This window comes from Pongo abelii, chromosome 2 (assembly GCF_028885655.2).
Source record: "Pongo abelii isolate AG06213 chromosome 2, NHGRI_mPonAbe1-v2.0_pri, whole genome shotgun sequence".
NCBI classification, from domain to species: Eukaryota; Metazoa; Chordata; class Mammalia; order Primates; family Hominidae; genus Pongo; species Pongo abelii.
This window is the reverse complement of record NC_085928.1, coordinates 208,560,001-208,788,213: the sequence shown is the minus strand read 5'-3', so window position 1 is coordinate 208,788,213 and position 228,213 is coordinate 208,560,001. Positions and strand designations below refer to the sequence as shown.

General features: G+C 49.3%; 4 protein-coding genes, 1 long non-coding RNA gene and 4 pseudogenes across 7 annotated transcripts in view; 4 read left to right on the top strand and 5 right to left on the bottom strand.

The window, feature by feature from the left end:
* Positions 1-41,066: 41,066 nt before the first annotated feature.
* LOC129058313 (mucin-1-like) lies at positions 41,067-46,617 on the bottom strand (annotated as a pseudogene).
* LOC100461128 (serine/threonine-protein phosphatase 4 regulatory subunit 2-like) lies at positions 43,507-45,908 on the bottom strand (annotated as a pseudogene).
* A 1,687-nt stretch (positions 46,618-48,304) lies between the features above and the next one.
* On the top strand, positions 48,305-82,428 carry LOC134759404 (succinate dehydrogenase [ubiquinone] flavoprotein subunit, mitochondrial-like; annotated as a pseudogene).
* Positions 82,429-100,926: 18,498 nt separating this feature from the next.
* LOC129058405 (mucin-2-like) lies at positions 100,927-110,436 on the bottom strand. The gene is made up of 2 exons (XM_063722442.1): positions 105,521-110,436; positions 100,927-103,005 (listed from the first exon to the last, which is right to left on the bottom strand). Exon 2 carries the CDS (start codon positions 102,019-102,021, stop codon positions 100,927-100,929), a length of 1,095 nt encoding a protein of 364 aa, XP_063578512.1. The 5' UTR covers positions 102,022-103,005; positions 105,521-110,436.
* Positions 103,373-105,221, bottom strand: LOC100449502 (serine/threonine-protein phosphatase 4 regulatory subunit 2-like; annotated as a pseudogene).
* LOC100457577 (succinate dehydrogenase [ubiquinone] flavoprotein subunit, mitochondrial-like) lies at positions 110,102-139,247 on the top strand. Its single transcript, XM_063722441.1, is given in 21 exon segments — positions 110,102-110,303; positions 110,411-110,673; positions 114,280-114,366; positions 115,095-115,256; positions 116,229-116,415; positions 116,689-116,855; positions 118,062-118,218; positions 118,306-118,564; positions 118,690-118,818; positions 119,844-120,005; positions 121,130-121,325; positions 122,419-122,455; positions 122,458-122,542; positions 122,544-122,587; positions 126,353-126,474; positions 129,805-129,916; positions 130,151-130,281; positions 132,188-132,301; positions 134,202-136,500; positions 136,716-136,983; positions 137,524-139,247. Coding segments are annotated over 19 exon segments (2,703 nt in total). The 3' UTR covers positions 134,289-136,500; positions 136,716-136,983; positions 137,524-139,247.
* Positions 139,248-161,659: 22,412 nt separating this feature from the next.
* LOC129058311 (uncharacterized) lies at positions 161,660-176,237 on the top strand. The gene is made up of 3 exons (XR_008523412.2): positions 161,660-161,769; positions 163,909-168,734; positions 172,674-176,237. It is a non-coding gene; the product is annotated as an uncharacterized LOC129058311 (long non-coding RNA).
* A 900-nt stretch (positions 176,238-177,137) lies between these two features.
* LOC100171448 (mucin 20, cell surface associated) lies at positions 177,138-193,117 on the top strand. 3 transcript variants are annotated; one of them, NM_001131139.1, is given in 6 exon segments: positions 179,212-179,317; positions 182,988-183,682; positions 183,854-184,652; positions 187,911-188,002; positions 191,323-192,094; positions 192,794-193,117. In NM_001131139.1, coding segments are annotated over 5 exon segments (1,731 nt in total). In that variant the 5' UTR covers positions 179,212-179,241; the 3' UTR covers positions 191,392-192,094; positions 192,794-193,117.
* A 12,345-nt stretch (positions 193,118-205,462) lies between these two features.
* Positions 205,463-228,213, bottom strand: part of LOC129058403 (mucin-4-like) — a 27,591-nt gene continuing 4,840 nt past the window's right edge. Inside the window, exons 4-19 of the mRNA XM_063722440.1 lie at positions 227,531-227,983; positions 226,246-226,830; positions 225,687-225,895; positions 225,110-225,200; positions 223,944-224,111; positions 223,340-223,441; positions 222,850-223,083; positions 220,077-220,214; positions 218,080-218,261; positions 214,734-214,893; positions 213,615-213,794; positions 213,064-213,137; positions 210,641-210,705; positions 210,321-210,544; positions 208,151-208,313; positions 205,463-206,476 (exon numbers count right to left, since the gene is read on the bottom strand). Of these exons, the coding sequence (XP_063578510.1) occupies positions 206,272-206,476; positions 208,151-208,313; positions 210,321-210,544; positions 210,641-210,705; positions 213,064-213,137; positions 213,615-213,794; positions 214,734-214,893; positions 218,080-218,261; positions 220,077-220,214; positions 222,850-223,083; positions 223,340-223,441; positions 223,944-224,111; positions 225,110-225,200; positions 225,687-225,895; positions 226,246-226,830; positions 227,531-227,983 (3,233 nt within the window). The 3' untranslated portion in view covers positions 205,463-206,271. The remainder of the gene's footprint in view (positions 206,477-208,150; positions 208,314-210,320; positions 210,545-210,640; positions 210,706-213,063; positions 213,138-213,614; positions 213,795-214,733; positions 214,894-218,079; positions 218,262-220,076; positions 220,215-222,849; positions 223,084-223,339; positions 223,442-223,943; positions 224,112-225,109; positions 225,201-225,686; positions 225,896-226,245; positions 226,831-227,530; positions 227,984-228,213) is intronic.

The following is a 228,213-nucleotide window of genomic DNA, read 5'->3' as shown; positions in this document are numbered from 1 at the left end:
ACCAGCATAAATTCCGTATTTCCCGTGTCATCTCCAACCAGTGTGTCTAAAACCAGCATAAATACCGTATTTCCTGTGTCATCTCCAACCAGTGTGTCTAAAACCAGCATAAATACCGTATTTCCCAAAACCTAACCATTAGTCACCCAGGTTTGAAAATTAATTGTCTTCAACTTCCTCTGTAAGTGGCACACTCAGCTCATCACACATTGTCTCCTTCCTACTCCCTGTCATCAAGTTCTGTTGATGTTTTCCTCTAAAATAAATCTCTCATTACTTTTCTGCCACTAGCACACAAATTCAACTCTTCTTGATCATACATTATTTTCCGCCCTGCTCTTCAGTGGAACAATGACCAGAAGCACCTTGTGGGATGAGGGGCTGGGTGCGGTGGCTCACCACTGTCATCCAGCATTTTGAGGGGCCGGGCGTAGTGGCTCTCAAAGTCATCCAGTACTTTGAGAGACCGAGGCAGGGGGATCACCTGAGATCAGGAATTCAAGACCAGCCTGGCTAACATGACAAAACCTCATCTCTACAAAAATATAAAAATTAGCCAAGCATAGTGGCACGTGCTTGTAATCCCAGCTACTCGGGAGCTGAATCATGAGAATCGCTTGAACCTGGAAGGCGGGGGCTGCAGTGAGCCGAGGTTGCTCCATTGCACTCCAGCCTGGGTGAAGAGCGAGACCCTGTCTCAAAAAAAAAAAAAAAAAAAAAAAAGCACCAGCACACAGTGGCATGAGGGGCAGGATTGTGGCCACCTCCACCTCCCCTCTTAGTGCTCACCAAGTCTCTGCAGCGGTGAGTGTGTCCTCATCTCCTGTCTTCTCCCTCAGCTACTTTGTCTGCAACTGCTCCTGTTGTGTTTGCCCGGCAGTCATCATCAGAGGACACACATCCCAAATGTCCTTCAGTCACTTTATTATTAAACTGCCAGCTCTTGCCTTGCCAGGGACTAAACCAGGAGATAAGATGATATTTATATGCTGTAAACACATGCTACATATTTAAAAATCTTCATATTTACAATTTAAACTGAGAGGAGAATGAAAAAGCCATGTGAAAGACTGCTGAAGTTGATAAAATGTTCAAATGTTTTTCAACTAGAGATAGGAAAATAGCTTACAGTACAAAACCTTTACTTTGTTCTAAGGCCCTTTGTTCGTTGTTACAAACTGGTGTTCACAGGAAGCCAAAGCTTGATTTCCAGTAAGTTCCCAAACTTCTGTTCTCAACATTTAACTTAGATTTTAGATGATCATATTCCAAAACTGGAAAGACTGTTGAAGAGGAAAACAAGGACCATTGATTCACAATGGCAGCCCAGCATTTATTTATTCATTCAATCATCTGTCAATCCCAAACATCTGTAGATGCTTCTGTGTTCCAGACACCATGCCAGAGCTGAGAGTACAAAGAATCACAGAATATTGTTTAAAGATGTTTACTGCAGCATAATTTATCAGAGTAAAAAGTTAATGGAAAATTAAAAAATTGATGCAACCATCAAAATTACAGTTATAAAAATTATGATAGTAAGCCACGCACGGTGGCTCATGCCTGTAATCCTAGAACTTTGGGAGGCCGAGGCGGGTGGATCACGAGGTCAAGAGATTGAGACCATCCTGGCCAACATGGTGAAACCTTGTCTCTACTAAAAATGCTAAAATTAGCTGGGTGTGGTGGGCGCCTGTAATCCCAGCTACTCGGGAGGTTGAGGCAGGAGAATCGCTTGAACCCGGGAGGCGGAGGTTGCAGTGAGCCAGGATCATGCCACTGCACTCCACCCTGGGCGACAGAGCGAGACTCTGTCTCAAACAAAAAAATAAATTGTGATAGTAACATGGGGAAAAAGTCTTGTAACACAACGTTATGTGAGAAAAAGTTAGAAAAAGTGTATGTCAAATATATATTTATTAGTCCATACTTACATAAATAAATGACCAAATAAATAAATTCTCACAGAAGAATTCTAAACAAAATACGTAAATTCTCCCAGGAGGTGGAGTTTAATTCCTTCTCCCACTGAGGGTGGACTGGAATTAGTGATTCACTTTTTTTAATAAAAGGATATAGAAAAAGGGAAATAGCAACTTTATAGTAGAGAGAGCTAAGATGACCTTAACCAAGTAATCAAGGTTGACATCTCCGAAGATGTCATGTACCTACTGATACAATGAAAGGGGTACATCTTCCCTGACATTCTTTCAGAAATCCATAACCTCAGTCTAATCATGAGAAAAACAACAAACAACATAAACACAGGAGCAAAATTCGAGGAACTTTCTACAAAACACTTGACCATTCTCAAAACTGCCAAGGCCATGAAAACAAGGAAAGAGAGATGCCGTCACAGAGGAGAGGAGACTAGGCAGATACGATGACTGAATGCCATGTGGGATCCTGGGTGGGATCCTGAAATGGAGAAAGGACATTAGTGAAAAAACTGGCAAAATCTGAATACAATTTGGAGTTTAGTTAAAAGTGACGTACCAATGTTGGTTCCTTAGTTTTGGGAAATGTCCAGTACTACAGTAATGTAAGACGGTAACATGAGGGAGAGCTGAAATCGGGTGAGGGCTATGTGACAAATTTGTACTGTCTTTGCAACTTTACTGCAGATCTAAAATTATTCCAGATTAAGAAGTTTACATATATAAAAAGCATATGTACATCATAATTACAGTTATGCAAAAATATGGTTAGAAAAAATACGTAAGGAAAACAAATACATAAAAATAAGTGTGGTTCTGTTAGAAGGGTGGGATTGTGGAGTATTTTTTCCTCTTATCTGCTTACTAAATTAGCTGTAAATGAGTCATTTTCCATAAATTAAAGAGTTAATTTTAGAGGTGTTTTGAGAAAAAAATTCTTTTCCTTGAAATACAGAGGGAATGTACAAAAGTATATCCGTATTGAAGGGTAGACAAGACAAAGGCTGCTTTAAAATACCCCTGAGACATCCTTCTGCACAAGATAAGCTGGCCCATGTTGACCCAGAAAATACCCCTTGCTCCTCACTTTCTGATCCCCTCAGCCTCACCCCAGTTCTGCTGCAAATGGGGGCCCCTGTCGGCCCCACTGCCCTGACAGCACACAGGGAGAAGGCACCAAAGAATTTCTATAAACCCTGAAAATCCAGGCTTCGAGACCTTGGTTTTCGTCCCTGATCATTTGTAGGGTTCTCAGCATTACCTTAGTCCTGGAGGAACTGTGGCTTCCAAGGTAGGCTCATACTCATCAGGGTCTCCGGGAAGGCTGGGGCAGGAGTGAGAGGAGGAGGCAGAGGGCTCATAGGACTCAGGAAAAGCCTTCTTGAAGGTCAAGTTTTAGAGTGGAAGGTTCAGGCAATGGCCACCTGAACACTTTTGCAGAAGGTTCCCAGACTGTAACTATTCCAAACACTACAAACAGCACTAATGGACTGGCCTGGAGCTCCCGCCATAAACACCTGTAAGCAGTCACTCCTTCAGTAGTGTGTACTGGCCCTGGCCACCCTTCTTCAAACCCAAGTACAAGTAAAGTCTTACAACTGAAAAGGCAGAGGTGACCGGCCAAACAGAAATATCTACCTAGCCTCCTAGCCTGCATTCTTTCCACAGTGTGCCCAGTCAACTCACGAGTCTCAGAGAACAGAGTAAACCCTCTCTTTACTCCTTAGATAGCATTTTTCCCCAGAAACACTTTATCAGAAACTTTTTTTTTTTTTTTTTTGAAACAGTCTCACTCTGTCACCCAGGCTGGAGTGCAGTGGGGCAATCTTGGCTCACTGCAGCCTCTGCCTGCCAGGTTCAAGCGATTCTTGTGCCTCACCTTCCTGAGTAGCTGGGACCACAGGTGCACGCCATCACACCCGGCTAATTTTTGTATTTTTAGTAGAGACAGGATTTCACCATGTTGGCCAGGATGGTCTCGAACTCCTGACCTCAAGTGATCCACCTGACTCAGCCTCCCAAAGTGCTGGGATTACAGGCGTTGAGCCACTGTGTCTGGCCAACAATTGTTTTTTTAAAACCTATCCCCAAGGGTTGGGCATATGGATCAAGCTGGATTGTCTGAATTCATTCCCTAGAATTTGGACCTTGAGGAAGTAAGACAATGAGCGAAAGATGGGCTGGCACTTGTTTGTTCCAGCATGGTGATGAGACTGCCACTCCCGCCTCCTGGACCCTGGGTGTGTGGCCTGGCCTGGGGAAGGTGCTGGGGGGTGTTGAGGCCTGGCCTGAGGGAGGTGCTTGGGGCTGTTGAGGCCTGGCCTGGCCTGGGGAAGGTGCTTGGGGGTGTTGAGGCCTGGCCTGGGGGAGGTGCTGGGGGGTGTTGAGGCCTGGCCTGGGGGAGGTGCTTGGGGCTGTTGAGGCCTGGCCTGGCCTAGGGAAGGTGCTTGGGGGTGTTGAGGCCTGGCCTGGGGGAGGTGCTGGGGGGTGTTGAGGCCTGGCCTGGGGGAGGTGCTTGGGGCTGTTGAGGCCTGGCCTGGAGGAGGTGCTTGGGGGTGTTGAGGCCTGGCCTGGCCTGGGGAAGGTGCCGGGGGGTGTTGAGGCCTGGCCTGGGGGAGGTGCTGGGGGGTGTTGAGGCCTGGCCTGGCCTGGGGGAGGTGCTTGCACAGGGTGACATCATTTCAGGGAGTAGTTGCCTCTGTCCCTGGCCAGTCTGCAGTCTCCAGCTTCATATCCTCCCGCTGGAGGGCAGAGACGACGGGGGTGTCCCTGTGTATGTTTAAGTGCAATGGCATTTTAAGAAAACTATTCGCAATTTTATGAAAATAAATTGCTGCTGTTTTATTAGCAGCCATAGTAAGCAAGGCCCTGGCTGGGTACTTGCTCCGTGAAGCTGTGTGCCTGTGACTGCCTTAGCAGCGCTGGCTGCTCCTGCTCTTGAATCTAACAAGCAGCTGGATAAAATGTTCACGTTTTCGCTCAAAACCAAACAAACAGAAAAACTCAATTAACTTTTTTGTGTGGGCTGAAGCACCTCTGTTTACCCGCCCCCCGCAGTGACCCGCATACTGTCCCCGGAATGGACGGACTCACAGGCTGTCACATCGCGCACGTCTTCCCCGGAGAAGGGATGTGAATCTTGGTGGGGTGGGAGGCACTACCTGGCCCAGCACAGGGTGCAGGTGGGTGACCCGGGAGACTCTCCCCGCTCCAGACCTGTCATCACGTTGCAGTCTCAGGCGGCACTCACAGGTTTGAGGGCTGCACATCTTTGGGGGCCTCCACTCAGCCTGGCACAGTGTGTGCCCAGCAAGTAGACGACCGCATCCTCGCCAGCACACATGTGCTAGAAACTTCTGTCAGGGAACGCCGCTCTTCACAGCCAAGGGTGGAAACTGCTGGATGCATTGCAGAGCTGACACCTTCCCTCTGGCCTGGCTCCGAGCCGTGCCTGGTGTGGTAGAGGGGTGGAGGCCACCCTCACCCGGCCCTGTGTGCTGCTCTGATGCGGCTGAGGGGGCCAGGGCCTGGGTGTGCCCTCAGCGTGTCCACTCCAGAGGGGAGCCTGCGCCCACATTTTGGCCCTGTGGGTAAAGGTGGCCTCCCCCTGAGCTTGTAGGGGTGTGGGACACTGCCCGATGCCGCCTGCCATGCTTTTACATAAAAAGCCGGGAAAAGGCACTGAGGAGCCACCTGACCCCACGGAATGCCATTTCCTGGGGTCGCTTGGCCAGAAGTCATTGACACAGCCCTGCCAGCCGGAAGCTGGGGCAGGGACGGGGTCCTGCCTTCTGGGACAGGCTCCATGTGTGCATGACCATGTCCCAGAGGTCTCTGCTCAGCCCTGGGGGGCGGGTGGGGCTGGGTTGGAGGGTGGATGGTGGGGGTGGGGCCAAGTTAGCCCAGAGGTCTGTGAGGTGAGAAGGGCTGGGGTCTCTCCTCCTCTCCCTCGAGCCCTGCCCCGCCTTGCTCTGAATCTCTCCCTCTCTCTGTCTCTGTCCGTCTCTTTCTCTCTTTACTCCCCACTCTGGTGTCTTTGGAGCCCTGGGTAAGGTGTGTGCTGAATCTGGTCTGGTTTGGGGTAGATGTTCTTTGATCTGTTACCACTCCTGGAGGGAAAGCCCCTGGCAACCCCCCCTCCCCCGTTCCTGCAGAGCCAGGCCCCCCAACCAGTCGGTGGACAGGATGCCCACCAGTTGCCCCCATCTGGCCCAGGGGGACCTTTCCCCTGCTCTCCAGGGACCACTGCAGGTGATGTGGCCCCTGAGGGGAGCATAAGGGTGCAGTGCCTGACTCAGGGGACACAGAAGCCCTGTCCATATGGCCTTTTACGCAGCACAGCACCCAGCCCTCGGCAGCCCAGAGCAGGAACCAACAGGGTAAGTGCCCAGGGGCCCCAAAGGTCAGAGATCCCCCCACAGCTGCCAGGGAGCACAGGGACCGCAGCACAGGGTCTTCTGCTCAGCACCGGGACCCAGCTCGCTGCAGCTAAAGAAACACATACGTCCAAGGGCTCCATGGCCAGGGCCGGGCACCTGGAACAGAGTGGTCCTGGGGCGGCCACATCCACTCCTTCCAGGTGAGTTCCCGGTGACTCTCGGCCTGCAGCCGGCCTTGCTGAATTCTCTTAGGCCACCCGGATGCCCCCTGCTACGCGTCCAGCTGTTGATCGCCCATTGACCTGTAGAAGACCTGGTCAGCCCCTCTGTCTTCTGTCACCCATGGAGGCGCCTGCAGGTGCTCAGCGCAGCCCGCCCGGCCCTGCACAGACCCGAGGCGGCACCAGGGGGCGCTGCCGGCCCGAGGACGCGGGCGCGGGGCGGAGGCTGCGGGGCAGGAGCCGCTGGGCGCGTTCAGGCAGCTGCCCGGGACCTCTGGCACCGACCGCAGCCCCCGGAGGCTCCCGGGGGGTTTCCGCCTGAGCCTAAACTGAAGACAGGGCCTGTTTTCAGTCATCGTGACCCGACAGACTCTGCCCGTTACTTCCCGCCCTGCCCGGCGCCCTAGTACCCAGAGCTGGTTGGGGACTCCAGGCCACCAAAGGCAGGGGCGGCGCGGGCGGTTGAAGGAAGATTGGGACACGGAGAAGAGGGACAAGGCCTGGGGCCCGAGGGGTCAGGACGCTCTGCCAGCCTCACCACCTGCAACACCCAGGCACGGACACACGCACACACTCCACACGTGTGAACACGCATGCATGGCTGCACACACGTGCACAGAGAGGCACAGCCCGCAGGAGCACAGATGCACGCACACAGGCACAGGCACGCGCCCTCACTCACTCTCACACACACCCCAGGTGCAGACACCCCCACCCAGAGGATGCAGCTTGGATGGAGAAACAGGCTGGGTCACAAAAGCCACGGGAGGCAGCCCCTGCTGTCGGGCGTCTTTTCTGGGGAAAGCTTTTCCGGAGCCTGATGGAGGAAGACAGAGGAAAGAGACCTGTGTTCCCAGATGCACTGGCCAGCCGCTTCCCGGGGACGGGGAGGCAGAAATACACAGTAAATGGTTGTTGCCTTTGGTCTGTGAACTGTGCTATGGAACACTGGAACTTACTCCTTCACCTGACTGCATGTTTGTGCCCCGTAACCAGCCTCACTTTCTGTCTGCCTCTCACCCACACGCCCTGCCCAGCCTCTGGGAACCACCAGCCAACTCTCTGCCTCTGTGACAGCCACTCTTTCAGTGCCCACAAATGAGTGAGAATGTGGTACATCCGCCTTTCTACCCCTGGCTTACTTCCCTTCACGTGTCAGCCTTCAACTCCATCCATGTTGTTGCCAACGACATGATTTCATTCGTGTGTGTGGCTGCGGAGTATTCCATCGCGTATGGATACCACGTGTTCTGTATCCATCCATACATTGATAGGCACCCAGGGTGATTCCATTTGGTTTTTGAAAATGTGTAGTTGGAGAATCCAATGCGCCCCTTCGGGTTTTCAAAATGTGGGCATCTTAAGTGCGGGAAAGGAAGTGGCTACCGCTCCCCAGGGCACCCGGTGGCATCTGCAGAGGGGAGGCAGCCCCAGCAGGCCTGCCGTGGTGAAATCAAATAGCCAGGAGGCCAGGGAGGCTCCTGCGGTGACAGCCCCGGGTCACAGGGTCAGAAGCAGCCCAGCGGGGCCAGGGTGTCTCGCGTCAGTTGGGGAACATTTTCAGCCATTACTTTAAATACTGATTTTGCCTATTCTTTCTCTCTTTCCCAGAACTCCAGTTACTCATGTGTGGTGTCTTCTCATTGTGTCTGCTGTCTCTTCCCATCTCACTGGGGCAGTAGGGCTGCCATAACCCAGCACCACAGACCAGGGGCTCCACAACCCTGGTGGCTGCAAGTTCAAGACCGACGTAGGGACAGGGTTAGTCTAGTGACGCCTCTCTTCCTGGCTTGCGGAGGGCCGCCTGCTCCCTGTGTGCACAAGGCCTTTTCTCTGTGCACACGCATGTGCACACACAAGCACACACACATGCGTGCACACACATGCACACGCACATGCATACACGTGCAAACACATGCACACACGCGCGTGCACACACGTACACACACCTGTGTGCACACACATGCACACATACGCATACACACGCACGCACACACGTGCACACACACGCACCCACGCACACGCGCACGCATACACGTGCACACATGCGCACACACATGCGTACGCGCACACACATGCACACACATGCATACACGCGCACGCACACACATGCACACACACGCACACACGCACACACGCGCACACAATCTGGTATCTCTTCCTCTTCTCAATAAGGACTCCAGTCCTATCAGATCAGGGCCCCACCCTGCTGGCTGCACTTCACCTTAATTACCTCCCTAATGTCTTCTCTCCAGACAGAGTCACCTCGGTGGGTGGGGCTTTGTGAGGGTTTGAATGTCCGTGTTCCCGGAAATTCATCTGTTGAAATCCTCACCCGCAAGGCGATGGTGTTAGCAGATGGGGCCTGTGGTAGGGGATGGGGTCCTGAAGGTGGACCGCTGATCATGGGATCAGTGTCCTCATAAAAGAGGCCCCAGAGCGGCCCTCCCCCATCCCCCATGTGAGGACGCAGTGACACTCCAGGGAAGCCGGTCCTCACCACACGGAATCTGCCGGTACCTTGATCTGAGACTCCCCAGCCTTCAAAGCTGTGAGAAATGCATTGTTGTTTCTAAGCCCCCAGCCTATGGCATTTTGTTGTGGCAGCCAGAACTAAGACAGGCTTCCACATGTGCATTCTGGGAGGAGGCGGTTCAGCCCCTCACACTTGCTCTTCTCTGTTTTCCTCCTTACGCTTCTATCCTTCATTCTGAGAATTTTCTTCTGACCTACTTTCTAGTTATTCATTATTGTTCAGTGATATCTAAACTATTTTTAAACCCACTTACTGAGTTCTGAAACGTGGCTTGTATTTTTTCCGGGCAATCATTTTTGGATTGCATTTACAAATAGGCATAGAGATAGAGACTGCAATGAGAAAATAGAGAACGCAATGAGAAAAGTTGGAGTTCTAGAAAGAAAGTGGAGGGAGAATAGGAAGAATACAATCAGCAAAAAAAAAAAAAAACAAATCTTTCCTTTTTGTGTAATTTTTATTTCTCCACGGAAGTTCTTGACCTTGTCTTTTTCTTCTCATGCACAATGCCTCCAGCGCTGTCTGCAGCCGGCGTCTGAGGGTGCTGTGTCTGCGTTCTCGTGTGGATGTGTTCATTCTCTGGGTCTCCAGCGCTGTCTGCAGCCGGCATCTGAGGGTGCTGTGTCTGCGTTCTCGTGTGGATGTTTTCATTTTCTGGGTCTCCAGTGCTTTCTGCAGCCAGCGTCTGAGGGTGCTGTGTCTGCGTTCTCGTGTGGATGTTTTCATTTGCAGTGTCTCCAGTGCTGTCTGCAGCCGGCGTCTGAGGTTGCTGTGTCTGCGTTCTCGTGTAGATGTGTTCATTCTCTGGGTCTCCAGCGCTCTCTGCAGCCGGCGTCTGAGGGCCCTGCGTCTGCGTTCTCCTGTGGATGTTTTCATTTGCAGTGTCTCCAGCGCTGTCTGCATCCATCATCTGAGGGCACTGTGTCTGCGTTCTCGTGTGGATGTGTTCATTCTCTGGGTCTCCAGTGCTTTCTGCAGCCGGCATCTGAGGGTGCTGTGTCTGCGTTCTCGTGTGGATGTTTTCATTTTCTGGGTCTCCAGTGCTTTCTGCAGCCGGCGTCTGAGGGTGCTGTGTCTGCGTTCTCGTGTGGATGTGTTCATTCTCTGGGTCTCCAGTGCTTTCTGCAGCCGGCGTCTGAGGTTGCTGTGTCTGCGTTCTCGTGTGGATGTTTTCATTTGCAGTGTCTCCAGTGCTCTCTGCAGCCGGCGTCTGAGGGCGCTGCGTCTGCGTTCTCGTGTGGATGTGTTCATTCTCTGGGTCTCCAGTGCTTTCTGCAGCCGGCATCTGAGGGCGCTGCGTCTGCATTCTCATGTAGACGTTTTCATTTGCTGGAGAATGCCCCACTCAGAGGAAAGGTGGGCCACCCCTGATGAGGAAACTGCTCCCTCCAGGCAGGAAGAGAATCCCCGCTCAGAAGAAAGATGGGCCACCCCGATGACGGCAGGTGGCTCCAAGTGTTTGGATGTGATGGTCCCCACTGGTTTGGGCCTAATCTCAAGCAGCTGCTAATGGTTCCATGATACTCTTCCCCCTAACACTTCACAGAGATGTCTGACTGATGTCCACTGCTCAGGCGCACCCCCGAGCTGGTGAGCATTCAGGTAGAGCACCCACCTCTACTTTCCTCACCCCTAAAATCAGAGACTGGTTCTCAGCTGGTGCAGCCACTTCCCCAGCGTGCCAGATGCAGGACTTTCCCTGCTAACAGTGGACAGTCCCAGCAAAGCAGACAGTTGGTCGCTCTGTATCTCTGAAGAACAGCTGGGCCTGTGTGTGTCATTCTCAGGCATCCGGCCCAGGCCTTCTCCTCCAGGAAGGTGGCTGCTCAGCTCCGGGCACTGCCAGGGGCCACGGGCCCCACACCCTTTCCAGGCTGCTCCGCAGCATCTGCCTTCATACTCACAGCCACCGTGGTGTGCGTCCCAGGGATTCTCAGAGTAGAATTCTGTGTCTCTCTCACCTCTGGAGGTGACCGTGCTCTGTAGGAAAATATCACAGCTCGCCGGCCTCAAAAGGCCACGACGTGGCTCCAAACTGCTCTAAGTATGTCAGTTACTTAGAACAATCAGAAAGGGGCAGAACAAGCTGGGTGTGGAGTCGGGGGTCAGGGGACAGACGGCATTTCTTGTCTTGCAGAGAGAATGCTAGCAATTTGCAAGTTTACTTGAAAAGGTTTGTGATTTTCCAACGCCCTGAGTAATTCCAGCCAAAATGCGTGGCTAGTCTCACACTAGATGCTTGCTGTAATTGTGTCTCTGTATTAAACTGACCGTTCTTTGGAGCTTCAGAATGGACCAGGAGGAAAAGGTAAATACCAACCTCGCTACAACCTCAGAGGCATCAATGCCCTCCTGCTACAGATGCATCTGTTCTCGCCTGGCTCCTGCCGGCTGCCCCGGGAGAGGCCACAAAACGCCCTCCATGGAGACAAGGCCTGAGAACCTTCGGGACTCCCACTACCACTCACTGTGTTGAAGAACTGCCCGGTCAGCACCCCGGGCCCTACACACACGGCTCTGTGGAGGACGAGGAAATGCCCTCAGGTGAGACTTCACCGTGAAAAATCTTCCGAGACACAACAATCTCCCTGAATTAAAACTACAGGCTCTAATTTATAAAAACTGTGTTTCAAAAGCCCCAAATGTTTACATTCTCCGATTCATCATTTCTTCTTCTAATTTATTTTAGGAAATAATGCAAAGTACTCACAAAAATCTATATAGAAAGATGTTCATTGCAGAATTCATTATAATAAAGAAAACCTGTAAATACTCTGCGTGCCCAGCGTCAGCATGATGGTAACGTGCATACGAGGGAATATTGTGCGGCTGCAGTTAGTTCTTATTACATTTCATAGGCATCTTAAATGCTTTGTGAACACTGGTGCATAGATTTTTTTGTTTGTTATAGATGGCAATGATTAGATGGGCAAAATAATAAAAAAATGGACATATAATTTTAAAAATACTGAGTGACAGAAAAAAATGAAAAAATGTTTAAAGAACTTTTTGGTTATGATATTATCACTAAAAGGCCCTGTCTCCTTGCTCCCTTCTTTGGGGACAGTTCTGGCCTTGCCTGGCCTGTGGGTGGGAATGAAATTGTGGTGCTTGCTCCAAGTGCTTTCAGCTGCTGCTGGGGTCCCAGGAGCCCAGCCTAGGTGTTCTTCCGTCCTCACCACCCCATGGCCTCCATGGAGCCCCACGGGCAGCCTCAGGAAGGAGGGCAGTATCATCAGAACAGAGTCCTCGTGGACCCCCAAGAGACCCTTGGACAGAATGCCCCGTCCCACCCACGTCCAGCTTCACTCAGCACCTAAACAGGAGCACGGCTGCAGGCAGGCTCCACGCACCCCATCCCCAGGGAAGCCGCAGCCCCTGTCCCACGCATCCCGGGCAGGCATCTGTAACTGAGGGCAGCGTGGTCGGGTGAGCAGCGAGGCACACCCGGCTGGGCGGGGAGGGGCGGCCCTGAGTGGTCTTCTTGCTCAGTGCTGGAGGGGCTCTGAGCTGAGGGTCCGAGGGTCCTGGAACTGCCATAGCAGATCCCCACAGCCTGGGCAGCTCGAAACAACAGGGGCTCATTCTCTCCTCGCTCAGCAGGGAGGGGTCTGAAATCAAGAAGTCCATGGGCCGTGCTCCCTCCAGAGGCTCCAGGGGAGGACCCTCCCACCTCCGCCAGCTTCTGTGGCTCCAGGCATCCCTGGGCCGTGGCTGCATTGCTGCACCTCTGCCTCGGTCTCCAGGAGGCCTCCTCCTCTGTCTGCATCTAACCTCCCTCTGCCTCTGTGTAAGGACACTTGCCATGCGTTTAGGGCCAACGGGTTAATCCAGAATGACCTCCTTACCTCAAGCTCTTTCACTTAATCACGGCTACAAAGACCTGCCTCCTATCTGAAGAGAGGTTCTGTGCACAGTTCCAGGGTCAGGAGGTGAACACCCGGTGGCCCAGCCTGAGACACCGCAGTGAGGACGTGCGAGGTTTCAGAATGGCTGTGCTGCCCTGTTAGGAGCTATACACGCAGAAAGGCAACTCCGCTGGCATCAGGGGTGCTGGATGCGTGCGGGGATCAGATGGCGTCGGATTTCCCAGGGAAGCTGGGGAGCAAGGGTCCTGCACCAAGGGAGGCAGGAGGCTGGAGACCAGCCCAGGCCCAGCCCAGGCCCTGTCCAGGAGGAGCCTGGCCAGGAGTCCCACCAAAGCCACTGGAGCCTCCAGTGACCCAGCCCTGGAGGGTCAACACTGTCCCTCAAATGGATTCCACTTCACACACAGGTCTCCCAGTCTGTGGGGGCTACAGGGCTGGTGCCTGGGGAGCCTGGACTGTCGGAAACCTTTGGGGTGGGAGGCTCCAGATGAGACTTCCTGGCCTGTGTTTATGTGGAGCCCAGGCTGCAGGTGCCACAGCCAGGCACAGGTTAGCGGTGAGTTGTGGGTGATGTAGGGCCTAGAAGCGCAAGTAATGGCCTGACCCCCATGTCCCGGCTATGCTGTGCAGTGGGAAAGACACGGGCTCGGGTGGCTGTTGGGGGTGGCCCGGCCTGCACCTGCTGGGTCCCCCCCGGCCACCAGGCTCACCCAAGGGCAGTTTGTGACTGCCTGTCTCATTCCTGCCGACTCTCAGGGGCCTAGGGTCCCATGTGGGGGGGTCTAGGAACCATGCTGGAGGACGTGCCTGTGCCAGGGCCACCAGGATGTCTATGGCAGGAGCTGGTGCTGGTGAACCCCACACCTTGAGCCCCAGAGCCAGGCTCCTCAGCCCAGGAAAGGGATCAGAGGTAGGAACACCACACCGCAAAGGCTGTCCCGTGCAGTCATGGCTCCACCACCCCTGCCCACACACGGAAGGCAGCCGCGGCTGGGAGAAGCCATCTTCACAGACATGCCATCCTTGAGGCTCTCACACATGTGCACAGATGCTCTGTCCTCTCCCACCCCCACCCCTGCCACCCCGGGCAGGCCAGGAAGTCCCATCTGGGGCCTCCCACCCCGAGGGTTGCCGTCAGTCCGTGTGCCCAGGCATCGGGGTCTGTAGCCTCCACAGACAGCGAGACCTGTGTGTGAAGCAGAATCCATCCTAGGCACAGTGCTGACCCTCCAAGGCTGGCTCACTGGAGGCTCCCCGGGTCCAGAGGCTTTGGTGGGACTCCTGGCCAGGCTCCTCCTGGGCTGGGCAGGTCTCTGGCCTCCTGCCTTCCTTGGTGGAGCACCCTTGCTCCCCAGCACCTCCCAGGTTCACACAGCTCCTCCCTGGGGCTGCGCACTGACCCAGGGGCAGGAGGTGGGCCATCCTCTCCATGGACTGAAGACCTTGTCCGAAGGGAAATCAGGGCCGGCCCAAGGCCTGGCTGGAAGAGCCGGTCTTGGTGGCAAAGGCGGCTTGTGAGGGCAGCCCATGCAAATGCTTCCTCGGCGCCCTGAGCCCCGGACCATGGCTGAGCCTGCTGTACTCTGGCTCCTCTCATGGAAAGATGACCTGGGTCTACCATGCTCAGTATCACCCAAAAATTCCTACAGAAGTCTCTTGGGACAAGAAAAGGCCTTCTTCCCTCCCTCTTCCTTTCCTCTTCTTTCTTTCATCAGGGAACAGCTTCCAGCTGCCTGCACTGTTTGGGCACCGTCATAAGAAGCCGTGACGGCCTTCACAGAGCTCCGGGGCTCACGGGTGTGGCTGACCTGCCACAAATGGGGCAACAGAGGAGAGGGAGGGTCGGGCACCGATGGCTCAGGAGGGAAGAGATCCCTTCTGTATGGGGAGACGGGGGCTTCCTGGAGGGGGCCGGAGCGAGGGGCTCACCAGGGTGAGACATCCAAGGGACCTGGCGGACCGGCCATGGGACAGTGTGGTCCCGCGTGGCTCCTGGATGCGCTGTGTGTTTGCTGAGCTGGAGGGGACAGGGAGCCTGCACGGGTTGGGAGACCCCCGAGCCCTGGGACCTGCGTGCTGATGGTCAAGGTTGCACAGGCGACGGCTGTGGTGACCACAGGGCAGGGAGAGGTGGTGGGGTAGTGAGGGGATGTCGGGGTGCATGGCACCAGACCCTCCCAGCTCTGGGACCTGCACGCTGATGATCAAGGTTGCAGAGCTAGCTGCTGCAGCAGCCACGGGGCAGCTGTGTCCTCCAGGGTGGCAGCTCACAACAGCCAACCCCAGCTGCCCCCGCACTAGCCCAGCACCTATGACACACTGGCGTGTGCTGAGTCAGTGACCAGGCTGTGCCAGTTGCCCAAATCAGGGCTGATCCCATCCCTCTTGCCATGTCTGGTCTGTAATGCTGAAATGAAAGGAGGATCAAAGGGCGTGTCCCTGGCGGATTTGCCTGTGTTGAGGGAAATGTCCCCTTAAACAGTGTCCGAGTGCGTCTCTGGCCGTCACCTGCCTGAGTGCTGCCTGCCCTGTTCCCAGGGACAATAAGCTCAGAGCAGCAAGGGAGGGGATGCAGAGGCCCCTGGAACAGGCTCACTGGAGCACCCAATAGACTGGCATTCCATAGCCTCCAGTGGCTGCCTGGCCTCAGCACACACAACCTCCTTAGGTGGAACTCACTCAGGAAACAGAAGGCCAGAGGTTAAAACTCACCAGACCATGCGCCAACATTTTCATGTGGACACCCCTGCATGTCTAGCAGGCCCGGCCGCTATGTCCTCACTGCCTGCGACTCTTCCCCTGCCTGTGAGGAGGAAAAGGGCTGAGACAGAGGCCCCTGCAGGCCAAGAGGGGCAGGCACTGGGTGGGACGATCTCATGGCAGGCGGAACCAGGAGGCCAGGAGGGGCAGGCGCTGGGTGGGACGATCTCATGGCAGGCGGAACCAGGAGGCCAGGAGCTCGGGCCCTGCCTAAGTGCACGTAGGTGGGTTCCTCAGGGGCAAATCTTACTGCCAGGAAAGGGTGGATTCTCCTGCATGGGAAGCCCACAGTCTCTTCAGCGGCTCCTGCCCGTGCCTTGCCACAACTGGCATCCACCACACAGTGCCAACCTCTGAGTCTTGGCAGTGTGGGAATGGTGTTGGGTTTGCAGGTGCACAAGAGTACTATGGGCTTCCCTAGCTTCCCTGGAAGCCCCAGCAGTTTGATGGTAAGTTTTCCAATCACTGATTTTATCCATGACTCAGCAGATCCCCAGGCCCTGGGAGTGGACAAGCCAGTGTCAGTCCTTGGCCGTGTTCATGGAAAGCAGCACCAGAGAAATGCGTGGGCAGAGCAGATGGCACAGAGGAGCCTCCCTCTGCTGGGAGCAAAGCAAGCACACAAGTTTTCACACACAAGGCACAGGCACTCACAGACACACGACACAGGCACCCACACACACAGGGCACAACAGTCCACACACAGAGCGTATGGGCACCCACACACAGGACATGGGCACCCACACAAACAGGGCACAACAGCCCACACACACAGGGTATGGGCACCCACACACAGGACATGGGCGCACCACACACAGGACATGGGCACCCACACACACAGGGCATGAGAGCCCACACACAGGACACGGGCACCCACACAGGGCACTAGAGCCCACACACAGGACATGGGCACCACAAACACAGGGCACAAGCATCTACACACAGGGCATGGGCACCCACACACCGGACACAAGGATACCCACACACAGGACACAGGTACCCACACACAGGACATGGGCACCCACACAGGGCACTAGAGCCCACACACAGGACATGGACACCCACACACAGGGTGCAAAAGCCCACACACAGGGCACCGGCCGGGTCCTGGCTCACACCTGGTGCACCTGGGAGCTGCCTCCTCAGCCATACACTGGAGCCACCCCTGGCTCTGGACAGCAGCAGATGCTCTGGCTCCCAGGGAGCCACAGTGGACTTAGCCGGTCTGATGTTGAAGACTTAGGGGCCAGGGCCACGGTGCTAACAGACGGCCTTGAACTTGAAGGCTGCCTGTTTCTGCACTCTTGCGCCAGTCTCTGTGCGTGAGTAGGCTGTAGGAGTGTGGGATCCCAGGCAAGTGCACTTGGCATTTGGACAGATGGTGGCAGGTCACCCACACAGCAGCTGCAGCCATGTGCACCCTGGCCACTTGACCAGAGCAGGCTGATCACCCGCACTGCCATGGTCTTGTAGAAAAACTCTTTTAAGAGTCTGGTTTTAGCCAATGTCTCCTGGTTGTTGGGAAGACACAGCAGCTAAACCTGCAGACTAAACCTGCAGGAGACCCTGCATGTGCTTCCTGAGGTGGGTTCAGGGCTCTGGTGTGGACACCTTCACAGGGGGCCCTTATGCTGCCGACCCCAGAGCCCTCTATGCTCCACTCACAGGTTCTCACCCAGAGGCCATTTCCCCCAGTGCCTGCAGAGGACCAGAATCTCCCCCGGTGCCTGCAGAGGACCAGAATCTCCCCCGGTGCCTGCAGAGGACCAGAATCTCCCCCGGTGCCTGCAGAGGACCAGAATCTCCCCCGGTGCCTGCAGAGGACCAGAATCTCCCCCGGTGCCTGCACAGAATCTCCCCCAGTGCCTGCAGAGGACCAGAATTCCCCAGTGCCTGCAGAGGATCAGAATCTCCCCTGGTGCCTGCAGAGGACCAGAATCTCCCCCGGTGCCTGCACAGAATCTCCCCCAGTGCCTGCAGAGGACCAGAATTTCCCAGTGCCTGCAGAGGACCAGAATCTCCCCCAGTGCTTGCAGAGGACCAGAATACCCCCAGTGCATGCAGAGGACCAGAATAGTGACAGTGCCTGCAGAGGACCAGAATTCCCCCAGTGCCTGCAGAGGACCAGAATCTCCCCCAGTGCCTGCAGAGGACCAGAATACCGACAGTGCCTGCAGAGGACCAGAATCTCCCCCAGTTCCTGCAGAGGACCAGAATACCCCCAGTGCCTGCAGAGGACCAGAATACTGACAGTGCCTGCAGAGGACCAGAATTCCCCCAGTGCCTGCAGAGGACCAGAATACCCCCAGTGCCTGCAGAGGACCAGAATACTGACAGTGCCTGCAGAGGACCAGAATTCTTGGTCTTATAGAGCAGGTGAGGATTTGTCCCAAACTGGTGTGACCTGGCCCTGGCTTCCCAAGAAGCTTTAGGCAGCACACGCATATGCATTGTGTTTTTACAGCTACATATTTACTTCAATGGTTACCAAAACCATCATGTCCACAAACGACCTCATAGATGAAGTGCTGGGGGTGGGGTAAAGCAAACCCATGAGTCGAAAACAAGTACTAGGACCTGACCCAGACAGTGCACAAATCACTCATGCCAGGGAAACACAGGCGTAGAGGCTGATCCCCAGAAAGAGGTGGTACAATCAAGCTTCTGAAACCCCGCGGTTGTCGGGATCAGAGGGTTGCACTGGGTCTCGCCTTCTTACCCCCTTTCAGGTCATTCAGGCGTCACTCACAAGCCTTCATCAAATGCACCCCATGAGCGTGGATGACTCCAGAGAAAACCTTCTGAGGGTTTCCAGAGACGCATTTTTGCTCCTTCAGAGTAACGGGAACAAGGGGTCACTCTGCTTCGTGATAAGGCAGTGACCCCACATGCGTGTGCAGTGAAACTGCTTTCTCTCCAGCCAGGATAAAAGAGGCTCACAGCCCTCCACCCAGCACCAGCAGCTGGTGACAGGGCCACGCGTTTGTCAGGACAGGACCCACGTGCACACACGGTTGTTCAAGCGCTCTCTGCCTTTCATGTCTAATTATAACAGAAAAACACAAATTCCGGGGGAACATTCTTCTGGTGTATTTTTCCCACCCGTTACACAGTTCTGGTTCAGGACCATGGCGATCTGGGCACAGGACTCCTCCATCCTCCACCTGCACCATGGCAAAGCCATCTCACGGTGAGCCTGCAACAGAGTGTGGCGGGGGACAGAGAGGAGGAAGCCCGTCCCCAGCTGTTTTCTGTGGAACTCTGGATATTTTGTGTTCTGTAGAGAATGAGGATGAAGCTGACAAAAAATCCAGAAAGGTTGCTGTGGCTGGGGCACTGCAGGCCATTCTCCTGGGGAGTTGGTCCCACTCTGACCATCTTCCCTGCTCCACAAGGGAATGGGGGGCCTCCGTGTAAGCAAACACCATCGGGCTGTGCGTGTGTGAGACAATGTGTGCCAAATGAAATCTCATCAACCCATCTGCCCTTCGACACCCGGGAGCTTGTCCAAGCAGAGAGAAAACATTCATCCAGAGTTTAGCAAATAATGCCATCAACTGAAACAGGTTTACTTCCACTGAGATGTCTTTAAAAGCAGAGTGATTTTAAAATAATGGTTGATTTTAAACTGCTTATTTAGGTGTCATGAGTGCATTTCAGTGGGAGTTTTTTTTGTTGTTTTTTAAGACAGAGTCTTGCACTGTCACCCAGGCTGGAGTGCAGGGATGTGATCTTGGCTCACTAAAACCTCCACCTCCCAGGTTCAAGCGATTCTTGTGCCTCAACCTCCCATGTAGCTGGGATTACAGGCATGCACCACCACATTCTGCTAATTTCTGTATTTTGGGCAGAGTTTTGCCATGTGGTCCAGGCTGGTCTCAAACTCTGGACCTCAAGTGATCCTCCTGCCTCAGCCTCCCAAAGTTCTGGGATTACAGGCGTGAGCCACTGCACCCGGCCGGGGCTGTTTTTATAACATGGTTGTGTTTTAAGAAAACTTTCATGGCTTGTGACAAATAGTATGTAACTCAGTAAGTTTTGTGAACAAAGCTATGTGAAAGGATGATAAAATCTTGGGACTCCAGTGCACTCTGCCAAAAGGAAAAACTTAAACTGGGAGCTGAATCCTGCAAGAAGTGGCCTTTCCTTTTGTTCCTAAGCAGAGGGCTATGGATAAAAGCATCTCCACCGGTAGCTGCTCTCCATAAAGTGCCAAGGTAATGAGCTCAAAAGGGACACATCACGGGCCAACCTCCTGCCTGCTCTCTTTCTCTTGCAACATGATTCCATAACGGGGCCACACCCTCCTTCTTTCCCCTCCAGCCCACTTTCCCCTTTACAATTCAGAGCCCTCAAAATCGTCTTTGGATAAAGGCAGGGACTGGATTCCATAACGGGGCCACACCCTCCCCCTTTCCCCTCCAACCCACTTTTCCTCTTTACAGTTCAGAGCCCTCAAAATTGTCTTTGAATAGAGGCAGGGACCACAGATTGTTCCTGTGGTTTTGTGTTCCTCTTCTCTGGAAATGTCCTTACCTTTGGCAAAATAAATTTCTAAACTAATGGAGCCCTGTCTCAGATGCTTTCTGGTTTCTGGCTATGTAACCAGGACTGAGATCAAAAACAGGACCCTGGCAGCTCCCTCTGTGGAGCTGTTACCTGACCCCTGTGGGGACCACTGTCCTGACCTGGATGCCAATTGGCACTGCCCAGTTCTGAATTCCATGCACGTGGCCCCGGCAGGAGGCACCGGTGCCCTCCTTCCTCCCAGCATCACGCCAGCGTCATGCCACATCACACCCACATCAAGCCAGCCTCCCACCAGCCTCCCGCCAGCCTCCCGCCAGCCTCCCACCAGCATCATGCCAGCATCACACCCGCATCACGCCAGCATCACACCCACATCACACCAGCCTCCCACCAGCATCACACCAGCATCATGCCAGCATCACACCAGCATCACACCAGTCTCCAGCCAGCATCATGCCAGCCTCCCGCCAGCCTCCCGCCAGCATCATGCCAGCATCACACCCGCATCACGCCAGCATCACACCAGCATCACACCGACATCACACCAGTCTCCCACCAGCATCACACCAGCATCACGCCAGCATCACACCAGCATCACACCCACATCACACCAGCCTCCCACCAGCATCACACCAGCATCACGCCAGCATCACACCAGCATCACACCAGCATCACACCAGCATCACGCCAGCCTGCTGCCAGCCTCCCGCCAGCATCATGCCAGCATCACACCAGCATCACGCCAGCATCACACCGACATCACACCAGTCTCCAGCCAGCATCATGCCAGCCTCCCGCCAGCATCACACCCGCATCACGCCAGCCTCACCCTGTTGTGGCTGCACCTGAAGCTTGTTTACTGTTGCTGCCTTGTTGGATTCTGTCCTGTGAACACACCATGGTTTATTCATCCATTCTGTTGTCAATGGGCATTTGGACCGTCTTCAGTTTGGGGCGATGAATACACCTGCTGTGAACATTCAGATGCTCGTCTTGGGTGAATTTACATACACATTTCTGTTGGGCATGTGCTATGGGCTGCATCGCTGGGTCACTGCCTCCCTGAGTCCCCTGTGTCCAGCTGCAGGACCCCCTCACATGCATCCCAGCTCCTGCTGCTCCACAGGCCATGATTTGATATTTCTGCCTTTCTCATCTTAGCCATGCTAGTGCAGAACAGAAGTTCCTAATTTTGGCATAAATCAAACTTATCTGTGTAAGTTTCTGGAGCCTCTATTTGTTCCACTGGTCCATGTTTCTTTCAAGAGTCCCACCTTGTGTTATTTACTGTAACTTTAAATGAAGGCACAATACCCAATAGTGAGAGTCCTCTGACTTTGCTCTTCCTCAAGATTGTATTAACTGTTATTGACTCTTCGTGTGTTTTTAATTTTTTTATTATACTTTAAGTATTATAAAATACTGGAGACCCGGGTGCTGGTGGTGTCAGAATCAGGTTTGAGTCTGAGGAGTGACGTGGGGCTGGCTGGCCTAGGCAGCATCACGGGTTTCTGCAGCCCAGCTGCACATCAGGCTGGTGACAGTCACTCAGCCTATTACTTCATGTGTCATCACAGCTTCACTGGAACACAGCACTTCAAGTGTGCAGATTTAGTGAGCTATAGTCTAAAGACAAATAGAGCCACTGAAATCCTAAATTTCAATCAGTCATCTCATTGTTACTTGTCTTATTGGTATTAATCCTTTGAAATTATGTGAGGTGGGACTTAAAGCTAATAACTAATTATGTTAATGCTAAAACTAAGACTTTTCTGGCCGAGTGCAGTGGCTCATGCCTGTAATCCCAGCACTTTGGGAGGCCGAGGCGGGCAGATCACCTGAGGTCAGGAGTTTGAGACCAGCCTGGCCAAAATGGTGAAACCCTATCTCTACTAAAATTGAAAAATTAGCTGGGCATGGTGGCAGGTGCCTGTAATCCCAGCTATTCAGGAGGCTGAGGCAGGAGAATCACTTGAACCAGGAGGCAGAGATTGCAGTGAGCCGAGATTGTGCCACGCACTCCAGCCTGGAAAACAGGAACAAAACTCTATCTCAAAAAATAAAACAAGATTTTTCTGAGAAAAAGTTGTAAAACCATATAGTAAATTCGAAATAGAAATATAAGCGTGAACTCATTTGTTATTCTTTTACAGTAGACACATTTCCTAGCTCTGCCCCAGTAGCAGTAGACACATCAAGCACCTAGAAAGTGGTCTCTAATACATGAAAACCATGAATTCATAGTGATGGTTTCAAAGCCAAAACCAACCAAACAAACACATGTAATTGGTCACTCTTGGAGGTACCCAGGGCACTAACTCCTAACACTGGGAATGGACACTTGAAAGAAGATCAGCGATTATCCTGCTTTGTTTCTACAAATTGCGATTCAGGGAAACCTTGTTGATTAGGAAAAGTTCTTTACAGAAGAATTCCTGCAAATAAGTGAGTAAAGAATGACAGTTTAAGAATTGTCCCAGCCTGGTCAACATAGTGAAACCCCATCTCTAAAGATCATAAAAATTAGCCAGGCATGATGGTGGGTGCCTGTAATCCCAGTTACTCGGGAGGCTGAGGCGGGAGAGTTGCTTGAAGCCGGGAGATGGAGGTTGCAGTGAGCCAAGAGTGCGCCACTGCATTCCAGCCTGGGCAACAAGAGTGAGACTCTGTCTCAGAAAAAAAAAATTGTCAAATTGCCACCCCTAATGCCGTGGTTCTCTAACCTGTGTATCAGGATCACCTGGAGGGACCCTACCCAAGACCTTCCGATTCAGTCCTGGGGAACCCTGCCCTAGATCTTCCGATTCAGTCCTGGGGGACCCCACCCCAGATTTCCGATTCAGTCCTGGGGGACCCCACCCCAGACCTTCCGATTCAGTCCTGGGGAACCCCGCCCTAGATCTTCCGATTCAGTCCTGGGGGACCCCACCCCAGATTTCCGATTCAGTCCTGGGGGACCCCACCCCAGACCTTCCGTTTCAGTCCTGGGGGGACCCCACCCCAGACCTTCCAATTCAGTCCTGGGGAACCCCGCCCTAGATCTTCTGATTCAGTCCTGGGGGACTCCACCCCAGATTTCCGATTCAGTCCTGGGGGACCCCACCCCAGACCTTCCGTTTCAGTCCTGGGGGGACCCCACCCAAGACCTTCTGATTCAGTCCTGGGGGGCCCCACCCCAGATCTTCCATTTCAGTCCTGGGGGTACCTTACCCCAGACCTCCTGATTCAGTCCTGGGGGGACCCTACCCTAGATCTTCTGATTCAGTCCTGGGGGGACGCTACCCCTGATCTTCCGATTCAGACCTGGGGGGACCCCACCCTAGATCTTCCAATTCAGTCCTGGGGGATCCTACCCCAGACCTTCCAATTCAGTCCTCGGGGGGCCCTACCCCAGATCTTCTGATTCAGTCCTGGGGGACCCTACCCCAGATCTTCTGATTTTGTCCTGGAGGGATCCTACCCCAGATCTTCCGATTCAGTCCTGGGGGACCCCACCCCAGATCTTTCGATTCAGTCCTGGGGGGATGCTACCCCCGATCTTTCGATTCAGTCCCGGGGGACCCCACCCCAGATCTTCTGATTCAGTCCTGGGGGGACCCTACCCCAGATCTTCCGATTCAGTCCTGGGGGGACTCTACCCCAGATCTTCCGATTCAGTCCGGGGGGACCCCACCCATGATCTTCTGATTCAGTCCTGGGGGGACCCTACCCCAGAACTTCTGATTCAGTCCTGGGGGGACCCTACCCCAGATCTTCCGATTCAGTCCTGGGGGACCCCACCCATGATCTTCCGATTCAGTCCTGGGGGGACCCCACCGCAGACCTTCCGATTCAGTCCTGAGGGGGACCCCACCCCAGATCTTCTGATTCAGTCCGGGGGGGAACCCACCCCCGATCTTCTGATTCAGTCCTGGGGGACCCCACCCATGATCTTCTGATTCAGTCCTGGGGGACCCCACCCCAGATCTTCCAATTCAGTCCTGGGGGGACCCTACCCCAGATCTTCAGATTCAGTCCTGGAGGGACCCTACCCCAGATCTTCCTATTCAGTCCTGGTTTGGCCTGAGAATTTGCATTTCTAACATGTCCAGGGACCACAGCTTGAAAACCTCCATGGCAGACATGTAATGGGATGACATGGTCCAATAAATGAAGGAAAAATAACAGGTGGCAACCTCAGGCAGCTTCATCCCAACCAGTAAGAAAGTAAATCCTTTTGTAAACTAAGAGGAAGTATTAATATGGGCGTTTGAGCAAACATTTAAGTGTTAGGACAAAGAATTAAAAACTAGCACAGGCACCCCTGAAGCATGATAAGATGGCAACAGAAGGGCTGATTTACTTTCCGAGAAATAACTGACAGGCAGTGTTGTGTGTGTGTCTACTACTTAGGAACCCAAAACAAACCTTCAGACCATTTTCATGAGTACTGAGACCAAGAAAACCACTGGACAGTAGGTGGTCTGGAAATGTAAATGTTTATGGTACTCCAGTAATAAGTCATGGAACAATGTTTCATATTGAAAATGTTTTTGTAAATGTGGGTTTCAAGGTTTCAAAGTGAACCCATATGTGTCAGGAGAAAGGACAAACCAAAGAAGTAAAATAATTGGGTCAGTATAAAAAGTAGAATATTGCCCAGAGAGAAGATGTGGATAATTCCTAACACGGATCAAAGGCACCAAAAAGGTGAGCTGTAAGATATTCAGACCAGCATCATCCCCTGCAGTAGACACAGACAACATCTTGGTAGGCAACTGGGTGAAAATTCAGAGACAACCCTAGGAACTATGAGGATGAAAAAAGTTAGCATTCATGGAATGAGGCACTGAAGAACCTGGAAAGCTGGAATAACCCCATGAAATAATGAGAATAACTGTAGTATCCTGAACTGGGGTACAGGACACAGGACTGGGTGGAAGGCGGCAGGAGACTACACGCACAGGAAAGACCCAGGGATCACAGTGGCCCAAAGCTGGGCACTTCCCAATTCTGGGGATAGTGCTACAGGCACTCCAGGCTCCACGGTAGAACTGTGTCCAGCACCAAGGCAGTGCTGTCTCGGGGGAGGCAGGGCTGCACCACTACTGGGGCAGGAAGGGGCCCAGCAGGGAGGCGTCCAGTGTTTCCAACTGCACGGGGTCGCGGGCGGCGCTGATGCAGAGCGTGGGGGCGCAGGTTAAACCTAAAGGAGGGAAGCTTTTCCGGGCAGAACAGACAAGGGAGAATGCTGCACACTGCCCTTCCCACCCGAATTGTGTTTTGCCTTTTTTTTTTTTTGAGACGGAGTTTTGCTCTTGTTTCCCAGGTCTGGAGTGCAACGGCCTGATCTCGGCTCACTGCAACCTCTGCCTCCCGGGTTCAAGCAATTCTCCTGCCTCAGCCTCTTAAGTAGCTGGGATTACAGGCATGTGCCACCACACCCGGCTAATTTTGTATTTTTAGTAGATATAGGGTTTCTCCATATTGGCCAGGTTGGTCTCGAACTCCCGACTTCAGGTGATCCACCGGCCTCGGCCTCCCAAAGTGCTGGGATTACAGGCGTGGGCCACCGCACCTGGCCTGCTTTTTTTTTTTTTTTTTTTTTTGCAGAGTCTGGCTGTCCACCGGGCTGGAGTTGCAATGATCTGGGCTCCCTGCAGCCTCGAGCTCCCAGGCTCAGGCGATCCTCCCGCCTCAGCCCACAGAGTAGATGGGACCACAGGAGGCCGCCACCACGCCCGACTACTTTTTGTAATTTTTGTAGGGATGGGGTCTAGCCACCCTGCCCAGGCTGGTCCGCACTGCCGGGCTCAAGAGCTCCGCCTGCCTCCGCCTCCCAAAGCGCAGGGATCACAGGTGTGAGCTACCGCGCCCCGCCCAGAGTTTCCGACTGTTAGCGTGAATCATATTCACGTCAAAACTTCTTTTTATACAAGAACTAAAAGGCAAACTAAATCCCTGCTCCATCACTGCCTGCCCCGGGTGGCGGCGCAGGACATTTTCTCCAAGCGCCTTCCCGCCCGCACGCAGGTGGCCTGCGCTGGAGGATCCGGGGCAACGCGCATTTCCTGCGCCCCCGGAAGTGGCGGCGACGCCAGGCCCTGCCCCCGGCAGAGGCGGAAGCGCAGTCGCCCTGAGAGATCTCCCGTCGCCGCAGGCGCCTCGGCCCAGCCGCGCGCCTTGGCCCTTGGCCGCCCATTGCTACCGCCCCGGCCCTGGGCGGCCCGGGGCCTGCTGCGGGCGGGGCGCTGCCCGACCAGAGCTTCCTGTGGAACGTCTTCCAGAGGGGCGGGCTGGCACCGCCCAGGCACCTCCGGCCTCCGCCGCAGCCGACCCCGACCCCTGCCCCGACCCACGCGGCCGCCCCCGACCCCTGCCCCGACCCACGCGGCCGCCCCCGACCCCTGCCCCGACCCACGCGGCCGCCCCCGTCCCCTGCTGGTTGCCCGGCGGCCTCCCCCATCACCTGCCGGGTCCCCAGAGGCCGCCCCCGTCCCCTGCGCCGACCTCCACCGCCTCCCCCGTCCCCTGTCCCGACCCCCGCGGCCTCCCCCGACCCCTGCCTCGACCCCCGCGGCGGCCCCTGACCCCTGCCCCGACGGACGCGGCCGCCCCCATCCTCTGCCCGGTCTCCTGTGGCCGCCCCTGCCTCCTGCCGGGTCCCTGTCCTGTGTCGGGCCCTTCCCAAGGTGCAGAGTGGGCCACTGCAGACCCGAGGTCGCGGCCACCGGCTTCTGGGCTAGGCTCTTTTCTCGCCTCAGGAGCCGTCAGGGGGAGGTTCTCCAGGGTGCTTGTTTGGGGAAAGCGGAAACAGACTGCCTGGACCGCTGTTAAAATGTCAGCAGCCAAGGAACAAGCAGCGACCCGGCGTCTGGTCGGGCCAGGTGACCTTTATGGCGGTGCCTTCTGTCCCTGGTCGCTTTTCCACTGAATGAAATGACTGAAACTGTAGTGACTCATGGCCAGGGAATGGCTTAGTTATCTGAGGGAATATTTTCTTGTTTCTGAGAAAGGGAAACTGGTGCAAATGCGAATTCAGACAGTCCAGGAGGGAAGGAAGGGAAGGATTGAGGTGGGAAAAGAGAAAGATGATTGTCCTCTTAGGGGAAGACCACACTTGGACGTCGGCTCCTGGGGCACTTCCTTGATTCCCCTGTACTCCTCAGTGGGATGGGAGAGGCGGAGGTTCCAGGAGGGAGCCTTCCAGAGTCAGTGCAGGGTCGACAGGAGACGTTTGTTTTGCTTTTCCTGAAGTTTCGATCGCCAGCTTATTTGGTCTTTTTGATGTTGTAGGGTTGATAAAGACAGGAGTGGAGTGATATCAGACACTGAGCTTCAGCAAGCTGTCTCCACGGTGAGTGGGCCAGTGGGACCTGGGCCTCGGGACCAAGAAGCCGCGAGTCTGCCCTGCTCACAGTGGATAACTTTCTTTCTGAAGTTGATTTTCCAAGGACAAAGGAATCATTAGGACAAATTACTATTACTATTACTATTACTATTACTATTACTGGTTCATGGTGGAGATGCTTCTGGTTTATTTTGTGGCTACCGCTGTTACTGCTTGGAGTGCCTCACCGAGCCAGCTAACAACTGCGTGCGTGAGCACAGGGAAAGGCTTCTTGAGAAATGAAAACTAGGTTGTAGGTTTAGGAGGGGAATAGGAAGGTTAGCTCTGTACAGCCGAAAGCCTTTTGGTAAGTTGGACGTCCTTGAATTTCCTCGGTGACTGCATCTTGGTGACTTCTCTGAATGGACCTTCGAGGGCACTGGGGGGTGATTGTTGGAGGGGTTGGGGAGCTCAGGCAGCACTTGTGTGGGAACGTGGCTGTTACAGGAACTGCAGAAACTGGGACTGGGTTCCTGGGGAAAGGACTGGGGGTGTTGGAGGCGCTGGCAGGGGAGTTATGGGGAGGTGTTCTTACCAGTGTGCGAATACTGGGTGTTCAGGCGGCGGGAAATCCGGGTCCTTGCATGTTGTGAGCTCCCTGGAGTTACGTTCTTGCCAGTTTCAGCTCAACTGATCCCCCTCCCCTGAGCTGTCATTGGATACATTTTACTTCATTGAACACCTGACTGCTGCTTTTTCTGTAATCCCTCAGGGGCAGTCATCTTTTCTGATGCTGTGTATAGTTTGCCTTTCCAGATCCGTGCCATTTAAGCTAGAAAAGGGGTCAGTTTTCAGATGTGAAAGTATTGAAAGGCTCCTCATTATTAGGGGGAAGTATCTGATGTTGCCAGAGACTGAACTGTGGCGCGGGGAGCACTACGGCTGCTAGACACTGCCTCACTGCGCTGCGGGTGGGGGGTGCTGGATTCAGCCTTACTGCCTAATGATTTGTGAGGATTTGTGTTTTCAGAGTAACATGTTTATCTTATATTATGACATCAGTTCCTAATATGTGACGTGTGGGCCACGGATGCCGGTGTATTATTTCACATGCATTTATATAGATTGTTTTCAGGAAATTCAGAAATTCTGTTATCTCTACACTAGTGATTGCGCTTTCTTGATTTTTCTCTTTTCATTATTCTTAAATCCTCCTTTTTTTATTTGAATCTCAGTTCATTTATGCTCGTGAAGTGCAAGACACGGCTACTAGAAAGAGATGTCAAAAGAACCCGGAATCCAGTAGGCTACAATTTGGCAAATCTTAGCTTAAAACTTCCTAAATGTTGACCACAGTGGATGCAAATGGCTCCGTGCATCATCTGTTAAATATGGTCAGATGTCCACCCAGGTGCAAGTGGTTTGTCACCAGGGTGATACGAGCCACACGGAGTGCCCTCCTCAGAGGCCATGTCTCAGAGACGTTTATTTTGAGTGGGTTTCCAGCGAGTGATGCAAGATTTATGATCCATTTTAACAGCCTGCTTTTTATGCATTTGCTGAAATTTTTAGATTTTAGGTTTAGTTTTAGGTTTTCTGTTAAACTTGCTGAACTAGGAGTGGTGGTCAAATACTGGACCTCATTAGCATGATAGCCTGCCCACCTTGGCAGGCTCCACTGGAGTGCTTTGGGGCCCGCCTGGATTCCAGTCCTGGCTCTACCAGTTTTGTGTCCTCGCCGTTACTGGGAGGGAGTATTGAGGAAATGCATGCGAGGTGCTTCCCGTGATTCCTGGCACAGAGCAAGTGCTCAGTAATTGTCAGCTGTGAATATTAGTAGTAGCTGATACACTACTACTGTTGTTGGCTAACAAGCCAGCTCAAAGCTTTGATGGTTTTCCATTACCTGACGACGGTGATGATGGTTTCCACTTACTGAACACTCACACGCTGGGCTAGGCACTTAACCCAAATCCAAGGTCAGCGTTATTGTTTGGGGATGGGGGAGACACCTCCTGCTCTGACTTGTGTGTTTGGGTTCCCGTATTTTCACCAGAGGGTGTTAGTCCTGCCCCAGTTCATCTTGTCCTCAAAGCATATATAGCTCTTTAACCATCAGCAAGTGTCAGTCAGAACATAATCTTGATTTCAGCTGCTACTAAATATCTACCAGGAGCCTGCTTGAGAGAGAGAACTGCCTAACAGGTGCCGAGTCCACCATTCCTGAGATACTTTGAAATCAGTGTCTGGCTTAACCCAAGCTGTGTATCGGGACCCTCTCACCGTGGTCCCAATGGAGTCACTTTTCTTAGGCGCCCCACTTTACCTTGGGCTGTGAGCCTCCTCTGCCTTTCATCTCTGCAGGATGAAGCCCCACCCACCCTTCAGGATGCAAAGCCCTCCTCTATAAAGTGCATGCGGGGCCAGATGCAGTGGCTCACATCTGACCTCCCAACACTTTGGGAGGCCGAGGCAGGGGGATTGCTTTAGCCCAGGAGTTTGAGACCGGCCTGGGCAACGTTGTGAGACCCTGTTCCTTGAATTGCCCTGGGAGATTTCCTCAGCTTGTGCTGGAGGCAAGTGGCCCCATGAAGCCCGTAGTCACCATTCACCCTGAGAGACACTGGCTTTGGGGCTCACACGCCTTCTGTGGGGCAGCCCCAGGAGATGGCCACCCTGGTTCTCCTGGAGCTGGAGCTGTGCGTGTTCTCAGCAACTGTGGTGGCTGTTCTGTTTTGTTTGCATCTTATAAACCTTTACCTGATTACATTTTCCTCTTCAATTTAGCTGCTAGAAAACTTAAAGTCAGATTGGTGGATCACCAGTAATGAGAGTTTAGAGTAGAGGTAAACTTTATGACATAGTCTTAGACTCTTTACTTTCTCCTCAGCCATCATGATTCACATTTACTTTATTTTGCTGTACTGTGAGTGTCTTTGTGTTTCCTGAATTCCTTCTGGGATAAGGCAGGTTGTTAGTAAGCACAGGTTTCTGGTCCATCTCATAGCCTCAGGCAGTGGGTGGTGCTGTCCGTGCTCCCTTTCTGGGTTACCTGTGGTAGGTCTGAAGTTGCAGGGCTGCGATTTGAAGCCTGATTTAGTACACCGTGTTTCTGTCGTGTTCTGTGGTGGTTTGCTCCTCACATGTGAGCATTCACCCTGTGGCCCTGTGTTTTTGCACCACACCTCTGCCTGGTGGCATCCTACTGGATGTCTCAGCCAAGCCACTCTGTTCTGAAGATGCCATTGTCCTCCACACCTTTGCTTTGGGCTCTGAGCTTCTTCTGCCTTTCATCTCTGAAGGATGAAGCTGCACCCACCCTTCAGGATGCCAGCCTTGGCAACATTGTGAGACCCTGTTTCTACAAAAACTAAACAAGTGTGGTGATGCCTGCCTGTAGTCCCAGCTACTTCAGAGGCTGAGATGGGAAGATCACTTGAGCCTGGGAGGTTGAGGCTGCATTGAGCTGAGATCAAGCCACTGCACTCCAGCCTGGGAGACAGAGCGAAACCCCATCTCAAAAAAAAAACAAAGAAAGTGGACGCGCGCTGCTCCTGCCATTGGATCATTGCAGCATTTTTCTTTTCTCTGATGTGCGCCTTTTTCCTCACCATGGGGGCTCATGTTTTCATAGTTTCCTCTCACTGGTAGATTATGAGCTGCATGAAGGAAGGTTCATAGTTGTGTTGTCTGTACAGGCACACAAAATTTGTCCTTGGATAGACACATATCAATCCGCTTCCTTCTCCTCTCTGAATTTCTTTATTTAAAAAAAAAAATTAGAGATGGAGTCTCACTGTCTTGCCCAGGCTGGTCTCAAACTCCTAGGCTCAAGCGATCCTCCCGCCTCTGCTAATATGAATTATTAGCCTATACTAATATGAATTCCTATACTAATATGATTCAAATTAGTTTGACTTCTATAATGTTCTCCCAGATTGGCTTCTGTTTTGATAGTAGAACTAAATTATTAGGCTATTTCAAGAAATTAATATATTACTGGTAGAAAACCTGAAGCTACAAAATGGCCTGGTTTGTCACTTCAGTTAAATTTGTGGTTGTGAGTGCTTGTATTTTAGGTGAAACCGCACTGAGATGGTATTTGTGGCCGGTACACTGATTCATTGATTAGACTTCTTTGCACAGGAGAGCTGCTAAAAATTACTGCGGTGAACAGGTATGAAGAAGAAGGCTGTTCTCTGCCCTTCTTTTTGCAATAAAATGTTACAAAGTATCTTGAGTTTGATCCCTTTTTGGGTGTTTGGATTTTTTTTAACATTCACATATTTCTTGGAATTATAAGAAATTAACTTTGTGCTTCTGAAGCGGGTTTGCCTTAATATAACACTGATGTATTTGTAAGGGGCATTTTTAAAGCTGTACTTTAAAAGTAATAATTCTTACATTTGTTTGAAGGTTTTTTGTTTGTTTGTTTTTGAAATGGAGGTTCACTCTGTCACCCAGGCTGGAGTGCAGTGGCATTGATCTTGGCTCACTGCAACCTCTGCATCTGGAGTTCAAGTGATTCTCCTGCCTCAGCCTCCAGAGTAGCTGGGACGACAGACACCTGCCACCATGCCCAGCTAATTTTTTGTATTTTTAGTAGAGACAGGGTTTCACCGTGTTTGCCAGGATGGTCTCAAAGTCCTGACATCGTGATCCGCCCACCTCGGCCTCCCAAAATGCTGGGATTAGAGGCATGAGCCAGGAGGCCAACATGGTGAAACCCTATCTCTACTAAAAATACAAAATTAACCGGGAATGGTGGTGTGCGCCTGTAATCCCAGCTACTCGGGAGGCTGACGCATGAGAATCACTTGAACCCGGGAGGCAGAGGTTGCAGTGAGCTGAGATAGCGCCACTGCACTCCAGCCTGGGCGACAGTGAGACTCCATCTCAAAAAAAAAAACAAAAACATAGAATAACTCTTGTTTAGGTGTTACAAAATCCAGGCCAGACAAATCTAAACTTTAATCTCACACCCAGTTCCTAGATTAGTCCCTTCTCCAGCTCAGGTTTGGCCTAAGCCTCAGGGTTCCTTACTTGGTGGGCATCACCCACTCCCTTCCCCACCTTTGTTCCTGTTTTTCCTCTGCTGGCTCCTCCGGGGTTGGGTGTGTTCGGAGGCGGAGACAGGCTAAAGGTCTTTGGCTTTTAGGTTCTGTTGATGGGTGAGTTCCAGATACTAGCTTTCTCTTGTGGGATATTTCATTTATTTATCGATTAAAAATATTTATTTAGAACACACCATTCATGTGCCAGACCCTGTTGCAGGCACTGGGGATAGGGTGATAAATGAGATCAACAAAAATACCTGCCCACATTAAGCTCCTGTTTTAGGGAAGACAAAAAAGAAAGAAAATACACGTGTCCTTAGTACATTAGAAGGTTCCAAGTACTGTAGAGAAAAATAAAGTAGGTTGGACTCGGTGGCTCACGCCTGTAATCCCAGCACTTTGGGAGGCTGAGGTGGGAGGATTACTTGAGCTCAGGAATTTGAGACCAGCCTGGGCAACATGGCAAATCCTGTCTCTACAAAAAAAAAAAAAAAAATTAGCTGGGTGTGGTGACATGCACCTATAGTCCCAGCCACTGGGGAGGCTGAGGAGGGAGAATTGCTTCAGCCCAGGTGGTGAAGGTTGCAGTAATCCGAGATCGTGCCATTGCACTCCAGCCTGGGTGACAGAGCCAGACCGTGTCTCAGAAAAAATGAAAGAACGTGAAAAAAAGAAAGCAGAGATGGGGCGAGCAGGGGAGAGGGCTGGTGCTGGGGTCACAGGGGAGGGGCTGGGGATGCACGGGAGGGGCTGGGGATGCAAGCTTTCCTGACTTCCCACAGTTCTCTGCCCCTCTCCTGTCTCATGGTGCAAGGGCCCCCTGGGGCTTGGGGTGGTTTTGCATCAAGCTAATATCTTGTTCTTCCCAACAGACGGAGGCCCATGGAGGCTTCTCTGTCCTCCACAGGGAACAGCATTGGCCTAAACCTGCAGACACCATTGCAAAGGGAATTCAGGCAAACCCGCTGGTGAAGAATGATTCCAGCGTGGGGACAGAGGCCGACATTTCTTGCATGGGTGATTTAATGTTGGGCCTCAATTTTTCACTCCCCCCGTAAGAGTATGACATAGCCACAACCTTGCCAGGGCCCGAGGGAGGGTGGATGGACTTATCCATCCCATAGGTGATGCTCGTGGCTGGGTGACTTGCTTCTGCCAACGAGGTTTTCACAGACACGGCACAAGCAGAAGCCTGGAATGTGTGGGCACTGCCAGGCCTACCCTCTGAGGCTCTTGATTTTCCCCATGAGATGTGCATGCCCCAGGGAACAGTGGCTCTGGCTGCATGATGAGAGGTGTGTGGAGCAGACATGGTTCCCATCCTCAGCCTGGAGTCAAGGTCAGACTAGATCAGCCTAAGCGCAGCCACGCCACGGGTGCAGGAGTGAAGAGCAAATGCTAACTGTCTATGGAATTGACTTTCAAAGGGGCATGTCATGTGCCTCATCCCAGCAACAGAGAAGGCATTGCTCTATCAGTCAGTTGGTAAATGATTATTGACAAACCATGGCTGGGAAGGTGGAGTGATTTGAGTAGATTTGGCCTCTATTCTCATGGCGCTTCCTTTCTAGAGGCGAAGGCAGATGATGGATGAATAACTATAAATGATTCTAATAGGTTGGTGCAGCAGTCATTAAAAGTAATGGCAAAAAAAAAAAAAAAGAAACGGGGAGGAGCCGGTGCTGCAGTTCATTAATAGTAATGGCAAAAGCCGCGATGACTTGTGCACCAACCTAACACAGTAACCACGGATGTGGAAAATGTGGCGATGGGCGAGTTCCGAGTGCTAGGAGAGCATCTAGCTTCCCGGAGTCAGGAGACGGGGGTTGGCAACCTAACCAAGGTGAAGCCCAAGTGAGGGGTGTGGGCCGGGAGCGATATTTCAGTGGAGACTCCAAGGATGAATGGTATTCAGAGAGTAAACCCCGATAGAGAGGGTGTGTGTCTGGCACAGAGAAGAGCCTGTGCAAAAGCTGGCGGGGCGAGAGGACACCGTGTGTTCATCCATCTGAGGGGCGACCAGCAGGCGGGAGCTCAGCGGGTTGAGAGGAGGATGCAGAGCCCAGGAAAGGCACCCCAGGCAGAGGGCACAGCAGGGCAAAGGCCTGGAGTCAGGCCTGAGTCTGTGTGTTTTTAGGAACGGACAGAGGCCTGTCCAGCAGGAAGGGAACAGCACAGGGGAGAGACCTTAGGCCAGAGCAGAGGGCAGGGCTGTGCTGGGCACTGTGGGCTGTGGATGGTGCTGGCATTTAAGAGGGGAGACCATAGACCAGGGCAGAGGGCAGGGCCGTGCTGGGCACTTTGGGCTGTGGATGGGAGCTGGCATTTATGCTCAGGTGATGGGAATATGTGAAAAGATTTTAAGGAGGGGAGTAAGAGTTGGGATGAATGTGTATTCTGGGAATCTCAACAAAGTAAATTCATAGTTGGAATTTTCATAAGACTTCTGCAAAGGCAGAGAGAAATAAGATCGTGACTACAGCTGTGTGATGATTTTATTTAAAAATATTACTAAGTTTTTAAACATGATTTCAAATGGTGTGTTTCTGTTTCACATTGGACATAAGTAGATTGCAAGGCTAATGGAAAGTAGAAAAGTTAACTCATGAACATAAAAGAGATATGGATTTGAAAACAAAACATTTATTCATTTACTTCCGCTGCAGATTTCTTGACTGCTGAATTTCATGAGAAGGGATTGTTCAGGGAGGGTCGTGGGTCTGAAGACCTGGAGAGGAGCTGGTGCTACTGCTGTTCAAATCTGAGGGTGGTGGAGATGGAGCCTTGGGGAGGAGCAGGTGCTGCCTTTTAAGTCTATGAGAGTCGTTGAGGTGGACGTCCAGGAAGGAGCCGGTGCTCCCACTGATGTCTTAGGTTGTGGAGCTGAAGACAATGAAGGGGCCAGTGTGGCTGTTCTGTGAGAGTCGTGGAGCTGGAGATCCAGGTGGGTGAGGTGTTCTAGCTCGGGGAGGAGCTGATGTCCTACCTTGAGGGCCCTGCAGCTGCAGACCCGGAGAGGAGCTGGTGTTCTAGATTGAGGGTCTTGCACCTGAAGACTTGAGGAGGAGCTGATGTTCTAGATTGAGGGTCGTGCAGCTGGAGAGCCGGAGAGGAGCTTATGTTCTAGTTTGAGGGTCTTGCAACTGCAGACCTGGAGAGGAGCTGACGTTCTAGTTTGAGGGTCGAGCAGCTGCAGACCTGGAGAGGAACTGATGTACTAGATTGAAGGTTTTGCAGCTGCATACCTGGAGAGGAGCTGATGTTCTAGATTGAGGGTCTTGCAGCTGGACACTTGAGGAGGAACTGATGTTGTTCGCTTTGAGGGTCTTTCAGTTGGACACTCAGGGAGGAGCTGATGTTCTACATTTAGGGTCACAGAACTGGAGACCTGGAGAGAAGGTGATGTTCTAGTTTTAGAGTCTTGCAGCTGCAGACCCAGAGAGGAGCTGATGTTCTAGTTTGAGGGTCTTGCAGCTGCAGAGCTGGAGAGGAGCCGATGTTCTAATTTGCGGGTCGTGCTGCTGCAGACCTGGAAGGGAGCTGATGTTCTAGATTCAGGGTCGTGCAGCTGAAGACTTGGGAAGGAGCTGATGTTCGCGTTGAGGGTCTTTCAGGTGGAGACTCAGGGAGGAGCTGATAATATTGATTGAGGGTCATGGAGCTGGAGACCTGGACAGGAGATGATGTTCTAGTTAGTGGATCTTCCAGCTGCAGACCCAGGGAGGAGCTGATGTTCTACTGTTAGGTTCTTGCAGCTGCAGACCCGGAGAGGAGCGGATGTTCTAGATTGAGAGTCATGTAGCTGAAGACTCAGAGAGGAGCTGATGTTGTAGTTTGAGGGTCATGCAGTTGAGGACTTGGGGAGGAGCTAATGTTCGCGTTGAGGGTCTTTCAGCTCTTAGACTCAGGGAGGAGCTGATAATCTTGATTGAGAGTGATGGAGCTGTAGAAGTGTACAGGAGCTGATGTTCTAGTTACTGGATCTTCCAGCTGCAGAGCCAGGGAGGAGCTGATGTTCTACTGTTAGGTTTTTGCAGCCGCAGACCCGGAGAGGAGCTGAGGATCTACGTTGAGGGTCATGCAGCTGAAGACTCAGGGAGGAGCTGATGTTGTACTTTGAGAGTCCAGCAGTTGAGGACTCGGGAGGAGCTCATGTAGTTCGCGTTGAGGGTCTTTCAGCTGGAGACTCAAGGAGGAGCTGATAATCTTGATTGAGGGTCATGGAGCTGGAGACCCGGACAGGAGCTGATGTTCTAGTCAGTGGATCTTCCAGCTGCAGACACAGGGAGGAGCTGATGTTCTACTGTTAGGTTCTTGCAGCTGCAGACCCGGAGAGGAGCTGATGTTCTAGATTGAGGTTCATGCAGCTGAAGACTCGTGGAGGAGCTGATGTTGTAGTTAGAGGTTCCTGCAGTTGAGGACTCAGGGAGGAGTTGATGTTGCTCGAGTTGATGGTCTTTCAGCTGGAGACTCGGAGGAGCTGATGATCTTGATTGATTGTGATGGAGCTGGAGAGCCAGACAGGAGCTGATATTCTAGTCAGTGGATCTTCCAGCTGCAGACCCCGGGAGGAGCTGAGGTTCTACTGTTAGGTTCTTGCAGCTGCAGACTCAGAGAGGAGCTGATGTTCTAGATTGAGGGTCATGCAGCTGAAGCCTCAGGGAGGGGCTGATGTTGTTGTTAGAGGTTCGTGCAGTTGAGGAGTCGGGGAGGAGATGATGTTGATCGCATTGAGGGTTTTTCTGCTCGAGACTCAGGGAGGAGTTGATAATCTTGATTGAGGGTCATCGAGTTGGAGACCTGGACAGGAGCTGACCTTCTGGTCAGTGGATCTTCCAGCTGCAGACCTAAGGAGGAGCTGATTTTCTACAGTTGGGTTCTTTCAACTGCAGACCTGGAGAGGAGCTAATGTTCTAGATTGAGGGTCATGCAGCTGAAGATTCGGGGAGGAGCTGATCTTGTAGTTAGAGGTTCATGCAGTTGTGGACTTGGGGAGGAACTGAAGTTGTATTTAGTGATTCGTGCATTTGACGACTCGGGAGGAGCTGATGTTGTTCCCTTAGAGGGTCTGTCAGCAGGAGACTCAGGGAGGAGCTGATAATCTTGATTGAGGGTCATGGAGCTGGAGACCCAGACAGGAGCTGATGTTCTAGTTGGTGGATCTTCCAGCTGCTCACCGAGGGAGGAGCTGATATTGTTCTATTAGGTTCTTGCAGCTGCAGACCCGGAAAGGAGCCGATATTCTAGATTGAGGGTCTTGCAGATGAATACTCGGGGAGGAGCTGATGTTGTAGTTAGATGTTCGTGCTGTTGTGGATTCAGGGAGGAAGTGATATTCTTCGCGTTGAGGGTCTTTCAGCTGGAGAGTCAGGGAGGAGCTGATAATATTCATTGAGGGTCATGGAGCTGGAGACCCGGACAGGAGCTGATGTTCTAGTCAGTGGATCTTCCAATTGCAGACCCAGGGAGGATCTGATGTTCTACTGTTAGGTTCTTGCAGCTGCATACCCGGAGAGGAGCTGATGTTCTAGATTGAGGGTCATGCAGCTGAAGACTCAGGGAGGAGCTGATGTTGTAGTTTGAGGGTCCTGCAGTTGAGGACTCGGGGAGGAGCTGATGTTGTTCGCGTTGAGGGTCTTTCAGCTGGAGACTCAGGGAGGAGCTGATGTTGTAGTTTGAGGGTCCTGCAGTTGAGGACTCGGGGAGGAGCTGATGTTGTTCGCGTTGAGGTTCTTTCAGCTGGAGACTCAGGGAGGAGCTGATATTCTTGATTGAGCGTCATGGAGCTGGAGAGCCGGACAGGAGCTGATGTTCTAGGTAGTGGATCTTCCAGCTGCAGACCTGGAGAGGAGCTGATATTGTAGATTGAGGGTCGTGCAGCTGAAGTCTCGGGGAGGAGCTGGTGTTGTAGTTAGAGGTCCGTGCAGTTGAGGACTCGGGGAGGAGCTGATGTTGTTGACGTTGAGGGTCTTTCAGCTGGAGACTCAGGGGGAGATGATAATCTTGATTGACCGACATGGAGCTGCAGACCTGGACAGGAGCTGATGTTCTAGTTAGTGGATCTTCCAGCTGCAGACCCAGAGAGGAGCTGATGGTCTAGTTTTAGGTTCTTGCAGCTGCAGACCCAGAGAGGAGCTGATGTTCTTGATTGATGGTCGTGCAGCTGAAGACAAGGAGGAGCTGATGTTGTAGTTTGAGTGTCATACAGTTGAGGACTTGGGGAGGAGCTGATGTTGTTGGTGTTGAGGGTCTTTCAGCTGGAGACTCAGAGAAGAGCTGATAATCTTGATTGAAGTTCATGGAGCTGGAGACCCGGACAGGAGCTGATGTTCTAGTCAGTGGATCTTCCAGCTGCAGACCCACGGTGGAGCTGATGTTCTACTGTTTGGTTCTTGCAGCTGCAGACCCGAAGAGGAGGTGATGTTCTAGATTGAGGGTCATGCAGCTTAAGACTTGAGGAGTTACTGATGTTGTAGTTTGAGGGTCATGCAGTTGAGGACTCGGGGAGGAGTTGATGTTGTTCACGTTGAGAGTCTTTCACCTAGAGACTCAGGGAGGAGCTGATATTCTTGATTGAGGGTCATGGAGCTGGAGAGCCGGACAGGAGCTGATGTTCTAGGTAGTGGATCTTCCAGCTGCAGACCTGGAGAGGAGCTGATATTGTAGGTTGAGGGTTATGCAACTGAAGACTCGGGGAGGAGCTGGTGTCCTACTGTTAGGTTCTTGCAGCTGCATACCCAGAGAGGAGCTGATGTTCTAGATTGAGGGTCGTGCAGCTGAAGACTCAGGGAGGAGCTGGTGTTGTAGTTAGAGGTTCGTGCAGTTGAGGACTCGGGGAGGAGCCGATGTTGTTGACGTTGAGGGTCTTTCAGATGGAGACTCAGGGGGAGATGATAATCTTGATTGACCAACATGGAGCTGCAGACCTGGACAGGAGCTGGTGTTCTAGTTAGTGGATCTTCCAGCTGTAGACCCAGAGAGGAGCTGATGGTCTAGTTTTAGGTTCTTGCAGCTGCAGACCCAGAGAGGAGCTGATGTTTTTGATTGATGGTCGTGCAGCTGAAGACAAGGAGGAGCTGATGTTGTAGTTTGAGTGTCGTACAGTTGAGGACTCGAGGAGGAGCTGATGTTGTTGGCGTTGAGGGTCTTTCAGCTGGAGACTCAGAGAGGAGCTGATAATCTTGATTGAAGTTCATGAAGCTGGAGACCCGGACAGGAGCTGATGTAGTCAGTGGGTCTTCCAGCTGCGGACCTAAGGAAGATCTGATGTTCTACTGTTAGGTTCTTTCAGCTGCCCACCCGCAGAGGAGCTGATGTTCTAGATTGAGGGTCATGCAGCTGAAGACTCGGGGAGGAGCTGATGTTGTATTTTGAGGGTCGTGCAGTTGAGGACTCAGGGAGGAGCCGATGTTGTTGGTGTTGAGGGTCTTTCAGCTGGAGACTCAGGGAGGAGCTGATAATCTTGATTGAGGGTCATGGAGCTGGAGAGCCGGACAGGAGCTGATGTTCTAGTCAGTGGATCTTCCAGCTGCAGACCCACGGTGGAGCTGATGTTCTACTGTTTGGTTCTTGCAGCTGCAGACCCGAAGAGGAGGTGATGTTCTAGATTGAGGGTCATGCAGCTTAAGACTCGAGGAGTTACTGATGTTGTAGTTTGAGGGTCGTGCAGTTGAGGACTCGGGGAGGAGTTGATGTTGTTCGTGTTGAGAGTCTTTCACCTAGAGACTCAGGGAGGAGCTGATATTCTTGATTGAGGGTCATGGAGCTGGAGAACCGGACAGGAGCTGATGTTCTAGGTAGTGGATCTTCCAGCTGCAGACCTGGAGAGGAGCTGATATTGTAGATTGAGGGTTATGCAGCTGAAGACTCAGGGAGGAGCTGATGTCCTACTGTTAGGTTCTTGCAGCTGCGTACCCGGAGAGGAGCTGATGTTCTAGATTGAGGGTCATCCAGCTGAAGACTCGGGGAGGAGCTGGTGTTGTAGTTAGAGGTTCATGCAGTTGAGGACTTGGGGAGGAGCTGATGTTGTTGGCCTTGAGGGTCTTTCAGATGGAGACTCAGGGGGAGATGATAATCTTGATTGACGGACATGGAGCTGGGGACCGGGACAGGAGCTGATGTTCTAGTTAGTGGATCTTCCAGCTTCAGACCCAGAGAGGAGGTGATGTTCTAGTTTTAGGTTCTTGCAGCTGCAGACCCCGTGAGGAGCTGATGTTCTAGATTGAGGATCATGCAACTGAAGACTCGGGGAGGATCTGATGTTTTAGTTTGAGGGTCATGCCGTTCAGGACTCGAGGAGGAGCTGATGTTGAGGGCTGTGCAGCTGGAGATCTGGAGGGGGCAGATGTTCCGGTTTGTGTGCTGGGGAGCTGATTTTCCAGTTTGATGGCCATGCACCTGGAGACCCAGGGAGGGACATGAAACTGGAACATCTCCCCGCAGTGCCTCCAGCTGCATGCCTTCCAAACTGGAACATCTGTTCCCACCCGGGTCTCCAGCTGCATGGCCCTTAAACTGCACCATCGGCTACCCCCGAGTCTCCAGCTGCAAGGCCCTCAAACTGGAACATCAGCTCCCCACCGTGTCTCCAGCTGCACGGCCCTCAAACTGGAACTTCAGCTCCCCACCGGGTATCCAGCTGCACGGCCCTCAAACTGGAACTTCAGCTCCCCACCGGGTATCCAGCTGCATGGCCCTCAGACTGGAACATCAGGTCCCCACCGGGTCTCCAGCTGCATGGCCCTCAAACTGGAACGGTTTGAACTCAGCGGGGAGCTGATGTTCCAGTTTGAGGGCCATGCAGCTGGAGACCCGGCAGGGAGCTGATGTTCCCATTTGAGGGCTGTGCAGCTGGAGACCCGGGGGGAAGCTGATGTTCCAGTTGTAGGGCCATGCTGCTGGAGACCCAGGGGTGGAGCTAATGTTCCAGTTTGAGGGCTGTGCAGTTGATGATCTGGCGGGGAGCTGATGTTCAAGTTTGAGGTCTGTGCAGCTGGAGACCCGCGGGGGAGCTGATGTTCCAGTTTGATGGCCGTGCAGCTGGAGACTCTGCTGGGAGCCGATGTTGCAATTTGAGGGCCATGCAGCTGGAGACCCAGTGGGGAGCTGATGTTCCAGTTTGAGGGCCGTGCAGCTGGTGACCTGGCGGGGAGCTGATGTTCCAGTTTGAGGGCTGTGCACCTGGAGACCTGGCAGGGAGCCGATGTTCCAGTTTCAGGCCTGTGCAGCTGGATACCCAGTGGGGAGTTGATGTTCCAGTTTGAGGGCCGTGCATCTGGGGACCCGGTGGGGAGATGGTGTTGCAGGTTGAGGGCTGTGGAGCTGGAGACCCGGGGGGGAGCTGATGTTCCAGGTTGAGGCGGTGCAGCTGGAGACCCAGGGGGGAACTGATTTTGCAGTTTGAGGGCCGTGCAGCTGGATACCCTGTGGGGAGCTGATGTTCCTGTTTGAGAGCCGTGCAGCTGGAGATCTGGTGGGGAGCTGATGTTCCAGTTTGAGGGCCGTGCAGCTGGATACCCGGTGGGGAGCCGATGTTCCAGTTTGAGGGCCGTGCAGCTGGAGACCCGGGGAAGTAGGTCATGTCCGAATTCGAGTGCCGTGCAGCTGGATACCTGGTGGGGAGCTGATGTTCCAGTTTGAGGGCCATGCTGTTGGATACCCGGTGGGGAGCTGATGTTCCAGTTTGAGGGCCGTGCAGCTGGAGACCCTGTGGGGAGCTGATGTTACTGTTTGAGAGCCGTGCAGCTGGAGATCTGGTGGGGAGCTGATGTTCCAGTTTGAGGGCCATGCAGCTGGAGACCTGGCGGGGAGCTGATGTTCTGGTTTCAGGGCTATGCAGCTGGAGACCTGGGGAAGGAGGTCATGTCTGAATTTGAGGGCCGTGCAGCTCGATACCTGGTGGGCAGCTGATGTTCCAGTTTGAGGGCCATGCAGCTGGAGACCTGGTGGGGAGCTGATGTTGCAATTTGAGGGCCGTGCAGCTGGAGACCCTGTGGGGAGCTGATGTTCCTGTTTGAGGGCCTGGGAGCTGATGTTCCAGTTTAAGGCCATCCAGCTGGAGACCCGGTGGGGAGCCGATGTTTCAGTTTGAGGGCCATGCATCTGGAGACCTGGTTGGGAGCTGATGTTGCAGGTTGAGGGCCGTGGAGCTGGAGACCTGGGCGGGGAGCTGATGTTCCAGTTTGAGGGCTGTGAAGCTGGAGACCCGGGGTGGAACTGATGTTGCAGTTTGAGGGCCATGCAGCTGGATACCTGGCTGGGAGCTGAAGTTGCAGTTTGAGGGCTGTGCACCTGGAGCCCCGGGGTGGAGCTGATATTCCAGTTTGAGGGCCATGCAGCTGGAGATTTGGTGGGGAGCTGATGTTCCAGTTTGAGGGCCATGCAGCTGGAGACCCGGCGGGGAGCTCATGTTCCAGTTTGCAGGCCGTGCAGCTGGAGACCCAGCGGGGAGCTGATGTTCCAGTTTGAGGGCCGTGCAGCTGGAGATCTGGTGGGGAGCTGATGTTCCAGTTTGAGGGCCCTGCATCTGGAGACCCGTGGGGATCTGATGTTCCAGTTTGAGCGTGGTGCAGCTGGCGACCCAGGTGGGAGCTGATGTTCTAGTTTTAGGGCCGTGCAGCTGGAGACCTGGGGAGGAGCTGACGTTCCCGTTCGAGGGCTGTGCAGGTGGAGACCTGGGAAGGAGCTGATGTTGTTCTAATTTGAGTGTGGTGCAGCTGGAGATCCAGGGATGAGATGGTCCTGCGGTTCAAATATGAGGGTCCCAGAGCTGGAATCTACGTGAGGAGCCAATGCTGCCTCTGATGTCTTAGGTTGTGGAGCTGGAAACTCGCGGAGGAGCTGGTATTGGTGTTTCTAGTTGAGAGTCGTGGTATTTCCAGGGTTTCACAAAGGCCAGATTTTATTTCAGTTACTTAGAAGAGAAGAAAATGTCTTCTGAAAGAGGTGAACTAATCATTACCAATAGAAAAAGTATCCACTGTATTCATCTCTTATTGAAACAGAAAAATATAACATTTCCCCCCTTAGAATAATGTATATATATATAACTTAAATTTCCATCGTATGTAGCCGAACAATAAAATCTGGAAACCAGCATGAAACCCCATTATTCACATGTTAAAATGCTGAAACTATGACCAAAATATGAAAACTGCTAGAGCTATCAGAAAGACACAAGACAAAAAGCTTCTTGCATATGTATAAATTAAATGTGATAATCTCAAAAAACTGTTCAAAATTATAATTACTTTCCAGTTTAAAAACTTCAATCCTAAATTAAAAAAAAAAAAAATCTATACACAAACCACTGATTTGCCCAGACCAAAAAAAGAAAGAAAGAAAGAAAAATCAGCGGTAAGGTAAGCAGGACCCAGAGGAGCTGATATTCACAGTTCTTACATGTACAACTCTTTCAGGAATTATCCATAAAGTGCTTTATTTTACAACCTGCTTTTCTTGTAAAACTGAAGGTCTACTTTTTTACATAAAAGTTTTATATGGTGTTAAAACCAGAACCGTATGTAAAATACTGCATCTAAATGTTTCTACATAATCTTGTTCCATTGGTTCATCGGTGATTTCCGCGGGTTCGTCATCATTTTCCATGGAAGATTCTGAAAGAATCTCTCCAGTTTCACTGGAATTGGATCCTGCTAATTCTTCTGTTTCACGGCAGTCAGAAGAACCACTACTTTCAGGGCCTTCGTTTTCATTACCTTCAGAATGTAGTAAATCTTTCCAAGCTTGAGACACATCACATTCCTCCATCTGATTATTTTCCTCAGAAGTCTCTTCATACACAGTTGAGGCATCATCAGATTCTTGTTCTTGATTTTTTCTTTCTGGGATCATTTCTCTTGATGTCATAAAAGACTCTAAAAATAAGCAAATGTTGTACTTAAATTTTATTTTCAAAATTCCTCCACAGTTAAGTTTCATGAGTTCGGATGTTCTATAGTTCAGATCACATCCCCTGAAATTCAGCGGCAGCTACATACAGGTGGGAGAGAAGCCCAGCGTCGGCATTACAAGGAGTTCCATGATGTACAATTCTTTCATGAAAACAACGAAAGCAAGAATTTGAGGATCTCCTTACTCCTCCCTTTTATGGATGGTCTCTCAATACCTTCTTCTTCCTCTTCATCCTCTTCTTCATCCTCTTCTGTACGCGCTGCTGGGTACAACGACTTTCTTCATGTTTATCCTGAGATGAAGATGATGCTTCTGTTTCTTCTATCATAACTGAAGAAACTTCGCTGCAAGTCCTTTGACTGGCTGTTTCTCTGACTTCATCTTTTTTGTCAAACCTGAGTCTTTTTACCTCATGCCCCTCAGCTTCCACAGCATCTTCATCTGGATGTTTATTTTTCAAAGGGCTCACTGAGGAGACTTCTGATTCAGATGTTGAAGAGTCACTGTGATTTTTCTCTTCATTTTGCTGCAAATGTGCCTCTTTGCTGTCTGTGCTCTCAGGCGACCCATTTGTTGTCACGGGGGCTGACAAAGAAACCTTTGGTCGATTAAGTGGCCTGGGTGTCCGAGGCCCATTTATATTAGACCTCTCAGTATAGCTTGGTGCATTTCCAGGAAACATAACACCATTCATTCGATTTATACTATTGGGATTTTTTTTTCTGAAGAAGGATAAACACAGCTAACAACCATCACGTTCTTTTCTACTCCTCTGAGAAATTTGTCTGTTCCTGTATAGTTTCTCCTTGGATCTGTTAACAATTCACATAGTCGCTGAATAGTAAAAGGGATACCGTTAAATCCAGTGACAATTTTCAGTATTCTTTCCTTTGTTTCATCAAAGGGAATATATTCCACATTAAGGTTGGGAGGACCTCTTGGCTCAGGAGCTGAAGTTCTGAAATCGTCCATCACTTTCTCCAGTTTGAAAATAAAATAGCCTTTCAATTGGGACCACTGAATCTGTTTCTCCAGTCTTGGCTACATGACAAGGAAACCGATCCAGGACAGGACAAACTTTCTTTTTCCCCCTCTTCTCAAAGTCTTCCAGCGCCTCCTGGAGCCTCTTGACCTCCATGGCTTCCCGGAGTCCCTCACAGCCTCCGCCTCCCTCCGCGGGTCTCTTGGGGACCGGAACGCCTCCCCCCACCCCCCCACGTCCTCCCACTCCCTCGCACACACTCCAGCTCGCAGGCCAAGTGGGGTGGGGGGGAACGAAGGGAGCCAGGGAAACGTGTGAGAGAGGGAGACCGACAGAGCGAGCACCTCCCCAAGCCGCTACCACCAACCCTCCAACATGGCGCCTGGCACGTCACCCTAAAAAGTTATTTCTTGGAGAAGTGACGGATGACAGAGATTAATCTGAGAGTTACTATTAATGGAGAAACTTAGAACTTACCATTTTTCCTGTGAGGTTTTGGTGCTGATACTGCTATTCTGTGAGTTCTGGCAATTGAGTCCATTCCCACAGCCTGGTGATGCAGCAGGTGTCACAGAAGGACCCTGTCCCAGCTGGTCCTGCTCCACTGCTATGATGGTGTGGCCTCTGATCTGTGACCGTGTCTTGAGGGGAGACCAGGCCCTTGATCACAAGCGTATCCATGGTGAGGTTCTGTGGATGGAAGCTCATGGATGTTCCTTCCTGATGTTCATCTGCCACCTTGCTATTTAATGCATCTTGTTTATAACTGTCTTCCAAATATTGGATAGAAATAAAGCATTTGTACAGTATGGGTAAGGTATAAAGAATATTGACACATTGGACACAGTGGACCTCCACCAGGTTTAGGGAGTAGAATCTGAAGACACATAACTTTGGATGCTCCCTGGAGGCCCTGCCTGAGTCCTAGTCCCTTCCCTTCTCCTACGGAGGGAATCACTTCCTGCTTTAGTCTTTATTATTCCCACACTTTCCTTCATAGTAAGTTTCTTTCACCATGATGTGTACATCCCTAAAAAATATGCCATTTAGTTTCGGAACTTTGTTTTGTTTTTGAGGCAGGGTCTTGCTCTGTTGCCTCGGCTGTAGTTTTGAACTTTGATGTGAGGAAATTCTCCTGCGTGGCTGCTCCTACACTGCAGAGCTCTGAGCATCTGCTCCATATCTAGTTTTGTCCTCCATTCCCTCCCTGAGACCCACCCACACTGACATGGTTCATTTTCATTGCTGCGTGATTTCCCGTCGTCTGAGGGGAACATGGGAAATGTCTTCATCTTCCTGTGGATGAGTGTTTGGCCAGGTGGGAGCCCTGAGGACTGTGTTTTGTTGGGAACGTTCTTGAGCATTTCTTTTGTACCCAAGTGCAAGTTTCTTCTGGTCAGTAGCTTTCAAATTTTAAAATTTCATCCCAGGTAAGAAATGTAATTTTCCTGATAACCCACAACACACACTCTTTCATATACAAGCATAACAGAAATACACTTCACAACCATTCTTAGCAGTGCCTGGTGTTCCTGCTTCTCTCCATTCTCCCCAACACTGGCATGGATTGGGTTGTGGGATTTTTGCCCGTCTGGTGGGTGTCACGTGATATGTCCCCCTGTTAGGCTGAGCCCCTCTTCATGTTTTCATTAGCCATTCCTCCACATTTCCTCTTCTGTGGAGGGCCGGTTCAGCTCTTTTGCCCAGTTTCTGTTAAGTTGTTTGAATTTTTGCACTTTTCCTTTATTATTCCTATTACTATGTTTTTGAGACAGAGTCTCACTCTGTCACCCAGGCTGGAGTGCAGTGGCGCAATCTCAGCTCACTGTAACCTCCATCTTCTGGGTTCAAATGATTCTCCTGCCTCAGCCTCCCAAGTGGCTGGGATTACAGGCACGCACCACCATGCCCAGCTAATTTTTATATTTTTACTAGAGATGGGGTTTCACCATGTTGTCCAGGCTGGTCTGAAATGCCTGATCTCAGGTGATTCTCCCACCTCAGCCTCCCAAAGTGCTGGGATTATAGGCATGAGCCACCATGCCCAGCCTGCCTTTTTCTTTTTCAAAAGGACTCTTTCTAGATTATACCTATTCATTCCGGTGACTATATGTGTGGCAAAGATGGGTTTGAATCCACCAGGATAAACGTGCCAGATCTCCTCTCCGATGGGAGAAGAGACAGAGAGGGATAGAAGGGTGCAGAGAATCAGAGCCAGGAGGAGGCCGAGTCAGGCGGGGGTTGCAGGCTGCTGTGAGGACTTGGCTCCTTCTCTGAGTCGGGTGGGATTAGCAGGGGATTTGAACAGAGGAACCGTGGGATCTCCCTTATGCATTTCTGCCATGGTTGGCTCAGCTGAACGCACCTCTTGAACAAGACTTGGCCTTGGACACCCAGAGGCCCTTGGTTGAGGGTTTACCTCTTGGCATGGCCACTGACACATCCATGTTTGGCTCCCACACGGCTGGGTGGCCCCAAGACCTGCTCTGCCTGGGCTTCTCATTGGTGGCATTTCTCAAGTTTGTCCCCTCTCAAGTCTGCCCCATCCGGAAAACCAAACACCTCTCTCTCCTACATGGAAACCCCCGTCAGCACCTCCTCCTGACTCACAGGGCATCCCGTCAACATCACAGTCCTGACCTTCCCACACAGACAAGCTCATGGGACCCCCTGATGGACCAGGACAGTGCCAGCACTAAGACGTGCCCTGAAACTCACAGGAAGAGCGGACCAAGAAGACGGGAACAGCACGGGGCACTGGGAGCTGCAAACGCCCACGATACTGTGAGAGATGGAGAAAGGTATGGCCATGGCTGACACAAAATGTTACTCAACATTTATTAAAGGCCTAAATGGAGAACATAATGCTATCAAACCCTTAGGTAAAAACACGGGAAAATTTGTATGGCCTGGGGTTAGACAAAAAGTTCTTAGACATGACACCAAAAGCATGATTCATAAAAGATTGACAAATTCAATTTAGTCATAAATTTAAAAGTATAATTCTATAAAGCAATATAAAAATCTAAAGAGAATAAAACAAAAACTATGGTCTAGAAAAAAACATTTGTGAATCACACATCTCACAACGTACTGGCACGCAGAATATATGAAGAACCATCAAAACTTAACCGTAAGAAAGTAAAAACCCCAGTATTAAAGAGAGGGCAAATATTTGAATGGAGGCCTCATCAAAGAAGGTATAAGGAGGGCATATTGCCCGAGAAAGAGGCTCAACATCATAGAGATGATGGGGAAATGCCAGTCAACAGTACCTCTGCAAATCTATTAAAATGGGTAAAAACAGACAAAAACCATGGGCCAACCCAGGTTCTAGTGATGATGCAGAGGAATTGGGACCCTCATAAGCTGCAGTGGGAATGGGAGGGGTCCCGCCATGCTGCAAAGTGGTCCGGGAGTTTCTTATGAAGTTAAGCACATCCTTACCACGTCATCCAGCAACCCTGCTCCTGAAATGTCCCCCAAGAGAAAACTTAAACGTGCACACACAAACCTGCACACAAGTGTTTAGGCCTCATTCCTCATTGCCAATAACTGGAAGAAAACAAAATGTCCATCGGCAGGAGCAAGAGAAGGCATAAACCAACGCGGATGCCTCCACGTAGGGGGCACCAACCAACAGTGGAAAGATGCACCCAAATGCCCCAGGTCTCCCAGGCCACATGCCCAGTGAAGGAAGCTAGTTTTGGTGGGCAGAGGCTGAAGGATGCCAACACATGACATCTTGGAGAAGACAGTGTACCATGTTGGGGAGCAGGGCAGTGGTTTCGAGGGGCTACGGGTGGAGGGGCGAATGGAGGAGCTCTCTGGGGTGATGGCGTGAGCACCTGCACCTCACTGTGGGCTGCTGTGGCTGAGGGGCTGCGCAGCAAACACTGGCTTCAGTACAGGCAGACTGAAGGAGGAAGGCTCCCACAACTCAAAGACAGAGGGTGTCACCTCCATGAAACAAAAACATATTAAAAAAAAGCTCTTAACATTAAGAAAAAAGCACAAAAAGTATTTCATAAGCACATTGACTTTGAGTTGACATGATCTACCTGGGAGCATGGAACTGAAACCACAGGCTTGGCAATCCCAGAGGGAGAGGGTGGAGGGTTTAGACCTCAGTTGAAGGGCTCAGTACCTGGCTATAGGAAATAACATTTAAAAAGCAGCAGGGTGGAAATAATTTCTGCTGATGAGGTTGCATTTCTCCAGATAGCCGGCAGAGTAAATGTAGTCTTGCTCTGTTGCCCAGGCTGGAGTGCAGTGGCGCCATCTCCACTCACTGTCAGCTCCGTGGGAGAATCTCTTGAACCCTAGAGGCAGAGGTTGCAGTGAGCTGAGATCGCGGCACTCCACTCCAGCCTGGGCAACAAGAGCGAAACTCCGTCTCAAACAAAACAAAATTAGATAACTAACCCAGGACTAAAACAGCGTAACTTTAAAAAAAAAAAAAAAAGTCTAGGAGGTATTATGTTCATTACCTGCAAGCCAATAGAGGCCACGTCTGGGGCATACATCTAAAAAAAAATCCTAAAGTTATGGTCACAAATATGTTGTGTACGGTGTTATTAAGAGCAAAAATGGGAAACAACCCAAATATCAATAAAATGGGACTGAACCCTGGCAAATTTACTAAAATAAGTCAAAATTGTTAAACATTATGCACAAGACGAAGATTTTAATAATTTAAAGTGAAAAGACAGGAAACATAATTACTAATGATTATCGGTTTATTTTTAATGCCACTTCATTCCACAAAAAGGTTTCAGATATCTTACAGAAAGACACACTAGAAATATTAAAATACTATCTGAACCAGAAGCAAAATCAGGGTAAGCTAGCAGAAAGGCATATAAGCCAAAGGGCTCTACCCAGCTTTCAAAGCTGACCACGGCCGTGCGCAGTGGCTCTGTCTGTAATCTCCGCACTTGGGGAGGCCGAGGAGGGAGGATCGCTTGAGGCCACAAGTTCGAGACCAGCCTGGGCAACAGAGCAAGACCCTGCCTCTACAAAGGCGTGGCGTGGTGCGCAGGCGCGGTGTCCCCCACTACCGCCCCCCTTTGACCCGGGAGTGGTGCGCGGGCCCGGTTTCCCCCCAGCTCTACCCCGGTGTGGTGCGCAGGCGCAGTCTGCGCGGGGACTGCGGGACTGCGCGGCGGCGACTACAGACGTTTCGGGGGTCCGGGGCCTGTGGCGGCTGCTAAGCGCTCCGCGCCTGGCGCTGGCCAAGGCGGTGAGTCCGTGCGGCGGACCGGGGCAGGGCAGGCGGGGGGCGAGGCGGCGGTATGAATGGGACGGTCCCCAGCGGGTCCGAGCGGAGCGGGCGCCGGGTCCCCGCGCTCCCTGCCCGGGGATCGGGAAGGGGCTGGGAGAGCTCGGGCCGGTGCGAGGGGGAGCCGCGGGGTGTACTCGGGGGCCTGGGGAGCTCGGTCCTTAGCAGGTAGTCCGCGTCCCGGTGAAGGTCACGACCCCGCGGGCTTGCTGGGCGTCCCCTCCGCCGCTTTGGTCCGGGCCTGGGGTCCGGCGACTTCGCGGGCTGAGGTAGCCCCTCGCCTCAGTGCCTGGCGGGTGGACTCGGGGAGGAGTCGTGTCTGCCGAAGGTCACCGGGTTGGAGCCCTGGCTGGGCCGGGAGTCTGAGGACCTCTGTGAGGGTTGTCCTGAGGGGCCGCCCGCATCCGGTGGGTGGGGCTGGCGAGGCGGGTGAAACCGCCCGGGTGGGTGCGAGGAGTGGCCGGGCTTGGCCGCGTGGGCGTCCGGTGGGAAGCGCGGCGCGCCCGACCTTGGGCTTGCAGTTCCCGTTTCCAGAAAGCGCAAATCTGTGCATGTCCACTTCGGGACCTTGTAAGCTAAGGGCCTCTACTTTGGGTCCTGTTTGGTGGCCCTTGTGCCACCAAAAACGTGCCAGTGTTTAAAAGCAGCTGTGCCAGTTTTTAAAAATGAGACGGAGAGCTCAGGGCACTGACCGAGTGAGGACTCCAGGACCTGTGCTTGCCTGTGCGCTGAGTACCTGGAGGGCCGGGCTCCGCTTAGGCCAGGACGATGGTCAGGGTTATACTTCCCTGAGCCCTTGCTCTCTGAGTTTGTCTGAATGTGCCCTCTACGATTGCATCTTCAGAATCGGCCTTCTGGGATTGTATTTAATCAAGCTAAATTGGATAGGTTTAGTTGTTTGGTTCTTTTAAATGAACTTACCCCCCCACCTCCTTAATTACAAAGTAATTTTAAATTGCAGAGTAAAAATCTCAATAGGAACCAAGGCATTCAGCAATATTGATTTGAATTATGCCTGTAATTGTGCAATTTTCTCCTTTTTGAAATAGTTATTAAAAATCTCTTTGAATTAAATGTGAGGATTAGTCATACAGCCATCCTGTCAACATCAGAAAGCGTGTAAACCGTTCTAATGTGTTGCTGTGGTTGGTGCTGACTGAGCAGAGACCCCCACCGTATCTTGGGCTCTTAGGAGCTGCTAGGAGGGCGTCCACAAGCAGGAAGTAAAGCCCATGGTCAGTGGGACTTTTTAGGGGAAATGGTAGCTTGTGATTGGAGAAAACTAGACAGAGCTAGTGCCTATGTCCTCAACCCAGATGGTGCCCAGTGTTCCTTCTGCAGACTAAGACCCCAGGCACCTCAGACAAGATGGCAAGATAGCAAAATGGAACCAAAATTTAGTCTTGGGTTTTGTAAGTCTTTTTATGTTGATGAAGGTAGTTTTTCCTACAGAAAGTCGTGCGTTTTTAGGTTCTTCGTTGGCTGCTTTGGTGATTGTGTAGGTTGTACATGCAGATTAGTTTCTTGCTGATGATTTGTAGGTGCATTTTATTTGATGAGGACCCCTTACTTTGCTAGATTTCGTATATTAATGTCGCTGCACTTCTTCATTTTCCCCCTCCACCTCCTAATTCTGTCATCTGAAATTCTGTATTGTTAAGCAAGGTCGAAGTATTCCTTTTAGTTATATGTTCCGCATTTTTTTTCTTAGAGGAAATGTTTGATAGTTTCTCCTAAAAAAATTAATAATTGGCACAAAAGACTAGTTTTGCGTCAAAACTAGTTTTGAGTTTTATCTAAAGACTGACATTGGCTTAAAGTTGGGCTTTCCAAATTCAGAAATCTGCCCCAGATTAGATTTAGATGTAGAGGGTTAGTGTCCTTTTCCCCAGAGGGATGGCGTGATAATTTGTTCAAGATTGTGTTATAGTAGCTGCTCCTTTTAAGCTAGCTCTGTGTGTGTGTGGTGAGGGGTGGGCCGTGTGTATTCCACATCAACATTCTAGAAAGAACAAATAAACATTTAGTGATCTCACTGTTTCTACTTACGTTTGGTATAATATACTGTTTTTATAGGTGCTATTACCTATGTTAATAGGGCACTTTACAAAATTTTCAAGAACGTTTGTATTAAAATTATTTCAAAGACTTCTTTCTTAAAATATGATTTTACCGTGTAAAAAATTATACTGAGGTAGAAGAATATTCGTTCTTTCTCATTTTCTGAAAAAAGAAAAAACTAAATTAGTTTATGTCAATAAAAACAGACTAGAAATTGGAGAAATGAAGAATAATTTTTTATCCCACATAATAAGTAATTTCTGAATTGCAAGTATTTCTAAATACTTGAAGACATCCCTCACATCCCCTCTTCTGACTGCTGAGTGTATAATTTCCTCAAGCTTTTTTTTCTTCTCTTTTGTTGTTTGGAGACATTGTCTCTCTCTGTCACCCAGGCTGGAGTACAGTGGCACAGTCTAGGCTCACTGCAACCTCCGCCTCCCGGGTTCAAGGAATTCTCCTGCCTCAGCTTCCCAAGTAGCTGGGATTACAGGTGCCCGCCACCATGCCCAGCTAATTTTTAGTACAGAGGGGGTTTCGCCATGTTGGCCAGACTGGTCTCGAACTCCTGACTTCCGGTGATCCGCCCACCTTGGCCTCCCAAAATGCTGGGATTACAGGCATGAGCCACCGCGCCCAGCCCCTAAAACTATTCCTTATGATATTTCTGAGACTATTCAGTGGTCTTCTAAAATGCCGCCAGCAGAATGGAAAACGTATCCCCTAAATGGCTGGCCAATCTTAGCATATGGGACAGTGTCACCTCTCTCACACAGAGCCACTAAAAACTAAACACTAAAACCAGTTTTCTTGAGTAAAGGTTTCTAAGATGGAAAATTTAAGCAGCGAGATATCTCAAGTTGTAGACATTGGCCAGGAAAAAGCCAGCAGCAGCCAGGCAGGGGAGTGTGTGCATCTGACATCCTCCTGTGTGATGAAGGGATGACACGTCTTCCCTCTGGGCTGTCAGCTTTTACTGTTCCAGGATACAGATGTCCTGATTCAGTGTCCAGTGCCTTTTGAACTGACCGCAAGCCCTCATGAACAATTGGAACTGTAATGTGGAAAGGGCTCTGATGGAGCCAGTTAAAATGCTTCATTATTTGCAAAATACCACATACAGTAATACGATCTAGATGTCTTTCCCCTTCTCCACTAAGTAGTATAAATTAAGACTTCACAGAGGAAGTGTGCCTTTTTCATTTCGTATCTGAGTCAGTGAGTATCCTGTTTGGAAACAAGCTTCATCCTGGTTTTCTAGAGTGCCAAGTCAGGGTGGAAAGGAGGACCTGGGGGCTCAGTCATTTCTTGCCCCTTGGGCTGCCCTTCAGAGTTAAGTAGAGGGTCCCAGCTGAGCTCTCTGGATGCACAGGAGCACCTGGATACATCAGAAGGTGAACAGTTTGCAAGGGGAAATTTGAATTACTGTTCCCCACAGCATTTGTTCCTTCAGGACACTAACCCTCTGGATCTGTGTCTTCTGTGTCTCCAGTGGCCAACAGTGTTGCAAACAGGAACTCGAGGTTTTCACTTCACTGTTGAAGGAACACGAGGGCATCTGCTAAAGTTTCAGATTCCGTAAGTTCATGCTTTTTGTTCCATTATAAATGATTTTTTTGGCTTGGGGGTAAGGATCTATACAGTTTGTTTTCATATGAGTCATAGACGTAAGAGAACAATTTCTCATAGGTATCCAATGCATGCTGAAATTATTTTCAGTGTAATACTACTTAATTGCAAGTCCAAATATAAACATAGATGTGAACATTTTTACTTGTATCTCTTATGTATCTATAAACTAGATTTAAATTTAGGTCAAGTAAAGCAATAAATTAAAATGAACAGTATGTGCTGTGGTAGATGATAAAATCCTACTGAAAATAGGACCGTGGGGCCCTTCCGGTGTGGGTTCCTTGGTATTGAGTGTGCCTGTTCTCTCTCTGTTGGAAAAGTGTAACTTGCTGCGAAGTTCTTTTCTCATAAGCTCACAATAGCGACTGAATAGTCCTTGGCACCTTCTTAGGCACAAGCATAGGCACGGCCCTGAAGTAGAGTTGTGGTCCTCAGTCTGATCCCATGGAATAGACCCTCTACCATTCATAGAATCTGATTGTCAGTCCCTTCTCCAGTTGCGAATGTGCCCACTTCTCCCCGCACTGTTCAGGGCTCAGCCCCAGGACAGGATGGAGGCCCTGTGTGCCCAGCAGTTGCTCATTTTGTCTTTGTCAAGCTCTTTCACTGTCACAAGAGTCTTCATGTTTGGCATGGTGGGACATGTGATTGACAGGTGCATTTTTCTTTTCCAGATTTCTGCTCAGTATCCAGTAGTGGATCATGAATTTGATGCAGTGGTGGTACGCGCTGGAGGGGCAGGCTTGTGAGCTGCATTTGGCCTTTCCGAGGCAGGGTTTAATACAGCATGTGTTACAAAGCTGTTTCCTACCAGGTCACACACTGTTGCAGCGCAGGTAAGAGAAAGGTGCCCCACTGTGCTCCCACTCCGTGCAGGTCCTGCACAGCCTCGCACTTTCTACCTGGGCAGCCTCCTGCCTCCTCCCCGTGCTCCAGCCACATGGCCTCTTGCTGTGCCTCACTCACTCAGCTCACCCTCTCAGGGGTCTCTCCCTGGAGCCTCTTCCCTGAGGACTTTGAAGGGTGGGAGCCTTGTTGTCACTCTTAATTCAGACTCCAGTCACACTTGGGTTTTCTCAGACCATCTCTCCTGCTACCCTCCCCACTCACCCTGCTGCCCCAACACCTTAAGGAAAGGAGATCATCTAAAAAGGAGGAATCAGAAGTTAGGCTGGGGAAGAAAAGGGCAAGGGTTTCATTTGTCCCTGTGCTGCTGTCTTCTGGGACTCTCTGAGGGGTAAGACGGCAATGGGCACACACAACCAAAGGAAGTAGGGGTACAGGGGAGTGCGACTCTGAGTATGGAGTTTATTACTTGGCAGGAAGCACTTGTAATCTTTAACACATGCCCATAAGTGCCGTTGGGAAGATTTATTAATAAAGTTATCTGGAAAGACTTGTGGAGTACTTTTTCTGTGCCAGATATGTTAGGTAATAAGCATATTACAGGTAGCCTTTCAGTCACTGCTCCAGTCAGCCCTTCCTGGAGTTCCCTCTGTCTCCACCACACAGATGAGGAGACTGAGGCTAAGGGATGGAATCACTGGGTGAGCTGGGAAGGGGTTGTGATCTGGAATCTGTCAGGCCTCGCTGCTCCTCTGCTGAGGTCAGCCCTCACTGGGAGTCACTGCGTGAGTAGTTGGCTTTCTCTGAGTCCCCCAGCGGGTGGATTTGGGCCTGGAAGACAAAGTTGGGGCTCCTGTTTGTGGCTTGTAAGGAGTGGTTGGTGTTTCCAGGTTGGAATCAATGCTGCTCTGGGGAACATGGAGGGGGACAACTGGAGGTGGCATTTCTATGACACCGTGAAGGGCTCCGACTGGCTGGGGGACCAGGATGCCATTCACTACATGACGGAGCAGGCCCCCACTGCCATGGTCGAGGTGATGGGCGGGAGGCTCTGGGTGCTCTCGTGGTCTGTTTCTAGTACAGGAGTCCTGGAAAAAATATAAGCAATTGAGGCACATGTGGCAGCCAAAAGAACAGTGATGAGAAAAGCTCACAAGAGAAGTCTTTGTCTGTCATGAACTATGCATTACATGTAACAAGAAAAACTTCTCTTCGATGAAGTGTTGACATATTCATAAAATAGGTTACTTTGGGTTTGCCGATTTGTATTAAAGTTGTTTAGTGTAGATTAGCTGTGAATATCTTGAGTCCTTTAAGGTAATAAGATTTTTGTTTGTTTTTATCTTTCAGAGCTAGAAAATTGTGCCATGCCGTTTAACAGCACTGAAGATGGGAAGATTTATCAGCATGCATTTGGTGGACAGAGCCTCAGGTTTGGAAAGGGCGGGGAGGCCCATCGGTGCTGCTGTGTGGCTGATCGGACTGGCCACCCAATATTGCACACCTTATATGGGAGGGTAAGGCCACCCCCGGTCCACCTGAGACAGGACATGTAGTGCTGGGGCTTATGGTGACAGCAGGGAATGGGTTAGCGTGCCCAGTGAGTCAGCTAGAGATTACGTAAAAAGCAACAGAGAATAGCGGTGTGCGGCACATGCAGCGACTGTTGATGTGACAGGACTAGACATGTGCCTTGAGCTGCCCCTAAGGCAATGTGTGACTTCTTGCATCTATTTTGGAAAGTTGAATTGATAATCTTATATACCAGGTTTTAACTTGGGATATGTGACACTCAGCATATAAGAACAGAGCAAGCAGGCCAGGCACAGTTGCCCACATCTGTAATTCCAGCACTTTAGGAGGCTAAGGGAGGAGGATCACTTGAGACCAGAAGTTTGAGGCCAGTCTGGAGAACATAGCAAGACCCTGTCTCTACAAAAAGTTTAAAGAGCAGCTGAACATGGTGGTACATGCTTGTAATCCCAGTTCCTCAGGAGGCTGAGGCAGGAGGATCACTTGAGACAGTGAGCTGTGTTCATAGCACTGCACTCCAGCCTGGGCAACAGGAGACCTGTCTCAAAAAAAGAAAAAGAACAAGTATTTTAAGGCTCTTTTACCACCTCTGAGTTCCTGAATGGATTGGTTTTGTTTGTTTGTTTTGTTTTGCTTTGTTTTTGAGACGGAGTCTCACTCTGTCACCCAGGCTGGAGTGCAGTGGCGCGATCTCTGCTCACTGCAACCTGTGCCTCCTGGGTTCAAGCGATTCTCCTGCCTCAGCCTCCAGAGTAGCTGGGACTACAGGTGCACGCCGCCACGCCTTGCTGATTTTTTGTATTTTAGTAGAGACAGGGTTTCCCATGTTGCCCAGGCTGGTCCTGAGCTCCTGAGCTCAGGCAGTCCACCCGCCTCAGCCTCCCGAAGTGCTGGGATTATAGGCGTGAGCCACCACACCCGGCCATGGATTGTTTTAATATTAACTTATCACTGGACAAAGACTCGAGGTGACAGTAGTTACTGGGTAATCAGGGTCCACTTTGGCATGACCAAATAATATTCTGAACAGTATTGATTCAGAGTAATCAGTATTCTGAACTTTGTTGTTTTCTGATGAATGGGGACGGATCATTAATTTGCAGGTTGTTAGAACACCAGTGACTTTTCTGTGGCTGAGTGCATCGATAAGTGTGTGGTGGGAGGGGACAGTGGCTCCATCCAGAGCAGGAGCTGTCACGTGGGGAGCTGGCCCAGGCTTACGAGAGCAACTTGCTCTGGCTGAGGGAACAGCAGGTCCAGGCGGGCAGGGTTGTCCGGTGCCTGTCTTTCTGCGGCACTGGAATCTGCTCGTCTGCAACCGTCCACTTTGGTAGCTGCCAGGCACGTGGGGCTGTTGCTAATGTGGCTGGTGTAGCTGAGGAACTGAACGTTTTGATTGATTTTAATTAATTAAGTGGTTATGTGTTGCCAGTAGCTGCCATCTGGGCTGTGACCCCATGGTCTGTGGACCTCACTCTGGCACCAGACTCTGAGTGGAGCTGCATGCAGCCACTGGACAGTGTGGAGTGCCTCTTCGGGTTGTGTAGAAGTAGGAAATGTGTCACCAAAATAGGAGCTGTTGCTGCTGCTTTCTCTAGCACACCTGCCTTGTTTGTACTGCTTGGTGTGGAATGCCTCTCAGGCTCTGACAGTGTCATTGACACTGTTGCTGATCTCCTTGGATTCACCTGGTCCATTTGGATCAAGTTCTTTCACCTGTTCGCATGAGCAGATACCACCTTAAAACCTTAAAGGTTGGCTTAACACTTCTTGCCCTTTTTTTTTCTTTCTTTTAGTCTCTGTGATGTGATACCAGCTGTTTTGTGGAGTATTTTGCCTTGGATCTCCTGATGGAGAACGGGGAGTGATGTGGTGTCATTGCACTGTGCATAGAGGACGGGTCCATCCATCGCATGAGAGCAAAGAACACTGTTGTTGCCACAGGGTAGGAATCTAATTTCTACTTTATTTCCTTTGTAAAAATGAATAAATTTCATTTAGAGTTTGTTTATTTTAAGGAAAATAGAGGCATTGTAGAATAACGGTTCAGACACAGGCCTTGATATAACCATGTGAGGGTGATGGCCTTTCCCAGCCGTCGTTCCTCACTTGTAAAGGGTGAGGACAGCAGCACCTGCCTCAGGGGGTGAGAAAGCATGGCCCTCGGTAGTCGGTAGTGGCTGCCATCAGGTTCACAGCTTACCTCTCCGGATTTTAGATGAGGAAACTGCGGCCCGAAGAGTCACATGGGGTTTTCTGGCAAAATCTCTCTTGTTTTATTGGGTTCTGTGTTTATACTGATTCCTGGGGATAGATAAGTCTGTCTTCTCCACATAATGAAAATAAGTAACTTTAATTTTATACACTGTCAGTTACTTTAACCACTTTAAAAGTTAAAAAGTGTCAGTACAGCCAAGAAAAAAAATCAGCAAAACTACAGGTTGGGAAAAAATATTTTCCAAACCATATCTCTAATGATATCTTAGTATCTAAAATAGCAAAAAAAAAAAAAACCTACTAAAAACAACCTACTAAACCCTACTAAGAAACAACCCTACTAAAAATGGGCAAAGGACTTGAATAGATATTTTTCCAGAGAAGACATGCAAATGGCCAGTTGATGTATGAAAAAATGCTCAACATCACTAAGCACCAGAGAAATGCATATTAAAACCCCAATGAGTATCATCTCATCTCGCTCCAGTTAGAATGGCTGTTACTAAGAGGACAAAAGATAGTAAGTGTTGGTGAGGATGTGGAGAAAAGGGAACCCTGTGTGCTGTTGGTGGGAATGTAAATTAATACAACTATTAGAGAAAACTCTGGAGGTTCCTCAAAATTCACAGGACTACCATGTGCTCCAGCAACCCCATTTCTGGGTGTATATCCAAAGGGCATGAAATCAGAAGCTCAAAGAGACACCTGGACCCCCATGTTCATTGCAGCGTTATTGACAATACCTGGGATATGGAAACAACCTAAATATTTGTTGGTGTTTAATGACAATGTGGTGTGTATACACAACTGAATATTATTCCGCTATGAAAACGAAGAAAATCCTGTCATGTGTGACAACGTGGATGAACCCACAGTCATTATGTTAAGTGAAACGAGCCGGGCACAGAAAGACAGATACTACATGTCACTCATATGTGGATCTAAAACAGTCACAACTCACAGAAACAGAGTAGGACAGTGGTTGCCAGGGGTTGGGGAAATGCAGACTGTGGCAATGCTGATTAAAGGCATAACTTCCCGTTACAAGGTGAAGTTTTGAAGGTCTAATATACAACATGGTGGCTAGAGTTAATAGTATACAGCAATGTTGGCCAGAGTTAACATTATACAGCATGGTGGCTAGAGTTAATATTATACAGTACGGTGGCTATCGTTAATATAACTTGAAATTTGCAAACAGAGTAGACCTTAGGCATCTGTATCTCCAAAAAAAGGATAATTGTATGAGGTGATACATGTGTATTAACTTGATTGTGTCATCAGTTCACAAAATAAATCATCACGTTGTACACCTTAAATATATATAGTTTTGTTTTTTGTTTAATTCATCAATCATACCTCAGTAAATCTGGGGGAAATATCCATAAAAATTTTAAAATTTTCATTATAAAAGTAGTATATGCTTATTGGGGAAACCTTCTGAACAGCACAAAGCTAAAATACAAATAGGGTCAGACACACAGTGGCTCATGCCTGTAATCCGAGCACTTTGGGAGGCTGAAGTGGGAGGATCACTTGAGGTCAGGAGTTCAAGACCAGCCTGGCCAACATGGTGAAACCCAATCTCTACTAAAAATACAAAAATTAATTGGGCGTGGTGGTGCACACCTGTAATCCCAGCTACTCGGGAGGCTGAGGCAGAAGAATCACTTGAACCTGGGAGCCGGAGGTTGCTGTTAGCCGAGATTGCGCCACTGTACTCCAGCCTGGGCAATAGGGTTAGACCCTATCTCAAAATAAATAAATAAAATAAAATACAAATGGAAGTCCCTTCTCTGATCCCAGGCTTCTATCCTACCTGTGTAGGGTAGCAGCACCACTGGCATGGCCCCCGGTGATGTGTGTGGGGTGTGCGTGAGTAGGGGGCTGTGTGCACACAGCTCTGAGAAGATGGTTCCCGGGGCTGCCTTGTTGATTCTATGATCTCGCTAGACAGGACGTCCGGACGTGGGCCGCTGTGTGCAGTCACTGCTCCCCGTGGACGTGGGACGCTGTGTGCGGTCACTGCTCCCCGTGGACGTGGGCCGCTGTGTGCGGTCACTGCTCCCCGTGGACGTGGGCCGCTGTGTGCGGTCACTGCTCCCCGTGGACGTGGGCCGCTGTGTGCGGTCACTGCTCCCCGTGGACGTGGGCCGCTGTGTGCGGTCACTGCTCCCCGTGGACGTGGGCCGCTGTGTGCGGTCACTGCTCCCCGTGGACGTGGGACGCTGTGTGCGGTCACTGCTCCCCGTGGACGTGGGACGCTGTGTGCGGTCACTGCTCCCCGTGGACGTGGGACGCTGTGTGCGGTCACTGCTCCCCGTGGACGTGGGACGCTGTGTGCGGTCACTGCTCCCCGTGGACGTGGGACGCTGTGTGCGGTCACTGCTCCCCGTGGACGTGGGACGCTGTGTGCGGTCACTGCTCCCCGTGGACGTGGGACGCTGTGTGCGGTCACTGCTCCCCGTGGACGTGGGACGCTGTGTGCGGTCACTGCTCCCCGTGGACGTGGGACGCTGTGTGCGGTCACTGCTCCCCGTGGACGTGGGACGCTGTGTGCGGTCACTGCTCCCCGTGGACGTGGGACGCTGTGTGCGGTCACTGCTCCCCGTGGACGTGGGACGCTGTGTGCGGTCACTGCTCCCCGTGGACGTGGGACGCTGTGTGCGGTCACTGCTCCCCGTGGACGTGGGCCGCTGTGTGCGGTCACTGCTCCCCGTGGACGTGGGCCGCTGTGTGCGGTCACTGCTCCCCGTGGACGTGGGCCGCTGTGTGCGGTCACTGCTCCCCGTGGACGTGGGCCGCTGTGTGCGGTCACTGCTCCCCGTGGACGTGGGACGCTGTGTGCGGTCACTGCTCCCCGTGGACGTGGGCCGCTGTGTGCGGTCACTGCTCCCCGTGGACGTGGGCCGCTGTGTGCGGTCACTGCTCCCCGTGGACGTGGGCCGCTGTGTGCGGTCACTGCTCCCCGTGGACGTGGGCCGCTGTGTGCGGTCACTGCTCCCCGTGGACGTGGGCCGCTGTGTGCGGTCACTGCTCCCCGTGGACGTGGGCCGCTGTGTGCGGTCACTGCTCCCCGTGGACGTGGGCCGCTGTGTGCGGTCACTGCTCCCCGTGGACGTGGGCCGCTGTGTGCGGTCACTGCTCCCCGTGGACGTGGGCCGCTGTGTGCGGTCACTGCTCCCCGTGGACGTGGGACGCTGTGTGCGGTCACTGCTCCCCGTGGACGTGGGACGCTGTGTGCGGTCACTGCTCCCTGTGGACGTGGGCCGCTGTGTGCGGTCACTGCTCTCTGTCGTTTCCAGAGGCTGCGGGCGCACCTGCTTCAGCTGCACATCTGTCCACACCAGCACCGGCGACGGCACGGCCATGATCACCAGGGCAGGCCTTCCTTGCCAGGACCTCGAGTTTGTTCAGTTCCACCCCACAGGTAGGGCAGGACGCCTTGCCCGGCAGGCGTTCGGCTCATGTGTGTCTTGTAAGTGTGTGGTGCCTACTCATTGCTCTTCCATAGTTTTATGTGATAACATGGTTTTGAAGATCAGCTTCCTTAGCTCTCAGGTCCTAACTTCAATGTCATTTCCTTAAGGAGACTTTTCCCACACTCCCCTTCTCCTGAGGCAGTTTGGGCCACCGTCTTATGCATTTCTCAAGAGCGCTAAACACTGTCTTGGTGATACTTATGCCAGCAGTAAAGCAGGGATTGAGGCCGGGCATGGTGGCACATGCCTGTAATCCCAGCACTTTGGGAGGCCGAGGCAGGTGGGTCACCTGAGGTCAGGAGTTCGAGACCAGCCTGCGCAACATGGTGAAACCTCATCTCTACTAAAAATACAAAAATCAGCTGGGTGTGGTGGCATGCTCCTGTAATCCCAGCTACTTGGGAGGCTGAGGCAGGAGGAATGCTTGAACCTGGGAGGCAGAGGTTGCAGTGAGCCGAGATCGCACCACTGCGCTCCAGCCTGGGCAACAGAGTAAGACTTTGTCTCAAAAAAAAAAAAAAAAAAGCAGGGTTTGTTCAGTGTCCCTCTTCGTGGTGAGGTCATCAGCTCCTCAGGCAGGCAGGTCTTCTCATTAACTGGGGTGCTTTATGCCCAGCACATGGTTGGGTCTTCATCAGGGTTTACTGAGTGAGCATTCTGAGAGCTGGGTGAATGCCGTGGAACTGAGAAGCAGCACAGGCAGATTATAGCTTTGTAGGAGAACATGGAGCTTCCGCGATAATGGGATGTGAAGTTAGGACACAGCTGTGACAGAACCCCATGTGATGTTGGGCGTTTGGCTCAGCCCACATGACCACTGAGGGAGCTTGTCATGGGGAAGATGAGCTCGTCTTGGGGACATCTGACGGTTGAGGTTACGAATGTGCAATTTGGAGACATTAACACAGAAATGACAGTTGAAGTCTTGATTTTGGGGGAGGTTCTTCAAAATGAGTCAGAGAGAGACACACACACATCTTCCTCTCGTTTGAGGTGACTCATCCTGGACTTTTCTGGGTTGCTTTTCTGACCTGTGGATGATGGAGACCCCTGAAGTGGTGCTAAAGAACCAGACCTGTGTCTTCTCTTTCTCTATCAGTGTCAGCTTTCAGATCCCTGGAAGGGATGAAAATAAGAAATGAATTTGTTGTGGGGTTTTTTTAAAATTTGTTTAGAGATGGGGTCTTGCTCTTTTGCCCAGGGTGGAGTGCAGTGGAGCAATCTTGACTCACTGCAGCCTTTGTCTCCCAGGCTCAAACGATCCTTCCAACTCAGCCTCCCAAACAGCTGGGACTACAGGCATGTGTTACCATCTCCAGCTAATTTTTGAGGGTTTTTTTGTTTTTGGTAGAGACGGGGTGTCACCATTTTAAGCCCAGGCTGGTCTCAAACGCCAGGGCTTAGGCGATCCTCCTGCCTCGGCCCCGCAGGGTGCTGGGATTATAGCCATGAGCCACTGCACCCGGCCTGTTGTATTTTTTTTATTACCATTTTTAATCAATAAAATGTCACTGAGCCCCTGAATTCCCTCTGTAATTTGCTTAGAGCTCCACTTCTCATGCTTTGTCTTCAATATGTGAGAAATAATCAACAGAAAAAGAGCATTGAAACTTAGAAAATCAAAAGGCAGGTGAGATGCAAGAATCACATTCTTGTTTTGAAAGCAAGATTGCCCTTTTTATATACTAATAAAAATTGTAGCTTTTGAAATACGTTTAGTTTAGGGTTTTTGATCCCCTTTGTTAAAATTCGAGAGCTTGGCACGCCCTGTTTCTCATCACACTGAGGAGTCACAGAGCTGCTGTTTGGAGCACAGACCGCCGGACTGCCCAGGTTTGGGTTTCAGCTCTGTCCTCAGCTGCATGACTGGATGTTACCAAGCATTAATTTGCTTGTCACTGAGAAAGGGGGTCGTACTACCCAGAGTTGTTGTAAGACTTAAATGAGTTTAATATGTGGAAAGCAGCTAGAACTGCCCATAGCAAGTGCAGTGTAAATATTAACTAAAATAATCATTATTACTGTCCTTGCCGCTGTTTGGGTAACTTAGATATGAATCTTCCTAGCTAGTATTCTTAACTAGTCACCCCAGTATCATAGTGCAAAAGAATGTTCAAAAATTAAAACAAAATTTGAGGCATCCAGCGTACACCGGGCTGTAATCAGAGTATTGGCCAGAGGTCTGTGGGCCGGCCTTTCTCCTCTCTGGGGACGCCACTCTGCCCCAGCCTGTGCTGCAGCTGTCAGCCTTGTCCGTGCTTTTTGTTATCCGGACTTTCTACTGTATCTTAACTGTTCTTTCTATTCAGTTTTGCATATACTGCCTTCTGCATATCTTTTTCCTCTCTGCCCCAAAAAATATCTTGAAAAAAATAATGCATTTGAAATAGAGACCTAGCAATTGTTAGGTTATAAATGTGTGTGGTTTTTTGCAGGTACATATGGTGCTGGTTGTCTCATTATGGAAGGATGTCATGGAGAGGGAGGCATTCTGATTAACAGTCAAGGTGAAAGGTTTATGGAGCGATACGCCCCCGTCGCCAAGGACCTGGCGTCTAGAGTTGTGGTGTGTCGGTCGATGACTGGAGATCCGCGAAGGAAGGTGGGTGTGATTTACCACCAGCATTGTCTGAGTGGGCACACGGGCCGGGGTTGCTTCTGTGAGTTTCAGCACCGCTCGCCCTCACCTTCGGGTGCAGGCACACGTGCACAGCCACCTCTCTCAGCTGCAGGCAGGTGTCTGTTAGTCTGTGATATTTTCCCAAAGACCTACATTTTGAAAATTTTAGCCAGTTTCTTTCTCAAATCTGTGGAACAGAGTTTCTCTTAGTGTGTGTGAGTATGTGATGGAGTATGGGAGAGAGAGACACACACCCAACCTGATGTCAGTGTGTGAGCCTTGGGTGTTGTGTCTGATACCCACAGATGTTTTTCGGCAGCTTTCAAAGTGTGCGGGTTATTTGGCTTTCAATAAAACAATTTACAGCTCTTTCATTGCCTGACCCTGTTCTTTAATGTAATGACACTTACTAAATATCTGCTGATATGGGCTTTAGAGGTTTTACATTTTTATATTTAAAAAAAAAAAGTCAGATGGTTTTTTGGAATATGGTGGCCCTCCGTATCCATCGGTTCCACATGTGTGGTTTCAGCCAACTATGTATTGAAAATAAAATTGCATCCTTGCAAATATGCAGACTTTTTTTCCTTGTCATTATTCCCTAAACAACACAGTGTAACAGCTGTTTATGTAGCATTTACATTGTATTAGGTACTATGAGTAATCCTGGAGTTGCTGTAAAACTTAAATGTAAAACTTTAAATGAGGATGATTTAAAGTATAGAGGAGGATGTGCATAGGTTATATGCAAATTCTATCCCATTTCATATTAGGGACTTGAGCATCCATGGATTTTGGTATCCGTGGGGGTCCTGGCACGGATACGCAGGGACGACTGTATTTGGCATAGAGGCCTTTCTAATGCTCTTACCAAAGACAGCCTCAGCAGGCTGTGATCCCTGAGACGAGTGTGAGTTCAGTGAGGGCAGAGTTTTTGTTCTGGTTCTCAGCTGTGTCCCAGCACCTAGGATTGTCCCTGGCACACAGTAGATGCTTTGGAAAGATTGATGAGAGGGTGACCATACATGAGGGGAAATTTTCCTCAGTATCAAAACATGTTGAAACTCATACGCTTCCAAGATGACGTATTCTCAGGTGTCCTGCCATTGCCGTTCTCTGCCTTATGTGATGGTGTCCTGTCTTACCAGAGGCTGTGGCCCTGAGAAAGATCACGTCTACCTGCAGCTGCACCACCTACCTCTAGAGCAGCCGGCCACGTGCCTGCCCGGCATTTCAGAGACAGCCATGATCTTCACTGGCGTGGACGTCACGAAGGAGCCAATCCCTGTCCTCCCCACCGTGCATTATAACGTGGGCGGCATTCCCACCAACTACAAGGGGCAGGTGATGGTGCTGACTCCTCTCCCACAGCTGGAAAGAAGGCTGGGATGACAGGGCCCACCTCGCAGTTGTCTCTTTAGATCTTAGAGGAAAAGACAGATGTTTTCTTCAAGAAAGTACTGTATTGTTTTCTAAATTGCACTTTAAATTTCTATTACTGGAGGATGGAAGGGGCTTAATAATTTATTTCTCCTTAGTAAAGTGTCATAGATACATCATTTGCAGTTTTTTCCATTTTATAATTACTTTCCTATATGATCTTGTGTTATTTCTAATGATCTTGCACATCGAGGGATCTTTATAATTCCTATTTCTAATGATCTTGTACCTCGAGGGATCTTTACAATTCATACCTTTGAGTGGTTTGCGGTTCACACAGAGCTTGTTAGTCACTTAGCCTCCTTGTTGGGTGAGGTGGGTGGAAGCCGCTACTTTCCCTGCGTAGATGAAGAGGTGAACAGGGGGTAGAAGAGTCTGGAACATCAGTCTCCCCTGCTGATGTTCCTCCACCTGCCGTGCTCCTGGGTCTGAGCCGGAGCACAGGTGGTGAGGGCCTCGGGAACATGGGACACGGGGGACAGTCGCAGATGCTGACATTGGAGGTCCTCTGACCTGCTTGTAACAGCAGGTGCTCAGTGGCAGAGGGGAAACTGGGGGATACATTTGGAAGTTTTCCTCTGAAGAAGAGTAGCTATGGTCCTTACTTCCTTCTTAGATATGGCCTTTACTTCCCTCTCTTTGTTTCTTGGATTTGGAGACTCACTCTGTCACTTAGGCTGGAGTGCAGTGGCGCAATATCGGCTCACTGCAACCTCCGCCTCCCAGGTTCAAGTGATTCTTCTGCCTCAGCCTCCCGAGTAGCTGGGATTACAGGCACCCGCCATCATGCCTGGCTAATATTTGTATTTTTATTGAGACGGGGTTTCACCATGTTAGCCAGACAGGTCTTGAACCCCTGAACTCAGGTGATCCACCCACCTCAGCCTCCCAAAGTGCTGGGATTACAGGCTTGAGCCACTGCATGCCCAGCCTACTTCCTTCTCTTTCTCTGATCTGCAGCCCAGACACCCTGTTGAGGGAGGTGGGCTTGTGGAGGAATGGCCACCTTGACATTTCACCTGAAATCTTCCTTTCCACAGGTCCTGAGGCATGCGAATGGCCAGGATCAGATTGTGACTGGCCTGTACACCTGTGGGGAGGCCGCCTGTGCCTTGGTACATGGTACCAACCCCCTCGGGGAAAACTCACTGTTGGACCTGGTTGTCTGGTCAGGCATGTGCCCTGAGTATCAAAGAGTCATGCAGGCCTGGTAAGTGTTTTCTTCAGGATCCAGACTATTTGAGAAGGCGCAGGAGGTTACAGTCTTCTTTCTTTTTTTTGAGACAGGGTCAGCCCAGGCTGGAGTGCAGTGGCACAGTCACAGCAGCCTCAACCTCCCGAACTCAAGCAGTCCTCAACACCTCAACCTTCAGAGTCCCAAGTAGCTGGGACTATAGATGTGCACCACCACACCTGACTAATTAAAACATTTTTTTTTTTGTAGCGACAGGGTCTCACAATATTGCCCAGGCTGGTCTTGAACTCCTAGACTCAAACAGTCCTTCTGCCTCAGCTTCCCAAAGTATTGGGATTACAGGCATGAGCCACTGCACCCAGCCAGGTTACAAAGCCTTGATTTGTTACTGGAGATTTGTTTAGTGATCATATAGAGGTAGTCTGGGTTTTTTCCCCTAGAAGTGATTAAACTGAGAAATCCAGAGATTATATGGTGGGAATGTTGAGACTAGATAGAGGCTGGTTGGGGATCTTAACAGTTAAGGTGACATTTTTGGGGTTACATTTTTTTTTTAAATTATTTTGCAGTCATTATTTTCTGCTTAGAAAAAACACTATTAGGAAGTTGTTATTTTTAGGGGAAGTTCATTACGTATTACTTGCCTGATAAAAATCACTTATTTGCAATGAAATATTTAAAACAGTTGGCTTGAATGAATATGTAACTTCTTGGTACTTAGAAAAATAATTTAGGCCATTCTAAAAACAAAGTACAACTAACCTCTATTAGAGGAGAAGGGCTGACTTAGAGTGAACAGGATTCCCACCCTCTGCGGACAGATTGGATTTCAGTTGCTGGTTTTCCTTTCATGGTAGCATCAAACAATGTGCAGGAAAAGAAATACCGTGTGTGGGAGTGTGAGTCTTATGTGCACTAAGAACAGGACAGTTAGCATCACTCCCACCTCCAGAGAGCTTCACGGTGGTTATCCAGCCTCGTGTGCTCAGAACAGTGTGAGGTGGATGAGGCACTGGTGGATGTTTGTGTGGCAAGGATGGTGGGACCCCAGGCTCACGTTCTTCCTGTTACCTTTCTCTTTCATTAACTCGTTGGCATCATTTCTGCTGTTTTTATAGAACAGGTGCTTTTTGCTTTTTGTGTGGACTCAAGTGAAATAAAAACTAGCACTGCCGTAACTTATAAACATGCGCCCTTTTATATCTGTAGTTAGAAAGGTACAGACAGTATTAAAAGGATAGCTTACTTCAGACACTGTGTCTCTGTGGATCTGACCACAGCTCAGGAGGCCAGCACACGCAGAGCTGGCGTCTTATCCCAAGCCGTTGCCGATCATCGGCGAAGGCGGAGTTCAGGTCCATCGTTCCTGACGCCACAGGTTGTGCTTGTCTCATTCCATAGCCCTGCACTTTGTAGCAGTGAGGACTGATACCACTTCTCTCAGAGCAATGTAGAAATTTTGAGCGTCTCTTTCTTTGAAAATGCAGAAAAGAACATTTTGTAAGAATACCCTATGCTGTACATCTGAGAAACCACTCACACATGCAGCATCTCACGCAGAATGCTGTGGAGTCAGACACAAAAGGCTGCACACCTGTGGTTCTGTTGATAGGACATTCTGGAAAAGGCACATCTAGGGAAGAAAAGGGATTGGTGGTTGCCAGAGGCTGTTTCCTGATTGTGCTGAGACTTAGAGACACAGCTCTGTGTGTGTCAAAATTGGAAAAACCCTACATTAAAAATGATGAGTTTATTTCACTGTATCTTCATGCTTTAATTTTTAAAAATGAAAAGGAAAGAAAAATGCTTGTAGCATCACTACTTCTCCCCCACCCCTCCCCCCAAAAAATACATATATATATATATATATATATATTTTTAGACATAGTCTGCCTCTGTCGCCCAGGCTGCAGTGCAGTGGTACAATCAGGCTCATGCCACCACATCTGGCTAATTTTTAAAAATGTTTTCTGGGGACAGGTTCTCCCTTTGTTGCCGAGGTTGGTCTTGAACTCCTGACCTCAAGTGATCCTCCTGTCTCAGCCTCCCAAAGTGGTTACATGCATCTATACATGTGTTAAAATTGGTAGAACTGAGGCTGGCTGCAGTGGCTCACGCCTATAATCCCACCACTTTGGGAGGTCGAAGCAGGCAGATTGCTTGAGCTCAGGAGTTCGAGACCAGCTTGGGCAAAGGTGGTGAAACCCCGTCGCTACCAAAAATACAAAAAGTAGCTGGGCATGGTGGCTCACACTTGGGTAGTCCCAGCTACTTGGGAAGCTGAGGTGGGAGGATTGCTGGAGCCTGGAAGGCGGAGGTTACAGTGAGCCGAGATCACACCACTGCACTCCAGCCTGGGCAACAGAGGGAGGAGACACTGTCTTGAAAAAAAGAAAAAATAAATTGTAGAACTGTTCACCGAAAGGAAAAAGTCAATTCTACTGAAAGATCAATTTTTAAAGCATTATAAACAAAAGGAAAAGCAACACCAGCAAGCCTAGAAGCATTTGAGCAGATCCTCAAGAGACCCACAGCCTGGTCCCATGGAGAGGCAGTGGGCGGGGCAGGGCCTGTTTGACTCCTGCATTTCATACCTCCTGTCTCCTGCATGTGTTACCTGTTGAAGAAAATATAATGTTATTAAAAAAAAAAAAAGAGTTTAAAACTTTTTTCATAACATCTTGGAAACACAAGAGTTGCAAATCTTGGCCGTACACAGTGGCCCACACATGTGATCCCAGCACTTTGGGAGGCCGAGGCAGGTGGCTCACCTGAGGTCAGGAGTTCAAGACCAGCCTGGCATGGTGAAACCGCATCTCTACTGAAAATACAAAAATTAGCCAGGTATGGTGGCATACTCCTTTAGTCCCAGCTACTCCAGAGGCTGAGGCAGGAGGGTTGCTTGAACCAGGAGGTGGAGGTTGCAGTGAGCCGAGATGGTGCCACTGCACTCCAGCCTGGGCTAAGAGCAAAATTCCATCTCAAAAAAAAAAAAAAAAATTTGCAAATCTTGAAGTATAAGTGAGAGCACATAAGAGTCCAAATCAGCAGGTGACTTTCAAGCACACAGCAGCCACTTTCCTCCCCCTGATGTGAAGGACAGTGGGGTGGCCGGTCCCTCGGGACCACCATCTGGAAGGTGTCTTTTTTTTCCCTTAGTGGAGTGACATTTATATACACTTAATGTATATAAATTTGTATATATTTAATTTTTTTTTTAAGACAGGCTCTCATTCTGTTGCCCAGGCTGGAGTGCAGTGGCGTGAGCTCGGCTCACTGCAACCTCCACCTTTCGGGTTCAAGCAGTTCTCATGCCAGATAATTTTTGTGTTTTTAGTAGAAATGAGGTTTTGCCACGTTGGCCAGGCTGCTCTTGAACTCCTGACCTCAAGTGATCCACCTACCTCAGCCTCCTAAAGTGCTGGGGTTACAGGCATGAGCCACCACACCCGGCCTACATTTAATTTTTTAATTTTAGAGATGATTTCTAGTTTATTCACTCTAAGATCACTTAATGGCTATCTACTGTGTGCCAACAGTTTTGCCTTTTATGTCTGTTCTTTAAAATTGGCCCCAACTCAACAGATGGCCTCAGATGTAGGGTGGGCTGGCAGTCTGTTAGCTCAGGAGACTTACACAGTTTCCAGGCTCCTTGATTGGCTGTGCTACATATTTATGTGTCGTTCTAAATCCATTTGGTTTTTTAAAACGGTTTTCAAAAGTTAAATTCTAGCTTTTTTTGTTGTTGTTGTTTTAGGAGATAAAGTCCCTCCAATTAAACCAAATGCTGGGGAAGAATCTGTCATGAATCTCGACAAATTGAGATTTGCTGATGGAAGAAGCATAAGAACATCGGAACTGTGACTCAGCATGCAGAAGGTAAGAGCCTGGACTCACTCTGGAGCGAGCAGGCTGGCTGCATACCTGGCCCTGCACTGGTTTTGTTTTTTTAAAAATAGATCTAGGGGGATGCAGGTGCAGTTTTGTGTGGATGTACTGTGAGGTGGTGGAGTCTGGGCTTTTCATGTACCCGTCACCCAAGTCGTGTGTGTCATACTCAGCAGGTAATCACTCATCCCCACCCCTCCCGCATTTTGGAGCCCCCAGTCTCTGTTAGTCCACTCCATGTGTACTCACCATTCAGTGCCCACTTCCAAGTGAGAATGTGTGGCACTTGACCTTCTGAGTCACTTCACTTAGGATAGTGACCTCCCTGTTCCAGCTGTGTGGCTGCAGAAGATATGATTATGTTCTTTTTTTATGGCTGAGTAGTATTTCATGGTATATAGGTACCACATTTTCTTCATCTGGTCGTCCGTTGATGGGCACTTAGGTTGATTCCATGATTTTGCTATTGTGACTAGTGCTGCGATAAACATACGAGGCTGCACCAGTATCTGGAGGTGAACAGCAGTGGGACCTACTCCTCACTGTATCAAGAACAGGAAAGAGACCAGAAGTGCACTTGTTTTCCACATAGAAGGTCAGCAGGCTAGGGAAGAATTAGTGACTGCTTAGCATCCAGGACAGCCTTCTTTGGTTCACTCGTGTGTGCTTGGGCGTGACCTCCGTGCCCTGACCGTCGCTGCCTGTCATGGATGAGTCACAGCGTGGACCACCAGAGAAGCTCAGTCCCCAGCAGGGCCGCTTTCTCTTAGAGGTTTCCTGGAGTTCAACACAGCACTGGTGCTTACATCTCAGGCCCAGATACTGATCATGTCATCACGCCTGGCTTCCAGCAACTCGGAAATGTCTTTAAGCTGGACCTGTTGCTGCCCCTAAACATACTCAGAAGAGAGGGAGAGTAGGCGGTGGGTGGAAAGTGATGTGTGCGGCCTGTGCTGCTGGGGGTCCATCCAGTAAGACCATCCGTGATGATGGAAATGTTGAGTGTTTGCTGTCCAGTATGGCAGCCATTAGCCACGGAGGCTGTGGAGAACCTGATATATAGTCAGTCTAAGAAACTGAATTCCTCTAATAACAAGGATTCTTGTCCAAGAATGAGATCTCTTGTCTACTATTTGCAAGAATTTCTGTGTATTTTCTAAAAAGAAGTCCACTGCTTTAGTCCTATTCTGAAAGGCATTTGGTGTTAGACACAAGAGAACAGGTTCCCTGCTGACATTTTCAGAGGCCTGTGCCCTTCAGTCTTCAGGTGAGGCTGGGCTTGAGGGAGGCTTTGTGGAACGGTGAGAAGAACAGCGTGACTAAGGCACAGAAGGCTGAGTGATGCCCTGCAGTGGTTTTGTAGGGTGGGAGGGCAGCTGGGAAAGAAGGAACCAGTGCATTAGAGAATGGGAACATGCCTTCGGATATAGAAATGGCAAATCTGAGATGGTTTGAAGTGAGAATACTAGAAGTGTTCCCACCAAACAAGGTGTGTCTTGGTGCCTGCTGTATCCCAGACTCCGTGAGGTGCTAGAGTCAGCACTGAACAAACAGAGCTTCCTATGCCTGTGGAAATGCATTTCCTTGGGGGAAGGGATTTTTCTGCTGACTCTGGCTATTAATAGTAACAATCAAAAAATGAAGTAAATTGTTGGGAACAGGACCCCAACACTGGCCATAACCTGGCCCCAAAACTGGCCATAAACAAAATCTCTGCAGCATGTGACATGCTCGTGGTGGCCATGACACCCACGCCGGAAGGCTGAGGGTTTACTGGAATGAGGGCAAGGAACACCTGGCCCACCCAGGGGGGAGAAACCTCTTAAGGCGTTCTTAAACCACAAACAATAGCATGAGCGATCTGTGCCTTAAGGACATGCTCCTGCTGCAGATAACTAGCCAGACCCATCCCTTTATTTCCCATAAGCAATACTTTTAGTAAGTCTTATCACTGGCTTGCTGTCAATAAATAAGTGGGTAAATCTCTGTTTGAGGCTCTCGGCTCTGAAGGCTGTGAGACCCTGATTTCCCACTCCACACTCTATATTTCTGTGTGTGTGTCTTTAATTCCTCTAGTGCCGCTGGGTTAGGGTTTCCACGACCCAGCTGGTCTTGGCAGTAAATATTGAAAAGGAATAGATACAGTTGCCATTATTTACAGATATAATTTCCAAAAAACTTCCAGAGAAGAAACTGAAAAACTAACAGAAACAAAACAAGAATGTAGTAAGGTGTCTGGATAAGAGATTTGTATGTAAAAATCAGTGGCTTTGCAATGTGCCAGCAGTAATCTGCTCAGACATCAGTAAATATGTCATTCACATTTCAAACAAAAAACTAAAAATGCCTTGAAATAATGTAACCAGAAATACAAAAAAAGGATATGAAAACGTGGCTGCTAAAGGACATGAAAGAATGTAATACTGGATTCTGAGGTGCAATTTTTTTCATTTGTTCTTCCTGAAAAACCATTAGGTTGATGTGCATTACAGTGTTACGATTGTGTATGAGTCTAAGGAAAATCAGATGAAATGTCCAAATTAAACCATGAACATGCATTGGTAGAGGAAGAGACAATTAGGGTCAGTGGAGCAAAGCACAGTTAGAGGGAGAAACGAGGAGGAGGAGGGATCACGGAGGTGGTGCCTGTCTGTCCCACAGGAAGCAAAAGCTGATGCCCAGTTCCTAGCATACCTACAGTAAACTTCAGGTCCACTGCATAGCACATTTCTAGTCATGGTAAAACTATGAAGGAACTCAGTGTACAAGGAGCTTCTACAAAATAGGCAGAAGACAGTACCCAGATGGGCCAAGGGCCCCAGCCACCCACACCCTCCCTCTCCTTGAAGACCTTCGGTTCCAACCCCACCATCAGCAGGGCTCTGCTCAGTTCCTCCTTGTGTGTGTCACCACAGGGCTGCTGGCTCGTGTCACGTTGACCACCAGACCCCACGTCAGGAGTCCCGCTAGGGGTGTGGGGAGGCAGTGCTGCGTGGTTGGCTGTGGAGCCGTATGGAACATGGTGCCTCACAGGCAGTTGGCTTGGAGTCCTGGACCCTGGCTGTATCCCGCTAGAAAGGATGTGTGTAAGTCTAAGATATGTATGTAATAGAAACATTTGTTTATTCAGAAGCTTTAGTCAAAACTTCATTTTTAAGTTCAGAGTAATAAACTCATAGTCTGCATTTCCTAATTTTTCTGTTTAATTTACATAAATAAAATGAAATGCAAAACAACAGGTTTAAAAGTTAAGCAGTTCTTGGTACGGCTGCTTCTATGGATTAAAAGTTTACAAATAATATTTTGTGCCACAGTCAATGCAAAATCATGCTGCCATGTTCCGTGTGGGAAGCGTGTTGCAAGAAGGTTGTGGGAAAATCAGCAAGCTCTACGGAGACCTGAAGCACCTGCGGATGTTTGACCAGGGTGAGCAGACAGCGGGTTGTGTGCACACTGTTGGGCCCTGCCTTCTGCAGGGTGGGCTGGTGTCTGTCCCGTCAGTGCTGACTTAGTTCCATGCTTGCTGTCTGGATGGGTCCTGGCCCTCAGCTCTAAAGCCACAACCAGTGACTCCATGGAGTAGCAGGCCCAGGCTGACAGCTCAGAGGGCCCATGTGACTGGGTCCCTGCCTGCCCCTGATGGAACTTTTTGTGTCCCCAGGAATGGTCTGGAACACGGACCTGGTGGAGACCCTGGAGCTGCAGAACCTGATGCTGTGTGCACTGCAGACCATCAATGGATTAGAGGCGCGGAAGGAGTCACGGGGCGCGCACGCCAGGGAAGAATACAAGGTGCGCCTTCTCGTCACGCCCACCTGCACCTGCCTTTTCCTCCCGCCTGGTGGGACTCAGCCCCACCCCTGCATTTTCTCTGCATTTTATTTCGTTTCCCAGAAAGTAAATCCAAAACATGCCTTTTTCCCCCTGGTAACTTTGATCCCTGGGTTCTTGCCATCTTCTGGATCACTGTGACCTTTTCCTTGCTTGTGGTCAGCATCCACTGATGCCAGCAGTGGCATCTCCAAGCCAATGTGCTTTACTGTTAGAAGGCCAAGGTTAGAAGTGCAGCCAGAGTGGCATGACCAGGAAATAAATGCCAGTTTATTAAATAATCAGTAAGTCACCGTTTCAGACCTGCCCTGTGGAGGAAATGCCAGTTTACTAAATAAGGAGTAAACCACTGTTTCAAACCTGTCTTGTGGTTTGGAAGAGGTATTATAGAGCCTGCCCTGTGGTTTGATTATAGAGCCTGCCCTGTGGTCACTTGTTCTTCAGGTGAACTGATTTTTGTGCAGAGCACACGTGTTGGATTCTGCCTGGTAAGAGTTTTTCACATATGATAGCAAAAAACCACGGAAAGGGAAGCTTACGGTGCAAATGCAAGTTCAGGACAAACCACATCGGCAAAAGGAGAAAGGCTCCACAAGGCAGGCACACAGGCTGGTTCAGGACGGTGTGTGGGTGGCTAATGTCAGCCTTTCCAGTCAGCTGAACACGGTGAATGGGAAAATCATTTTTATTCACCATGAAATTTTACTGATTTACCCTCCACTAGAATATGCTGATGGCTGTGATCACTGCTCAGAACTTGCTCATCTCATTATACATATTAAGAGTCTTTCCTGCAAAGTATATGAATCCGTGTTTGCCAGAATACAGAATAATAATAAATTTGTTATTTTTATTTTTATTTTTTTGAGATGGAGTCTCACTGTCCCCCAGGCTGGAGTGCAGCAGTGCCATCTCAGCTCACTGCAACCTCTGCCTCCCGGGTTCAAGTGATTCTCCTGCCTCAGCCTCCCAAGTAGCTGGGATTACAGACGCATGCCATCATGCCTGGCTAATTTTGTATTTTCAGTAGAGACAGGGTTTCACCATGTTGGCCGGGCTGGTCTCGAACTCCTGATCTCAAGTGAACCACCCACATTGGCCTCCCAAAGTGCTAGGATTACAGGCATGAGCCACTGTCCCTGACCAGGAGCATAAATTTAGTTGGTGATGAGTTTTAATTAGAATAGAAGCCAGGTGCAGTGGCTCCCACCTGTAATCCCAGCATTTGGGAGGCTGAGGCAGGCAGGTCACTTGAGCCCCAGAATTCTAGACCAGCCTGGGCAACATGGCGAAACCTGTCTCTACGAAAATTAAAAAATTAGCCAGGCGTGGTGGTACACGCCTGAAGTACCAGCTGCCCAGGAGGCTGAGGCAGGATGATTCAGCCCGGGAAGTCAAGGCTCTGGTGAGCTGTGATCATACCATTGCACTCCAGCCAAGGTGACATAGCGAGACCCTGTCTCAAAAGAAAAACAAAATTTTTAAATAAAAACAGGCTGAAAGAAAGGATTGAGGTAGTCTCCTAGTGCATGGAGCAAAAAGACGAAGTATTTGATGAACTCCTAGGTACATAAAGGATGTCTAAGGGAACATGCGGATGTGGATTACTCTGGACTCACTGCTGGCTGCACACCCCTGGCCAGCCATGTGGCCTCTGTTGGTTCTGAACGTGTTGATGGTGCCAACCTCCTGGGCTGAAGTGGAAATGGAATGAGTTCTAGGGCATCTGTCTCTTAGATCATTTTAATGTTTGCTGTGTTTTTTTCTGTATTGCTCTGTTAGAGCAATAAGAAATGTGATTGTGTTTCTGGCCTCAGGTGTGGATTAATGAGTATGATCACTCCAAGCCCATCCAGGGGCAACAGAAGAAGCCCTTTGAGGAGCACTGGAGGAAGCACACCCTGTCGTATGTGGACCTCAGCACTGGGAAGGTCAGTGTGGAGCTCGTTCTCACCACAGCCCAGCACCCACACGGCCCTGCCCAGGTCTGTGGGCTGGCCTTGCTGATGGTGAATGGGGAGGAGCAGGCCAGATTTAAATCAACTCCTGACAGATTTGAGGCACCACTGAAAAAGGCACTCTGACAGCAGTCAGGCTTCGGGCTGGAAACAGAATCCAGTGCCTGCAGGTGGTTCAGAGGAGCCTTAAGGAAGGGTTGCTCCATGGTGTGGGCCAGATGGAAGTCACTGGGCAGGAGCAGGTGTCCAAGGCCTGGTGGCAGGGGAAGAGATGATGATTGTGGACCTGGCGAGAAAGTCAGCATCTGTGGGGTGGGGACACAGCCACTACCAGAAACCAGTCCCAAGCCAAGGGAGCCCAGAAGAGACCCCTCCCCTCTCCTCCCATGGGCTGGGCCAACTGGAAGCATCTGCAGGGGAGCTGAGGGGATGTGGTGCAGCCCTTAGCATCCCTTGGGCACTGAGCAAGCAGAGAAGGGCAGAAATGGAGGAGGGGAACCCCGTCTCTACTAAAAATACAAAAAAATCAGCCAGGTGTAGTGGTGGGCGCCTGTAGTCCCCGCTACTCTGGAGGGTGAAGCAGGAGAATGGCGTGAACCCAGGAGGCGGAGCTTGCAGTGAGCCGAGATTGCGCCACCACACTCCAGCCTGGGCGACTGAGCGAGACTCCATCTCTAAAAAAAGAAATTGAGGAGGGGTTGGGGTAAGCAGCATCCTGGAAACAGCCAGCTGAGGGTTTGGTAGGGGAGTTGCAGCCTTGTTCCACACAGGCACAGTTCACCCATGTGGCATTTCCGCTGGGCATTGAGATTCAGAAATAATGAAGATAGAAAGCTTTTACCCTTAAGCTTTTCGTAACTTGAAAGAGATAGTCGTATAATCATTTAGCTGTGTCTGTGGAAGTTACCTTTGGACCCTCACTATCATCTAGTGTGTCTGTGATTCAGGCAGTAGGTCATTTTCAGGATTTATCATGAAGGCCATTGCCTGATAGTATAAAGAAGTCACACTTCACTCGCTCAGCACAAGTCTGTTTTTCATGTTTCCGGGTTTGGATTTTTTGTTTTGTTTTTGTTTTTGTGATATAAGAGTCTCATCTCTGTTGCCCAGGCTGAAATGTGGTGGCTCGATCTCATCTCACTGCAGCCTCAACCTCCCCCCGGCTCAGGTGATCCTCCCACCTCAGCCTCCCGGGCACATGCCACCATGCCTGGCTAATTTTTGTATGTTTTGTAGAGATGGGGTCTTGCCACGTTGCCCAGGCTAGTCTTGAACTCCTGAGCTGAAGTGATCCACGTGTCTTGGCCTCCCCAACAGGCATGAACCAACACGCCCAGCCGTTTCAGTGATTTTTCAGGAAATACATACTCATTTTAGAAAGTACAAAGAGATTGAAATAAGAGCTCACTAACCAGAGATGACCCATTATGGTTTAAATTTCTTTGTATATGTGCCTACCTTTTCCTGTGTGTGCATATTTAATACACGGCTTGAGTATTCCTTCTCTGAAACCGTTGGGACCAGAAGTGTTTTGGAGTTCAGGCTTGTTCAGACTTTGGAATATTTGCATTATACTTACTGTCTGAGCATCCCTAATCGGAAGATCTGACTCCATAGCACATTTCTTTTGAATGTCATGTTGGTGTTCAGAAAGTTTTAGATTTGGGAGAATTTCAGATGTTTGGATTAGGAATGTTCAACCTATATAAGTATTTACTTTGAGGTAGAGAAACTGGAAGTAGATGGTTTAAACATCAAGTGTCTTCCTATAGACAAGGGTTCTCCCACTTTTCATGATGGGAGCATTTTTGCAAAGCACTGAGAGTCCGGTACGGTGTCATTTTCATTGCTCTGTTCCACTCTACAGATCTGCCATCATTTACTGTCTGCTCTTGTGCATGTAGATCATTTTTGAATTTGTTATTGGAAAATACTGCAGCAAATACCTTAAAGTTCACATGCTGTAAATCTACTTTTATAGTTAAAATTTTTCGAAAGGAACACAAGAGATGGCTTTTTGTACATTTTTGTGCTTAACTTACCACTGACTATTCTTTTCAAGGTCACCCTGGAATATAGACCCATAATCAACAAAACTTTGAAGGAGGCTGACTGTGCCGCCATCCCCTCAGCCATTTGCTCCTACTGATGAGACAAGATGCAGTGATGACAGAATCAGCTTTTGTAATTATGTATAAAAGCTCCTGCATGTGTCCAAGTCATAACTGTCTTCATACGCTTCTGCACTCCGGGGAAGAAGGAGTACATTGAAGGGAGATTGGCACCCAGTGGCCAGGAGCTTGCCAGGAACCCAGTGGCCAGGGAGCGTGGCACTTAGCTTTGTCCCTTGCTTCATTCTTGTGACATGATAAAACTGGGCACAGCTCTTAAATAGAAATGAACAAACTTTATTTCCAAATCCATTTAAAATATTTTACTGTTGTGACTTTAGTCATATTTGTTGACCTAAAAATCAAATGTAATTATCTTTGTATTCTGTGACATCAAAATCCAGATATTTTGTTGTAGGTTTTTTTTTGGTTTTTTTTTTTGAGACAGGATTGGTTCAGTGGTGCAGTCTCAGCTCACTGCAGTGTCAAAACTCCTGGGCAGCTCAGGTGATCTTCCCGACTCAGCCTTCTGAGTAGTTAGGGCTACAGGTGTGTACCACCATGCCCAGCTCATTTATTTTGTAATTGTAGGGACAGGGTCTCACTGTGTTGCCTAGGCTGGTCTCAAACTGCTGGGCTCAAGTGATCGTCCCTCCTTGGCTTCCCGAATTGCTAGAATTATAGGTGTGAACCACCATGTCTGGCCTTATTGTAGTTTATTTGTAAGTTCAAATTAATGTTGGTGCTTTTCCTCCTTTTTTGTTGGCAGATGGTTTACTAGGTGAGTGTGTCCTCAATTATTTAAATCGGGGTCCCCAATCCCCAGGCCGCAGATTGTTACCAGTCCATGGCCTGTTAGGAACCAGGCCACACAGTAGGAGGTGAGCAGCCGGCCAGTGAGCATTACTGTGTGAGCTCCACCCCCTGCCAGTATTACTGTGTGAGCTCCACCCCCTGCCAGATCATTACTGTGTGAGCTCCGCCCCCTGACAGAGTATTACTGTGTGAGCTCCACCCCCTGCCAGAGCATTACTGTGTGAGCTCCACCCCCTGCCAGAGCATTACTGTGTGAGCTCCGCCCCCTGACAGAGTATTACTGTGTGAGCTCCACCCCCTGCCAGAGCATTACTGTGTGAGCTCCACCCCCTGCCAGAGCATTACTGTGTGAGCTCCACCCCCTGCCAGAGCATTACTGTGTGAGCTCCACCCCCTGCCAGAGCATTACTGTGTGAGCTCCGCCCCCTGACAGAGTATTACTGTGTGAGCTCCGCCCGCATCACATCATTACTGTCTGAGCTCTGCCTCCTGTCAGCATTACTGTGTGAGCTCCGCCCCCTGCCAGAGCATTACCGTGTGAGCTCCACCCCCTGCCAGAGCATTACTGTGTGAGCTCCACCCCCTGCCAGAGCATTACTGTGTGAGCTCCGCCCCCTGACAGAGTATTACTGTGTGAGCTCCACCCCCTGCCAGAGCATTACTGTGTGAGCTCCACCCCCTGCCAGAGCATTACTGTGTGAGCTCCACCCCCTGCCAGAGCATTACTGTGTGAGCTCCACCCCCTGCCAGAGCATTACTGTGTGAGCTCCACCCCCTGCCAGAGCATTACTGTGTGAGCTCCACCCCCTGCCAGAGCATTACTGTGTGAGCCCCGCCCCCATCACATCATTACTGTCTGAGCTCTGCCTCCTGTCAGCATTACTGTGTGAGCTCCGCCCCCTGCCAGAGCATTACTGTGTGAACTCCACCTCGTGTCAGAACATTACTGTGAGCCCCGCCCCCATCACATCCTTACTGTCTGAGCTCCGCCTCCTGTCAGAGCATTACTGTGTGAGCTCCGCCTCCTGTCAGAGCATTACTGTGTGAGCTCCACCTCCTGTCAGATCAGTGGTGGCATTAGATTCTCAGGAGTGGAACCCTATTGTGAACTGTGCATGCGAAGGATCTAGGTTATGCCCCACTTAGAAGAATCTAATGCTGATGATCTGAGGTGGAACCGTTTCATCTCCAAACCATCCCCACACTTGTCAGTGGAAAAAGTGTCTTCCATGAAACCAGTCCCTCGTGCCAAAAATGTTAGGGATCGCCAGTTTAAATAACCAAATGCTAAAAGAACTGGCATAGAGGTAAATGGGCTGCTGCTTTATTTTTAGGCTGTTGTTTTTAGAGAGCAATGACAGTAATTTCCAAGTTTGTCATTAGAAAATAATATTAGGTTGGAGCAAAAGTAATTGCGGTTTTTGTATTGCTTTCAATGGTAAAAGCCAGAATTACTTTTGCACCAACTTAATATGATAAATTTGTTCCTTAAAGTGTATTTTTGGTAAGAAAAACCTGGTTTTCCTTCTATTATTTTTTTTGTTTCTTGGTAGAGACAGAGTCTTGCCATGCTGCCCAGGCTGGAGTGCGGTGGTGTGATCTCGGCTCACTTCAACCTCCACCTCCCGGGCTCCAGCAATCCTCCCACCTCAGCCTCCCTAGGAGCTGAGACTACAGGTGTGAGCCGCCATGCCTGGCTAATGTTTAGAGACAGGGTTTCACCATCTTGCCCAGGCTGGTCTCAAACTCCTGGGCTCAAGGAGTCCTCCTGCCTCAGCCTCCCAGAGTATTGGGATTATAGGTGTGGGCCACTGCCAGAAAAACTTTTCTTAAGGCAGGGTTTACATTATATTTAGATTTTTTTTTAATGATGTCTTTTTTGGCAGTGCACAGAGAGAGAACAACACATCACACACAGGGAACAGTTGTGCTCATGTGATGGGGGCCTCAGCACTAGGAAGGAGTGGACTATTGGCACACGCAGCAGCTTGAATAAATCTGAAAGTCACCACACTGCATAAGAGAAGCCAAATAAAGTAGATGCTGTGTACAGAAGGTGTTGAGAATGCCTTCTACGTGACGGAAAGCAGATCCGTGGTTCCCTGCAGACCGGCAGGAGCAGATTCCAAAGGCATGGGAAGAAGCTTGCAGGTAGAATGTGTTCATTACCTTCTGCGCATTACACCACAAAAAAGCTGGTAATAAAAATGCTAACCAAAAAAAAAGATGAAACTAGGATAAAATTTCTCAACTGTGTGATGGGTAAACATGCGGGTTTGCTGTCATGCTTTGTTTATGAAGCTGTGGGTTACAAGGAATCTCATACGTCACTGTGGAATGCAGAACGTTGCAGCCTCATGGAAGAGGATTTGGCAGCGTCTAACAAAACTACCTGGCATTTGCCCTTTGACTCAGCAATTCTAGAATCTGCCTTAAAAAAAACTCTGGCAAAGAAGTGAAAGGACTTTACACACAGAGTTCTTTTCACAGCCCGAATGTGTTTGCAACAAAGTTCTTCACTGTGGCCTTTGTAAAACTGGAAACATCAAAATGTCCATCAGTAGGGGATTAGGAACATTAATTCGTGCAGTGGGGAACTCAGTACCAGAAGGAGGAATGAGGAAGGCCTATGGATAAGGGGCAGAGTACATATCATATAATGCAAATATATATTTGCTTTTTCTTAAAACAGTATAAGGATAAAAATCTAAAGTGGTTGCTGTGGAGGACAGGGGTCAGTGGTGGAAGTGAGACCAAAACAGACTCTGAAGTAATATCTGGACTTTGAAATTGTAAGTGTTTTACATATTACCAAACTAAGTTTTTAAGATAGTCCCTAAAATTGAAAGAATAGTATCTGAAATAAATGAATCTGAATTCTTTGGATTGCATTCTACAGGTGCCAACCCTGAGACCAAAATTTGCAAGGTGGCCCTGAGCAGCAGCTGAAGGGAAGCGGGAGGTGAGACAGGAAAGAGGCGGAGGCATGGGGCATCCAGGAACCGGGTCCCACGTGGGCAGCTGGGCCTGTGCTCACTGTGGGAGCTGGTGTGTTCCTTCAACAGCCCATGCTCCACAGGTTCAAGATGGTCAATTCTGGGAACCCCCAGCCTGCTCCAGGATCTGCTCCTGCCACCAGGGAAGCCCCTAGGCAGCGCGCCAGGTGCTGGTGGTGTCAGAATGGAGTTTGAGTCTGAGGAGTGACGTGGGGCTGGCTGGGCTAGGCAGCATCACGGGTTTCTGCAGCCCAACTGCACATCAGGCTGGTGACGCTCACGCAGCCTATTACTTCATGTGTCATCAGAGCATCGCTAGAACACAGCACTTCAAGTGTGCAGATTTAGTGATCCACAGTCTAAAGACAAATAGAGCCACTAAATCCTAAATTTTAATCCATCATCTCCTTGTTACTTGTCTTATTGGTATTAATCCTTTGAAATTATGTGAGGTGGGAGTTAAAGCTAATAACTGTATTAATGCTAAAATGATTTTTCTGGCCACATGCGGTGGCTCACACCTGTAATCCCAGCACTTTGGGAGGCCGAGGTAGGCAGATCACATGAGGTCAAGAGTTTGAGACCAGCCTGGCCAACATGGTGAAACCCCATCTCTTCTAAAATTGAAAAATTAGCTGGGCATGGTGGCAGGTGCCTGTAATCCCAGCTATTCAGGAGGCTGAGGCAGGAGAATCGCTTGAATCAGGAGGCGGAGATTGCAGTGAGCCGAGATTGTGCCATGGCACTCCAGCCTGGAAAACAGGAACAAAACTCTATCTCAAAAAATAAAACAAGATTTTTCTGAGAAAAAGTTGTAAAACCATATACTAAATTTGAAATAGAAATATAAGTGTGAACTCATTTGTTATTCTTTTACAGTAGACACATTTCCTAGCTCTGCCCCAGTAGCAGTAGACACATCAAGCACCTAGAAAGTGGTCTCTAATACATGAAAACCATGAATTCATAGTGATGGTTTCAAAGCCAAAACCAACCAAACAAACACGTGTAATTGGTCACTCTTGGAGGTACCCAGGGCACTAACTCCTAACACTGGGAATGGACACTTGAAGGAAGATCAGCGATTATCCTGCCTTCTCTCTACAAATGGCAATTCAGGGAAACCTTGTTGATTAGGGAAAGTTCTTTACATAAGAATTCCTGGAAATAAGTGAGTAAAGAATGACAGTTTAAGAATTGTCCCAGCCTGGCCAACATAGTGAAACGCCGTCTCTAAAGATCATAAAAATTAGCCAGGCATGATGGTGGGTGCCTGTAATCCCAGTTACTCAGGAGGCTCAGGCAGGAGGGTCGCTTGAACCCGGGAGACGAGGTTGCAGTGGGCTAGGCCCTTTTTCTCGCCTCAGGAGCCGTCAGGGGGAGGTTCTCCAGGGTGCTTGTTTGGGGAAAGCAGAAACAGACTGCCTGGACCGCTGTTAAAATGTCAGCAGCCAAGGAAGAAGCAGTGACCTGGCATCTGGTCGGGCCAGGTGACCTTTATGGCGGTGCCTTCTGTCCCTGGTCGCTTTTCCACTGAATGAATGGCCGAAACTGTAGTGACTCATGGCCAGGGAATGGCTTAGTTATCTGAGGGAATCTTTTCTTGTTTCTGAGAAAGGGAAACTGGTGCAAATGCGAATTCAGACAGTCCAGGAGGGAAGGAAGGGAAGGATTGAGGTGGGAAAAGAGAGAAAGATGATTGTCCTCTTAGGGGAAGACCACACTTGGACGTCGGCTCCTGGGGCACTTCCTTGATTCCCCTGTACTCCTCAGTGGGATGGGAGAGGTGGAGGTTCCAGGAGGGAGCCTTCCAGAGTCAGTGCAGGGTTGACAGGAGACGTTCGTTTTGCTTTTCCTGAAGTTTTGATCGCCAGCTTATTTGGTCTTCTTGATGTTGTAGGGTTGATAAAGACAGGAGTGGAGTGATATCAGACACCGAGCTTCAGCAAGCTGTCTCCACGGTGAGTGGGCCAGTGGGACCTGGGCCTCGGGACCAAGAAGCCACTAGTCTGCCCTGCTCACAGTGGATAACTTTCTTTCTGAAGTTGATTTTCCAAGGACAAAGGAATCATTAGGACAAATTACTATTACTGGTTCATGGTGGAGATGCTTCTGGTTTATTTTGTGGCTACCGCTGTTACTGCTTGGAGTGCCTCACCGAGCCAGCTAACAACTGCGTGCGTGAGCACAGGGAAAGGCTTCTTGAGAAATGAAAACTAGGTTGTAGGTTTAGGAGGGGAATAGGAAGGTTAGCTCTGTACAGCCAAAAGCCTTTTGGTAAGTTGGAGGTCCTTGAATTTCCTCGGTGACTGCATCTTGGTGACTTCTCTGAATGGACCTTCGAGGGCACTGGGGGGTGATTGTTGGAGGGGTTGGGGAGCTCAGGCAGCACTTGTGTGGGAACGTGGCTGTTACAGGAACTGCAGAAACTGGGACTGGGTTCCTGGGGAAAGGATTGGGGGTTTTGGAGGCGCTGGCAGGGGAGTTATGGGGAGGTGTTCTTACCAGTGTGCAAATACTTGGCGTTCAGGCGGCGGGAAATCCGGGTCCTTGCATGTTGTGAGCTCCCTGGAGTTACGTTCTTGCCAGTTTCAGCTCAACTGATCCCCCTCCCCTGAGCTGTCATTGGATACATTTTACTTCATTGAACACCTGACTGCTGCTTTTTCTGTAATCCCTCAGGGGCAGTCATCTTTTCTGATGCTGTGTATAGTTTGCCTTTCCAGATCCATGCCATTTAAGCTAGAAAAGGGGTCAGTTTTGAGATGTTGTGAAAATGTTGAAAGCCTCCTCGTTATTAGTGGGAAGTATCTGATGTTGTCAGAGACTGAACTGTGGCGCGGGGAGCACTACGGCTGCTAGACACTGCCTCACTGCGCTGTGGGTGGGGGGTGCTGGATTCAGCCTTACTGCCTAATGATTTGTGAGGATTTGTGTTTTCAGAGTAACATCTTTACCTTATATTATGACATCAGTTCCTAATATGTGACGTGTGGGCCACAGATGCCGGTGTATTATTTCCCATGCATTTATATAGATTGTTTTCAGGGAATTCAGAAATTCTGTTATCTCTACACTAGTGATTGTGCTTTCTTCATTTTTCTCTTTTCATTATTCTTGAATCCTCCTTTTTTTTTTTTTTGCATCTCAGTTCACTTATGCTTGGGAAGTGCAAGACACAGCTACTAGAAAGAGATGTCAAGAGAACCTGGAATCCAGTAGGCTACAATTTGGCAAATCTTAGCTTAAAACTTCCTAAATGTTGACCACAGTGGATGCAAATGGCTCCGTGCATCATCTGTTAAATATGGTCAGATGTCCACCCAGGTGCAAGTGGTTTGTCACCAGGGTGATACGAACCACACAGAGTGCCCTCCTCAGAGGCCATGTCTCAGAGACGTTTATTTTGAGTGGGTTTCCAGCGAGTGATGCAAGATTTATGATCCATTTTAACAGCCTGCTTTTTATGCATTTGCTGAAATTTTTAGATTTTAGGTTTAGTTTTAGGTTTTCTGTTAAACTTGCTGGACTAGGAGTGGTGGTCAAACACTGGACCTCATTAGCATGATAGCCTGCCCACCTTGGCAGGCTCCACTGGAGTGCTTTGGGGCCCACCTGGATTCCAGTCCTGGCTCTACCAGTTTTGTGTCCTCGCCGTTACTGGGAGGGAGTATTGAGGAAATGCATGCGAGGTGCTTCCCGTGATTCCTGGCACAGAGCAAGTGCTCAGTAATTGTCAGCTGTGAGTATTAGTAGTAGCTGATACACTACTACTGTTGTTGGCTAACAAGCCAGCTCAAAGCTTTGATGGTTTTCCATTACCTGATGACGGTGATGAGGGTTTCCACTTACTGAACGCTCACACGCTGGGCTAGGCACTTAACCCAAATCCAAGGTCAGCGTTATTGTTTGGGGGTGGGGGAGACACCTCCCGCTCTGACTTGTGTGTTTGGGTTCCCGTATTTTCACCAGAGGGCGTTAGTCCTGCCCCAGTTCATCTGGTCCTCAAAGCATATATAGCTCTTTAACCATCAGCAAGTGTCAGTCAGAACATAATCTTGATTTCAGCTGCTACTAAATATCTACCAGGAGCCTGCTTGAGAGAGAGAACTGCCTGACAGGTGCCGAGTCTACCATTCCTGAGATATTTTGAAATCAGTGTCTGGCTTAACCCAAGCTGTGTATCGGGACCCTCTGACCGTGGTCCCAATGGAGTCATTTTGTTAGGCACCCCCCTTCACCTTGGGCTCTGAGCCTCCTCTGCCTTTCATCTCTGCAGGATGAAGCCCCACCCACCCTTCAGGATGCATGTGGCCCCTCCTCTATATAGTGCATGTGGGGCCAGATGAAGTGGCTCACATCTGACCTCCCAACACTTTGGGAGGCTGAGGCAGGGGTATCGCTTGAGCCCAGGAGTTTCAGACCAGCCTGGGCAACATTGTGAGACCCTGTTCCTTAAATTGCCCTGGGAGATTTCCTCAGCTTGTGGTGGAGGCATATGGTCCCATGAAGACTGTAGTCACCGTTCACCCTGAGAGATGCTGGCTTTGGGGCTCACACACCTGCTGTGGGGCAGCCCCAGGAGATGGCCACCCTGTTTCTCCTGGAGCTGGAGCTGCGTGTGTTCTCAGCAACTGTGGTGGCTGTTCTGTTTGCATCTTATAAACCTTTACCTGATTACATTTTCCTCTTCAATTTAGCTGCTAGAAAACTTAAAGTCAGATTGGTGGATCACCAGTAATGAGAATTTAGAGTAGAGGTAAACTTTATGACATAGTCTTAGACTCTTCACTTTCTCCTCAGCCATCATGATTCACATTTACTTTATTTTGCTGTACTGTGAGTGTCTTTGTGTTTCCTGAATTCCTTCTGGGATAAGGCAGGTTGTTAGTAAGCACAGGTTTCTGGTCTATCTCATAGCCTCAGGCAGTGGGAGGTGCTGTCCGTGCTCCCTTTCTGGGTTACCTGTGGTAGGTCTGAAGTTGCAGGGCTGTGATTTGAAGCCTGATTTAGTACACCGTGTTTCTGTCGTGTTCTGTGGTGGTTTGCTCCTCACATGTGAGCATTCACCCTGTGGCCCTGTGTTTTTGCACCACACCTCTGCCTGGTGGCATCCTAGTGGATGTCTCAGCCAAGCCACTCTGTTCTGAAGATGCCATTGTCCTCCACCCCTTTGCTTTGGGCTCTGAGCTTCTTCTGCCTTTCATCTCTGAAGGATGAAGCTGCACCCACCCTTCAGGATGCCAGCCTTGGCAACATTGTGAGATCCTGTTTCTACAAAAACTAAACAAGTGTGGTGATGCCTGCCTGTAGTCCCAGCTACTTCGGAGGCTGAGATGGGAAGATCACTTGAGCCTGGGAGGTTGAGGCTGCATTGAGCTGAGATCAAGCCACTGCACTCCAGCCTGGGAGACAGAGGGAAACCATATCTCAAAAACAAAGAAAGTGGATGTGCGCTGCTCCTGCCATTGGATCATCGCAGCAATTTTCTTTTCTCTGATGTGCACTTTTTCCTCACCATGGGGGTTCATGTTTTCATACTTTCCTCTCACTGGTAGATTGTGAGCTGTGTGAAGGAAGGTTCATAGTTGTGTTGTCTGTACAGGCACACAAAATTTGTCCTTGGATAGACACATATCAATCTGCTTCCTTCTCCTCTCTAAATTTCTTTATTTAAAAAAATAAAATTAGAGATCGAGTCTCACTGTCTTGCCCAGCCTGGTCTCAAACTCCTAGGCTCAAGCGATCCTCCCGCCTCTGCTAATATGAATTATTAGCCTATACTAATATGAATTCCTATACTAATATGATTCAAATTAGTTTGACTTCTATAATGTTCTCCCAGATTGGCTTCTGTTTTGATAGTAGAACTAAATTATTAGGCTATTTCAAGAAATTAATATATTACTGATAGAAATACTGAAGCTACAAAATGGCCTGGTTTGTCACTTCAGTTAAATTTGTGCTTCTGAGTGCTTGTATTCTAGGTGAATCCGCACTGAGATAGTATTTGTGGCCTGTACGCTGATTCATTCATTAGATTTCTTTGCAAAGGAGAGTTGCAAAAATTACTGCAGTGAACAGGTATGAAGAAGAAGACTGTTCTCTGCCCTTCTTTTTGCAATAAAATGTTACAAAGTATCTTGAGTTTGATCCTTTTTTGGGTATTTGGATTTTTTTTAACATTCACATATTTCTTGGAATTATAAGAAATTAACTTTGCGCTTCTGAAGCAGGTTTGCCTTAATATAACACTGATGTATTTGTAAGGGGCATTTTTAAAGCTGTACTTTAAAAAAATAATAATTGTTACATTCGTTTGAAGGTTTTTTGTTTGTTTGTTTGTTTTTGAGATGGAGGCTCACTCTGTCACCCAGGCTGGAGTGCAGTGGCATTGATCTTGGCTCACTGTAACCTCTGCATCTGGAGTTCAAGCGATTCTCCTGCCTCAGCCTCCTGAGTAGCCGGGACTATAGGCACCTGCCACATGCCCAGCTAATTTTTTGTATTTTTAGTAGAGACGGGGTTTCACCGTGTTTGCCAGGATGGTCTCAAAGTCCTGACCTCGTGATCCGCCCACCTCGGCCTCCCAAAGTGCTGGGATTACAGGTGTGAGCCATGAGGCCAACATGGTGAAACCCTATCTCTACTAAAAATACAAAATTAACCGGGAATGGTGGTGTGCGCCTGTAATCCCAGCTACTCGGGAGGCTGACGCATGAGAATCACTTGAACCCGGGAGGCAGAGGTTGCAGTGAGCTGAGATAGCACCACTGCACTCCAGCCTGGGGGACAGTGAGACTCCATCTCAAAAAAAAAAAAAAAAATAGAATAACTCTTGTTTAGGTGTTACAAAATCCAGGCCAGACAAATCTAAACTTTAATCTCACACCCAGTTCCTAGATTAGTCCCTTCTCCAGCTCAGGTTAGGCCTAAGCCTCAGGGTTCCTTACTTGGTGGGCATCACCCACTCCCTTCCCCACCTTTGTTCCTGTTTTTCCTCTGCTGGCTCCTCCGGGGTTGGGTGTGTTCAGAGGCGGAGACAGGCTAAAGGTCTTTGGCTTTTAGGTTCTGTTGATGGGTGAGTTCCAGATACTAGCTTTCTCTTGTGGGATATTTCATTTATTTATCGATTAAAAATATTTATTTAGAACACACCATTCATGTGCCAGACCCTGTTCCAGGCACTGGGGATAGGGTGATAAATGAGATCAACAAAAATACCTGCCCATGTTAAGCTCCTGTTCTAGGGAAGACAGAAAAGAAAGAAAATACACGTGTCCTTAGTACATTAGAAGGTTCCAAGTACTGTAGAGAAAAATAAAGTAGGTTGGACTCGGTGGCTCACGCCTGTAATCCCAGCACTTTGGGAGGCTGAGGTGGGAGGATTACTTGATCTCGGGAATTTGAGACCAGCCTGGGCAACATGGCAAATCCTGTCTCTACAAAAAAAAAAAAAAAAAAAATTAGCTGGGTGTGGTGGCATGCACCTATAGTCCCAGCCACTGGGGAGGCTGAGGAGGGAGAATTGCTTCAGCCCAGGTGGTGAAGGTTGCAGTAATCCGAGATCGTGCCATTGCACTCCAGCCTGGGTGACAGAGCCAGACCCTGTCTCAAAAAAAAGAAAGAACATGAAAAAAAGAAAGCAGAGATGGGGCAAGCAGGGGAGAGGGCTGGTGCTGGGGTCACAGGGGAGGGGCTGGGGATGCACGGGAGGGGCTGGGGATGCAAGCTTTCCTGACTTCCCACAGTTCTCCGCCCCTCTCCTGTCTCATGGTGCAAGGGCTCCCTGGGGCTTGGGGTGGTTTTGCATCAAGCTAATATCTTGTTCTTCCCAACAGACAGAGGCCCATGGAGGCTTCTCTGTCCTCCACGGGGAACAGCATTGGCCTAAACCTGCAGACACCATTGCAAAGGGAATTCAGGCAAACCCGCTGGTGAAGAATGATTCCAGCGTGGGGACAGAGGCTGACATTTCTTGCGTGGGTGATTTAATGTTGGGCCTCAATTTTTCACTCCCGCCGTAAGAGTATGACATAGCCACAACCTTGCCAGGGCCCGAGGGAGGGTGGATGGACTTATCCATCCCATAGGTGATGCTCGTGGCTGGGTGACTTGCTTCTGCCAACGAGATTTTCACAGATACGGCACAAGGAGAATCCTGGAATGTGTGGGCACTGCCAGGCCTGCCCTCTAAGGCTCTTGATTTTCCCCATGAGATGCGCGTGCCGCAGGGAATGGCGGCTCTGGCTCCATGATGAGAGGTGTGTGGAGCAGGCATGGTTCCCATCCTCAGCCTGGAGTTAAGGCCAGACTAGATCAGCCTAAGGCCAGACTAGATCAGCCTAAGGCCAGCCACGCCACAGGTGCAGGAGTGAAGAGCAAATGCTAACTGTCTATGGAATTGACTTTCAAAGGGGCGTGTCATGTGCCTCATCCCAGCAACAGGGAAGGCATTGCTCTATCAGTCAGTTGGTAAATGATTATTGACAAACCATGTGCTGGGAAGGTGGAGAGATTTGAGTAGATTTGGCCTCGATTCTCATGACGCTTCCTTTCTAGAGGGGAGGGCAGATGATGGATGGATAAATGTAAATGATTCTAATAGGGAGGTGCAGCAGTCATTAAAAGTAATGGCAAAAAAAAAAAAAAAGAAACGGGGAGGAGCCAGTGCTGCAGTTCATTAATAGTAATGGCAAAAACCGCGATGACTTGTGCACCAAGCTAACACAGTAACCACGGGTGTGCAAAATGTGGCGATGGGCGAGTTCCGAGTGCTAGGAGAGCATCTAGCTTCCCGGAGTCAGGAGACGGGGGTTGGCAACCTAACCAAGGTGAAGTCCAAGTGAGGGGTGTGGGCCGGGAGCGATATTTCAGTGGAGACTCCAAGGATGAATGATATTCAGAGAGTAAACCCCGATAGAGAGGGTGTGTGTCTGTCACAGAGAAGAGCCTGTGCAAAAGCTGGCGGGGCGAGAGGACACCGTGTGTTTATCCACCTGAGGGGCGACCAGCAGGCAGGAGCTCAGCGGGTTGAGAGGAGGATGCAGAGCCTGGGAAGGGCACCCTAGGCAGAGGGCACAGCAGGGCAAAGGCCTGGAGTCAGGCCTGAGTCTGTGTGTTTTGTGGAATGGACAGAGGCCTGTCCAGCAGGAAGGGAACAGCACAGGGGAGAGACCTTAGGCCAGAGCAGAGGGCAGGGCTGTGCTGGGCACTGTGGGCTGTGGATGGTGCTGGCATTTAAGAGGGGAGACCATAGACCAGGGCAGAGGGCAGGGCCGTGCTGGGCACTTTGGGCTGTGGATGGGAGCTGGCATTTATGCTCAGGTGATGGGAATATGTGAAAAGATTTTAAGGAGGGGAGTAAGAGTTGGGATGAATGTGTATTCTGGGAATCTCAACAAAGTAAATTCATAGTTGGAATTTTCATAAGACTTCTGCAAAGGCAGAGAGAAATAAGATCGTGACTACAGCTGTGTGATGATTTTATTTAAAAATATTACTAAGTTTTTAAACGTGATTTCAAATGGTGTGTTTCTGTTTCATATTGGACATAAGTAGATTGCAAGGCTAATGGAAAGTAGAAAAGTTAACTCATGAACATAAAAGAGATATGGATTTGAAAACAAAACATTTATTCATTTACTTCTGCTGCATATTTCTTGACTGCTGAATTTCATGAGAAGGGATTGTTCAGGGAGGGTCGTGGGTCTGAAGACCTGGAGAGGAGCTGGTGCTACCGCTGTTCAAATCTGAGGGTGGTGGAGATGGAGCCTTGGGGAGGAGCAGGTGCTGCCTTTTAAGTCTATGAGAGTCGTTGAGCTGGACGTCCAGGAAGGAGCCGGTGCTCCCACTGATGTCTTAGGTTGTGGAGCTGAAGACAACGAAGGAGCCAGTGTGGCTGTTCTGTGAGAGTCGTGGAGCTGGAGATCCAGGTGGGTGAGGTGTTCTAGCTCGGGGAGGAGCTGATGTTCTACCTTGAGGGCCCTGCAGCTGCAGACCCGGAGAGGAGCTGATGTTCTAGGTTGAGGGTCCTGCAGCTGGAGAGCTGGAGAGGAGCTGATGTTCTAGTTTGAGGGTCTTGCAACTGCAGACCTGGAGAAGAGCTGATGTTCTAGTTTGAGGGTCGAGCAGTTGAAGACCTGGAGAGGAACTGATGTGCTAGTTTGAAGGTTTTGCAGCTGCATACCTGGAGATTAGCTGATGTTCTTGTTTGAGGATCGTGCAGCTGCAGACCTGGAATGGAGCTGATGTTCTAGATTGAGGGTCTTGCAGCTGAAGACTTCAGGAGGATCTGATGTTGTTCGCGTTGAGGGTCTTTCAGTTGGACACCGAGGGAGGAGCTGATGTTCTAGATTTAGGGTCACGGAACTGGAGACTTGGAGAGAAGGTGATGTTCTAGTTTGAGAGTCTTGCAGCTGCAGACCCGGAGGGGAGCTGATGTTCTAGTTTGAGCGTCTTGCAGCTGCGGTCCGGGAGAGGAGCTGATGTTCTAATTTGAGGGTCATGCTGCTGCAAACCTGGAAGGGAGCTGATGTTCTACATTGAGGGTCGTGCAGCTGAAGACTTGGGAAGGAGCTGATGTTTGCGTTGAGGGTCTTTCAGCTGGAGACTCAGGGAGGATCTGATAATCTTTATTGAGGGTCATGGAGCTGGAGACCCGGAGAGGAGCTGATGTTCTAGTCAGTGGATCTTCCAGCTGCAGACCCAGGGAGAAGCTGATGTTCTACTGTTAGGTTCTTGCAGCTGCAAACCCAGAAAGGAGCTGATGTTCTAGATTGAGGGTCATGCAGCTAAAGATTCGGGGAGGAGCTGTTGTTGTTGTCAGAGGTTCGTGCCGTTAAGGACTCGGAGAGCAGCTGATGTTGTTCGTGTTGAGGGTCGTTCAGCAGGAGACTCAGGGAGCAGCTGATAATCTTGATTGAGGGTCATGGAGCTGGAGACCCGGACAGGAGCTGATGTTCTAGTCAGTGGATCTTCCAGCTGCAGACCCAGAGAGGAGCTGATGTTGTGCTGTTAGGTTCTTGCAGCTGCAGACGCGGAGAGGAGCTGATATTCTAGATTGAGGGTCATGTAGCTGAAGACTCGGGGAGGAGCTGATATTGTACTTAGAGGTTCATTCAGTTGAGGACTCGGGGAGGAGCTGAAGTGGTTCTCATTGAGGTTCTTTCAGGGAGAGACTCAGGGAGAAGCTGATAATCTTGATTGAGGGTCATGGAGCTGGAGAGCCGGAGAGGAGCTGATGTTGTAGTCAGTGGATCTTCCAGCTGCAGACCCAGGGAGGAGCTGATGTTCTACTGTTAGGTTCTTGTAGCTGCAGACCCAGAGAGGAGCTGATGTTCCAGATTGAGGGTCATGCAGCTGAAGATTTGGGGAGGAGCTGATGTTGTAGTTAGAGGTTCGTGCAGTTGAGGATTCGGGGAGGAGCTGCTGTTGTTTGCTTAGAGGGTCTTTCAGGTGGAGACTCAGGGAGGAGCTGATAATCTTCATTGTGGGTCATGGAGTTGGAAACCCGGACAGGAGCTGATGTTCTAGTTGGTGGATCTTCCAGCTGCAGACCCAGGGAGGAGCTGATGTTCTAGTTTTATGTTCTTGCAGCTGCAGACCCGCAGAGGAGCTGATGTTGTAGATTGAGGGTCGTGCAGCTGAAGACCCGGGGAGGAGCTAATGTTTTGGATTGAGTGTCGTGCAGCTGCAGACCCGGAGAGGAGCTGATATTCTAGTTTGAGTGTCTTACAGCTGCAGACCCGGTGAGGAGCTGATGTTGTAGTTTGAGGATCTTGCAACTGCAGACCCGGAGAGGAGCTGATGTTCTGTTTTGTGGATCTTGCAGTTGCAGACCCATAGAGGAGCTGATGTTCTAGTTTAAGGATCTTTTAGCTGCAGACCTGGAGAGGAGCTGATGTTGTAGTTTGAAGGTTGTGCAGCTGGAGACCTGGAGAGGAGCTGATGTTCTAGCTTGAGGGTCATGCAGCTGCACACCTGGAGAGGAGCTGATGTTCTAGATTGAGGGTCGTGCAGCTGCACACCTGGAGAGGAGCTGATGTTCTAGATTGAGGGTCGTGCAGCTGCACACCTGGAGAGGAGCTGATGTTCTAGATTGAGGGGCATGCAGCTGAAGACTCGGGAAGGAGCTGACGTTCCAGTTTGAGGGTCATGCAGCTGAAGACCCGAAAAGGAGCTGATGTTCTAATTTGAGGGTCATCCAGCTGAAGACTGGGGGAGGAGCTGATGTTGTTGGTTGAGAGTCATGTAACTGAGGACTCGGGGAGGAGCTGATGATGTTCGCGTTGAGCGTCTTTCAGCTGGAGACTCAGGGAGGAGCTGATAATCTTGATTCAGGGTCATGGAGCTGGAGACGCAGAGAGGAGCTGATGTTCTAGTCAGTGGATCTTCCAGCTGCAGACCCAGAGAGGAGCTGATGTTCTAGTTTTAGGTTCTTACAGCTGCAGACCTGGAGAGGAGCTGATGTTCTAGATTGAGGGTCATGCAGCTGAAGACTTGGGTAGGAGGTGATGTTGTAGTTTGAGGGTCGTGCAGTTGAGGACTCGGGGAGGAGCTGATGTTGTTGGCGTTGACGTCTTTCAGCTGGAGACTGAGGGAGGAGCTGATAATCTTGATTGAGGGTCATGGAGCTGGAGAGCTGGACAGGAGCTGATGTTCTAGGTAGTGGATCTTCCAGCTGCAGACCCGGAGAGGAGGTGATATTGTAGATTGAGGGTCATGCAGCTGAAGACTTGGGGAGGAGCTAATATTCTAATGTTAGGTTCTTGCAGCTGCATACCCAGAGAGTAGCTGATGTTCTAGACTGAGGGTCAGGCAGCTGAGGACTCGGGGAGGAGATGATGTTGTAGTTTGAGGGTGGTGAGCTGGAGACTCAGGGAGGATCTGATAATGTTGATTGAGGGTCATGGAGCTAGAGACCCAGATAGGAGCTGATGTTCTAGTTAGTGGATCTTCCAGCTTCAGAACCAGAGAGGAGCTAATGTTCTAGTTTTATGTTCTTGCAGCTGCAGACCCAGAGAGGAGCTGATGTTCTAGAATGAGGGTCATGCAACTGAAGACTCAGCGAGGAGCTGATATTGTAGTTTGAGAGTCATGCAGTTGACGACTCAGGGAGGAGCTGATGTTGTTGGCATTGAGGGTCTTTCAGCTGGACACTCAGAGAGAACCAGTAATCTTGATTGTGGGTCATGGAGCTGGAGACCCGGACAGGAGCTGATGTTCTAGGTAGTGTATCTTCCAGCTGCAGACCCGGAGAGGATCTGATGTTCTAGATTTTGGGTCATGCAGCTGAAGACTCGGGGAGAAGCTGATGTTGTAGTTGGAGTGCCATGCACTTGAGGAATTCGGGAGGACCTGATGTTGTTCACATTGAGGGTCTTTCAACTGGAGACTCAGGGAGGAGCTGATAATCTTGATTTAGGGTCATAAAGCTGGAGACCAGGACAGGAACTGATATTCTAGTCAGTGGATCTTCCAGCTGCAGACCCAGAGAGGTGCTGATGTTCTAGTTTTAGGTTCTTGCAGCTGCAGACCCGGAGAGGAGCTGATGTTCTAGATTGAGGGTCATGCAGCTGAAGACTCGTGGAGGAGCTGATGTTCTAGTATGAGGATCTTGCACTTGGAGACCTGGAGAGGAGCTGATGTTCTAGATTGAGGGTCTTGCAGCTGCAGATCTGGAATGCAGCTGATGATCTAGATTGAGGGTCGTGCAGCTGAAGACTTGGTGAGGAGCTGATGTTGTTCTCGTTGAGGGTCTTTCAGTTGGAGACTCAGGGAGGAGCTCATGTTCTAGATTTAGGGTCACGGAACTGGAGACCTGGAGAGGAGGTGATGTTTTAGTTTGAGTGTCTTGCAGCTGCAGACCTGGAGAGGAGCTGAAGTTCTAGTTTGAGGGTCTTGCAGCTGCAGACCTGGAGAGGAACTGATGTTCTAGTTTCAGGGTCTTGCAGCTGCAGACCTGGAGAGGAGCTGATGTTCTAGTTTGAAGGTCGTGCAGCTGCAGGCCTGAAGAGGAGCTGATGTTCTAGATTGAGGGTCATGCAGCTGCAGACCTGGAGACAGCTGATGTTCTACATTGAGCGTCATGCAACTGAAGACTTGGGGAGTAGCTGAGGTTCTAGTTTGAGGGTCATGCAGCTGAATACCTGGTTAGGAACTGATGTTCTAGATTGAGGGTCATCCAGCTGAAGACTCGGGTAGGAGCTGATGTTGTGGTTTGAGGGTCACTTAGTTGAGGACTCGGGGAGGAGCTGATGTTGTTCGCATTTAGCGTCTTTCAGCTGGAGACTCAGGGAGGAGCTGATAATCTTGATTGAGGGTCATGGAGCTGGAGACCTGGACAGGAGCTGATGATCTAGTTAGTGGATCTTCCATCTGCAGACCCAGAGAGGAGCTGATGTTCTAGTTTTAGGTTCTTGCAGCTGCAGACCCGGAGAGGAGCTGATGTTGTAGATTGAGAGTTATGCAGCTGAAGACTCGGGGAAGAGCTGATTTTGTAGTTAGAGGGTCATACAGTTGAGGTCTCGGGGAGGAGCTGATGTTGTTTACGTTGAGGGTCTTCCAGCTGGAGACTCAGGGAGGAGCTGATAATCTTGATTGTGGGTCTTCGAGCTGGAGACCCGGACAGGAGCTGATGTTCTAGTTAGTGGATCTTGCAGCTGCAGACCTGGAGAGGAGATGATGTTCTAGATTGAGGGTTTTGCAGCTGAAGACTCATGGAGGAGCTGATGTTGTAGTTTGAGGGTCATGCAGTTGAGAACTTTGGGAGGAGCTGATGTTGTTCGCATTGAGGTCTTTCAGCGGGAGACTCAGGGAGGAGCTGATAATCTTGATTGAGAGTCATGGAGCTGGAGAGCAGGAAAGGAGGTTATGTTCTAGTTTTTCGATCTTCCAGCTGCAGACCCAGAGAGGAGCTGATGTCCTAGTTTTAGGTTCTTGCAGCTGAAGACCCATAGAGGAGCAGATGTTCTAGGTTGAGGGTCATGCAGCTGAAGACTCAGGGAGGAGCTGATGTTGTAGTTTGAGGGTCATGCACTTGAGGACTCGGGGAGGAGCTGATGTTTGTTTGCATTGAAGGTCTTTCAGGTGGATACTCAGGGAGGAGCTGATAATCTTCTTTGAGGGTCATGGAGCTGGAGACCCAGACAGGAGTTGATGTTCTAGTCAGTGTATCTTCTAGCTGCAGACCCAGAGAGGAGCTGATTTTCTAGTTTTAGGTCCTTACAGCTGCAGACCCAGAGAGGAGCTGATGTTCTAGATTGAGGGTCATGCAGCTGAAGATCGGGGAGTAGCTGATGTTGCAGTTTGAGGGTCGTGCAGTTGCGGACTCGAGTAGGAGGTGATGTTGTTCGCGTTGAAGGTCTTTGAGCTGGAGACTCACGGAGGAGCTGGTAATCTTGATTGAGGGTCATGGAGCTGGAGAGCAGGACAGGAGCTTATGTTCTAGTTAGTGGATCTTCCAGCTGCAGACCCAGAGAGGGGCTGATGTTCTAGTTTTAGGTTCTTGCAGCTGGAGACCCGGAGAGGAGCTGATGTTCTAGATTGAGGGTCATGCAGCTGAAGACTCGGAGAGGAACTGATGTTTTAGTTTGAGAGTCGTGCAGTTGTAAACTCGGGGCGGAGCTGATGTTGTCGTTTGAGGGTCATGCAGTTGAGAACTCGGGGAGGGGCTGATTTTGTTCGAGTTAAAGGTCTTTTAGCTGGAGACTCAGGGAGGGGCTGGTAATCTTGATTGAGGGTCATGGATCTGGAGACCCAGACAGGAGCTGATCTTCTAGTTAGTGGATCTTCCAGTTGTAGATCCAGAGAGGAGCTGATTTTCTTCTGTTTGGTTCTTTCAGCTGCCAACCCGGAGAGGAGCTGATGTTCTAAATTGAGGATCATGTAGCTGAAGGCTCGTGGAGGAGCTGATGTTTTAGTTTGAGGGTCGTGTAGTTGAGGACTCAGGGAGGAGCTGATATTGTTGGCTCTGAGGGTGTTTCAGCTGGAGGAGCTGATAATGTTGATTGAGGGTCATGGAGCTGGAGACCCAGACAAGAGCTGATGTTCTAGTTAGTGGATCTTCCAGATGCAGACCCAGGGAGGAACTGATGTTTTAATTTTCCATTCTTGCAGCTGCAGACCGGCAGAGGAGCTGATGTTCTAGATTGAGCGTCATGCAGCTGAAGACTCGGGGAGGAGCTGATGTTGTAGTCTGAGGGTCGTGCAGTTGAGGACTCAGGGAGGAGCTGATATTGTTTGTGTTGAGGGTCTTTCAGCTGGAGACTCAGGGAGGAGCTGATAATCTTGATTGAGGGTGATGGAGCTGGATACCTGGGCAGAAGCTGATGTTCTAGTTAGTGGATCTTCCAGATGCATACCCAGGGAGAAGCTGATGTTTTAGTTTTCCGTTCTTGCAGCTGTAGACCCGCAGAGGAGCTGATGTTCTAGATTGAGGGTCATGCAGCTGAAGACTTGGGGAGGATCTGATGTTTTAGTTTGAGAGTCGTGCAGATGAAGGCTCGGAGAGGAGCTGATGTTGTAGTTTGAGGGTCATGCAGTTGAGGACTCAGGCCCGAGCTGATGTTGTTTGCGTTGAAGGTCTTTCAGCTAGAGAGTCACGGAGGAGCTGATAATCATGATTGAGCATCATGGAGCTGGAGACCCGGACAGGAGCTGATGTTCTAGTTAGTGGATCTTCCAGCTGCAGACCCAGGGAGGAGCTGATGTTCTAGTTTTAGATTCTTGCAGCTGCAGACCTGGAGAGAAGCTGATGTTCTAAATTGTGGGTCATGCAGCTGAAGACTCGGGGAGGAGCTTATGTTGTAGTTTGGGGGTCGTGTAGTTGAGGACTCAGGGAGGAGCTGATATTGTTGGCGTTGAGGTTCTTTCAGCTGGAGACTCAGGGAGGAGCTGATGTTCTAGATTTATGGTCATGGAACTGGAGACCTGGAGGGAAGCTGATGTTGTAGTTTGATGGTCTTGCAGCTGCAGACCCGGAGAGAAGCTGATGTAGCCTCAGGGTCTTGCAGCTGCAGACCCAGAGAAGAACTGATGTTCTAGATTGAGGGTCGCACAGCTGAAGACTTGGGGAGAAGCTGATGTTCTAACTTGTGGGTTGTGCAGCTGAGGACTCGAGGAGGAGCTGATGTTGAGGGCTGTGTGGCTGGAGATCTGGCGGGGAGCTGTTGTTCCGGTTTGAGGGCTGGGGAGCTGATGTTCCAGTGTGATGGCCGTGCACCTGGAGACCCAGGGAGGAAGATGAAACTGGAACATCTGCTCCCCACAGTGCCTCCAGCTGCATGGCTCCGAAACTGGAACATCGCTTCCCACCCGGGTCTCCAGCTGCATGGCCGTGAAACTGCAACATCGGCAACCCCCAAGTCTCCAGCTGCAAGGCCCTCAAACTGGAACATCAGCTCCCCACCGGGTCTCCAGCTTCACGGCCCTCAAACTGGAACTTCAGCTCCCCACTGGGTATCCAGCTGCACGGCCCTCAGACTGGAACATCAGCTCCCCACTGGGTCTCCAGCTGCACAGCCCTCAAACTGGAACAGTTTGAATCTGGCGGCGAGCTGATGTTCCAGTTTGAGGGCCGTGCAGCTGGAGACCCGGTGGGGAGCTGAAATTCCAGTTTGAGGGCCGTGAAGCTGGAGACCCGGTGGGGAGCAGATGTTCCAGTTTGAGGGCTGTGCAGCTGGAGACCCAGGGGGAAGCTGATGTTCCAGTTGTAGGGCCGTGCTGCTGGAGACCCAGGGGTGGAGCTGATGTTCCAGTTTGAGGGCCGTGCAATTGATGACCCGGCGAGGAGCTGATGTTCAAGTTTGAGGTCTGTGCATCTGGAGACCCGCGGGGGAGCTGATGTTCCAGTTTGATGGCCGTGCAGCTGGAGACTCTGCTGGGAGCTGATGTTGCAATTTGAGGGCCATGCAGCTGGAGACGCGGTGGGGAGATGATGTTCCAGTTTGAGGGCCGTGCAGCTGGATACCCGGTGGGGATTTGATGTTCCAGTTTGAGGGCCGAGCATCTGGAGACCCGGTGGGGAGCCAGTGTTGCAGGTTGAGGGCCGTGGAGCTGGAGACCCGGGGCAGAAGCTGATGTTCCAGCTTGAGGTGGTGCAGCTGGAGACCCAGGGGGGAACTGATGTTGCAGTTTGAGGGCCGTGCAGCTGGATACCCTGTGGGGAGCTGATGTTCCTGTTTGAGAGCCGTGCAGCTGGAGACCCTGTGGGGAGCTGATGTTCCTGTTTGAGAGCCGTGCAGCTGGAGATCTGGCGGGGAGCTGATGTTCTAGTTTGAGGGCCGTGAAGCTGGATACCTGGGGTGGAGCTGATGTTCCAGTTTGAGGGCTGTGCATCTGGAGACCCGGTGGGGAGCCAGTGTTGCAAGTTGAGGGCCGTGGAGCTGAAGACCCGGTGGGGTGAGCTGATGTTCCAGGTTGAGGGCCGTGCTGCTGGAGACCCAGCAGGGAGCTGATGTTGCAGTTTGAGGTGGTGCAGCTGGAGACCCGGGGGGGAACTGATGTTGCAATTTGAGGGCCGTGCAGCTGAAGACCCTGTGGGGAGCTGATGTTCCAGTTTAAGACCATGCAGCTGGAGACCCGGTGGGGAGCTGATGTTCCAGTTTGAGGGCCATGCATCTGGAGACCTCGTGGGGAGCCGATGTTTCAGTTTGAGGGCTGTGCCTCTGGATACCCGGAGGGGAGCTGATGTTGCAGGTTGAGGGCCTTGGAGCTGGAGACCTGGGAGGGGAGCTCATGTTACAGTTTGAGGGCCGTGAAGCTGGAGACCCGGTGGGGTACTGATGTTGCAGTTTGAGGGCCATGCAGCTGGATACCTGGCAGGAGCTGATGTTGCAGTTTGAGGGCTGTGCACCTGGAGCCCGGGGGTGGAGCTGATATTCCAGTTTGAGGGCTGTGCAGCTTGAGACCTGATGAGAGCTGATGTTCCAGTTTGCAGGCTGTGCATCTGGAGACCTGGCAGGGAGCTGATGTTCCAGTTTGAGGGCCGTGCATCTGGAGACCTGGTGGGGAGCTGATGTTGCAGGTTGAGGGCCGTGGAGCTGCAGACCTGGGCGGGGGGCTAATGTTCCAGTTTGAGGGCCATGAAGCTGGAGACCCGGGGTGGAACTGATGTTGCAGTTTGAGGGCCATGCAGCTGGATATCTGGCTGGGAGCTGATGTTGCAGTTTGAGGGCTGTGCACCTGGAGCCCCAGGGTGGAGCTGATATTCCAGTTTGAGGGCCGTGTAACTGGAAATCTGGTGGGGAACTGATGTTCCAGTTTAAGGGCCCTGCATCTGGAGACCTGTGGGGATCTGATGTTCTAGTTTTAGGGCCATGCAGCTGGAGACCCGGGGAGGAGCTGATGTTCCCGTTTGAGGTCTCCGCAGGTGGAGAGATGTTGTTCTAATTTGAGTGTGGTCCAGCTGGAGATCCAGGGATGAGATGTTCCTGCGGCTCAAATATGAGGGTCCCGGAGCTGGAATCTACATGAGGAGCCAATGCTGCCTCTGATGTCTTAGGTTGTGGAGCTGGAAACTCGCGGAGGAGCTGGTATTGGTGTTTCTAGTTGAGGGTCGTGGTATTTCCAGGGTTTCACAAAGGCCAGATTTTATTTCAGTTACTTAGAAGAGAAAGAAAATGTCTTCTGAAAGAGGTGAACTCAATCATTACCAATAGAAAAGGTATCCACTGTATTCATCTCTTATTAAAACAGGAAAATATAACATTTCCCCCCTTAGAATAATGTATATATATGTAACTTAAAGTTCTATCGTATGTAGCCGAACAATAAAATCTGGAAACCCCATTATTCTGGAATAATGGAATAATAACAACAAAATCTGGAAACAATAAAATCTGGAAACCCCATTATTCACATGTCAAAATGTTGAAACTATGACCAAAATATGAATACTGCTAGAGCTATCAGAAAGACACAAGACAAAAAGCTTCTTGCATATGTATAAAGCATATGTGATAATCTCAAAAAACTGTTCAAAATTATAATTACTTTCCAGTTTAAAAACTTCAATCCTAAATTTAAAAAAAAAAAATCTATACACAAACCACTGATTTGCCCAGACCAAAAAAAGAAAGAAAGAAGGAAAAATCAGTGGTAAGGTAAGCAGGACACAGAGGAGCTGATATTCACAGTTCTTACATGTACAACTCTTTCAGGAATTTTCCATAAAGTACTTTATTTTACAACCTGCTTGTCTTGTAAAATGGAAGGTCTACTTTTGTACATAAAAGTTTTATACGGTATTAAAACCAGAACTGTATGTAAAATACTGCATCTAAATGTTTCTACATAATCTTGTTCCATTGGTTCATCGGTGACTTCCGCGGGTTCGTCATCATTTTCCATGGATGATTCTGAAAGAATCTCTCCAGTTTTACTGGAATTGGATCCTGCTAATTCTTCTGTTTCACGGCAGTCAGAAGAACCACTACTTTCAGGGCCTTCATTTTCATTACCTTCAGAATGTAGTAAATTTTTCTCAGCTTGAGACACATTAGATTCCTCCATCTGATTATTTTCCTCAGAAGTCTCTTCATTCATAGTTGAGGCATCATCAGATTCTTTTTCTTGATTGTTTCTTTCTGGAATCATTTCTCTTGATGTCATAAAAGACTCTAAAAATAAGCAAATGTTGTACTTAAATTTTATTTTCAAAATTCCTCCACAGTTAAGTTTCATGAGTTCGGATGTTCTATAGTTCAGATCACATCCCCTGAAATTCAGCGGCAGCTACATACAGGTGGGAGAGAAGCCCAGCGTCGGCATTACAAGGAGTTCCATGATGTACAATTCTTTCACGAAAACAATGAAAGCAAGAATTTGAGGATCTCCTTACTCCTCCCTTTTACGGATGGTCTCTCAATACCTTCTTCTTCCTCTTCATCCTCTTCTTCATCCTCTTCTGTACGTGCTGCTGGGTACAACAGCTTTCTTTATCTTTATCCTGAGATGAAGATGATGCTTCTGTTTCTTCTACCATAACTGAAGAAATTTCGCTGCAAATTGTTTGACTGGCTGTTTCTCTGACTTCATCTTTTTTGTCAAACCTGAGTCTTTTTACCTCATGCCCCTCAGCTTCCACAGCATCTTCATCTGGATGTTTATTTTTCAAAGGGCTCACTGAGGAGACTTCTGATTCAGATGTCAAAGAGTCACTGTGATTTTTCTCTTCATTTTGCTGCATATGTGCCTCTTTGCTGTCTGTGCTCTCAGGCAACCCATTTGTTGTCATGGGGGCTGACAAAGAAACCTTTGGTCGATTAAGTGGCCTGGGTGTCCGAGGCCCATTTATATTAGACCTCTCAGTATAGCTTGGTGCATTTCCAGGAAACATAACACCATTCCTTCGATTTAAACTATTGGAATTGTTTTTCTCTGAAGAAGGATAAACACAGCTAACAACCATCAGGTTCTTTTCTACTCCTCTGAGAAATTTGTCTGTTCCTGTATAGTTTCTCCTTGGATCTGTTAACAATTCACATAGTCGCTGAATAGTAAAAGGGATACCATTAAATCCAGTGACAATTTTCAGTATTCTTTCCTTTGTTTCATCAAAGGGAATATATTCCACATTAGGGTTGGGAGGACCTCTTGGCTCAGGAGCTGAAGTTCTGAAATCATCCATCACTTTCTCCAGTTTGAAAATAAAATAGCCTTTAAATTGGGACCACTGAATCTGTTTCTCCAGTCTTGGCTACATGACAAAGAAACTTATCCAGGACAGGACAAACTTTCTTTTTCCCCCTCTTCTCAAAGTCTTCCAGCGCCTCCTGGAGCCTCTTGACCTCCATGGCTTCCTGGAGTCCTTCACAGTCTCTGCCTCCCTCCGCGGGTCTCTTGGGGACTGGAACGCCTCCCCCCACCCCCCCCCACGTCCTCCCACTCCCTCGCACACACTCCAGCTCGCAGGCCAAGTGGGGTGGGGGGGAACGAAGGGAGCCAGGGAAACGTGTGAGAGAGGGAGACCGACAGAGCGAGCACCTCCCCAAGCCGCTACCACCAACCCTCCAACATGGCGCCTGGCACGTCACCCTAAAAAGTTATTTCTTGGAGAAGTGATGGATGACAGAGATTAATCTGAGAGTTACTATTAATGGAGAAACTTAGAACTTACCATTTTTCCTGTGAGGTTTTGGTGCTGATACTGCTATTCTGTGAGTTCTGGCAATTGAGTCCGTTCCCACAGCCTGGTGATGCAGCAGGTGTCACAGAAGGACCCTGTCCCAGCTGGTCCTGCTCCACTGCTATGATGGTGTGGCCTCTGATCTGTGACCGTGTCTTGAGGGGAGACCAGGCCCTTGATCACAAGCGTATCCATGGTGAGGTTCCGTGGATGGAAGCTCATGGATGTTCCTTCCTGATGTTCATCTGCCACCTTGCTATTTAATGCATCTTGTTTATAATTGTCTTCCAAATATTGAATAGAAATAAAGCATTTGTACAGTATGGGTAAGGTATAAAGAATATTGACACATTGGACACAGTGGACCTCCACCAGGTTTAGGGAGCAGAATCTCAAGAGACATAACTTTGGATGCTCCCTGGAGGCCCTGCCTGAGTCCCAGTCCCTTCCCTTCTCCTACGGAGGGAATCGCTTCCTGCTTTAGTCTTTATTATTCCTACACTTTCCCTGATAGTACGTTTCTTTCACCGTACGTTTACATCCCTGAAAAATATTCCATTTCATTTTGGAACTGTGTTTTGTTTTTGAGGCAGGGTCTTCCTCTGTTGCCTTGGCTGTAGTTTTGAACTTTGATGTGAGGAAATTCTCCTGCGTGGCTGCTCCTACACTGCAGAGCTCTGAGCATCTGCTCTATATCTATTTTTGTCCTCCATTCCCTCCCTGAGACCCACCCACACTGACATGGTTCATTTTCATTGCTGCGTGATCGCCCGTCTGAGGGGAACATGGGAAATGTCTTCATCTCCCTGTGGATGAGTGTTTGGCCAGGTGGGAGCCCTGAGGACTGTGTTTTGTTGGGAACATTCTTGAGTGTTTCTTTTGTACACAAGTGCAAGTTTCTTCTGGTCAGTAGCTTTCAAGTTTTAAAATTTCATCCCAGGTAAGAAATGTAAGTTTCCTCATAACCCACAACACACACTCTTTCATATAGAAGCATAACAGAAATATACTTCACAACCGTTCTCAGCAGTGCCTGGTGTTCCTGCTTCTCTCCATTCTCCCCAACACTGGCATGGATTGGGTTGTGGGATTTTTGCCCGTCTGGTGGGTGTCACGTGATATGTCCCCCTGTTAGGCTGAGCCCCTCTTCATGTTTTCATTAGCCATTCCTCCACATTTCCTCTTCTGTGGAGGGCCGGTTCAGCTCTTTTGCCCAGTTTCTGTTAAGTTGTTTGAATTTTTGCACTTTTCCTTTATTATTCCCATTACTATGTTTTTGAGACAGAGTCTCACTCTGTCACCCAGGCTGGAGTGCAGTGGCGCAATCTCAGCTCACTGCAACCTCCATCTTCTGGGTTCAAATGATTCTCCTGCCTCAGCCTCCCAAGTGGCTGGGATTACAGGCATGCACCACCATGCCCAGCTAATTTTTATACTTTTACTAGAGATGGGGTTTCACCATGTTGTCCAGGCTGGTCTGAAACTCCTAACCTGAGATGATTCTCCCACTTCAGCCTCCCAAAGTGCTGGGATTATAGGCATGAGCCACCATGCCCGGCGTGCCTTTTTCTTTTTCAAAAGGACTCTTTCTAGATTATACCTATTCATTCCGGTGACTATATGTGTGGCAAAGATGGGTTTGAATCCACCAGGATAAACGTGCCGGGTCTCCTCTCTGATGGGAGAAGAGACAGAGAGGGATAGAAGGGTGCAGAGAATCAGAGCCAGGAGGAGGCCGAGTCAGGCGGGGGTTGCAGGCTGCTGTGAGGACTTGGCTCCTTCTCTGAGTCGGGTGGGATTAGCAGGGGATTTGAACAGAGGAACCGTGGGATCTCCCTTATGCATTTCTGCCATGGTTGGCTCAGCTGAATGCACCTCTTGAACAAGACTTGGCCTTGGACACCCAGAGGCCCTTGGTTGAGGGTTTACCTCCTGGCATGGCCACTGACACATCCACGTTTGGCTCCCGCACGGCTCGGCGGCCCCAAGACCTGCTCTGCCTGGGCTTCTCATTGGTGGCATTTCTCAAGTTTGTCCCCTCTCAAGTCTGCCCCATCCGGAAAACCAAACACCTCTCTCTCCTACATGGAAACCCCCGTCAGCACCTCGTCCTGACTCACAGGGCATCCCGTCAACATCACAGTCCTGACCTTCCCACACAGACAAGCTCATGGGACCCCGTGATGGACCAGGACAGCGCCAGCACTAAGACGTGCCCTGAAACTCACAGGAAGAGCGGACCAAGAAGATGGGAACAGCACGGGGCACTGCGAGCTGCAAACGCCCACGATACTGTGAGAGATGGAGAAAGGTACGGCCATAGCTGACACAAAATGTTACTCAACATTTATTAAAGGCCTAAATGGAGAACATAACGCTATCAAACCCCTAGGTAAAAACACGGGAAAATTTGTATGGCCTGGGGTTAAACGAAAAGTTCTTAGACATGACACCAAAAGCATGATTCATAAAAGATTGACAAATTCAATTTAGTCATAAATTTAAAATTATAATTCTATAAAGCAATATAAAAATCTAAAGAGAATGAAACACAAACTATGGTCTAGAAGAAAACATTTGTGAATCACACATCTCACAACGTATTGGCACGCAGAATATATGAAGAACCATCAAAACTTAACTATAAGAAATTAAAAACCCCAGTATTAAAGAGAGGGCAAATATTTGAATGGAGGCCTCATCAAAGAAGGTATAAGGAAGGCATATTGCCTGAGAAAGAGGCTCAACATCATAGAGACGCTGGGGAAATGCCAGTCAACAGTACCTCTGCAAATCTATTAAAATAGGTAAAAACAGACAAAAACCATAGGCCAACCCAGGTTCTAGTGATGATGCAGAGGAATTGGGACCCTCATAAGCTGCAGTGGGAATGGGAGGGGTCCCGCCATGCTGGAAAGTGGTCCGGGAGTTTCTATGAAGTTAAGCACATCCTTACCACGTCATCCAGCAACCCCGCTCCTGAAATGTCCCCCAAGAGAAAACTTAAACGTGCACACACAAACCTGCACACAAGTGTTTAGGCTTCATTCCTCATTGCCAATAACTGGAAGAAAACACAATGTCCATCGGCAGGAGCAGGAGAAGGGGTGAACCAACGCGGATGCCTCCACGTAGGGGGCACCAACCAGTAGTGGAAAGATGCACCCAAATGCCCCAGGTCTCCCAGGCCACATGCCCGGTGAAGGAAGCTAGTTTCGGTGGGCACAGGCCGAAGAATGCCAATACATGACATCTTGGAGAAGACAGTGTACCATGTTGGGGAGCAGGGCAGTGTTTTCGAGGGGCTACGGGTGGAGGGGCGAATGGAGGAGCTCTCTGGGGCGATGGCGTGAGCACCTGCACCTCAATGTGGGCTGCTGCAGCTGAGGGGCTACACAGCAAACACTGGCTTCAGTACATGCAGACTGAAGGAGGAAGGCTCCCACAACTCAAAGACAGAGGGTGTCACCTCCATGAAACAAAAACATATTTTAAAAAAACTCTTAAAATTAAGAAAAAACAGAAAAAGTATTTCGTAAGCACATTGACTTTGAGTTGACATAATCTACCTGGGAGCATGGAACTGAAACCACAGGCTTGGCAATCCCGGAGGGAGAGGGTGGAGGGTTTAGACCTCAGTTGAATGGCTCAGTACCTGGCTATAGGAAATAACATTTAAAAAGCAGCAGGCTGGAAATAATTTCTGCTGATGAGGTTGCATTTCTCCAGAGAGCCGGCAGAGTAAATTAAAGCAATATAGCCTTGCTCTGTTGCCCAGGCTGCAGTGCAGTGGCGCCATCTCCACTCACTGTCAGCTCCGCGGGAGAATCTCTTGAACCCTGGAGGCAGAGGTTGCAGTGAGCCGAGATCCCGCCATTCCACTCCAGCCTGGGCAACAAGAGCGAAACTCCGTCTCAAACCAAACAAAATTAGATAACTAACCCAGGACTAAAACAGCGTAACTTAAAAAAAAAAAGTCTAGGAGGTATTATGTTCATTCCCTGCAAGCCAATAGAGGCCATGTCTGGGGCATACATTTAAAAAAATGATCCTCAAGATAAAGTTATGGTCACAAATATGTTGTGTACGGTGTTATTAAGAGCAAAAATGGGAAACAACCCAAATATCAATAAAATGGGACTCAACCCTTGCAAATTTACTAAAATAACTGAAAATTGTTAAACATGCAGAAGACGAAGATTTTAATAATTTAAAGTGAAAAGACAGGAAACATAATTACTAATGATTATCGGTTTATTTTTCATGCCACTTCATTCCACAAACATATTTCAGATACCTTAGAAAAAGACACACTAGAAATATTAAAATACTATCTGAACCAGAAGCAAAATCAGGGTAAGCTAGCAGAAAGGCATATAAGCCAAAGGGCTCTACCCAGCTTTCAAAGCTGACCACGGCCCTGCGCAGTGACTATGTCGGTAATCTCCGCACTTGGGGAGGCCGAGGAGGGAGGATCACTTCAGGCCAGAAGTTCGAGACCAGCCTGGGCAACAGCAAGATCCCGCCTCTACAAAAAATTTAAAAATCAGCCAGAAGCCAGAGGCTGGGGACATGGCTGATGATCTCTCCCCCCTCCCTCGGAGGCCGGAAACCGACGGTCTCTCCCGCTCACTAGAGGCCGGAGGCCCCGGGCCGCTCCCGCCCACCTCAGCGGATGAGCGCCGCCCCTTGGATCCCATTTCCTGTGGTCTGGACGTTCAGGCCCTCTCGGTCTGGGAGATCCCGGAGAACCACCCACGGGGCTTTAAAAAATGTTGGTGCCCAACACCTCCCCGAAATAGGGCCCGCCCCATCTCGGTCGGGGAGCGCGGGACCTCCGTGTCCACCCAGCGGCAACGTCCGCGGGTCCGCTTTGCGCAGGCGCGGCGCCCCCGCCCCTTAGACCCTGGCCCGGCGTGGCGTGGTGCGCAGGCGCGGTGTCCCCCAATACCGCCCCCCCCTCCCTGACCCGGGCGTGGTGCGCGGGTCGAGTCCCCCCCGCGCCACAAGCTCTAACCCCGTGTGGTGCGCAGGCGCAGTCTGCGCAGGGACTGCGGGACTGCGCGGCGGCGACTACCGACATATCGGGGGTTCGGGGCCTGTCGCGCCTGCTAAGCGCTTGGCGCCTGGCGCTGGCCAAGGCGGTGAGTCCCTGCGGCGGACCGGGGCGGGGCAGGGCAGGTGGGGGGCGAGGCGGCGGTAGGAGAGGGACGGTCCCCAGCGGGTCCGAGCGGAGCGGGCGCCGGGTCCCCGCGCCCCCTGCCCGGGGATCGGGAAGGGGCTGGGAGAGCTCGGGCCGGTGCGAGGAGGAGCCGCGGGGTGTACTCGGGGGCCTGGGGAGCTCGGTCCTTAGCAGGTAGTCCGCGTCCCGGTGAAGGTCACGACCCCGCGGGCTTGCTGGGCGTCTCCTCCGCCGCTTTGGTCCGGGCCTGGGGTCCGGCGGCTTCGCGGGCTGAGGTAGCCCCTCGCCTCAGTGCCTGGCGGGTGGACTCGGGGAGGAGTCGTGTCTGCCGAAGGTCACCGGGGTGGAGCCCTGGCTGGGCCGGGAGTCTGAGGACCTCTGTGAGGGTTGTCCTGAGGGGCCGCCCGCAGCCCGTGGGTGGGGCTGGCGGGGCGGGTGAAACCGCCCGGGTGGGTGCGAGGAGTGGCCGGGCTTGGCCGCGTGGGCGTCCGGTGGGAAGCGCTGCGCGCCCGAGCTTGGGCTTGTAGTTCCCGTTTCCAGAAAGCGCAAATCTGTGCATGTCCACTTCGGGACCTTGTAAGCTAAGGGCCTCTACTTTGGGTCCTGTTTGGTGGCCCTTGTGCCACCAAAAACGTGCCAGTGTTTAAAAGCAGCTGTGCCAGTTTTTAAAAATGAGACGGAGAGCTCAGGGCACTGACCGAGTGAGGACTCCAGGACCTGTGCTTGCCTGTGCGCTGAGTACCTGGAGGGCCGGGCTCCGCTTAGTCCAGGACGATGGTCAGAGTTATACTTCCCTGAGCCCTTGCTCTCTGAGTTTGTCTGAATGTGCCCTCTACGATTGCATCTTCAGAATCGGCCTTCTGGGATTGTATTTAATCAAGCTAAATTGGATAGGTTTAGTTTGGTTCTTTTAAATGAACTTACCCACCCACCTCCTTAATTACAAAGTAATTTTAAATTGCAGAGTAAAAATCTCAATAGGAACCAAGGCATTCAGCAATATTGATTTGAATTATGCCTGTAATTGTGCAATTTTCTCCTTTTTGAAATAGTTATTAAAAACCTTTTTGAATTAAATGTGAGGATTAGTCATACAGCCATCCTGTCAACATCAGAAAGCGTGTAAACCGTTCTAGTGTGTTGCTGTGGTTGGTGCTGACTGAGCAGAGACCCCCACCGCATCTTGGGCTCTTAGGAGCTGCTAGGAGGGCGTCCACAAGCAGGAAGTAAAGCCCATGGTCAGTGGGACTTTTTAGGGGAAATGGTAGCTTGTGATTGGAGAAGAGCTAGATAGAGCTAGTTTCTCTGTCCTCAGCCTAGATGGTGCCCAGTGTTCCTTCTGCAGACTAAGACCCCAGGCACCTCAGACAAGATGGCAAGATAGCAAAACGGAACCAAAATTTAGTCTTGGGTTTTGTAAAAGTCTTTTTTACAAAAAAAATCTTGATGAAGGTAGTTTTTCCTACAGAAAGTCGTGCGTTTTTAGGTTCTTCGTTGGCTGCCTTTGTGATTGTGTAGGTTGTACATGCAGATTAGTTTCTTGCTGATGATTTGTAGGTGCATTTTATTCGATGAGGACCCCTTACTTTGCTAGATTTCGTATATTAATGTCGCTGCACTTCTTCCTTTTCCCCCTCCACCTCCTAATTCAGTCATCTGAAATTCTGTATTGTTAAGCAAGGTCGAAGTATTCCTTTTAGTTATATGTTCCCCATTTTATTTCTTAGAGGAAATGTTTGATAGTTTCTCCTAAAGAAATTAATAATTGGCACAAAAGACTAGTTTTGTGTCAAAACTAGTTTTGAGTTTTATCTAAAGACTGACATTGGCTTAAAGTTGGGCTTTCCAAATTCAGAAATCTGCCCCAGATTAGATTTAGATGCAGAGGGTTAGTGTCCTTTTCCCCAGAGGGATGGCGTGATAATTTGTTCAAGATTGTGTTATAGTAGCTGTCCCTTTTAAGCTAGCTCTGTGTGTGTGGTGAGGGGTGGGCCGTGTGTATTCCACATCAACATCCTAGAAAGAACAAATAAACATTTAGTGATCTCACTGTTTCTACTTACGTTTGGTATAATATGCTGTTTTTATAGGTGCTATTACCTATGTTAATAGGGCACTTTACAAAATTTTCAAGAACGTTTGTATTAAAATTATTTCAAAGACTTCTTTCTTAAAATATGATCTTACCGTGTAAAAAATTATACTGAGGTAGAAGAATATTCATTCTTTCTCGTTTTCTGAAAAAAGAAAAAACTAAATTAGCTTATGTCAATAAAAACAGAGACTAGAAATTGGAGAAATGAATAATTTTTTATCCCACATAATAAGTAATTTCTGAATTGCAAGTATTTCTAAATACTTGAAGACATCCCTCACGTCCCCTCTTCCGATTGCTGAGTGTATAATTTCCTAAAGCTTTTTTTTTCTTTTCTTTTGTTTTTTGGAGACATTGTCTTGCTCTGTCGCCCAGGCTGGAGTACGGTGGCACAGTCTAGGCTTACTGCAACCTCTGCCTCCTGGGTTCAAGGAATTCTCCTGCCTTAGCTTCCCAAGTAGCTGGGATTACAGGTGCCCGCCACCACGCCCAGCTAATTTTTTGTAGAGAGGGGGTTTCGCCATGTTGGCCAGACTGGTCTCGAACTCCTGACTTCCGGTGATCCGCCCACCTTGGCCTCCCAAAAATGCTGGGATTACAGGCATGAGCCACCGCGCCCAGCCCCTAAAACTATTCTTTATGATATTTCTGAGACTACTTAGTGGTCTTCTAAAATGCCGCCAGCAGAATGGAAAACGTATCCCCTAAATGGCTGGCCAATCTTAGCATATGGGACAGTGTCACCTCTCTCACACAGAGCCACTAAAAACTAAACACTAAAACCAGTTTTCATGAGTAAAGGTTTCTAAGATGGAAAATTTAAGCAGCGAGATATCTCAAGTTGTAGATGTTGGCCAGGAAAAAGCCAGCAGCAGCCAGGCAGGGGAGAGTGTGCATCTGACATCCTCCTGTGTGATGAAGGGATGACACGTCTTCCCTCTGGGCTGTCAGCTTTTACTGTTCCAGGATACAGATGTCCTGATTCAGTGTCCAGTGCCTTTTGAACTGACCGCAAGCCCTCATGGACGATTGGAAGTGTAATGTGGAAAGGGCTCTGATGGAGCCAGTTAAAATGCTTCATTATTTGCAAAATACCACATACAGTAAAACGATCTAGATGTCTTTCCCCTTCTCCACTAAGTTGCATAAATTAAGACTTCACAGAGGAAGTGTGCCTTTTTCATTTCGTATCTGAGTCAGTGAGTATCCTGTTTGGAAACAAGCTTCATCCTGGTTTTCTAGAGTGCCAAGTCAGGGTGGAAAGGAGGACCTGGGGGCTCAGTCATTCCTTGCCCCTTGGGCTGCCCTTCAGGGTTAAGTAGCGGGTCCCAGCTGAGCTCTCTGGATGCACAGGAGCACCTGGATACATCAGAAGGGGAACAGTTTGCAAGGGGAAATTTGAATTACTGTTCCCCACAGCATTTGTTCCTTCAGGACACTAACCCTCTGGATCTGTGTCTTCTGTGTCTCCAGTGGCCAACAGTGTTGCAAACAGGAACCTGAGGTTTTCACTTCACTGTTGAAGGAACACGAGGGCATCTGCTAAAGTTTTCAGATTCCGTAAGTTCATGCTTTTTGTTCCATTATAAATGATTTTTTTGGCTTGGGGGTAAGGATCTATACAGTTTGTTTTCATATAAGTCATAGACATAAGAGAACAATTTCTCATAGGTATCCAATGCATGCTGAAATTATTTTCAGTGTAATACTACTTAATTGCAAGTCCAAATATAAACATAGATGTGAACATTTTTACTTGTATCTCTTATGTATCTATAAACTAGATTTAAATTTAGGTGAAGTAAAGCAATAAATTAAAATGAACAGTATGTGCTATGATAGATGATAAAATCCTACTGAAAATAGGACTGTGGGGCCCTTCCGGTGTGGGTTCCTTGGTATTGAGTGTGCCTGTTCTCTCTCTGTTGGAAAACCGAAACTTGCTGCGAAGTTCTTTTCTCATAAGCTCACGATAGCGACTGAATACTCTTTGGCACCTTCTCAGGCATAAGCATAGGCACGGCCGTGAAGTAGAGTTGTGGTCCTCAGTCTGATCCCATGGAATAGACCCTCTACCATTCATAGAATCTGATTGTCAGTCCCTTCTCCAGGTGCGAATGTGCCCACTTCTCCCTGCACTGTTCAGGGCTCAGCCCCAGGACAGGATGGAGGCCCTGTGTGCCCAGCAGTTGCTCGTTTTATCTTTGTCAAGCTCTTTCACTGTCACAAGAGTCTTCATGTTTGTCATAGTGGAACATGTGATTGACAGGTGAATTTTTCTTTTCCAGATTTCTGCTCAGTATCCAGTAGTGGATCATGAATTTGATGCAGTGGTGGTACGCGCTGGAGGGGCAGGCTTGCGAGCTGCATTTGGCCTTTCCGAGGCAGGGTTTAATACGGCATGTGTTACAAAGCTGTTTCCTACCAGGTCACACACTGTTGCAGCGCAGGTAAGAGAAAGGTGCCCCACTGTGCTCCCACTCCGTGCAGGTCCTGCACAGCCTCACACTTTCTACCTGGGCAGCCTCCTGCCTCCTCCCCGTGCTCCAGCCACATGGCCTCTTGCTGTGCCTCACTCACTCAGCTCACCCTCTCAGGGGTCTCTCCCTGAAGCCTCTTCCTTGAGGACTTTGAAGGGCGGGAGCCTTGTTGTCACTTAATTCAGACTCCAGTCACACTTGGGTTTTCTCTGACCATCTCGCCTGCTACCCTCCCCACCCACCCCTGCCTCCCCACCCACCCCTGCCTCCCCAACACCTTCTCAGATCATCTTACCAGCTACCCTCCCCACCCACCCCTGCCGCCCCAACTCCTTAAAGAAAGGAGATCATCTAAAAAGGAGGAATCAGAAGTTAGGCTGGGGAAGAAAAGGGCAAGGGTTTCATTTGTCCCTGTGCTGCTGTCTTCTGGGACTCTCTGAGGGGTAAGACGGCAATGGGCACACACAACCAAAGGAAGTAGGGGTACAGGGGAGTGCGACTCTGAGTATGGAGTTTATTACTTGGCAGGAAGCACTTGTAATCTTTAACACATGCCCGTAAGTGCCGTTGGGAAGATTTGTTAATGAAATTATCCAGAAAGATTTGTGGAGTACCTTTTCTGTGCCAGATATGTTAGGTAATAAGCATATTACAGGTAGCCTCTCACTCACTGCTCCAGTCAGCCCTTCCTGGAGTTCCCTCTGTCTCCACCACACAGATGAGGAGACTGAGGCTAAGGGATGGAATCACTGGGTGAGCTGGGAAGGGGTTGTGATCTGGAATCTGTCAGGCCTCGCTGCTCCTCTGCTGAGGTCCATCCTCACTGGGAGTCACTGCGTGAGTAGTTGGCTTTCTCTGAGTCCCCCAGCGGGTGGATTTGGGCCTGGAAGACAAAGTTGGGGCTCCTGTTTGTGGCTTGTAAGGAGTGGTTGGTGTTTCCAGGTTGGAATCAATGCTGCTCTGGGGAACATGGAGGGGGACAACTGGAGGTGGCATTTCTACGACACCGTGAAGGGCTCCGACTGGCTGGGGGACCAGGATGCCATCCACTACATGACGGAGCAGGCCCCCACTGCCATGGTCGAGGTGATGTGCGGGAGGCTGTGGGTGCTCTCGTGGTCTGTTTCTAGTACAAGAGTCCTGGAAAAAATGTAAGCAATTGAGGCACATGTGGCAGCCAAAAGAACAGTGATGAGAAAAGCTCACAAGAGAAGTCTTTGTCTGTCATGAACTATGCATTACATGTAACAAGAAAAACTTCTCTTTGATGAAGTGTTGACGTATTCATAAAATAGGTTACTTTGGGTTTGCAGATTTGTATTAAAGTTGTTTAGTGTAGATTAGCTGTGAATATCTTGAGTCCTTTAAGGTAATAAGATTTTTGTTTGTTTTTATCTTTCAGAGCTAGAAAATTGTGCCATGCCGTTTAACAGCACTGAAGATGGGAAGATTTATCAGCATGCATTTGGTGGACAGAGCCTCAGGTTTGGAAAGGGCGGGCAGGCCCATCGGTGCTGCTGTGTGGCTGATCGGACCGGCCACTCAATATTGCACACCTTATATGGGAGGGTATGGCCGCCCCCGGTCCACCTGAGACAGGACATGTAGTGCTGGGGCTTATGGTGACAGCAGGGAATGGGTTAGGGTGCTCAGTGAGTCAGCCAGAGATTATGTAGAAAGCAACAGAGAACAGCGGTGTGCGGCACATGCAGCGACTGTTGATGTGACAGGACCAGACATGTGCCTTGAGGAGCTGCCCCTAAGACAATGTGTGACTTCTTGCATCTATTTTGGAAAGTTGAATTGGTAATCTTATATACCGTGTTTTAACTTGGGATATGTGACACTCAGCATATAAGAACAGAGCAGGCAGGCCAGGCACAGTGGCCCACGTCTGTAATCCCAGCACTTTAGGAGGCCAAGGCAGGAGGATCACTTGAGGCCAGAATTTTGAGGCCAGTCTGGAGAACATAGCAAGACCCTGTCTCTACAAAAAGTTTAAAAAGTAGCTGAGCATGGTGGTACGTGCTTGTAATCCCAGTTCCTCAGGAGGCTGAGTCAGGAGGATCACTTGAGACAGTGAGCTGTGTTCATAGCACTGCACTCCAGCCTGGGCAACAGGAGACCTGTCTCAAAAAAAGAAAAAGAGCAAGTATTTTAAGGCTCTTTTACCACCTCTGAGTTCCTGAATGGATTGGTTTTGTTTGTTTGTTTTGTTTTGCTTTGTTTTTGAGACGGAGTCTCACTCTGTCACCCAGGCTGGAGTGCAGTGGCGCGATCTCTGCTCACTGCAACCTGTGCCTCCCGGGTTCAAGCGATTCTCCTGCCTCAGCCTCCAGAGTAGCTGGGACTACAGGTGCACGCTGCCACGCCTTGCGATTTTTTGTATTTTAGTAGAGACAGGGTTTCCCATGTTGCCCTGGCTGGTCCCGAGCTCCTGAGCTCAGGCAGTCCACCCACCTCGGCCTCCCGAAGTGCTGGGATTATAGGTGTGAGCCACCACACCCGGCCATGGATTGTTTTAATATTAACTTATCACTGGACAAAGTCTTGAGGTGACAATAGTTCCTGGGTAATCAGGGTCCACTTTGGCATGACCAAATAATATTCTGAACAGTATTGATTCAGAGTAATCAATATTCCGAACTTTGTTGTTTTCTGATGAATGGGGACGGATCATTAATTTGCAGGTTGTTAGAACACCAGTGACTTCTCTGTGGCTGAGTGCATCGACAAGTGTGTGGTGGGAGGAGACAGTGGCTCCGTCTGGAGCAGGAGCTGTCACGTGGGGAGCTGGCCCAGGCTTACGAGAGCAACTTGCGCTGGCTGAGGGAACAGCAGGTCCAGGCGGGCAGCGCTGTCCGATGCCTACCTTTCTGCGGCGCTGGAATCTGCTCGTCTGCAACCGTCCACTTTGGTAGCTGCCAGCCACGTGGGGCTGTTGCTAATGTGGCTGGTGTCGCTGAAGAGCTAAATGTTTTGATTGATTTTAATTAATTAAGTGGTTATGTGTTGCCAGCAGCTCCCATCTGGGCTGTGACCCCATGGTCTGTGGACCTCACTCTGGCACCAGACTCTGAGTGGAGCTGCATGTGGCCACCGGACAGTGTGGAGTGCCTCTTTGGGTTGTGTAGAAGTAGGAAATGTGTCACCAAAATAGGAGCTGTTGCTGCTGCTTTCTCTAGCACACCTGCCTTGTTTGTATTGCTCGGCGTGGAATGCCTCTCAGGCTCCGACAGCGTCATTGACACTCTTGCTGATCTCCTTGGATTCACCTGGTTCATTTGAATCAAGTTCTTTCACCTGTTCGCATGAGCAGATACCACCTTAAAACCTTAAAGGATGGCGTAACACTTCTTGCCCTTTTTTTTTCTTTCTTTTAGTCTCTGTGATGTGATACCAGCTGTTTTGTGGAGTATTTTGTCTTGGATCTCCTGATGGAGAACGGGGAGTGCCGTGGTGTCATCGCACTGTGCATAGAGGACGGCTCCATCCATCGCATGAGAGCAAAGAACACTGTTGTTGCCACAGGGTAGGAATCTAATTTCTACTTTATTTGCTTTGTAAAAATGAATAAATTTCATTTAGAGTTTGTTTATTTTAAGGAAAATAGAGGCATTGTAGAATAACGGTTCAGACACAGGCCTTGATATAACCGTGTGAGGGTGATGGCCTTTCCCAGCCGTGGTTCCTCACCTGTAAAGGGTGAGGACAGCAGCACCTGCCTGGGGGTGAGAACGCATGGCCCTCAGTAGTCGGTAGTGGCTGCCATCAGGTTCACAGCTTACCTCTCCCGATTTTAGATGAGGAAACTGCGGCCCGAAGAGTCACATGGGGTTTTCTGGCAAAATCTCTCTTGTTTTAGTGGGTTCTGTGTTTATACTGATTCCTGGGATAGATAAGTCTGTCTTCTCCACATAATGAAAATAAATAACTTTAATTTTATACACTGTCAGTTACTTTAACCACTTTAAGTAAGTGGTTAAGTTGTAAGACTTAAATGAGTTTAATATGTGGAAAGTAGCTAGAACTGCCCATAGCAAGTGTAGTGTAAATATTAACTAAAATAATCATTATTACTGTCCTTGCCACTGTTTGGGTAACTTAGATATGAATTCTCCAAGCTAGTATTCTTAACTAGTCACTCCAGTATCATAGTGCAGAAGAATGTTCAAAAATTAAAACAAAATTTGAGGCATCCAACGTACACCAGGCTGTAATCAGAGTATTGGCCAGAGGTCTGTGGGCCGGCCTTTCTGCCCTCTGGGGACGCCACTCTGCCCCAGCCTGTGCTGCAGCTGTCAGCCTTGTCAGTGCTTTTTGTTATCCAGACTTTCTACTGTATCTTAACTGTTCTTTCTATTCAGTTTTGCGTATACTGCCTTCTGCATATCTTTTTCATCTCTCCCCCAAAAAATATCTTGAAAAAAAAATAATGCATTTGAAATAGAGACCTAGCAATTGTTAGGTTATAAACGTGTGTGGTTTTTGCAGGCACATATGGTGCTGGTTGTCTCATTACGGAAGGATGTCGTGGAGAGGGAGGCATTTTCATTAACAGTCAAGGCGAAAGGTTTATGGAGCGATACGCCCCCGTCGCGAAGGACCTGGCACCTCGAGATGTGGTGTGTCCGTCAATGACTGGAGATCTGCGAAGGACGGTGCGCGTGATTTGCTACCAGCATTGTCTGAGCGGGCACTCAGGCCGGGGTTGCTTCTGTGAGTTTCAGCACCGCTAACCCTCACCTTCGGGTGCAGGCACACGTGCACAGCCACCTCTCTCAGCTGTGGGCAGGCGTCTGTTAGTCTGTGATATTTTCCTAAAGACCTACATTTTGAAAATTGTAGCCAGTTTCTGTCTCAAATCTGTGGAACAGAGTTTCTCTTAGTGTGTGTATGTGACGGAGTATGAGAGAGAGAGACACACACCCAACCTGATGTCGGTGTGTGAGCCTTGGGTGTTGTGTCTGATACCCACAGATGTTTTTCGGCAGCTTTCAAAGTGTGTGGGTTATTTGGCTTTCAGTAAGACAATTTGCAGCTCTTTCATTGCCTGACTCTGTTCTTTAATGTAATGACACTTGCTAAATATCTGCTGGTATGGCCTTTAGAGGTTTTACATTTTTATATTAAAAAAAAAAAAAAAGAGAAGTCAGATGGTTTTTTGGAATATGGTGGCCCTGCGTATCCATCGGTTCCACATGTGTGGTTTCAGCCAACTATGTATTGAAAATAAAATTGCATCGTTACAAATATGCAGACTTTTTTTCCTTGTCATTGTTCCCTAAACAACACAGTGTAACAGCTATTTATGTAGCATTTACATTGTTTTAGGTACTATGAGTAATCCTGGAGTTGCTGTAAAACTTAAATGTAAAACTTTAAATGAGGATGATTTAAAATATGGAGGAGAATGTGCATAGGTTATATGCAAATACTCTCCCATTTTATATTAGGGACTTGAGCAACCACGGATTTTGGTATCCGTGGGGGTCCTGGACGCAACCTGCCACTGATACACAGGGACGACTGTATTTGGCATAGAGGCCTTTCTAATGCTCTTACCAAGGACAGCCGCAGCAGGCTGTGATCCCTGAGACGAGTGTGAGTTCAGTGAGGGCAGAGTTTTTGTTCTGGTTCTCAGCTGTGTCCCAGCACCTAGGATTGTCCCTGGCACACAGTAGATGCTTAGAAAAGATTTGAGGAGAGAGTGACCATACATGAGGGGACATTTTCCTCAGTATCAAAACATGTTGAAACTCACACGCTTCCAAGATGACGTATTCTCAGGTCTCCTGCCGTTGCCGTTCTCTGCCTTATGTGATGGTGTCCTGTCTTACCAGAGGCTGTGGCCCTGAGAAAGATCATGTCTACCTGCAGCTGCACCACCTACCTCCAGAGCAGCCGGCCACGTGCCTGCCCGGCTTTTCAGAGACAGCCATGATCTTCACTGGCGTGGACGTCACGAAGGAGCCGATCCATGTCCTCCCAACCGTGCATTATAACATGGGCGGCATTCCCACCAGCTACAAGGGGCAGGTGATGGTGCTGGCTCCTCTCCCACAGCTGGAAAGAAGGCTGGGATGACAGGGCCCACCTCGCAGTTGTCTCTTTAGATCTTAGAGGAAAAGACAGATGTTTTCTTCAAGAAAGTACTGTATTGTTTTCTAGATCGCACTTTAAATTTCTATTACTGGAGAATGGAGGGGGCTTAATAATTTATTTCTCCTTAGTAAATTGTCATAGATACATCATTTGCAGCTTTTTCCATTTTATAATTACTTTCTTATATGATCTTCTGTTATTTCTAATGATCTTGTACATCGAGGGATCTTTATAATTCACTCCTTTGAGTGGTTTGCGGTGCACACAGAGCTTGTCAGTCACTTAGCCTCCTTGTTGGGTGAGGTGGGTGGAAGCTGCTACTTTCCCTGCGTAGATGAAGAGGTGAACGGGGTAGAAGAGTCTGGAACATCAGTCTCCCCTGCTGGTGTTCCTCCACCTGCTGTGCTCCTGGGTCTGAGCCGGAGCACAGGTGGTGAGGGCCTCGGGAACATGGGACACGGGGGACAGTCGCAGATGCTGACATTGGAGGTCCTCTGACCTGCTTGTAACAGCAGGTGCTCAGGGGCAGAGGGGAAACTGGGGGATACATTCGGAAGTTTTCCTCTGAAGAAGAGTAGCTGTGGTCCTTACTTCCTTCTTAGATATGGTCTTTACTTCCCCCTCTTTGTTTCTTGGACGTGGAGACTCGCTCTGTCGCTTAGGCTGGAGTGCAATGGCACAGTCTCGGCTCACTGCAACCTCCGCCTCCCAGGTTCAAGTGATTCTTCTGCCTCAGCCTCCCGAGTAGCTGGGATTACAGGCACCCTCCATCATGCCTGGCTAATTTTTGTATTTTCAGTTGAGACGGGGTTTCACCATGTTAGACAGACAGGTCTTGAACCCCTGAACTCAGGTGATCCACCCACCTCAGCCTCCCAAAGTGCTGGGATTACAGGCGTGAGCCACTGCATGCCCAGCCTACTTCCCTCTCTTTCTCTGACCTGCAGCACAGACACCCCGTTGAGGGAGGTGGGCTTGTGGAGGAATGGGCACCTTGACATTTCATCTGAAATCTTCCTTTCCACAGGTCCTGAGGCACGCGAATGGCCAGGATCAGATTGTGCCGGCCTGTACACCTGTGGGGAGGCTGCCTGTGCCTCGGTACATGGTGCCAACCGCCTCGGGGCAAACTCGCTGTTGGACCTGGTTGTCTGGTCAGGCATGTGCCCTGAGTATGAAAGAGTCATGCAGATCTAGTAAGTGTTCTCTTCAGGAGCCAGACTATTTGAGAAGGTGCAGGAGGTTAGTCTTTTTTCTTTTTTTTTGAGACAGGGTCAGCCCAGGCTGGAGTGCAGTGGCACAGTCGTCATAGCCTCAACCTCCCAAGCTCAAGCAGTCATCAACACCTCAACCTTCAGAGTCCCGAGTAGCTGAGACTACAGATGTGCACCACCATACCTGGCTAATTTAAAAATTTTTTTTTTGTAGAGACAGGGTCTCACAATATTGCCCAGGCTGGTCTTGAACTCCTAGACTCAAACAGTTCTTCTGCCTCAGCTTCCCAAAGTATTGGGATTACAGGCATGAGCCACTGCACCCAGCCAGGTTACAAAGCCTTGATTTGTTACTGGAAATTTGCTTAGTGATCATATAGAGGTAGTCTGGGTTTTTTCCCCTTGAAGTGATTAAACTGAGAAATCCAGAGATTATATGGTGGTAATGTTGAGACTAGATAGAGGGTGGTTGGGGATCTTAAGAATTAAGGTGACATTTTTGAGGTTACTTTTTTTTAAAAATTATTTTGCAGTCATTTTCTGCTTCGAAAAAGCACTATTAGGAAGTTGTTATTTTTAGGGGAAGTTCATTACATATTACTTGCCTGATAAAAATCACTTATTTGCAATGAAATATTTAAAATAGTTGGCATGAATGAATATGTAACTTCTTGGTACTTAGAAAAATAATTTAGGCCATTCTAAAAACAAAGTACAACTAACCTCTATTAGAGGAGAAGGGCTGACTTAGAGTGAACAGGATTCCCACCCTCTACGGTCAGATTGGATTTCACTTGCTGGTTTTCTTTTCATGATAGCGTCAAACAATGTGCAGGAAAAGAAATACCGTGTGTGGGAGTGTGAGTCTTACGTGCACTAAGAACAGGACAGTTAGCATCACTCCCACCTCCAGAGAGCTTCACGGTGGTTATCCAGCCTCGTGTGCTCAGAACAGTGTGAGGTGGATGAGGCACTGGTGGATGTTTGTGTGGCGAGGACGGTGGGACCCCAGGCCCACGTTCTTCCCGTTACCTTTCTCTGGTGTTAACTGTTTAGCATCATTTCTGCCGTTTTTATAGAACAGGTGCTTTTTGCTTTTTGTATGGACTCAAGTGAAATAAAAACTAGCACTGCTGTAACTTTTAAACATGCGCCCTTTTATATCTGTAGTTAGAAAGGTACAGATAGTATTAAAAGGTAGCTTATTTCAGACACTGTGTCTCTGTGGATCTGACCACAGCTCCGGAGGCCAGCACACGCAGAGCTGGCGTCTTATCCCAAGCCGTTGCCGATCATCGGCGAAGGCGGAGTTCAGGTCCATCGTTCCTGACGCCACAGGTTGTGCTTGTCTCATTCCATAGCCCTGTACTTTGTAGCAGTGAGGACCGATACCACTTCTCTCAGAGCAATGTAGAAATTTTGAGCTTCTCTTTCTTTGAAAATGCAGAAAAGAACATTTTGTAAGAATACCCTATACTTTACGTCTGAGAAACTGCTCACACATGCAGCATCTCACGCAGAATGCTGTGGAGTCAGACTCAAAAGGCTGCACACCTGTGGTTCTGTTGATACAACATTCTGGAAAAGGCACATCTAGGGAAGAAAAGGGATTGGTGGTTGCCAGAGGCTGTTTCCTGATTGTGCTGAGACTTACAGACACAGCTCTGTGTGTGTCAAAATTTGAAAAACGCTACATTAAAAATGATGAGTTTTATTTTACTGTATCTTTATCCTTTAATTTTTAAAAATGAAAAGGAAAGAAAAACGCTTGTAGCATCACTACTTCTCCCCCACCACCCCCAAAAACATACATATATATATATATATATATATATATATACATATATCTGTATTTTTAGATATAGTCTGCCTCTGTCGCCCGGGCTGGAGTGCAGTGGTACTATCAGGTGCACGCCACCACATCTGGCTAATTTTTAAAATTGTTTTCTAGGGACAGGGTCTCCCTGTGTTGCCCAGGTTGGTCTTGAACTCCTGACTTCAAGTGATCCTCCCGTCTCAGCCTCCCAAAGTGGTTACATGCATCTATACGTGTGTTAAAATTGGTAGAACTGAGGCTGGGTGCAGTGGCTCACGCCTATAATCCCACCACTTTGGGAGGCCTAGGCAGGCAGATTGCTTGAGCTCAGGAGTTCGAGACCAGCTTGGGCAAAGGTGGTGAAACCCCGTCTCTACCAAAAATACAAAAAGCAGCTGGGCATGGTGGCTCACACTTGGGTAGTCCCGGCTACTTGGGAGGCTGAGGTGGGAGGATTGCTGGAGCCTGGAAGGCGGAGATTGCAGTGAGCCGAGATCACACCACTGCACTCCAGCCTGGACAACAGAGGTAGGAGACACTCTCTCAAAAAAAAGAAAAAATAAATTGTAGAACTGCCCACCAAAAGAAAAAAGTCAATTCTACTGAAAGATCAATTTTTAAAGCATTATAAACAAAAGGAAGAGAAATACCAGCAAGCCTAGAAGCATTTGAGCAGACCCTCAAGAGACCCACAGCCTGGTCCCGTGGAGAGGCAGTGGGTGGGGTGGGGCCTGTTTGACTCCTGCATTTCATGCCTCCTGTCTCCTGCATGTGTTACCTGTTGAAGAAAATATATGTAAAATGTTATATATCTAAAAAAAAACTTTAAAGCCTTTTTAAGACATCTTGGAAACATAAGAGTTGCAAATCTTGGCCGTGTGCGGTGGCTGACACATGTGATCCCAGCACTTTGGGAGGCCGAGGCAGGTGGCTCACCTGAGGTCAGGAGTTCGAGACCAGCCTGTCCAACATGGTGAAACCCCATCTCTACTGAAAATACAAAAATTAGCCAGGTATGGTGGCATACTGCTGTAGTCCCAGCTACTCCAGAGGTTGAGGCCGGAGGGTTGCTTTAACCAGGAAGTGGAGGTTGCAGTGAGCCGAGATGGTGCCACTGCACTCCAGCCTGGGCTACAGAGCAGAATTCCATCTTAAAAAAAAAAAAAAAAATTTCAAATCTTGAACGTTAGGTGAGAACACATAAGAGTCCAAATCAGCAGTGACTTTCAAGCACACAGCAGCCACCTTCCTCCCCCTGATGCAAAGGACAGTGGGGTGGCCAGCCCCTTGGGACCACCATCTGGAAGGTGTCTTTTTTCCCCTTAGTGGAGTGACATTTATATACACTTAATGTATATAAATTTGTATACATTTATTTATTTATTTTTTTTGTAAGACAGGGTCTCGCTCTGTTGCCCAGGCTGGAGTGCAGTGGCATGATCTCGGCTCACTGCAACCTCCGCCTTTTGGGTTCAAGCAGTTCTCATGCCAGATAATTTTTGTGTTTTTAGTAGAAATGAGGGTTTGCCACGTTGGCCAGGCTGCTCTTGAGCTGCTGACCTCAAGTGATCCACCTACCTCGGCCTCCTAAAGTGCTGGGATTACAGGCGTGAGCCACCGCACCTGGCCTACATTTTAAATTTTTAATTTTAGAGATGATTTCTAGTTTATTCACTCTAAGATCACTTAATGGCTATCTACTGTGTGCCAACAGCTTTGTCTTTTATGTCTGTTCTTTAAAATTGGCCCCAACTCAACAGATGGCCTCAGATGTAGGGTGGGCTGGCAGTGTGTTAGCTCGGAGACTTACACAGTTTCCAGGCTCCTTGAGTGGCTGTGCTACATATTTGTGTGTCATTCTAAATCCATTTGGTTTTTTAACACGGTTTTCAAAGGTTAAATTCTAGCTTTTTTTGTTGTTGTTGTTTTAGGAGATAAAGTCCCTCCAATTAAACCAAATGCTGGGGAAGAATCTGTCACGAATCTTGAGAAATTGAGATTTGCTGATGGAAGAAGCATAAGAACATGGGAACTGTGACTCAGCATGCAGAAGGTAAGAGCCTGGACTCGCTCTGGAGTGAGCAGGCTGGCTGCATACCTGGCCCTGCACTGGTTTTGTTTTTTTAAAAATAGATCTAGGGGGATGCAGGTGCAGTTTTGTGTGGATGTACTGTGAGGTGGTGGAGTCTGGGCTTTTCATGTACCCGTCACCCAAGTCGTGTGTGTTGTACTCCGCAGGTAATCGCTCATCCCCACCCCTCCCACTTTTTGGAGCCCCCAGTCTCTGTTAGTCCATTCCGTTTGTCCATGTGTACTCACCATTCAGCGCCCACTTCCAAGTGAGAATGTGTGGCACTTGACCTTCTGAGTCACTTCACTTAGGATAGTGACCGCCCGTTGCATCTGTGTGGCTGCAGAAGACATGATTATGTTCTTTTTTTATAGCTGAGTAGTATTTCATGGTATATAGGTACCACATTTTCTTCATCTGGTCGTCCGTTGATGGGCACTTAGGTTGATTCCATGATTTTGCTATTGTGACTAGTGCTGCGATAAACATACGAGGCTGCACCAGTATCTGGAGGTGAACAGCAGTGGGACCTACTCCTCACTGTATCAAGAACAGGAAAGAGACCAGAAGTGCACTTGTTTTCCACATAGAAGGTCAGCAGGCTAGGGCAGAATTAGTGACTGCTTAGCATCCAGGACAGCCTTCTGTGGTTCACTCGTGTGTGCTTGGGCGTGACCTCCATGCCCTGACCGTCGCTGCCTGTCATGGATGAGTCACAGCGTGGACTGCCAGAGAAGCTCAGTCCCCAGCAGGGCCGCTTTCTCTTAGAGGTTTCCTGGAGTTCAACACAGCACTGGTGCTTACATCTCAGGCCCAGATACTGATCATGTCATCACGCCTGGCTTCCAGCAACTCGGAAATGTCTTTAAGCTGGACCTGTTGCTGCCCCTAAACATACTCAGAAGAGAGGGAGAGTGGGAGGCAGGTGGAAAGTGATCTGTGTGGCCTGTGCTGCTGGGGGTCCGTCCAGTAAGACCGTCTGTGATAATGGAAATGTTCAGTGTTTGCTGTCCAGTATGGCAGCCATTAGCCATGGGGGCTGTGGAGAACCTGATATATAGTCAGTCTAAGAAACTGAATTCCTCTAATAACAAGGATTCTTGTCCAAGAATGAGATCTCTTCTCTACTATTTGCATGAATTTCTGTGTATTTTCCAAAAAGAAGTCCATTGCTTTAGTCCTATTCTGAAAGGCATTTGGTGTTAGACACGAGAGAACAGGTTCCCTGCTGACATTTTCAGAGGCCTGTGCCCTTCAGTCTTCAGGTGAGGCTGGGCTTGAGGGAGGCTTTGTGGAACGGTGAGAAGAACAGCGTGACTAAGGCACAGAAGGCTGAGTGATGCCCTGCAGTGGTTTTGTAGGGTTGGAGGGCAGCTGGGAAAGAAGAAACCAGTGCATTAGAGAATGGGAACACGACTTCGGATATAGAAATGGCAAATCTGAGATGGTTTGCAGTGAGAATACTAGAAGTGTCCCCACCAAACAAGGTGTGTCTTGGTGCCTGCTGTATCCCAGACTCCGTGAGGTGCTGGAGTCAGCACTGAACAAACAGAGCTTCCTATGCCTGTGGAAATGCGTTTCGTTGGGGGAAGGGATTTTTCTGCTGACTCTGGCTATTAATAGTAACAATCAAAAAAAGAAATGAGGTAAATTGTTAGGAACAGGCCTCCAAATGTGGCCAAAAGCTGGCCCCAAAACTGGCCATAAACAAAATCTCTGCAGCATGTGACATGCTCGTGGTGGCCATGACACCCACGCCGGAAGGCTGAGGGTTTACTGGAATGAGGGCAAGGAACACCTGGCCCACCCAGGGGGGAGAAACCTCTTAAGGCGTTCTTAAACCACAAACAATAGCATGAGCGATCTGTGCCTTAAGGACATGCTCCTGCTGCAGATAACTAGCCAGACCCATCCCTTTATTTCCTGTAAGCAATACTTTTAGTAAGTCTTATCACTGGCTTGCTGTCAATAAATAAGTGGGTAAATCTCTGTTCGAGGCTCTCGGCTCTGAAGGCTGTGAGACCCCTGATTTTCCACTCCACACTCTATATTTCTGTGTGTGTGTCTTTAATTCCTCTAGTGCCGCTGGGTTAGGGTTTCCACGACCCAGCTGGTCTTGGCAGTAAATATTGAAAAGGAATAGATACAGTTGCCATTATTTACAGATATAATTTCCAAAAAACTTCCAGAGAAGAAACTGAAAAACTAACAAAACAAGAATGTAGTAAGGTGTCTGGATAAGAGATTTGTATGTAAAAATCAGTAGATTTGCAATGTGCCAGCAGTAATCTGCTCAGACATCAGTAAATATTTCATTCACATTTTGAACAAAAAATTAAAAATTCCTTGAAATAATGTGACCAGAAATACGAAAAAACGATATGAAAACGTGGCTGCTAAAGGACATGAAAGAATGTAATACTAGATTCTGAGATGCAATTTTTTTCATTTGTTCTTCCTGAAAAACCATTAGGGTGATGTGCATTACAGTGTCACGATTGTGTATGAGTCTAAGGAAAATCAGATGAAATGTCCAAATTAAACCATAAAGGTGCATTGGTAGAGGAAGAGACAATTAGGGTCAGTGGAGCAAAGCACAGTTAGAGGGAGAAACAAGGAGGAGGAGGGATCACGGAGGTGGTGCCTGTCTGTCCGACTGGAAGCAAAAGCTGATGCCCAGTTCCTAGCATACCTACAGTAAACTTCAGTTCCACTGCATAGCACGTTTCTAGTCATGGTAAAACTATGAAGGAACTCAGTGTACAAGGAGCTTCTACAAAATAGGCAGAAGATACTAGCCAGATGGGCCAAGGGCCCCAGCCACCAACGCCCTCCCTCTCCTTGAAGACCTTCGGTTCCAACCCCACCATCAGCAGGGCTCTGTTCAGCTCCTCCTTGTGTGTGTCACCACAGGGCTGCTGGCTCGTGTCACGTTGACCACCAGACCCCACATCAGGAGTCCCGCCAGGGGTGTGGGGAGGCTGTGCTGCCTGGTTGGCTGTGGAGCCGTATGGAACATGGTGCCTCACAGGCAGTCTGCTTGGAGTCCTGGACCCTGGCTGTATCCCGCTGGAAAGGCTGTGTGTGGGTCTAAGATATGTATGTAATAGAAACATTTGTTTATTCAGAAGCTTTAGTCAAAACTTCATTTTTAAGTTCAGAGTAATAAACTCACAGTCTAAATTTCCTAATTTTCCTGTTTAATTTACATAAATAAAATGAAATGCAAAACAACAGGTCTGAAAGTTAAGCAGTTCTTGGTACAGCTGCTTCTATGGCTTAAAAGTTTACAAATAATATTTTGTGCCACAGTCAATGCAAAATCATGCTGCTGTGTTCCGTGTGGGAAGCGTGTTGCAAGAAGGTTGTGGGAAAATCAGCAAGCTCTACAGAGACCTGAAGCACCTGCAGATGTTTGACTGGGGTGAGCAGACAGCGGGCTGTGTGCACACTGTTGGGCCCTGCCTTCTGCAGGGTGGGCTGGTGTCTGTCCTGTCAGTGCTGACTTAGTTCCATGCTTGCTGTCTGGATGGGTCCTGGCCCTCAGCTCTAAAGCCACAACCAGTGACTCCATGGAGTAGCAGGCCCAGGCTGACAGCTCGGAGGGCCCATGTGACTGGGTCCCTGCCTGCCCCGATGGAACTTTTTGTGTCCCCAGGAATGGTCTGGAACACAGACCTGGTGGAGAACCTGGAGCTGCAGAACCTGATGCTGTGTGCACTGCAGACCATCAATGGAGCAGAGGCGCAGAAGGAGTCACGGGGCGCGCACGCCAGGGAAGAATACAAGGTGCGCCTTCTCTCCATGCCCACCAGCACCTGCCTTTTCCTCCCGCCTGGTGAGACTCAGCCCCACCCCTGCATTTTCTCTGCATTTTATTTCATTTCCCCAAAAGTAAATCCAAAACATGCCTTTTTCCCCCGGGTAACTTTGATCTCTGGGTTCTCACCATTTTCTGGACCACTGTGACCTTTTCCTTGCTTTGGGTCGGCATCCACTGATGCCAGCAGTGGCATCTCCAAGCCAATGTGCTTTGCTGTTAGAAGGCCAAGGTTAGAAGTGCAGCCAGAGTGGCATGACCAGGAAATAAATGCCAGTTTATTAAATAATGAGTAAGCCACCGTTTCAGACCTGCCCTGTGGAGGAAATGCCAGTTTATTAATGAGTAAGTCACTGTTTCAGACCTGCCCTGTGGAGGAAATGCCAGTTTACTAAATAACGAGTAAGCCACTGTTTCAAACCTGTCCTGTGGTTTGGAAAAGGTATTATAGAGCCTGCCCTGTGGTTTGATTATGGAGCCTGCCCTGTGGTCACTTGTTCTTCAGATGAACTGATTTTTATGTAGAGCACACGTGTTGGATTCTGCCTGGTAAGAGTTTTTCACATATGATAGCAAAAAACCATGGAAAGGGAAGCTTGCAGTGCAAATGCAGGTTCAGGATAAACCACATCAGCAAAAGGACAAAGGCTCCACAAGGCAGGCACACAGGCTGGTTCAGGACCCTGTGTGGGCGGCTGGTGGCAGCCTTTCCAGTCAGCTGAACACAGTGAATGGGAAAATCATTTTTATTCACCATGAAATTTTACTGATTTACCCTCCACTAGAATATGCTGATGGCTGTGATCACTGCTCAGAACTTGCTCGTCTCCTCATACTTATTAAAAGTCTTTCCTGCAAAGTATATGAATTCGTGTTTGCCAGGATACAGAATAATAATAAATTTATTATTTTTAATATCTTGAGATGGAGTCTCACTCTCTCCCAGGCTAGAGTGCAGTGGTGCGATCTCAGCTCACTGCACCCTCTGCCTCCCAGGTTCAAGTGATTCTCCTGTCTCAGCCTCCCAAGCAGCTGGGATTACAGGCATGTGCCACCATTCCCGGCTAATTTTGTATTTTCAGTAGAGACAGGGTTTCACCATGTTGGCCGGGCTGGTCTCGAACTCCTGACCTCAAGTGAACCACCCACCTCGGCCTCCCAAAGTGCTAGGATTACAGGCATCAGCCACTGTGCCCGGCCAGTGCATAAATTTAGTTGGTGACAGCGAGTTTTAATTAGAATAGAAGCCAGGTGCAGTGATTCCCACCTGTAATCCCAGCATTTGGGAGGCTGAGGCAGGCAGATCACTTGAGCCCAGAGTTCTAGACCAGCCTGGGCAACATGGCGAAACCTGTCTCTACAAAAATTAAAAAATTAGCCAGGTGTGGTGGTACACGCCTGAAGTACCAGCTGCTCAGGAGGCTGAGGCAGGATAATTGATTGAGCCCGGGAAGTCAAGGCTCTGGCGAACTGTGATCACACCATTGCACTCCAGCCCAGGTGACATAGCGAGACCCTGTCTCCAAAGAAAAAAAATATTTTTGATTAAAACAGGCTGAAAGAAAAGATTGAGGTAGTCTCCCAGCGCTTGGAGCAAAAAGACAAAGTATTTGATAAACTCTAAGGTACATAAAGGATGTCTAAGGGAACATGCAGACATGGATTACTCTGGACTCACTGCTGGCTGCAGACCCCTGGCCAGCCATGTGGCCTCTGTGGGTTCTGAACGTGTTGATGGTGTCAGCCTCCTGGGCTGAAGTGGAAATGGAATGAGTTCTAGGGCATCTGTCTCTTAGATCATTTTAATGTTTGCTGTGTTTTTTCTGTATTGCTCTGTTAGAGTAATAAGAAATGTGATTGTGTTTCTGGCCTCAGGTGTGGATTAATGAGTACGATCACTCCAAGCCCATCCAGGGGCAACAGAAGAAGCCCTTTGAGGAGCACTGGAGGAAGCACACCCTGTCCTATGTGGACTTCAGCACTGGGAAGGTCAGTGTGGAGCTCGTTCTCACCACAGCCCGGCACCCACACGGCCCCACCCAGGTCTGTGGGCTGGCCTTGCTGATGGTGAACGGGGAGGAGCAGGCCAGATTTAAATCAACTCCTGACAGATTTGAGGCACCACTGAAAAAGGCACTCTGACAGCAGTCAGGCTTCGGGCTGGAAACAGAATCCAGTGCCTGCAGGTGATTCAGAGGAGCCTTAAGGAAGGGTTGCTCCATGGTGTGGGCCAGATGGAAGTCACTGGGCAGGAGCAGGTGTCCAAGGCCTGGTGGCAGGGGAAGAGATGATGATTGTGGACCTGGCGAGAAAGTCAGCATCTGTGGGGTGGGGACACAGCCACTACCAGAAACCAGTCCCAAGCCAAGGGAGCCCAGAAGAGACCCTTCCCCTCTCCTCCCATGGGCTGGGCCAACTGGAAGCATCTGCAGGGGAGCTGAGGGGATGTGGTGCAGCCCTTAGCATCCCCTGGGCACTGAGCAAGTAGAGAAGGGCAGAAATGGAGGCGGGGTTGGGGTGAGCAGCGTCCTGGGAAGAGCCAGCTGAGGGTGTGGTAGGGGGGTTGCAGCCTTGTTCCACACAAGCACAGTTCACCCGTGTGGCATTTCCGCTGCGCATTAAGATTCAGAAATAATGAAGATAGAAAGCTTTTACCCTTAAGCTTTTCTTAGCTTGTAAGAGAGAGTCGTATAATCACTTAGCTGTGTCTGTGGAAGTTACCTTTGGACTCTCACTATCATCTAGTTTGTCTGTGATTCAGGCAGTAGGTCATTTTCAGGATTTATCATGAAGACCATTTCCTGGTAGTGTATAGAAATCACACTTCACTCGCTTAGCACAAGTCTATTTTTAATGTTTCCAGGTTCGGGTTTTTTGTTTTGTTTTTGTTTTTCTGAGATAGAGTCTCATCTCTGTTGCCCAGGCTGAAATGTGGTGGCTCGATCTCGTCTCACTGCAGCCTCAACCTCCCCCCCGGCTCAGGTGATCCTCCCACCTCAGCCTCCCGGGCACATGCCACCATGCCACCATGCCTGGCTAATTTTTGTATGTTTTGTAGAGATGGGGTTTTGCCACGTTGCCCAGGCTAGTCTTGAACTGCTGAGCTCAAGTGATCCACGTGTCTTGGCCTCCCCAACAGGCATGAACCAACACGCCCAGCCAGTTTCAGTGATTTTTCAAGAAATACATACTCATTTTAGAAAGTACAAAGAGATTGAAATAAGAGCTCACTAACCAGAGATGACCCATTATGGTTTAAATTTCTTTGTGTATGGGCCTACTTTTTCCTGTGTGTGCATATTTAATATACAGCTTGAGTATTCCTTCTCTGAAACCCTTGGGACCAGAAGTGTTTTGGATTTCAGGCTTGTTCAGACTTTGGAATGTTTGCATTATACTTACTGTCTGAGCATCCCTAATCGGAAGATCTGACTCCCTAGCACATTTGTTTTGAATGTCATGCTGGTTGGTGCTCAGAAAATTTCATATTTGGGAGAATTTCAGATGTTTGGATTAGGGATGTTCAACCTATATAAATACTTACTTTGAAGTAGAAAAACTGGAAGTAGATGGTTTAAACATCAAGTGTGTTGGTATAGACAAGGGTTCTCCCACTTTTCGTGATGGGAGCATTTTTGTAAAGCACTGAGAATCTGGTACAGTGTCATTTTCATTGCTCCGTTCCACTCTACGGATCTGCCGTCATTTACAGTCCCCTGTTGTGCATGTAGATCATTTTTGAATTTGTTACTGTTAAATACTGTGGCAAATACCTTAAAGTTCACATGCCGTAAATCTACTTTTATAGTAAAAAATTTTCAAAAGGAACACAAGAGATGGCTTTTTGTACATTTTTGTGCTTACCTTACCCCTGACTCTTCTTTTCAAGGTCACCCTGGAATATAGACCCGTAATTGACAAAACTTTGAATGAGGCTGACTGTGCCGCCGTCCCCCCAGCCATTCGCTCCTGCTGATGAGACAAGATGCGGTGATGACAGAATCAGCTTTTGTAATTATGTATAATAGCTCATGTATGTGTCCATGTCATGCTTCTGCACTCCGGGGAAGAAGGAGTACATTGAGGGGAGATTGGCACCCAGTGGCCGGGAGCTTGCCAGGAACCCAGTGGCCAGGGAGCGTGGCACTTACTTTTGTCCCTTGCTTCATTCTTGTGACACGATAAAACTGGGCACAGCTCTTAAATAAAATATAAATGAACAAACTTTCTTTTATTTCCAAATCCATTTAAAATATTTTACTGTTGTGACTTGTCATATTTGTTGACCTAAAAATCAAATGTAATTATCTTTGTATTCTGTCACATCAAAATCCAGATATTTTGTTGCAGTTTCTTTTTTTTTTTGAGACAGGATCGGTGCAGTGGTGCAGTCTCAGCTCACTGCAGCCTCAAACTCCTGGGCAGCTCAAGTGATCTTCCCAACTCAGCCTTCTGAGTAGTTGGGGATACAGGTGTGTGGCACCATGCCCAGCTCATTTGTTTTTTAATTGTAGGGACAGGGTCTCACTGTGTTGCCTAGGCTGGTCTCAAACTCCTGGGCTCAAGTGATCGTCCCTCCTCGGCCTCCCGAAGTGCCGGAATTATAGGTGTGAACCACCATGCCTGGCCTTGTAGTTTATTTCTAAGTTCAAATTAATGTTGGTGCCTTTCCTCCTTTTTGTTGGCAGATGGTTTACTAGGTGAGTGTGTCCTCGATTATTTAAATCAGGGGTCCCCAATCCCCAGGCCACAGATTGTTACCAGTCCATGGCCTGTTAGGAACCAGGCCACACAGTAGGAGGTGAGCAGCCGGCCAGTGAGCATTACTGTGTGAGCTCCACCCCCTGTCAGAGCATTACTGTGTGAGCTCCGCCCCCTGCCAGATCATTACTGTGTGAGCTCCGCCCCCTGCCAGAGCATTACTGTGTGAGCTCCGCCCCCTGCCAGATCATTACTGTGTGAGCTCTGCTCCCTTCCAGAGCATTACTGTGTGCAAGCTCCGCCTCCTGTCATCATTACTGTGTGAGCCCCGCCCCCATGAGATCATTACTGAGCTCCGCCCCCTTCCAGAGCATTACTGTGTGAGGTCCGCCTCTGCCAGAGCATTACTGTGTGAGCTCTGTCCCCTGCCAGAGCATTACTGTGTGAGCTCCTCCCCCTGCCAGAGCTTTACTGTGTGAGCTCCACCCCCTGCCATAGCATTACTGTGTGAGCTCTACCCCCTGCCAGAGCATTACTGTGTGAGCTCCGCCTCTGCCAGAGCTTTACTGTGAGCTCTGTCCCCTGCCAGAACATTAGTGTGTGAGCTCAGCTCCCTGTCATCATTACTGTGTGAGCTCCGCCCCCTGTCAGATCATTACTGTGTGAGCTCCGCCCCCGTTACGTCATTACTGTCTGAGCTCCGCCTCCTGTCAGAGCATTACTGTGTGAGCTCCGCTCCCTGTCAGAGCATTACTGTGTGAGCTCCGCCCCCATCACATCCTTACTGTCTGAGCTCCGCCTCCTGTCAGAGCATTACTGTGTGAGCTCCGCTCCCTGTCAGATCATTACTGTGTGAGCTCCGCCCCCTGTCAGATCAGTGGTGGCATTAAATTCTCAGGAGTGGAACCCTATTGTGAACTGTGCATGCGAAGGATCTAGGTTATGCCCCACTTAGGAGAATCTAATGCTGATGATCTGAGGTGGAACTGTTTCATCTCCAAACCATCCCCACACTTGTCAGTGGAAAAAGTGTCTTCCATGAAACCAGTCCATCGTGCCAAAAATGTTAGGGATCGCCAGTTTAAATAACCAAATGCTAAAAGAACTGGTATAGAAGTAAATGGGCTGCTGCTTTATTTTTAGGCTGTTGTTTTTAGAGAACAATGACAGTTATTTCCAAGTTTGTCATTAGAAAATAATATTAGGTTGGAGCAAAAGTAATTGCGGTTTTTGCTATTGCTTTCAATGGTAAAAGCCACAATTACTTTTGCACCAACTTAATATGATACATTTGTAAGTGTATTTTTGATAAGAAAAACTTTTTGTTTTTCCTTCTATTAATTTTTTGGTTTTTTCTTGGTAGAGACAGAGTCTTGCCGTGCTGTCCAGGCTGGAGTGCAGTGGTGTGATCTCGGCTCACTGCAACCTCCACCTCCCGGGCTCCAGCAATCTTCCCACCTCAGCCTCCCTAGGAGCTGAGACTACAGGTGTGAGCCACCATGCCTGGCTAATTTTTAGAGACAGGGTTTCACCATCTTGCCCAGGCTGGTCTCAAACTCCTGGGCTCAAGGAGTCCTCCTGCCTCAGCCTCCCAGAGTATTGGGATTATAGGTGTGAGCCACTGCCAGAAAAACGTTTCCTAAGACAAGGCAGGTCTTACATTATATTTAAATTTTTTTTTTAATGATGTCTTTTTTGGCAGTGCACAGCCGGAGAACAACACATCACACACAGGGAACAGTTGTGCTCATGTGATGGGGGCCTCAGCACTAGGAAGGAGTGGACTATTGGCGCATGTAGCAGCTTGAATAAATCTGAAAGTCACTACACTGCGTAAGAGAAGCCAAATAAAAAAGTTCATGCTGTGTACAGAGGGTGTTGAGAATGCCTCCTACATGACAGAAAGCAGATTCGTGGTTCCCTGCAGACCGGCAGGAGCAGATTCCAAAGGCACAGGAAGAAGCTTGCAGGTAGAATGTGTTCATTACCTTCTGTGCATTACACCACAAAAAAGCTGGTAATAAAAATGCTAACCAAAAAAAAAGGTGAAATTGGATAAAATTTCTCAACTGTGTGATGGGTAAATGTGCGGGTTTGCTGTCATGCTTTGTTGATGAAGCTGTGGGTTACAGGGACTCTGATACGTCACTGTGGAATGCAGAACGTTGCAGCCTCATGGAAGAGGATTTGGCAGCGTCTAACAAAACTACCTGACATTTGCCCTTTGACTCAGCAATTCTAGAATCTGCCTCAAAAATAACTCTGGCAAAGAAATGAAAGGACTTTATGCACAGAGTTCTTTTCACAGCCTGAATGTGTTTGCAACCAAGTTCTTCACTGTGGCATTTGTAAAACTGGAAACAATCAAAATGTCCATCAGTAGGGGATTAGGAACATGAATTCGTGCAGTGGGGAACTCAGTACCAGAAGGAGGAATGAGGAAGGCCATTGATAAGGGGCAGAGTACATATCATATAATGCAAATATATATTTGCTTTTTCTTAAAACAGTATAAGGATAAAAATCTAAAGTGGTTGCTGTGGAGGAGAGGGGTCAGTGTTGGAAGTGAGACCAAAACGGACTCTGAAGTAATATCTGGACTTTGAAATTGTAAGTGTTTTACATATTACCAAACTAAGTTTTTAAGATAGTCCCTAAAATTGAAAGAATAGTATCTGAAATGAATGAATCTAAATTCCTTGGATTGCATTCTACAGGCGCCAACCCTGAGACCAAAATTTGCAAGGTGGCCCTGAGCAGCAGCTGAAGGGAAGCGGGAGGTGAGACAGGAAAGAGGCGGAGGCATGGGGCATCCAGGAGCCGGGTCCCACGTGGGCAGCTGGGCCTGTGCTCACTGTGGGAGCTGGTGTGTTCCTTCAACAGCCCATGCTGCACAGGTTCAGGATGGTCAATTCCGGGAACCCCTGGCCTGCTCCAGGATGTGCTTCTGCCACCAGAGAAGCCCCTAGGCAGTGTCCCAGGTGCTGGTGGTGTCAGAATCGAGTTTGAGTCTGAGGAGTGACATGGGGCTGGCTGGGCTAGGCAGCATCACGGGTTTCTGCAGCCCAACTGCACATCAGGCTGGTGACAGTCATGTGTTGTCAGAGCATCGCTACAACACAGCACTTCAAGTGTGCAGATTTAGTGAGCCATAGTCTAAAGACAAATAGAGCCACTAAATCCTAAATTTCAATCAATCATCTTGTTACTTGTCTTATTGGTATTAATCCTTTGAAATTATGTGGGGTGGGAGTTAAAGCTAATAACTAATTATGTTAATGCTAAAACTAAGATTTTTCTGGCCAGGTATGGTGGCTCATGCCTGCAATCCCAGCACTTTGGGAGGCCGAGGCAGGCAGATCACCTGAGGCCAGGAGTTTGAGACCAGCCTGGCCAACATGGTGAAACCCCATCTCTACTAAAATTCAAAAATTAGCTGGGCATGGTGGCAGGTGCCTGTAATCCCAGCTATTCAGGAGGCTGAAGCAGGAGAATCACTTGAAACAGGAGGTGGAGATTGCAGTGAGCTGAGATTGTGCCATGGCACTCCAGCCTGGGCAACAAGAACAAAACTCTATCTCAAAAAATAAAACAAGATTTTTCTGAGAAAAAGGTGTAAAACCATATACTAAATTTGAAATAGAAATATAAGCATGAACTCATTTGTTGTTCTTTTATCGTATACACATTTTCTGCCTCTGCCCCAGTAGCAGTAGACACATCAAGCACCTAGAAAGTGGTCTCTAATACATGAAAACCATGAATTCATAGTGATGGTTTCAAAGCCCAAACCAACCAACCAAACACATGTAATTGGTCACTCTTGGAGGTACCCAGGGCACTAATTCCTAACACTGGGAATGGACACTTGAAGGAAGATCAGCGATTATCCTGCCTTGTTTCTACAAATTGCGATTCAGGGAAACCTTGTTGATTAGGAAAAGTTCTTTACAGAAGAATTCCTGCAAATAAGTGAGTAAAGAATGACAGTTTAAGAATTGTCCCAGCCTGGCCAACATAGTGAAACCCCATCTCTAAAAATACAGAAAATTAGCCAGGCATGATGGTGGGTGCCTGTAATCCCAGTTACTTGGGAGGCTGAGGCAGGAGAGTTGCTTGAACCTGGGAGACGGAAGTTGCAGTGAGCCGAGAGTGTGCCACTGCACTCCAGCCTGGGCAACAAGAGTGAAACTCTGTCTCCGAACAAAAAAAAAAAAAAAAAAGAATTGTCAAATTGCCACCCCTAATGCCATGGTTCTCTAAGCTGTGTAACAGGATCACCTGGAGGGACCCTACCCCAGATCTTCCGATTCAGTCCTGGGGAACCCTGCCCTAGATCTTCCAATTCAGTCCTGGGGGGACCCTACCCCAGATCTTCCGATTCAGTCCTGGGGAACCCTGCCCTAGATCTTCCAATTCAGTCCTGGGGGGACCCTACCCCAGACCTTCCGATTCAGTCCTGGGGGACCCCACCCCAGACCTTCCGATTCAGTCCTGGGGGGACCCTACTGCAGACCTTCTGATTCAGTCCTGGGGGCACCCCACCCCAGATCTTCCGATTCAGTCCTGGGGGACCCCACCCCAGATCTTCCGATTCAGTCCTGGGGGGACCCTACCCCACATCTTCCAATGCAGTCCTGGTTCGGTCTGAGAATTTGCATTTCTAACATGTCCAGGGACCACAGTTTGAAAACGTCCATGGCAGACATGTAATGGGATGATATGGTCCAATAAATGAAGGAAAAATAACAGGTGGCAACCTCAGGCAGCTTCATCCCAACCAGTAAGAAAGTAAATCCTTTTGTAAACTAAGAGGAAGTATTAATATGGGCGTTTGAGCAAACATTTAAGTGTTAGGACAAAGAATTAAAAACTAGCACAGGCACCCCTGAAGCATGTTAGGATGGCAACAGAAGGGCTGATTTAGTTTCCGAGAAATAACTGACAGGCAGTGGTGTGTGTGTGTGTCTACTACTTAGGAACCCAAAACAAACCTTCAGACCGTTTTCATGAGTACTGAGACCAAGAAAACCACTGGGCAGTGGGTGGTCTGGAAATGTAAATGTTGATGGTACTCCACTAATGAGTCATGGAATGGTGTTTCATATTGAAAATGTTTTTGTAAATGTGGGTTTCAAGGTTTCAAAGTGAACCCGTATGTGTTAGGAGAAAGGACACACCGAAGAAGTAAAATAATTGGGTCAATATTAAAAGAAAATAGAATATTGCCCAGAGAGAAGATTTGGATAATTCCTAACGTGGATCAAAGGCACCAAAAAGGTGAGCTGTGAGTATGATATTCAGACCTGCACCGTCCCCTGTAGTAGACACAGTGGCCGCTGTGTCTAAGATATTCAGATCTGCACCATCCCGAGCAGTAGCCACAGTGGCAAGTAGCCTCCTCACTGGACAGTGCAGCTATGGAATGATGCCATCACCGGAAAGTTCCATCAGCCAGCACTGATGCAGACCTTTGCAAATGCCCCCTCACACTGAACCTCACCTATTTGATAGATTGTCCACTACTCAGTGAAAAACGTGTTAAAAGCGGTATTTGGTAGAAGAGCAAAAAGGGGAAAAAAATTAAAAGTAGTAGGTCATTGTCCTCCAAACTGAATTCTGGCAGAAGAATGTTGGAAGGAAGATGGGAGCCACTGGAGAAAGTATCCTTGTCCCAAGACAGGAGGGGGTGCCAGGCATGGTTGGCTCTGTCCCTGGAATTCTATGGCCGGAATCTGGAAAAAGGAAAAGTGACTGGAAAAGGAAAGATCTGTGTGCAGATGTCACGATGCAGCCGTCAGTGATGCTGAGAAAATAAGTGAACAAAGTGGCTTGGGAGGGATGCTGTTGGATACATGTGCAGATACAATGTGCACTTGCTATGCTTGTTCACACAAAGGACAGGATGGTCATCTGTTCATTGAACAACTACTTGTCGAGGGCCTGTATGTGCCAAAGACATCAGATGCACAAGAGGGTGCACTATGGAAAGCCTCAGGAACACAAGTGCCCAGAAACATTTAGAAAAATTCTAAGGAAAACAGAAAAGGCATTTTCAGATTAGCTCAGAGAAATGAGACCGAAGGAAAGACTGACCCAGTATTTGGATACATTATATGATTAACCATAACACAGGGAGGAAAGTGTTATCTTTCAATTAATTTCTCAACTTCTGGAAAGCTTAGAATAGACCTGACTAGGAGGAAATTGAATCTGAGGCAGGTGAGGAGATAGTGGTGCCTCAATGCTTCCAGTGATTGGGTCAGCAGAACAAGGGATGGGAGATGATCTCTCTTTTTGTTGGCAGATGGTGGTCTCCACTGTAGCTTTGTCCGCTGGTGACGGGACTCAGGCAGCATCCCCCATCATTGGCAATACCCCCACCTCTGAGAATGTGGAGAGGACTTGTGAAGACAATGTTGTCCCCAGCAGCACAGCCCAGGTGCTGACAGGATTCAGAGTTAGAGCTTTCTTAGAGGTCAGGGTTGCAGAAGAGGCAGGGACTGCAGCTGCATAGTTTGTATAGGTATCAGGCCAGTATCTCTTGTTCTAGACTCATCCATTTGTACATTCATATGAGTATACATGCAGGGTGTTTTTTCTTTTTTTTCTTTCTTTCTTTTTTTTTTTTTTTTTTTTGAGATGGAGTCTTGCTGTGTCACCCAGGCTGGAGTGCAGTGGCATAATCTTGGCTGACTGCAAGCTCCGCATTCTGGGTTCAAGAGATTCTCCTCCCTCAGCCTTCCGAGTAGCTGGGATTACAGGTGCCTGCCACCGCACTTGGCTAATTTTTGTATTTTTAGTAGAGACGGGGTTTCACCATGTTGGCCAGGCTGGTCTCGAACTCCTGACCTCAGTGATCCACTTGCCTTGGCCTCCCAAAGTGCTGGGATTACAGGCATCAGCCACTGCACCCAGCCATATGTCTCCATCTTTTTATTTCTTGCAATGTATTGTTAAAGAAGTCAGGTGGTATGTGTACACAAATAACGTATACTTGTTGAATATTTCTTATTTACTCATACCCTCTCTTGTTCCAAAAGGATTTTAAATGACTTATAATTTTAATATAATCTGGGGGAGATGGGCAGATTCAGCTCTGGGAAGCCAGCAGAATGGCTTTTAGGTCCTCCTTGGATTCAGAAAATACTTCCTGAAAGATATTTGAGCTAAATCTTACAGGACTAGAGGTTAGCCAGATGAAAAGAAATCAAGAGAGGAGAGAGGAGCTCCCACAAAGGACTGACCCAGGGCAATGAGAACAGGGGGAAAGAGCTTGGAGGTACAGAGGCAGACCTTGGTGTTTCCCAGGGTGTGGGATGTTGGGGGTAGTAAGGCTGGAGCGGGTAGAGGAAAGGGCTAGGGTGACACCACAGGGTATTAGGTGGAACTGAGGGAAACAGAAATAGGGGCAGAGAAAAGGGAATGAGAACGGGAAAGAGGGAGGTGGGAAATGGGAGAGGGAGTTTCCAAACAGCAACAACAACAGAAACAAGTGTATTGGGTTGTGGAGCGTTTGTCCTGCAGAGAGCTGGGTCTGCCCTGGTCCCTTTTGGGGATTATGGATCAGTGGGTGGAGCCGCGCGGCCACATCCACCATTCACTTGCACCTGAGTGACAACCGAGCTACAGTCATGAATATGTTTCTTTCTTTTTAAAGAAGAACAGTAAATTGACTTTATTCCTTATAAAGGTGATACTGGAGAATGTGACATAGATTTGCTGGCACATGGGTTTCCTATGAGCAAACCCCAGAATTGGACACACGTATCCAGTGCTACATTGGAACCATCCCAAAAAACCAAGGCTTGCATTGCATATCTGTCTGCTGTCTGCTGAATGAGCCCTGTCTGTGTGCCCGAGGACAGTGGCTTCCTTGCCAAGTGCTGTCCCTGTCGCAGGAGATGAAGGAGCCCTGTCTATGTGCCCAAGGACAGTGTCTTCCTTGCCAAGGTCTGTCCCTGTTGCAGGAGATGAAGGAGCCCTGTGTGCCTGAGGACAGTGGCTTCCTTGCCAAGGGCTGTCCCTGTTGCTGGAGATGAAGGAGCCCTGTCTATGTGCCCAAGGACAGTGGCTTCCTTGCCAAGGGCTGTCCCTGTTGCTGGAGATGAAGGAGCCCTGTCTATGTGCCCAAGGACAGTGGCTTCCTTGCCAAGGTCTGTCCCTGTCGCAGGAGATGAAGGAGCCCTGTGTGCCTGAGGACAGTGGCTTCCTTGCCAAGGGCTGTCCCTGTTGCAGGAGATGAAGGAGCCCTGTCTATGTGCCCAAGGACAGTGGTTTCCTTGCCAAGGGCTGTCCCTGTAGCAGGGGAAAGCCTTTCAGGACCCCTTCTTAGAGAAATAAGTCTCAAAGTGAATGAATTTACCTCCTCACATACTCACCAAGCAGCCTGCAGAGGATACAGCTTTCCATGTGGCTCAGGGAACAGTTGATATCAACAGTCTCTCAATTTGTTTATTATTATTATTATTATTAAAGTTTTGGGATACATGTGCAGGACGTGCAGGTTTGTTACATAGGTATATATGTGCCATGGTGGTTTGCTGCACCCATAAACCTGTCATCTACATTGGGTATTTCTCCTAATGCTATCCCTCCCCTTGCCCCCAACCTCCCAACAGGCACTGGTGTGTGATGTTCTCCTCCCTGTGTCCATATGTTCTCATTGTTCAACTCCCACTTATGAGTGAGAACATGCAGTGTTTGGTTTTCTGTTCCTGTGTTAGTTTGCTGAGAATGATGGTTTCCAGTGTCATCTATGTCCCTGCAAAGGACATGAACTCATCCTTTTTTATGGCTGCATAGTATTCCGTGGTGTCTATGTGCCACATTTTCTTTAACCAGTTTATGATTGATGGGCATTTGGGTTGGTTCCAAGTCTTTGCTATTGTGAATAGTGCCGCAATAAACATACATGTGCTTGGGGCTGGGCATGGTGGCTCAAACCTGTAATCCCAGCACTTCGGGAGGCTGAGGCGGGTGGATCATGAGGTCAGGAGATCAAGACCATCCTGGTCAACATGGTGAAACCCCATCTCTAGTAAAATGCAAAAAATTAGCCGGGCATGGTGGTGTGTGCCTGCAGTTCCAGCTACTCGGGAGGCTGAGGCAGGAGAATCACTTGAAACTGGGAGGTGGAGGTTGCAGTGAGCCGAGACCGCACCACTGCACTCCAGCCTGGTAACAGAGCAAGACTCCGTCTCAAAAATAAATAATACATAAACATACGTGTGCATCTGTCTTTATAGTAGAATGATTTATAATCCTTTGGGTATATACCCAGTAATGGGATTGCTGGGTCAAATGGTATTTCTAGTTCTAGATCCTTGAGGAATGGCCACACTGTCTTCCACAATGGTTGAACTAATTTGCACTCCCACAAACAGTGTAAAAACATTCCTATTTCTCTACATCCTCTCCAGCATCTGTTGTTTCCTGACTTTTTAATGATCACCATTCTAACTGGTGTGAGATGGTATCTCGTTGTGGTTTTGATTTGCATTTCTGTAATGATCAGTGATGATGTGCTTTTTTTCATGTGTCTTTTGGCTGCATAAATGTCTTCTTTTGAAAAGTGTCTGTTCATATCCTTCGCCCACTTTCTGATGGAGTTGTTTTCTTCTTGTAAATTTACTTAAGTTCCTTGTAAATTCTGGATATTAGCCCTTTGTTGGATGGATAGATTGCAAAAATTTTCTTCCATTCTGTAGGTTGCCTGTTCACTCTGGCTAGTCATATGCAGAAAACTGAAACTAGACCCCTTCCTGACATCTTATATAAAAATTAACTCAAGATGGATTAAAGATTTAAACGTAAGACCCAAAACCAGAAAAATCCTAGAAGAAAACCTAGGCAATACCATCCAGGACATAAGCATGGGCAAAGACTTCATGACTAAAACACCAAAAGCAATGGTAGCAAAAGCCAAAATTGACAAAAGGGATCTAATTAAACTAAAGAGCTTCTGCACAGCATGACTGTATTTCAATGCATGTTTACCACCAAGCTCTTAATGCTCCACCACTGTCCTGTGTCATTAGGATCCCAGCCCTGCAGCCATTCCTCTAGTTGGGCCTGGGTTGGCTCTGGGATGCTGCGGGGGGCTGGTGGGCGGCAGAGGGGCCAGTGGGGACCTGGGAGAGGGGTGGAGACCCCTCCCACTACACATCCCACTGCCTGGTCATCTGGTCCCCCACCAGCCTGCCCGCTGCTCCTACCTCCCATGGTGGGTTGGGGGCTGGGGACTGGGGCAGGGTGCCCCAAATATCTCTCGGTGGCGATCGCTCAGTCCCTGCAGTCCATCCAGCTCCTGCATTGTCCGTCCTACCAATAACCTCTCACTTGCTATTCTCAGCCCCTTCCTGCATTGTCTCCCTGTGAGACCTACTAGAACCCCCACCTTTCACACCGCTGACCTACTGGAGGAAAATGCACAGAGGCACAGATGAGGCCACACACAAGTCCTGATCTCTAACCCCAGCCGGTCTCAGGCCTTGCCGAGGCAACTCTGCTTCCCCAGACACTCTCACTTTCCCATTCTTTTTTTTTTTTTTCTTTTGAGATGGAGTCTCTCTTTGCCACCCAGGCTGGAGTGCAGTGGCACGATCTCAGCTCACTGCACCCTCCACCTCCTGGGTTCAAGCGATTCTCCTGCCTCAGCCTCCCAAGTAGCTGGGATTACAGGTGCACACCACCATGCCTGGCTAATTTTTGTATTTTTAGTAGAGATGGGATTTCACCATGTTGGCCAGGCTAGTCTCAAATGCCCAACCTCAGGTGATCCACCTGCCTCGGGCTCCCAAAGTGCTGGGATTACAGGCGTGAGCCATTGCACCTGCCCTCACTTTCCCATTCTTAACACCTACCATTTCAGACCTGTCCGCTTTTCCCCACACTTCTAACTATCACAACACATCACAGCCAGCAGGCAGGGCTGCCCCTATTTCACAGGAGACATAGAAGCCATCAGATGGGACCTCCTTCAAAGTCCTGCCACCAAACCTCAGCATGGACCTGGACCCACGTGTATCCTCTTTTCCTTTGGGATTGAATTAGAGAGGTGCCACTCTAAACCCGCTCCTGGGTGGGTGTCTTGGCTCTATCAGTTATGCCTCTATTCTGTATGTTTAACCTCGCCCTCGTAGGGGCATAAAACAGCATTTAAACAGGATCAATCTTTCCATTTTAAAACTCCATACACTCCCTTAATTTCACCTCCTCCTCCACCTACTGCCCCATGTCTCTTCCTCTTCGTGGCTAAACTTCTCAAAAAAGTGGATGCACTTTCAGTCAACTCCTAAACACTCCTCACGCTCACTCGACCTTTGCCCCTGCCTTCCTCCTCCCACTTCATTGGAACTGCTTCTGCCAAAGAGGATCTGAGACATCCTGACTGGTAACCCCAATGGACTCTACTCAATATGCAACATCCTTCACTTCTTAGCAGAGTTTGAAACAGCCTGACTCTCCTCTCCTGGCAACATTCTTTTCCTTGGTTTGGGGATGCTGTACTGTTCTGGTTCTGCCCCTCCCTCTGAGCACCCCCTCCTCTGTTCAGCCCTTTATGTCGGCATTCCTTGTGTTTGTCCTGGCCCATTTTCTCCTCTCATTCTACATCCTCTCCCCGGGGATTTTAGCTTCTCTCATGACTCGGGTTACCAGCTCCATAGTGATGACTACCAAATTCTGTACCTCATTTCCGGAGGCTCCTGACAGACTTGCTTGCTCAATACATTACTGGACATATTCATGAGACTGACTCACACAGGCATCTCGAACCCAAGGTGTCCCACATAATTCTCTTCCTGTCCATGCCTGTTCCTCTTCCACTGCCTCATATGTCGGTGACTGTCCACCTTCTCTCTCTCTCCCCCTCTCCATTTGGCTCATAGGAAAAGTGTCACCAAGGGCTGGAAGTGCAGATTTCTAATTATCCCCTAAATTTGAACATTTTTCCCCTCTAAAGGGTATGGCCATTACCCTATTACAGATCAACATCTTCTATCACTCAAATGATGGCAATAATCTAATTGGGTTCATTTTATCCCCTATCTTACCAGTGACAACTCATTGTCTACACAGCAGGTAGAAGGAATTTGTTTTCAGAATTGCCATCTGACCTATTTAAGACGCTCAGATATTCCCTGAGGGTCCTTGGCATGGCCATAAAGGCCCTACGCATTCTGGCTGCATCCTCCTTTCCAGCATCCTCTCTCATGTCTCCTCTCCTCAATTCCACCCTCAGGAGGTACTAGAAGTCCTCACTTCTTTGACTACAAGGCACTGTCTTACTCCCAAGACCAGTGAATCCGAAGGTGGCCCGCCAGCTGAGGGACTAGATTCCAGACTGAATAGAACAACTTTTCCTGTCTTTCCACATGAAGTGCGGTTGTTTTTCTTCTTACAGATTTCCTTAATGACAACAAAAAAGGGAGTAATCCTACCTACTGTAAAAGTCATGACTCTTGATTGCAGCTGACAGAAACTCACGACAGCCTGGTTTAGATAAAGGGGGAGAGAAGGAATGGAAGAATCTTGGCGTTGGGAATGTCGCACGTAATTGAAGGAAGAACAAGAAAACTATAGGAAAGAACCCTGAGGTGGTGATGTAGTCATGGGCCAAGTGTCCTGGAACCCTGGGGTGGTGATGTAGTCGTGGGCCAAGTGTCCTGGAACCCTGGGGTGGTGATGTAGTCGTGGGCCAAGTGTCCTGGGCTTTGGGTGAAGAAAGAGTCCCCTAGATAAGTTATTAGGTGGGTGCAAAGGTAATCGTGGTTTTTCCCATTATTTTAATTGCAAAAACAGCAATTACCTTTGCACCAACCTGATGGAATCCCCCCTGCCGTGCTTCTCTCTGTGAAAAACCTCAAGCCGAAGTCAGCATAACATCCACAGGACTCTATGTTTGCAAAAGCAAACTTAGCTATATTACATGCATAAGCACATTTTTTTCAGTAAGTCAACCTTAGCTTACTGTAACTTTTTAACTTTATAAACAGTATTTTAACTTTTTAAACTTTTTTGTTGAAAACCAAGACACAAAAACACAGGTTAGCCTAGATCCACACAGGGTCAGGGTCATCAGTATCACTGATACTCTTCCACCTCCACATTTTGTCTCTCTGGAAGGTCTTCAGGGGCAGGCAATAACACACATAGAGCTGTCATCGCCTGTGGTAACAATGTCTTCTACAGTACTTCCCACTTAATTCTTTTATAGATAGAAGGAGTACACTCTAAAACATTGATCAGTAGTATAGTAAATACATAAACCAGTAACACATTTATTATTATCAAGTATTATGTGCTATACAGAATGGTGTGTGCTATGCTTTCCAGTAACACATTTATTATCATTATCAAGTATTGTGTACTGTACAGAATGGTGTGTGCTGTGCTTTTATGCAAGTAGCAGCACAGTAGCTTTACACAAGCATCACTAGACACATGAGTAGCATTGCACTTGGCAACAGGAATTTTTCAGGCCCATTATTATAATCTTATGGGACCCCATCCTATACGCAGTTTGTCATTGACCAAAATGTCCTTATGCAATGCATGACTGTATTTGCAAAGGACTAGTATCTAGAATACATTTAAAAGTCTTAAAATAGTAACAAAACAAAGAATGCAATTAGAACATGAGCAAAAGATACAAAGCAACATTTCACTGGAAAAGATATACAGATTGCAAATAAGCACATGAAAAAATGTTTGATACCATTAGGGAAACACCCCTTTAAACCAGGAGATATCACCACTTGTTAGAATCAACAAAATAAGGCGGGGCGCGGTGGCTCACGCCTGTAATCCCAACACTTTGGGAGGCTGGGGCAGGCAGATCACATGAGATCAGAAGTTCAAGACCAACCTGGCCAACATGGCAAAACCCTGTCTCTGCTGAAAACACAAAAGTTAGCCAGGTGTGGTGGCACAAGCCTGTAGTCCTAGCACCTTGGGAGGCTCAGGCAAGATAATTGCTTAAACCCAGGAGACAGAGGTTGCAGTGAGCTGAGATCATGCCACTGCACTCCAGCCTGGGTGACAGAGCAAGATTATGTCTCAAAAAAAAAAAAAAAAAAAAGAATCACCAAAATAAAAAATAGTAACAATACTATTGTCAAGGATGCAAAGGAACGGTACCACTCAATCACTGCTGTGAGAATTTAAAGTGGTGCAGCCAGTCTGGGAAACAGCTTGGCAGTTTTTTTTATGACTGAACGTTCAACTACTATATGATGCAGTAATTTCATTTTTGCACATTTATCCCAGAGAAATGAAAACATATATTCACACAAAACCTGTATATGAATGCTAATAAAAGTCAATTGGCCAGGCATGGTGGCTCATGCTTGTAATCCCAGCACTTTGGGAGGCTGAGGCAGTGGATCACCTGAGGTCAGGAGTTTGAGACCAGCCTGGCCAACACTGTGAAAACTCGTCTCTACTAAAAATACAGCAATTAGCTGGGTGTAATAGTAGGCACCTGTAATCCCAGCTACTGGGGAGGCTGAAGCAGGAGAACCTCTTGAACCCGGGAGGCAGAGGTTGCAGTGAGCTGAGATCGTACCACTGCACTCCAGCCTGGGCAATAGAGCGAGACTCTGTCTCAAAAAATAAAATAAATAAAAAGATTAGATAATCTGCAAAGTTCCTGCGAGCTCTGTCACTTTGTCACTCTGGTTTTTCAGATTCTTCCCGTGGAGATTGGAGTTTCCAGGATGTGAAAATTACCTCTGTTTGGGTGAGCTATTCCAAGCAGCTGGGATACCTGTGTCACTCCTGCTGTCTGCCAGTGACTGCCCAGGTGTCCGCTGGTTCCTCCCCAGGAGTAGGGAGGAACCAGATGGGCTGGCTGGGATGGGTGGATATTTAAAGACCAGGCCTTGGACGCTGCAGCACTTCTATCTCTGCTTGAGGCCTGCTGCCATGTTGCTGGTCCTCCTCCTCCTGCCATGACTGAGCCCCAGGGTGAAGACAGGTGAGGAGCTAGGCTGGCATCTGTGCTGCAGGTCAGAGAGACCCCAGTCTCTGCTCTCTCATTCGTTCAATCAATTAATCTGTTTTGTCTCTGGCATGACCCACCTCCTGTGACCTAGCATTCATTAATTCATTAATCAAATAATTCGTGTATTCAGATGCTTATTAAGTGCCGACTATATGCTTGATGTGGCTTCTTTGTGAATCCAGTTTTATATCTGGATAAGATGTCTTTGGATGATTAGCTTGGGAGGGTCTAGTATCCAGAGGATGCTCCCTCGGATAGAGGCAGCGTGGGCACTGTGGGTGGCTGGGGTGGATGGGACGGGAGGGAAGGTAGGTGTGATAAACCCAGATCCAGATAATAGGCAGACTCACTGGGCAATTTCCAGGCACCAGTCTACTGGGTTTATTAAAACATCCCTGGAAATACAACAGGGTGAATACAGTTGCATTTACTAGAACTTCTCTCTCTGTCTCTTTTTTTTTTTTTTTTCAGACAGAGTCTGCTCTGTCCCCCGCCAGGCTGGAGTGCAGTGGTACGATCTCGGCTCGCTGCAACCTCCACCTTCTGGGTTCAAGCGATTCTCCTGCCTCAGCCTCCTGAGTAGCTGGGATTATAGGCATGCACCACCATGCCTGGCTAATTTTTGGCATTTTAAATAGAGACAGGGTTTCACCATGTTAGCCAGGCTAGTCTTGAACTTCTGACTTCAGGTGATCTGCCCGCCTCTGCCTCCCAAAGTGTTGGGATTACAGACGTGAGCCACCATGCCCGGCCCTAGAACTTCTCTTGGGAGAAAACTAGATGTCATTGGTAGGAACAGAGTCAGCTGTTGCTTAATGATGGAGATACATTCTGAGAAATGCATCATCAGATGATTTCCTTGTTGTATGAATATCATAGAGTTCACACAACAATGCAATCGAGAGTTTACATAAACCTAGATGGTATATATACTTATATGTTTGTTTTCCACCTGGAAAACCACATGTCCCAGCCAATGTCCCATTGCTGAACATCAGTCATTTCCCCTGCTTGATCCTTAAGGCCAATATCGAGCACCATATATCGGGTTTCTGCATATGCCCTATTATAATCTTACGGGGCCACCGTCATATATATGGTCCATCATTGGTCTAAACATCATGATGTGACACAAGGCTTTACTTCTTGGCCAGGCGCGGTGGCTCACGCCTGTAATCCCAGCATTTTGAGAGGCTGAGATGGGTGGATCACTTGAGGTCGGGAGTTCAAGACCAGCCTGGCTAACATGGTGAAATTCCATCGCCATTAAAATACAAAAATTAGCCAGGCGCGCTGGTGGGTGCCTGTAATCCCAGCTACTTGGGAGGCTGAGGCAGGAGAATCACTTGAACCTGGGAGAAAGAAGTTGCAGTGAGCCAAGACCGTGCCACTGCACTCCAGCCTGGGTGACAGAGGGAGACTCTGTCTGGGGGGCAGGGAGGTGGGAAAGACTGTACTTCTTGTGGGGGTGGGAGCCACGAGGGGGATGCTAAGTAACAATGGACACTTTTATTCAATTGCTTTGTAAAAACGACTTTTCCGTAAGGGCAGGACTTCAGTTTTGCTGAGTGGGGTTTGCAGGCTTTGGGCTGTGGAGGACTGCAAGAGGCTGCCCAGTGTACCCCTCCCTCACCTTCCCTGAAAGCCCTCACCTTCTGGTCTACAAAATTCTTAAACACATTTAAAGAGTGTTACTCTGGAGGGGCACCAACCATTAGCCTTGGGTTCTTCACGCAGCCCTGTATGGGCTGTTCCAGGTGTCCCAGCTTGGACTTCTGTTAGCCTCTGGGTCTGAAGACAGTGGGATGATCCTAAAGGAGTCCCTGGAGGTATCCCCTCACCAGGAAACCATCTGCTGATGGACTTACCGTCCCTGCCCTAACACCATGGCTGTCTCCTCCTGCCTGTGGTACAGTGTCTACCACACAGCATGATGACGTTCTGCTCTTGGCTCAGGACCTGCAGGATGTTTTTCTGGGGGACGGAGTGGGGCAGTGGAATGTCACTGCAGGATCCACCATGGCAGCCGGCTAGAGAGTCACTCAGTGGAATAAAATGATCCACCATGGCAGCCGGCTAGAGAGTCACTCAATAGAATAAAATGATCCACCATGGCAGCCGGCTAGAGAGTCACTCACTGGAATAAAATGATCCACCATGGCAGCCAGCTAGAGAGTCACTCAATAGAATAAAATGATCCACCATGGCAGCCGGCTAGAGAGTCACTCAGTGGAATAAAATGATCCACCATGGCAGCCAGCTAGAGAGTCACTCAATAGAATAAAATGATGCACCATGGCAGCCGGCTAGAGAGTCACTCAGTGGAATAAAATGATCCACCGTGGCGGCCGGCTAGAGAGTCACTCAATAGAATAAAATGATCCACCATGGCGGCCGGCTAGAGAGTCACTCAGTGGAATAAAATGATCCACCATGGCAGCCGGCTAGAGAGTCACTCAATAGAATAAAATGATCCACCATGGCGGCCGGCTAGAGAGTCACTCAGTGGAATAAAATGATCCACCGTGGCAGCCGGCTAGAGAGTCACTCAGTGGAATAAAATGATCCACCGTGGCAGCCGGCTAGAGAGTCACTCAGTGGAATAAAATGATCCACCGTGGCAGTCGGCTAGAGAGTCACTCAGTGGAATAAAATGATCCACCATGGCAGCCAGCTAGAGAGTCACTCAATAGAATAAAATGATCCACCGTGGCAGCCGGCTAGAGAGTCACTCAGTGGAATAAAATGATCCACCGTGGCCGTCGGCTAGAGAGTCACTCAGTGGAATAAAATGATCCACCATGGCCGTCGGCTAGAGAGTCGCTCAGTGGAATAAAATGATCCACCGTGGCAGTCGGCTAGAGAGTCACTCAATAGAATAAAATGATCCACCATGGCAGCCGGCTAGAGAGTCACTCAGTGGAATAAAATGATCCACCGTGGCCGTCGGCTAGAGAGTCACTCAGTGGAATAAAATGATCCACCATGGCAGCCGGCTAGAGAGTCACTCAGTGGAATAAAATGATCCACCGTGGCAGCTGGCTAGAGAGTCACTCAGTGGAATAAAATGATCCACCGTGGCAGCCGGCTAGAGAGTCACTCAATAGAATAAAATGATCCACCATGGCAGCCAGCTAGAGAGTCACTCAATAGAATAAAATGATCCACTGTGGCCGTCGGCTAGAGAGTCACTCAGTGGAATAAAATGATCCACCATGGCCGTCGGCTAGAGAGTCACTCAGTGGAATAAAATGATCCACCATGGCAGCCGGCTAGAGAGTCACTCAGTGGAATAAAATGATCCACCGTGGCAGCCGGCTAGAGAGTCACTCAGTGGAATAAAATGATCCACCGTGGCAGCCGGCTAGAGAGTCACTCAGTGGAATAAAATGATCCACCGTGGCAGCCGGCTAGAGAGTCACTCAATAGAATAAAATGATCCACCGTGGCAGTCGGCTAGAGAGTCACTCAGTGGAATAAAATGATCCACCATGGCCGTCGGCTAGAGAGTCACTCAGTGGAATAAAATGATCCACCATGGCAGCCGGCTAGAGAGTCACTCAGTGGAATAAAATGATCCACCGTGGCAGCCGGCTAGAGAGTCACTCAGTGGAATAAAATGATCCACCGTGGCAGTCGGCTAGAGAGTCACTCAATAGAATAAAATGATCCACCGTGGCAGTCGGCTAGAGAGTCACTCAGTGGAATAAAATGATCCACCGTGGCAGCCGGCTAGAGAGTCACTCAATAGAATAAAATGATCCACCGTGGCAGTCGGCTAGAGAGTCACTCAGTGGAATAAAATGATCCACCGTGGCAGTCGGCTAGAGAGTCACTCAATAGAATAAAATGATCCACCGTGGCAGCCGGCTAGAGAGTCACTCAGTGGAATAAAATGATCCACCGTGGCAGTCGGCTAGAGAGTCACTCAATAGAATAAAATGATCCACCGTGGCAGTCGGCTAGAGAGTCACTCAGTGGAATAAAATGATCCACCGTGGCAGCCGGCTAGAGAGTCACTCAGTGGAATAAAATGATCCACCGTGGCAGCCGGCTAGAGAGTCACTCAGTGGAATAAAATGATCCACCGTGGCAGCCGGCTAGAGAGTCACTCAGTGGAATAAAATGATCCACCGTGGCAGCCGGCTAGAGAGTCACTCAATAGAATAAAATGATCCACCGTGGCAGTCGGCTAGAGAGTCACTCAATAGAATAAAATGATCCACCGTGGCAGTCGGCTAGAGAGTCACTCAATAGAATAAAATGATCCACCGTGGCCGTCGGCTAGAGAGTCACTCAGTGGAATAAAATGATCCACCGTGGCAGTCGGCTAGAGAGTCACTCAATAGAATAAAATGATCCACCGTGGCAGTCGGCTAGAGAGTCACTCAATAGAATAAAATGATCCACCATGGCAGCCGGCTAGAGAGTCACTCAGTGGAATAAAATGATCCACCGTGGCAGCCGGCTAGAGAGTCACTCAGTGGAATAAAATGATCCACCGTGGCGGCCGGCTAGAGAGTCACTCAGTGGAATAAAATGATCCACCGTGGCGGCCGGCTAGAGAGTCACTCAGTGGAATAAAATGATCCACCGTGGCGGCCGGCTAGAGAGTCACTCAGTGGAATAAAATGATCCACCGTGGCAGCCGGCTAGAGAGTCACTCAGTGGAATAAAATGAATGAATTGATGAGCCATGAGTGAGTGAATTGGTGCTTGGTCACCGTGGGAATGAACTTCTTTTCCCTTAATGTGCTATTATTGTTTTTCTTTTTTCTTTGTTTATTTCTTTTTTGTGAGATGGAGTTTTGCCCAGGCTGGAGTGCAGTGGTGCAATCTCAGCTCACTGCAACCTCCGCCTCCCGGGTTCAAGTGATTCTCCTGCCTCAGCCTCTGAGTAGCTGGAATTACAGGTGCCTGCCACCATGCCTGGCTAATTTTTGTATTTTTAGTAGAGACGGGGTTTCATCACATTGGCCAGGCTGGTCTCGAACTTCTGACCTTGTGATCCACCCACCTTGGCCTCCCAAAGTGCTGGGATTACAGGAGTGAGCCACCGTGTCCGACCTTATTTTTTCTTTTAATTATTTTTAAATTTAATTTTTTTTGAGACAGTCTCACTTTTGTGCCCAGGCTGGAGTCCAGTGGTGCAATCCCGGCTCACTGCAACCTCCACTTCCTGGGTTCAAGCAATTCTCCTGCCTCAGCCTCCTGAGTAGTTGGGATTACAGGTGCCCACCACCACACCCAGCTAATTTTTGTGTTTTTTTCTGTAGAGATGGGGTTTCACCATGTTGGCCATGCTGGTCTCAAACTCCTGAGCTTAAGCAATCCTCCCACCTCAGCCTCCCAGAGTGCTGGGATTACAGGTATTAGCCACCACACCCAGCCGTGGTATCATTTTTTGATGGTCCAGTCAGGACTGTTAATGACTAGAATTGTCTCCTGGCCCCTGGACACTGTGGAGGTTCAAGTATAAGCCTAAGTTCAATTCAGATCTTTCTTATTCTATTAAATAAAAATTATTTGGCATTATTATTATCAGAAATACAGATGCATTTCCTGCCTTCAAGAAGCAGACAGGGAAGACAGAACCCCCTTACAGAAAGAAAGCTGTAACGGTGATGCAGACAGGGAGGAATGCAATGATGCAATGAGAGAAGTTAAAATCAATAGCTTCTAAGGTAAGAATAAGAAATCTCAGCTGGGAGGATGTAGGAAAGCCTCTCAGAATGGATCTAATTTATTTTAAAAACTATTTATGGCCAGGCACGGTGGCTCACACCTGTAATCCCAGCACTTTGGGAGGCCAAGGTAGGCAGATCACGAGGTCAGGAGTTTGAGACTAGCTCTGACCAACATGGCAAAACCCCGTCTCTACTAAAAATACAAAAATTAGCCGGGTGTGGTGGTGTGCACCTGTAATCCCAGCTACTCAGGAGGCTGAGGCAGAAGAATTGCTTGAACCCAAGAGATGGAGGTTGCAGTGAGCCAAGGTCACACCACTGCACTCCAGCCTGGTGGACAAAAGGAGACTCCATCTCAAAAAAAAAAAAAAAAAAAAAAAAAAAAAAAAAAAACCCAAAACTGTTTATTATGGAAAAATTCAAACACATGCAAAAGTGGAGAGAATAGGATGATGAACCCAAGGTACCAGCTGGCCAGCTTCAAAATTATCAACATTTTACTCAAGCTCTTATCCCTCATATTTAAAAAAATATAACCACAATGCCTTATCAGAGCCAAAACAAATATGGCCACACACCTGTAATCCCAACACATTGGGAGACTGAGGTGGGCAGATCACCTGAGGCCAGAAGTTCAAGACCAGCCTGGCCAACATGGTGAAACCCTGTGTCTACTAAAAATACAAAAATTATCTAGGCATGGTGGCGGATGCCTGTAATCCCAGCTACTCGGGAGGCTGAGGCAGGAGAATCACTTGAACCAGGGAGGTGGAGGTTGCAGTGAGCCAAGACTGCACCACTGCACTCCAGCCTGGGCAACAGAGCAAGACTCTGTCTCTAAAAAAACAAATTAATTAATTAATTAAAAACTACTTACTATCGTTTAATACCTATCAGTGTTCATATTTCCCACACTTGTCAAAAATATCTTGTTTTTCAGCAGCAAAGCTGAAGAGAAAAAGAAAAAAAGGTCAGGTGCGGTGGCTGATGCCTGTGGTCTCAGCACTTTGGGAGGCCAAGATGGGAGGATCGCTGGAGCTCAGGAGTTTGAGGCCAGCCTGGGTATAATAGCGAGACTCAGTCTCTACAAAAAAAAATTTTGTTTAAAAATTAGCAAGGTGTGTTGATGTCCACCTATAGTCCCAGCTGTTCAGAAGGCTGAAGTGAGAAAATTGCTTGAGCCCCAGAGGTTGTGGCTGCAGTGAGCTGTGACCGTACGACTGCATTCCAGTCTGCTGCACTGAGTGAGACCATGTCTCAAAAAAAAAAAAAAAAAGAAAGAAAGAAAAATGCCTTTTTACAGCTGGTTTATTCAAGTCAAGATCCAAAAAAGGTACGCACACATGTTTAACTAGCGTATTTCTTAAATGTCTTTAAATCTATACCTAGATCAGTGCCATTTTTTGATGTCATTTAGTTGTTGAACGAAGCAGATACTGTGTCCTGCGGCATATCCTACCTTCTGGGTTTGGCTGATTGAATCTTTGTGGATGTCCCTCTGCCTCTGCCTTTCCTGAAATCTGGTAGTTGAGATGAGATCAGGACTGGAGATTTCTTTGGCAGGAAGAATCCATAGGTGGGTACTTCTATCACACCTCTGAGACACAAAGTGCCCAGCTGTCCCACTTTTACTGGTGTTAAACTTCACCCACCAGATAGTGCACCCATGATAAAATTCTGTCCACTAATGATTTGTGCTGAGATCCACTTTTCATTAGGGGTTGCCAAGTAGTGCTTTTCTATTGTTCTTTGTGCACTTGTTAGCCGAAGTTTCTCTATCGTGAAGATATTTCCCTTGTCAACTATTTGGCTTGGATGGAAAGGCTGGATCAATGTTTGATTCTTTATTTATCATTTTCGTAATAATGAGCTAGCTCCTTGGCACCCCGGGGGAAGTTGTCTTCAAATGCTGCCTTGAAGCATAGAATATTTTATTCTAATGGATATGAGAGGGAAGGGCCTTCCAAGCTGAGGGAACAGCTTGAGCAAAGGCTCAGAGGCAGGAGAATGCAGGGTGTTTAGAGAACAGCAGAGCTCGGTAGCACGTGGAACAAGAGGCTTTTTGAGTGAGAGCCCTGAGCACGATATGGTGGGAAAAGGGGAGAGGTCAGGATTGCTGGTTTGACTCCCAGCCATGGGCAAAGGATTCTCCCCTTGTCTATACAATGAAGACATCTCTCTAGATCAGTGGCTTTCCAATGTTTCTGGCCCCAGTTCACTTTAATAAATACATTTTATACTCTGACCCAGTAAGTGCCTCCATCTAAAAACCAACAGAAATTTCAAAAAGAACTCAATTGACTTTTATATACAATGTATGTGGGTCTATTCTATTCTATTTCATTCAGTGTCATCCTGTTGAAATAAATGTTGGTTATGACCACCGAATTGACCTCAGTCTCACAAATTGTCAGCAACCTTAGTCTGGGTGGCTTCTGGAGCTCTATTTCCACTCCAGCCCTTTCTGGTTGATCCCTGGTCTTGGTGACAACCTGACACAGGACCAGGCTCTGGAGAAGAGGGACAACATGAGAAGAGAAGCTGATCACTTGCAGGAGGCTCCTGAGCTGAACATGAGGCAAAAGCCAGGCCACACTCAGAGACTGCAGCCCCAGCCAGGCCACCCTCACCTTCAGAGTCTTGACCCCCCAGACCACACTACCAGACACGTCCTAGCCCTGTTTCCACAACAGACTGGCTCAGCCACACCCAGGCCCACAGGGCTCAGAGGCCTGCTCCCTGTTGATCTTGTCAACTTTGAAAGGCCTTCAAGTTTATCCCTAAACAAAGCCCTCCAGTTTAGCCCTAAAGAGCCAGGCGTTAACCTAACAGGAAGCAATTTGGAAGGTCAAAGTCAAGTAGACAGAGAACAGTGTTGAGAGTCCTGGGGTGGCAACACCTGGGTCCTCTTATCATCTGAGTCACAGACTCACCAGGTAACTGGGCCAACATCCCTCCTGCCCATGCCTTGCTTGCCCCACTCTTAAAGAAGATGCATCCCCTTATCTTGGAGGGAATGACAATGACTAGATCACAACTGAGCTGAGCAATTTGGGGAAATTTGGGCAGGGGGTAGAGTTGGCAGAACTGGTTTGTAACTAGGGCTCCGGAAGACCTTCCTCTAACTGTGGGGAGTGGGGGAGGGGTTTCTCCCTCTTAGGCACTCTCTTCTCTGCTGTTTTCTCTATTTCTCTCTTCTTTGCTGTCCCTCCCATTACTGTCCTCATCTTATCTCCCCCTTTTCTCTCCTTCTCTCTCTCTCTGTCTTTTTAATAATAGCTTTATTGAGAGATAATTTACATGATGTGAAATTTACCCTTTTGTACAATTCACCATGTGTACATTTCAGTGTTTTTTAGTGTATTCACAGGATTGCAAAACCATCACTGCTGTCTTATTTTATTTTTTTGGTACTTTTTGGTAGAGACAGGGTTTCGCCACGTTGGCCAGGCTAGTCTCAAACTCCTGACCTCAAATGATCTGCCCGCCTCGGCCTCCCAAAGTGCTGGGATTACAGGTGTGAGCCACTGCACCCGGCCACCTCTGTCTAATTTCAGAACATGTTTGTTAGGCCCCAAATAAACTCTGTACCCATCAGCAGTCACTGCCTAGTCCCCACATCTCACCAGCCCCTGGCAACCGCTAATATACTTTCTGTCTTGATGGATTTGTCTATTCTAAACATTTCATATAAATGGAATCATACAATACACGGCCTTTTGTGAGTGGCTTCTTTCACTTAGCATGTTTTCGAGTTTCATTGTTGTTGTGGCATGCATCTGTACTTCATTCCTTTTTATGGCTGAGTAATATTCCATTATATGGATATACCAGATTTAGTTTTATCCATTCATCAGTTGAAGGGCATTTGAATTGTTTCTACTATTTGGCTATTATGAATAACACTGCTAGGAATATTCATTGATAGGTTTTCATGTGAACATGTGTTTTTAATTCTCCTAACTACAGGCTCAGAAGTAGGGTTTCTGGGTCACATGGCAACTCTATGTTTAACATTCTGAGAAACTGTCAAATTGTTTTTCTTTTTTCTTTTTTCTTTTTTTATTCTTTTCTGCTGCCACCTCATCTCCCCAAATTTTCAAAGTGGCCGCACCATTTTGCAATTCCACCAGCAGTGTATGAGGGTTCCAATTTCTCCGCATCCTCAGCAACACTTCAACACTTGCTTTTTTTTTTTTTTTTCTTTTTGAGATGGAGTCTCGCTCTGTCACCAGGCTGGAGTGCAGTGGCGTGATCTCAGTTCACTGCGACCTCTGCCTCCTGGGATCAAGAGATTCTAGTGCCTCAGCCTCCCGAGTAGCTGGGACTACAGGTGCCTGCCACCACACCCAGCTAATTTTTGTATTTTTAGTAGAGACGGGGTTTCACTATGCTGGCCAGGATGGTCTCAAACTCCTGAACTCGTGATCCACCCTTCTCAGTGTTCCACAGTGCTGTGATTACAGGTGTGAGCCACTGCACCCAGCCAACACTTGCTATTTTATTTTTTATCTTAGCCATCCTAATGGATGTGGGATGGTATCTCATTGTGGTTTGGATTTGCATTTCCTTATGATTAACGATGTTGGGTATCTTTCATGCTCACTGGCCACTTGTATATCTTCTTTGGAGAAATGTTTATTTAAGTCCTTTGTCCAGTTTTAAATTTGATTGACTTATTTTTATTTATTTATTTTTTTTGGAGACAGAGTCTTGCTCTGTTGCCCAGGCTGGAGTGCAGTTGTGCAATCTTGGCTCACTGCAACCTCCACCTCCTGGGTTCAAGCAATTCTCCTGCCTCAGCCTCCTGAGTAGCTGGGACCATAGGTGCATGTTACCGTTCCCAGCTAATTTTTGTATTTTTAGTAGAGACAGCAGTTTCACCATGTTTGCCAGGCTGGTCTTGAACTCCTGGCCTCAAGTGATCTGCCTTCCTTGGTCTCCCAAAGTGCTGGGATTACAGGCATGAGCCACCACACCCAGCCAGTTTCAGCTCTTACATTTAGGTCTGTGGTCCACTTTGAGTTAATATTTGTATATGGTGTGAGGTAGGAGTCCAAATGCATTCTTTTGCATGTGCTTATCCAGTTGTCCAAGCACCATTTGTTAAATCTATCTTTTCTTTTCTTTTTCTTTTTCTTTTCTTTTTTTTTGAGACAGGGTCTTGCTCTGTCACCCAGGCTGAAGTGCACTGGTGTGATCATGGCTCATTTCAGCTTCCTGCTTCTGGGCTCAAGTGATCTCCTATCTCAGCCTCCTGGGTAGCTGGGACTACAGGCATGCACCACCATACCTGGCTAATTTTAATCTTTTTTTTTTTAATGTTCCTTTTTCTCCAGGCAGCTTCTCCCAACCCCAGCAACTTTGCTATCTTAGAACGGATCACCAGTGAAAGACGGGAAGTTGCTACTGTGATGAATTCTGCCATGTGGTACCAGACTGCTGCCCAGACCACAGTGTCCTCTGCAACCCTGGTAACTCACATACAGGCCTGATTCCACCTACAGCAAAGCTGGATGCTATGGTTGGCAGAGGCAAGCCCCTTGCCTGCACTTCAGGCCAAAGCCAGGATGTGGCCTAGATGGTTCCTAAGGTCCCTGACAGTCCTGAGATCTTGCATCTTGTCTATTTCAGGTCAAAGGTGCCTACATGTTCCTTCTAGCTTTGTTTCCCTGATGTTCCTTGCCACCTGCTACTCCTCTCTGAGCTACTTTTCCAGGTTCCACAGGGAGAGGTTCAGCTGTCCATGGTAGACATGAGGGCAGAGAATGAGATGGTTGGGTTCCACTTACCTTTCTATCATCTTGCAGTATGGATGTCTCTTGACTGGTACCATGTAGACTTTTGAGGGCAGATAGGAGTCTGCAGAGAGATACTGGGGACATTGAGCAGCGGCAATGGGGTTGGGAGGCAGAAATGAGGACAGGAACATTTACCTTGTGTTTCTCTCAGCTTCTCAGATGACCAAGATGGTGCTGCCGATGGTGCTGAGGATGGAGAACCCACCAAGCCCCACTAGGAGCCACCTAGACTGGATGCAGAGCACAGTGAGCTCCCTGCAGGTTCTCTGAGAAGGGGTGGATGGCAGCCTGCTCCTTGCCTTTGTGGCCTCCAGACCCCAAAGTCAGGGAACCAAAGGGAGAAAGGGGCCATAGCTAGGGCAGAGCTCCACTGCAATGATTGTTTCAGGGGTAGGAGCCAGGATTGCTGTCTGTGGACACTGAAATTTGAATCTCATATAGTTTTCATGTGTCACAAAACTTTATTCTTCTTTTGTTCTTCTCCTACCATCTAAAAATGTAGAAAACATTCTTAGCTATGAGTTGCACAAAAACAGGCAGTGGCCAGATTTGGTCCATAGACCATAGTTTGCTGACTTCTGCCCTAAATCATCCTCCATTTCTTTCCTTCTGTGCCCTTGTTACTGACAAAGCCACTTCCCCTAAAATGGGGTCTTTCCCTGTTTGGTGCCATGAAGCCAATATGCAAAACCAAAAGTGAGCCTCAAGCAGTGCAGGCTTTATTTGTTGGCCACGGAATTGAGAAGTGAGAGCTTGGCTCACAAATCAACTTTTCTGCTCATGAGACCCAGGTAGTCACAGATACAGGGCATCTTTAGTGAAGGGGCTGAGCATTAAAAGCAAGGGGAGGAGTGGCCAGGTGCAATGGCTCACTCTCATAAACCCAGAACTTTGGGAGGCCAAAATGAGAGGATTGCTGAGACCAGGAGTTTGAGACCATCCTGGTCAATGTAGTGATACCCCCCTATCTCTACAAAAATAAAAATGAAAAGAGCAAGGGGAGGAATCATGTGTTTTCTGGGTCTGGGTGGAGAACTTTTCAAAACCAGAGTGCCACCTTCCTATTTGTTTTTTTATGTTTTTTTTTCCCATCATTGTCATGTTGGTTGTTGACTGTTACAGTGCTAGTGGGACTGTCATTTAACATGGAAATTAGATTATAATGAAGTTAGAGGTCAAGTGAGCTGCCATCTTGGACTTGATCAGTCTTAGCTGGTTTGATCACCAGGGAGAAGTTTGGACTTCAGGCATCCTGCTTCCTAAAGATAAACAGTGTTAAGGCAGGGTAGATATTCACAGAGGTCATGTGGGTATTACACTGGATGACATCTTGGCTTCAGCCCTGATCTCTTCAGAGCCCTCAGCACAGTACTGGAGGAGAGTCCTTGGGCTGCATCATGGCGTATTGTGGCTTTGGGGAGAAAGAAAAGCAGATAGTGCAATGGAAAGAGCGTGGACTTGAGAGTCAGACTTGACTTCAACTCCTAGCTCTACCACTCACCACCTAGGTGACCTCAAGCCACTTTCTCAGCCTTTCTCAGACTCTGTTTCCTCATGCATATCCTAGAGCTTGTCTTATAGGGCTATAGTGAATTAATTGAATTAAGTATAGTGAGAATTAAGCCAGGTCTGGAGGGGCCTGGCTCCTGGTGAGTGAGTTAATTGAGATGAGGTATGGAGGGACCTGGCTTCTGGTGAGTGAGTTAATTGAGATGAGGTATGGAGGGACCTGGCTCCTGGTGAGTGAGTTAATTGAGATCCGGTATGGAGGGACCTGACTCCTGCTGAGTGAGTTAGTTGAGATGAGGTATGGAGGGACCTGGCTTCTGGTGAGTGAGTTAATTGAGATCCCGTATGGAGGGACCTGGCTCCTGGTGAGTGAGTTAATTGAGATCCGGTATGGAGGGACCTGACTCCTGCTGAGTGAGTTAATTGAGACCCCGTATGGAGGGACCTGGCTCCTGGTGAGTGAGTTAATTGAGATGAGGTATGGAGGGACCTGGCTTCTGGTGAGTGAGTTAACTGAGAGGAGGTATGGAGGGACCTGCTCCTGGTGAGTGAGTTAATTGAGATGAGGTATGGAGGGACCTGGCTCCTGGTGAATGAGTTAACTGAGATGAGGTATGGAGGGACCTGGCTCCTGGTGAGTGAATTAATTGAGATCAGATATGGAGGGACCTAGCTCCCGGTGAGTGAGATAATTGAGATGAGGTAGGGAGAGACCTGGCTCCTGGTGAGTGAGTTAATTGAGATCCGGTATGAAGGGACCTGGCTCCTGGTGAGTGAGTTAATTGAGATGAGGTGTGGAGGGACCTGGCTCCTGGCGAGTCGCCAGGAGGCAGCTGCTATCTGGGAACACAGGTACAGGTGGGAACAGTCCTTCACTTCCTGTTCACTTAGGTTCAGCGACTTCTCCAAACCAGCCTCCCAGGAATGCTGTTCTCTATGGCCGTGAGGGGAATCAAGAAGAGAGCCTGACTCCTCTCCTGAGGCCCCTTCCACACCCTGAGCCAGCAGGATCCACGGAGCAGAGGTCATCTGCCCGCAACTTGGCCCACTGAGGCTGGCATGGCTGGGCCCAGGATGCTTGTCTCTCAGCTCCCATCCTGTGTACTTCCACATTGGTTTAACCAGAGCAAAACTGACATCTACAATTGTCATGAACATATTTAAATGTGCATAGAATCAGCCATACAAATTATGAACATATGTTTGGCTCATGGTATTATTCATTGTTTTGTGATGGTAACAATGACTATAGCAAACATTTCTTGAAAGTAGAAAATAAGAACCCAGCACCCCTTTAGCTAAGTAATGTGCCCTCTGTCCTCAATATTCCTTCTTGGGCTCCACATTACTGCCCTTAAATCTGGAAATATTCTGGTCTGAGCCCTGTAGTCCAGGCCTCATGTTCAGGCTTTCTGTCCCCAGTGATGAAAGGAGAGGCGGCAGACCTTTCTCTGATGAGCTCAGATGGGCCTCCCAGAGTCTCCTGGGATGCACAGGATTTCAAAGATCCAGGAGGAGCTGCCAGGGGCTGTGGGGTCTGATGAACCTCTCACCTTCCCTCCCACATCTGCCGTTTTCCTGTTTCTGTGAATGCTTTCCCTGGACTCCAGACCTCAGGGTCATCTATTGCTTCTCTCTGCAAGGTGCCAAGTCTCTCTAGTTTTTTGTTTGTTTGTTTTGTTATTGAGATGGAGTCTCACTCTATTGCCCAGGCTGGAGTGTAGTGGCACGATCTCAGCTCACTGCAACCTCCGACTCCCTGGTTCAAGCAATTCTCCTGCCTCAGCCTCTGAAGTAGCTGGGATTACAGGTGCCTGCCACCATGCCTGTCTATTTTTTTTTACTGATTTTTAGTAGAGATAGGGTTTCACCATGTTAGCCAGTCTGGTCTTGTTCTCCTGACCTCATGATCCGCCCGCCTTGGCCTCCCAAAGTGCTGGGATTACAGGAGTGAGCCACTGTGCCTGGCCATCTCTCTAGTTTTACTCTGTCATATCATTCATATCCATCCCCTTTCTAGTCCCACTGCTGAAGTCCTAGGTCACAGCCTTCTAACTGGTCCTCCTGCCCTAACTCCTCCCTGACTTGTCCTCCTGCCCTAACTCCTCCCTGACTGATCCTCCAGCCTTAACTCTTCCCTGACTGGCCTCCATCCAAGCAGAGCTTGAGGATTGCTGGTTCCCTGCTCAAACCCACCACTGGTTGCTGGTTCTCTGCTCAAACCCACCACTGGCACTGGCTTCCCATCATCTACAGAATAAAGGCTAAATGCCTATGCTTGGCACAGAAAGTCATCAACAGGCCCCAGGGCACATTTCTAGTGTTATCTTCTGCTAATGCCCTGCACCCACTCCTATGCTGCAGCTAAATGGAACAAGCCGTTATCCCCTTGGGAACACTGGCTTCTCAGTAAATGATTATAGCCCAGAAGCCCTGTCATCACAGAACCCAGCTATTGGCTAATTGGTCAGCTTTAGCTTCATTTCTCTGAACAATTTATTTCAAAACATAATCCCAAGGAACAAGGTTAGGAAAAGGGGAGGGGAGACAGGGACAGAGGGAGAGCCCGTGCAAAGATGTGTTATCCATTCAGCCCCTGCTGTGGCTGGCTGGTTGCGCGATCCTGTAAGATCTTCTAAGAAGCTTTATGAGATGTAGTGAGAACCATCTGTCCTGGGGTGAGTCTGTCTGTCGCCTCTCATTCCTCATGGGTTACGAGTTGCTCCACAGGATTCTGGATGTATACAGATGTTCCTCATCTTAGGAAGGGGTTACATCCCAATAAACATGTGGTAAGTCAAAAATACTGTAAGTCAGAAACACATTTAATACCCTGATAAGCCCATCATAAAGTCAAAAACTTTTAAGTCAAATCACTGTAAGCCGGGACCATCTGTATACCCAAGACATATACAAGAATGTTCATAGCAGCTTTATTCAAAATAGTGAAAAACAAAACAATCCAAATGCTCAGCAATTGGAAAATGGACAAATAAATTGTGGTATATTTATACAATGGAATAATATGCAACAACAAAAAAGGATGAAGCATAATACTACACACAGCATGAGTGAGTCTCACAGACACAGTGTTAACAGAGAATCCAGACACAAAAGAGCCTGTATATGCATGATTCCATTTATGTGAAGTTCAAAGACATGCAGAGCTAATCTATGGTGATAGAGATAAGAATGGTGGTTACACTGAAATGGGAGGATCGCTCGAACCCAGGAGGCAGAGGCTGCAATGAACCATGATGGCACCACTGCACTCCAGCTTTGGAGACAGAGCGAGACCCTGTCTCTAAAAAAAAAGAAAAAAAGATTGTTCCATTCTGTGGTCGCAAATGGGGGCTTGACTGGAAGGAAACACAAGGGCACCTGAGGTGCTGAGCACGTTCTGTATCTTGACCTGAGTGTTGGATACATCCTGGGGACACATACATACATAAAAATTCATCAGGGTATACACTACTTAAGCTGGACATAGTTTACAGTATGTAGGTTACACCATAAAAAAGAAGTGAATGAACCAAAGAATACTGGGCTCCCTGGCATTTCCTCTTCTGCAACCCAAGGAAATAAGCTTCGGTGTGGAGAGGGCCTGTCCTCAGGGCCTGGCAAATGCAGGCGATTCTTACCATGTCTCCTTCAGTAAGCCCGCCTGGCAAGTTCTCATCCACATAATCTGTGCATGCTCAACATTTGAAATGAGTGGGGACCCATTCAGACCCCAAGTGTTTGTGTTAAAGATCATTTTAAAGTGAAAACTGGCCAGGCACGATGGCTTACACCTGTAATCCAAGCACTTTGGGAGGCTGAGGTGGGTGGATCACATGAGGTCAGAAATTCGAGACCAACCTGGCCAATATGGTGAAACCCTGTTGACTCAGGATGACTCAGATCAGAGCAGGTGACCGGGGGTGACTCAGGATGGAGCAGGTGATAGAGGCTAGGAGGGGGTTGTTTACTGAAACTAGGGGCAAGGAGATGAAGAAAACGAGGAAGTTAAACTTTAAAATGAAGAGCTGAACATACTGATACATTGATTCTTTGGAGAGGATCTCAGAACTCATTGTACTTAACAATTTACAGGCTAAAACCTTTGAAGAGGAATTTATTATATCCTACAAACCTGGGAGGCAGAGGTTGCAGTGAGCCAAGTTCGGTCCATTGCACTCCAGCCTGGGCAACAAGAATGAAACTCTGTCTCAAAAAAACAAAAGTTGGCTAGGGCCAGGTATGGTGGCTCACACCTGTAATCCCAGCACTTTGGGAGGCTAAAGCAGGCGGATCACCTGAGGTCAGAAGTACAGGACCATCCTGGCTAATATGGTGAAACCCCATTTCTACTAAAAATACAAAAAAAAAACCACACAAAAAAATTAGCCAAGCATGGTGGTGTGCGCCTGTTATCCCAGCTGCTCAGGAAGCTGAGGCAGCAGAATCGCCTGATCCCAGAGGCAGAGGTTGCAGTGAACTGGGATTGTGCCACTACACTCCAGCCTAGGCGACAGAGCAAGACTCTGTCTCAAAAATAAATACATAAATAAAGTTTTAGAGCAGGAATGAAAGGAAGTAAAGTACACTCGGAAGAGCTGTGTTGGCAACTGGAGAGATCTGAGTGCCTCATCTGACCCTTGACTTGGGATTAATACATTTTGGCATGAGATGTGAGCAGTGACTCAAAGTTACTCAGAAAAAAATCTCTCCCCCGCTATTTAGTACTGCAGCTGGCACCTGCCCTTCCCAGACACTGCAGCTGGCACCTGCCCTCCCCACGCCAGTGCTCAGGATTCTTTCTCCCTGTTTTTCTTTTTTTCCATAGTTTTCACCTTTCTATAATTCACTTATTTATTATGTTTATTGTTTTGTGAAAGGAAAATAAATCTTGGGCCCCCAAAATCACTAAACTAAAGGGGAAAGTCAAGCTGGGAATGGCTTAGGGTCAAACTGCCCCCATTCTATTCAAAATCACCCCCTGCTCACTGAGATAGATGCATATCTGATTGCCTTCTTTGGAAAGGCCCATCAGAAACTCAAAAGAATGCTACCTTTGTCTCTCACCCACCTGTGCCCTGGAAGCTTCTCCTGGCTTCAAGTTGTCCCACCTTTGCTTGGCATTGCCCTGCCTTTTCCAGACTGAACAAATGTTCATCTTACATATGTTGATTGATGTCTCATGTCTCCCTAAAACATATGAAATCAAGCTGTGCTCTGACCACCTTGGCACATGTCGTCAGGACATCCTGAGGCTGTGTCACGGACGCGCATCTTCAACCTTGGAAAAAAAAACTTTCTAAAATTAACTGAGACCTGTCTCAGATTTGGGGGGTTCACATGTTGGTAACCATGGAGGGATTCTGAGTGGAGATGCCCCTGACCTTTGACAGAGCTATTGGTGCTTGGTAGCAGAACGAGCTAACCTTATGGCTCAAACCAACAGGACAATTTGCTGAGGTCTGGGAGTACCCGCTCCAGAGAGTCCCTGATCTCTCACAACTTGGTCATGATCTAAAGTTTATTTGATGTACAACTCCCCCTCCCCTTCTTTTGGAGTTTTATTTGCTTCCAAGATTTCCTGGATCCGTGATGATGGAAGGCTGACAACTCTTTTATGGATTTTGAGCTTGCTCCCAGTAGGGAAGACAAGTTCAAGTTTTTTTCCTGCTTCAAGGATGGTGGAGAGCAGTCTTCAGCCTGAGACCCATCCCTAGGTAAGTAGCTGAATTGAGATTTTGTCTGGGCTAAAGGTTAACAACCAGCTGGTCTGAATTTCTTCTTCCCATTTGAGCAGTCTGTGGTCACATCATTTGGCTTTTTTTGTTGTTATTTGTTCTGGTCTTTCTCTCATCAGGTTTGACCAACTGCCTGACTTAGTCAAATCCAAGTGAGAATTCCAAATTATGGGTAACAAAACCTCTCTAATTTGGCTAAAATTCCTTGCAGCTGCAAAAAAGGAAAAAAAACTAAAGCCAAAAACCCAACAAATCATGTGCTTGGTTTCTGCGTTTGCTTTCTGTCTTAAAAAACGAACAACAACAAAAAAAGAAATGCTCTTTCACTTACTTTTCTTCCTCCCTATACCTCCTGCCCCCTTTGCCATCTGCAGTACTAAAAAATCTAGAGAAGGCTTCTACTGACTTGAGCCCCTTTGAAGGATTCAGAACAAAGGGGCCATTCACCCCTTCTGGGGTGCTCTGTTTTCTTTGTGGAGTTTCAAGAGTGATGGGCGGATTCTTCCTAGATCTAAAGTTCTGTCTTCCTGTATGGCATGACCTGACCACTTTGGCTTTGGGGGAACCAGAGATGACCCTACACTGTGAGAGGATTTGACCTTGGCGTGTGTAATGGCAGATGAGAACTACAAAGAAGGGGTGGCTGAGCACAGTTTACAGGGAATGGTCTTGGCTGGGTTTTTTTTTTTTCTCTTCTAGGAAGCTGTGATTTAAGGATCCTAATTCTAGTTCAGAGATGCATCCTAAAGGGTCTTCTCTATTGCTTTTTCTCCCAAAATGAATCTCAATTTGGGTTGTCTGTGTGTATTTGCATGAGTAACTGAACTGTTGTTGTCATAGGTAAATGAGAGATTGAGTTTTCTCAGCTCCAAAGAGAAAGGGCGTTTGCTCCTCCCAGCTGAGTACTCCATAGGGTTCCTGGTGCCTCTACTTGCCAGAGTTTATGTAAAGTGGAAGTAATATGGACTTTGTGCACATTTACATTAAAAAAAAAAGAGCCCTAAGGTTGACCTGCAAACAATAGAGTTCCTGAGTTCTCTTTTTTCTCTATTTTCTTCTCTGCCTGCTTTAAATTTGCTGTTATTTTTCTATTAAGATAAAAAATGCTGTTTGGATCTGACAGTTTTTCTGTTGGTAAACTGGTGAATTTGTATTTATTTCATGGCTACGTTTCTTTTTTTCTTTTCTTTCTCTCTCTTTTTTTTTTTTTGACAGAGTTTCACTCTTGTTGCCCAGGCTGGAGTACAATGGCATGATCTTGGGTCACCACAATCTCCACCTCCCTGGTTCAAGCAATTCTCTTGCCTCAGCCTCCCAAGTAGTTGGGATTACAGGCATGCACCACCATGCCTGGCTAATTTTTTGTATTTTTAGTAGAGATGGGGTTTCTCCATGTTGGTCAGGCTGGTCTCAAACTCCTGACCTCAGGTGATCTGGCCACCTTTTCCTCCCAAGGTGCTGGGATTACAGGCATGAGTCACCATGCCCAGCTTTCATGGCTAAATTTCTGAAGTAAAAGCTATAGGATCTTTGTGTGTGTATATATATTTAAAAGGCCTTTATAATTTCTATAATTTTATGTTTAATTGGCAATTAAATCTGTTTTAATTTCCCTCCAGCACACCAGATTTTTCTCTCCATACGTTATGATGTAAATTTTGCTATTCGATTTTCACCTCAGTTTCCTTAAAATGCAAATTCAAGGCTATTTAGCTGACAACTGCTTAGAGTAGTAAAACAGGTTATCAAGAATTTGAAGGTGTGGCTGGGCGCGGTGGCTCACATCTGTAATCCTAGCTCTTTGGGAGGCTGAGCCGCAAAGATCTCTTGAGGTCAGGAGTTCAAAACCATCCTGGCCAACATGGTGAAACCCCATCTCTACTAAAAATACAAAAAAAATTAGCCAGGTGTGGTGGCAGGTGCCTGTAATCCCAGCTACTCAGGAAGCTGAGGCAGGAGAATCGCTTGAAGCAAGGAGACAGAGGTTGCAGTGAGTCGAGATCAAGCCATTGCACTCCAGCCTGGGCAACAGAGTGAGACTCTGTCTCAAAAAAAAAAAAAAAAAAGTAAAAAAGAATTTGAAGGTGTAAGAAAAAAAGCTCTTTATGAATCTATAAGGTGAACTTCTTTCAGCATACCTAATACATCTATGTATTTATGTGTTGTGTACACATGTACACAATGTTTCGCTACTGAAAATATATAAAAGAGCTCTAATTACTTGGCTTAAGAAAATAAAAGCACTTGGCTGGGTGCAGTGGCTCATGCCTGTACTCCCAGCACTTTGGGAGGCTGAGGCGGGTAGATCACCTGAGGTCAGGACCAGCCTGGCCAAAATGGCGAAACCCTGACTCTAATAAAAATACAAAAATTAGCCAGGCGTGGTGGCATGTGCCTGTAGTCCCAGCTAATCAGGAGGCTGAGACAGAAGAATTGCTTGAACCTGGGAGGTGAAGGTTGCAGTGAGCTGAGATCATGCCACTGCACTCCAGCCTGGGTGACAGAATGAGAATCCATCTCAAAAAAAAAAAAAAAGAAAAAGAAAATAAAAGTGCTTGAATGAAATACGTTATCAGGAAAAAAGAAAAGACTAGTCAAAGTCAAATGCTTGTTCAAGTTTATATAACTTAAGTAAAATCTTTAATAAGTAAGCTAGCTTTAAAATTATTGGTAAAGTAATATTAGAAATATCTTAAGAATTGCCAGCATACATTTTTGATTGCATTTATTAATCAAGCAATTTTATACTTATCCCTGCCAAATAATACAAAGTGTCAAAATTTGGCACAGAGGTTACAAAACTATGAACACAGCCCAAGACAGGATGATCTTTGCTTATGTAATTTTTAATAATTAGGATGTTGATATGGGTTTAATGAAAACAGCTACATTGTAAATTTGGTAAGATTACCATAACTTCTAATCTTGTGGTTTTAGGCAGTCTAGTCCACAGGGAGTAAGGTTTGTTTTGGGAAAGTACTGTTATCCACTTTGTTTCAAAGCTAAACTATAAACTAAGTTCCTCCTAAAGTTAGTTTGGCCTGTGCCCAGGAATTAACAAGGACAGCTTGGAGGTTAGAAGCAAGATGGAGTTGGTTAGGTCAGATCTTTCTCACTGTCTCAGTTATGATTTTGCAATGGCAGTTCCATAACTTTAAATGATGACTATTGCAGCTTTCATAAATAATCTAGGTAAACAACTAAAATAAAATAATTAGGCAAAGTAATGGGACAAATACTTGTAGACAAACTCATCATAATTTGGAATCTAAAGTTATATTAAACTAAATAATAGATATTTCATTATTTGAGTATTTTCCAATAAAAATATGTTGTAGAAAAACATTCTAAGAAAATGTGTATCCTTTTTAAAAAAGTGAACAATATTTGTCTAATTCAAGGTTTATTTAAAGGTTATGTATAAAACAAGTAAAAGGAACCAGGAAATAAAAGAGTAGTAAAGAAAGTTATAAAAATAAAGAGGTTTTTTTCTCTTTAGTAAGAAAGTTAAAGAGACAGAATTTTATATGAGAAAGAATCTTGTATGGTAAACATAGTCCTAAAATAAAATGACTGGTTGTTTAAGAAAGAGAGATGTTCAGGACAGGCCAGAAAATCCAAGCATATCATGAACAGTCTGTGTAAGTCACAACAAGAGGATTTTTTTTAAAAAACCAAACCAAAAAACTTTTATATGATTAAGTTGTCTATAATTAAAGGGAAATTATAATGGTCTTTCTAGAGATTGGGCTTGATGTAGAAAAAAAACACTTATACACTAAATAATTGGTTAAAACAATGAAATTTTCTTAAGGGATTTATTTACTCTTAATAAATTATAAGAGACTCTATTTTTTTAACCCAAAGTTCAACTTTTATTGCATCTCACCATTTTTTATTTTCTCTCCTCTTTGAAAGGGTGCAAAATATTAATGCTCTCCTTCAACTCATTTTCAGCTCATGTAAGTTTTTTTCCTCAAGTTCTGTTTGTTGTGGCCTGATGCTAACAATATTCTCTTAAAGGTCTAAAGGAAATGTTTTCTTCCATCATAATATTCTGTGCAGTGCAGAAGGTCTTTTCTTTTGCCTTTGGTAACTGGCCCAAGAGATTTTATGGTTTATTGAAATAATTGCCATTATTATTAAATTTTGGTTTGCTTAGGAAAAAAACTGAGATTGAAAGAATTTTCTTAAATTAAGGTTATTACATCCATGTATCTTTCTGTATGTGCTTTTCAAGTCCTTGCGACATGAAGTTACAGAGCTTTGACTCCTGGATCTAAAAAGGGCACCAAGTCCTGCTAAATCTTAAACACTGACAGTAATTAAAGCCTCATCTTCAGGCCCAGTAGAAAATCTTAAACACTGACAGTAATTCAAGCCTCATCTTCAGGCCCAGTAGAAGATGCCAATCAAAATGAACTGCATCCTGAGACACAGAATTAAAGCTGTTAACTCCTCAAGGCCCAGGGACTAGCATGGGCATGTGAGATTGTAAGGGCCAATTTTCAGAGATAAAATAAGTTGAGTTTCCCTGTAAATTAATCATTAATGTCAAAGGCACGCTGATGCAAGACCAGCATATGGGCCCCTGTGTCAGATTAAGAAGGTTTTCTTGAAGCAGTAACTGGCTCCTCAATAAAGATTATAAAAGGCTTATGGAAGTTGTATGTTATGGTCAATATTACAATTTTATAGATTGTTTATAAAATTTTGAAAAACAAATTTAATTAGCTTCCTGCTGTTTTTTTAAATGAGGGTTTATTGTTTGAAAAATTAAGTCTCCTTTCCCAAACAATGAAGGCTTTTGCCTTTTTTGAAATCCTTGAGCTATCACTGTGGTCAAATGAGTGACTTATTTTACAATGACCCGTGATATCAAGTGTTTTAAACCTTTGATATCTGACAAACTTTCCAAAATCAAATTATAAATTATGTATTTTTCTGTCCTAAACATTTAAGATACTAGGTTCCCTAAAGTTCAAAAATGACATAATTTGGCTTATTTGGTATAAAAATTATACAGAAAGCATTGTCAAGTATGAAATTGTGTTTGGTTTTCTTTGAACTCTATTTGTATAAATATGTTATTGGTATGTGTTCTAAAATTACCAGAAACTCCTATAATTCTGATATGACTTAGTGTACATTATCGGTAATAATTGTTATGTTACATTATTTTGTGCCACAGAGCTAACAAATTTCCTTGTCCATTGTGTCTTTGACTATGGCTGCCTTAAACTTTTTGTTATCCACAGACAATTGTCTTGTTTTGGTCCTCTTTAGAAGGTGGTTTTATAGCTGGGTGCAGTGGCTCACACCTGTAATTTCAGCACTTTGGGAGGCCGAGATGGGTGGATCATAAGGTCAGGAGTTCAAGACCAGCCTGGCCAAGATGGTGAAACCCTGTTTCTACTAAAACTACAAAAATTAGCTAGGCATGGTGGCAGGTGCCTGTAATCCCAGCTACTCGGTAGGCTGAGGCAGGAGAATCACTTGAACCTGGGTGGCAGAGGTTGCAGTGCACTGAGATCACACCACTGCACTCCAGCCTATGTGACAAAGTGAGACTCTGTCTCAAAAAAAAAAAAAAAAGAAGGTGGTTTTGTAATCAGCTATAAAACTCTAAAAGGTGCTCTCAAATGCAGGTTTCTGATAACTTTGGAGATTGTGACATCAGAATAGAGGAAAAACTTTGGGACTCATGGAGAGCTGAGATGTTCATGAATATCAAGCAGAACATGAATTAACTGCATGGACTGAACTTATAGAAGACTGAAGTAATCATCTTTTTGACTTTTTGCTTAAAACGTTGTTGATCCTTTGTTTTATTTTTTCAGAGTGAGGGAAACTTGTCTTTTGAGCTATTGACAGCTTTTAATAAGTTATTAGACTCCTATGAACAAAATTTGGAGCATATTTGTTTCTCTCTGCCTGATTTCTCCAGAATTTGGAAACTATTTGTGAGTATTCTTAACTTATCACAATATAGTTATTTGCATAAGTGCAATAATAATCTGTTTTTATTTGTAACAGGACACAATTGGAGAAACTGGTTATTCTACCATGGCTTTGACTGGAATGGTGTGCTTTCCTTTAAGGAATTAAACTTGCTTTATGAAGCCAGTAAAAGCCACATGCCCTGTCTACACAGTCCCTGAACAGGGTTCCTGATCTGTGGTAAGTAAAGAATGTCACTTTCTGACAGGCCCAGGAGCCCCAAGTTTTATCTTGGAACCTCAAGAGGAGAGGAATTCATGCAACTCATAGGTATTAGATGGTACAAATCCATGGCAGGGCTCGGCTTTAAACAAGTCTTTTCTGAGATTCCTTCTATGGAACAAAGTTCCATCAAAGCCAATTTAAAAGCCTGTGTAAAAAAATAATTATTCTTGCTGCACTGTATACAAATAATCAAGCCAAGTATAATGAAGGAAATCAGTCCTACCATGATTTGTCTTTAGTAAAAATGAGAAACTGGAGAGAGAAAAACTATGTTTTAAAAACTATAGTACACCTGTTGTTAGATTCTAATCTTGCCTAATGTTTTTCCATTTTTATTATTTTCTATAGTTTGGACCAAATTCTAATTTCTTTTGGCTACAAGCCTTCAAAATAATGTTTTCAATTTTTTTCCCTTTCTTTTTTCCCAGTTTTCCTAATTTGGAATCACTGAAAGCTAAGCTGCGCTTTTTGAAACCCTGTGAACTGAAGCTAGACAACTTAAACTTCAGAAGAAAATAACAGCAGCCTATTTACATGTATAAGCTACTTTCATACCTGCCTACTGACGTATGGATTTCAGAGTAATGTGGCCTATATCGATTTTCTAGGATCGTTATTTTGTTTGTTGTTTTCCTCTCTTCCTCCCCCTATTTTCTCTTCATAGGACATGGGTATTCTCAACCTGCTAATAATGAGCTACCTATCTAGGGTAGCTATCAGGACCTACCTATCTAGGAATAAACTATCCTAGCCATGATAGACCCGATGATACCTGAGACCAGAGACTCGTTTTCTTCTAAATTGCTTTCTCCAAAAGATGTTTGAAAATAAAAGGGGAAATGTGAAAGGAAACTATCTTGGGACCCCCAAAATCACTCAGCTAAAGGAAAAGTCAAGCTGGCAATGGCTTAAGGCAAACCTGCCTCCTGTTCTATTCAAAATCACCCCGTGCTCACTGAGATAGATGCATATCTAATTGTCTCCTTCGGAGAGGCTCATCAGAAACTCAAAAGAATGCAACCATTTGTCTCTCACCTACCTGTGACCTGGAAGCCCCCTCCCTGCTTGAGTTCTCCCACCTTTCCAGAGCGAACCAATGTTCATCTTACATATGTTGATTGATGTCTCATGTCTCCCTAAAATGTGTAAAACCAAACTATGCTCTGACTGCCTTAGCACATGTCACCAGGACCTTCTGAGGCTGTGTCATGGACGCGAGTCCTCAACCTTCGCAAAATAAACTTTCTAAATGAACTGAGACCTGTCTCAGATATTCGGGGTTCACAGTTTGCTGTCTCTCTTCACTAGGAGAGTTGTTCTGTGAAGGCCGGGATCTCTTTTACTGAGTGATGTATTCCAAGTGCCTGCAGCGATGTCTGGCATATAGAAGGAATTCCATACATGTGTTAAATTAATGAACTAGCCTCCTATGCTCATTCAAGGTGAGAGCTGAGTTTGGCTAAAATATGGCCCAGGAACTTTCTGCATAAGACTGTTATGGCCCCCAGGGCTAACAGTCATCTGCCCAGGCTTGTAAATTTCCCAAATACTGAGGAAAATGGTCAAAAATTCAGCAAACCCAGGGAAGCTTTCAGCCAGGCTTCCTTTCCAGAGATTCCTCACTTCCTCATCTGCAATGGGCTGGGGTGGATTCACCTGCTGCTGGAATGAGGAAGCCCTTATCCCTGCGGGGGCGGGGCTGGAGGAGGGCTGGGGTGGCTGAGAGGAGCTACATTGTTGCTTAGTCTCTTCTCCATCTTCCCTTGGGCTAAGGCTCACAGTGGATCACAGCTACTAGATGGGTCTAAGAGAATACAACCCCTGCTGTGACCCAGGCCTCCTCTCCCTAACTGACTTCTCCCAGCGGGGGGGGGGGGGTCCTTGTCTCATTTGATAAGCAAAGGGCTGAGGCTGAGTGGAGGATGGAAGGGACTCAGCCTACAGATCAATGGTGTCCAAGATCCCCACCCCAAGTGCTGGGTTTTGTCCCCTATGGACCCCCCTCAGCCTCTTCTGGGGAGTCTTCCTCCTCCCATTCCCTCCCATTCCCTCCCATTCCCTCCCATTCCCTCCCATCCCCTCCCATTCCCTCCCATTCCCTCCTTCTTCCCAGCAGCACAGCCCAGAGCAGAGTAAATTTCTGGAAGACAATGTCACACACCCAACGCAGAACCAGACCACGAGGCCAAAAGGACCTTGTAGATCACGTTGACAGAGGCCCAGAGAGGGCAGATGACTTGTACGTTCACACAGCTCCTGGGTCAGTGTTAAGAGTAAATTTCTGGAAGACAATGTCACACGCCCAATGCAGAACCAGACCACAGGGCCAAAAGGACCTTGTAGATCATGTTGATGGAGGCCCAGAGAAGGCAGATAACTTGTAAATTCACACAGCTCCTGGGTCAGTGTTAAGGAGAGAGCTGGAAATGGAACCTGGACCTTCCAATTTTCTTTCTCTTTTTTTTTCAGACAGAGTCTTGCTCTGTCACCCAGGCTGGAGTGCAGTGGAGCAATCTCAGCTCACTGCAACCTTCACCTCCCAGGTTCAAGCAATTCTCCTGCCTCAGCCTCCCGAGTAGCTGGGATTACAGGCGTGCACCACCACACCCGGCTAGATTTTTTATTTTTAGTAGAGATGGGGTTTCGCCATGTTGGTCAGGCTGGTATTGAACTCCTGGCCTCAAGTGATCCACCCACTTTGGCCTCCCAAAGTGCTGGGATTATAAGCGTGAGCCACCATGCCTGACTAGTTTTTGTATTTTTAGTAGAGATGGGGTTTTGCCATGTTGGTTAGGCTGGCGTCGAACTCCTGGCCTCCAGTGATCTGCCCACCTTGGCCTCTCAAAGCACTGGGGTTACTGGCATGAGCCACTGCACCCAGCCTGGTTTTAAAGTTCTTTCCAGTTCTGAGATGTTGTGATTCCCTGATGCAGATCCAGCAGGCTTTCTTCTACCCAAGAGCTGCCTTCATCAGCGCTCCTGCCCTGAAATTCCCAAGCTACCTTGTCTGGTCACTGGCCAGTGGCCATAACAGTTCACGTCCGTGACACATGGAGGGAGTAAGATTCTTCTCTAGGGCGTTTGGAAATATATTCGGTAACTGCATGTCCCTTCTCATGGCTGAATCTCTAGCTTGGCTGAGTCATCACCCTCATGCGTCCTCTCTTCCTAGGCCCCAAGACTCAGATAAGCGCCCTCACCTTTTCTCTCTTCCCAGCTAGTCTCTTCCCCAGCCCCGTGCCTTCAGCCTGGCCAGTGTTCCTGGCTTTGACTGGGATGCAGAATCACAGGATGATGAAGATGGAAGGTTGTTAGCATTAGAGTTGTCCCACACTGGGGAGCCGTCTCTTCTCCCCAGCGCTTGAGGATCAGAATGGATGTCAGGGTTCTCGCTCATTTACTGAGCACCTAAGATGTATATATTTTTGATGAGCATCAGCTGTGCAGCAGGCAATGTGTAAAAGCTTTACTATCACATGTGAACCTCACGACAACAGCCCAGGGAGGTACGGTTTATCCATTTACAGAGCAGGAAGTGAAAGTTCAGACTGGCTCTGAAATTTGCCCTCGGTGATAGAGCTAATCATGCCCAGGACCAGGAATGAAACCCGGGTCTGACTCGAAGCCCAAGCTCCAGGCATGGGAGGCGGTGGTGGTGAAACGTGACCTCCTGTGGCTTTCCCAGCACAAGACTGAGGGGTCAAGTTCACTGTGGAAGTGATTTGGCCAGGTGCAGTGGCTCATGCCTGTCATCCCAGCACTTTGGGAGGCTGAGGCAGGCGGATCACCTGAGGTCAGGAGTTCGAGACCAGCCTGGCCAACATGGTGAAACCCTGTCTCTACTAAAAATGCAAAAATTAGCCGGGCATGGTTGTGCACATCTGTAATCCCAGCTACTCCGGAGGCTGAGGCAGGAGAATTGCTTGATCGGGAGGAAGAGGTTTCATTGAGCTGAGATCTCACTACTGTACATTCTAGCCTGTGTGACAGAGCGAGACTCCATCTCAAAAAAAAAAAAAAAAAAAAAAGCTAGTGATTCCATATCTTCAAATCAAATTTCAGTGGAGTGTTTACCGGGCAAGGAAGGCAGGGGGGTCAGCTTGCTGACAGCCTCAACCTGCCAGCCCTCAGCCAGCACATTTGTGATCACCTGGTCACACACCTGGGCAGGAGGCTGCCCCTCCTCCCTGTTTGAGGAAGCAGGAAAAGGTACCCGTGAGAGACAGCCAGCAGTTCTGTGGAGCGGCGGTGGCTGGCTAGGATGGGCTCTCTCTGGGGTCTGGCTCTGCCCCTTTTCTTCTTCTGCTGGGAGATTGGGGTCTCTGGGAGCTCTGCAGGTAAGGAGGCCAGAGGGGCCTGGTGGGCCTCTCCCCTAGTGGGGCTCTGGGAGTGAATTTCAGTATGAGCCGCCATTCATGGGCAAGGGCAGGCTCTCTTGGATTGATTATAATGAACCACAGTGCTACCTGTGAAGTGCTATTATTGTTGATAAAGAGTGTGCAAATGACAGTGTGAGTGAGTGTAAGAGTGCATGGCGCTGCAGTACACACTAATCAACCATGACGGTGTGTGTGAGTGTAAGAGTGCATGGCGCTGCAGTACACACTAATCAACCATGACCGTGTGTGTGAGTGTGAGTGTGCCTGGCACCGCAGTATACACTAATCAGCCATGACGCTGCCATCGTAAGGGGTGGCTGAGAGTTTGTCTTTATGAATGTGGGAGAGTAAGTGGGGCATGGAGCGGGGGTGCAGGGAGGTGCCAGCTGGTGATCATTGTGCAGAAAGCTGAAGAATGTGGCTTAACAAGATTCTGACTCCTCCAAGTTTATTACCTAGCATGGATTTCCTTTAAAATACAGATTTTGTGTGAAAAGTCCAATTGCCACAAACTGCTTGGGAAGGGTGGATACTGAGAGGCAGGGCTTTTGTGAAACACGGGAATGAACCCTGACCTGTTGCCAACAGGAGTTGTGCCAAACTCATCACATACATTAAAAAATAAAAAAGAATTTATTTTATTTATTTATTTTTTTAGAGCAGTTCTAGGTTCGCTCTAAACCTCCAGTGGAGAGGTTGGGTGTGGTGGCTCACACCTGTAATCCCAGCACTTTGGGAGGCCGAGGTGGGTGGATCACCTGAGGTCAGGAGTTCGAGACCAGCCTGACCAACATGGAGAAACCCCATCTCTACTAAAAATACAAAATTAGCCAGGTGTGGTAGCAGGTGCCTGTAATCTCAGCTACTCGGGAGGCTGAGGCAGGAGAATTGCTTGAACCTGGGAGGTGGAGGTTGCAGTGAGCTGACATTGCACCACTGCACTGCAGCCTGGGCAACAAAAGTGAAACTCTGTTTCAAAAAAAAAAAAAACTGGAGTGGAGAGTATAGAATTCCCATCCCCACCACTCACAGCCTCCCCCATCATCAACATCCCCACCAGAGTGGCACATTTGTTAGGACTGAGGAATCTACTTTGACACATCATTATCATACATTATATTTTTAATCCTCACAATGGCCCCACAAGATCGGCCCTGTTCTTACCACCCCCCACCTCCACTGCTTTAAGGACAGGGCCACTGTGCTTCTGGGGATCCAGTAACAACTCCTCGGAGCCAGGATCTGACTCCACACAGGCCTGAGCACTGCACCCCGCGGCCTCCTGCCTGTGCTCACCGTGGCCTGGTTTGCGCTGCACGTGTCCCGTGAGCTCCACTTTGCAGGTGCGGAAATGCAGGCTTGGAGCTGAGAGACTTGGCCAGGGTCACAGGGCAGAGAGCAGATTCTCCACCTCAGGGTCCCAAGTCCACACGCTTTCCTCTCCACCAGATTTGAAGATTGTACCAGGAGAGCCGCAGTGTTCCAGAGCTACCGAGGGACTGGGTCGGGCTTTGCTGTATTTGAGAAGACCCCCCTGGACCCGAGAGGCTGTGGGCTTGGGGAGCATGAGGAGGTTTCACAGCAGAAAGGACACTCCGGGGCTACCGGACAAGCCGGAAAATGTGCCAGGGGAAGTCAGGCTCCAAGGGCACCACTCTGGGCTTCCAGCTGTGTGGGCTGGACCAAGAAGGCTCAGAGAAATGATCTCAGGCCTTGAAGTGGGGAGAAGAAACTGTATTATGAAGGCAGATGAACAGTTCCTGCAAAAGTGAGATTTGTGTGTGCAGCTGGGCCGCACCGGACCAGGGATGAGAGTGGGTGCCTGGGACTCGCCTACACTGCCTGGGGGTGCAGCCCGCACTCCTCACTACAGTCAAATCGACTGTGCGTGCCTTCCAGTGGCTTGGGAGAGGACTCCAGGGGGAGGGATGCTTACCTTGTGGGCTTTGGAATATAAGCCCTTTCACCTTCTCCGCTGGTCCTCACCACCTTGGCAAGGCAGGTATTGTAACCCTGTTTTCTCAGGTAAGGACATGGAGGCTGGGAGGGGTCTAGAGACTGGCCTGGCTAGTAGGAGGCTGAGTCAGGATTTGAACCAGCAGATCATCTGGCCCCAGAGCCGGTAGTGGGCGGCACAGCGGGAGCTGCAACCGAGGCTCTTGACTCCTGCCTCATCATTCCCTGAGGTCCACAGGACAACCAGCCGGGGACCTGGGACCCCATCTTGATGCCCTGGGGAGAGGTGCTAGGCCTCTTTTGGGTCTATGGGCTACTTTTGGGCCAGTGGAGCCCGGTAAAGACCATCTCAAACCATGTGCCAGGGGAGGTCAGACTCCAAGAGCGCCACCTTCGGGCTTCCAGCTGTGTGGGCTGGACCAAGAAGGCTCAGAGAATTAGGAGGTTCATATCTGATCCTTTTCCTTCCAAGACTGGGATTACCAGATAAAACACAGGGCATCCAGTTACATTTGAATTTCAGGTAACAATTTTTTTTAAGTGTAAGTATGTAGCCAATATTGCATGAGAAATACTCATGCTAAAAAGTTATTCGTCATTTATCTGAAATGCAAGTTCAAATTTAACCAAGTACCCTGTATTTTTATTTGCTAAATCTAGAAACCCTCTCCAAGAGGTTCCTTGCCCTACTCACAGGGAGAGCCCGATCTCCCTCTAGACAGGGGAGGCCCCCTTTTTCAGGCCGGAAAAGATCTTGTAGTAAACTACTCAAGAGGCTGAGGCAGGAGGATCGCCTGAGCCCAGGAATTCAAGACCTGCCTGGGCAACAGAGCAAGACCCTGTCTCTGGGGAAAATATCGTACCGTAGCCTCCCTCAGGGACTCCCGTTCCTCCCACCTCAGGTCCAGTCAAGGGAACAGGCCTCTGCTCTAGGCAGAAGTGCCAGCAGCCGCTGTCTGAAAAGCTAGGTTTTGCCTGAGCTGGCTCCCTGTGTCCTGTGGAAAATGCCTGGCCACGGTTTCTATGGTTCCCAGGCTCCAACCCTGCAGTCCTCAGCCCTCATCAGCAGGGGCCTCGGCAGGGTGGGGAGTGCCCTCTTTCCCTTGCCGGAGCCCCAAGGACTCTGCCAGCTCCCTCGTTTTGGCAGCAGCACTGCCCACCCTGTCTCAGGAGGTTCCTTCCCCTCAATCCACCCAGCTACCCTGAAAGGCAAATCATAGGCCTTTCTCATCTTTTAAGTGTTTTTACTTCCATAGGGAAGCATGTGTTGGATGAGAAAAGTATCCAGGGAAGGAGACACAGGTTCAGAAAGCTCTGCGAGTCCTGGATGCTGGTCTGCCTTCTTGGCTCACCCTGGAAGGTGGACGCTGGCCCCATACATCCCCTCTTAAAGATGCAGGCCAACAGCCAGCAGATCCCGGGGCTTGCTGGCCCCAAGTGAGTTGTCAGGGCTTCAGAGGACGCCAGTCACGGCAACCCCAGCTCCGTGGCTGCCACACCGGCCTGGGCTTCCCAGGACTGCCTCCTTCTTGTTCCCTTATGTAGATGAAAAATGAGGTAATGGCACTCCCCCTCCCCACCCTCCTCCCAGAAGTGCCCAGGGTGTAAACGCAATAGCTTGTGTGAAGTCCACTGGAACCCAGGCTCACCAAGTCAGTCTTAACCAACACAGGCCCCAGCACCCGCAGAGCAGACACTGCGATGACAACAGACAACACAGAAGTGCCTGCTATGACTCCAGCACCAGGCCATGCCACTCTGGAAACTCAAACGCTGAGCGCTGAGACCTCTTCTAAGGCCTCAACCCCAGCCAGCCCCATTCCAGAAGCAGAGACCAGAGGAGCCAAGAGAATTTCCCCTGCAAAAGAGACCAGGACTTTCACAAAAGCACCTCCCGACTTCAGGGTGCTGATCGCCACCTCTGTGGAGACATCAGCCACCAGTGGCAGCCCCAAGGGAGCTGGAATGACCACAGTTCAGACTGTCACAGGCAGTGATCCAGAGGAAGCCATCTTTGACACCCTTTGCACCGATGACAGCTCTGAAGAGGCAAAGACACTCACAGTGGACATATTGACATTGGCTCACACTTCCACAGAAGCTAAGGTGCTGTCCTCAGAGAGCAGCGCCTCTTCCGACAGCCCCCATCCAGTCATCACCCCCTCACTGGCCTCAGAGAGCAGCACCTCTTCTGACAGCCCCCATCCAGTCATCACCCCATCATGGGCCTCAGAGAGCAGTGCCTCTTCCGACAGCCCCCATCCAGTCATCACCCCCTCACTGGCCTCAGAGAGCAGCACCTCTTCTGACAGCCCCCATCCAGTCATCACCCCGTCATGGGCCTCAGAGAGCAGCGCCTCTTCCGATGGCCCCCATCCAGTCATCACCCCGTCACTGGCCTCAGACAGCAGCGCCTCTTCTGACAGCCCCCATCCAGTCATCACCCCGTCACGGGCCTCAGACAGCAGCGCCTCTTCTGAGAGCCCCCATCCAGTCATCACCCCGTCATGGGCCTCAGAGAGCAGCGCCTCTTCCGACAGCCCCCATCCAGTCATCACCCCCTCATGGTCCCCGGGATCTGACATCACTCTCCTCACTGAAGCCCTGGTGACCGTCACCCACATCGAGGTTATCAATTGCAGCATCACAGAAATAGAAACACTGACTTCCAGCATCCCTGGGGCCTCAGACAGAGATCACGTCCCCATGGAAGGGGTGAAGGCCTCGTCCACCTCCGATCCACCAGCTCTGCCTGACTCCACTGATGCAAAACCACATATCACTGAGGCCACAGCCTCTGCCAAGACCCTGTCCACAGCCGGCACCACAGAGTCAGCCGCACCTGGTGCCACAGTTGGGACCCCACTCCCCACCAACAGCACCACAGAAAGCGAAGTGACAGCACCCAGGGCCACGACCCTCAGTGGAGCTCTGGCCACAGTTAGTGGGAATCCCCTGGAAGAAACCTCAGCCCTCTCTGTTGAGACACCAAGTTACGTCAAAGTCTCAGGAGCAGCTCCGGTCTCCATAGAGGCTGGGTCAGCAGTGGGCAAAACTACTTCCTTTGCTGGGAGCTCTGCTTCCTCCTACAGCCCCTCGGAAGCCGCCCTCAAGAATTTCACCCCTTCAGAGACACCGACCACGGACATCACAACCCAGGGGCCCTTCCCCACCAGCAGGGACCCTCTTCCTTCTGTCCCTCCGACTACAACCGACAGCAGCCAAGGGACGAACAGCACCTTAGCCAAGACCACAACCTCAGCAAAGACCCCCATGAAGCCCCCAACAGCCACACCCACCACTGCTCGGACGAGGCCAACCACAGACGTGAGTGCAGGTAAGTGGCTCCCACTGGTGATCTTCGGGGATTTGGGATGTGGAGTTTCCAGGAGGTCTCCTCACTTGAGGAGTGCAGAGGAAGGAAGGATCTGGAGCCTATTCAGAGCCTGCTCCTGATGTTACCTCTTTGTAATCTTCTAGTGGTTCTTGGCGAAATCAGGAAAAGGCAGATGGAGGGTTGTGTATGGAAAGATGTGGGGATGGAAGTCTGGAGAAATGGTTTGCGGTCTCGGCTCTGCCTCTAACAACCTGAGTGACCTTGGGCAAGTCCCCATCCCTCTCTGGGCCTCAGCTTCCCCACCCATAGTTGGAGAGGGTTGGGATGGGCACTGAAGTCCTGTCCAACTCTGACCTTCTGTGAAGTGCACTGTTAAGCAGCTCTGGAAGCTTCTATTCCAGCCATAGCCACACAGAGGAGCAGCAGGCAGGCATCAGGCCCAAGCTGCTGCTCTCTGACGGGCTGGGACCCCATGAAATTGGGGCCTGCTGGATGCATTTCCTGGGATTTATGCCATAGATAGTGACTTAAAATAAATTAATACAGGCCGAGTGCGGTGGCTTATGCCTGTAATCCCAGCACTTTGGGAGGCAGAGGTGGGCGGATCACCTGAGGTTAGAAGTTTGAGACCAGCCTGACCAATATGATGAAACCCCTTCTCTACTAAAAATATGAAAATTAGCTGGGCTTGGTGGCAGGAACCTGTAATCCCAGCTACTTCAGAGGCTGAGGCAGGAGAATCACTTGAACCCGGGAGGCGGAGGTTGCAGTGAGCTGAGATGGAGTGAAACTCCGTCTCAAAAAAAAAAGTAAGATAAAATAAACAAATAAATACGGCGAAGGCTTGGGAGTTTAAAGCTACATCTCGGAGGCAACAGGGACTTCTCAGGGGAGAAGTTCATTGTCAGAGGCTGCTTGGTCAGTCCAGCTTCTGGTCAGCCTGTAGCCTCCACCTCCACACTTCCTGTCACTCTGCCCTTGGGCCTCATCTCTGTGTATCCGCAGCTTGTTACCACCTTTCTGGGGGAGGTGGGAATACAAATATTAATCACAACCACTCAATACATAAAGATATTATTGAATATCTTTTGTATTGTAGGCAGGGGTTTTATAAACATGTTTCACACCCAGTAAGCATCAGCCCCAGGTGAACATTCTCTCCAGTGCCAGGCAGTGTGCCACCAGCTTTGCATATGTTATCTCCTCTATGTAACCTTCAGAACAGCCTTAGGAGGTGGGTAACATGACCCCATCTGACAGGGTTAAAGATGGTAGCTAAACTGCCCTGGAAAGTGAAGGGGTGGCCTGCCCCTCCACACCTGTGGGTATTTCTAGTCGGGTGGGATGAGAGACTTAGAAAAGAAATAAGACACAGAGACAAAGTATAGAGAAACAACAGTGGGCCCAGGGGACTGGCACTCAGCACACCAAGGACCTGCACCGGCACCGGTCTCTGAGATTTCTCAGTTTTTATTGATTATTATTTTCATTATTTTAGCAAAAAGGAATGCAGTAGGAGAGCAGGGTGATAATAAGGAGAAGATCAGCAAAAAACATGTGAGCAAAAGAATCTACATCATAATTAAGTTCAAGGGAAGGTACTATGCCTGGACGTGCACGTAAGCCAGATTTATGTTTCTCTCCACCGGAACATCTCAGTGGAGTAAAGAATAACAAGGCAGCATTGCTGCAAACATGTCTCACCTCCTGCCATAGGGCGGTTTTTCTCCTATCTCAGAATTGAACAAATGTACAATCGGGTTTTATACCAAGACATTCAGTTCCCAGGGGCAGGCAGGAGACAGCGGCCCTCCTCTATCTCAGCTGCAAGAGGCTTTCCTCTTTTACTAATCCACCTCAGCACAGACCCTTTATGGGTGTCAGGCTGGGGCATGGTCAGGTCTTTCTCATCCCACGAGGCCATGTTTCAGACTATCACATGGGGAGAAACCTTGCACAATACCCCGCTTTCAAGGGCAGAGGTCCCTGTGGCTTTCCACAGTGCATTGTGCCCCTGGTTTATTGAGACTAGAGAATGGCGATAACTTTTACCAAGGATACTGCTTGTAAACATTTTGTTAACAAGGCACGTCCTGCACAGCCCTAAATCCCTTAAACCTTGATTTTATACAACACATGTTTTTGTGAGCTCAAGGTTGGGGCAAAGTTACAAATTAACAACATCTCAGCAAAGCTTGTTTAAAGTACAGGTCTTTTTTCAAAATGGAGTCTCTTATGTCTTTCCTTTCTACGTAGACACAGTAACAGTCTGATCACTCCTTCTTTTCCCTGGAAAGAAAAATACTTTATTATTTGTTGATTAGATAAGACATTCATATGATCTGAAATGGAAAGGCACAAAAAGATTCGCCATAAAATATCTTTCTCCCCTGGCTGTGCCCCCACCCAGTTCTCTCCACACATGTAACCCGTGAGATTGTCTCGTGTGCAATTTTCTGCAAATGAAATGTACATACAGAAGCAAATATATGTGTCTATTTCATCTTCCTCTTTTTTTTTTTTTGAGACAGAGTTTCGCTCTTGTTGCCCACGTTGGAGTGTAGTGCTGTGATCTCAGATCACCACAACCTCCACCTCCCAGGTTCAGGTGATTCTCCTACCTCAGCCTCCTGAGTAGCTGGGATTACAGGTGTGCACCACCACTCCCGGCTCATTTTGTATTTTTAGTAAAGACGAGATTTCTCCATGTTGGTCAGGCTGGTCTCAAACTCCCGACCTCAGGTGGTCCACCTGCCTCGGCCTCCCAAAGTGCTGGGATGACAGGCGTGAGCCACCCCACCCAGCCATATTTCATCCTCCTTTTTTGTGCAAATGGAGCACATGATAAGCTCAGAAGAAAAGGTTTTCATTTACTTTGTATTTTAAGTTCATATTCGTGGCCTTGTGTTTTGTTTCTTTGACTGATGTTATTTATTTATTTATTGAGATGGGGTCTCGCTCTGTTGTCCAGGCTGGAGTGCAGTGGCCTGATTTTGGCTCACTGTAACCTCTACCTCCTGAGTTCAAGCAACTCTCCTGCCTCAGCCTTCTGAGTAGCTGGGATGACAGGCGTGAGCTACCACGCCCGGCTGATTTTTGTATTTTTAGTAGAGATGGGGTTTCACCATGCTGGCCAGGCTGGTCTCGAACTCCTGGCCTCAGGTGATCCACCTGCCTTGGCCTCCCAAAGTGCTGGGATTACAGGTGTGAGCCACTGCGCCCAGCCCTGATTTTGATCTTACTGTTCTCCATTTGCAGGTGAAAATGGAGGTTTCCTCCTCCTGAGGCTGAGTGTGGCTTCCCTGGAAGACCTCACTGACCCCAGAGTGGCAGAAAGGCTGATGCAGCAGGTGAGCGGGCACTTTCCAGGTGGGGGGAGTAGAGGAAGGGGTGAGGTTCGCAGGGGCTGCTGGGAAGACCCACAGGACACAGAACAGCAGCTGCCGCACTTGGAAGGGAGTCTCATTTCTTATGGAGAATTAGGAGCTGAATCTGAGGATCTGCCTGGCTTTGCTTCTGCCTGCCTTCTCCGAGTTCTTCATTTCCTTCTCTGCAATGTAAACACGTGACTCTCAGAGCCCCCAATTTCTTCTGGTCCTTGGAAGCTTGGCCTTCTGGCCCCTGAGGTGAAGGTCGGTGATATTGATGGGAGGGGAGGCCGGACTCTTGGTTGTAAGTGGCAGAAACCCAAGTCAGAGCAGTTTATGCAAAAACAAACAAACAAACAAAAAGGCAAGGTCTTAGAAACCTAGAAGCATCTCTTCAGCTTCAGTACGGCTGGATCCAGCAGCTGCAACACGATCATGGGGATTTTCTCTCCCTGTACCTCTACTCCCTTCATTCTTCAGTCTTTTTTCATATGTATGAAAAGGCAGCCTTGTTAGCCACAGATTCACAAGGCACTTCCCTCTCCCCAAATTTTCTTTTCTTTTCTTTTTTCTCTCTTTCTTTCTTTTTTTTTTTTTTTTGAGACGAAGTGTTGCTCTGTCGCCCAGGCTGGGGTACAGTGGCGTGATCTTGGCTCACTGCAAGCTCCGCCTCCCGGGTTCACACCATTCTCCTGCTTCAGCCTCCCGAGTAGCTGGGACTACAGGCACCCGCCACCAAGCCCGGCTAATTTTTATGTATTTTTTTTAGTAGAGACAGGGTTTCACCGTGTTAACCAGGATAGTCTCAATCTCCTGACCTCGTGATCCGCCCGTCTTGGCCTCCCAAAGTGCTGGGATTACAGGTGTGAGCCACCGCACCCGGCCCCCTCTCCCCAAATTTTCATGTCATCTGGGGAAGAGCAGGTCTCCGTGGCCTGCAAAGGTCACCAGGACTGACAACCCAATCAGGATCCCACAGAGGAAGGATGAGCTCCAAGAAAATAGGGAGGCTAGGCAGAAAAAACCCCAGAGATGTATACTCTAGATGAGGACCATGATTGGGATGTAATTGTACAAGTTGGGAAAATTATCCTAAAACCCACTGGACAGAACTTCCAATGGTGAAGTTCCGGGGTCAGGGTTTTGAGGATGGGTATGGTGTGGCTTGTTGGAGGTTAGACTGGGTCAGCTCAGTGCAGATGTCACGGGCCTGGCATCGCTGAGGGGTAGCTGGTTCTCCTACTGTGTGGTACAAAGTAGCAGATGGGGCATGATGGGAAGTGTCTAAGCTCTGCTCACAGATGTGACCGTGAAAACAGGCCCAGTGCACAGTCTGATGTGGATTGCCTCTTTGACAGTGCCCTTGCTAATATCTGAAGCTTGCATTTAGCACCTCTCACAGTCAATGGGTGCTGCACCGCTTAAAAGTGGCTCAGGCTTCCTGTCATCCCTTGCAAGGGTAAACCTGGCAGAGATGCTGGCTGGGGGTCTTATGCCAGGTGTAGAGTTCATAGCCAGGCTGGACAGGTGGAATGATTGCCCTTAGCAGAGGGAAGCAAGATATGTCCGTGGAGAGTGGGATCCTTTGTTGCAGGCGAAAGAAAACCTCTGTCTGTCTGTCGTAAGTAAAAGGGGGATTTGTTGGCAGCGTCCCAGAGTGCATAGAATCAAAGCAATGCCAGGACAGCAGGCTTGGAAAATAGGCAGGAGGGCCCCCAGGGGCTCTGGGGGCCAGACAGTGGGATCAGGCTGGCTGAGACACTGTCCCTCTTGCTGGTGAGTCACTATTGGATGCTGCCACAGCCAACGGGCATCACGCGGCCTGCGCACACGTTCACACAGGTTCTCGCTGCCTTTTTGTCTCGCTGGACTTTTTGCTTCAGAGCCAAAGTCCTGAGTAGGAACATTCGATAGTCCGAGCTTAGCCCTTGTACTCCCATGAGCCCACAGCCAGGAGCCAGGGGTTGGGAAGAAGGGATATCTGCGTCCTTGGAGTTCTCTTAGCAGCAGCGAGACCCATCATGACTCCCACTGTAAGGAGTTCCCTAAACATGGCACGGGGTTCGACACCCAATGGCCAAATAAATGACAAATGCCCCTGGCACGCGATAATCAAAGTAGCGAGTGTGAATCCTTGTGGGAGAGGGAAGCCAGTTGCTTTTGTTTTGTTTTGTTTTGTTTTGTTTTCTGAGACTGAGTCTCACTCTGTCGCCCAGGCTGGAGTGCAGTGGTGCGATCTTGGCTCACCACAACCTCCACCTCCCAGGTTCAAGCCATTCTCCTGCCTCAACCTTCTGAGTAGCTGGGATTACAGGCCCGCACCACCATACCTGGCTAATTTTTGTATTTTTAGTAGAGATGGAGTTTCAGGTTTCAGCATCTTGGCCAGGCTAGTCTCAAACTCTTGACCTCGTGATCCACCTGCCTCAGCCTCCCAAAGTGCTGGGATTACAGTCGTTGAGTCATTGCGCCCAGCTGGGAAGCCAGTTTTGTTTTCTTTTTCTTTTTCTTTCCATTTTTCTTTTTCTTTTCTTTTCTTTTATTTTTCTTGAGACAGATTCTCGCTCTGTCATCCAGGCTGGAGTGCAACGGTGCAATCTCGGCTCGCTGCAACCTTTGCCTCCTGGATTCAAGCGATTCTCCTGCCTCAACCTCCCGAGTAGCTGGGATTACAGGTGCACACTACCACTCCTGGCTAATTTTTGTATTTTTAGTAGAGATGGGGTTTCTCCATGTTGGTCAGGCTGGTCTCAAACTCCTGGCGTCAGGTGACCCACCCGCCTCTGCTTCCCAAAGCACCGGGATTATTGGCGTGAGCCACCACACCCGGCCGGGAAGCCAGTTTTGAATCTCAGGTCTAAGCCCCCAAACCAGAAATGATTTCAGGAATCAGAAAAAACTGGGAGATCAGGAGCAGGTCAGGCAGCTGAGGCGCACTCACCAGGCCATGTGGGGTTGGGTGTCAGTTCTCATCTGGGGACAGCCCAATGGTTTGGGCTCAGGGATTAGACAATGAGCTTCGGAACCAGCTAGATCTGGGTGTGAATTCTAGTTCCCAACTGTGTGATCTTGGATGAGTTATTCCATGCGACTTTCATCCCTTATAAAATGAGGATCGTAACACCTGCTTTACAAGGTTGCTGTGAGGTTTAGATGACATAATGTGTGTAAGGCACCAGCCTGTGTCCAGCATGTAGGAGGCCCCGCATGCACTCTGCCCCACTGTCCCTTCCTGTCCTCTGCCTGTGGCAAGCTCATGGGCCAGATGGGCTGAAAGGACAGCTGGCTCCCTTGCTCTCCAGCTCCACCAGGAACTCCACGCCCATGCGCCTCACTTCCAGGTCTCCTTACTGCACGTCAGGAGAGGCTAACAGACATCAGCTGCAGCCAGGCATGTCCCGTACGCCAAAAGAGAGTGCTGCCCCTGGCCTGGGCACCCACCGACAGACTGCAGCTGCGTTACTGTGCTGAGAGGTACCCAGAAGGTTCCCATGAAGGGCAGCAGGTCCAAGCCCCTGACCCCAGATGTGGCAACAGGACCCTTGCTCATGTCCACCGGAGTGTATGTGTGGGGAGGGGCTTCACCTGTTCCCAGAGGTGTCCTTGGACTCACTTTGGCACATGTTCTGTGTTTCAGTAAAGAGAGACCTGGTCACCCATCTGTGTGCTTTCATCCTGTATTAGAATTCACACAGCGTGGCCCAGAGGCTGTCTTTTGATCTGCATGCTTTCGCCATTTTCACAGTAAGGGATTGTGTATAGTCTCACTGCTACCTCCTCCTTCCACTCCCCCAGGTCTTGGTTTGGACTTTGATGATAGCATTTGCTGAGACGGGCCTGGAGCCTGTTGAACAGCACGCTGCGGCAGGGCAGGGACCACCTTTGTTCATCTCAATATCCCCTGAACTAGCAGAGTGTCTGGCCTGTGGTGGGATTGCAGAGAATGTGGAATTGACCTAAATTTAAATTTCAAGTTCTGGACACAAGCCTCAATTATTCCTCTTATATGTTATAACTTACATGCTATTATTTTTAAAACATTAATATGGTTTACTTTTTATTATAAAAGTAAAACTTGGCCAGGCTCAGTGGCTCATGCCTGTAATACCAGCACTTTGGGAGGCTGAGGCCGGTGGATCACGAGGTCAGGAGTTTGAGACTAGCCTGGCCAACATGGTGAAACCCTGTCTCTACTAAAACCACAAAAATTAGCTGGGTGTGGTGGCAGGTGCCTGTAATCCCAGCTACCCAGGAGGCTGAGACAGGAGAATTGCTTGAACCCAGGAGGCGGAGGTTGCAGTGAGCCAAGATCCCACCACTGCCCTCCAGCCTAGGCAAAAGTCAAGACTCTGTCTCATAAATAAATAAATTTAAAATAAAAGTAAAACTTGTTTATGATTTCAAAATTTTGAAATATTCCAAAGACCAAGCAAAGTAAGAAGTAGGAAGAGGAGAAAGAAAAACTTTTCTATAATCCCACCTCTTAGATACAACGATTTATTTTTTAAAATTGAGACAGGGTCTCACTCTCACCCAAACTGCAGTGCAGTGGTGCCACCATGGCTCCCTGCAGCCTCCACCTCCCAGGCTCCAGTGATCCTCCCACCTCAGCCTCCTGAGGAGCTGGGACCACAGGTGCGCCACCACACCTGGCTAATTTTTGTGCTTTTTTTTTGTAAAAAAGGGGCTTTACCATGTTGACCAGGTTAGTCTCGATCTCCTGAGCTCAAGCAATCCTCCTGCCTCAGACTCACAAAGTGCTGGGATTACAGGCATGAGCCACTGTGCCCAGCCTTATATACAGCTATTATTATTAATGTATACTGTGTATTCAATTCAATTCTTAATCTCTCCACTTGGATGTTGATGAAATACATACCTCACATTCAACATTTCTTTCTTTTTTTTTTTGAGATGGAATGGAACCTGGCTCTGTCGCCCAGGCTGGAGTGCAGTGGCGTGACCTGGGCTCACTGCAAGCTCCGCCTCTTGGGTTCACATGGTTCTCCTGCCTCAGCCTCCTGAGTAGCTGGGACTACAGGTGCCACCACCATGCTCAGCTAATTTTTTGTATTTTTAGTAGAGATGGAGTTTCACCATGTCGGCCAGCCTGGTCTCAAACTCCTGACCTCAAGTGATCCACCCGCCTCAGCCTCCCAAAGTGCTGGGACTCCAGGCATGAGCACCGCTCCCAGCCTCCACATTTCTAAAATTGAAGTTCTGACCTTTTCTTCTGGACCTGCCCCACTTGCATCTTCCCTATCTCAGTTAACGTCAATTGCATCCTCCAGTTGCTCAAGCCGAAATCCTCGGCACCGTTCTTTATTCCCCCTCACATTTTGCACTGGGAAATTCTGCTGGCTCTACTGCCATCTAACTATGCCCAGAATGTGGCCCCTCCTCAGCATCTCCAGTGCTACCACCGAGATGGTCCACGACGTCATCATCTCTCACCTGCACTACTACAGGTCTCCCTGTTTCCAGCTCAGCCCCCACCCCAGTCTAGTCCCAGTGTCAGCCAGGGCTGTCTTTTCACAACATAAGGCAGACCACACCACTTCTTTGCTCCAATCCTCCCATTTCACTCAGAAGAAAAGCAGAGTTCTGACAACAGCTGCAAAGCCATGCATGACCTGCGCCCCTCCCCTGCCTCCTTAATTTGCTCACTGCACTGCAGCCACACGGATGTCTTTCTTGTCCCTTGAATGCACTGGGCCTGCTCTTGCCTTAGGACCTTTCTGTGCATTGCTTCGTCTGCTCAGAAGCCTTCTCCTCTACATATCCACTCGTCTAAACCCTCTACCTCCACCTTCACGCCCCTTCTCAGCGAGGTCTACGATGACTGTGTTGCCTACAAATTCAGTCTCCGCTTCTGTACTTTGATGTGCTTCATAGCGCTCATCACAATTGAACATCATACGTATCTTATTTGTTTTCTTTATTATCTGAGTCCCCCAACTAGAATGAAAGATTTTGCCCATTACGCTTTCCCTAGTGCCAACAACAGTACCTGGCACATACCAGGGGCTCAGTAAACATTTGTTAGATGAATGGAGGAAACAAGGAGACAATGTTGATGTTGCTGTTGCTGTGAGCACGGGGAGTCTGAACGTTTGACGGATCCCTTCCATTTCTGGAGTGGGGCGGAATGAGTTTCATAAAGTAGCCTGGACAAAAATAATTCGCTCATCTTGGCATATGTGTTGAGCACCTGCTACAGAAGAGAGACTGAGCTATGTGCCGTGGAGGATTCAAATCTGTCTCTGCTCCCAGAGATTGAAGTTAGACATGTACAGCAATAATAAGTTGAAAGAACTTATTTACACCACACATAGCAACAACAGGATGCTCTTAATGTATAGAGAATTCTTACAGGGTAAGAAAAAAAAAAAAGGCAAACACACCAGTAGAAAAATGGGTAAATGGCAACAGGTAATTCACAAAAGAAGAAATACAAATGTCCTCTTCTCCCGCCACCACCCCCCCATGAAAAAGAACGTGTGACTTCAGTAGCAAAAACAGGTCCATTAATACAGTGAGATATTGCTTATTGTATGTCTGTACTGATCTATACTTGGTGCTGGGCAAACGGGCATTCTTAAACACTCCTAGTAGGGCAGAAATTGGTACAACCTTTCCGGAGGACAATTTAACTGATTTATTTAAAGCCCGAAAAATGTACATATCTTTAACTCAGCAGTTTCATTACTGATTTATCTTAAGGAAGTAATTAAGAATCTGTGCCTAACTGTTTACAACAACTAATAGATGAAAAAGGCAAAACGAAACACAAATAACCTCAAATCTCCCCATGTAACAGTTTGCTTAAACACTGTAGTGTTATTTTACACAAGCTACAGAAGCGTTGTTGAAACATATATTTATTAGGATGGAAAAAAGTTCATGAAATGTTCTTTTATCTTCTTTTTTCTTAAAATGGAACTTAAAAAAATTTTTTTTAACTCCAAGCTACCTTTTACACCATCTGCAGAGCTTTACTCTCCCAAATCAAAGCTACTCCTGTTCCTACCTCCAGGATGAAATCCCCACCTTGGTATGCAAAGGTCTTCATGATATGGCCTCAGCCAACTACCTTAGCTCCAGGTCACGGCCCCATCTTCCATATCCTATGCTGCTTGCACAGGAAGCAGCTCGCTAACCCCAGGCACACCTGCTTTCATTTGGAGTGTCTGCCTATCCTGATTCCTCCCCCGGTCCCTTCACCTGGAAAACTCCTATTCATTCCTCAAAGCCTAGTTCAGATGGCACCTCTCCATGACTTCATCAGATTCCCTACAGAGGTGCTGATTTTCTGGTCTCTTTACTTGTGTTTCTGTTGTAACACTTAACATGCTGTACTATAATGTGCTTATTTTATTTACAAGTTTTTTACATTGTATGTGCTCTAGGACAAGCAGCCGGTAGTATTCACCTCTGTCATCACAGAAGATAGCGTGGAGCCCTCCACATGAGGGCACTGATGTGTTTGCTGAGTGACTGGGACAATGGTGGGCCACGTGAGCCCCAAAACTTTCAGTGGGCTCTGAAAGTTAAGAAAATGGCATTTGGTATTGAAGTCACACAAAATGTAAATTTAATGATATCATTGTTCTGAAGCTGCACTATAGTTAGGCATGAATGGAGAGCAGTTTACAAAAATGACAATAACACCGCTGTTATATAAACCCAATTCTTAAATAGGTTTTCTCCTCTTGCTTTGTATCTCCTCAAATGGGTGATACCTAATACAGTAGCTCATGTAATCTTAATTACTACATATGAGGACACGGACATGTACATATAATGCTGATTACTGTTATTTTTGGAAGTAAAAAAATTGTAAAATTTGACTAGTTTAACAAATCTGTAAAATATAGGATACACAAATTAGAGGCTGGGTGTGGTGGCTCACGCCTGTAATCCCAGCACTTTGAGAGGCCAAGGCGGGCGGATCACTTGAGGCCAGAAGTTTGAGACCAACCTAGGCAACATGGTGAAATCCTGTCTCTACTAAAAATACACAAATTAGCTGGGTGTAGTGGCAGGTGCCTGTAATCCCAGCTACTCAGGAGGCTGAGGCAGGAGAATTGCTTGAACCTGGGAGGCAGAGGTTGCAGTGAGCTGAGATTACATCATTGCACTCCAGCCTGGTGACAGAGCGAGACCCTGTCTCAAAACATCAACAACAACAACAACACAAATTAGAAGCATTTGGGAACTAACGTGTATCATTATGATTGCCTGTGGGTGGGTGGGGGGAGAAGAAAGAGGAAGAGAGAGTGTGTGTGTGTGTGTGTGTGTGCACGCCTGTATTACTGGGGATAACCAAAGATAGCAGGAGTAATGTTACCAAGCCAACAGGAGACAGAAGTACCTGGAGAAAACTCTCCAGCTATTTAAGATTCTAAAGTGTGTGTATATGAGGTAAAAATGCCACATGTTTTATAAAGACAAATTTAAGCATGGACCTAAACAAGATGGCCTGTCTAAAGTCACCTGTGACTCGGCGTGAGCTCTGAGGCAGTGAAACTCCACAGCAATGATGAAGACAACGTGAGCTGGAACTTCTCTGACCAGAGACCTCATCTGAAGCTTCTGCCACAGCCAGTCCTGCCTTCATCCTTTGAGAGGGGGATTGGCCACCAAAGTATGCAGAGCATTTGAACGGAAACAAATTCCATGGGTGTGCCCCACACTTTAATAGTGGGCATCATATCACTTTCTGGTGCCAGTAAATGCGTAAAGGGGTGTCTCATGCCAGTGACCTATTACTCATCATCCCAGTCATTAAGCCACTTACTTCAGGCCTACGGGGAGTTTCTGGAAGGCTCCTTTGAAGCAGGGAAGAATGGGCAAGGGAGTCTGTGTATTTGGCTAAGCTTTGCCCCAGATAGCTCCCTTTGCCACTCCCGAGCCCACTGAAGTTGTCCCAGCTGCTGCCACCAGCAGGGGACGGGGGTCTGCACCCTTCTCTCTTCCAAGCAAACTCACACCTGGCACCCTGGGGAAGGGTCAGTCAGTTATTTTATTCCAGGGGCCAAAGCGACAGAATCCAGACCACTCGTAGCCAGGGAATGAGCTGACGAAAATGGATGGTTGTGTCCTTGTCCTTCTAACTGTCCCACTCATGAAGGGGAAGCTCCCTGTCCAGCTAGAGAAGGGTGTCCCCAGCTGCCCTCTCCTTTCCCAGGATGCCTCCTCCTCCTGTGTAGTCAGGGCCTCAGCGGCTTTGACTCACCAAGAAAACACAAGACGTCCACTTAAATGAGAACCTCGGATAAATGGTGAACACTTGAAAATATACAAGAATGTTCCAAATAGTTCATGGGATATCTTTAAACTAAAACAATTATTTGTGGTTAATCTGAAATTTAAGCTGGGCTTCTTGTATTTTCATTTGCTAAATTGGACGGCCCTACTTTTATTATTATTATTATTATTATTATTGTTATTGAGACCAAGTCTCGCTCTGTTGCCCAGGCTGGAGTGCAGTGGTGCCATCTCAGCTCACTGCAAGCTCTGCCTCCCGGTTTCAAGGGATTCTCCTGCCTCAGCCTCCCAAGTAGCTGGGATTACAGGTGTGCACCACCACACCCAGCTAATTTTTTATATTTTTGGTAGAAACGGGGTTTCACCATGTTGGTCAGGCTGGTCTTGAACTCCTGACCTCAGGTGACCTGCCTGCCTCAGCCTCCCAAAGTGCTGGGATTATAGGTGTGAGCCACCACACCTGGCCCAGACAGCCCTACTTTTAATGCATCCTCTCCCACGAGGGTCCCTGCCTCCTCTCTTCCCTCCAATCTGTGGGTCTCCTTCAGGGATAGCAAGCTCCTAACCCTCTCCCAGGTATTGGGCCTCTCCTCTGCCTCGGGAGGAGCTGTCCATCAAACACAGACTCTGTCCTCCCGCTCCCTCCATTGCTTAGTGTCCGAAGGTGGACGGGGGAGGAGGGACCTTGGGTTTGGGGTGGTTCTGCTCCCCACTCGCTACTTTGCTTTTGCTCTTTCTGGTTTCCCTTCTCCACAGTTGCTGACACAGGGCACCCACAGCGCTCACATACCTTCCATGGTGGGGGTGAATCCTTTGCCAATAGTGCCTGGTGCATTTCAGGTAAGTTGTAACTTTTGGACCTTCTGCTGTCTCTGACTTTGAGTCACATGACAAAGTCCTCATGGAATTGGGATTCCGGCGGCCAGGTGAGGGCAGTCTCACCAGCTGCTTCATGCCTGCGGGCCTCCCCCTTCCTCACAGCTGACGGACGGTTGGCTCCCTAGCCGCCCCCTTAGTGCCATGTGTGCTTAATTCTTTTAAAAATTTAAATATATTAATTTTAAAATCATCTTTTAAATAATAAAATTTACTTTTTAGAGCAGTTTTGGGTTTACAGCAAAATTTTCCTGAGTGGAAAATACAGAAAGTTCCCATATACCCCCTGCCACACACGCGTATACCTATGCCCAGCCTCCCCCACCACCAACGCCCTGCACCAGGTGGCACATGTGTGACAGTCGATGTGTCCACGTCAACATATCCTCATCAAAGTCCAGAGTTGACAGCGCATTTTTGGCGTTGGATATTCTCCATTCTCTATTCAACAATGTATTGGCTGGCCAGGCGCAGTGGCTCATGCCTGTAATCCCAGCACTTTGGGAGGTCGAGGGGGGTGGATCTCTTGAGATCAGGAGTTCTAGACCAGCCTGGCCAACATGGTGAAAACCCATTTCTACTAAAAATACAAAAATTAGCCGGGTGTGGTGGTGCACACCTGTAATCCCAGCTACACGGAAGGCTGAGGCAGGAGCACTGCTTGAGCCTGGGAGGCGGTGGTTGCAGCGAGTCGAGATCACACCACTGCACTCCATCCTGGGCGACAGAGTGAGACTCAGTCTCAAAAAATAAAATAACATAAATGTTTCTGCCATTGTAGCATCATACAGAAAAATAACTAGTTTCCATGCCCTAAAAATCCTCTGTGCTTCACTTATTCATCCCCAACCCCTGGCAACCACTGATCTTTTCACTGTCTTCATAGTTTTACCTTTTCCAGAGTGTCATATAATTGCAGTTGTAAGGTAAATAGACTTTTCAGATTGCTTCTTTCACATAGTATATGCATTTAAATTTTCTGTATGTATTTTCATGGCTGTGTAGTTCATTTCATTTTAGCACTGAATAATATTCCATCGTCTGAATGTACCATAGATTATTTACTCGTTCACCTGCTGAAGGACATCTTGGTTGCTTCCAAGTTTTGGCAATTATGAATAAAGCTGCTATAAATTATGAATAAAGCTGCTATAAACCTCCATATGCAGGTTTTCGTGTGGACAAAAACGTTTTCTGTCCCTTTGGGTAAATACCAAGGAGTGTGATTGCTGGACTGCATAGTAAGAGTATGGTTTAGTTTGGTAAGAAACTGCCAAATTGCGGGCACCTGTGGTTCCAGATACTCAGGAGGGTGAGGCAGGAGAATCGCGTGAACCCGGAAGGCGGAGCTTGCAGTGAGCCGAGTTCGCGCCACTGCACTCCAGCCTGGGTGACAGAGCCAGACTCCATCTCCAAAAAAAAAAGAAACTGCTGAATTGTCTTCCAAAGTGGTTGTACCATGTTGCCTTCCCACCAGCAATGAAGGAGGGTTCCTGTTGCTCCACATCCTGAACAGCATTTGAAGTTTTCAGCGCTGTGGATTTTGATCATTCTTTTGTTCTTTTTCCTTTGAGACAGGGTCTCACTCCATTGCTCAGGCTGGAGTGAAGGCTGGATCACGGCTCACTGCAGCCTCAACCTCCTGGGCTCAAGCAATCCTGCCACCTCAGCCTCCAGAGTAGCTGGGACCACAGCCACATGCTACCGTGCCCATATAATTTTTTAATGTTTTGTAGAGATGGGATCTTGCTTTGTTGCCCAGGCTGGTCTCAAACTCCTGGGCTTCAGTGATCCTCCTGCTTCAGCCTCCCAAAGTGCTGGGAGTACAGGTGTGAGCCACAGTGCCTGGTGATTGTGGTCATTCTAACAAGTGTGTATTGAGTACAGGTGTGAGCCACAGTGCCTGGCGATTGTGGTCATTCTAACAGGTGTGTATTGAGTACAGGTGTGAGCCACGGTGCCTGGCGATTGTGGTCATTCTAACAGGTGTGTATTGAGTACAGGTGTGAGCCACGGTGCCTGGCGATTGTGGTCATTCTAACAGGTGTGTATTGAGTACAGGTGTGAGCCACGGTGCCTGGCGATTGTGGTCATTCTAACAGGTGTGTATTGAGTACAGGTGTGAGCCACGGTGCCTGGCGATTGTGGTCATTCTAACAGGTGTGTATTGAGTACAGGTGTGAGCCACGGTGCCTGGCGATTGTGGTCATTCTAACAGGTGTGTATTGAGTACAGGTGTGAGCCACGGTGCCTGGCGATTGTGGTCATTCTAACAGGTGTGTACTGAGTACAGGTGTGAGCCACGGTGCCTGGCGATTGTGGTCATTCTAACAGGTGTGTATTGAGTACAGGTGTGAGCCACGGTGCCTGGCGATTGTGGTCATTCTAATGGCTGTGTATTGGTTTTGCGTCATTTGCGGTTCCCTAATGACATATGATGTTGAACATCTTTGTAGATGCTTATGTGCCATGTGAATATCTTCTTTGGTGATATGTATGTTCAGTTTTTTTACCCATTTAGAAAACTGGGTTGTTCATTTTCTTATTGTTGAGTTGTAAGAGTTATTTGTATATTTAATTAATTAATTAATATTATTTTTTGAGACAGAGTCTCACTCTGTTGCCCAGGCTGGCGTGCAGTGGTGCAATCTCAGCTCACTGCAATCTCTGCCTCCTGGGTTCAAGCGATTATCCTGCCTCAGCCTCCTGAGTAGCTGGGATTACAGGCGTCCGCCACCATGCTTGGCTAATTTTTGTATTTTTAGTAGAGACAGGGTTTCACCATGTTGGCCAGGCTGGTCTCCAACGCCTGACCTCAAGTGATCCGCCTACCTCAGCCTCCCAAAGTGCTGGGATTTCAGGTCTGAGCCAGTGCACCCGGCTCTTTGTATATTTTAGATAAAAGTCTTTAATCAGATGGGACTTTTGCAAATATTTTCATTCTCTTGCCATTACCTTTCACAGAGAAGAAGTTTTTAATGTTAATGAAGTTCAGCTCATCAATTATTTCCTTCATGGATCATGCCCTTGCTATTGTATCTAAAAAGTCATCACCATACTAAGGTCATTTAGATTTTCTCCTGTGTTATCTTCTGGGAGTCTTACAGTTTTGCATTTTATTGAGGTTTATGATTCATTTTGAGTTTTTATGAAAGGCATAAGGTCTGTGTCTAGATTTTTTTTTTTTTTTTTTTTTTTTGCTTGTAGATGTCCGGTTGTCCCAGCGTCATTTATTGAAAACACTATCTCTGCTCCATTGTGTGGCCCCTGCTGCTTTGTCAAATATCAGTTGACACATTTATACAGGTCTATTAGAAATATTACTTTTAATATTCTGGGCTCTCTATTCTGTTCCATTGATCTGTTTTTCATTCTTTTGCCAGTATCATGCTGTTTTCATGACTATAGCTTTAGAATAAGCCTTGAAGTCAGGTGGTATCAGTCCTCTGACTGTTCTCCATCAATATTGATTTGGCTATTTTGGATCTTTTGCCTCTCCACATAAACTTTAGAGCCAGTTTATCAATATTTACAAATAACTTCCTGGGATTTTGATTAAGATTGTGTTATTATGTAGAATCTGTAGATCAAGTTGGCTATCTTGATCTGCTGCTATCTTGATAATATCGAGAACTGCTATCTTAATATTGAGTCTTCTGGCCTGGTGTGGTGGCTCACACCTATAATCCCAGCATTTCGGGAGGCTGAGGTGGGTGGATCACCTGAGGTCAGGAGTTTGAGATCAGCCTTGCCAAAATGCCGAAACCCTATCTCTACTAAAAATAAAAAAAAATTAGCCAGGCGTGGTGGCGGGAGCCTGTAATCCCAGCTACTCATGAGGCTGAGGCAAGAGAATTGCTTGAACCCGAGAGGCTGAGGTTGCAGCGAGCTGAGATGGCACCACTGCACTCCAGCCTGGGTGACAGAGGGAGACTCTGTCTCAAAAAAAAAAAAAAAAAAGTGAGTCTTCTTGTTCATAAACATAGAATGTCATCCCATTTATGAAGTTCTTTGATATCTTTCATCAGAGTTTTATCGTTTTTCTCATATAGCTCTTGTACATATTTTGTTACATTTACACCTCAGTATTTCATTTTGGGGGATGCTAATGTAAATGGTAATATGTATTTAATTTTATTATTAGTTTTTCTTTTTTCGTTTCCTGTCTTGCTCAAATGTTTTTAATTCTAAATTCCAGTTGTTCTTTGCTGGCACACACGAAAGCCGTTGACGCTGGGACACTAACCTTATATCATGAAACTTGGCTGAAATTGCTTCTTTGTTCTGGGTTTTTTTCCTTTTGTCAACTCTTAGATTTTTTTACATAGATGATTGTGTCATCTGTGAACAAAGCAGTTTTATTTCTTCCTTTTTATTCTGTATACCTTTTATTTCCCTTTTGTGTCTAGTTGCATTGGCCAAGACCTCCAGCAGGATGTTGAGAATTGATGGTGAGAGGGGACATTCTTGCCTTGTTCCTAATCTTAGGGGAAAGCATCTAGTTTCTCACTGTTAAAGATGATGTTAGCTGTAGGTTTTTGTAGATATTCTTTTATTTATTTATTTATTTTTTGAGACAGAGTCTCACTATGTCGCCCAGGCTGGAGTACAGTGGCGTGATCTTGGCTCACTGCAACCTCTGCCTCCTGGGCTGATTCTCCTGCCTCAGCCTCCCAAGTAGCTGGGACTACAGGTGCCGGCCACCATGCCCAGCTAATTTTTGTATTTTTAGTAGAGATGGGGTTTCACCATGTTGGCCAGGCTGGTCTCGAACTCCTGACCTTGTGATCCATCCGCCTCAGCCTTCCAAAGTGCTGGGATTACAGGCGTCAGCCACCACACCCGGCTAAGTTTTTGTAGATATCCTTTATCAAGTTGAGGAAGTTCCTATTTCTAATTTACTGGGAGTTTTTTTTTTTTTTTTTTTTTTTTTTTATCATGAGCAGGGTTGGATTTTGTCAAATGCTTTTCCTATGTCCACTGATATGATCATGTGATTTTTCTTTTTTTTCTTTTTTTTTTTTTTTGAGACAGAGTCTCGCTCTGTTGCCCAGGCTGGAGTGCAGTGGCGTGATCTCGGCTCACTGCAATCTCCACCTCCTGGGTTCACACCATTCTCCTGCCTCAGCTTCCCGAGTAGCTGGGACTACAGGCGCCCGCCACCACACCCAGCTAATTTTTTGTGTTTTTAGTAGAGACGGAGTTTCACCGTGTTAGCCAGGATGGTCTCGATCTCCTGACCTCGTGAACCGCCTGCCTCGGCCTCCCAAAGTGCTGGGATTACAGGCATGAGCCACCGCGCCTGGCCAATCATGTGATTTTTCTTCTCTAGCCTGTTGATGTAACGGATTGCATTAGCTGATTTTTGAATATTGAACCAGTCTTGCATACCTGGGATAAATCTCCGTTGGTCATGGCCTATAATTCTTTTTACATATTGTTGAACTGTATTTGCTAATATTTTGTTGGTAATTTTTGCATCTATGTGAAAGATATTGGTCTATAGTCATCTTGTAATGTCTTTGTCTAGTTTTGGCATTAGGGTGACAGTGACAAATGACTTAGGAAGTATTCCTCCTGCTTCTATCTTCTGGAAAAGATTGCAGAAAATAGATATTATTTCCCCTTAAATATTTGGTAAAATTCACCAGCGAACTCATCTGTGCTGTATGCTCTCTTCTTGATAAATAAATGCTGTGACTACAGTTTTGTATGGAGACTTCATTACATTTCACTTTGGGGTGTATGAGGGTAAAGCTACAGCTTTGTACATAGGAGAGTGGCTTCACCTATTGGGAGAAGTCATTCTCCATGTAAGTTTGGAGTCTGCTCAGATCAAAGACTGTGAAGGTTAATACTGAGTGTCAACTTGATTGGACTGAAGGATGCAACGTATTGTTCCTGGGTGTCTCTCTGTGAGGGTGTTGGCAACGGAGACTAATATTTGAATCAGTGGACTGGGAGAGGCAGACTCACTCTCAGTCTGGGTAGACACAATCTAATCAGCTGCCAGCATAGCCAGAATAAAGCAGGCAGAGGAATGTGGAAGGATCACACTGGCTAAGACTTCCAGCCTTCATCTTTCTCTCGTGCTGGATGCTTCCTGCCCTCGAACATCGGACTTCCAGTTCTTCAGCTTTTGGACTCTTGGATTTATACTGGTGGTTTGTCAGGGGCTCTTGGGCCTTCGGCCACAGACTTAAGGCTGCACTGTCGGCTTCCCTACTTTTGAGATCTTGGGATTCAGACTAGCTTCCCTGCTTCTCAGCTTGCAGACGGCCTATTGTGGACCTCACCTTGTGATCGTGTGAGTTGATACTCCTTCATAAACTCCCCTTTATATATACATCTATCCTGTTAGTCCTGACCCTCTAGGGAACCCTAATTCAAAGATTTTATATATATATATATATATATATATATATATATATTTTTTTTTTTTTTTTTTTTTTTTTTTTTTTTTTTTTGAGACAGAGTCTTGCTCTGTTGCCCAGGCTGGAGTGCAGTGGCACAATCTCAGCTCACTGCAACCTCCGCCTCCTGGGTTCAAGAGATTCTCCTGCCTCAGCCTCCTGAGCAGCTGGGATTACAGGCATGTGCCACCATGCCCAGCAAATTTTTGTATTTTAGTAGAGACAGGGTTTCACTATGTTGGCCAGGCTGGTCTCAAACTCCTGGCCTCAAGTGATCTGCCCGCCTCGGCCTCCCAAAGTGTTGGGATTACAGGCGTGAGCCACCGTGCCCAACCAAAGATATTCCTTTGGGAGCTTCCTTCAGCAGCACTTACCCACCCGCAGGAATGAGCTTGAACACCTGCTTTGTACCATATGACCTCCTTTCTGACCCATGACTGCATTTTATTGGACCAGGCATAAACAACTGATGTAAATTGGACCAGTCAGATTCTCTCTTCAGGGATTTGGGATTTAGAACTAAGAGGCAGCTACCTAGTTTCTGCATAAAGTTGGAATTGAGATTTTCTAGACACAGGAATTGTGGACCAATTGTGTTGGAGTTATTACACCAGATAGGTGTAAAAGTCCTGCCTGCTGAGAGGATTATGTGGAAGCTGATCAGGTTGCTGGGGACAAGTGGAGGCAGGGTAGAGGTGAAGGGCTGTGGGATGCAGAACCTCAGAAGACTCCATCCGGGGTCCAGGAAAGGACAGAGAAGGTACATTAGGGATCGGGTCCTCCAGATCCAAGGGTGGGGTGATGGCAGGTTTCTTGAGTTGGTCCCTGGAATTGGAGCTGAAATGGTTTAATACCTCTTCCATGAAACACAGGTGGTGGGGACAGCCACCAGACAGAAAAACACACTGTACATTGATCCTTTTATGACTTTTGTGAAATTGATGGACAGGCAGGCAGGGAGGGGTCCTGGGAGAGAGTCTGGGGCACTCCATCTTGGGGTATCTCTTTCGCTCTCCTCCTTAGCGGGCGAAGCTTTGGCCTGTGCTGGGGAGGGGGAAGAAGAAGGTGATGTGGAGCATGAAGCAAGGTTGGGGTGCAGCAGCTGAGGGTTTCCAGCATGGGTAACCGCGCTGATTAGGACTGGATCCAGCTGCCCGTACTGCTCCACCGCCTGCCCAGCACTTAACCTCCACACACTGTGCCCTCTGATGGTTGGGAGAAGCCTGTGCCCAGCTCTTCGGCCACCAGAAGAAAATCAGGAATGGAATTCCTGGTTTTGAAGACACAAAAGGTCAGAGAGACTTTATTTAAATAGAGTTTAATTTGAAGTAAACCAGAGAGTTTTGTGTGCAGAAGCATTTTGCTTAACTTAGGGCCATCACCACATTATGAACTCTTGTGTGTGTGTTTGTGTGTGTGTATGCACGTGCGCGTGCACACGCTAGTGTCCTTCTGTGGGTGTGTCTGCGTAAGGACCCATCCATGCATGTTTGATCTTTATGGCCTCCCCCTGTGCACCTGCGCCTGTGGATAAGGTATAGTCTTGTCTTGATTCCCGGTATTCATTCTCCTTGAAGAATCCTGACAGGCTTCAGTCCCCTTCCCTTTTCCAGTCTCCCAAAAGCAATGGCGCCTTAAGTGTGTGGTGAGGATGAGGTGGGTCTTGAGGTAGCCTAGGCCACAGCTGCCCCTTCAAGGCAAGGCCTCAGCTGAGTTCAGGAAATAGGAGAACCTGGCCCTGGAGCAACCCCAAAAACGCAGGACCACGAACGTCCCGACCCCCAGCAGCAAGAGGCCGCCCAGGGCCCCAAAGAAGATGCCGAAGAACGCGTCGAGTTTCATGCTCAGGTGCTCACAGTGCTCGCCCCAGGCCGTGTAGATGGAGAAGGACACACAGCTGGGGACCAAGAGAGAGAGAGACAGGTGGTCAGAGGCGGGAGCTCAGCCTCCCAGCCCCTTCTCTTCTGCTGGGGAAAAAGAGGTTCTGTAGGAGAGGCTGGGCTCGCCCCACTCTCCGGAGAGACTGAGTCAGCCCTGAGGCCGTGCTGAAGTGAGACCACCGGGCAAAGGAGGCACGTGTGGGCTTTAAAAACATGGGCCTGGGCCGGCGCGGGGGCTCACGCCTGTAATCCCAGCACATTGAGAGGCTGAGGCGGGCGGATCACTTGAGGTTAGGGGTTCGAGACCAGACTGGCCAACATGGTGAAACCCCATCTCTACTAAAAATACAAAATTATCCAGGCGTGGTGGTGCGCACCTGTAGTCCCAGCTACTAGGGAGGTGAGGCAGAATAGCTTGAACCTGGGAGGTGGAGGTTGCAGTGGGCCGAGATTGCAACACTGCACTCCAGCCTGGGGGACAGAGCAAAACTCCGTCTCAAAAAAAAACCAAAAACCTTGTGTGAATTCAGCTGCACGTGCAGTCAGCTGCACCTGGGCAGCAGGGATGCCGGCCACAGATGCGCAGTCACACCCCCGGCCCCAGCCCGGCCCCGCCCCGCGCCGGCCCCAGCCCCAGCCCCAGCCCCAGCCCCAGCCCCAGCCCCAGCCCCAGCCCCAGCCCCAGCCCGGCCCCGCCCCGCCCCTCCCCGGCCCCGGCCCCAGCCCCCAGCCCCAGCCCCGCCCCTCCCCGGTCCCGCCCCGCCCCGCCCGGAGAGCTGGGCCCCGCCCCTCCCTGCCCCGCTCGCGCTCCGCCCACCCCCTCCTTCGGCGGGATCTGGAACTGCAGCTGGCGGAGAGCTCCCAGACCAGGCCTACGTGGGGCCGCGGCTTCCCGCGCTGTTAACCAGCGGAGCCCCGGGGACTGCTGATGAGGGCAGGGGCAAAGGCGCCTCGCTTGACTGAGGGGCAGGGCTGGCCCAGACACAAGACTGCAGGTTCTTTTCCCACAGGGAGACAGCAGGGAAGCAGCAGCCAGATCAGGTGGGAGGGTTTGACTTTGGGCCCTGGCGCGGTGGCTCACGCCTGTAATCTCAGCACTTTGGGAGGCCAAGGTGGACGCATCACCTGAGGTCAGCAGTTCGAGACCAGCCTGACCAACATGGCAAAACCCCGTCTCTACTAAAAATGCAAAAATCAGCTGGGCGTGGTGGTGCGTACCTGTAGTCCCCACTACTCGGGAGGCTGAGGCAGGAGAATCGCTTGAACCCGGGAGAAGGACGTTGCAGTGAGCCGAGAACGCACCACTGCACTCCAGCCTGGGCGACAGATGACACTCCATCTCAAAACATAAAAATGTAAAAAATGTTTGGCTTTGGAAACCATACCCTGCTGCTTAACCTACTGCGTCCCGGGGCAGGTTCCTTGTCATCTCTAAGCTGCAGTTTTCTCATCTTCGAAATGGTTCTGATCCCCTGTCGCTCTTTTGGGTTTCAGAGTTTGTAATATAACGCCTTTATTCTCCACACAGAGCAGGCACTCACAGCTCTCCTTTTCCACTGTCCCCTCTTCCCTGGTCTCTGATCTCTCTCATTACAAAGGGAGCCATCCTAATTCCTGGACCCCTTGCAGTGTCTTGCCCAGCTTGGGTTCCCCAGCACTGTCATCCACCTCCTGGCCACAGCCCTATGCACCTGCAGCGGGGCCCACTGGGCAGGTGCTGGCACTGGCCTCCATGGTGACAGTAGCCCCTACTGCACGGGGACACGCAGGTGAAGCCGCTCTGGGGGCTGTAGACCAGGTCGTAGCCCTTGTAGCCAATGCATTTGAAGTAAGCCTTCAGCGTGCTCACGTTCACTGTCGGGAAGGACACAGATTAACACAGAAAGCAACTGATGAATACTAAATCAATACCTTTTCAGGTATTTATCCTGAGAAATAATTAAAGAAGTGCACAGATACGTATGTCCCTGGACATTCAGATCAGCGTGGTGGATAACAGTAACAACGTTTCAGAAGTGGGGTCTGGTTAAGTAAACTACTGCACATACTTACCAAGGGATGGTGGTTCCCATGGAAAAAGTTTCCTAGGGAAAAAGGTTCCTATGGAAAAAGTTTCCTATGGAAAATGCTTTCCTGAAGAGCACATGCTTTGAGGGTGGCCAGACCTGGGTGGAAACTGAAACTCTACTAGTAACTAGATGTGGAATTCAGGGAACATTCCTTCGCTCTTTCAGCTTCAGTTTCCTTATCTTTAAAAGGAAATGATCATAATAGCACTTATGCTGCTGTGAGATTTAAATGAGATAATGTGTCCACAGTACTCAGTACACTGCCTGACACACAGTAAGCACTCAAAGAATGGTAATGATTATTATAATGTATTTTAAAATGTGACACTATATTCAAACATAACATTATAATATGTCGAATGGGAATATGGACACAATATATGAGACAATCTCTTCACAATTGTTTAACGAGCAGGTTATCCAACATTATGAATGATTTGATCCTTCAATAAAAAATGGATGTATGAAGGTTCCTAGGCATAAGAGAAAGTTCAGAAGGATATGTACGAAATATTGTTGTCTCTCTGGGGATGGGATTACTGGGTTTTTCCTCTTTTCTTTTTGTTAAGTTTGTGTTTCCTAAAGTTTCTGCAATAAGCATACGATGCTTGTATAATAAAAATTATAGGTTTTCCTTAATTGCATAGTCAGGGCTTGCCTCCCTGCACCACCTACCCCAACTCCCCAACATACAGTAGTTCTGAGGGATTTCACCCACTGCTCCGGGAGAGAGCTGGCTTAGCCTGGATTCTGGGAGAAGCTCTTGCTTGGTCCCAGACCCAAGTAAAACAGCAGTTTCTGTTGTGTTTGAGGCGGCCCCTGCCCTGTTCTCTGCCCTATACAGAAAATAGGATGTGTTATTCCTTTGTTTCTCTGACAAGCTTGCCAACTTATTCCTGTTCCGGGAGAACCAGGGGCTGTCAGCACTGAAAGGGGGCTCAGAAATCCCATCTCATTTTCAGATGGGGGTGCTGAGGCCTAGCCTGGGGAAGGTGCTTGGGGGTGTTGAGGCCTGGCCTGGCGAAGGTGCTTGGAGGTGTTGAGGCCTGGCCTGGGGAAGGTGCTTGGGGGTGTTGAGGCCTGGCCTGGCCTGGGGAAGGTGCTAGGGGGTGTTGAGGCCTGGCCTGGCCTGGGGAAGGTGGTGGGGGGTATTGAGGCCTGGCCTGGGGAAGGTGGTGGGGGGTATTGAGGCCTGGCCTGGCCTGGGGAAGGTGCTTGGGGGCGTTGAGGCCTGGCCTGGGGAAGGTGGTGGGGGGTGTTGAGGCCTGGCCTGGGGAAGGTGCTGGGGAGTATTGAGGCCTGGCATGGCCTGGGGAAGGTGCTGGGGGGTGTTGAGGCCTGGCCTGGCCTGGGGAAGGTGCTTGCACAGGGTGACATCATTTCAGGGAGTAGTTGCCTCTGTCCCTGGCTAGTCTCCAGTCTCCAGCTTCATATCCTCCCGCTGGAGGGCAGAGACGATGGGGGTGTCCCTGTGTATGTTTAAGTGCAATGGCATTTTAAGAAAACTATTAGCAATTTTATGAAAATAAATTGCTGCTGTTTTATTAGCAGCCATAGTAAGCAAGGCCCTGGCTGGGTACTTGCTCCGTGAAGCTGTGTACGTGTGACTGCGTTAGCAGCGCTGGCTGCTCCTGCTCTTGAATCTAACAAGCGGCTGGATAAAATGTTCACGTTTTCGCTCAAAACCAAACAAACAGAAAAACTCAATTAGCTTGTTTGTGTGGGCTGAAGCACCTCTGTTTACCCGCCCCCGCAGTGACCCCCATAGTGTCCCCGGAATGGACGGACTCACGGGCTATCACATCGCGCACGTCTTCCCTGGAGATGGGCTGGAAGACCATGTCGTTCCTGGGCTCCTCACTCCTCCATGGAACGTGGTATAAGAACGCCTCCACCACCGCGGCCAGCAGCTGGTTGTTCAGGAAGTTGATGACGGGGCCCCAAGGACGGTACTGGAACTCCGAGATGACCATCCACTGTTGAATGGGGCTTCCCGAGGCCGGTGCTGGGGAATCACTGTGTGGGAGGGCGACGGTGAGGGGGCCTAGGGGGCTAGGGGGCGGGGGATGAGGAAGAGGATCTGGGGGCTCAGGGGGACACAGTCCCACTTACATTCGTTTCACTTCGCTGTTGCGGAGAAAGGCCCGCATGTCCAGGGTCCCCAGTCTGTATGCCACCTAGGCCAGACGATGGCAGATGGGGGTGGGGGTGAGTCCTCATCCAGAGGGGAGACCCCCTCCCACCTTGATGGGTGTATTCATCCCTGTTTCCTCCTGGAACAGGAGCCCCAGGACCCCAGCACCTTCCTCACCCGTCTCTGCACCCTCGCAGTCCAGCCTAGCTCAGTGACTGTCATGGGTCCTTGCTTAATAATGTTTGTTGAGAGTGAAGGGTTTTCCATTCTGTCCCCCTCCTTGACCTCATATGATGAGCGGAGACTCTGACATGAATGGCCCCTGCCTTGCCTCTGACGCGTGACTCATGACCTCCTCCCCAGTATATTGAACATGGGTTGTTTAGACCTAGGAGATGGTCAGGGGCTGGGGGTGTCAAGGTGACTTAGGTGGAGTCTAAACTCAAAGAGTGCATTGTCTGGCGCAGGTGAGAAATGTCAACAGATTTTACTGTGTGGAGTGTGGAGTGGGGAGTGTGGAGTGTGGAGTGGGGAGTAGAGTGGAGTGTGGAGTGGGGAGTAGAGTGGAGTGGGGAGTGGGGAGTGGGGAGTGGGGAGTGTGGAGTGTGGAGTGTGGAGTGGGGAGTAGAGTGGAGTGGGGAGTGGGGAGTGGGGAGTGGAGTGTGGGGAGTGGAGTATGGTGTGGGAAGTGGAGTGTGGAGTGGGGAGTGGAGTGTGGAGTGTGGAGTGTAGTGTGGAGTGTGGAGTGTGGAGTGTAGTGTGGAGTGGGGAGTGTGGAGTGTGGAGTGGAGTGTGGGGAGTGGAGTATGGTGTGGGGAGTGGAGTGTGGAGTGTGGAGTGTAGTGTGGAGTGTGGAGTGGGGAGCGGGGAGTGTGGAGTGGGGAGCGGGGAGTGTGGAGTGGGGAGTGGGGAGTGGGGAGTGGGGAGTGGGGAGTGGAGTGTGGGGAGTGGAGTATGGTGTGGGGAGTGGAGTGTGGAGTGTGAAGTGTAGTGTGGAGTGGGGAGTGGGGAGTGTGGAGTGGGGAGTGGGGAGTGGGGAGTAGAGTGGAGTGTGGAGTGGGGAGTGGGGAGTGGGGAGTGGGGAGTGTGGAGTGTGGAGTGGGGAGTAGAGTGGAGTGGGGAGTGGGGAGTGGGGAGTGGAGTGTGGGGAGTGGAGTGTGGAGTGGGGAGTGGAGTGTGGAGTGTGGAGTGGGGAGTGTGGAGTGTGGAGTGGAGTGTGGGGAGTGGAGTATGGTGTGGGGAGTAGAGTGTGGAGTGTGGAGTGTAGTGTGGAGTGTGGAGTGGGGAGTGGGGAGTGTGGAGTGGGGAGTGGGGAGTGGGGAGTGGGGAGTGTGGAGTGGAGTGGGGAGTGGAGTGTGGAGTGGGGAGTGGAGTGTGGAGTGGGGAGTGGAGTGTGGAGTGTGGAGTGTAGTGTGGAGTGGGGAGTGTGGAGTGGGGAGTGGAGTGTAGTGATGAGTGGGGAGTAGGGAGTGGGGAGTGTGGAATGGAGTGTGTGGAGTGGAGTGTGGAGTGGGGAGTGGAGTGTGGAGTGGGGAGTGGAGTGTGGAGTGGGGAGTGGAGTGTGGAGTGTGGAGTGTAGTGTGGAGTGGGGAGTGTGGAGTGGGGAGTGGAGTGTAGTGGTGAGTGGGGAGTGGGGAGTGTGGAGTGGAGTGTGGGGAGTGGAGTGTGGTGTGGGGAGTGGAGTGGGGAGTGGGGAGTGGAGTGGGGAGTGGGGAGTGGAGTGTGGTGTGAGGAGTAGAGTGGAGTGGGGAGTTGGGAGTGAGGAGTGGGGAGTGCTACGCTTGCAGTAGTAAAATAATCATCATGTTTGAATACCTGTGTGTCAGGCACTGGACTAAATGCTTGACACACGTTCTCATTTAAACGGTGATACGGCCTGTTGACTCAGGTGCTATGATTGTCCCCGTGTTTACAGATGACCTGTTATATGATGTGTCTAGTTAGCACACCTGCTCCAGTGAGGAGCAGAGCAGGGATTCTGATTCTGGGTGTGCAGGGTTCTAGAGCCCCAACCACTCGGCAGTTGTGCCACTTTGCCTGTGACTGAGGTATGGCATGGCAGCCAAGAAGAGGGAGCCGCCCCTTCCCTCTGGGAAGTCAGGGAAGACTCCCTGGAGGTGAAATGTCCTTTAGTTTCTTTCAGATCATAACCAAGATGCTTAGAGGTCTCGGCTGGGGTGACTTGGCACCCTGGCCTCTGCTTATGATGAGTTGAGGTTTCTGTCCTGGGCCTTCCTCACTTCCTAATGCCCTGCACCTCCCATGGGGCAAGAGGCTCCGGCCTCCTCTGGCAGTTGAATCCAGATGGATGACAAGACGAAGGCCGCACAGTGATGGTTCCGCCCTCGCCTGAACCCGCCAAGCGCTCCCTCCCACCCAGAGCTCGGCCTGCAGCACTGACCGAGGCGTTGACCTCTGCCATGGAGGCATTTTCCTCTTCACTGAGCAGGAGCTGGATGACTCTTAAGGGAAGTTCTGGAGATGGGAGAAGCAAATGTATCATCACCCCACGGTTTACCCAGACTTACCCAAAAGTCTGTCGGGCCAGCCCAGGCCGACTGCTCCATTCCAGTGACAGAAGGTCACTGAAGAAACCGGGAGAAGTGGCCCTCAGCCTACATTCCACCCTGACAGAAGGTCGCTGAACAAGCCGGGAGAAGTGGCCCTCACCCTAGCGCTCACTCCACTATGCTCTGGGCCTCCCCGACGCTCATCTCACTGAGCCAGCTGTGAGGTCTCTGCCTCCGTCCTTCCTCCATAGGCCACACAGGCCCGTGGTCCTTGCCGTGACAGCTTTCCACAGCCCGCACCTTACACCATCCCAGAGAAATCTGGAGCTCTGTCCTGTGACCCCAGAGCTTCCTCATCTTCCCCAAAGGTGGGCGGAGTGCGGGGGTGAGAGTGCGGGGCCCAGGCGGGGTGGGGGGTGAGAGGGCGGGGCCCAGGCGGTACCTAGGTGGACAGTTGGACTGAAGTTGTTCCCAGCCAGGAAGCAGCGGCTGTCGGTGAAGGCCGGGGGACAGGTGCACGTGGGCTTACAGCCCAGAGTCTGGGAGATGTAGCAGTGGCCTTGATTGTAGCAGTAATTCACAGGGCAGGACCGGTTCCGACACAGGAAAGAGCTCCCCACAGCTGCAGAGTGAGTAGGGAGGTCAGCAGCAGCGCGCTGGGCAGCAGAGGGACAGCCCAGCCCGTGGAAACCCGCTCCGGGACAGGCTTTCTTTCCCCCACTGTTCCGCTTCGGGCCACTCGGAACCCCAAACCATCCTTCCCCCCTTTTCCAGGCGTTTCTCTGCAGGACAACCCCTTTCCCCGACCAGGCAGGTATTCTTCCACTTCTGGGGAGGGACTGGAGTGTTTCTCAGACCCTCTGCTTCAGAAAGGACCCGAAGGCTGGCAGAGGGGGGCCCCCAGCCGGCTTTCCTCACACCCTCCCCTCTCACGTCCATCTCCTTTTCTGCCTTTATAAAAGCTGCGGTTCTACCCACTCTGGCCTCAGCTCTGAAGGCACAGCGATCTGTAGATTTTATTTGGGTGCCTTAGGGGACTTGGTAAAGGCCTCGCTGTGCTCTCCCTCATCAGGCTCTGGCGGCTCAGAGTGGGAGGGACAGAAGGCTGGGAGGACTGAAAGGGAAAATCAGGCACCTTTGCTGCCGGATCCCCACGCCAGCCCCTCCAAACGTCCTGACTCGTGAGATGCAGAGATCCTGGGCCTCGCGTCTCTGAAGATCCCCAGGGATCCCGAGGACCCAGCTTGCCCCGTTCCCTGGCGGCTGCTGAAGTCTCCTCCCCAAACCATCTTCAGTCTTTCGCTGGGGGCTTCCCCCGTCAATGCCTCAGGGATGCCCAGCCCCGTCCCCTCCCCTATGCCTGTACAACCTCTTCTCCTTCAGCCCCACACCATCCACCACCCCCTTTCCAGGCCTGCCTAGATTTCCCATACCTGCCTAGATTGAGCATTCTAAAGATCTGCTGGAAAAAGGAGAGAAATGGTTTGCCTTTGGCTATCTACACCCTTGGGCTATCAGCTGCTCCCAGAAGCGCCTGCTCCAGGCCCTGTTCCCAGCTCACCCGCACAGTGCCGCCCATCCCCAGTCAGGTTTGGAGGGCAGGCCTCGCAGCCCTTCCCAGGAACGCAGTGGACACTCGGGAAGCACGGCTCCTCACAGGCATCCTCGGTGCGCTCGCAGTAGCGGCCGAAGGTGCCCCCGTCACACTTGCAGCCAGCCACCTGGAGGAGGGTTGCTGATCACGGGCGGCCAGGAGACCAAACTGGGAAGGGCTTCTGGGTGTTTCTGACTGACCCCTTTGGCCTGAGAACCCGTGGACCCTGAGTCATGTCTCAGCCCCACCAGCACCTGCTAAGCACCTTCCTGACCAGGCCGTGGGGCAGCAAGGCCCTGCCTAGAGCCACACGGTAGTCCTGCCCAGTTGGCCTCCCTGGGTCATTGTTTACCCTAACCCCCTGCCTGGCCCTGCACCAGGATCTCAGCCTCTTCCCTCTCACACTCTAGCTCTTTGCCTGAAATCCTTTCTAGAGTAAGATGGGGGATGCATGAATGATTGAAGCATTAATGAATGAATGAATGTATCCGTGTATATATGTATGTATCCATGTATGTATATGTGTATCCATGTATGTATGTATCCATGCATGTATGTATCCATGTATGTATCCATATGTGTATGTATCCATGTATGTATTCATGTATGTATATGTGTATCCATGTATGTATCATGTATGTATCCATGTGTATGTATCCATGTATCCATGTGTGTATGTATCCATGTATGTATCTATATGTGTATGTATCCATGTATGTATCCATGTGTGTATGTATTCATGTATGTATGTGTATCCATGTATGTATCATGTATGTATCATGTATGTATCCATATGTGTATATATCCATGTATACATGTATCCATGTGTGTATGTATCCATGTATGTATCCATATGTGTATCCATGTGTATATGTATCCATGTATGTCCTATTGCTTGACAACTGGATTCCTTATTTATTTTGAGACAGGGTCCCACTCTGTTGCCCAGGCTGGAGTGCAATGTCTTGATCTTGGCTCACTGAAAACGCCACCTCCCAGGTTCAAGCCATCCTCCCACCTCAGCCTCCTGAGGAGCTGGGACTACAGGCATGCACTACCACGCCCACTAATTTTTGTATTTTTCTTCTGCTTTTTTTTTTTTTTTCTAATGAGACAGTCTCGTTCTGTTTCCCAGGCTGCAGTGCAGTGTCTCGATCTCAGCTCATTGCAATGTCCCCCTCCCAAGTTAAAGCAGTTCTTGTGCCTCAGCCTCCCCAATAGTTGAGATTACAGGCATATGCCACCATGCCCAGCTAATTTTTTGATTTTTAGTAGAGACAGGGTCTTGCCATATTGCCCAGGCTGGTCTCAAAGTTCTGAGCTCAAGCAATCCGCCTGCCTCAGGCTCCTATGTGGCCTGCAAACTGGATTTCATATAAGCTGAAATTGACCTCCCTTGCTGACTCCCAAACCAAGAAGACAGAGCCTCCCTGCTGAGCACTGTGAGAAAACGCAGCAGCCAGAACAACAGCTTAGCAAAGGCTGCAGCTCCGAGACCTCACCAAGCTCCCTGCGCTCCCCTTTCTAACTCCCTTACTGAAGCGACTCAGGGAATCTCCCTAAAATGGAATCCTCTAACACTTGCTACTCCCAAGAGTGGATATTTGGGGATCTATGGAATAGCGTATTGATTTCAATCTCTCTTTTTCCCATTGTGTATTTTATCCTTTTCTACCCCCTACCCCACCAACCATCCCTACCTCTATCCCTTTCAAGTACCCATTCTCTGCTCATGCTTCAGAAGGATGTGTGTGTGTGTCTGTGTGTGCGTGTGTGTGTGTGTGTCTGTGTGTGCGTGTGTGTGTGTGTGTAAGTGGTGAAGGAGGTAGTTTTGTTTTGCCAGATAAACACTTTCCTTTCTGGCTCTTCCTTTACAACCAAAAATAAAAATAAAAAAGCAGATAGGACAAGAGTCGTGGAATTAGGCCAAGTATCTTGGCTAGAAACATGGAGAAGTAGTTTCTCCAAACTGGAAAAGATGTTTCTTTTAGCTGGAAGGAGATAGTAAAAGAGAAAGCAAAGGGGCTTGGAGGTGTCAAGATAGAGGGACCCACAGCTCACTTCCCAGCACCGTGATGATGACGTCCTAGGGAGAAATGGCTGTGGGGTGCTTCTAGGCAGACGGGACTGTAAGCGGCCTCAGAAAAGGTGTCCTGTGTTTGAGCAAGGCACAGAAGCAGCAGTGCCTCTCCCTGGGTCTGAAGGGGAAGTGGGGCGGAGCTGTGATGGAAACTGTGTGGACCCAGGCCCAGGGACCCGTGACCACCTTCCACCCCACACCGCAGGGCCCTGTGGGGCGGAGCTGTGATGGAAACTGTGTGGACCCAGGCCCAGGGACCCGTGACCACCTTCCACCCCTCACTGCAGGGCCCTGTGGGGCGGAGCTGTGATGGAAACTGTGTGGACCCAGGCCCAGGGACCCGTGACCACCTTCCACCCCTCACTGCAGGGCCCTGTGGGGCGGCGCTGTGATGGAAACTGTGTGGACCCAGGCCCAGGGACCCGTGACCACCTTCCACCCCACACCGCAGGGCCCTCTGCTGGGCTTCGCCGCAGAGCTGTGGAACTGGGAACCACTGGGCGCTGTGAGAAAGACAGAGGTGGAAGTTTCCTGCCAACCTGGCAGAAGGGGAGGTGGGAGATAAAAATCCAGTTGAACTATAAGCAATAAAGAAAGGTTCTTTCCTCTTTCCTTCCTTCCTTTCTTTTTCTTTCTTCTTCTCCAATATAGTTTCTCTCTCTCTCTCTCTCTCCCTCTGTCTCTCTCTCCCCCTCCCTCTCTCTCTGTCCCTCCCTCTCTCTCTCCCTCCCTCTCTCTCTCCTTTCCTTTCCCTCCTTCTTTCTTTCCTTTCTTTTCTTTCTTTTTGAGATGGAATCTCGCTCTGCTGCCCAGGCTGGAGTGCAGTGGTGCGATCTTGGCTCACTGTAACCTCCTCCTCCCGGGTGCAAGCGATTTTCCTGCCTCAGCCTCCCGAGTAGCTGGGACTACAGGCACCCGCCACTACGCCCAGCTAATTTTTGTATTTTTAGTAGAGATGGGGTTTCACCATGTTGGTCAGGATGGTCTTGATCTCCTGACCTTGTGATCTGCCTGCCTCAGCCTCCAAAAGTGCTGAGATTAAAGGCGTGAGCCACCGCACCCGGCCAGAAAGTTCTCTTTCTTCCCATGTGAGTTTATGGCCTGAGACTAGAATCTGCTCCACCCACCTCCCAACACAGACACACCCAAGACAGGCAGAATCACAGCATCCATTCCACTCCCATTTCCTCTCCCCTCGGCACAGAAACTCCTCACGCGCCTCCCAACACTCACCTCCAGGGAGGAGTTGCCTACCCTGCTGGTCTGGTTGTACGAACACTGGCTCTCTGCATTGCAATGGCAGACCACGGTCCTGGGCTGGAGTGCAGACGCCAAGCCAATCTTGGCACTTCTTGCTAGAATCTCCAGAGTGAATGGCTCCAGCGACTTGGGTGTCCACAGCAACGTGCCATTCTCTGTCCCGGGGAAGATGAGAATGTGGAGAGCTGGGAGACTCCTCAGCTCTGTGGTCTGATGCAACCTCATCTAACACCCTGATTGCTGATACGGGGCTTCCCCCACCCCTCTCAGGCCACCTTCCCCCCTCCCCAGACAAATCTCATTGTCATTTCCTTTGAGCAAGGCTGGTATCGGGGGTGATCTTGGTCACGCTCCCAGCTGGAAGGAGGTGGCACCAGTCCAACATACTGATTGTAGCGGGGAATGCCACAGAGGGGAAAGCAGTTTCCTCCTGAAGAAACCCCAAAGGGCAGCCCTGGCTGGGCTCACACCAGGATGGGACATCCTGGGGGATGGAGGATCAAGGCCAGAATCCTCCAGACACCTCCTCAGGCTGCACTGCCGGCCAAACTGGCTTCACTCTCACAGCAGCCCCATCCTTTGCCCTGATTTCTCACCCACCCCCCACTTCCTGGACCTTTCCCAGACACCCCCTTCAGACACCAGACTGTAGTGAAACGCTACTACATATCTTCTGATCAAATTTATATTTTTCAAGAAAATAAGAAAGTCTCCTTAAAACAGCAGATTGAAAGGAAGTGACAGAGAATAGACGAACGTAATTTCCAGACCATCGTCCTTCAGGGGTGGGGCCCGTGGAGAAGAAAACCTCTCAATGCCATTGTCTCGCACCTGGGAGGACGCACGTGGGGCAAAAGGGATGCAGGCAAAGCAGTCCCTTCTGAGACACGGGGAGAAGGAACATCAGGCAGAGAGGCAAAGAGAACGCAGAATATGCCCCCTGGGGCTTTGATTTAGCCAAGAACAGTCACCCGCAGAATTAGTGCTGGCAACAGACAGAAAGTGGCATCCCTTTGATGCCCTTGGACCCTTTGAATTAGTGCTGGCAACAGACGAAAGCAGCATCCCTTGTGCTTGGGCCCTTTGGCCCTGATCATGGATGTAGGGCTCAGGGTCTCTAACACCTTTACGGAGAGGGAGCGATGGCACTTTACTGGGTCCTAGCCCAGGAAACCAGACAAGGAGAGACACGGCTAGGTAAACATGGTTACCAGACAAAAAGAGCAAGAAAGGTACCAAACAAAAGTATTTTTTATATTTCTTTAAATCTTGTCCTACATTAGATCCTTCCTTTAATAGATATAAAAATGTTGTAAATTGGTCATTTTAAATGTTGCACTTGATTATTCTAATAATTTGGTGAATGCATAATGACTAAAGATGACTGTATATGATCAGATTGAGATTAAATGATCTTCGAATCTTTTTTTTTTTTTTTGAGACAGAGTCTCGCTCTGTCACCAGGCTGAAGTGCAGTGATGTGATCTCAGCTCACTGCAACATCTGCCTCCTGGGTTCAAGTGATTCTCCTGCCTCAGTCTCCTGAGTAGCTGGGATTACAGGCATGCACCACCATGCCCGGCTATTTTTTTGTATTTTTAGTAGAGACGGGGTTTCACCATGTTGGCCAGACTGGTCTCGAACTCCTGACCTCAGATGATCCTCCTGCCTCGGCCTCCCAAAGCACTGGGATGACAGGTGTGAGCCACTGTGCCCAGCCTTGAATCAGTTCTATGTGCCCAGAGTCACTCTAGCTATCTGGCCAAACTGCCATAAGCCCGTCACTACTACTTACTGGGGGGCACCTATTTGAGTTACAGGTATCGCTCCTCAGAAATGCCGGTCCTGGATATTCAAATGAAAGAGTGACAGCAAGTGTTGCTGGGTACAGCAATGCAGAATTTCCCAAAGTTTGACTCTGACCTCATCCCCTACCCACCTCCCCACTCTAACCAGCCAAATATTCTTACCAAAGAGTTTAAAGTCGGTACAGCTGTCTCTGAGCGTGAAGGTGGCATCCTCAGCATTGCTGGTGTACTGAATCTGCGTGGTCTGCCCCTTGTAGGCTTCAACCACACGACCACCATTGATGGAGGGCGGGTACTGATCTGAAACACAAAGAGGGAATGGGAGTTCCAAGGCAGGACAGTCTCCTGCTTTATCAGCCTCCTCTCTTTCTCAACTCTAATATGTATGAGGCATTCCCAGGACTGTGACCCACCTCTGGAAGAAGGAGTTATTCTGTGTACCTGCTCTCGACTGACACACAGCAGGCTGGGACTGTACTGCCCACCTAGCCAAATCTTTAGCCTCTTTCTCTCCCCCAACCTCCTCAAAAAGAGCTCCTCTCAGATTCTTTCCTGGACACGGTGCTATGCTGGGTATGACAAAAAGTGAATTAGAGAGCAGATTTGTTTAGACCATTACAGGGTTGTACCTTTGGCAAAGGACTGAAAACCTGAAGGGTGCTGGGTGTCTCATGTCTGTAATCCCAGCACTTTGGGAGGCCGAGGCTGGCGGATAACCTGAGGTCCGGAGTTCGAGACCAGCCTGACCAACACGGTGAAACCCTGTCTCTACTAAAAATACAAAATTAGTCAGGAATGGTGGCGGGTGCCTGTAATCTCAGCTACTCAGGAGGCTGAAGCAGAAGAATCGCTTGAACCCGGGAGGCAGAGGCTGCGATGAGCCAAGATCGCGTCACTGCACTCCAGCCTGGGCAACAAGAGCGAAACTCCATCAAAACACACACACACACACACACACACACACACACACACAAAACCTGGAGGGTCACATCTAAACGGACATTACATTTGTCCAGAAATAGAGAGGGAGTGAAACCTCTTCACGGGTCTGTTTCTCGGAGCCCTGCCATTTCCATTTCATAGTTGCTTCACGCATTCGTTCAGTCAGTCATTTAACAAATATTTATTGAGCTAAGTGGCTGGCACTGTTCTGGGTGGTGAGGATACAGTCATGAATGAATAATAAAAAAGATACCTGTGAAAATTATAAAATAGGTTGAGTAATTATAAATGCTAAGGAGAAAAAAATAAAGCAGAGAAGGCAAACACGAAGTGTGGGTGAATGTGACATTTTAGACAGGGCGGCCAAGAGAGGCTTCGCCGAGGAGGGTTCATTGGAATGAAGACGTAAAGGAGGTGAGGGGCAAGCGTGTGGCTGTCCGGGGAAGGAAGGGTATTCCAGGCAAGAGAACAGCATGTGTGAAGCCTGGGAGCTGAGCACACCTGGCGTGTTTGAAGAACACAGAGGAGCCTGCGGGGCTGGAGTGGAGGGGGCTGGGAAGTCGTCCAGCACTAGGATTGAGTGGAGGGGGCTGGGAAGGCGTCCAGCACTAGGATGGAGTGGAGGGGGCTGGGAAGGGGTCCAGCACTAGGATGGAGTGCAGGGGGCTGGGAAGGCGTCCAGCACTAGGATGGAGTGGAGGGGGCTGGGAAGGCGTCCAGCACTAGGATGGAGTGGAGGGGGCTGGGAAGGCATCCAGCACTAGGATGGAGTGCAGGGGGCTGGGAAGGGGTCCAGCACTAGGATGGAGTGGAGGGGGCTGGGAAGGGGTCCAGCACTACGATGCAGTGGAGGGAGCTGGGAAGGGGTCCAGCACTAGGATGGAGTGGAGGGGGCTGGGAAGGCGTCCAGCACTAGGATGGAGTGGAGGGGGCTGAGAAGGGGTCCAGCACTAGGATGGAGTGGAGGGGGCTGGGAAGGCGTCCAGCACTAGGATGGAGTGGAGGGGGCTGAGAAGGGGTCCAGCACTAGGATGGAGTGGAGGGGGCTGGGAAGGCGTCCAGCACTAGGATGGAGTGGAGGGGGCTGGGAAGGGGTCCAGCACTAGGATGGAGTGCAGGAGGCTGGGAAGGGGTCCAGCACTAGGATAGAGGGGGCTGGGAAGGGGTCCAGCACTAGGATGGAGTGGAGGGGGCTGGGAAGGCGTCCAGCACTAGGATGGAGTGGAGGGGGCTGGGAAGGGGTCCAGCACTAGGATGGAGTGGAGGGGGCTGGGAAGGGGTCCAGCACTAGGATGGAGTGCAGGAGGCTGGGAAGGGGTCCAGCACTAGGATAGAGGGGGCTGGGAAGGCGTCCAGCACTAGGATGGAGTGGAGGGGGCTGGGAAGGCGTCCAGCACTAGGATGGAGTGGAGGGGGCTGGGAAGGGGTCCAGCACTAGGATGGAGTGGAGGGGGCTGGGAAGGGGTCCAGCACTAGGATGGAGTGGAGGGGGCTGCGAAGGGGTCCAGCACTAGGATGGAGTGGAGGGGGCTGGGAAGGGGTCCAGCACTAGGATGGAGTGCAGGGGGCTGGGAAGGGGTCCAGCACTAGGATGGAGTGGAGGGGGCCGGGAAGGCGTCCAGCACTAGGATGGAGTGGAGGGGGCCGGGAAGGCGTCCAGCACTAGGATGGAGTGGAGGGGGCTGCGAAGGGGTCCAGCACTAGAATGGAGTAGAGGGGGCTGGGAAGGGGTCCAGCACTAGGATGGAGTGGAGGAGGCTGGGAAGGCGTCCAGCACTAGGAGAAGAGCTCTGAGAAGCTGAACTGGGCCGAAGGCCACTGCAAGGATGGAGAGAGCCGGGAAAGTCACTGAAGGGTTTGGGCAGAGGAATAACAGGAGCGAAAGAATCTGCTCAGTGAAAGCAGATGCACAGGGAAAAGCAGGGCCAGGCAAGGGCAGCTCCTCATCTGCTCCCGACTCTGAAAAGGCCCCCCGGGGCCTCGGGCCACTTACTGAGGGTGGCGTTCACCTGCTCGTATTTTTTACTGACTTCCCTCGTGTGACGTCCGATGCTTGCGTTGCGCAGGGCCAGGGTGTCATAGATGCATGAGCTGTCTCTGTCACAGCTGGAGATCAAATCTTCAGCCCAGGAGCTGTTTTTTTGCAGTTGTGAGTAGAAAACAGGGGTGAAGTTGGAAGGCAGCTGGTCATTCCTCTTGCCAAGGAGGCCTGTCCCGTTGATCTGCCCTGTAACACACAGAGCGCGATGGCACCAGGCATGGCACTCAGCCTTATTCCATTTGTGTCCACCTCTACCCCTCACTTTATATGGCTTGGAGCGGGGCGGTGGGAGTGCAGGGCCAGAGCGGTTTCCAGCTTCTGAGTCTGGAAATGCCTGCTGCAGGGAGAGAGGACACTCCACATCCCCCATTCTCTCCTCCAGGTCGAGAGAGGCAGGTGGGCTGGTGGTTGGGGGGACAGTCCTGAGGGGGCCCAGACTCACAGGTCATTCCATAGTGGAAAAGCATCTCCTCAGGGCTCCCTGGGGGAATGGTGGAGCCATTGGGCATCCTGAAGTCGTCCTCCGGATTGTTATTCCAGACCCCTGAGGGACAGAGTGGGAGGTTGGCCACCCTGGGCACGCGGCTGTCCCCTTCCTGGGGAGCATCCGGCGGACGCAGTGGGGAGAAGCCAGGGCCTGGCAGCCTCTGCTCTTGCACCTGCTGTCCGGCCTCCAGGGGAGCTGGGAGGACGGGCCCTCACACCCTGCCCGTCTGCCTTCGGGAGGGGCGGCAGGAAACGCGGGCAGCGATGGAGGAGGACGGGAGGGTGTGGGAAGCAAGAGGAAAGGGAGAAAGGATGGCTGTGCCCCCCGCCTCCCCGGAGCCCACCCCTGATGCTCCCTTAGAGCGGGAGGAGGACAGGAAGGGAGCCTCGGGGGAGGCTGGAGAAGCCCCTCCGCTCCCGGCCTGCTCTGTGCCCCGAGGGTTCTGCTCCAAGGAGGTGGAGAAAGGGAGGCCGAGCAGGGCTGCCCGGGCCGCCGGCGTGGGAGTCCGAGCTCTGGTTGGCTCCGCGGAGCCTCAGAGGCAGATCCGAGCCGCCCTCACCCAGGAGCCCCTCCGTGCGGTTCTGGTACTCGGGCGGGAGGCTGGCGGAGGCGTGGAGGATGTTGGAGAGCGCGATCACCGAGACGGTGGCCCAGCCGTCGAAGCTGGCCGAGACCACGGAGCCGTTGCGGCCCAGGAGGACTCCGGTGGCGTTGAACGTCTCCTGGCCTGGAGCATCCGGAGGCAGCGGAGAGGAAGCCAGGTCGGCACCACGGCCCTCACCAAACCCGCGCCCTGCCTGGCCCGCACCACCCCATCCCCACACCCCCCACCCCTCCCCCACCTCCCCGCCCCCCACCCCTCCCCCACCTCCCCGCCCCCCACCACCACCTCCCCCTACCTTCCCCCACCTCCCCTCCCCCCACCCCTCCCCCCACCTCCCCGCCCCCCACCCCTCCCCCCACCTCCCCGTCCCCTCCCCACCCCCTCCCCCACCTCCCCGCCCCCTCCCCGCCCCCTCCCCCACCTCCCCGCCCCCTCCCCCCACCTCCCCCACCTCCCCGCCCCCTCCCCACCTCCCCGCCCCCTCCCCACCCCCTCCCCACCTCCCCGCCCCCACCCCACCCCCTCCCCACCTCCCCCGCCCCCCACCTTCCCCCATCTGCCCACCCTCCCCACCTTCCCCCACCTCCCCGCCCCCACCCCCTCCCCCTCCCCTACCTCCCCACCCCTCCCCCACCTCTCCGCCCCCCTCCCCACCCGCCCCCCACCCTCCCCACCTTCCCCCACCTCCCCGCCCTCCCCACCTCCCCCCACCTCCCCGCCCCCCACCCCCTCCCCCTCCCCTACCTCCCCACCCCTCCCCACCTTCCCCCACCTCCCCGCCCCCCCACCTTCCCCCACCTCCCCGCCCCCCCACCTCTCCACCCCCTCCCCCACCCCCCACCCCGGCCTTCCACCCCCACCCCCTATCCCCCACCCCGCCCCCGGGGCTGAAGCCGGGAGGGATCCGCACTGGAGGCAGAGAAGAAGCCGGCAAGCTGCAGGCCCCGCTGGGGGGAAAGAGGCTGCACGCTCTTGGCCCTGCACCACCACGCACTGGGGCCTGCACCGCAACGCGCTCGGCCCTGCACCGCCACGCACTGGGCCCTGCACCGCAACGCGGCTTCCCGCCCACCTCACTGCTCCCGGTGCGGGGAGGGGGCGGCCGGCGCTCCCCAGCCTACCTCCGCCGCCTTCATGGTCAGGCTGAAATGTCACAGTCTGGTTATCCAGCAGGACACGGATTGCGTCGTGAGGCTCAAGGGGCCATTGGACCTGGAAGGAGATGGGAGGGGGCCTGAGCCCGACCCGCAGGTGGAGCCGACGCCCAAGAAAGCGGCTGGGGGAGCCCCCGGGCTGGAAGCTGCGCCCTGGGCCGGGAGGAAGGCGCTGGAGGCCGCGGCCCAAGGTGATGCCAGCCGCCGTCTACCGTGTGCTCGGCAGGGCCAGGCATGGTTTTCGGATTATGCCCTTTAGCTCTTACAACACCCCGTGACGCAGGTAATGTCATCCTCATTCTTACTAGGAGAAAACCAAGTTAAGTAGTTTCTTCGAAGCCAAACAGCTGGGAAACCGTGGGGCCAGAGCCCTAATCCACCATCCCCAGGATTTACTCCGGGACAGCTGCGTGGATGGGCTGTGTCCTCCCTCCCTCCTGCCCAGCTTCCCCTCCTTCGCTCTCTTCCTTCTCCTCGGCCTCAGTATGTGGCTGAAGGTCCCTGTGGGTGGAATGAAGGGAGGTCCCCGGCGCCCCTCACTCACCGTGACGGGGCCCAGGCTGCTGGAGCGGTACTGAGCCGCAAAGGCGATGAAGTTGGTGGCCTGGGCTGAGCCAGTCTGGGCGGTGCGGCCCTGCAGCAGGAAGGAGGAGTTCCCGTCCTGGGCCCCGACCAGCAGGAAGTCCCCCAGCCCATTGAAGGTGTAATTGACACCATCCAAGGTGGTGATGTGGGGGTCCCCGAACATCCAGGCTGGAAGGAAAAGAGATGCCGCCTCAGCATGACAAATCATGCGTAGGGCCGAGGTTCCTCCCTGCAGTCGGCTGGGGCACTTGTCCAGGCCGACTCAGCTGGGGAGATGTTCACGGAGCACAGAATCCTCCCCTCAAGCCTCCTTGCATTTTCGTGCCCCGCTATTCTCACTCCTTCCCCAACTCAGGTACAAAGCCCCTCCGCTGACCGTCCGCCCATCACTGGCGTCATCTCCATCTTCCCTTGTGGCCACAGCTCTGCTCCTACTCCTCATCCAGACGCCACCTCCCGGAAGCCCAGAAGGTCCCCCTCCCCAGAGGCTCTTCCTGGGCCTGGGCCCTGTCGCTCACCGGGCCGTGGGGGCCTGTATGTAGCACAGCCCATGCGGGGCCGCCTCTGCTGGTACCGGGCACAGAGGTAGGGCTTGTCACTCCAGCGGCAGCACCAGCTCTGCGGCTCCAGTTCCTGGGCTGCGGAGAAGAGCAGTGAGTTGGGGAGGCTGAGGACCTGGAGAACCCAGCTGGAGAGCTTGGCAGGGCAGGGCGGTGTTGGTGGAGAGCTTGGCAGGGCAGGGCGGTGTTGGTGGAGAGCTTGGCAGGGCAGGGCGGTGTTGGTGGAGAGCTTGGCAGGGCAGGACGGTGTTGGTGGAGAGCTTGGCAGGGCAGGACCGTGTTGGTGGAGAGCTTGGCAGGGCAGGGTGGGGTGTTGGTGGAGAGCTTGGCAGGGCAGGACGGTGTTGGTGGAGAGCTTGGCAGGGCAGGGCGGTGTTGGTGGAGAGCTTGGCAGGGCAGGGCGGTGTTGGTGGAGAGCTTGGCAGGGCAGGGCGGTGTTGGTGGAGAGCTTGGCAGGGCAGGGCGGTGTTGGTGGAGAGCTTGGTAGGGCAGGGCGGGGTGTTGGTGGAGAGCTTGGTAGGGCCGGGCGGTGTTGGTGGAGAGCTTGGCAGGGCAGGGCAGGGCGGTGTTGGTGGAGAGCTTGGCAGGGCAGGGCAGTGTTGGTGGCAAGAGCATGGCTTTGGAATCCAGCATGGCCCTTCTCATGACCTTGGGCAGTGGACAGGGTGCTGTCTCTTTTGCATCATGGGGGCCACTGTGCAGCAGGGCGCATGGTAGCAGCTAAGCAAATTCCTGTGTTGAGGGTGGAGAGCCAAGTACTGCTGCTCTCAACGTGCTGGGAGTGGGGAGGGCATGGCTGACAGTCTGGGAACTGTGGAAACTGCCACGGGACAGGGGAGAGAAGGGGAGGACACAGACCACGTGACCCCACACCCCTGCGCTCTCCAGCTCCCTTGGAGCGTCTCTGTAGGAGCTGACTCTCAGTCTTCCCCCAAACATCCTGCTCATCTGGGTCTACAGGGACGGGGTCAGCCTAGGCGCTCTCTTCTTGCCTGGGGAGATGGCCCCACTCTGGCCTGGGGATGCGGAGCCAGGTATAGAGATGGGGAAAGAGGCACTCAGCTCATACATCCCCGAATGTCCGCTGGTGGGGATGTTGGAAGCTTCCTAACAGTTACCAGATCAGGAAGTGGAGGCCCAGAGAGGGGAAGGGTCTGGGAAGGAATGAGGACAAGAGGCTTCATGCTGAGGATCCCCTGCTTGGCTGGGAGGGTGGGGTTGAGATCTCCACAGACTCACGCACCGAACTGCCAAGGACGCGGCACGTGCCAGCCTTCACGAAACTCTCCCCAGGGCCCGTAGCTGCAGCACACGCCTCCTCGCCAGGAGGTGAAGCTGCACAGCTGCCCGCTGCCGAGGCCCCAGCGACCTGAAACAAGTCCAGTCCCACTCAGGCCCAGGCCAGGGCTGCCAGGGACGGAGCGGGAACCAGCAGGGGCTGTTTCTGGGGAGAGGCTGAGGGCGTGAGCAGAGAGGGTGGTGGGTCGGCTTGTGCTGGGTGGGAAGGAGGTGTCACCTATGCTGACGGGTTGGAATCGTAAGTCCCGTCGTCCCTGCTGCCAGGAACAAGGGCAGGAGACCTGGTTCCAGCCCCAGCTGGGCCACCGAGGCTGGCTCTGCAGCCACTGCAGGCACTCGAGACGGTAGTTGGGCCTTTCTTCCTGGTGTAGCCTGTAGAACTGCAGTCCTCGGAGGCCTGAGGTTGGGGGATGCGGGGGAAAGGGCTTATCCCAGGGCTGGGGCTGCAGGCCCTGTCTTAGCTTTAGGGTCAACCAAAACTCACAAATGCACCCCCTCGTGCCACTTCTCACCTCTCTGGACCCAAGTCAGATGGGCAACAATTCCTCCCCCAAAGCCCCTCGCTTGACTTAGCGTCTGCTTCTGATGACCAAATGTGGTTGCCACAGAACAAATAGAACTGGATTT

Excerpts from the sequence above, each read along its gene's own strand:
- LOC129058405 (XM_063722442.1), bottom strand. The coding sequence starts at position 102,021 with ATGCATGGCCCTCAAACTGGAACATCAGCTCCCCACCGGGTCTCCAGC.
- LOC100171448 (XM_054550181.2), top strand. The coding sequence starts at position 179,242 with ATGGGCTCTCTCTGGGGTCTGGCTCTGCCCCTTTTCTTCTTCTGCTGG. Across the intron at positions 184,653-187,910 it reads AACCACAGACGTGAGTGCAG|GTGAAAATGGAGGTTTCCTC; the intron begins GTAAGTGGCTCC and ends CTCCATTTGCAG. Across the intron at positions 188,003-191,322 it reads CAGAAAGGCTGATGCAGCAG|CTCCACCAGGAACTCCACGC; the intron begins GTGAGCGGGCAC and ends CTTGCTCTCCAG.